General features: G+C 39.5%; 1 protein-coding gene across 1 annotated transcript; it reads right to left on the bottom strand.

Moving 5' to 3' along the window:
* Positions 1-108358: 108358 nt before the first annotated feature.
* LOC149192825 (Haloacid dehalogenase-like hydrolase (HAD) superfamily protein) lies at positions 108359-228236 on the bottom strand. Its single transcript, XM_089404719.1, has 6 exons — positions 227722-228236; positions 179742-179870; positions 179485-179605; positions 179275-179356; positions 109206-109359; positions 108359-109101 (listed from the first exon to the last, which is right to left on the bottom strand). Exons 1-6 carry the CDS (start codon positions 228085-228087, stop codon positions 108967-108969), a joined length of 987 nt encoding a protein of 328 aa, XP_089260845.1. The 5' UTR covers positions 228088-228236; the 3' UTR covers positions 108359-108966.
* Positions 228237-288358: the final 60122 nt, after the last annotated feature.

Raw genomic sequence — 288358 nt, 5'->3', positions numbered from 1 at the left:
ATAAGGTATCTTATGAACAAACCTATATCTAATGGATGAATCACTAGATGGTTTTTGTTACTATAGTTACTTAAACCTACTTCTTATATAGACTTGGAAGGGAGAATGTAGTTGCTAAATTTCTTTCTAGATTTCATAATGAAGGATAGGTAATTCCTATAAATGACAATTTTCCTAATGAAAATTTATTTGTTGCATCTACTAGCTCTTTGTGGTTCATGGATATATCCAACTACCTAGCCATAGGGAATTTGTTGCAACATCTCTCATCTAGGGAGAAATAGGGGTTCATCAAATGTATTTATTCCTATTCATGGATTAGAGGAGATCTTTTATGCACCAAACCTAACTTGGTTATGAGAAAAAGTGATCCGGATTTAAACAGGAATGCAACAAATTAAAGATATAACCATACATACAAAGATGCAGTAGAAATAATACTTCATTTCATTACTGTAAAATACTAAAATATGCTTACAAACAGAAACAGAAATAAACTAGCTAGAGCGATGGTAGCTTATCTTTGAGAAGAGATGTGGTGGCTACATGCCTCTGAAATGTGTTACAATGAGGCTTGAAGGCCTGTTTATTGTTGAGAAACAATGGAAAACCCTAAACATCCAAAAACCTAACCCTAGAAGATGAAATGTCAAACTATGGGCCATGTTTGGGTAAATTGGTACATCAACTTCCCAGGGTCGTAACTTTGGCATACGATCTCTGTTTGACGCGCACAATACCTTGTCAGAAAGATCTATCCAACGGCTACAACTTTGGTAAGTGTATCATTGGTCCATGGACCCATGTTGCTCCTAGTTTTCCCCAAAAACGTCCTTTAGGGCCTCAAAACAGCTCTGGAAGTTTAAGACCCGAAAAACTGCTAAAAATAGTAAACCATGCTACAATCAAGGAAATTGAAAAGCTGAAAGAAACAATGGGAGTCCAAGTGGAATTGGTGGGTGGCCACCAATATCCACCTAGATCATTCCCCCCCCCCAGGAAGCAATGGTCCCCATTGTGTTGAGTTCCTCCATGAGATGAGGAATCTTCTGTTGAACTTGGGCCCTGGTGAGCCACTTGCCCTAGTGAAGGAGTTGGCCTACTTTGACAACTCAATACAGTTGGATATTCTATTGGCGAGTGTGCTTGATATGTGTGTCCATGATTCCATCAGTTGCATCTTGTTCCATGCAATATAGATTTAACTTTGTGGGTGTGAGCTTTTCTGCAATGTCAGATGTGTCTAGTAATGGTGGAAAGTATGGTCAAAGGTGGTCCACATTGAACACTGGGTACAAGCCAAGGAATTGCGGAATGCTGAGCTCAAATTCATTATCTCCCACAGCCTTGGTAATGGTGTAAGGACCATATCAGAGTGGTATGAGTTTCCGATAGGCTCTGATAAAGTGTTCCTTTTGCAAATGTAACTAGACTTTGTCGCCCACCTAAAACTTGGGTGGCACCCGATGTTGATCATGTCGCTATTTGTACTTGGCAATTGATTTCTCCAAAATGTTGTGAACCTGTTGGCAAATATGTTGGATGTGCTCAATGAAGTTGTTTTCCTTATCTGTTTCAGACTGGACATGAGCTGAATCTGCCTGAGTAGCTGCAAATGGCATGGCCACATCAATGGGATGTAGTGGTTGGAATCCCAAGCCCACCTGAAAAGGGTTGTGGCCAGTCGAGTTGTGGAGAGCCTGGTTATAGTTTTATTGAACATAGGGGAGGATCTCATCCCATGTGCATGGATGCTTTGAGTTGTACATGCGCAGAATGTGTATGATCATCCTGTTGACAACCTATGTCTGGCCATAAGTTTTGGGATGGAAGGTTGTGGACTTAGTGAGTTTGGTGTCTAGCATTGACCAGAGACTGGACCAAAATGTACTAAGGAACATGTTGTCCTGATCTAAGATGATAGACTATGGGATCTCAAAGTGTACCCACACTCGTTCAAATAAGAGTTTAGCAATGGCTTCTGATGTGATATTCTTCTTGCAAGCCACCATAATGGCCATCTTCGAGAACCTGCCGACAACCAGAAAAACACAGTCATTTCCATGCTTAGTAAAAGGAAGACCCAACATGTAATCCATGGAGAAGGATTCCCAAGGTCGACTAGGGGTAGGCAGCGCGGTATAGACGCCTTGCTTCTTGATGGTTGTTTTGGCAATGGCATAGGCAGTGCATGATCTGATGTACTTCCCGACATCCTATTGAAGATTCGGCCAATAGAAATACTTCTGCAGTACTACCACCATTTTCTCAACCCCGAAATGCCCAGCAGCGCGACTATAGTGTGCTTCCCAATTCATCCTAGCACGCTCACTTGAAGGAATACAAAGGTGACCCAGGTGGCATAACAGGGCATCTTAGAGGTGAAAATTTGGAACATGCTGACCCTCCAAGAGTGTCTGGTATGTGTGGTTGAATTTTGGGTCACTTTTATAGATAAATGGCCAATCATAAGTCTCGTGCCCATAAGAGTTGAGCAAGGTGGTTAACGCCATGATCGGCGATCGACTGAGGCAATCTGCAACATTATTGGTGCTACCATTCTTATACTTGATATTCAAATGGAACTATTGAAGGTATGTGGACCACTTTTGATGGCGATCATTTTGCAATTTCCCTTGGGTCTGTATGAACTGCAGGGGTCGGTGGTCTGTGTGGATGACCGTTTCCTTCCCCAAAATGTAATGCTTCCATTGTCGGTAGGCCTGCACAATGGAATACATCTCTTTATCATAAGTGGGATACTTTTGAACTGTGTCTGAAAGTGTCTCACTGTGATATGCCACTGGATGCCCGTGTTGAGTAAGGACTGCCCCAATAGCATAGTCAGAGGCATCTATCTCGACCTCAAATGGTTGTTGCAAGTCTGTTAATGCGAGCACTGGTGCTGAGTAGAGGAGATATTTAAACTCTTTGAATGCCTTCTCTTGAGATTCAAACCAAAAGAATTTTTCTTTCGCTCCTCTCTTGGTGACTTGACTCAAGGGACAAGTGATATGAGAAAATCCCAACATGAACCTGCGGTAGAAGTTGGCAAGATCCAGAAAGTTGCAGAACTCTATCAAAGTGGTTGGAGATGACCAATCCCAAATGACTTGGATCTTGGCTAGATCCACATGCACCCCCCGTTCATCAATAATGTATCCCAGATACTAAACCTAGGTCATGCCAAAAGTGCATTTCTCCAAATTGGCACATAACTTGTGTTGCCGCAGTGTTTGGAGAACCTGTTGGATATGGTGGAGGTGTTCTTCCCAACTCTGGCTGAAGATCAAGATGTCATCCAAGTATACCACTATAAAGGAGTTGGTAAATGGCCATAAGATGTCATCGATTAGCCTCATGAAGATTGCAGGAGCATTCATCAATCTGAAAGGCACAACCAACCATTCGAAAAGGCCCTCCTTGGCTTTGAAGGCAGTGTTCCACACATCGGAGGGTTCGATTGGTACCTGGTGATATCCTAACTTCAAATCGATCTTGCTAAAATATTTTCCCCCTTCAAATGGTCCAGGAGGTCATCAATCTACGAGATCATGTAGCTATTACGGACAATGATCTTGTTCAGCGCTCGATCGTCAATACAAAGTCTCCAAGTCCCATCCTTCTCCTGTAGCAACACGATCAAGCTCCCACAGGGCAATGAATGCGGACGGATGTAACCTTTCTCTGGCATCTCCTGAATCTGCCTCTTGATTTTACCATTCTCCAGAACAGAGCGCCGATAGATTGGTCCATTAGGCAACGGCACACCTGGGGTCAGATCGATGGAGTGATTCACCTAACAATTCAAATGAAACCCTATAGGGGAGGTGAATATGTCCTCGTACTCCTCCACGACCTTGTCCATCTATAGTTTTCATGCAGAAGAGCCCTGTCTAGAGGTCGTGGCCACCGTATTCTTCTTTGCTTGAGGGTGTATCATCAGGAAAACAAATTTCATGATTTTGGAAATGAGCTTACTGCATTGTTTTACAGTAACCAAAGATATGGTGGTAGGCAGTGCTACCTTCAGTATCTTGTACAACTTATTTCCCAAAGTAACAATAACAGCACGGGGCTTTGATTCATACACAGCATGTCGCTTCCACAAGTATGGTTGGCCTAATAATACATCACAAACATCAAGGGGAGAAACATCACACAATACCTCATCCGCGAAAGGCTTGATGTTGTATGGAAGGCAACACTGTTGGCTCATGCGAAGGTTCGTCCTTGGTGAAGCCATCCGATGGTGTACAGTTGTGGATGTGTTGTGGTCGATAAGCCCAGCCGCTTCACAACCTTTGTTGAAATGAGGTTCTTCCGGCTCTCGCTGTTGACATTGAACTGTAGCAAGGAGCCCTTGACCCACATCTGGGAGTGGAAGAGGCAATCCTCCTCCTCTAGATCTTCGGTTTCCTCCTTTTGGATCTTCATGGTGGCAACGGTGGCATTGGGTTCTGCATAAATAATCTGCTTCCCTTTGTCATTCCCCTTGTCGGGTTTTGACTCAGATTCAGAATATGCATCTAATTCTGAAACCTTTAGCTCGACCACCAGTGACTGCTTGGCCCAACAGTCACTTGTGGTTTGAGTGGAGCTCTTATGGAACTCGCACCACTTTCCCATGTCCTTTTTTGGCTTTGCGGTGTTTTTCTTTGCTTATAGCTTTGGCGAGTTGTCTTGGGCCGCCCCACCTTGGCTTTGTCCTTTGTTCTGCAGTTTGGGGGAACCTTTCCCTTGCTTCAGATTCAAAGATCCAAAGTCTCTCTTCTTCTGTTTAAACTTTTGCTCGATCTTGACGGCATATCGCTATGTCGTGCCAAGCAAGGAGATGTTCAGGAATTCTATTTCTTCCTAGATGTACCTATGAAGGCAGCCACGGTATTTGAGTACCAAATGTTGCTCCAAATCCTTGATACCCAACTTTGTGCAAAGGGTATGGAAAATATTTGTAAACTTTAGTGCATCTTGGTCCCTTCCCTACCGGAGCATGGTCCACTTTATGTATTTATCCTCATATATTCCGACAGGGTAGTATTGCTCCTTGATGGTAGCCCAGAATGAATTCCAAGTGGGTGCAGCTTAAAACAATGAGGCTGTACTTTCATCCTTCTACTCGCAGTAGGTTTCCCCCTAGTCCTTGACATGGGGGGCAGCTTTGAGAAGAGCGAAAGTAATCTTTTCCTAGCCGGAAAAATCATGAACAAAAAAATACCCTTCTAGCATATTTAACATTTATCTATGGCGTCTACATCTATAAGACCCTCAAATATTGGAATGTCAAAGTTAACTTGTACCTTAAAGGGTGTGGCGCTTCCAGAGTAGTTGCTAGAAGTAGATGTGTCGCCCTTGGGTAGCTGCTGAAGGATCTGGGTAAAGTTGTCCATCATCGCGTTCCTTTGTCACTCGAGGGCTTCTTCGAGAAAGATTTTGATAGCATCTCCTACCCCCTCTTCTTTATTTTCATCCGCCATGGGATGTCGTCAGGATTTGTGAGGCTGGTCTTGTAAAGGTTCGACTAATTCAGACCCTAACTCCTTATATCCTGACCTCGTTAGGGACATGCAAAGAAAGACAGAGAAAGAGCAAACCCCTCTGATACCACTAATCCGGATTTAAATAGGAACGCAACAAATTATAGATATAACCATACATACAGAGATGTAGCAGAAATAATACTTCATTTCATTACTGTAGAATACTGAAATATGCTTACAAACAGAAATGGAAATAAACTAGCTAGGGAGATGGTAGCTTATCTCTAAGAAGAGATGTGGTGGCTACATGCCTATGAACTGTGTTACAATGAGGCTCGAAGGCCTATTTATTGTTGAGAAACAATGGAAAACCCTAAACATCCAAAAACCTAACCCTAGAAGATGAAATGCCAAACTGTGGGCCCCGTTTGGGTAAATTGGTACATCAACTTCCCGGGGTCGTAACTTTGGCATACAATCTCCGTTTGACATGCACAGTACCTTGTTAGAAAGATCTATCCGAGGACTACAACTTTGGGAAGAGAAACCTTGGTCCATGGACCCATGTTCTCCTAGTTTTCCCAAAAAAACGTCATTTAGGGCCTCAAAACGGCTCCGGAAGTTCGTGACCCGAAAAACTGCTAAAAATAGTAAACTGTGCTACAATTAAGGAAACTGAAAATCTAAAAGAAACAATGGGGATCCAAGTGGAATTGGCAGGTGGCCACCAATATCCACCTGGATCAAAATGTGTGTGACAAGATGAGATGTATGATATATTAAAGGCTTATAATGATAGAACATGTGGAAGAAATTTCAAAAACAATTTTTTTTCCTACAAAATCCTTCACTCAAGGTACTCCTAACCTATTCCTATCATGGAAACCAAGAAGTATGTTAAAAAGTGAGATGATTTTTAGCACATGGTCAACCAATACAATCTAACAAGATGACCATATAGCGATGAGTATTTCTTGAGCCCTTTAAAAAATGGATTGTTGATTTTGTAGTACCAATTACTCTATTATCAAGAAGAAAAAGGCATATTTTGTTTTGTACTAATTATGTGACTAAATGGGTAGAGGATAAATATCTTTTTTATGCTATTGAACAAGATGTTATAGATTTATATATGAGGATATTATCACAAATTTTGGTGTTCCAAAAGAATTGTTACAAATCAGGGAACATATTTCACATCGAATCTTATGTAATCCATCACCCAAAAATACTAAATCAAGGACCATAAATCCTCCTCGTATCATCCACAAGCTAGTGGGAAAGTGAAATCTAACAATAAAGTCATTTAAGTGATCTTCACCAAGGTCATTTAGATTCATCACAAGGACTAGATAGATCGAATTCCTAAGGAAATTTGGGCCTACATGACTATATGGAGGTACACTGCTAGGCGCACACCTTATGAGTTGATAAATGAGAAGGAGTTTATTTCACCAATCTAGCTTCAGGCGAAGACCTTCAAGACAATCGTTCAGATAAGCATGAATCACTCAGATTCCCAGCAATAAATATTAGTGTAGATTAATGATTTGGATGAGATATGTGAGGATGCATTCAATGAACCACCTGCACACAACAACAAAGAACAAAGTGGCATGACAATTTTATCTGAAAGAAGAAATTCAAAATAAGGTACTTAGCTCTCCTAATCAACTCCAAATTCAATAATTTCATCAGAAATTTCAATAATTGTTGGTTCAATTTGTATGAAGTTGAAACCATTTTCAATAATAGTCGGGCCATGAAGTGAAAAACTATTGATGAACAAGTAATCTCTTTTTCTAGACAATGTCCATAGGTTATGTAATACTCTCGCCCATTTATGATGTAGATGGATGTAGTTGATATTAGGTTGGTAAGCCAGATCTATATCACGGCCATGTGTGCCTATGTGTTTATGATATGTGGCCTGCACTCCCATATGGATATGCTAGATATTGTGTGGCCAATGTCCCCATGCATATGTGACAATGTTGGTTAAGTGTCCAGAGGGATAAGATTGTGATATAATGTGAATTGTAAATATTTTAATAATAATAAAAAGAAAGCTTGTAGAGCCCACTCCATTGTAAGAGTATGAGGGGTCCTATGACTCCACGGTGACAAGAAATGATAGTTTGGTGATAGATGATGATGAAAAGGGAACTTGGGCCACATGGATTCAAGGGCATGTCATGGCAGAGAGAGATCCATGCAGTGGGAAATATATATATATATATCTATATATATATATATATATATATATATATATATATATAGATATATATATATATATATATATATATATATATATATATATATATATATATTTGTGTGTTTGTGTGTATTTTTTTTTATGTGTACTTACCACTTGCATTTGGAATGACTAGGGATAACTCATTATCACTATGATGGTTCTAGACTTGGGCATAGATTTAGGGGAAGCAACTAAGACATTCATGGTTGGATGTAAGGCACAACTTAGGCATAGGTTCGAGGGATGCAGCTAAGATGCTCCTGGCTAGTCGTAAGGTATCTTTTGGGTGTAGGCTCGAGAGAAGCAGAGTTATGTCAATTTAATGGCCTAGAGGTTGCTTAGAGCCCTGGAGCAGCATGGTTGTGGATTGGCACCTTAGAAGTTAGCCTAGAGGGTTCCTGGAGAACTAGACAACATGACCGTTGGGTTGGAACCTTGGCCATGGATGTATGCTTATTTCCGGTTATTGTTGCTCGTGGAGTTGCAACCCTGGCTCAAAAGTGAACCATGGATGAAATCAATGAACTATGAGGTCTATGGAAAGGTGGAATGTGGAGAGCCCATAGTCAATCGGTGCTTTTATACATATAGGTATTCTTGCTTATTGTTTGTACCAACGTATGCTTATGTGCCAAATTTGATATTTATGGGAAGTTTTATTGTAAACCTTAGCTAGGCGTTCCATGCTAATGTGAATATATCTATATTTTTATGTGTTTTGTGTATTATAGTCACATATATGTAATGAAAACCCAAACTAGTTTCATCTATCTAATTGAATATTTAATGCTACCATTCATGTAAACCATGATTATGTGAATAATAATTAGATTTTTCCTTATAATTATTTATTGTCAAATAAATTTAAAGCTAAGATAGAAACCTGGATAATAGATTCATGAGTGGGCTTTAGAAGAGAGCTGAGCTTTATGATGATAAATATGGATTATCAACTTCTGCAAAATTATTGATGGAATTATTGTTGAATTTAAGAGATGAAGTTTTGATTGTGGATGTGTAGTATAAGTATTTTTGCTTATGTGTTGTTCCAATGTATGCTCATGTGCCTAATTTGATACTTATGGGCAATTTTGCTTTAAACTCTAGTTGGGTGTTCCATTTTAATGTGATTAATTTGTTGTTGTGTGTATCTATATTTTAATATATTTCGTGTGTTATAGTCACATATATCTAATGCAAACCCCATATTGGTTTCATATATCTAATTGAATATGCAATGCTACGATTTACATGCTAGTTTTTTTTATAAACCCTAATTATGTGAATAATAATTATATGTTTCCTTATAATTATTTATTGTCATTAAATTTGAAGTTAAGTTTGAAACTTGGATAATAGATTCATTAGTGGGCTCTAGTATAGAGGTGATGTTTATGATGGTAATTATGGATTATGAGCTTCCACAGAATTATTGATTGAATTATTGGTGAATTTACTACCCAAAAAAGGCTCAGAAGGATGTATGGCCAAGCTTCAATAAAATTATAGGTCAAGATTTGAAAGTTTATGGGTTTGGCAGGGTCAACATTCAAGTAGATTGAAGAATTACAAGCCTCTCACCATATGTTTGAAAAAAGTTGCAAGGGTGAGAATGGTGAAAAATCATTACAAGTGCCAAGGAAAAGCTATGTAACACAATTTAGCTACAAGGAAACATGTGATGGGAAAACGGCCAAATTTTTCTTTTGTATCCCAAAATTCATCGCATTGCAGTGTATCGGGATTTGTTTGATTATTTTTAATTAAATTTATTACAAAATAATATTTATATTTAAGGGTTAATAAGTAAAATATGAAATTGTTTACATTAAAGCATGTATATGTTTTACACACATCATGTTATATATATACACACACACACACAGCTTTATGTATCCCTGCGAAAGTGGTTACACACACAAAGAATTGTGTATCCCTATATATATATATATATATATATATATATATATATATATATAAGGCGTATTTGATTTATTTTATAAGATGTATTTGTCTTCTGCTTCAAACAAGGTGGTATTTGGTAAAATTACATATTAAGTATTTAGTATATTATGTATTTATATATTCAATAACATTATTAAGTATATGAGGGGTGGACTAAAAAAATGAGAATAACATGAAATGTCAAATATAATGCATATTAAAATATATTTTTTTATATAAACTATAATAGCCAGCCCCACCAAGCATTAAAAAGTGGTATAGTAATGGCTCTAGGACATTAAATTGATAAGAAATATTGATACAATTATACATGCAGAGATGATGAACTTCAAGGAAGAGAAACTGTAATTTAATTCCAAGGACACAAGAAACAATTAATTATTCAAGAGCCAAAAGTGTAGGGTTGTAAAATTATTACAGCACACATAAGGATCTAGCTAAAGAATAATTGCACAGACTTGCAAGAATTGAAAAGAATAATTGGAATAGAGAATGAATTTAGTTACTCAATATTAATTTGAGAATAAATACATAAAGAAACTAAATTAAGCTTAGTTTTACATGCAATAACTAAGGATAATTAAAGCTAACTTAAGCTAAGTGTTCTTTATGTTATGTTAATGTGCACGTGCACCACATGTAAGTACTAGAGTTAACTAACTAAAGCCAAGTGCACACGACATGTAAGAACCAGATTTAACTAACTTTAAGTAAGTGCACATCACATGCAAACCCTAGAGTTTAACCAAATCTAATTAAGTATAACAAAGTGCATGTATACCAACACCCCCCTTAAGCATAACTTAGGTGAGTATGATGCAAAATGAGTGAGTCCTGACAACAAGGCCATTTTGTTGGAAATAATACTGAGAGGGGGGTTGAATCAGTATTATCATATCAATAATTTAATTTTCCAAATGGATTTGTATACGCTACTTCAGCTAAGTGAACTAGCATGTATACGCGACTATACTTAAGGCAACCAACGTATATGCAGAGAAATTTTGATCTACCCATTTTATCATGCATTTAACTTTAACTAGTATATCAGAGATTTATTAGATAGTGCAGTTAAAGCAAAATAAAACATCACACATAAGCAACACACATGAACACCAATATATAAGGTGGAAACCCAATGTGGGTGAAAACCACCTGCTGTTGTCAACTCTATCTTCTTTTAATAATAAGAAAATATGTTTACAATTTTATATTGGTGTAGACTTATACCAGTACGCAGGCTTTTACCTGCAGAAGGTTACAACCTTCTCTCATTCACCAGCTTCTCCTAGAAGGGAGCTACAACCCCCTAACTCTTATACTAGCCGATATGTTTACTAGTACGTAGGCTGCGACCTACAGAAGGCTACAACCTTCTTTCTTCCTCCAAGGACCACGTTTCATAAATTTTCAGACTGGATCCATCAAAAACATCATAACTGTAATTCAATCATCAAATACATCTACATCAACCAATCACTTTCTAAACCAACCACAACCGAATCAATCAACCACTTTGACAACCCATCAATCTGATCATTCAGAATACTGTCACCAGAATACAATAAGCAGAACCCAGAACTCTACAACAGCAAAAAGAAACAACTAAAACATGTTTTATAAGGTATACGTTACTTCCATGTGTTGAACCGACGTGTACATGCACTTTTCTCAAAGCCAACCAGCGTATACATCTGCAAATATTAATTCATAATTCTACAGCTATTCCAGACTTCAGTTATACCCAGATCATAATATTTACAAAACAACACATGCGTTAGTATACAGATCAAGAATAAACATGATCAAACCATATAAAGATAATTCATTTCAAGCCTTAATATCCCGATCCATCATTAGATCTTATCCTCCATCAACCGTTAAGGTTCATCCCTGGTTCAGATCAAACACAACACCATAAGCCAATAACCTGGATACTAGATCTCACACTTCATCAGATATTTGATACTTGCACACCTTGGCCTAATGATCTTCTCCTCCTTTTATAGTTTTAGGCCTTTCTCAATACCATGGACCAAAACCACTTAGGACCAATACCCTAGACCAAATACATAGGGTCAATACCTCGGACCAAATACCTTGGACCAATACCATGGACCAAAAACTTAGTTTTCCAAGGTATACACACTTTTCCTTCTGTGAAAGTGTGTGTGTACGTATACGCTACTTTTGGTCAGTGACCCTGCATGTATACGCAATTTGGTCAAGGTGAACCTGCGTATACCTCTCTTTCTTCATTTTGTGTAGACTGATATGTAATTATTTGTTGTTAACCTGTTATAATGTGATCTCTCATCTGAGTGAGTTGCCATCAAGGACAATACTTGTATCATAATGCCAAAACATTTTAGGTACCCATGTACAATGCATGAAAAGAGGAAAAAATGGAAACCTAATGGGAAGAAACCCCCCCCCCCCCCCCGAAAAAAAATACATTGCAAAAAGTAGAGAAAAGACAACTCCTACGCAGTCGTGTCCTTCACCCTGAGACGATCTCATAGAAACTGAAAATTCTGCTCAGTGAAAGTCTTGGTGAAGAGGTCGATAGTCTTCTTATAACTAGGACAATTTTGAAAATCAGTGATCCCATCATGAGTCAATTCTTTGATGAAGTGCACGTGGATCTCAATATGTTTGGTCTATTTTTGCTGCATTGGATGTTTGCAAAACTTTAGTGTACTATGATTGTCAAAACATATGACAGTCGGACAATGGACACTAATATCAAGCTTAGAAAGGAAATGTTGTAGCCAAATGGCTTGAATAGTGGCATTGATTACTCCTCTATACTCAGCCTCTGCTGGTGATAAAGCAATGGCATCATGCTTCGTGCTTCACCAACAAATGAGGTTGGATCCCAAACTAAGTATGCAATCAGAGGTGGACTTACGATCAAGTTTGTCACCAACCCAATATGAATCTTTGAACCCAATGAGATCTAGGGAACAATTTGCTACATATTGAATCCCATAGGTGATTGTCCCCTAGACATATCGAAGGGTGCACTTTGCAGATTTCTAGTGTAACTCATGTGGCTCTTGCACGTATTTGGAAATTGATCCTACGACATACGAGAGATCATGAGCAGAGTGAGTGAGATAAAGAAGACTCCCCACAAGTTGATGGTCCAATGTGCAATTAACCAATGGTGTGTCTTTGTCATTCCCAAGATTTATCCCTAATAAGAAATGTGTGGTTGTTGGCTTGCAATCACTCATGTGAAATAACGCAAAAATATATCTAGCATACTTTGTGTTGAAAAATGTGCAAGAAATATTAAATTTAGAATGTGCTAAAAATAGACCTGCTAAAAATAGCATGTCTAAGAATAGCAGTTTGGCCAGTGAGGTCATTGGCCACATTGGGTGAGAGGTGAAACTACTAAAAATAGAAAGTTCTAAAAATAGCATTTCTGGGTCCCTTCATATTTATAGCAGTCCCTGGTCTATCAATAGGAAGTAAAAACGAATTTTCTTTTAATAGCAGTTTAAAATATTAATTAATTAATCTCCATGAGTTAACTAGTTAAGGAAATTCGAATTTGAAGTCTTTGTGAGCATGCACATGATTTGTCACACTGATTGAGGAATTTATCCTTAATTTCCTCGACTAATTGAGGGAATAAGTATGAGTTCTATAATGAGAGAATCAATTGACTTAGTTCTAACTAGTCAAGTCCAATTAGATTATTTTAACAAGTTGTTAAAATAATAAAATATAGTTTGTTAATGCTTGCATACATGTGACAACTATTATTTTAGATAACTAAGAATTCACTCATGGATAATTGTTGCATGTCAGTTATGTCAGAGACCCAGTTGAGATTAGATGTGGGACAATGTACTATCAGATGCTTTACTATTTCTAGTAAGTAGTTTTTGCATGGTTGAGGAACTAGTGTCCTCAAGGATTGCGTAGTTGGACCATTGGTTAACTTGGTATGTTTGGAATTAATTTCATATGTTTTTGCTATTATTTCCTAAGAAAACTGCACAAGGAAATAGGGATTGGACCATAGGTAAAGCCTTTATATATAGGGCTTGGTTGGTTCATGAGACATATCTTCATAGTTCATTGAGAACTGAATAGCTTGAGAGCTAATTCTTTTTGTATTGTGAAGAGGATTTCCACTTGATTGATAATACATGGTTGAGGTTTTATGCTGGTGCTTTCCCCTGGATATATCTTGTGTTATGTGTGATTATTTCTCTTGATCAGTTATGCATGTTTCTACTTGATGTTTCTCATGAATTCGATTATGCTTTAGCTTAATGTTTTGTGGAAGTAGAACAAGTATTATGCTTTAGGACATTGCATATATTGGTTTGTTCTAAAGGTGAAATTTCTACATGGTATCGGAGCATAGGTGATCAAGGAAGAACAATATACTGAGAGGAGATTTCAAAGTTCTGAGTTTTGGGCTGACAGTTTGCAGAGCAGATCTGAAAATTTATGCACAAAATTTTCAGAAAGAAATAGCAGATTTGGATTCCTTGCATAAAATACCCAAAATCAAAAAAAAAATTGGTTGAATCGGAGTTCGGATGAGGGAGATATCGCTGATTTAAAATCAGCTCTTTTTCTAGAAAATTTCATGACATCGGAAAGTGGAAATAGATTAGTGTGCTAGCCATGAACCTGTATGCACTTGAGGTACAAGATGCATGCAAAGCCTTGAGGAGCAAGGCAAAGGTTAGATACTTGGTGGTTGAGAGGGAGAGTAAATTACCTCTCAACATGCGGAGCTAGAAGAAGTCTCAGACAATTGTGGAGGAGCCACGATTGGTGCAACAACTTTAGGAGATTGTGGAGCAGCCACAATAGGGGAAGATGACAGGAGATCGAGTAAAGACATCTACTCATGCAGAGACCTCCAGTAGGGGGAAATTTTGAGCTAGGTGGGCTGAGGAATCACATGCAGCCATACCTCCAAGTAGGAGGTGGGGCGATATAGAGTGATTGTCCCAAGGAGGAGGGTAGGATCCTTGAGGTACCCAACCTCTTGGATGAGACCTTGCTACAGGAGCCCCGACGTGGAGTAGCAGGAACTGACTAATTGGGTAGAGACAAATACGGATGGAACAGTAGAGAGGGTGACAGTGTAGGAATCCCAGGACAGTGCATAGCTAGTAGGCTGCAGCAATGCGAGAGGCACAAGTGTTTTGCACAGTGCTAGGTGGCACAGAGAGGTGTGTAATGGTGCGAGATGCATGGAGATGTTGCAGTAGCGCAGATGTCAGAGAGGGAGCACTTGTCAGCAGCAAGTAGAGATTCAGCATCAGAGTATGTTCCTAACCCAACAGAGTGGTCAGTTGGGAGTGTTTTTGTTCCAAGTGTTGTTGGAGCAAGTGGACCAGGTAGATGTGTTGCATGCAGAACATTCCAGAGTTACAGGATTGGGTTCAAGAGGAAGCCTTTCTTGTTGAGAGGGAGTGTTGAAAAATGTGCAACAAGAAATGTTAAATTTAGAATGTGCTAAAAATAGACCTGCTAAAAATAGCATGTCTAAAAATAGCAGTTTGGCTAGTGAGGTCATTGGCCACATTGGGTGAGAGGTGAAACTGCTAAAAATAGAAAGTTCTAAAAATAGCATTTCTAGGTCCCTTCCTATTTATAGCAGTCCCTGGTCTATCAATAGGAAGTAAAAACGAATTTGGTCTTAACAGTAGTTTAAAATATTAATTAATTAATCTCCATGTGTTAATTAGTTAAGGAAATTCGAATTTGAAGTCTTTGTGAGCATGCACATGAGTTGTCCCACTGATTGAGGAATTTATCCTTAATTTCCTCCACTAGTTGAGGGAATAAGTATGAGTTCTATAATGAGAGAATCAGTTGACTTAGTTCTAACTAGTCAAGTCCAGTTAGATTATTTTAACAAGTTGTTAAAATAATAAAATATAGTTTGTTAATGCTTGCATGCATGTGACAACTATTATTTTACATAAATGAGAATTCACTCATGGATAACTATTGCATGTCAGTTCTGTCAGAGACCCAGTGGAGATCAGATGTGGGACAGTGTACTATCAGATGCTTGACTATTTCTAGTTAGTAGTTTTTGCATGGTTGAGGAACTAGTGTCCTCAAGGATTGCGTAGTTGGACCATTGGTTAACATGGTATGTTTGGAATTAATTGCATATGTTTTTGCTATTATTTCCTAAGAAAACTACGCAAGGAAATAGGGATTGGACCATAGGTAAAGCCTTTATATATAGGGCTTGGTTGGTTCATGAGACATATCTTCATAGTTCATTGAGAACTGAATAGATTGAGAGCTAATTCTTTTTGTATTGTGAAGAGGATTTCCACTTGATTGATAATACATGGTTGAGGTTTTATGCTGGTGCTTTCCCCTGGATATATCTTGTGTTATGTGTGATTATTTCTCTTGATCAGTTATGCATGTTTCTACTTGATGTTGCTCATGAATTCGATTATTCTTCCGCCTAATGTTTTGTAGAAGTAGAACAAGTATTATGCTTTAGGACATTGCATATATCGGTTTGTTTTATAGGTGAAATTTCTACACTTTGGTTGAAAAATAGTAATCCCATAACCATTTTGATTGATCTCTATTCCAAGAAAAAATTAGAAAGACCATGTCTATCATAGCAAATCGCTTATGCAATATAGTTTTAATCTCAGCAATGGCAGAAGTTAAACTACCTATTACCAAAATATCATCTACGTAGAGTACTATGATCAACAAGGAGTCAATTTTCTTTAACAAATAAACATTGGAATTAGGTTTGCAACATGTAAAATTTTGAGATAACAAATAGGAATCCATGTTTACATACCACGCTCTAGGTGTCCCCTTGAGGCCATCTCTTTCAAAGATCTGTTTTTCCTCTCGGCCACCCCATTTTGTTGTGGAGTGAAAGGAATTATATGTTGAAACTATATGCCTACTTCATTATAAATATTATGGATATATTTGTTAACATATTCCTTGCTATTATATGTACGGAGGATCTTGATGCGTTTTCCAGGTTGGTTTTCCACATGTGATTTGAAAATATTCAAATGTTGAAAAACTTCAAAATTTAGTTTCAAGAAGTAAGCCCACTTGAATCTGATGTAATCATCTATAAATGAAAACACATATCTAACTTTTCTCATTAAAGGTACTCGTAATGGACCCATGATATCACTTTGTACAAGCTCCAAAAGTGAAGAGGCTCTCCATGCATGCCCCTTCTCGAACTTGTCTTATGGATGCTTTCCAAGAGCATATCCATTACAAACACCATTTGAAAATTTAATGAGTGGCAACGCTTTAACCATCCCTTGCTTGTTAAGTTGTTGAATATATATGAAATTCAAGTTTCCAAATTTCTTGTGCCAAATCCTACTTTCTTCATTTGCATGCATAAGTAGAAAAATAGAATCTGAGTGAGGAACAAAATCAGAAAATGTATACAGACGAGATTGATCATTTACCTTGCTAGATTCAATCTTCAAGTTAGATTGCATATCATAAATTCTCACGAAATCTAGGGTAAATTCCACTTTCCTTCCTATTCCTATGTCTTTCATATGATATGTTGAAAGAACATTCATATAAAGCCTCAGAATATGCAAGACATTCTCAAAACTTCCATCTTCAAACTACGCTCTTCCTTGTCTAGTTGCTTCAACTCCAAAATTTTCTCCGATGAGACTAGAATTGTGAAGCTAGCTAAATCTAAGTGTGGTTTATGTTATGTTAATGTGCATGTGCGCCACATGCAAGAACTAGAGTTAATTAACTAAATCCAAGTGCACACCACATGTAAGCACTAGATTTAACTAATATTAACTAAGTACACATCACATGCAAGCACTACAGTTTAACAAAAGTTAATTAAGGCTAAATAATTGCATGTACACCAACACCCTCCCTTAAGCATAAATCAGGTGAGCATGATGAAAAATGAATGATTCCTTACAACAAGGCCATTTTAGGTACCCATGTACAATGCATTAAAATAAGAAAGAGGGAAAACCCAATGGGAGAACCCCCCCCCCCCCCCCCCCCCCCAACCACCCAAAAAAAAAAAATTACAATGGAAAAAAGTATAAAAAATACAAATGATAGGTAGTCATGTCCCTCACCCCAATATGATCTCACCAAAATTGAAACTTCTACTCAATGAAAGTCTTGGTGAAGATTGATGAGCCCCAAAAATGGACAATTATTTGGGCTCATTCAACCTCCTAATTTAACTTAATCCACCATTCTCATTAGTTTATTGCATGTTTTTTATTATATTTATGTTAATAGAGTGAATTTGGTTAGTCATTATGCCAACAAGTCTAATGGGTGCTTTGTGTAGCCTTTTTGGTCAACTTGGAGACAAAATTGAAGGTCTTAATGAGCACTTGGCAGCCAAATTCGTGGGAGAACAAGCTAGAGGATTTGTAGGAAGGTGTCCCCCTCATTTATGGGCCCTTACCTCGAATTCTCCACCATCCGCTCAGAGTTCAAAGGCCACCAAATCAATGAGCACAAGGGCAGCCAAGCAAGTCAAGTAGGACTGTTGTTAACTACAAGTCTTGGGCAGCCAAGTCCCTAAATTTTAGGAGGACTGTTGGGTCCTCAAATTGTATAAATAAGAAGGCTTAGGGCCTCATTTGGGTTAGCTAGTTAGTCATTTTGTTAGCCAGTGGATGTTAGCTAGTTAGCCAGTAGATAGTAGCTAGTAGTTAGTCATTTCATAGCCTTGTTGTAGTCATTTTGTAATTTGATTTGTAGGCAATAGACTAGCTTTGCTTTCAGCTCATTCTCAAGCTATCCTTATGGACAGTTTTGATGTAACTCTTCATTTCTTGATCAATAAAGATGAATCCAGCTTTGCACCAGCTCTAAATCTCTCTTAGGAGGCTGTAGCCCTTGGGGTTGGGCCCATCTCAAGCGCCCAGTACCTCCTTCATTTATCTTTATGTGTTTGCTGCATTCTTAGAATAAAATCTGCTATTTAGATCTAACTCTTGTGTTGTTATTTAGTTTGTTTTTTATGTGTAAAATAGCTTTTCATGCTTAGATTTAGTTGATAAGTTGTTAACAGAAAAAGCTTCAAGAAAAGGGCCAACAAACATCTGTGGTTTCACCTCTCCCATAGTGGGATCAGGAGCTGTGACTAGGATGACTTTGTTGCCCACAAAAACACTGATTTTGCTTTGCCATGCAATCACTAGTGTTTGATTTTCATGTGTAGAAGTTGGTTACAAGTTCAAACTTTCATTTGCTTATTTGCATGAATTAAAATACATGGTTTCATTGCAGGTCACACTTCTGTTCATTCTCTTTACTAACAGCTAGCAAATTAGGTCAACGTAACTAGGTCTTTGAATTTATAAGTTTTGTTGGTTCAGATTGGAAAAACGACTCGCATAGCACCTGTACCACTCCTTCATCTGCTTATTCTCCATCAGCACCATCCACTCCACCCTCTACTTAGAACCCTTGCTTCACGTTTGCCATTCGCTCCCAAAACCCTAATTTTTGTGCAACATTGCTTCACTCTCCCTTGAACAAATTGAACCATCCTCGCAATTCCTTAGCTCCATCCATCAGTTCCTAGGCCACTTCAGACCCCTATCCTACCTCCATATCCACTCATGCATCTTCCCTCACTCACCCATGCTCCAAAATCCCATTTCAGAACATCCTGTAGAAATCTCTGAACATCCTGTAGGATCCCCTGCAGACATCTTGTAGAAGCCTGCAAACTCGGTTGCCGAGCACCTGAACGTTGTGGAATTTTGTGGAATGATGTTTTGGATCCCCTGGAACCTTTCCTAGCCCTCCTGACCTTTCCCAAGCTTTCTTTCCCTTCGAACTACCCCTGCACAGTCAAACCCTAATAAGAAACAAAATCATAATAACTCCAACCACTTAAGAAAAAATCCAAAAACAATGTTCTTTTCAGTAGAAGTAGCTTAAATTCATGCATCTCATATCACTAGAAGTAATGGCATCATTTCTGGAAGTTTGCACACCCACCATTGCATCATAGAGGTTAGACTGGTCAGATTAGGGTTTACTAGGGTTTCCCTGTTTTGTTGGCTTTCAGTTCATTATTGCAAAATAGGTCAATTTCCTTTGAGATAGTCTTCATCCATCATTTAGAAAGCTTCTTCTGAGAGCATATAGAAGTTGGCTTGAGCCCTAGCGGACTTGTGCCAGCTGACCAAGTGATAGCTGCGACAAGAGCTAGTACTTGTGCACACAGCACCGTCGCTTCCAAGTTTGTTACGAACTACCAGGTTGATAAAATTAGAGATAGGAAGCTCCAGGAGTTGTAGCATTATTGCTACAATACTGGAGCCCACCATATTTTTGGCGCCGTTGCCGGGGAAGCGTCAGAGTATTGGTGATTGTCGCTTTTCTTCTATTTTCCACTACAATCTTCTTCTAAGTAGTTTATTTCGTTTCCATTATGCAATTTCGTTTATGCAAAAGTAGATTAGCATTTCCCGCTTTCATAGATTAACATTTCAATTCCGTAATTTCAATTCCGCAAGCGTAGATTAGCATTTCAATTCTGCAATTTCAATTCTACAAGCGTAGATTAGCATTTCAATTCTGCAAGCGTAGACTAGCATTTCATTCCTGCAATTTCATTTGAGCAAAATAGATTAGTCCTTTCCTGCTTTCATTTCAATTCCGCATTTTCGTTTCAGCAAGATAGTTAGTTGCAGTTCAACCTATTTTAGTTTTGCAGGGACAAGAAGAAAAATGCAAAAATCAACCAAAAAGATTTCATTTCATGCCTTGTAGGAGTAGAGATAAGTTAGAAAAATTATTGCACAACACCCCCACTGCTTCACACAACCAACCTTCTCTCTCTTCTTCGATGGTTGTGATTAAAGAACCCTTAGGTGGACATCAAGGCATATTTAAAGAACCTCTAGGGGAGAAGAAGAAGAAAACATTCCTCTGGAGCAAATGGCTACAAGTAGAAATGTTGGGAGCAGTTCCTTGTCCAAAGACGAATTTGAAGATCAGATAGAAGATTTCAAGAGTGATATGATGCAGTTTCTTGCCATGCAACTGGATACCTTGCGGATCCAAAAGAAGCAAGAAGAAGCCAAGAGGGCTTTGGTCATCTTTTGTCCTAGGTGCACTAGAAAGCATCCTAGGAATGAATGTCCAATGCACTCCCTAGAAGTGTGTTTCATCTGTGAAGAATACCATCCTACAAATCAGTGCCCTTCCTTGCCTGGACTTAAAGTTGCATATCAGAGAGCCAAAGGAGCCACTGAACCACTCCATTATATGAACCAAAGGAGGCCGCATGGACCTAGATCTTATCGGCAGGAACTGCAAGGGACATCCGAGACCTATTATGACCCCTACCAAGCCACTTTCATGCCTTCTTGGGGTCCCCCTGCTCATCCTTCCTGGTTCACACCTCCTCCTTGTTCCTTCACAGATCCATATTATGCCCTACCAGTTGCTCATTCATTTCACTCTTATGCTCAGCCACAGCCTCAGTGGAATGCACCTTATCAGGAGTGGAGGCCCCAGTACAACTCTCATCCCGCTCGTTTTCCTCCACCACCTGCTCATCCACAACCATCGCCTCCTCCTCCACCAAGGCAACCCCAAATGCCTACCCAACCACAATGCCATCCATCTCCATCTCAATTTCACACCTCCACTCAACCACCCGTACCATTTCCAAAGCCATACAATGGAGTAGCTCAACCCAATTGCAAAGCTGAGGCACAACATGTCCAAAAAACTCCTCTTGAGCTCCAAGATGTTCACCAAAGCTCAAGAAGAGTATTGAAAAAAAGAGACTATATTGCAAGCATTGAAGGACCACATCCAGCAGAAGAAGATTCAAAAGAAAAGATCAAAGAACCATGGGCTGCACTTGATGAAGAGAAGAGATCAGAATCAGAGATCGAGAAAGCTTCCTCATGGTTACCATCAAATCTTCCATGTATTCAAGAGAAAGATCAGCAAAAAGAGGAAGATGAGAAAGTCATGTTAGAAGGTGACATGAAACATGATCCAGATCAGCAAAAGGACCAAGGATATCAAAGCTATATTGAGATATGGTTTCAGAAGGTCACTAAGTTGCAGCAGTACTCTCTTCCTCAGCTATGTTTGATCCCTTCAAAGTCAGATCATTTGGTCCCTAAAGTCCGGATAGTTGTCCAAGCATGCATTTCGAGCCTTCACATCATTTTTTCTCTAATCTCGATGTGCACATGGCTCCATTGGAAGTTTTCTTATACTTGAGAACGATTTTGTTTTTCAAGTAGGGTAGGGTAGAAAAAAAAAAAAGAAAAAAAAAGAGAAAAAAGAAAAAGAAAAAAAATGAAAAAAGAGGAAAATAGAAATCTAAGGTGAAAACCTCCTCGGAGGCGCCTTAGATTGGCTCATTGATTGAAAACCTCCATGAGGCGGTCAATGGGTTGGGAAAAAAAGAGAAAAGAGAATAAGATCTCTGGGTGAAAACCTCCCTTGGAGGCGCCCAGGGCAGGCAATTAGGGTGAAAACCTCCATGAGGCGCCCTAGTTGTTTTTCAAAAAAAAAACAAAAGAGAAAAAGAAAAATAAAAATAAAACTAATTCCATTGGCTAATTGCAGGTTGCAAGAAGGACGTTTCATGACAGGAGGAGCACTCAAATCAAGGTTAAAGGATTTTTTCTTGTGCCTTCTACAGGAAGCTCTGTATCTCTACAGGAAACATCCTGTAGAACATTTGGACGAACCAAATTCAAGTCTAAAATGGAATCTGATGGTGGGAATCTGTTGATTAGGCCTACAAGCACTTGTGTGTCCATCCCTTGCCTTTCTCCATCATTTTTTCCACCTCATTGTGCTTCTCATTGTGCTTCTACAGGAACTTCCTGTAGAAATTGTGGGAAACTAGACATGGATTTCAAAAAGTGGTTTGGTGAACATGGTAGCTTCCTCAAGGGTTCAAAAGTCCTCATGCAATCTTCCAACTCCTCCTCCATCATCTCCATACCTGCATCACAGCCCAAGCTCAGTTTTTCCTTCCATGCAAACATTTGCAAAAAGCCTTGAGGCAAAAATCCATAGAACAAAATTTGTTTTTGCCATAACTTGAAAACCATGCATCCATTTGACAAACCGTTTTATGGGGAATTGTACAAGGGTGATGGCAACATGCTTGAGCAGTTTCAGCCAATTCTGGTGCACGGTTTCCAAGAAATCAGCCTCCATCACCATCAGCCATTTTTGCATTTTCTCCATAACCGTGCATCTGTTTCAAAACCTGTTTCATGGGGATATGCATGTGAGTGATAGTAACCTACCCAAGCAGTTTCAGCGGATTCCGATGCACGGTTTTCGAGAAATCTATCTCTAAAATCTTCAGCCATTTTCCATTTTCTCAAAATCCGTGCATCCATTGATCACGATTTTGCTATGGGAGATGCATCATGATGATAGAAACATGCTCAGCAAGTTTCAGATCAATCCGCTTTACCGTTTGGGAGAAATGGCGAAAACAAGTTCTGGTTCTGTGACATTGCAGCAGAAGCAACTTGAAGGTGCAGATTTGAACGTGGAAACAATTGCCTGGAGCTTAGATCTGGCCAGAGGACACCTGCACAAGGAAAAAACAATCAAAGATTAGCAGCCAAGCCACATGCAATCAGAAAAACCAATGCATGCAGCAATGACAGGCCACAGCAGCTCACGGCAGCCATTCAACTTCGAGGTATGTGACTGAAACTCATTCTTCTATTGCATAAATTTAATTTCAAAACTGCATGAATTAATGGAATGGTGGGATTAAGCCACGAATTATCAAGGTTAAGCTGATTGTCTTCTCTAGAACTCAGCCGGCAGTCACGCAGTACACGTGGACAGTTGACTCACGTGGAAATTTAAAAAACAGGAAGTGTTGGCCATTTGAACTCCAGTGCAACTAATGGTGAGTGATTACAGGCAGAGAACTACAGTTCATAATTACACTACAGTGAGGAACAACACTTCTAGTTGCATGAGGCCACGTACACTTGGCCACTTCTCTCTCTCACGTGAATCACGCCTCAATTAAAGTTGCTCGGCTGACTCTCACCATCCACTGATTAATTTTTCCACGTTCTTGACAACAACCAATGCAATACATACAACCCTGAGACGCTGCAACTCTGATCTTTTTGTCTTGGCTACTTTCTGTGGTGTAGTCATAAACAAGCCTTCCATCATCCAGTCTACTGTCATCATCATATGGAACTGAATATTTGCAAGCTTTGGGATAAGAATTGGTTTTAGTAACAATCTCTTCCACTGTAAACCACCATCTAAAAGGTAATTCAGCTTCTAAAGGTGTCTCTTGTTATCCCAAAAAGACCACCAATTCTCAACTGCTTCAATCCGTGCATGCTGCATTCTCTGTGTGCTTTGACATTTTTTTTACAAGTACCTGTGCAACAAAGTGAAAAATGAACAAGTACTCATGGAACATCCTTTAAGTGATGGCATTTTAAAGCTTGCTGCAAGGTATCAAGGTCATTTGCAAAATTTGAGATCAGTGGTGCCTGAAAATTATAGATGGACTAAAGTAAGTTGTAAACTTCAGTCCAAATTTGCGATGTTGGTACCTATCGTTGGCATGTGTTGTGATTGGCATTAGGAAATGTTCAAGATTGCAAGGTGAAGTATGGAGGAGTCATTTTTCATTTTTTTTATCTGAGCCTGTAAGATCTTTTCTCAGTTGAAAATGTTTGCAAGGTCCTGTGCGCTGTAGTGAAAAATGAACAGATGGACTCAAACAAGGTGTAGCTATCAGTCAAAAAGTATGAAGATTGGTACCTGTCTTTGGTGGCAGATGGCTTAGTCTATCATATTCTAAGGGGACATTATCAAAGAGCTGCCTTACTGATTGAAAGTTAATACGGTTGTCTGTGGTCATGCTATTCAACCCCAAGCATCAAGTTTTGGTGCCAGGGTAAGGGAAAACAGGAGCTACAATGAGAATGCTTATAAGGGTTGGCTCGAAAATTGGTGGAGAGTCATTTCTGAGGTGGAAGAAACAACAGGGACTGTTGCCATTGCTCCAGTTTCAAGCAAGGGTTTGAACTTTGTTCATCATCTAATTAGCACGAATAACTGGAAAGAGGTTAGGGCTATCTTTATTCTATTGGCAGTATGTGTCCTTGGTCAGGTCAGCAAGTAAACTGGGAAGAGGTTAGGGTCGTCTTTGTTCTTTCGGCAGTTGCAAAGGAGAGGCAGGTGGACGATATGTGATTCTTTGAGGACTCAAAGCCGTTGATGAAATGGATGAGGGGAGGATATACAATAATCAGAACCTACTGCTTCCGGATGCAATAAGGATGGCTAATGACAGCAGTTCCTCACATATCTACAGAGAAGAAAACACTGAAGCTGACAGTCTTGCAAATAGGGCCGAGGAGTTACAGTATGGGTTGTTGATGGTCTGAAATTGCAGCAGATGAGGTTTTATCGTTCCCCGCTTAACAGATTCTTGAGTAGTTTTGATCGTGTCTGTGTGCTCTCTCCCGAAATGGTTTGTGCTTTACCCCGGGATGGGATGTTACAGGCTTGAGTCTAGGATAGCCACGGCCAAGATGAAAGGAAAATCACCCACAGCCAAGCAGGATATAGTGGTGCTGTCTGTTTCTACAGGAAGACAGAGACTGTTTCTACAGGAAGACAGAGGACTGTTTCTACAGGAAGCCAGCGAACTGTTTCTACAGGAAGTTTGAAAAGAGGGAAGCCAAAGGAGAAATCGGTCGAGATTTTAGCTAAGGAAGCCACCAGGGCTATCAAAGACGAGGAGAGAGATTGGTTGCTCAAAGGATGAGCAACACTTTCAGTAGGGGGGTGATGATGAGCCCCAAAAATGGACAATTATTTGGGCTCATTCAACCTCCTAATTTGACTTAATCCACCATTCTCATTAGTTTATTGCATGTTTTTTATTATATTTATGTTAATAGAGTGAATTTGGTTAGTCATTATGCCAACAAGTCTAATGGGTGCTTTGTGTAGCCTTTTTGGTCAACTTGGAGACAAAATTGAAGGTCTTAATGAGCACTTGACAGCCAAATTCGTGGGAGAACAAGCTAGAGGATTTGTAGGAAGGTGTCCCCCTCATTTATGGGCCCTTACCTCGAATTCTCCACCATCAGCTCGGAGTTCAAAGGCCACCAAATCAATGAGCACAAGGGCAGCCAAGCAAGTCAAGTAGGACTGCTGTTAACTACAAGTCTTGGGCAGCCAAGTCCCTAAATTTTAGGAGGACTGTTGGGTCCTCAAATTGTATAAATAAGAAGGCTTAGGGCCTCATTTGGGTTAGCTAGTTAGTCATTTTGTTAGCCAGTGGATGTTAGCTAGTTAGCCAGTAGATAGTAGCTAGTAGTTAGTCATTTCATAGCCTTGTTGTAGTCATTTTGTAATTCGATTTGTAGGCAATAGACTAGCTTTGCTTTCAGCTCATTCTCAAGCTATCCTTGTGGACAGTTTTGATGTAACTCTTCATTTCTTGATCAATAAAGATGAATCCAGCTTTGCACCAGCTCTAAATCTCTCTTAGGAGGCTGTAGCTCTTGGGGTTGGGCCCATCTCAAGCGCCCAGTACCTCCTTCGTTTATCTTTATGTGTTTGCTGCATTCTTAGAATAAAATCTGCTATTTAGATCTAACTCTTGTGTTGTTATTTAGTTTGTTTTTTATGTGTAAAATAGCTTTTCATGCTCAGATTTAGTTGATAGGTTGTTAACAGAAAAAGCTTCAAGAAAAGGGCCAACAAACATCTGTGGTTTCACCTCTCCCTTAGTGGGATCAGGAGCTGTGACTAGGATGACTTTGCTGCCCACAAAAACACTGATTTTGCTTTGCCATGCAATCACTAGTGTTTGATTTTCATGTGTAGAAGTTGGTTACAAGTTCAAACTTTCATTTGCTTATTTGCATGAGTTAAAATACATGGTTTCATTGCAGGTCACACTTCTGTTCATTCTCTTTACTAACAGCTAGCAAATTAGGTCAACGTAACTAGGTCTTTGAATTTATAAGTTTTGTTGGTTCAGATTGGAAAAACGACTCGCAGAGCACCTGTACCACTCCTTCATCTGCTTATTCTCCATCAGCACCATCCACTCCACCCTCTACTTACAACCCTTTCTTCACGTTTGCCATTCGCTCCCAAAACCCTAATTTTTGTGCAACATTGCTTCACTCTCCCTTGAACAAATTGAACCATCCTCGCCATTCCTTAGCTCCATCCATCAGTTCCTAGGCCACTTCATACCCCTATCCTACCTCCATATCCACTCATGCATCTTCCCTCACTCACCCATGCTCCAAAATCCCATTTCAGAACATCCTGTAGAAATCTCTGAACATCCTGTAGGATCCCCTGCAGACATCCTGTAGAAGCCTGCAAACTCAGTTGCCGAGCACCTGAACGTTGTGGACTTCTGTGGAATGATGTTTTGGATCCCCTGGAACCTTTCCTAGCCCTCCTAACCTTTCCCAAGCTTTCTTTCCCTTCGAACTACCCCTGCATAGTCAAACCCTAATAAGAAACAAAATCATAATAACTCCAACCACTTAAGCAAAAATCCAAAAACAATGTTCTTTTCAGTAGAAGTAGCTTAAATTCATGCATCTCATATCACTAGAAGTAATGGCATCATTTCTGGAAGTTTGCACACCCACCATTGCATCATAGAGGTTAGACTGGTCAGATTAGGGTTTACTAGGGTTTCCCTGTTTTGTTGGCTTTCAGTTCATTATTGCAAAGTAGGTCAATTTCCTTTGAGATAGTCTTCATCCATCATTTAGAAAGCTTCTTCTGAGAGCATATAGAAGTTGGCTTGAGCCCTAGCGGACTTGTGCCAGCTGACCAAGTGATAGTTGTGACAAGAGCTAGTACTTGTGCACACAGCACCGTCGCTTCCAAGTTTGTTACGAACTACCGGGTTGATAAAATTAGAGATAGGAAGCTCCAGGAGTTGTAGCATTATTGCTACAATACTGGAGCCCACCAAAGATGTCGACAGTCTGCTCAGAACTGGGATAGTACTGCAAATCAATGATCCCATCATGAATCAATTCTTTGATGAAGTGCATGTGGATCTCGATATGTTTGGTTTGTTGTCATTGCATTGGATCTCTACAAAAATTTAGTGTACTCTGATTGTTGCACCATATGACAGTCAGACGATGGACATTGATACCAAGATCATAAAGGAAATGTTGTAGCCAAATGTCCGGAATAGTGGCATTGATTGCTCCTCTATACTCAGCCTCTGCTAATGATAAAGCAATGGAAACCATATTATTACTTGACCAAAAAGTAGAGTCAGATCCCAAACTAAGTACACAAATAGAGGTGAACTTGCGATCAAGTTTGTCACCAACCCAATCTGAATTTGTGAACCCAATGAGATCCAAGGAACAATTTTCTACATAATTAATCTTATAAGTAATTGTCCCTTGGAAATACTAAAATATGCAACTTGCAACTTTCTAGTGTAACTCATGTGGATCCTACATGTATGTGGAAACTTCTCCTATGGTGTACGAGAGATCAGGACAAGAGTGAGTGAGATAAAGAAAACTCCCCACAAGTTGACGGTACAATGTGAAATCAACAAATGTTGTGTCTTTGCCATTCTCAAGCTTTATCCCTGATAAGAAAGGTGTGGTTGTTGGCTTGTAATCACTCATGTGAAATCATTGCAAAATATCTCTAGCATACTTTGGTTGAGAAATGGTAATCCCATAACCATTTTGATTGATCTCTAGTCCAAGGAAGAAAATTAGAAATCCCATGTCTATCATAGAAAACTGCTTATGCAATGCAGTTTTAATCTCAGCAATGGCATAAACTGAACTACCTGTTATCAAAAGATCATCTACGTAGAGTACTATGATCAACAAGGAGTCAATTTTCTTCAACAAATAAACATTGGAATCATATTTGCAACATACAAAATTTTGAGATTACAAATTTGAATCCATCTTTGGATACCACACTCTAGGTGCATGCTTGAGGCCATAGAGAGACTTCTTTAGTTTTCATACCAAAGATGAATTTTGCATGTATCTCTATGGCTGCTCCATGTAGATTTCCTCCTCGAGACCACTATGAAGAAAGGAATTCTTCACATTAATATGATGCACCTCACATTGCCTTGTTGTTACAATGGAGAGGGCTAGAAGAATGGAATCCATTTTTTCCACTAGAGCAAAAGTCTCATCATAGTCAACACAATGTACCTGCTAAAAACCTTTAGCCATATATTGCTTTCTTGGTCTGGTAAACCAATTTTCACTTAACAAGTTTATGATTAGAATGTAGTGGAACCTTATCCCAAGTCTAGTTCTCAATGAGAGAGTTGTATTCCTCATCCATAGATGCTTCCCATTCAGGATGCCCAGCCACTTCTATTATGAAACCAGCTCACAAAAAGATAGAAAAGATAGATCAACGACTTCAAAATCAGCCTCTTAGAGGGGGCAACCTCCTTTACATTATACAAATGAAAAATTATTAGATGATCCAAATGACAAGACCTCCTTTCTATATATAGGAGTCTAAGGAGTCCCAATACAATCAGAGCCTACATAACAATAATATTGTAAGGGCACAAGAATAACAATAGTGGGCTTTTATAGGGCATAATAATAACAGCATGGGGACTATATGGGCACAATAATACAATAAGGGGTTGCACTAATAACAATAAGGGGTTGCACTGGTAGTATAGAGACCTAACATTCCCCTATCGTTCAAAAAGTGTTGTCCTCAACGCTTAAGTAGTTCTGGATGCTTCTGTATAAAATTCTCATCCTCCCATGTGGAATCTTCAGCAAGTTCTTCCACTTGATGAGATACTCTGAAATTGATCGATTTCATAGCTCTCGATTTCTTGTTTTTGTGACTCCTTCAGGTTCCAATATGATTTTTTTTTCCTCGACAAGTTCTTTCCATACTGTTTGAACTGGGATCTTCTCACCTATAACCTTATTTAAGCATGAAACATGGAAAACTAGGAGCACTCAGGAAGATGCAGGAAGATCCAATTTGTATGCCATATCCCAATCTTTTGTAGCACATTGTATGGACCAAAATACTTTGGTGATAATTTATTATCCTTCTTAACTTGCTTGAAGGACATTTGTTTGTATGGTTGTAGTCGTAGAAATACCCAGTCAGCTACATCAAAACTTCTTTCGCTGTCATGTTTATCTGCCTGTTGTTTCATTCTATTATGTGCCAAAGTGAGGTTATCCTTTAAGAGTTTGAGAACTTATTATTGATGCTTGATGTGATCCTCCACTACTTGAACCTTAGAATTTTCTTTTAAAGATGATGTGATGGACAGTGGATGATATCCATAAAGTGCCATAAATGGGGTCATTTTTGCTGCAGTATGGAAGGAAGTGTTATACCACCATTCAGCTAGAGGAAACCACTTGACCCATTGTGTTTGTTTATCAAATACAAAGCAACGAAGATATCCTTCCAAACATTTTTTCACTATCGCAGTTTTCCCATCAGATTCAGGATGATAAGATGAGCTATGAGCTAACTGAGTACCCAAATATTCCACCTCTTGTACTCCAAAGAAACAATTGGAGATTTTTGCATATAATTGTTTCTCCTCCAATAGTTTGAGCACCCTGTCAACATGTTGAACATGATCCTTCCAAGACTTGATGTAGATTAGTATATCATCAAAATATACTAACACAAATTTTCTAAGGGTTTGAAAATGGAATTCATCAAACCTTGAAACGTAGAGGGTGCATTGGTAAGTCCAAAAGGCATGACCAAAAAGTCATAATGACCCTCATGAGTTCTAAATGTTGTTTTTGTAATTTCTCCAGTCTTCATTCTGATTTGATGATATCTTGAACGAAGATCCACAATGACCTGTTTGAGATGGAATTCTGGAGCTTGCAAAAATTCTAACTTCCTCATATCATATCTCCGAAAATATAGTGAGACAAGATCTGAAATCCGGACCTAAGGTTCAGAAATATTTCTGTTCCAATGGGTTTTTTTTTTAGCTTCTGCAACGTCATAGAGAAAAAGTTATAGCGAAAATGTCACGATGGCCTTTTTGGAGCAACGAAACCCTAGAATCCAAAGCTCTAATACCAAATGTTATGAAACCAGCTCACAAAAAGATAGAAAAGATAGATCAACGACTTAAAAATCAACCCCTTCGAGGGGTAAACCTCCTTTACATTACACAAATGAACAATTCTTGGATGATACGAATGACAAGACCTCCTTTCTATATATTGGAGTCTAAGGGGTTTGAATACAAGCAAAGCCTACATAACAATAATATTGTAGGGGCACAACAATAACAATAGTGGCCTTCTATGGGGCATAATAATAACAACATGCGGCTATATTGGCACAATAATACAATAAGGTGGTTTCACTATTAACAATAAGGGGTTACGCTAGTTTTATATGGACCTAACAACTTCTGCATACGTCTATGGATCAGATGTATGCGTCATATAAGCATCCATGGGAATGCATGGCTCCATAGCTAAGGGCGCTTGTAGAGGTTCCTCAAACTAAGGTCTAATGGCATGACCATCAAAGAGATCACTCATGTTGTGCCATTTTTGTGTTGAAGGTGGTCGATAATATTTTTAAATTCATGAGGAAATGTTATCTCGAATTTCAACAACTAGCGGTCCAACAGGTTTCAAAGAAAAGGCTCATCCAGTTCAGAATTTTGATCTGAAGTGTCATTTGCATAGTCATCAACTAGTGCTAAGGGAAACTTTGTAACAGGTTCATCTGGTGGTGCATGAAAAGCATATTTTTCAAACTTTACACTCCTTTCAATAAAGAGTTCTTCAGTGTTGATATCAAGCAATATGTACCCCTTGACTTCATTAGAGTATCCAACAAACATGCATTCCTTTCTCTAAGGCTCCAAAATATTCCTCTTCTCTGTAGGAATGTAGGCCCATGCTTGATATCTAAAAATGCATAAATGACTGACTTCAGGTTGTATGCCAGTCCAACCCTCAAAAGGTGTTTTTCCAATAACATATTTATGAGGAGTTCTATTCTAGATTTATGAAGCATAATTGATAGCTTCAACCCACAATTTTTATGTAAGTGATCTTGCATGCAACATGCAATTGGCCATTTCTTTCAAAGATTTGTTTTTCCTCTTAGACACCCCATTTTGTTGCAGAGTGTAAGGAACCATATGCTGAAATTGTATGCCTGCTTCATTATAAATATTATGGATTTATTCGTTGACATATTCCTTCCTATGATTTGTAGGGAGGATCTTGATGTGTTTTCTAGACTGATTTTCCACATGCGCTTTGAAAATCTTCAAATGATGAAAAACTTCAAACTTGAGTTTCAGGAAGTAAACCCAAGTGATTCTTGTGTAATCATCTATTAATGAAAACACATATCTTGCTTTTCTCATTGAAGGTACTCGAAATGGACCCACGAGATCATTGTGTACAAGCTCCAAAGATGAAGAGGCTTTGCATGCATGCCCCTTCTTGAACTTGTCTTGCGGATGCTCTCCAAGAGCACATCCATTACAAACAGCATTTGAAAATTAAATGGCCAGCACCCTTTAACCATCTCTTGATTATTAAGTTGTTGAATATATATGAAATTCAAGTGTCCACATCTCTTGTTCTAAATCCTACTTTCTTCATTTGCATGCATAAGTAGTAAAATAGAATCTGAGTGAAGAACAAAATCCGAAAATGTATACAGATGAGATTGATCATTTACCTTACCAGATGCAATCTTCAAGTTGTCTTGCATATAATAAATTATGATGGAATCTAAGGTAAATTCCACTTTCCTTCCAATGCTTATGTGTCATTTGGTACGCTGAAAGAAGATTCCTAGAAAGCCTCAGAATATGCAATACATTCTCAAAACTTCCATCTTAAAATTGTAGTCTTCCTTGTCCAGTTGCTTCAACTGTAGAATTGTCTCCCATGAGAATAGGAGGTCATGAGTATTCTTGTAGAGAAGAAAAATCTTTTGAAGAAGCCATATTATGTGAACCACCTGAATCGATGATTGATTCATTACGAGAATTTTGATGTCTAAAATGGGACTCCTAAGAAAAATGTACAACCAAAATAAGCTTTATAAGAACCAATAGGATTAAAGATGGTGATGTCAATCATGGGGGACGATTCACCATTTTTGGAGGAAAAAGTAAAAAGTTTAAAATAATAAAATAATAAAACTACTTTTTCAACTCATATTTTCAACTAATCTCCCTAAGGATTTACTCAAATCTAGAGAAGGAGTACTCTTTCAATGCAAATTTTCATTCCCCATCCAAGGAGTACCCATGTTACATACTTTTGATGGACCCTGCTTCACGAAAAATGAGAAATACATGAAAAAACGTGATTGCAATCACATTTTTCATGTATTTAGCATTTTTCATGTAACAAGGTTTTTCAAAAGTATGCAATATGGGTACTCCTTGGAAGAGGAACCAAATTCTGCATCCAACGAGTGTTGCTGCTCGAAATTTGAGTAAACCCATAACGCGATAAGTTGAAAATACGATTTGAAAAAATAGTTTCTTCTTTTTTCCCTCTAAAATTTGATAATGTAATCTAATATTATTTTATTATTTACAGTATTATTTTATAATTTCCTTAGGAGGCCCATTTTAGACCACAAATTTCCCCTAATGCATGCAATGTAGAATGAAGGGAAATCAAAGCATGACCATTACCCCTTATTTCTGATGGTTTTTCCTCCGTCTTCTTGTTGGAACTTTTTGGAATGTGGTGACCAAGATTATTTTGTTGAAGATTATTTTCCATTAGGTCAATAGTATTCTGCATGAAAGAGGATTCAAGATGATAGCCTTTGGTATAATAAGGACACTTGGAGTTTCATTTATTTCCCAACTTACCCTTGGAGATGGAATAGTCATCTAGATGTTTTGGGTTTTCTTCCTTTCTTAGATATAGATCTATTTCCTTTCCTTTTCCTTTAGATTGTTGATTTGGCCTCGAGTTGGACTTTCCTTTTGCATGCATGGCAAGTGCATGTGCATTTGAATACTTTAATGAACTCATCTTGATGAGCTTATCCTGCTCATGAACGAGAGATTCAACAAATGCATCAAGTTTGGGAATTTTCCATTTATCTCTAGTTGGAATTCAACTGTATGAAATGTAGAAACAAAAACAGCATATTCAAGACCTAATTTAGACAAAATAGAAAGGATCAATTGACCTTATTTTTTTTATTTATTAATATTGAATGTTCCCAAAGCTACTTGGATCTAAAGAATTTAGCTCATTTTCAAGAATATGAGCCCACATCTCATCCTACATTCCAAATAAAGTCTCCAAGAGTTTCCATACCTTATTTGGAGTGTTGCATGTGTCCACATGGAAACACAATGTTGGAGATATGGTCAACTATAAAACATCAAAAGCCTCATCCATCTTATTGAAGTATTTGGATTTTTCAATGACAGTAATGGGTTCAGCTTCTATATCCATAACTATGTGATACAAGCATTTTCCTCTAAGGTAAAGCAAAAAATTTGGCTTTTATGGGAACTCCATTCTTCCACCTTGTGCCTATAGCACCAGTTGTGGCAATTCTCTAATATTCTAATCTGCAAATCAAATCTCCCAACAATTCCAATTCTTTGATATTCAAACTTGAAAAAGATATTTCAAGCACCTTCTCCAGGTCTATGCAGCTTTGATGCCATGTAAAATTATTAGAACACATATAAGGATCTAGTTGAATAGTAATTGCACAAACTTGCAAGAATTAAAAAGGAAAATTGGACGAATAATTAATTTGATTACTCTATATTGATTTGAGAATCAATACATAAAGCAAATAAGTTAAGTACATGCAATAACTAAGGCTAATTAACTCTAACTAAAGCTAATTTTGCTTTATGTTATATGCAAGCACTAGAGTTAACTAACTAAATCCTAGTGCACACCACATGTAAGCACTAGATTTAACTAACGCTAACTAAGTGCATGTACACCAAAAAAGGTGAAGTGAATCCAAATGGTTGTTGTTAGAATATATATGTTACATTTGGGATATTGCATGATTATAGAAGCTCTATGGGTGGTCTTTCATGGGCCACAAGGCCACAACCATAAGTAGCCAAGGAGTAGGGCATTGCTCTAGTCATGGATGTAAGGGGCTCAGAACCTTTGTTAAATGGTGCCACAGGTGAAACCCATTCCAGGTTGTAGATTTGGTCGAGGGTAGAGGATGGGATCCATATTAGAGGGGTCCAAACAAGTTCCAATCAGAACCCATTATGGACAAATCATATATGGTAAGCCATGGGCCATGGAAACAGGTTTGTAGTTGAAGTAATCAATTTCGAAAGGACTACAAATTGGAACCATTTTCGCAGAGGGGAGTCGGGCCACAAAGGATGGATGTCATGGATCCAAGGAAGCATATGTCGAGTAGGTGACTCACCTCAGCAGACGAAAGTTTCCGGGGAGGGGTGGAATTGCAATAGCGGAACTCCCCCTCCCGAATATTTTCCCAAAACTTTGGATCATTCGAACAAAGTATGGACCATTTGATTTCAGAGGGAGGAATTGTGAATGGAACCATATTAAAACAACTCCCTCTCAATGATGTCAACAAGGGGGTTGGGGGCTCTGTTATTCAATCTCAAGCATTTAAATGCCAAGGGCCATGGTCACCGTCACATGAATGGGATCATGGGAAGGTCGGAATATATTTCATTTATATAAGTATCATTTTGTTTAAACTTGCATTTCTTTTACGCCATGGGTACATGATGGACCTAGAGCATGCGACGAAAGTTCCAATGAAGGGTTCCATGGAGGTAACGTGGGGATTTTATATGTGTATAATATTTTATTCCCATGGGATTCATGGGTGAGGAGGATGTGAAAGGAGGGACCCTCATATGTTTTATTATATATGTGTGTGCACATCCGCGTGCGCAGGGCATGGATGTGATCAGATAAGGGTCCCACATTATTTTATATATTTATTGTGTGGCATGGGGGATGGTTGGAACCCAGAGTCGATGATAGCTGGGTTCAGTTAGTTTGTATTGTTCCAAGTTTATTATATATCGTGGGATATATTTTGTTGTTTTAATTTTATATATCATGGGATAGAAACATGGTAATGGTATAAAGTCTGAATTGTGGAGTATATGGAGCGGGGAAGGTATGGTAGGCCCCGCATAAATTTTCAACAATAGTTATGTAGTGTTTTATGTTAAATAGTTATAGCATGGGAGGTCAATTATATAACATGTCTAGTTTAATCAAAATATTATATATGTACCATGTAGGGTGGATTGTATATCGATGTGATGTATGGTAAGGGCCTCTCTTACATATTAATAGGGTATACATGTATTGTTTTTATCGTGTGGATTTGATGTGTGGACACATGGATTACGTGGAGGACCCCACTCGCAACCACATTGAAAGATTACATTTCTTTGTTGGCAACGAAGCTGTGGGATAGACCCGGGTGCCTGACTTGTATGCCAAGGCGGCATATAGACCTATATATATATATATATATATATATATATATATATATATATATATATATATATATATATATATATATATATATATATATATATATATATATATATAGATATAGATATAATATGATAATGTGGAAAGACTTTCCATGAAATGGCCTAAGTGGCCAACCAAGACTTGAAGCTCGAGTGTCAACAAGTGCTAAGATGGTTGATTAAGCCTATGTTTCCATGAGCAACATAGACAGATGCACATAAGGAATTTGAGGATAAATGGGAGCAAAAAAATTCAAAATGAGATCAGGCTTAGAACAGCTGAGAGCAAGGAGGAAAAGAAAAACAAATTACAACGGAAAATCTTTTCACCTAGAACTCTAAATTTGACCCATAGCTAGTCACTAGAAAGGTAATTTCGAGCAGAAAATATTAGTCAACTCAAAATTGTGATCTAAGGATGAAATTCTATAGATATTTCTGAGAAAATATATGGGTGACAAAAAAAGAGAAAAAATATAGTCTTAATAAGTTGAGCTTGCCAAAGGCATAACTTTTAGCCTTGGTAATGAAATTGGACAAGTAAATAGTCAATATGAAAATATTGACAAAGAGAAGATAGCGAGGAACCTAGTATTTGGGGTTGGAGTGTCAATTACTACGATAATTACACAGAATGTTATAGGAAACATGAGTAGTGAAAAATTTATTTGGAAGGCCTAACTTTCAACCAAGGTACTAGAATTGAACAAATGAAAATTCAATAGAAAGGTGTTGATGAGGAGAATATTCTAGCCAACCAAGAATGTAAATTTGAGCAACAAATTTACATAAAATTCTCCCAAAAATATACAAGACTATAACTAGGTCATGGAACATGTATGACAACTGAATCATGGCAACTAAACATGTAACAAAGTAGGTTGGATCGGGATTACAAAAATAGTATGGTGAGTTCTAACAGGATTTTAATCATTTGAAAACTAGGGTTGGGTAGAATATAGTGAATGTCTAGGAACAAGAAATGGTCAGTAAGCCAATTGTGAATAATAAGGAAAAAACATAGAGCAAGATAGCCATGTTGTGGATTTCGTCATATGCAGGAAATTGAAAGGAAGAATCTCTTTCACCTTCCCCTTTTATTGTCTATCCATGAATATTAAACATGATACATAAATTTATGTGTTTTATATACATATATGTGTGTGATTTCTATATATGTGTGAATGTGATGTATGCATGTGTGCTTAATGATTTCATGATGATTGACAACATTTTTTTGTATTTTATTGAGATGCAACTATTCAAGAAGACAATTGTATCTTTGATCTTCTACAATTTGCAAGTCCTAGTATTTTGTGTTATATGAATTGAGAATCCTAGAAATAGCATACCTATGGATAGACTATTGATGTTATGGGAATGTTTATTTTGTATGTAGTTGTTAACATGATTGGATGCAAAATAGGCTCATGTACAATTTTTAGATAAATATATGACAGTTTGTGACATGTAATGTGCACAAGAACAACCGCTAGTCTTATTATGGTGGAATGAATATAGAGACCTTATGTAGGTTGTCTACAAGTTTTATCACAAAGAATAAGTTAATATCAGAAGTGTAACATTATTATAATATAAGACTTACCATTATAGTATTTCTACCAAAATTGTAACAGGATTATCTTAGTCTTTTGAGCATAATGATAATTGGATGGGCTACTAATCCTTGATTATACTAATACAATATCAAAGTTTAAACCCTTGATTATATATAAGGACATCGTATTTGAGTTCCTAGGATTGGTGAGGAGGAAGATATTATCGAAGTTGGAATCGTCACAAGTTAGCAGCTACTAGAGATGACTAGACAGTGATAGTGATTATAACATAAGATTAAAAAGAACTTGGAAGAATAGCCTATCGGATATAACATATTTATGTTAAGATAATGGCGGTTTATAGCAAGTTGATGGCAAGTTAGGACCAATATTGCAACAATATCATGTATAGGTCTTTTTACAAGTATAACAAATTACTATAGGTTGACTTGCCACAGGAAGGTAACAGGCATGTAATGGATTATAATAGTATGTGATCACTAGTGTAAGAGAACTCCTATAGGGAAAGTTATCACTCCATGATTTCCTTTTAGGCTGAAGGAAAAGGATCACAGAGGTAACCACAGACCTCTTTTGGTTGATAGACTGGTCTTCTTCAACCTAAGGGGGCTCCCTCACTCAGAAAACTTAGAGATAAAAAATTTGAAGCACAAACTCTAGCAGAGACCAGATCTAAAAAGTGTTTGATTTCTTGATTGGGGGTTGGTAAAGGATTCTAGAAAAACTAATGCATGTGATCATGACCTCCCTGATTCATCATGCCTATGCATTTCCCAACCAGCTTCATATACAAAGGCTTGACTAGTACAACTTCGAAATGGGTAAACAGTTTGTAGTATAGTGGAATATGAAAACAAAACACTCATCTACAATAGCAGAACAAATGACATTTTCGTTACTGCAACTTCAATGAATGATTAACAAGAGGAAAGAAACTGAGCATTCAAAGGCATAAACATTCCATTTGCAACTGAAATATTTTGGTGCAGCTAAACAAGAGCATATGAAATGAATTCTAGTATAGTTGTTCCATTACACCTTTAAAGCAGACTAGGAAGAAAACATAAATAAGATTACAAATAAACTAGAGAATAACATTTTCAAAATATTCACACCAAAATAAGCTTTGCAATGTAACTAGAATATCTTTAGCGTCAAACCGTATTCATTAATAATGATCACAACATATGTCTACCATAACTCAGAATAATGCCAAACCAAAAACAACTTGTTTCATATGTATTTACCAATTTAAATAGATCATAGGAAAAACATAATAAGTGTCCAGATTCACTGCATCACCGATCCAAATAGTGGATCGATCCAAAACCAAAAAGAGGAAAGTTGTTGTTTGAGTCATCTTCGTTAGAAAAAAAAAACATAAAAGTATCCTTGGCTTTATCTTAATACAAAAAACTAAAACTTTGTGAAAGAAATCCTATCTCCAAAGAATATCTTCATGAAATGAAATAGCAAAAAGAAGAAAACCTAGTTGTTGACTGTGCAATGGCTACGTAGCAGCTACGCAGCAACTATGATGACAATTTTTGCTTCCAAATATGGAACGTGGTTGAAAACTGATGGTATGAGTTGGTTTCCACCTCTGCTCCATGTTTACACCTTTAAAATATGACAGTTGGCTTCTTCCCAATGCTTGTACAAGTCTATAGGCAGGGCCTGTGCAGCAGCTACATAGCGCATTTTCAAAACTGCCTCTTATACGCCCTCCAGCTTCAACAAATCAACACCATAGAACTATAGGCCACTCCAAAATCATTGCAATGTCCATAAATTCATCAAAAACACCTTATAACTCCCATCATGCATCAAACCTTCCAAAAATTTGAATTCACAAATTGAATTTCAAAAAATATCATAATTTTGTCAGCAAGAAATTGTGGAAAATGGGTCTCCAAGCGCCACCTTTAATTCCCAAACTGTGATACCTGTGCATAAAATGAGATATTTTTTTTTCTTTGGCCCATTATCGACACAAACTTCCTTCATTTTTTGAAAACTCACTTCCATCTGTTAGAAAAGTATGCCAAAAAATAATGACTGAAACAGGAGGAAAATGCAGAATTTTAGTTTTTGAAAAATAGGCCTCCAACAACGTTTAATATCTCCAAAATAATAACACCTGTGAAGAAACTGAAGGAGGCTTTTATTATTTTTCCCATTCTTGGAAAAAGCCTCTTTCATTTTTCTAAATTAGTTTCCATTTGGTCAGAAACCTCTTTTGAAAATGATGGCTAAAACAGTCAGTTTTTGTGCAGCAAATTCCCACAATGAGTTTGACCTGGTTTCTTGCCAACTGCTAACCGGAGATCGACCTGTGGTTGCCTGCATGGATGGTATGTCTAGTGATTACACAGTGAATTTAAATTGCATAAGATTGAGGTGGAATAATGATTTTAATTACCCCTTGTTCTTTGTCTTGTTGTGTGGTGTCATACAATGCATTCTTTGAAAAATATGATGTCTTGTGTGTGATAATCATTAGAAGGCTTGATTGGAATAGGGCATGAAGTGGTGGGAGGATTATATTGGTAGTGTCATATATGATATGCAATCATATATTTTGGGGGGGAAGATGGAATGGTAGTTATGATAATTATATTTTTTAGGAGTGAAGAATGATTAGAGGCATAGGGGAATAGGATAGGGGATTAAAACATAGGGAATGGGAAATCCAGAATATAGAATGTAGGTTGTAACGTTTGGGAAAATGAATAGACTAGGAGGGGAAAAGAAAAGTGCTATTTTCAATAGATATCTTTCTTTTTAGCGGTGATACTTTCAACTGTCTCTGAATTATGTAAATCTCATGACAAACCCACTAATGACACCTAACTCATGACTCGATTATTCCAGACTTTGACAAATTTTCCCAATAACTCACGACAACTTCATGTTTTCAACCAGGCCTCTTTATTACTACACCCATGGAAACATTTTGGATAGTGACATTCCAACTTATGACATTAAGTTTGACTTTATTCAACTAACCATTGAGTCATTTGGAGACATTTGACAAATGAAAACTTACTGAACCTAACAGGGAATAATTGGTTGGTAATAGGTTGTATCAGATTTAATCTTAGATAAGCGATAGGTGTAATGCAGGTTATATGACATATTCTTGTAGGCAAGGTTATGACAAATGCACCTATTTATTACAAGAAAATTGGTCACAGGGAGGTGGCAAGTATATAACAAGTTGTTTTAGGTAGGAAATGGGTACATTATAGATTGTAATAGAGTTTTATAGGTAGATTTTTCCATTACAGGATTTCTTATAGGTTTATGAGATACTTGTCATAGGTTGATGACAAGTTTAGTATATGTTTTATAACATGTTTATACACAAGTTTCCATAGGTTTGTCACAAGTTAGTGATAGATTAATGATAAGTTATCAAGGATTTGTTACAGGTGGCGACAAGGTCATAACAGGCTTTTAACTAGTTTATCACATAACGATAACACATTGCAGCAAGTCTACAATAGGACTTCTAACAAAGTTTGTATACATGTTGTAACGGGTCTCTTGATAAGTCTTAAAAGGTATACAACATCATTGTCACCAAGACATACTAGGTATTATTGCAGGACTAATGACAGGTTATGACAGGTTTCATGACATCTCATTACAAGTATGATGACAGGAATAACATGCTACTATTTATGACAATTTATGTATGTAAATTACAGGACTAAATGATGTAGTACAGGTTGTAACAATTTATAACAGGTTTGGTACAATTTTGGCAACAGAGTTGAATAAAGTTCAACTAGAAGTTCAAGCTCTAATTAATCACCACACTAAAAGAAAATAGGTAGCTTTGGAAGGATTTGGAGAGACAATCACTTGAACTTGAATAGAAGCGTGAACAACAAGAGAAAGGAGAAACTCAAAATGATTTTGAAAAAATGAGAGATGAAAACACAAATTTTTATATGAAAACACATTAAGAGGATAGAATTTTTGGAGAATGAGCTACAAGAGAAGAACAATGAAATGTATATTCTACAAGACATGAACCAGTAAGAGCGATGTAAGGAGAGAAGATAAGAACATATATTTGTCTACAAAAAAATTATATGCAGGGACAATGCTTGTGATTTAAGCATTTGAAAGCCAACTTGATTTTTCCTCTTTATATTATATGAAATCTCATTTTGCATAATTGTTTTTCTTTATCTTGACTATATGTGACACTTGATTGTTGGTTTCCCTTGTTGAAAAGTGAAAATATTTATATGCATGTGTGTGTGTGTATCTATATATATATGAGGATTGATTGTAGCTGACATTGATGCTATTTGTTCGATGTCTTTTAAGTAAAATGATATTAGCGATGTAGATATTCCATGCTTGACAACTTGGGGCAAGGACCTTTAGATCTTTTTAATGTGCAGATGGAAATAAAAATGTAGAGGACACCCCATGATGAAGCAATATATAGAGACATGGATTTTTCGCAACAGGTTCAGCTTATGGGCATCATATGCACTGAGGACAATGCATAAAATAAGGGGGCAAGGAATGTAATACCCCCACCCATTTATGATTTAAATGAATGTACTTGATATTAGACTCGTGAGCTGGATGTATATCTCGGGTTTGTGTTCCTATGTGTTTACGATATGTGATCTATGTGCCCATATGGATATGTTAGATATTGTGGGGCCATTGTGCCTAGGCATATGTGCCAGCATTGATTAAGTGGTTGGAGGGCTAAGATTGTGATATAATGTAAATTGTAAACATTTTAATAATAATAAAAATCCTATTTGAGGATCCCACTCCACGCAAGAGTATGGATGACCCTACGACTCCACAGTGATGGGCAAAATTTCATTAGAAACAAATGTTGGTGAAAAGGGAACCCGGGGCCCATGTGGCTTCAAGAGTGCCACATGGAAGAGAGAGAGTCGTGCAGTGGGAAAAGTATGTGTGTGTGTATGTGGTTGTGCATACTTACCACTAGCATTGGGGATGATTAGGGACGACTCATTATCGCTATCACAGTTTTAGAGTTCCTGTTTGGTCGTAAGGTTCCACTTGGGCGTAGGTTCGATGGAAGTAGATGAGACATTCTTGGCTGGTCATAAGATGCCACTTGGGAATAGGTTCAAGGGAAGGAGCTGAGATGCTCGTAGTTGGTTGTAAGGCATATTTTTGGTACATGTTCGGGGGAAGAAGAGTTGTGTCAGTTTGATGGCCTAAAGGGTGCCTAAAGCCTTAGAGTGACATGGTTATGGGTTGTCACCTTGGAAGTTAGCCTGGATGGTGTCTGGATCCCTAGACAACATGATCATTGGTTCGACACCTTGGCCATGGACATATAGTTATGATCGGTTACTATTGCCCATGGAGTTGTAGCCTCGGCTCGAGGGTGACTCATGGTTGAAATTGACTAAACACATGGTGTATGGCAAGGTGGAATGTGGAGAGCCTGTAGCTAGTTGGTGTTTTTATACAAATACATATTCTTTCTTATGTGTTGTGTCAATATATGCTTATGTGCCAAATTTGATATTTATGCATAGTTTTATTGTAAACCCTAGTTTCAGGTTCCATACTAATGTGATTGATTTTTTGTTGTGTATATCTATATTTTTATGTGTGCCATGTATTATAGTCACATATATCTAATTCAAATCCCAAACTCATTTCATATATATAGTTTAATATGACATGCTATGATTTACACACTATTTTTGTTATAAAACTTGATTATGTGAATAGTAATTATATGTTGCCTTATAATTATTTATCATTAATAAATTCAAAGCTAAGGTCGAAACATGGATAATAGATTCATGGGTGGGATCTGGAAGAGATTTGGTGTTTATGATGATAATTATGGATTTTGAGCTTTTGCATAATTATTGATGGAACTATTGTTGAATTTAAGAGATGAAGTTATGGTTTTGGATACGTTGTGTTTCCTAGATGGAGGCTAGGGACATTACAGGTTAAGACTATATCATCATCGCATGACCAAAGAAGATTTTATTCAATAAGTGCTAAAAAAAAGAGTATTGAAGTAGTGGGTAGGTAGGATTCCCAAACTTCCCTTACTTCAATTTAATTTACTTCTTTCTTGTCAATAATTATATGGAAAAGAAAGAGAAAAAAAAAGGGTAGAAAAAAGGAGATAAAAAGAAAAAATATATATATGAGAAAGAAAAAAAATATTAAATATTAAAATGTTAAAACCATCCCTCTATCACATTTAAACTTGAATCCTATTTAAAATCCAATTACCTAGCAGTGAGGGTTCCCTTTAATTATTTCAAATTCCTCCATTTATTCATCTTTTTTTCTTTAATGATAATTGTGTTTCTCTTAGTTGGAGGGGTCAAATCCAAGAACCAATTTAATAAAATGACCCTTTTTTTCAAGTGAGGGTTAAAGAATAATTCAAATATCCCTCTCTTTTCAAAGGATTAGAAACTTCATCAACATATCCTCTTCAATAGGTATTCCCAAGAGCATTCATAAGTATCTAAGATCTGAACCCATCAAAAGAAATTTTGAAGACAACCATGGCATTTAAATCACTTAAGTTTTTGTCATTAGGATCACCAGATGAAGGCTTACATTCATGAATTGTGTTCTAAATATGAAAAAATCCTAAAAATTGATGGAAAGTATCTTATACATGCATTTATATCATCATTTAAGCAAGTCTACCAGCAGTTACCAAAACTCTATAGTGGTCACTAGATTTCCTATAACATGATTTGTTATTTATTTTATAGTCTAAGTTTATCCTTGATGTAATGAAGCCCCAATTATATGGTAATAGTTTCCCAAGTAGTTCATGACCCTCGACTCCATCTCTTTAGGTGATTTTTCTTCTTCAACAACAAAGATATTTGTTCTAAATCCAACATCAAGAGTCAGCATCACTCAAATTTCTCTTAGCAATAGCTAGCGTCAACATTCTTATAATACAATGAGCAAGTTATTCTACTCAATTTTTCTTCTTCCTAATCTATATCCATCCATTGACCATCACATTTAGAGTACCAAATTGAATCCCAACTTAGGTAAGACATGGTAAATGTAAAATCTCAAACTCTTCAGCTTATTCAAAGCTATGGGAAATCATTTTTTGAGATGATATGTTATGTAACCATCCACATTATGTTTCAATTTAATCCTCATACATTTCCATCATATAAGAGTTATGCCCCCATCCTTTATACATGACTTAATAACCACATTTTAACATTATAAGGACTTTTCATCTATAAATCCCTCACCTTTCCATGTTATGATTACCACCTGAGTTCGCCTTGTACTCAACACCCCTCCTTACTAACTTACCTTCACTATCATAGTCTTTACATTTCCTCAAACCATATTAACATAAATAAGGGATGTATGACTAGAGTGTAAGCTACCTTCATATATTCCTTTGCCCTTTGTGCATTCACCCAATTGATAGCAATAGCATTCATCACTTGAAATTTGAAGTTTGTGGACATGTACTAATGAACATCACTCTTGAAAAGTAGGTATGATGTTAAAACATAGCAGAGGACTATTCTTTATCTTTGTGGAGGTACATGAATTACAAGGTGTTTTTTCATAGGGAGTTAAAGGGTGTTACAAAAAAAAATTACTCATAAAGAGGGCCTTATTAGCTTTTCGGACTACCCAAAAAATGTTTTCACCTAGCTACGAGAACTTTATCTCCTAACCCCTTAGAGATGCTCCATGGACATATGGATGGCTCGATTTGGGTAGATGTTTTACCTTATTAAGAGTGTTGCCATTGTAAAAGGTTGTTGTCACGATCAATATGATGAATACCTTATTGGGAGAACACAATGGAGTCATCAATGTTTTAATCATGGGAGTTACTTACCTTAGAGAACCCTATGATATACACCTTGGAGGTTGGAGACATGACTTGAGGATACCTAGGTTGAGAAGCATACTTCATGGAGGTTTGTGATGGACCTAAACACATGTTGATGAGGGGCATTGGAGCTTTATGAACACATTGGCACACATGATATTAGCATCAACACATGCAAGAGTAGCATTAGCCATATGAGAGGGCATGTGGCACCAAATGAGAGGAGCCCCTTCCATGAAGACACTTAAATATAAAACCATTGTGAAGGAGAGAGAATTGGACAACAACTTGTTAGAGAGTACATCATTTTGGAGGAGGGGCATTGAGCCCAAGAACGATTATGTTTGGATAGTGTTTCACTTTTGGTGTTGGATAAACACTAGTTTGGCACATGTATATCCTTGTATTGTATAATAATCCCTATGGGGTTGATTTATTAGTTACTTGCACTATGTCATTATTTTATGTTAACCTCCCTTAACTATTGCATAGATGTGAGAGGAGAGAACTCTTTTATTCATTATCTAGTTTGCATTATATCCTTTGCATTGTCTTGGAGAAGTATTATAGAGATAAAAACCTATGGTTCATATGGAAACACTAGGAGTATGTTGTTAGGGTTTAGAAGGACGCTCTAGGAGAAGACAATAGGGAAATTTTGAGGCAATAAATGGAACTCAAAACAAAAACATGTAATATCAAAATCAAAATTAAAAGAATTAATAGGATTTAAGATGATGATCACATCTCCAACTTTAAATATTCTTGAAGGTAAAAGAAAACTACATTTTTAAATCATATTTTTTACTCATCCCTTTATAGACTTACTCAAATGTAAGTGTGGGGAATAAACACATTTTATCATTTATTTTCAATTTATCTCGATGTGCATCTACCCAAAAGTATGCAATGCAGGCACTCATTAGATGCGAAATGAAGCACTTTTTTTCATGTACTTTTAGTTTACCTCGGCGTAGCTCTAACCAAAAGTATAAAGAGTGGATATTGGAATGTGAAACTTAATTACACATCCAACAAGTGTCTACACTTGACATTTTAGTGAAACCTATATGGACATAAATCAAAATACAATTAAAAAAATATAGTTTTATTTCATTTCCTTTAAAAAATCATGGTTATTTTTTTATTATTTTCCTTATGAGGCCCATTTTAGATCTCAAAATTTCCCTAATGCAAAGGAAAGAGATATATGTTTTGTATGTTCATACAAATACTGATAATGTGATGTTAGGGTTTTCTCTAGCGATGTTAAAGCTTATGCTATGCACTTAAACCCTAGATAGCTTAGATAACAACATGATGTTGGAGATAATGATGGTTCTTATGGTTCTTGGTGTATCTCTAGACTTTATACCCTAGTAGAAGACATGGATATTGTAGCTAATGCTTTCTATGATTTTGGATCCTTGTTATTGTGGATTGTAAGGCTTAATGTAAGATCAACAATAGATAAACTTGATTACTCTTGAGCTTGGTATAATTATTTTCTTGGAAGAAAATACTATTATTTTATTCTTAATCTTTCATGGAAGTCTTAGCACTTGTGATGATGTAACATTTCAAAACCCAAGGTTTGAGAATTCAAATCCTATGATGGACACGTAGACTTGGAGGCTAATGCTATAGTTTTCTTTCCATGTACTTGTGTGATAAAACATGGTTAACGTTTACAAATCCTATGGAAGACAATAGTGCCAGTGTGGATAAGTTGTGTGATAGAAGCTTGTTGTTGAAGGTAAGGAAGATTGGCTAGTGTTGATGCTAGCTTACTGTGGATCTAAGGTGGTGACTGGAGTTCTTTGATTTTCCTAGCTACGATTTTGTAGAGCTTGAACAATTGTTCCAGCATTGTGATAAATTTTTGGCATGTACATCTACTTCATTCACATCCATACATATGTACATATAATTTCTATTTGTGTTTATGAATTTTCTATCTGTCCAAAAATTCTACAATTGCGAATTTGATTTTTAGTATGCATTCTTCTTAATTGAATAATTTCCAATACTTGTTATTCACCTAGATTAGACACAATTAAACCCTAAAAGGGTTAATTGATTTAGCATGCATGTTGAAGATAATAGCACAAATTCACTGTTGTAATTATGTAGAGATTAAAGTAATTTCAAATATGCCTAACACTTGAGAAACTTGTTGGCATATAGTTGATATGTTTTTCCTTAGACTTCCTAGTGTGCTTATTTGAAGTGAGATGAAATTATTGGTTTAGATCAACCATGATGTTGAATTTCACACAAACTGTGATGTGAAATTTATACAATTACAATAAAAATCTTTAAAAAACACATAAATTTATGAAAATTCAATATCAAAATGTTTCCTATATTAGTTTTCATTATGAGTGACAAGATTACAATCTTCACCAATTTATACCTACAAATTTAATGTTAAAAAGTGACTAGGTTCACATAAGGCAATTACAAGATTTGAAAATCTCTCTAACAAAGGCCCTTAAGATTCCAAAAAAATATTTGTAAACCATCAATGATTGTGAAGTATATATACCATATTATCTTTACACATATCAATATATGTAATATGTATGGAATATGTGGTGGGATATACACCATACAACTTAAGATATCCTACCTGTTGACAGTGTTGGACCCGCCAACATTAAGGGGATCACCCCAGTATGAAGTCCCAACTAGACCTCACACCGTTTGGTGTGGGATTCCCATCTGGTATGATGGCCCGGTTGCCATTGTCTTAAGGATTTGCCTCAACTCTTGCTTGTAAGCATAGGAGAGTGGTTCGCTTTGTCTTCAAGAAGTGAGGTCCGCGTGTCTGGTGAGTGTAAGTGTACTTGTGTCAATGGTTCTTTCACTATGAGGGGAAGAAGGTGAAGGTGAGTTCCAGGTTGAAAGGGATCAGTCCCAACTCGGCAAGGAACACACAACACAAAAAGACATGCATAGCTTTCGGCAGAGCTGTCCACTCGGATGCGGCAGTCACAACATACAAGGTAAGATAACACGTACAACACTCATGAGGCAGTCTGAACGAGTGCAACAGTTGTTACAGCAAGGTTCATGTGAAAGGTTTGTATGATGTCTGGAAGATCAGTGGACACGGATGGGACAACATTAACAACATATAAAACACATTTCAATTAATAGATTATGCATTCCAACAAATGAATCAGTTCAGATGTAGAACACAGGTTAAAGCAATATGCATTACAAGTGTTAAAGATTCGTCTTACAAAAAATACAATACATGTGTGAAAATGTGTTGGCCTATTAACATGCTTATGAATTAAGCGAAAGTTCCAAGACACATCATTACGCCATACATAATTAGCCCCGCCAGCAGGGTGTTGGAGCCACTACTTACTCCTCAAAGAAAAGATTACAGACTCTCTTAGCTATGTGGGAGGAGATGAGGTGAAAAAGTCCTTTACATGTACAAATGAGGGGGTATTTAGAGCCAAGGGTGAACTTGACCCTTGTGGCTGTTCAACTACCCTCATGACCATTTGACTTCCATAACTTTTCGACTTACATGACTCTTTGTTCAACAAGTGGGTCTCTTGGACTTCCACGTTACATCACATTGATCGACAACAAGCCCATAGTGGAGATGTGGGAATCATGACTTATGACATGACAATGCTGGTACATTCGTTTTGTTGTTAGAGTGCATGTGGAGCTATAGTGATCTTGTGTGATGGATGTCTTCATGGTGTATCATAGCTTCACCTCCGCATGGTGAAGTGCGCGGAGTCCTCAATGGGCCTTGGTTCGCTTGATGAAGCTTTAGCATGTGGTTCCTTGCTTGCACGCTCGAAGGCTTGACAGGCTCATCTGTTCACGAAGTTGAATGTTCATCACGTTCGTCCACTTCGCATGCTTCATTCATTTGTATGTTGGTGAACCTGTAATTATACATGTGCTCCCTTCGTTCATCTCATTCGTCGTCTTTCCATGTTTGTTGGTGTACCTGTACCTAAAGTCACTCATGATGAGACGACATCAAATCCAAAACCTCCTAGTTTACCATGACACATGATCATTTCGAATGCAAGTGACCGGGAGAGGTAGCAAGGTTGTGAAGCAAGATGATGGCTCCAGCACTACTGATGAAAACTGTGCAAGAGTCATTGAGTGATGGAGACGGGAAATATGAGACGACAATGGTTGTCTGGAGGTATTGCTCGGCTAAGAGGAAAACTTGTGCAAATTTTGGGAAGAACAGTCCGGGTTGTTGGAAGGCAAGGCAGGCATGCTCTACACATTTTTCAGAACGAATGGGTAGTGAGGCTAGACCATATTTGCATAATTGTCCAGAGGAATGGGTTGGGCTGCATGAAGGGTCAGCAGGTAGGGATTGCGGAGTTGTTTGGAGGAACTGCCCTGGAGACTGGCAGCCAAATCTGTGCAATTCCTAGAGGGAATTAGCAGTTGGCTGCTGGGGTCACTGGTATCCAAAACTATGCAATTCCCAGAGGGAACTGGAAGTTGGTTGCTGGGGTCACTGGCAGCCAAAACTGTGCAATTCCCAAAGGGAACTGGCAGTTGGTTTCTCATTCACTGGTAGTAGAAACTACGCAATTCCTGGAGGGAACTGGCAGTCTGTTGATAGGAGCTGCTAGCTAGGAAAACTACACTGAGGCTAGGAGGTCGGCCTACTGATCATCTCTGTGCAATTTCTGAGCTGAGATGACTAATGGGAAGTGAAAGGCTTTCTCATGAGCACTATGTAATTTCTGAGATGAATAGTCGGTCGACTATCGGGGTGACTGACTGGGAAAATTGCGCAATTTTCTAAGGGAGACAGGGATGGGAACTTGGTGTCTGTCTGACCTGTCTATGCAATTTCCTCAATCAGTTGAGCAGGTGAGGTCAATGGCCTCTTCACAATTTTTTAGGGGAGTCAGTCCCGGGGTGACTGTCAGGTTCAACTGTCCCAGTTGCCAGCATGAGAGTTGATTGGATTGTTTGCGTGAAGTGCCGCTAGAAAAGACTAGCTTGGATGCTTCTGCACTGTTCTGGTTGACAGTATATGGAGGGGTGATCATCTGGCTGTCAGAGGGGATTCTGGTCATCAGAACTTTCAACAAAAATGGCTAAGTGTGTGAACAATCGAAAGTTGCATAGGTGATCATATGAACACACACTTGCATGACTTGACGAAGAAATGACCAAACCATCCAGACACACATGTTCAACTTGACTAACCGACGGTGTAAGTGGAAATCATGACACTCGTGATTGATCATTCATTGATCGATATAACGCTTGCGTGACAGTGAATGTGACTCTGTGTGTGAGTGCGACAAATGATTTCATAGCGAACACAACAAGCACATACGAAGCAAAGACTTTGAGCATAACCAGAACATGGTCGCAAGCACGACTTTAACATCAGCATGTAGAGACTTGAATGCAATGAACAAGCAAAGCGGATGTAAAGACTCACACGAGCTCATGGAGTGAACTCGAGTGTGTACAATCATCAAGTGAAACTCTTCAAGGGAGGCTCTGAAATTGGTGCATGCCAAAGTTTTGGAGGGTGGTTATAGCCGCTACAACACCACCATATTCCAGTTATTAAGATGATGAAAATGTATATTCCACAGAGTATTCTAATTATCAAGTTATATCCATGAATAACTACATATTATTTTCCATTAACTACAGGTACAATATTTTCCATAGCTACAAAAGAATTTGTTGATTTTTAAGTGCAATTTAGACAAACACAAATTTTCTACTAGCTAATTACTTCCAATGATACAATTATATACTTAGCACATTCCATGTCATTAAGAAATTACACTTCAGAAAATTCCAGTCTTAAATACAGTAGGGAAGTAGAGATCATAGTAAAAAATTGATGCACAAGAGAGACACAAATTAATTCTTAGTAAACCCTTAATCAAGTAAAAACCCAGAAAATTTTTTCTTAAGAGAAATTGTCCAATTCAATCAAAATGTACATCTAATTTTCCAGTCAAAATATCATCCCATTGGCCATACCATATTCCAAATCAAACCAAGCCAAAAGAGAGAGAAAGTCAAACTTTTTCTCACATGTCAAGTCTAGTCAAAGAGGCCGAAATTTGGCCTGTTGTTGCTCTTGGTCAACTAGGGTCAAAGGGGTCAAATTTCAACCCTAGTCCTCCACAGAAATATTTGGTCAACACAACCCAAAAAATAGTCAAATTCAATGTTGTTGAAACATAAGTAGACTACGTCAAATTTTGCTAGTCAAAGTGTCTTCTTCCTCCTTTGCATGTGTGGTTCTTGAGTAGATATGAATTGGTCATAATATTCCAAAATGAGGAGGTTGAAATGTCAATTTATATGTGTCTGATCATGTAGGTTTTGACCAAGGGTCAAACCCCTTCAGTCGGTGGCGCTGACCTAATAGTTTTGGAGCCTACATGAACAATAAAATAATAATTTATTTTCCTTTGACTTTGTTACTTAAATACCGACCACAGTTACAATATTTAAACACTTCCTCTTAGACAAGGAGGTATTTATCCTCGACTTCCACAAATGTACATATGATGAATAAATTTTCTCCATTCCAAGAAAACACTTGAAAGAGCTCAGCAATGTTGATGAGTCCATCCACTATATGCGTAAATCATCATGCATTAGCATCATGCAAAGGATCTAATTACCCACTAATCACATATCCTTTGTAAGGGATCTAGTCATCCATTAGCCAAATATCCTTTCACTAGTAAAGTACCCCCTGACACAAGACTAATACTTGAATCACCAATCTACAAAGTCGTCACTTGGAGTCATGCCAAGAACCCCATGATCCATGGTGAAACCATGGGCCCATTTACCATTCCCACTTGTCATCACATGTCACAGAATAGTAAAACTACTTGTCTGATGTTATGAGGCACTCACCCAACCCACTAGCCAAGTAACCCTTGGAAATATGGCCAGGTAACCGTTGACTGAGGGAGCACTCAAGGCCTTGATGCTGATTGGGCCAATCTCCCTAGCCACATTACATGGCCCCAAATCACTACCCATGACCTAGTCAATATCCTTAACAGAGGGAGAATCTCTTCCCCTTGATGCTACAACACCAAAACTCCCTCTAAATCAGATAATCATTCTCCACTACTCCAAGCTTGTCCCTAAAGTTGAAAAACTTCATTCACGGATGAAACCCTTTTGAGAATGTGTCGTAGTGGCTACAACCACCCTCCAAAATTTTTCCTTAGCTTCGTTTTGAAGCCTCCCTACAAACCTTCCACAGCAGCATGTCTTTCCTTGTCAAGTATACAAGCTTCAGTGATTTTCTTATAGATTTTCATCCTATGCATGATGGCTTGTTACACCCCCCTCACAGGTTGTTTCTCCGGACTTGGTCCAACTACAGGTTAAACAAATCCCTCAAGAAATTGCGCAATTCTAGAGGGGAACTAGCCTTCCCTTCAGAAATTGCGCAATTTTATCTGGCAGCCTACTGGGCTCCAAAATTGCGCAAATCTGCCTATCACCCTGTTGAAGCCCTGAAAATCGGGTCTACAAGGGGGATACCCACCCAGTCCGGACCTTGGTTAGCAGCTCCTTTTATGTTTGGTATAGTGGGTCCGACTGGGGATATGGGACCAGTTTCCCAATTTATGTGTGTGTGTGTTGAGATTTGATATTTCCTTTCTAAAAGTTCCTAAGTGAAATGCTTTTACTTTAACTCTAATCTAATAACATGCAATTTTATTCTAATAAACAGAAATATCTAATTCTACACTAACTCGGGGTGTAATATTTCCGTTATGTGATCTAAAATGATTTCAAATAACAATTGGTAATAAAGATCATTCAATTGTTATAAGAAGAGAATTCAATAGAGATAAACCACTTCGTATAAAAAGTTAGACGAAACAGTTGTGAAAAAACATATCGCATCATAAGCTACTCATACATTAAGCATAAATAAATAGCTATCACCATACAGAAGTGCCAAATGATAACTCAAGCATTCACGCATCAATATATAAACAAGTGAACCTAAATATCACTTTAACACAAAACGCAGAAATAGTTAAGAGATAGAAGTACCATTTATAACTTGTTCTACTCATGAGCTTCAAGTGATAATGATTTATCTCTTCTTAATACAACATCCACTAAGAGTACAGAAGTGCAACATTGCACATGACATGCATGTTAGGAGGGCTGGGGCGGTTGGCTTTCACACCCCCCAGCCGTGATCGAGTCCTGCGACGGCCCCTCGCTGGGCGATTTCTATCGGCTATGCCGTATTCTGCTGGCTTCGGCCATATTGATTGTAAAAAATATTTGTAGGCTTCGGCCATATGTGGATTTTCTCTCTGAAAAATGGTATATGGTGGCAGCGGTTCACTAAAACTTCCACCCCACGAGGTGGAAGCAACTTATATTTTTTTTTAAAAACAGAAGTGCAACATCAGTAGTAGATATTAAATGTAGATATCAATAAATCATGTTCCATTCATTCATCAAAACCTCCTCAGAGGGTGCAAAAGTGCATGTTCTGAGGACAAGTTTTTGACAAATTTCAGGACCCTTCTCTAAATGCATGAGAAGGGTTTAAATACTACTAGCTAAATCTAAAAATAACTTATTACAAAAATGTAGGATACAGTTTAAATGATCATCCTCGTTTCAGGCAAAAATAAAGCAAAATTAATACTGTATCTGTATCTGTTCCTTGAAATCGCAAGCATTCAACATTTGTTTGAGAAAATTCGGCTGGCGGACTTTCGACTTTAACTGTCCTGTGAAAACAGCATCGGCAAGAGCTGGCGCCATCTTCTCGGCAGAATTGATGATACATTTGAGAGTCATGCACTGGCTATGTGGTTTTACCAAATATGCCCAGTAAGAATCCCAATTCAACTTAGTTAATCTTTTGCTTGATTCTGCCTTTTCTTGAGCTTTCTGTCTCCAGCCTGTCTACAGTCGTTGTGCCTTTGGTAGATATTTCTGATAAATACCACTGGTTTTAGGATTCAAGTTTTACTTTTTACCTCTAGCGTTGCTTTCTTACAAATTTCTAGGCTTACAGGTGACTGAGTAATTAGAGGATTTCCCTTTCAAGAGGTTTTACTTAGCGATGCGCGATTCGCGCATCGGAAACTGCCTCCATTTCTTGATCTGGGATTTCCTGGTGCAATTTTTTGCCTTTTGCACGCTTTTTATTAGCAGATATAAAGCTTAAATTTTGTGAAAATAATGATTCCGTAAGTTGCTGACACTGAGTCTTAAATTGTCTGTTTTTGATGTCAGCGTTGTCCAGTAACCATTTAACCATGTCTGTGTATGGAATAATTTTGGGCCTCGCCGCTATTCAGTGTAAGAATGAGCAAGCTAACTCTGCAATAGACGCCCCAGAAGACCCGTGTGAGCCTACAGTAACTGTAACCTCCATTATTTTGGGATTCTCTTCCTAAAGTAGACTATACATGCCTTCCCAAGTAGTAATACCAGCGCCTCTGTTACAGGCGGTGTCTGTATACAAGGGCGTCATTTCTTGATCTTCAGAACTCGGAGCTTTGCCTTTCTTTCCCATAGTATCCTGAATATTGCTCTGTATCGTTCTCTGTTCTTTGTTCCTGCAGTTTACAAATGAGGTGAGAACCATGATAAGGAAAAGGTGATGGGAAATCTTTAAATGCCGAAGACATATAAAATATACCACCTTACGTTAAATGGCTCTTCGATAAGCATGAAACCCTATTTCATTAATGATTGGCAACTAACTCATTAATTAGCATTTAAAGCGCATAACCAGGTCTCGGTTTATGGAAATACTTTTTCGAACAACGAGCCCAAAAGATTTGCGATGAAGTGATTTTGTGATTTGCTTCACAATATCGCAGATCACAATATCGCAGATCACAACATCGCAATATCGCTATATCGTTTTATCGCTTTATCACTCTATCGCTAGATCGCTAATCTCGCTTTATCGCTCGATCACAAATCTCGCTTTATCGCAATATCACAATATCGCAACACCACAATATCGCTGGAGCGTAGCACATGACAATCATCTGTTAATGTGTTTTCTGCGAAATGCGATTTGCGATATGCATCGCATATCGGCAGTTTGAGGTTTTTCAGCGTAAATGATATTTGATGCATGCGATGCGATGAAGTTTCGCATCGCGATCTCACAACCTTAGAATTGTGTTTGTAAGGAGGTATCCATTATCCTTTTTGCGATGCGATATTTCTTAAGGAGTGATTTTATCCTACCTCATCATAAAACTTAAGATTTTTAGATTTTCAAGGGTATTCTCCTAAGTTTATGAAGGTAAGTTTTATTGAAAAAGGAAATTCAAGCACTAATTGATTTTTTAAATTTTTTGACTGAGGGTCCCCACTTATTTAGTATTAGTAATAACAATAAATAAGAAGGGGGGTGTTGCTGGCCACAACACACCCTTCACTAGAAAAACTGCATAATTCCTCCTAGCAGGACTGCTCAGCCCAGAAATTACGTAATTCTGGGCAGCAGTCATTTACTCAACCCAGAAATTGCACAATCCTTTTGGGCAATCAGCCTAGCTCCCTCCCAAAAATGCGCAAATTTTTCCCTCAGTTGAGCAGGCTATTGCATGTGCCATTGAGTTGGCTGCTTCCAACCGGGACTGGGAAAACTTGACTTGCATGCATGGGTTGATTTTTCCCGGAATAGCAAAAAGAATCCCTAGATTTTAGGGAGCTATTTTTAGTAGTTGGAGGTTACAAAAAAAAAATCATTTTAGATTCTTTCCTCCAAATGTCGCTTTTTCCTAGATTTGTGGCATGTTCATCATGAGCCTCAAACTTATTTATTTGACGCTTTAGAACTCACTTATTCACATCGATCTTGTAGCTCTAACATCCCACAACACATCCAGGAGTCTTCGACACATCTAGCTCAGTTATTCCTGGGTAAGTCGGCTTAACTTGTCTTTTGTAGCATTTTTGTTGCTTTCTGTGTTTTGGCTTGTGTGAGTGTTGTTTTTTTTATTTCTATGAACGCTTGTTGTTGTTTACATGCATACTAGCTTTTACTAGCATCGTTTCAATTTTCATTAGCATCTCACTATCGTCACATGCATGAAACTGTTTTGCACGAATGGTTGCTGACTCGGCGACTCGCTTTACCCACATGCATGTTGTTCCATTTTTTGAATCTTTCATTCATTGTTTTCATGCATGATCATTCACTCATGCTCACACTCAGTATCGCCATGCAATCACATTCATATTTTCTTTCAGTTTTTGATCGATAGGTTTGGGCAGCCTTGGCCCGGACTCTGCCTCACCAAGACAGCATTGCGCAATCCTGAGAGGGAAGGCTCTGTCTTCCCCTCAGGAAACGCACATTTTTTTCTAGTGACTGTACTCCAGTCTTGCATTATGAAATTCTAAGGACAATCACTGTTGGCCCAGAAAACTGTGGAATGCAGTCACTGGGCCTGCAACCATTGCCAGCTAAAATTGTGCATTGCGCAATTCCAGCAGCCAACAGGCCAGCCTGGATTGCACATTATGAAATTCCAACAGCCAGCCAACCTCCCCAGATAGCCCAAACTACCTTTTGTACAATTCTGGAAGTCAGTCTCCTAGCCTCCCGGGAAAAATTGCGTAATCCTTGCCAGTCAATCCCTAGGTATGTTGCATGTCATACCTCAGTTTTCTTTGGTTGTAGCTGATAGATTTCTTGCCATGCATGTTGCTTTGTCTCCAGATCTAGTAGGTGTTCATCTGCCTCTTAGTAGTTAAAGATAAATGGCCTCAAAGAGAGCAAGATTAAAGGACACTGACGTAAGTGAAACTGGATCAACAGTTGAGCAAGTGTCTACAATTATGTCGATCTATGAAGACACCAAGCTAATTATAGACAAGGACATCAAGCTGAAATGGCAAGAGGTCAATGATGCATTTGCAGAAAAATTTGGGGAAGACCTCGAAGACCTCCAAGTCTATGTGAACATCCAAAAGTTCGGCTTGTACCGGATTGCATGCAGGTATCCTCTACTCCCATGCGCGGACATGATACATTGGATCGTCTTGCACACTGACCCTAAGACAATGACATTGAGCAGTGTCAGCGGGATGGAGATTGCTACCTTCAGGGAACAAGATTATGAGAAGATGTATCATTTGTTGAAGCCCATGATCACCATGGATACTCCCTTCAGCATACCCAACAGCAATGCCAACTCCAGAGATTTACTAAAGAATTAGGTGAAGGAGCGGCTAAATTCAAGATGACACCCAGTCAGGTCTACAAGACGAACATACTGTGGAATGCGTATCAATATTTGGTCATCTTTTCATGTTGTCTGCATGGCCAAGAAAGCACGGAAACCTTCCCACAACGTTGGGTGATCACATTGGACCAACTGGCCAGAGAAGGCAAAGCATGCAACTAGTCCGACATTTTGGCTCATCAGCTAAAGGAATAGGTAACAAGGGCTCGATAGCCGCCCAAAGGAATGCAAGCAGAAATATACATGTCTGCCTACATCTTGGATGCAATCTGTGCCCGTCAGGAGTTCCTAGTCTTGATGTGGGCATGGACATTGATGGAGAGCTCTGTGAACACTTATTATAAGACATTGTCCGAATGCAGCTTTAGAGGAGTTATCACACAGTTGTCTGATCATTTTGTCACCCTGGTTTACACGATGATATTCAAACAAGATTCACCTTACATGATGAAGGAAACAATGGAGGCATTGATTAACATAGCTGATTGGTATGCCTCACATATGGCACCTTCATACGGATGTACAGTTCGGAGAAGCCTCCACATGTTCTACCGAAGTTTTCCTTGGACAAAATCATCATGCAGGAAGTAGCATATCACATCTCGGCGGGGTTATCAACTAGGTTGCATCGGAAGAAGAAGGCACCTTGGCTTGCTCTTCCATTGCAGATTAGGTTTTAAGAGATACAGACTTTCAAGCATGCGGATGTTGAAGTAGAGGAGATGAAGAGATATCCATTCAATGCCCAAAGTTACACCCTATATGACTCGCATTTTCTTGTGAAAGACCACTGCATGAGGGTACAATTTAACTGGATCCACGGGGCATGTCATTGGGTGGAGGAAGACCTGTGGAGATATTTTTATAGCTCCTCCAGACTCAATGAACCGATCAGCCTCGCTGTGGAATGGATAGCGAAGCAGCATGAAGTAGCATCCCGGAGAGCACCTGAAGTAGCAGCAGTAGAGGTAAACATACCAATGTGTGACAAGGGCAAGAGGAAGATTGTTGATAGCATGGAGGAAGAGAAAAGATGCAAGTTCCTAGCAGACCCACTTGTAAAGAAAGCATCTTTGGAAATAGAGCCAAAGAGGCAACAATGCGACAAGATAAATGTGCAAAGGAAGAGAGAGAGAAATGGAGAATGGAGGAAACAGAGAAGGAGTTGCATGAGTTGAAGGAGCAACTCCAGAAGGAATAGGAGCTACATAGACAAGAGAAGGAAGTGTAGCAGGAATAGGTACAATAGGGGGTGCAACTTGTGTAGATAGATGAAATTGTACCCTTACAGATAGTGGACTCCTCATAACAGCTAGCATCAAGTAGATAGGGTGAACCATCACAGGAGCAAGACTTCGCTGGGGAGATAGAGAAAGCACTTGAACAGATGGATACGGATATGGAGCAACAGGAATCAGAGCAAGACATCAACCTCATGCCCCATCACTAAGAGGTCGACCCACCAACTTCACTGTGTCCAGAAGAGGAGAAAGCCCCAAGTGACCAAGGAGACACTGAAATCCTTGGAGACAATCTAGAGGAGGAGATGCGTAACATTTCATTCAACGAGTCTCAACATAGAGTTGTGCAATCTCACAGAGTGTCGACTCCAGATGATCATACATCTCCTGCGTAGTTTGAGGAATGATTGATCGTGTCTAACATGCCCAAACATCCAGTAGCATTGGCCGATGCTACCAGAGAATATTCCAAAGCCACTAGCTCGAGTGTTTGCTTCCTGATAGCTGAGAATGAGTGAATGGCTAAGGAGATAAAGATAGTCAAGCAGGGAAGAGAATTGGTTACAACATCTGCCCAGGATGAATTGAAGAAGGAAATACTGGATGAGGTATTGTCCCTTGACACCATCATGCGGGTGTTGTATTCCAAGTTTGGTACCGTGCATAAGGCAGTCGTCCATCTCAACGATTGGCAATAGTGATGTGCTAGAAGAGCATGTATCCTCTCGAGTGTGCATGTTGTTGTTGATTACATGCAAAAATGGATGAAGAGATACAAGGGAGCCCTGCTTCACTTGCCTAAGATGATGAAACCCAGAGCAATCGAAATTAAGGCATGCATCCGAAGTCATATCTGAAACTATCAAGATCTCCCATAGCTCATCACTGGTCTAAAAGCTTCCAATGCACGTGTATTCAAGAGTATGGATGTTGTTGTATGCGCACATGTGATCCCATCTATTTTGACACTCACCCAGGTGAAGACAAAGGCATAGGTCCGACTAGAGCTTGACGAGTGGATGTGCATAGCCACCAGCCCGGACTTGTCAATCAGTGAAGACATCATGCACAAGTATGTCGTTGGTCTGGCCGCACTAAAGATAATGATGTGCATGCTATTAGAAGAGTTGGACAGAGGGGCCCGACCAATGTACCTGGATGCTATGGAGGCAAGAGTTCATTTCCAAAAAGATGTCACCTTAGAGTACATTGACAACATCACAAACTATCGAGCTTGCCATTAGTTCATGACTACTGACCACCATGAGGATGTCGAAGAGTTGGTCTTCCAACAGTTGTCCAAGTTATAGTGATGTCTTGCATGGCTTGCTCAAGCCATTTTCTCTCACATGGGTACATGTGCATTGTAATGTAATGTCTTGTCAAGTGTAAGTTCAAGTGTCGATAGTTGGATGTAACAGTCATAGAGTAGATGAAGAGTCATGAGGGTAGATGAACTGTCACAAAGGGGAATGTCAAGGGCCACCCCACCCTTTGCTATATATAGTCCCTCATAACTCATTGTATAGGCTTTTGGTCAGCCAAGCTTCCGATAGGAGTATCTTAGAGAAATCTTGGACAGTATTGTAACGAGCCTTGGCTTCTCCACTACGTAGAGCTAGTATATCTCTTTGGAAGAGTAGGCGGCAGTGACTGTAACGTTCCATTGTTGGAACTAGTGGTTGGACATGGATGTATTGTATGACTAGAACTTACGCTTCTTAATATAAAAGAGCCAGCACGTTTCATGCATATGTCATATTGTATTTCAGTTGTTTTGTTTACTCTAAATGATATATGTATATGTTTGCTTATGCATGCATGTGTAGCTATTTTCTGTATATGTATGTATGAATCTTTTTGAAATGTGTTGTTGGTTTAACCATCACTTTGGATTGCTAGCTTACTTGCTTTCCATGTTGTGATGCATCTTTGCTCATGTGTTCCCTTCTTAATTGCGTGATTTCACAGGTTTCCAAGGGGCACACTCACCTCACCCTCTGTGTGTTATAAATGCTCACACACTTTCATTGTCTTGCCGCAATTGTCACACCCTTGCTACCAACAGGGACATCTTACTTTCCTCTATGCGAAACCACAATCAAGGCGATATCATATGACTCACTGTTGGGACTCCTACACCAAACAATCTGAGGTCTAATTGGGACTTCTTACCAGGGAGATACCCTGACATGATGGCAGGTCCAGCACCATCAACATTTCTGGCACTAGAAGGAGGGCCAGATGACAAGTTGTGTCCTCTCATCCTGTTTTGAACCTTTGCAAATCTATCATGGAATCTTGCACTCTCAACCCTCCTCGATGTTTTTCGCATGTCAAACCTGTCGACATCACGAGGGAGTTTTTTAATCTATTGTCTACATACACGTATGATGGTGAAGGTGAAGTGGCCTAGCCTATGTTCTTACATGACTTCCTTTCCATACTCGACGAGGAAGATGGATTTTCTAACGAACAGGCCAGTCTATTGCTTGCATACACACTTCGTGAATCCCCACATCGATGGTTGTGTAGCCTACCAACTGACAGCGTGCACTAACTTGAGCACTTGTGTGATCTCATTTAATATACTTTCCATCATTTTGATCCAGAATATCTTGACCACAAACTATTACAACAACAGAAGGCTCTTCATGAATCACCTATATATTTTTGGCAACGCTTCCGTGATTTGCAATTCCAAGCTCTGAAAAGGCAGATGAAATTTCCATACCTTTGGGATAGATTTGAATATTATCTTAACAAATCAGTCCATTCCAAGAAGAAATATGAGCCTAAGCCTCGCTCATCATACTTCAGTGATGGAGTTGCGCAATCATAGATAGATATGGTCACTGTCACAAGTGACTGTCCGCCTTCCCCTCGTTAAACAACTCCACCACTGTAGAGTGATGCGGGAGAACATGCACACACATTTGTTCAGATGTCACACCCTCCCAACATCACTTCGTTTAGTTTTCATGCAAATTTGGTTGTGCTTCCATCGAGTTGTCATATGCATTTTGTACCACAACATCTGTCTTCGTACTCGGATGATCTTCCAAATGATATTGTCTTGTGTTCTTACACTCCGAACTCTACACTTTTTGTGAATGAGGATCAATCCATTGACAGAGTTGGTGTTGCACAACCAACATGTGTTGTCATTCATGAAGAGTATGACTGGGAGCTTGAGCATCAACACTCGGTGAAGGATGACTCCCTTTTGTTTGAGCCTCCTCTGTTCTTTCTTGACATCTTTGGTGAACCTGCCATCCATGATTTCACATGTGTATCTTCATCTACGGATGCACCCATTGTTGATCACTCGCAGGACACACCAGATGTCAATCCATCATCCGACAACAGAGAGGATAAATTATTCATTGAAAATCCACTTGACTTTTCATCTGCCTTTTTCGAAAACACAGAGGATGAATTTGTTCACTTCCCATCTACCCCTCTGTTTGATTTATTAGATCATGAGAATGCCGATGAAATCATTGATTTTTCTGATCATAGTTGTCATGATCTATTTAATTCCATATTTGATCACGATCATGATTCTATCACATTTGATTTTTCAAATACACCAGTTTATGATGATCTATCTGACAATGAAGTCGAAACGCCCTAGGTTGTTGAGGCACTTCAACCCGAGCTAATGGTTATGTCAGGCCCTCACTGTCCTGAGGTTGGTTTCACTTCCGATCAGGAAATTGTTGAATCAACCAAGGCTCCTCATCACTCATCTATATGCATTGAAGATCAATCTCACACACAGATCATGCTTCCTCCACTCGAACTGCACGATCCCATCGCTCATGCATTGGAGGAATCTTACATTGCAAGCACATGTGCACGACGCAAGTTGTCTTTGTTTCTTTCGTTTGCTTGCATGTCACAGTCAAGAGTATGCGTATGCTTCACAGCTACACATAGTGTCACACAGCACCGTGACAAGTCCACGGACCACATGTCATGTACTTGCACTCACTTATGTCTTGTGGACACTTTTAAACATGAAGTGTGTTTGTCTTCATTGTTATATCTTTCTTGGTTGTTGGTTCGCACAACCGGGTTGCTCACAGACCAAGCCTTCACCAACATGGGTCAACCAATGCGCTGGTGGCTGCATTGGAAATATCACTTCACGTGATCAGGCCCATGCACCGTTAGCTTAGGAGTAGGAGTAGTGTTTGCTTTCGTTGTTTGCTTGCATGCTTGTTTGCTTACTTTCTTTACATGTTTGTTTGCCTACTTGCTTGTTTGCTTACTCACCTTGATTTCACATTTACTTCTGATTCCACTTTGCTTTATTGTTTGTTTAATTGTTTTTGTTTGTAGGCTAGTTTCGCATGAAACTGTGTGCGACTCTTGAAACAAGCTGGGTAAAGTACAAGAGGCCTTGTGCAACTATCACTACTTGGTTATCATCTTGCCTCTATGTGAAGATATTTTTTCTTTTGTTCCATGATACATCAATGGAAAATACATATTGTTCGAAGTGAACCTTGGTGAAAACACAATGCTTTCACGCTAACTAGTGTCACCTACTCTAGTTGGTTGCTTTTGGGTTAACCCTTGGCAGCTCAGTCAAGTAGAGTAAGGTGAGGGGGTAGACCTTAATAGATGCGTCAAAGGTATATAATAAACTAATTCTCTGAAGCGACAACCTCTTCTACTCTCAATAATTCGGGATCCCTCTTCTGCCTCTGAAATGAATAAGTGCTATGCACAGTTACAAAAATAAAAAATGAAAAGTGAAAAATTTCAAAAATGAAAAATGAAAAGGAGAAAGAAGATAAAGGATTCCTGCGTAGAGAGGTGATGCAAGTAACTCAGTCAGGGCAATGACCAGGCTCACTGGTAGTAGAGCGATGCTTGTGTTCCTACGTGACTCCGTCGGGGTACTGTCCAGGCCTGCTGGCAGTGGAGCAACACCAAAGATGAAACTAAGACACTAATGACTATACTGCTTGTGTACCAATATACCCCTCAACCCCAATCGAAACAACTATGTTGCCTAGGCTTGGAATGTGTGTCAACCGACCAAGACCTTGGCAAATGCTACATCTTACAATCAAGAAAGTGTGGAAACCAAGACAAATTGAGAACTGAACAATACTTTTGAAGGTGTTAGACTTTCTTTTCACGAACAATGTCCATTCAGAGAGCTGGAGTTCTACCAGTGTGTCGCCAAGTGCTGTAGTGGCCACAACCACCCTCCAAAATTTTTCCTTAGCTTCGTTTTGGAGCCTTCCTACCAACCTTCCACAACAGCATGTCTTGCCTTGTCAAGTACACAAGATTCGGTGATTTTCTTGCAGATTTCTAGCCTGTGCATGATGGTTTGTTACACCCCCTCACAGGTTGTTTCTCTAGACTTGGTCCCGCTGCAGACTCAACAACTCCCTTAAGAAATTGTGCAATTATAGAGGGGAACCAACCTTCCCTCCAGAAATTGTGTAATTCTGTATGGTAGCCTGTTGGGCTCTAGAATAGCGCAAATCAACCTGTCACTATTAGGATATTCCGACACATAGGAAATAGTTAATTCAACTTGGTCTAGTATAGAGTTAGGTATAGAGTTAGGTAAAGTGTGTTTCTTTACCTTGTAAATTTTGTAACTTACAACCCGACGGTCACGATATGTAGTGATCTGACGGTTCATTCTCTCCTTAGTATTACTGACACTTGATTCGTGGCTTGACACCTGATTGGTCCATGATTTCTATTTAAAACGCATGGAGGGTCATTTGTAGGGTAATCCATCTATGAGAGAAGCTTATGTAAATTTTCATTCTTTTATTAATAAATTGCCTGAAGTGGCCATGTTGGCTCAGGACGTGGACTGTTTCCCTCTTTGAGGGTTTTAACCACGTCAAAATACTGGTGTATTGATCTGCGATCTGGTTGTGAGCAGTGTCCTTTGGTGTTCTGTGTGAGGAACTTACCCTGTAAATTCCTACATGGTATCAGAGCTATTTGAGGGCCGCGTCCGTTGATGATCCAAATCTGAAGCCGGTAGAACTGCATCCGACTGTTGTTTCCCAGATCTACTGTTTCTAACTACTTTCGGGCCGAGAGGACTGCTCTATTGTGTTGGGATCATCTGTTCCAGTGAGGAACCCCTTTCGTTTCACACGAAAAGGTTTCCGGTAGCCCTAACTGCGTCATTTTTAAGATCTAGAGGTATATAGTGTTTATTTGCAGTTTATAGTTATTTTCTCTCTGTTTATTTCAGTTTCGGTTTATTTAGCCTTTTTTATTACCGGATCTATACCTTTCATTTCTGCGTATGCTCTTTGCCCTGCGACTCTGTGCGATCTAGGAAAATCAAAAACAGAAAGGAAGAATTTTTCTCATGCATATGCTCTTTTCCCTGCGCCTTAGTGTGATCTCGGAAAATCAGAAACATTAAGGAAAATATTTAGTTTCCGACTAAAGCTAACTTTGAGCCGCAAGGTTCATTTTTGAAAATATTTAGTTTTTCGGCTAAAGCTAACTTCGCGCTGCAAGGTTCGCTTTTTTGTATGTCCGTGTTGGGTTTTGTGTTTTTTGTTTTGTAGGGAAAAAGAGCCTTCTCAAAGCAAGCACGCAACCCAAAGCATCAACCTCTCTCTCTCTCTCTCTCTCTCTCTCTCAAATTTTTTGTATAGCTCAATTGGTTCAAAGCTATTTTATCTCCCTTTTGTGAGGGCGGATTTTTCATTTCTGCACATTCCCGCACTTTGTCGGCATCTTCAACAACTTTTTTTCAAAAATCCATAACTTCTTCATCCGGAAGTCGTTTTCAGAGCCGTTTTTTTTAAACCAGCCTAATTTTTCGAGATCTATCCATTGGAACACTTAGTTTCAGCATCTTTAGCTTTAGTTTCCATTGAAATGGAAAGTCAATACCAAGTTACCCTTGACAGCACCAACTACTTCCAATGGTTGTCCTACATTGAGGATTTACTTAGAAGTAAAGGTCTCTACAGAATAGCCTCAGGCCAAGAAAAGAAACCGAAGGATGAAGATAAGGCTGCTAAATGGGAAAATAGGAAAGATCAAGCACATGGATTGATAGGGATGTCTATTTCTCCAGATCTTAGATTCCATATTGCAGAACTTGATACTCCTGATGAAGCAATGAAACAAATCAATAAAGTTTTTGGGATTAAAAATGAACTTAGAGCCCATCAACTTGAAAATGAGTTGCTTACATTGGACCCTAATAATTTTTCTTGCATTGAAGATTTCTTGTCCAAGTTCAAGACCCTTAGATATCTCTTGGAAGGTGTTAAGGTTAAGAAAGAAGATAGTAACCTTATCTATTCCATTCTTACTAAGTTGGGACCAGCCTACTCTGTGTTTGTTTCCACCTTCCATTCTACAAGAGAAGCCTTCATTTCTCAAGGAACAGACTACAAGTCCCCTTCCTTTCACTCTTTTTGTGATTCTTTAATAAGAGAACAAGGAAAACTCTTACACCTTGGTCTTCTTAATCTTGGAAACTCTTCCAAGATAGCATTAGCCGCCCAGTAGCAACCAAATTCAAAGAATCCTAAGAAGTCATATCCTAAAAAGAATGGTCCTAAACCAAACAAGGGTCCTAAGCAATTTCAGCCTCAAAATGAAAAATCATTTCAAAAAAATGATAAGACAAATAAAAACAAAGGGAAGAAGACTGATAGACATTGCAACTTTTGTAATCGAGATGGCCACTTAGAATCCAAATGCTTTAAGAAGATGGAAGCCTTGGAAGCAGCAATGAAGAAGCATAACATCCATTTGGAGCAATCTTCAACTTCAACTTCATCTTCAGGAATGGCACTTTCTGCATGTGGTTGTCAAGCATCTCGGTCTGGCTATGCACTAAATGTATCTTCTTCTTCTCATTCTCATGAGTGGCTCATTGATTCTGGAGCTTCTTATCACATGGCCAAAAACAAAGCCATGTTTTCTTCTTTAAATGATTGTAACACCAAAAATATATATGTTGGTGATGATAGATCTCTTAGTGTTGTAGGGACTGGAACTATTCATCTAGACAATGGTCAGTTTAATGATGTATTATGTGTTCCAACCTTATCCTGCAACCTTCTATCTGTATATCAGATAACCCATTCAGGTGAAGGTATCGTTGAATTTTCACCTCACGATGTTGTAATTAAGGACCTAAGAGATCCTAGACAGATTTTAGCTACTGGCATTGCTGATGATTCTACAAGGTTGTATAAGTTTCACAACTTTGGGTCATCAAATCTTCCCTCAGTATTTGTTGCTCATAATGATGAAGTGAGCAAACTTTGGCATGAGCGATTTGGTCACTTAAACTATCGCTCCCTTCAGCATCTATGTAAAGAAAATATGGTGACAGGTCTTCCTATGGTATCTTGCAAAGATGGTGTTTGTTCCGGATGTGTACTCGAAAAACATCATCGGGATAGTTTTGAAAAACGTGCCTCTTGTTACGCCTCAGCCCCTTTACAGCTTGTGCATAGTGATTTATGTGGTCCACTTCCAGTTGTTTCATTCTCTGGCTGCAATTATTTCTTAACTTTCATTGATGATTTCTCCAGACGCGCTTGGAATACTTCTTAAAACTCAAGAGTGAAGTATTTAACACATTTTTGGCCTTCAAGGCCTTTCTTGAAAAACAATCTGGACATCAAATTCTTAAGCTAAGATCTGATAATGGCGGAGAATATGTTAAAACCACATTCATCAACTTTTGCACTAAGAATGGAATTCAAATGCAACATACTGTTCCATATACTCCACAACAAAATGGTGTGGCTGAAAGGAAGAATCGCACCTTAAAGGAAATGGCTAATTGTATGCTACAATCTAAAGGACTTGGTCTTAGTTTTTGGGCAGAAGCAATTAACTGTGAAAATTACATAATAAATCGCACTCCTACTAAGGCTTTAAAGAATATCACTCCGGAAGAAGCATGGAGCTCAATCAAACCAGATGTAAGTCACTTTCGTGTTTTTGGAAGTGAAGCATGGGCCCATATTCCAGATGAAAAGCATAAAGCTTTAGAACCTAAGAGTGAAAAATGTACTTTTGTTGGATACTCTGAAGATGTCAAAGGCTATAGAATTATTCCATTTAAGTCCAAAAATGTTATCATTAGAAGAGATGTAAAATTTGATGAAAATATATCGGTCTGCGAGCCTAGTCCAGCGGATGTGCCACCTCTCCCTATCTCTTCTACTTTTGAAAACATTTCTTCTTCAGATGATGAAAGTGAGGATGACAATCCTCCCCCACCATCTCAGGATCCTCCTTCAGCTCCTCAGCTTCTAAAATGGGTTCGCGCTACTCGAGATGCAGCAAGTGATCTTGTCGGTGATCCTACAGATCAGCGACGCACACGTTCTCAGTTTGACAGAGCCTCTTCTTTACTGGCTCAAACTCCAGTAAATTATAATCCTGACACCTTTGCAGAAGCTTCAGGCCATCGAGATTGGGAAGCAGCTATGAATGAAGAATATCATTCATTATTGGCAAATGATACATGGGACTTGTTCCTCTACCAAAGGGACGAAAACTTGTTAGATGCAAATGGGTTTACGGAACCAAGTATGGACCAGATGGGAAAGTTGATAAACATAAAGCTCGTCATGTTGCTAAAGGTTTTTCACAGGTTGAAGGCATTGACTACACTGAAACCTTCTCCCCTGTTTCCAAAATGAACTCTATCCACCTTGTTCTTTCCCTTGCTGCCTCGTTCAAATGGGAAGTCCATCAGATGGATGTTAAATCTGCCTTCTTGCATGGGGACTTGCATGAAGAAATCTACATGGAACAACCCATTGGCTTCATAAAAACATACTCCAGCCTTGTATGTCGGCTTAAGAAATCCATTTATGGTCTCAAGCAAGCTCCTCAAGCTTGGTATGCCAAAATGGATAACTTTCTTTTAGAATCTGGCTTCTCTAGGTGTCATTCTGACAATATTGTCTACACCAAGAAAGTGGGCAAGTCTCTTATCATTCTTGTTCTTTATGTTGATGATCTTATCCTGACTGGTAGCGATCCCAACCTTATAAACCATGTGAAGTCTAGCCTTAAAAGGAAGTTTGAAATGACAAACTTAGGACACTTACATTATTTTCTCGGTCTTCAAGTCTTGCAATCCAAGGAAGGTATTTCCCTTTCTCAGTCCAAGTATGCCTGTGATATTCTACGCCACTTTCACATGGAAGACTGTAAGCCAACCCCTTCTCCATTTCAGTCTGGAGTCAAACTTTCAGTCACTTGTACTTCTCCTGAAGTTGATGCTACCTTATACCGTCAACTTGTAGGAAAACTTCTATATCTAACCCATACCCGACCTGACCTTTCCTTTGTCGTTGGCCTTGTTGCTCGGTTTATGCAAAACCCATGTGAAAGTCATTGGAAAACAGCTAAAATAATACTTCATTATGTTCGAGGTACAGTTCAGTTTGGGATTCATTACAGTGCCAAAGCAGCTCCTCTATTGGTTGGTTTCACTGATTCCGATTGGGCTGGTGACCCTGATGATCGGAAGTCTACAGCAGGTTATGTGTTCACTCTTGGTTAAGGACCTATTACATGGGCTTGCAAGAAACAAGGTGCCATTTCTCTTTCATCAGCAGAAGCAGAGTATCGTGGTGCCGTAGAAGCTAGTAAGGAAGCCTTGTGGCTTCGTCAGATCCTATCAGAGTTTGGCTTTCAACAGCATCATCCGACTACACTTTGGTGTGATAATCAAAGTGCCATTCAACTATGCAAAGATCCAGTTCAACATCAGCGCAGCAAACACATTGGACTGCACATGCACTTCATCAGAAATCTCATTCACGACCATGTTCTTGAAGTGCAATATTGTTCAATAGATGATCAAGTTGCAGACATCTTCACAAAGGCTCTCACAGAGGCGAAGTTCACTAAACTTCGATTTATGGTTGGAGTTCAGGAAGTTGTCACTAAGGGGGGATAGGCTCTAGTGCCTCCTTCCTTCTCCTATTGTGTCATATTTGTAAATCCTTCAATCCTATCCCAAGTTGTTCTTAAGGGGGGATGTTAGGATATTCCGACACATAGGAAATAGTTAAGTTCAACTTGGTCTAGTATAGAGTTAGGTAAAGTGTGTTTCTTTACCTTGTACATTTTGTAACTTACAATCCGACGGTCACGATATGTAGTGATCTGACGGTTCATTCTCTCCTCGGTATTACCGACACTTGATCCGTGGCTTGACACTCGATTGGTCCATGATTTCTATTTAAAGCGCATGGAGGGTCATTTGTAGGGTAATCCGTCTATGAGAGAAGCTTATGTAAATTTTCATTCTTTTATTAATAAATTGCCTGAAGTGGCCACGTTGGCTCAGGCCGTAGACTGTTTCCCTCTTTGAGGGTTTTAACCACGTCAAAATACTGGTGTATTGATCTGTGATCTGGTTGTGAGCGGTGTCCTTTGGTGTTCTGTCTGAGGAACTTACCCTGTAAATTCCTACAGTCACCCTTCACTAGAAAAATTTCGCAATTCGTCCCAGCAGGACTTCTCAGCCCATAAATTCCGCAATTCTGGGCAGCAGCCAGCTGCTCAGCCCAAAAATTGTGAAATCCTTTTGGGCAGTTAGTGCAGCTCCCTCCCAGAAATGCGAAAATTTTCCCCTCCGCTGAGCAACCTGTTTCATGTGCCATTGGGTTGACCGGTTCCACCCAAGACTGAGAAAACTTGACTTGCATGCATGGGTTGTTTTTTCCCATAATAGAAAAAAGCATCCCTAGATTTTAGGGAGATATTTTTAGTAGCTCGAGGTTACATGCAAAGATCGTTTTATAATATTTCCTCCAAGTGTCGTTTTTTCCTAGATTTGTAGCATGCGTGTCATGAGCCTCAAACTTATTTATTTGACGCTTCAGAGCTCACTTATTCACATCGATCTTCGAGCTCTAGCATCCCACAACACATCTAGGAGTCTTCGACATATCCATCTCAGCTATTCCCAGGTAAGTCGGCTTAACTTGTCTTTTGCATCATTTCTGTTGCTTTCTGTGTTTTGGCTTGTGTGAGTGTTGTTTGCTTGATTTATGTCAACGCTTGTTGTCATTTACATGCATACTATTTTGAACTATAATTATTTAATTTTTTGTTAGCATCTCATTGTTGTCACATGCATGAAATTATTTTTCACGAACGGTCGTCGATTAAGCGACTCGCTTCACCCACATGCATGTTGTTCCATTTTTTGAATCTTTCATTCATTGTTTGCATGCACAATCATTCACTCCTGCTTACACTCAGTATCACCATGCAATCACATTCACATTTGCTTTCAGTTTCCTGTCGACGGGTCTGGGCATTGTGCAATTCCAGCAGCTAGCAGGCCAGCCTGGATTGCGCATTGCACAATTCCATCAGCCATTCAGCCTCCCTAGACTGCCCATACTTCCTTTTGCACAGTTCTAACAACCAGTCTCCTAGCCTCCCAGGAAAAATTACGCAATCCTTGCCAGTCAATCCCGAGGTATGTTGCATGTCATTCCTTAGTTTGCTTTGATTTTAGCTAACAGATTTCTTGCCATGCTTGTCACTTTGTCTCCAGATCTAGTAGGAAATCGTTTACCTCTTAGCAGTTTAGGATCAATGGCCTATAAGAGAGAAGGATCAAAGGACACTAATGGAAGTGAAATTGGAGCATCAGTTGAGCGAGTGTCTACAATTTTGTCGATCTATGAAGACACCACGTTGATTGTAGACAAGGACATCAAGTTGAAATAGAAAGAGGTCAATGATGCATTTGCAGGCACATTTGGGGAAGACCTTGAAGACCGCCAAGCTATGTGAACATCCACAAGTCTGGCTTGTACCGGAATTGCATGGAGGTATCCCGTGCTCCCATGCACGGATATGATACATTGGATCATCTCGCACACTGATCCTGAGATGATGACTTTGAGCAGTGTTAGAAAGACGAAGATTGCTACCTTCGGGGCACATGATTATGAGCAGATGTATCATATGTCGAAGCCCATGACCACCATGGAGACTCCCTTCAGCATACCAGCAGCAATGCCAACTCCAGATATATCTTGAAGAACTGGGTGAAGGAAATGACTAAATTCAGGATGACACCTAATCAAGTCTACAAGACGAAGATACTGTGGAAGGCATATCAATACTTGGTCATCTTTGCATGTCGTCTATATGGCCAAGAAATCATGGAAACCTTCCCACAAAGTTGGGTGATCGCATTGGACCAACTGGCCAGAGAAGGCAAAGCATGCAACTGGTCTGACATGTTGGCTCATCAGCTGAAGGAACAGGTAACAAGGGCTCGATAGCCACCCAAAGGTATGCAAGAAGAAATCTACATGTCCACCTACATCTTGGATGCAATCTGTGCCCATCAGGAGTTCCCAAGCTTGAAGTGGGCATGGACATCGGCGGAGACCTCTGTGAACACTTATTGTAAGATGTTGTTCGAATGCAGCTTCAGAGGAGTTATCACACGGTTGTCCGATCATTTTGTCACCCTGGTTTACAAGATGATATTCAAACAGGGTCCACCCTACATATCGAAGACAACAATGGAGACATTGATCGACATAGCTGATTGGTATGCCTCACCATCCAACACCTTCATACGGATGTACAACACGGATAAGCCTTTGCATGTTCTACCGAATTTTGCCTTGGACAAACTCGTCATGCAAGAAGTAGAAAATCATGTCTCAGCAAGGTTATTAGCTAGGTTGCACAGGAAGAAGAAGGCACCTTGGCCCACTCTTCCGTTGCGATCGGGTATTACGAGATATGGAATTTCAAGCATGCGGATGTCGAAGCATAGGAGATGAATAAATATCCATTCGATGCCCGAAGTTACAATCCATATGATCTAAATTGTCTTATGAAAGACCACTGCATGAGAGTACAATTTAACTAGATGAACGAGGCATGTCATTAGGCAGAGGAAGACCCATGGAGATATTGTTATAGATCCTCCAGACTCAATGAACCAGTCAGCTTCGTTGTGGAATGGATAGCGAACCAGCATGAAGCAACATCCCGGAGAGCACCAGAAGCAGTAGCAGCAGAGGTAAACATACTAGTGCGTGACAAGGGCAAGAGGAAGATTGTCGACAACATGGAGGAAGAGAAAAGCTGCAAGTTTTGAGCAGATGCACTTGTGCAAAAAGAAGCTTTGGCAATAGAGGCAAAGAGGCAACAACGTGACAAGAGAAACGTGCAAAGGAAGAGGCGGAGAATAGTTGAAGGAGCAACTTCGGAAGGAACAGGAGCTGCGCATACAGGAGAAGGAAGCATACCAGGGCGCAACTTGTGTAGATAGATGATATTGTGCCCATACAAATAGTAGACTCATCAAAACAGCTGGCATCAAGCAGACAAGGTGAACCATCACAAGAGCAGGACTTCACTCAGGAGATAGAGCAAGCACTTGAACAGATGGATACCGGTATGGAGTAACAAGAGTCAAAGCAAGACATCGACCTCATGCCCCATCACCAAGAGGTCGACCCACTAGCTTCACCATGTCCAGAAGAGGAGCAAGTCCCAAGTGACCAAGGAGACACTGAAATCCTTGGAGACAATCTAGAGGAGGAGATGCACAACATCTCATTCAACGAGTCTCAACATAGAGTTGTGCAATCTCACAGAGTGTCGACTCTGAATGATCATACATCTCCTACACAGTTTGAGGAATGAGTGATCGTGTTTGATGTGCGCAAACATCCAACAACATTAGCCAATGCTACCAGAGCATATACCGAAGCCACTAGCTCGAGTGTTGGCTTCCTGATAGTTGAGAATGAGCAAATGGCTAAGGAGCTACAGACAGCCAAGTAGGGAGGAGAATTGGTTATAGCATCCCCCAAGAAGAATTGAAGAAAGCAATACTAGATGAAGTATTTTCCGTTGACACCCTCATGTGGGCGTTGTATTCCAAGATTGGTATCGTGCATAAGGCAGTCGTCCTGTTGGGTTGTGTTATATTCTTTCCATGACTAACCCACGTAGTTAACCGAGGGGTTAGAGGGGTGGCGGAGCCCCTCCTTCGTGTGTATATTGCGTAGTAGGAGGGTCAGAGGGGGTTTGGTTTTGTGCATGTTTTTCGCACATGGTTTTGGACGTGATGGTTTTCGGTCCATGGTTTTGGACGCAATGGTTTTCTGTCCATGGTATTGGATGCTTCGGCATGTATAAATATGTGTTGTAACATTGAAAGGAACATAATGAAAAATCAAGCTGGTAGTCCTGGTTTTGGGATCCAGGGGAAAATCTCTGTGCATATGTGTTTTATGTGTTATGCTCTCGCATTTTTTATTTTCTATGTTTTAGAATTCGTATGCAGGTAATTTCTGTACGAGGTTAAAACCTACATTTGGTATCAAAGTTGTTTTAGCTTCAAGGGGATGCATTTGTTGCTGAGGGGTTTCGCTCAGGCCTGTGGTAAACCCTGTTTAGTGGGAGATCTACGAGATCGATTTTGGTGGTGAAAAAAGATGGAAAGCAGTGGAAAGATAGAGATCGAGAAATTTAATGGTCAGAGTTTTGAGTTATGGAATCTCAAGAAGGAGGATCTGTTGGTGGATAAAGATCAGTGGATCGCGGTAGATCCAGGTACTAAACCAACGGGAGTGTCCGATGAAGAATGGAAGAAGTTGGATCAGAAGGCAAAGAGCACAATACGATTGTGTGTCTCAGATTTAGTATTGCTGAATGTATCAGGGGAAGCTATGGCGAAGGCTTTGTGGGACAAGTTAGGGACTTTGTACCAATCTAAGTCTCTGGTGAATAAACTTTTCCTATGGAAAAAGTTGTATAACCTGAGGATGAAAGATGGAGACTTGGTGATAGAGCATCTGAATGCATTTAATACTGTGGTAAGTCAGTTATTATCTGTTGATATTAAAATTTCAGATGAAGATAAGTGCATTAGTTTGTTGTGTTCTCTACCAGATTTGTGGGATAGTCTGGTTATTGCAATAGGCAGCAATGCAACTGCCTTGTAGTTTGATGAAATAGCCTCATCCTTGCTGACGGAGGAAATGAGACGGAAAAATATGGAGAGCTTGAATGGTGATGCCTTTTCTATACATGGACGGTCCCAGAACAAAAAAAAAAAAGTCATCGAGTGGGAGGTCTAAATCTAGAGGGAGATCTACATCTCCAGGAAAACCTGTAAAGGTGGTGTGTTGGAAATGCAAAAAGGAAGGGAACTACAAAAGGGACTGTAAATCTAAAGCTCCTTATAAAGGAAAGGGATCTGATGATGCTCCTTCTACAGAGGTGAAAACCACCTCAAATGAAGGTGGGGATGTGTACTTGTCTTCTTCAAGTACACATGTAGATCATGAGGCAAGGTTGATTGACTCAGGTGCATCCTTTCACGTCACTCCCCATAGAGAGTGGCTCTGCGAGTATGAGAAATATGATGGTGGTGATGTCTTCTTGGGAGATGACAGGAAGGCTAGAATCGTTGGTCGCGGAAAAGTAAAGATGAAGTTGCAAGGTGGAAGGGTTAGAACACTTTCGGATGTTCTGCATATTCCTGCATTAGCCAGAAATCTTATTTATGTAAGCAAGTTGGATGATGCAGGTGTAAAAATAGTGTTCGAGAAGGATACCTACAAGATGGTTCGGGGAGCATTGGTATTGATGCAGGGAGTTTGGATTGGAACTCTGTACAAGTTGCAAGGTAGCACTGTTGTTGATGGGTGCAACAACTCTGTGGTTCCTGAAAGTGGAGTAGAAAATCTAGTGGTCTCTAGAGAGAAGACCATGTTGTGGCATCAAAGGCTTGGACATATTGGAGAGAAAGTCCTTCGAATACTTCATGGTAAAGGTATGGTAGAAGGTATGAGTAATAACTCTTTGGATTTTGATTGTTGTGAAAATTGTGTATATGGGAAGCAGAATCGAGTGAGTTTCTCGTCTGTTGGTAAGAGGGCAAAATAGATATTAGAAATTGTGCACAGTGATGTGTTTGGACCTGTGAAGGTTCCATCACTGGGTAAGTCTGTGTACTATGTATCATTTATAGATGACTTCTCAAGGAATACATGGATATATTTCCTTAAGAAGAAATCTGAAGTCTTTGATAGGTTTAAAGAATTTAAGGCTCTGGTGGAAAACCAGACAAAGAAGAAGATAAAGGTGTTGAGGACAGATAACGGTGGAGAGTTTTGTAGCAAGGAATTTGAAGAATTCTATAAGAAGTGTGGTATATCATGGGAGAAGACTACTCCATACACACCTGAACAAAATGGAGTTGCAAAAAGAATGAACAAGACATTGATGGAAAGGGCAAGAAGCATGCTTAGTGGTGCCGAGTTAGGACAGGAATTCTAGGCAGAGGTGGTGGAGATAGCATGTTACCTGGTCAACAGAGCACCTTCATCAGCGTTGGAGGATAAGACTCCACAAGAAGTATGGACTAGTAAGAAACCCTCTCTTTCACATCTGAAGGTATTTGGATGTGATGCATATGTACATGTTCCAAAGGAGAGAAGAACCAAGTTGGATAGTAAATCTGAAAAGTGCATCTTTATTGGGTATAACGATGGTTTAAAGGGTTATAAGATTTGGAACCCAATAACAAGGAAGGTTGTGTACAGTCAAGATGTGGTGTTCAGAGAGGTGAAAAATGTTATTAAACATGAATTCCAACCAAAGGAACCTGAGAAGATAAAGTTTGAGCTTAAGGAGGAAGAATCATACTCTACAACAGAGGAGGAATCAGAAGATGAAGAGCCACAAACTCTGGGTGTGAGAAGATCAGTTCGAGAAAGAAGGCAGTTAGAAAGGTATAGTCCATCTGCTTTCTGTTCAAATTTTTCTTTATCTATTATTGACGATGATCCCAGAACTGTGGAGGAAGCAGTAGATTCAGAGGATGGAAAACTCTGGAAAGAGGCTATGGTTGATGAAATGGCATCTTTTCAGAAAAATAAGGCTTGGGATCTGGTGGAGTTGCCGGCTGGAAGGAAACCCATTGGCAACAAATGGGTGCTCAAGAAGAAGACAAATGCAGAAGGAAAGGTGGAGAAATACAAATCTCGGTTGGTAGCAAAAGGTTATTCCCAGGTGCCGGGAATTGATTTTGGTGATATTTTTTCTCCTGTTTCCAAGGTAACTTCTATTAGATTACTTTTATTTTTTGCTGCTGCTTTTGATTTTTAAGTAGAACAGATGGATGTGAAGACATCATTTCTTCATGGAGATCTAGAAGAGGAAATCTACATGAAGCAACCTGAAGGTTTTGTGGTGAAGGGTAAGAAAGAAATGGTATGCAAGTTAAAGAAGTCTCTGTATGGGTTAAAACAGTCACCAAGGATGTGGTATCAAAAATTTGATACATTTATACGGGACATAGCTTCACCAAAAGCAAAGCAGATCATTGTGTGTATTTTAAATTAATCGGTGCTCGTGTTATTTATCTAGTATTGTATGTGGATGATATGTTGCTGGCTAGAAATGACAAAGAAATTATCCAAGATTTGAAGACCCAATTTTCCTACAAATTCGACATGAAAGATCTTGGTGCTGCATACTATATTTTGGGCATGGAAATTAAAAGAGATCGGGCAAAGAGGAAGCTCTGGTTAAAGCAGAGGAAGTATGTCGAGACAATACTGCAGAGATTTAATATGCAGGATAGTAAACCAGTGAAGATTCCTATTCCTCTATGTTTGAAGTTATCCACTGAAAATTGTCCCAAGACACATGAAGAGGAAGAGGACATGTCCCGTGTTCCACATGCAAGTGCAGTCGGTAGCCTGATGTATGCAATGGTGTGTACTAGACTAGACATTGTACATGCAATGGAATTATTGAGCAGGTTTATGTCAAAACCAGGGAAGGAGCACTAGATAGCAGTGAAGCGAGTTTTCAGGTATTTGTGTGGCACTAGTGATTATGGTTTGTGCTACCAAGGAAGACCAGGATTGGACAGAGTGTTCGATATTCATGGCTTTGTTGATGCAGACTGGGCTAGAGATTTGGATCAGAGAAGATCTACAAGTGGGTATGTGTTTAAACTATTTGGAGATGCGGTCAATTGGATGAGTAAGAAACAATCTGTAGTGGCACTATCAACTACAGAGGCAGAATACATGGTAGCCACTCATGCAAGCAAGGAAGCAGTTTGGTTGCAGATATTGTGTTCAAGTAAGTGGTTAGAACAGGGAGCTATAAGGATAGACTGTGACAACCAAAGAGCAATTTTCTTGGCAAAGAACCCTGCATATCATTCAAAGACAAAGCACATTGATGTTCAATATCACTTTGTGAGGGATATGATAGAAGACAAAAAGGTGTTTCTAGTGAAGGTGGACACTTTGAAGAATACTGCAGATGCATTGACAAAATTTGTGAGATCTGAGAATTTCTCTTGGTGTAGAGAAACAATGAGCATTGCAGGGCTGGATAAATGATTAATCTTTCTTGTGGCCCCATGTGGAAAGAAAGCAACAAGCGGTAGAATGTTGGGTTGTGTTATATTCTTTCCACGACTAGCCCACGTAGTTAACCAAGGGGTTAGAGGGGGAGCGGAGCCCTCTGTTCATTGCGCCGATTGCGTAGCAGGGGGGTCATAGGGGGTTTGGTTTTGTGCATGTTTTTAACACATGGTTTTGGACGCGATGGTTTTCAGTCCATGGTATTGGATGCTTCGGCATGTATAAATATGTGTTGTAACATTGAAAGGAACATAATGAAAAATCAAGCTAGTAGTCCTGGTTTTGGGATCCAGGGGAAAATATGTGGGTATATGTGTTTTATGTGTTATGCTCTCGCATTGTTTATTTTCTGTTTTTTTTAATTCGTATGCAGGTAATTTCTATACGGGGTTAAAACCTACACTTCCATCTCAACGGTTGGCATCACCGATGTGCTAGAAGATCACGTATCTTGTCGAACGTGCATGTTGTTCTTGATTACATGCAAAAATGGACGATGAGATACAAGGGAGCCCCGATTCACTTGCCTAAGATGATGAAGCCCAGAGTGGTACATATGAATGCATGCATCCGGAGTCATATCCAAAACTATGAAGATCTCCCGCAGCTCATCACTAGTCTACATGCTTTCCATGCACGTGTATTCAAGAGTATGGATGTTGTTGTGTGTACACATGTGATCCCATCTATTGGGACACTCACCCAGGCGAAGAAAAAAGCACAGGTCTAGCCAGAGCTTGACTCGTAGATGATTTCATGCACATAGCCACCACCCCAGACTTGTCAATCAATGCAGACACCATGCACAAGTGATTCAGGTCTGGGTTTGACGAAGGACCCTTCCAAGACCTTTTACTTTTGTGATGTGTTAAATTTCATTCTAAAAGAACATTAATAAATACATCTACATGCAGAAAAGAAGAGGAACATAACAATCATCAGCACATGAAAACATAAGCATTGATAACGGAGTTCGTCCAGGAGGGACTACGTCTCCGGGCCCCGGTGTCAAGATGGTGTAGGTCGCTGCATTAAGTGTTGTCAATAATGGTGATATACACAGATATGATGTCTCGATCATAAAAGGAAGAATGCCCTCACAGAGGATTGGCACTAAGAGATATTCCACAACCGGAATTCTCAATCAAACTCCTATCAGTATGACACAAAAACATGCATGCTGGTCATCTCGCCAACATGTCATAAAAGGGATTTCAAAACAACACATGCATGATGACAACAAGAGTATCCCAACAACATACAACAAGGGATCTCAAAGCATAACATGAAGAGTTATGATAGCAAGTACATCACATAGAAGATTCTGCATCAAATCAAGCAAGGAATCATGACAACATGTAATAAACAAGATCCTGCATCAACATCAATCAAGGATCTGTGCAACATAATGCAGAAATAAGAAGTACATGAACACATCATATACGTCACAACCAAGGGCCAACTAAAGAAGTGGATGTTGCACTGCTGAATCTGCTTGGACCATCGATCTCAAGGCATCGATCGTATGAAGATGGTTGCTTGCACATCAATGTGGACATCTGCACTAGCACTTAGAAAAGTGACTAGAAGAAGAAATGAGAGAATAAGAAATCTAAAGACACCATCAGATTTGTGGCATCGAGTAGTGTTGAATCGACTATCCAAAATCTGAATTCTGAGAAGTTGAGAATTCTGGGCTCAAGGAATCTTTTAGATTCCCCCAGGATTCCTCAAAGATTTTGTTCCATGGATGGACTAGAAATATGCAACTCATATGGCGAATATGATCTCACCATTGTGATCCCTATGGAAAACCATGAAAAACAAGTATAAACTTGACTATATTCTGACATATCAAAATTTTACCTCCTTGGGGAAATTTCATGGCTCATGGTTCCGCTCCTTGTTTTCGCTGAAATCATGGTTCCATGTGAATTCTGAAAATGACTGGAAGATGCAGAACTTCGATGGAAAAACAGACAGTGCCACTGTGCTCGTGGCGACGAGAGGTGTAAAATCCATATAAAATTTGTCAATTCCTGACAAAGTGAAAATTTCGCCCTCCTGCAAAATTCATGGTTCCTGCATTAAAATATTAATTAACTGCCTCGAAAAGCGTGCCCTCCTTCTGCCTCGAAATTTGTGCCTGCATTCTCTCTCCTATCTTGAACTGTGTGCACTGAAAAAAAAAAAATGCCTATTTAAATCAAATTCCTTCAGAGGATTTACCAAGGGAAAGTGGTTGGCGCATTGGTAAAAGAGGCAAATGGTTGAGGAGAGGTCGAGGGATCAAATCCCGCCCCTATATAGATATATATATATATATATATATATATATATAACCACAATAATGTATTAATGGGGGTCGGGTCCGCATTGGGCGGCCCACCCCTAAAACCCCGCACTAACACTTTAACACCTCTTAACTGTTGTCGGCGCAGTAAATATCGGCGCTTTTCCAAAATCGGCGATCGGCATATGGTATCGGCGATTAACATGGGCACTGATTGCGTTTATTGGCACGAATTACGAGATTTCACCGATATATCGGCGATCGGCCTTTGAAATCGGAGCTAAAATCGACGATCGGTGTTGTATCAGTGGCAGATTAATTGGCGATCGGCGATATTAATCGGCGATCGGATATGGACGTAACCATATATATCGGTGCGATATGTGGGGTTTTGCCGATATATATATCAACGACATAAAATTGGCGCATTAATCGTTGGTCATATATGTAAGGGTCGGGCCAATAGGGTGTGGGCCGGGTCCACTGTCGGTGGCCCGTGCCTGCCCTGATATACAATATATGTTTATCATATATGCGAAGGTTGTGGAGAAGGGTTCGGCTGGGTTATGGCCACTGATCCCGAAACCATGTTTGACTTGTTTTTTATTGTGATTGCGATAAGGCCGGCGGGGTTTATGGTCATCGACCTTAAAATATATATGCGATTTTAAAGGGGTGATTAGGCCGGCGGGGAGTTATGGCCCGTCGGCCTCTTATAATAATTTCGGTTATGAGGCGATTTGCGATTTGTTTTATGACCATGATATTTTATATGGTTATAACCATATTTTAAAAAATGATTTTTGTCTCTTATGCAGGTTTAGGAGACCAATGAAAGAACGCCAAGTGTCAATGCTTGATGGTCTTCCATGTGGGTCCCACGTGCTTATTGGGATGCCATGTGGCGCATTGTGGGCCCCTCTTTTCCCCTGTCATATCAAACTTTGAAGAGCTCTATCTTTCGCCTACGAGCTCGATTTGACGAACCGTTCACAGCACCACGATCAGGACGACGATATCTACAATCAGGTCTTGGGTCGAGCATAATCCAAACACTTTGATTTTTGAGCCATCTTTGTCCTATGTGTCTCTCTGGAGCCACCTTGATCAATCCTCCCCACTGAGGAGCTTTTGTTCATCCAAAAGCATGAAAAAAATAATCTGCACTTTCTATGTACCCTGTCTGCATCACAAGCGTCCTGAAAAGGTCTTGCTTCCATCTCCTTCACCTTTGTCCTTCAGAGCCTTAAGCAACAAGCCGACACCTGCTACTTCTGCAACTTGTAGTACATGGATTTGCAAATTACATGCTTGAATGACATGACCAACTAATGACCCAAAACTTCCCATACTTGCCACGAGTTTATAACAAATACTCGGTGGTCAATTTTACAACAAGATGGACGTAATACTCCACTATGACAACAAGGCAAACATATCATTGTTACTTCAAAAAGTGATGGAAAACACATCATCACTGCAACACATGATTTACATACATAAGGCCAAACACTATTGTTTTGACAAGTGATGGAAACATAACATCGCTTTTCAGATTTTTAACATGCAACTCAAAATACGACTCAAAACATGACCAGACATCATTGTTGCTGACCAAGTGATGGAAACACATCAGCACTTATACACATTAAAATGAGACAAATGATTTACGAAAGAATGACCATGAAATGACAACATGTCAATAAAACCATTTTTCACTTATCAATGTGAATGGGTTACCTCCTTGAGGTGGTTTTTCTTGTCAAACAACTACTCTTCCCGGTTCACGCATCGATGCTTTGTCTTTAAGGCGCTGCTCTGGATGGAGCCTCCAACAAGTGGCTCTTTGATGGCCATTTCTGTCACAATGACTGCAATAGGTTTTCTTCCTCCATATCTGCTTAACCTGTTTCTTTTCATTTTGTTGAGAAGATCTTTCATGCCTCTTGAGTGTTGCCATTCTTTTCCAACACTTAGAAAAGGTATGGTTAGGTAAACCACAAAAGGTACATGTTTTTCGACCTTGATCTTTGTTCCTGATTAACAACATGATCATAATCAAAATGAACATTCGAATATCGAAAATGGTTATACCGTCCTTTGTTGTTCCTGATGTCAGTATGGCGATGAGAGCTTGCCTCAGCTCTTTCCCTGTGATGGAAACTACCATGGGATGATGGGGATGTTTTCCCATCATTCCCTTTCCTCGATGATGTCTCAGACGAATCTAACACCTTCAAGCACTCTCCCTCGATGTACCTCGAGCCTGCAAATGGATATTCATGCACAACCTCCAAAGGTGGAGTTATGCCTTGGTTTTTAACACCAAGTCCTTCTTTCTCCTCGTACCTCATCCTTGTAAGGAGCCTCATGTTTGTCCCTGTAATTGGGATCTCCAAATCTCCAACAGACATCATACTATGAGAAGATGAAACCAAAAGGAAATCAACATCTTTTACCTTCTCTTTCGATTTGGAAAGAACTGATGAGGGTTTCTCATCATCCGTTGTTGGTGGTTCGCTCACTGTCTCAACGCATTTCCCAACTTCTTTCCTGACATACCCAAGTCCTACATGATGGGGTAATTCCTCTACTTTGATGGGGTTGACAATGCCTTGGCCATAAACACCCAAGCCTTTTCCTTTGTACCCCATTCTCTTCAGCAGTTTGGAGCCAATTCCTGTGGTGTGATTTTCAAACACAGCAAAATCATCATCATGAAACATACATGAATATGGAGAACTACTTTCTTCCTCACATGGGTCTCGCTGCAGCTTTTCCAAGGCCTCGTCCTTTGCTTGTAGTTGTCGTAGCAAACTTCGTTTCTCCTCCTTCTCTTTATGTAGATGCATCTTCAATTCAGAGTTCTCTGTTTGAAGATTATGTTTGTTTCTCTTCAGTTCTTCCATGGCCTCTTCTATGGCTTGCAACTGAACCAGCGACCACTCCTTTTCCTCTATCTCTTTCTGTAGAGTTTCATACATAATTTCCACTTTCCTGGAAATGTTAAGCATGGTCTCGTACATCTTTCTTTCCTCCTCTGTCATTGTTCACACTGCAATTCACATCAATTCAAAGACCGCTCTGATACCACTTGATCCAGGTCTGGGTGTGACGAAGGACCCTTCCAAGACCTTTTACTTTCGTGATGTGTTAAATTTCATTTTAAAAGAACATTAATAAATACATCTGCATGCGGAAAAAAAGAAGAACATAACAATCATCAGCACATGAAAAAATAAGCGTTGATAACGGAGTTCATCCAGGAGGGACTACGTCTCCGGGCCCCGGTGTCAAGATGGTGTAGGCCACTGCATTAAGTGCTGTCAATAATGGTGATGTACACAAATATTATATCTCGATCATACAAGGAAGAATGCCCTCATGTAGGAGTGGCTCTAAGAGATATTCCACAACCGGAATTTTCAATCAAACTCCTATCAGTATGACACAAAAACATGCATGGTGATCATCCTGCCAACATGGCATAAAAGTGATTTCAAAACAAAACATGCATGACGAAAACAAGAGTATCCCAACAACATACAACAAGGGATCTCAAAGAATAACATGAAGAGTTATGACAGCAAGTACATCACATACAAGATTCTGCATCAAATCAAGCAAGGAATCATGACAACATGTAACAAAAAGATCTTGCATCAACATCAATCAAGGATCTGTGCAACATAATGCAGAAAGAATAATTACATGAACACATCATATACCTCACAACCAAGGGCCAGCTAAAGAAGTGGATGTCACACTGCTGAAGCTGCTCAGACCATCGATCTCAAGGCATCGATCGTATGAAGATGGCTGCTCGCACATGAATGTGGACATCTGCACTGGCACTTAAAAAAGTGACTAGAAGAAGAAATGAGATAATAATAAATCTGAAGACACCATAAGGTTTGTGGCGTCGAGTAGTGCTGAATCGACTGTCCAAAATCTGAATTCTGAGAAGTTGAGAATTTTGGGCTCAAGGAATCTTTTAGATTCCCCGGGATTCCTCAAAGATTATGTTCCATGGATGGACTGGAAATCTGCAACTCAAATGGTGAATTTGATCTCGCCATTGCGATCCCTGCGGAAAACCATGAAAAACAAGTATAAACTTGACTATATTCTAACATATCAAAATTTTACCTCCTTGGGAAAATTTCATGGCTCATGGTTCCGCTCCCTGTTTTCGCTGAAATCATGGTTCCACGTGCATTCTGGAAATCACTGGAAGATGCAAAACTCTGATGAAAAAACAGACAGTGCCACTGTGCTCGTGGCGATGAGAGGTGTAAAATCCATATAAAATTTGTCAATTTCTGACAAAGTGAAAATTTTGCCCTGCTGCAAAATTCATGGTTCCTGCATTAAAATACTAATTAACTGCCTCAAAAAGCGTGCCCACCTTCTGCCTTGAAATTTGTGCCTGCAATCTTCTCCTGTATCGAACTATGTCCACTGAAAAATATGCCTATTTAAATAAAATTCCTTCGGCGGATTTACCAAGGGAACGTGGTTGCGCATTAGTAAAAGAGGCAAACGGTTGAGGAGAGGTTAGGGGATCAAATCCTGCCCCTATCTATATATATATATATATATATATATATATATATATATATATATATATATAACCACAATAATGTATTAATGGGGGTCAGGTCCGCATTGGGCGCCCTGCCCTTAGAACCCCGCACTAACTCTTTAACACCTCTTAACTATTGTCAACGCAGTAAATATTAGTGCTTTTCGAAAATCAGAAATTGGTGTATGGTATCGGCGATTAACATGGGCGTTGATCGCATTTATCGGTGCAATTTACAGGATTTCATCGATATATCGGCAATCGACCTTTGAAATCGGCACTAAAATTGGCGATCGGCATTATTAATCGGTGATCAATGTTGTATCGGCAGGCGGATTAATTGGCGTTCGATGATATTAATCAGCGATCAGATATGGACATAACCATATATATCGACGCGATATGTGGGGTTTCGCCGATATATATATCGGCAATATAAAATCAACGCATTAATCAGCAATCATATATGTAAGGGTCAGGGCGATAGGGTGTGCGTCGAGTCCACTACCGGTGGCCCGTGCCCGCCCTCATATACAATATATGTTTATCATATATGTGAAGGTTGTGGAGAAGGTTTCGGTGGGGTTATGGTCGTCGATCCCACAAACCATGTTTGACTTGTTTTTGGTTGCGATTGCGATAAGGCCGGCGGGGGTTATGGCTGTCGGCCTTAAAATATATATGCGATTTTAAAGGGGTGATTAGGCCGGTGGGCAGTTGTGGCCCATCGGCCTCTTATAATAATTTCGGTTATGAGGCGATTTGCGATTTGTTTTATGACCATGATATTTTATATGGTTATAACCATATTTTAAAAAACGATTTTTGTCTCTTATGCAAGTTTAGGATACCAATGAAATAACGCCAAGTTTCAATGCTTTATGGTCTACCATATGAGTCCCACGTGCTTATTGGGATGCCATGTGGCACACTATGGGCCCCTCTTTTTCCCTGTCATATCAAACTTTGGAGAGCTCTATCTTTCGCATACGAGCTCAGTTTGATGAACCGTTCACACCACCGTGATCAGGACGACGAGGTCTACGATCTAGTCTTGGGTCGAGCATAATCCAAACACTTTGATTTTTGAGCCATCTTTATCTTGTGCGTCTCTCTAGAGCCACCTGGATCAACAAGTATGTTGTTGGTCCGGCCGCACTCAAGATAATGATGTCCATGCTATTAGATGAGTTGGACAAAGGAGCCCAACCAGTGTACCTGGATGCTATGGAGGCAAGAGTTCGTTTCCATAAATATGTCACCTTAGAGTACACAGACACCATCGCGGACTACCGAGCTTGGCATCAATTCACTATTGTCGACCACCGTGAGGATGTTGAAGAGTTGGTCTTCCAACAGTTGTCTGAGTCATAGTGATGTCTTGCTCAATCCATTTTGTCTCACATGGGTACATCTGCATTGTAATGTAACGTCTTGTCAAGTGTAAGTTCAAGTGTCAATAGTTGATCTAATAGTCATAGAGTAGATGAAGAGTCATGAGGGTAGATGAACTGTCACTAAGGGGAATGTCAAGGGCCAACCCACCCTTTGGTATATATAGTCCCTCATAACTCATTGGATAGGCTGTTGGTCATCCAAGCTTCCGATAGGAGTATCTTAGAGAAATATTGGGCAGTATTGTAACAAGCCTTGGCTTCTCCACTGCATAGAGCTAGTATATATCTTTGGAGGAGCATGCGGCGGTGACTGTAACATTCCGCTGTTGGAACTAGTGGTTGGACATGGATGTATTGTATGGCTGGAACTTACACTTCTTAATATAACAGATCCAACACATTTCATGCATATGTCGTATTGTATTTCAACTATCTTGTTTACTCTAAATGATATATGTATTTGTTTTCTTACATATGCATGTGTATCTATTTTCTATATATGTATGTATGAATCTTTCTTAAATGTGTTGTTGGTTTAACCATCACTTTGGATTTCTAGTTTACTTTCTTTCCATGTTGTGATGCATCTTTGCTCATGTGTCCCCTTCTTAATTGCATGCTTTCACAGGTTTCCAAGGGGCCCACTCACCTCACCCTTCGTGTGTTAGAACTGCTCATGCACCTTCCTTGTCTTGCCACAACTGTCACACCCTTGCTACCAACAAGGACATCTTATTTGCCTCTATGCGAAACCGCGATCAAGGCGATACCGTACGACCCACTATTGGGACTCCTACACCAAACGATCTAAGGTCTAATTGGGACTTCTTATTAGGGAGATCCCTTGAGATGTTGGTGGGTCCAGCACTGTCAACAGAATGTCAACAACTTTCTCAACCATAAAAATTCATTGGAGCCTCAATTCTCCCTTATATACCATGTTTTGAATGTGGTGGTACCATGATCTCAATGTGCTTTGACTTATCATCATTGTCATCTTTTACACCTGATCAAACAATATTGTGAGTAGCTTCTGACGTCACACTACTTCACAACTTGCCAAACAAGTTGCAATATACTTTGTTTCAAAAGTGTTGCCAACTTCGTGCTCATCATAGAAAATCCCAAGCTAAATCATCATCTTGATGTGCTCTTCTACACTCTTAAACTGAATGTGTGTGTGTGTGTATGTGTGTGTTATTGCGGTTGTACTTCATCATTTCAGACATATGTCAATCCAAATCCAATTGTACCATGTTGGTACCTTAACACATGTGCCACAACTATTTTCCGATCACATTGACTAGGTGCTCCCTCTATCACTGAAACAAATTATGTTGTGGAAATCCTAGCTACTACCTATGCCACATGATTCCTTCTACTCCCACCATAACCAAGTCATGTAAGATCAACCAAGACTCATTATATATCCATCAATTCGAGGATACCAATGCCAAGGTTCGTACAAATATTTCTCCAGTCAAACAATTTCTCATATTCCTCTCCCTCTTCCTGGGAAAATCATTGATTTTTACTTCTCTATGTTGCCATCACTATTGATTCTCCACATATCTCATCACAATGACATCCTTAAATCTTTTTGTCATGACTGCTTCCTTTGAACTATGAGCCTTTTTGGTATGATTCTAGATATGAATACAATTTCTCCCTCTTGAACATTAATTACTCCAACGAGAATCCTCTTGCTATAAACCTTCTTCATTCTTCTAGTACTTCCATCTGCTGCTAGAGCCTTGGTTTTCTTCACACCATACTTGCAATCCTCACTAGGAATCCATGGTACAATGATTATAACGTAGCAAAAGGAACAAAGACAAGAGACTAACAAAATGAAAAACAATAATAATCAAGGAAGACAATATAGAATACTTATCTTTTGAGGATTGTGGAAAATTTTCAACTCCCTCTTTCTCCTTTCCTACCTGTAGAAATCAATGAAATTTATTTGTAATCTTATTAACCTAGTAAAACATATCCTCATCCTTATCATCAACTACTAATGCTTTGGTAGTGTCATTCTTGGATCTCTTCTAATGTGGATGTTCATCATCATCATTATCTACAGTTGAGGCATGATGCTTCCCCTTTCCCTTCTGATTATTATTTCTTTAGGATACTTGTTTTTATAATGACCAAACTTGAGGAAATCGAAACATTATATCCTTCTTCTCTCAAGGAGTTGGTCTTTAACCTGCATTCCTTTGAAACCTTCCAAAGTTTCTCCTTCCTCTACCATATTTAGAGTGGGATAAAAAAACTTGAGATTCCCCATATTGAGGTCTTAGAATCTTCCCCTTTGAGACAATTATAGATTCCTCTTGAGTACATGAGGTCCATAATACCTCAAAACTTGAAATTTCCTTTCTGCCACAAATACTAGATGCAAATGAAACCCATGAGTCAGTGAAACCATAAAATGTTGTAGTCACAAGTTCTACATCCATAATAACTTCATCAATAGCATGAATTTTATCTCTCAATTGAGAGATCCTCATGAAATATGAAGCCACAATATCATCCTTTTTCATTTTAACATCACGAAGTTCATTCTTCAAACTCATTTTCTAACCAATGTTATTAATGGTATACAATCCAAATAGGTCATCATACATCTTCTTTGAAGAATCCAAACCTAGAACATATGGAATCAATTGGTCTCTGATGTATTCCACAATAATCCTTATGTTTGTGATTTCATCCTTCTTGTATCTCTTTTTCCTTTCATCATCTTTTGGTTTAGTGACCTTGCCCTTCACATCATCTAAAACATCATTTTCTACAAGAATAAGATCAATCATTGTCTTTCATGCCATGAAGTTTAGTATCATATTCCAACTTGTTTTCTATATTAGTATAGAAACTTATGGTTATATATCTAGTCAAACAATCAAATTAAAAAAGTAGGTATCTTTTAAGTGTGATCTCAATGCCCTTTTTCCTTCACCAAAGCTATGAAACCATGTTGATTTTTAAGTGCAATTTATGTTGAAAGTTGTAACTAGTTTCGGTCTTCATAATTGTATTTGGATCATGACTTGATGTAATTATTATTGTACTTATTAAAAGAAAAAATATTTTATTATGAAATGGGTTTCTTTCCCATTGGTTTTCATGTCTTAGGTCCAAGCACACATTGAGTGCTCTAGGGTTTTTGTATAGACTCAAAATTCAAATTCATGATGTAAAGTCCATTGAAGGGATCATATATCAAGAAAAGGAAAAATATTTTATGTAAAAGAAATGTCTAGAAACCACCAAAATGATCAGGTAATCCAACCCTTAAAGTCAGCCTAGAAGAGACATATGCACCCACTCAAAAGGCTATATAAAGGGAGGAATTTGACCTCCCTTACATACAAAAATTGGGCATACTTCTCTGATCTAATCTGAGGTAAACAAGTGGTGCGAAGGAACTACAAGAAGGAAGCGAAGAAGGAAGGAATATCTTATCTTTGTTTGCCTCCCTCACACGTGCAATTTTTTTTGGAAGACTAGGGTTTCCACAAGTCTGAAGTTTGCAGAGACAATTACATATTTGTGAAGTAGATTAATGGGTAGTTGGCTTGGTCTTTTGGTGAGTAGTCCTGTTTCTTGATCTTGAAATTCTTCATTGAAAAAAAAATCTATAAGAAGAGTAAGTTCTTTGGGTTTTCCCCTTGTTGGTTTTGCCCTAGCTTGGAGCCTATCTCTAGTGTCTCTATTCTTTTCAATGTGGTCTTCTTGTTTTAGATTTATCTTGATGACAAGAAACATAATAATTAAAGAAGAAGAACTAAAAGATATTACAAGAACTACTCAGAGATAAGAGAAATCAATTATAAAAACACTTTTACAGTGTTCCCTACATTTCTCAACATGGTATCAGAGCTACGTCATTGGCATAAACGGAAGTTATAAGGTCAACTAAGGCTTCAATGCATCAAGGAAAACCTAAATACATAGGACCGAGCTCTTAGAAGCATCAAACAAAAACTTTTGGGGACATCTAGAAGCCCTAGTCACTATGTTAAGGTCATAGGTCTGAGGAGAAAAGACCGAGGGTTTTGAGAGGCTCATAAGCCTTGTTCAGGGGCACCGAAAGGTTAGTCTAATAGACTATAGAAGGTTGAATCCATTGATGAAAATACCAAAGTCTTGGGCGTATTCCTCAAGGTCTAAATTTTTTATTAAATGAGTCTGAAATATTTGTGTTACCTCATAGACCTGAAATTTTTGAGTATATTATTTTGGTGGATTCTTTTGAAATCTAGATATCCAAGATATTTGTTGAAGTTTAGCCAAGAAAAAATTTAAAGTTATGTGCATAGCTATATTTCAGATGGCTTGTTTTAAAGTCTGCTACCACCTTGGAAAGAGGGAGTTGAGACCTCCTCTAGTTTTGATTCAAGTATATTCTGAAGCCACCATCACATTCATCAAGAAGCTAAAAGACATGTGCACATAATCTACTCAAGGTTGAATTGTTTGGTCGATCTATCACTTATCAATCTTGGAGATAATTTCGTAGGCCTATACAGTGGCATAGAAACCACAAAGTAGTGACAGTTCTGTACATACCTATTTTCGTATAGAAGACGAGTTTTATATTGAAAAGATCCACTATTTTGAGCATATATATACACTGAATTCAATCCTAGACAACAGAACAATGAGCCAACCTGTGAAGCCTCTTCATCTGACATAGAAAGATATATTTACAATATTTACTCTTGAAATCTACTGCGGTATTTCCTTGAGAATTCTTGAAAGGGCTTGTAAAGGAGCCTTATCAAAAGTGTAACTTCAAATCCTTAAAAAGAGAAAATATAAGGTTTGTCTTAGAGAATAGTGAGGAAGCCAATTCCTAAAGGGAGCTCCAGGTAAGGGCGATTTGAAAATCTGAAAGTCATTTTTGAGAACCTGAAGAAGTCTCTTCTCTTACATCACAAGAGAATATATATCTAAAGTCCAAACCTCAGCAACACTTCTAAATTTATTTTGAGAATTCTTATAGTATTGATCTAGCATATATCAATATTTTGGAAAATCCCTAATTATAGGGTTATCCCAAGTACATATAATAACGTTCAAGGTCAGTATATCTCTTAGCAAGCACATGTATTTTCAATTGAAAGAAGTTGACGAGATCTATAAGGAAATCTACATGCAGTGATCCTCTTACAGTGACAGTGATAAGTCCCTGGCTCAAGAAGATAAGATAGGTAGTATAATTGAAAGGATATTTATCATAGTATGTCTGTTTGAGACCCATCTTAAAGTTCTGTAGCAGAGAAACAACATATATATTCAAGAAAGAGACTATCAGATATAGTGAAGAACACCTTGAGTTGACATACACCTTGAAGAAGACGATAAGGAAATCATGGAAACTAGAAGAGCATGCCTTATAGAAGTCTCTATGAAAGAGGTATGTAATCATGAGGTATGTATGTATGGAATATTTATTAAGGGTCTAAACATGAGATTACTTTAATGTTGAGTTGGTTATATGGTTCTAGGTTTTGAATTTTTTCATTGTTTTGAAAGTTTCTAATGTCTAGGATTGTAAACCCTGGATGGTATGTGGAAAAGCCTAGCCATATGAAAACCCTAACCTTGATACGCTTGTTCACTTGTAGAAACGCTAACCCTTGTTCTCTATGGTATGTGAGAAATCTAGGGCATATGAAAAGTATGAATGGATGAGGATGATGAGTTGTATATGAAACCTAGTCCATAGGTTTAGGGTTGGCATTTGTAAATCTTTGTAGTCCATCCTTCAAAATTCCATGGATCCCATATATTGACAAGATGACATCATGATTTAATTATTACATGTTTTGTTTGGTAGTTTTGTCAATAAAGTTTGCAAGTGCATCATGAATAAATCAAAGGAAGATGGATAGATTCTATGTTTTGATAAGCATGATGGAAGAAGGCTACTATAAGGACCCTAAAAATGGTAACTTGGTAAACAAGTTGGATCCTTGGGCACTCTAATACGTATAGTAAGATTCATGTAAAGAAAGGTCGTATGTATACCTGATTGAGAAGATCGTCATTATGAGATGATTGATGAAAAGAAATATTTGGCACACCATACTAAGAAAATCCACTATTCATCTATAGCATAAGTTTGTGCAGCAGTTGGTTGGTAAGGGTCATTCAACGAGCCTCTGTTATATGAATTCATGGGAATATTTCTTCGCCTGGTAGACGAAGGTCCATGATGATATGTTAAGTTATGGTATGTTCTATTCTTATAACAGTTTACTTATTTTTCTTATTATATTCCACAGATTAGCAATCACATGCACATAAAGTAAAGTGCAGATAGAACATTAAACGATCGACAGAAAACAAGCCAAGACAAGAGACACAAGATGTGGTGGCTAGCCAGGTACAAACCCCACAATATGTGGGGAAACCATTTGATCAAATCTTCTTTTATCTTCAATAATTCAGCAGAGATAAATAGTACAATAAATCTGATTTATATCAGCAGTAGCAAACCCTAGATCAGCAGCATCGGCATTAGCGGCTTCATCATCAAAACGAGGGCAGTTGATATCTCACAAACCGACCGTTGGATCGACTTGATTCCACCACCAAAAGTTGCAGCATTCAGAGGAGGTTCAAATGAACCTACAGTGCAGATCAGATGAGGAGATCTTCTCATCCACGCAGGTCAAAATTCACTTCTGCAGTTGCAGCTTCAGTTTCAGTAGCTTCCTTCAAACTAGGGCAGTCGATATCTCGCAAACATCGTTCGAATCGACTTGATTCCACCACCAAAATTTGCAGCCTTCAGAAGAGGTTCAGATGAACCTATAGTGCAGTTTAGATGAGGAGATCTTCTGGTCCACGCAAGTCAAACTTCACTTCTGCAGTTGCAACTTCAGTTTCAGCAGCTTCCTTCAAACTAGGGCAGTCGATATCTCACAAACCGTCCGTTGGATCAACTTGATTCCACCACAAAAAGTTGCAACCTTCAGAGGAGGTTCAAATGAACCTACAACGCAGATCAGAAGAGGAGGTTTGATGGTCCGTGCTAGTCAAAGTTTGGATCTGCAATTGCAGCTTCAGTTTCAGCAGCTTCCAACTTCACATGTGTGAGAGAGAGACCCTTTTCTACGCAGTAGAGAGAGAGAGATGTGATGAGATGAGTGAGTGAAAATGAGGAAAAGTCCTCCTGTATTTATACACAATTGTTGATGTTTGAATAGATGCGACTATTGGGCTTCTGAGCCTACATGAGTTGTAGGTCGGCTTGATAATAATTCCATAATCAAAATAAATTCATATCTCCATGAATACTTATTGGAATCAGATGATCTTTAGATCAATCCTACACCTCTTGACGAGAGGAATCTAATGAACTTATTATCAGCCATGAATAAGATGACCCACATGAATTTGACCCTAGTTTCCAATTTTAACACTCCCTCTCAACTAGGGATAACTTCATCTGCGATCTGTCTGTCAGTCACTACTATTCATCCATCAAATGCACTGCCCTGTACAGCCTGACCCTTGCCCTGCTTTGCTCTATTCTGCCTGTTTTGCTTTGTCTTGTTCTGCACTGTACTGATCTATACGGCTCTACTCTATTATGCTCTGCTTTTCTTTGTTCTGTTATGCTTTGCTTTTGTCCGAATTATGAAGAATAAGAAATGGTCGAGGATGTATCATACTGACTCAAAGTCAGTCTCAGAGTATGTACCACTGTTCCCAGACCAGTCTCAACCAACCCGAAGTCAGTGTCATAGTGAGTACAACTCCTACCACTGGTCCCAGACCAGTAACATCCTCCACTGACTCAAAGTCAGTCTCAGAGTGCGTACCACTAGTCCCAAACCAGTAACAACTGACCCGAAGTCAGTGTCATAGAATGTACCACTCCTACCACTGGTCCCAGATTAGTATCATTGATCCCAAGTCAATGGAGGTCATCCTAGCGTAGGGAGTACGATAGATACAACGATGCATCCATCGGTACTACTATGGTCCCTAACTTCATTTCCCTGCTCATTGATCAAATGAGAGGTACTTCCCATGAGTCCCAAATTGCATGGGTAGGATGCCTCGACAGGAGAACTAATCAATCCTGTCCTCACAGGAGAACACATCAATCCTGCTACAATCGCCATGGAGAACACATCAATCTAGGCCTCATAGGAGAACACATCAATCCTACTACAATCGCCATGGAGAACACATCAATCCAAGCCTCACAAGAGAACACATCAATCCTGCTACAATCGCCATGGAGAACACATCAATCTAGGCCTCACAGGAGAACTAATCATCCTGCTACACAGGAGAGCGAATCATCCTGTTCCACAAGAGAGCGAATAATCTTGTCCCACAAGAGGGCGAATCATCTTGTTCCAGTGCGCACCACCAAGGGAGGGTGAGTCACCCTGTGGTCGTATGTTGCTCCAGTAAGAACCGCAAGCCCTCAAAGCTCCCAGAGATCAATGTATGCAACATGCAAGACCCTTGTACAAGGGTTTCTTGACGACTCCAAATCGTTTGGGAAAATCATAGATTAGATCTTTCCTCGGGGCTTTGACAAGGTGTATCGACCTGTACATCATCTTAATGCGATAGAGCCTCCTTGCTCATTGACTTACCATATCCCAGATGATGTCTATCTGTTGGAGCAATCGATGAATACGGGATTCCTCAATAATCGAATCCCACGTCTGGTTGTTACAGAGAATCATAGTGGTATCCAATGTAAATCCAAACAGCTCACTGAAGAGTTTTCACAACCAGACTGCCTCACAGGAGGCCATACTAGCAGTAATATGCTCTGCTTCGGTGGTGCTCAAAGCCACTGACTTCTACTTCCTACTCATCCAAGATATCGAAGCAGATCCCAAGGTGAAACAACACCCGAAAGTGCTCTTACGGTCCACCACACTGCCTGCCCAATCAGCGTCAGTATATCCAAGTAGTCTCACATCTCCAGTAGTGTATCTTAACCCATTAGTAATTGTGCCACGAAGATATCTCAGAATATTCTTGGCATCAATCCAGTGAGGCTCAACCAAATATGAGCTCACAATGCTAAATGAAAAACATATGTTCAGACGGAGGTTCACCAAGAACATCAATGCGAATGAGTTTATGAAACTTAGAGGCATTTCCCAAATTTGGTCCAACATCACTACCATATAACTTCTAAAAGTTAAGATCCTCGAGGTAGTCACAGGCTTGTAGTCCATCATACCGAATATTTCCAATATCTTTACCACATATTTTCCTTGAGATAGGAAAATTTCCCCTGGCTTCTGCCACTTCAAGTCCTTGGTCCTTCATTTCAAATTCAAAAGCCAACTCCCTCTTACATTTGTGAATGAGAGGGTCTGCACCTGTTAGAAAGTGGTCATCCACATATAACACCAGTATGAGAGGCTTGTCATCTTCAACCTTAAAGTAAAGGTTAGGATCGGCTTCACTCCTAGTGAATCCCAGCTTCATCAAGTAGCTATCAATCCTCTCATACCATGCTCGGGGTGCTTGCTTCAGCCCATAGAGAGCCTGCTTCAACCTGCATACATGAGATTTTCGATCATAAATCTCAAATCCTTCGGGTTTCTCCACGTAGACCTCTTCTTTGATCGAACCGTGCAAGAACGCAGTTTTGACATCCATCTGATGTAGGTTCCATCCTTATGAAGCCGCAAGGGCTGTGATCGCGCGGATGGTCGTATATCTGGCAACAGGTGCAAATATCACATCATAGTCTATAACTTCCTTCCAGGAGAAACCACGAGCAACAAAACAAGCCTTATACTTTTCCGTACTTTCATCTGTTGCATGCTTTATCTTTTAAAGCCATTTAGAAGTGACAATTGTATTGTCCTAGGGTCTGGGAACTACTTCCCAGACATCATTCTCCATAATAGAATCATATTCTTTGGTCATAGCATCCTTCCATACTTGATGCTTGACGACATCTGAGAATGATGGAGGCTCATTTTGTATGATCGTGCTCATGATGGTTAGATATCCCAGATACCTGTTAGGTTTCTTACTTTCACGGAATGTTCCTCGAGGTGCAGCATGTCCTTTAGCATCATCAATATCCCCCTAAGCCATGAAGGCCTCTTCCTAGAAAAGGGAGGCTCAGGTGGATAAATAAGATCCATGGGTTCCTCCACATCAGGCATTGTTACATCATCTACCCATAGAGACAGCGTCCACAATCATACGGTTCTTCCTTTCTGTCACACCATTCTGCTTAGGAGTATGTGGTGTAGTAGTCTCCCTCTTAATGCCAGCCTCAGATATGCCTCAGTGAACCAAAAGTAATATATCAGAGGTCTTGCTTTGGCTTGAGGGAAATGGTCCCCTTTTGAGCTTTCCCTCAGCACATCCTAGACATACACCTTCTTTCTCTACTCGGAATTCGGGCATCCCTGTCACCATTTGTCTTACACCGGGTAGAGCTTTATAATGAAGGTGAGCAAACCTCCAATGCCAAAGTTCAGACTGAAGAGATGTGTCATAAGATATGACACCTAGCGGACTTCCATCGTCCTGATATAATGAATCAACACGAAACGCAAGAGTAAATGAATCTTTAACATTATTTTTCCATATACGTACCTTACCATCGTTGAAGGTTACCTTGTAGCCTTTGTCTTCCATTGCCAAGATGGACACCAGGGTCTTTTTGAGGTCAGGTGCATTTAATACATCCTAGAATTTCTAGCCTTCTTAAATGTTTGTCCTCTTCCTTGATTCCTAGCTCTCCTCTTACCTTTGCTATTGAATTTGTCATTCCTTTGATTGCCATTAGAGGAATTTTGATCAGCATCCCAGTGTGAGTCTTTTCTATCAGGGCACTCCCTTGCATAGTGACCTGCTTTATCGCAGATGTAACATCGTCCTTTTCTTCCACCCTTAGGTCCAGCCTTTCCTTTTGATTTAGTCCTGGAATTATTTATTTTCTTAGCATGAGAAGAAAAGGCAGCAGGAGGACCTTTAGGCATGGGCATTTCTTGCTCTTCTACCCTTGTTTCTTCTTTAATGCATCTAGCCATTAATTACTCAAACCCAGGAATTACATTATTGTTCAAAAGAGTAGTCCTGAACACGTACCATTCGGATGATAATCCTCCAAGAGTCGTGAGTGCCATTTCCCTATCAGTAATAGCCTCCCCAATAGATAAGAGATTGTTCCTGATTTTGGTGATCCTTAAGAAGTATGCTTGCATACTCTCATCTTTACCCTTCTTAATTTCCTTCAGCTTATTTCTAAGAAACAAAACTTGATTTGCATCATTTACTTTAAATAACCTCACCAGTCTATCATAGATTTCTTTGGAGGTGTTCAGTCGGAGATGTAGGCCACCAAGTGCTTGTCGATAGAGTCCTGGATGATCTTCTTTGTTTTGACTTCTCCGGTTTTCCATTTGTTCCTGGCAATAGCAGATGCATTTGATGGAGGCTCAACAATATTTCCTCTTACATGGTCTAGCACTCCTTGATCTTCTAGGGTTAGATCGATAGACATCTTCCATCCATGATAGTCAGCTTTCTCACGGAGCTTGTCTTCGACAGGAAAGAGTGTTGAGGACCCCAAAGTTCTTTTAAGATAGCCTTGCCAATCTTCTCTTCGGTGATTGCTCTTGCTCTTGCTCGGGCTTTGTCTTCACCTCAGTGCTGATACCATGTTAAGTTATGGTATGTTCTATGCTTATAACAGTTTACTTCTTTTTCTTATTATATTCCACAGCTTAGCAATCACATGTACATAAAGTAAAGTGCAGATAGAACATTAAACGATCAACAGAAAACAAGCCAAGACAAGAGACACAAGATGTGGAGGCTAGCCAAGGACAAACCCCACAATATATGGGGAAACCCTTTGATCAAATCTTCTTTTATCTTCAATAATTCAGCGAAGAGAAATAGTACAATAAATCTGATTTATATTAACAGTAGCAAACCCTAGATCAGCAGCATCAACATTGGCGGCTTCATCATCAAAACTAGGTCGATATCTCACAAACTGACCGTCGGATCGGCTTGATTCCACCACCAAAAGTTGCAGCCTTTAGAGGAGGTTCAGATGAACCTACAGCACAGATCAGATGAGGAGATATTCTCGTCCACATAGGTCAAACTTCACTTCTGCAGTCGCAGCTTCAGTTTCACCAACTTCCTTCAAACTAGGGCAGTAGATATCTCACAAACCATCTATTGGATCGACTTGATTCCACCACCAAAAGTTGCAGCCTTCAGAGGAGGTTCAGATGAACCTATAGCACAGTTCAGATGAGGAGATCTTCTGTTCCACGCAGGTCAAACTTCACTTCTACAGTTGCAGCTTCAATTTCAGCAGCTTCCTTCAAACTAGGGCAGTCGATATCTCGCAAACCGTAAGTCGGATTGACTTGATTCCACCACCAAAAGTTGCAGCCTTCAAAGGAGGTTCAAATAAACCTATAGTGTAGATCAGAATAGGAGGTTTGATGGTCCACACTGGTCAAAATTTGGATCTGCAGTTGCAGCTTCAGTGTCAGATAGAGAAGAGACTCTTTTCTGCGCAGTAGAGAGAGAGAGATGTGATGAGATGAGTGAGTGCAAATGAGGAAAAGTCCTCCTGTATTTATACACAACTGTTGATGTTTGAATAGATGCGACTGTTGGGCTTCTGAGCCCACATGAGTTGTAGGTCGGCTTGATAATAATTCCATAATCAAAATAAATTCATATCTCCATGAATACTTATCGGAATCAGATGATATTTAGATCAATCCTGCACCTCTCGACGAGAGGAATCTAATGAACATATTATCAGCCATGAATAAGATGACCCACATGAAGTTTGGCCCTAGTTGCCAATTTTAACATGATATTGCAAACATTTTCTACTCTCTCATATATGGGGCAAGCTTCCTAGAAGTTTGTTGATACAAGTGCGTAATTTGAAGAAAGTCAGATGACTAGATGAAGTAAAAGGTATGAATGTTTTTTTAAATTCTTCTTTGATTTAGTTAACTTATGTTTATGCAGGAAGAGAAAGATACATAAATATGTTTGGTTTCATCAGCATGTTTTGAATTTTTTTGGGCTCTTCCAATTGAAGACATGTTGGTTGTAATCAACATCCAAGATGATATGAAAGATTGTCAACTTCAGTAGAAGCTACAAAATCCCTAACAAAGATGACAAGATGTGAGGATGACTCTTTTTGATGATTGAATAAGGATATTGATGATGACAAGGAATTACATGTTGAAAAGAAGTTATTATAATCTGATGACTTTGATGGTTCAATATAGTTCTGCTATCGAAAGAAGATGCTTTGCAGGAAGATTTAGTGACAAAAAAATACAATATGTTTGAGATTCAATTGCAGAAATTGAGTGGATAACTTTAGCAGTCTATGTCCAAAGGATACATATCACTGACAAGAAAGGTAGTAGGTTGTAGATGGTTCAGTAATCATGTCTTGGTAGATCACTTTCTCGATGCTCAGAGGGAGCTATGCTCAAGCTCCATAGTGGCTGGTTATGAATATGTAGCATGTAAAGATTTATGATATGGAAAGTGGTGGATTGTGGTGGATTGTCCCTATGAAAATTTTTGGAATAAGATGGCTCCATGATGTGCATAGAAATTGATGATGTAGAAATAGGATGCCTACAAGTAGCTAATAGTACCATGATTTCCACAGAAGAATAGGAAGTTGATATTGGAAGAAAGTCCCTAATTGAGAAGGAGCTTGGACATATTCCTTTCATGTGTAAAGGAATGAGTAGATCCTCCTGGTTGAGAGGAAGAGATAGATACATCATTCTTGTCTTCAAATAAATGAAGAAAGAATGAAGGATTCGGTAAGCATGTGAGACTGATACTTCTTAGGGATAGAAGTAGCCTCGAGAACTGATACACTTTGAGGATGAGATAGGGCATCCAAAAGAAAGAGTAGTCGAAGAGAAGATTCCTTGAGGATGTGTAAATCCAAGAGAGGAATGATCCTAAAAGGACATAACTTATGAACATCCAGATGGGGTATGTACCTAGAGAGACAATGATGAAGTTGTCTATAAATCATTGTCTCCATAGCATTGTGCTCTAATCTAGTAGAGAGGTAGAGTTATTAGTCAAGGCCTTGCTATATGACAATGTTGGTCGATATGATGAGATGCACTGACATAAGCTGAAAAGATAGCTTATGACATGGCTTACCAATCCAAATATTCTTATAAAAACTTTTCAATGGAAGTATTGTCCTTATACCTGTGGTCAATTATGAATACCTCCCTAGTTAAGATGGAGTGTTGAAAGTTGTAACTAGTTTCGGTCTTCATAACTGTATTTGGATCATGACTTGATGTAATTATTATTGTACTTGTCAAAAGAAAAATATATTTTGTAAAATAAAAACCATTTTATTATGAAATGGGTTTCTTGCCCATTGGTTTTCATGTCTTAGGTCCAAGCACCCATTGAGTTCTCTAGAGTTTTGTATAGATTCAAAAGTCAAAGTCATGATGTAAAGTCCCTTGAAGGGATCATATATCAAGAAAAAAGAAAAATATTTTATGTAAAAGAAATGTCTAGAAACCACCAAAATGATCAGGTCGGCCGGCCCTTAAAGTTAGCCTAGAAGAGACATATGCACCCACTCAAAGGGTTATATAAAGGGAGGAATTCGATCTTCATTACATACACAACTTGGTGATACTTCTCTAATCTGATCTGAGGTAAAAAAGAGGTGCAAAGGAACTAGAAGAAGGCAGTGAAGAAGGAAAGAAGATCTGATCTATGTCTGCCTCTTGCACCCGTGCCAGTTTTCTGTGGAAGACTAGGGCTTCCACAGGTCTGAGGTTTGCAGAAACAATGACAGATTCATGAAGTAGATTTATGGGTGTTTGGCCTGGTATTTTTGTGAGTAGTCTTATGTCTTGGTCTTGGAAGTGTTCATTGAAATAAATTATATAAAAGAGGAAGTTCTCTGGGTTTTCGTGTTGTGGGTTTTGTCCTGGCTTGGAGCCTCTCTCTAGTGTCTCTATTATTTCCATTGTGATCTTCTTGTTTGGTATTTATCTTGATGATGAAAAACTTAATAATTAAAGAAGAAGAACTAAAAGATATCACAAGAACTTGTCAAAGAAAAGAGAAATCAATTATAAAAAACACTTTTACAGTATATCCTGGATTTCTCAACAATTTAGACAAGCACAGATTTTCTACCAGATAATTACTTCCAATGATACAATTATATCTTTAGCATATTCTAGATCATTAAGAAATTACACTTCATAATATTTCAACCATAGATATAGTAGGGAAATAGAGACCACAGTAAAACAATGATGCACAAGAGACAAAAAAATTTATCTTGGGAAAACCCTTAACCAAGGAAAAACCCAGCAAATCTTTTCTTAGGAGAAATTGTCCAATTCAATCAAAATGTACATCTAATTTTCGAGTTAAAATATCATCCCATTGACCATACTATATTTCAAGTCAAAAGAGAGAGAAATTTAAACTTTTGCTCACAAGTCTAGTCAAAGAGGCTGAAATTTGCCTTTTTGTTGCTCCTAGTCAACTGAGGTCAAAGGAATCAAATTTCGGTATTACTACTCCACAAAAAGATTCGCTTAAACTGCAGTGAAAAAAAGAAAAGTCAATGCCAAATTCTTTATCAACCTCCAATAAAAAATGTTAGAATATTCGCTCTAATAAACCAATCAAAAATTTGATCAATGCAGCCGACCAAATAGTCAAAGTCAATGTTGGTCAAACAGAAGCAGAATATGTCAAATTACGCTGGTCAAAATGTCTTCTTCCTCTACATGTGTGAATAGAAACCTTCTTGAGCAGATCCGAATTGGAAATGAGATGCCAAAATGAGAGGTCAAAATGTCAATTTATGTGTGTTTTATCATGTGGGTTTTGACCAAAAGTCAAACCCCTTCAATGGCCAACCTGTCAATTTTATAGCGTACATGAACAATAAAATAATAATTTGTTTTCCTTCGACTTTATTGACTTAAATATTGACCACAACTACAATATTTCAAGAGAATCAAGCAAGCAACAAATACAACACAACCAACCAAGGTACAAACATAAAAGCATAAAGGTAGACACCATGGCTCTCAATTTTTCCACTTGAAATGTGAGAGATTGAAGCCAACTGTCAAAATTAGAGTTGGATTTTATCACAAATATGCCAACTAACGAGTTGTTGCATGTTGGATGACTCGTACCTAAAAGGATGACAAGTGACAACCAACATCCCAATGAATTGGGTGTATCATTCATAGAAGTGGCTATTGATTTTTGTTTGCGATTGTTAGTGATCTGTTGGTTATAATTAGAACCCTTTTATGAATATTTGGAATTTGTGGCACTATAAATTTTGTTCCTTATTATCCTTGCCACAAGGTAAGTATTACGCATTCGATATGCAATGAATTTGAAATACCTGTTGTTTGAACAAAAAAATCAAACACAAAAAATGTGTATGACGTGCTGGTGCGGTAGGTTTTCGCACCCCTCCGCTAGGATCGATTCTTGCCGATGCCGCACGCTGCTACTGCAGCATTTGATTCAAGGATGACGTATATGTTCCAATGTGGTCTGATGTTGACGTATTTTGCTCGCTTCAGCGATATTGTATGATGAAATCTGCTCGCTTCGGCGATATATGATGTATTGTGATTGTTCAGCGGAAATTCGCTCCCCAACTAAAAAAATATTAACCTTATTAAAAATATATATATTTTTTAAATTATATTAATTCAAATTTTTTGGAATGTGATTCGTCAAATAACTTGGATCTGATTTCGCAATGATATCGCTCTCGTCGGAGGATCCTTTGTCATACGCCAAATCTAACCCAACAACGCTCGTTTGGCCTCATTTGGCATTTCTCTATCCACCTAATCCATGGCATCAGCATTGGTTCATGCGCCTATAACTGAAAATCAACTTGTACAATTAATTGACATTGGTTCATGCCCCTATCACTAGCAATTGACCTAGCAATCAACCTGTATAATTAATAGGTTTGAAACCATTAATGGATGACATCAATCAATCACATACATGCTCTTAAAATACTTTATATTATTATTGAAGTGTTTCCCAACTTTGGGTTCCATTCCTAGAGTTTAATAATTTATATATATCTATATTTATAGATGGAACATACAGAGTGACATATTTCACAATTTGTATATTATTAGATATCATTTTTGGGATTCAACTGCGTTAAGTGAGTCATTCAAACGTATGACCATTTCCATGAGAGGTAGTCGTAACTGACTAATTTCTCATGATTTTTTGAATAGTTCACTTAGCACTCATTGCATCGGGTGATGCTCACAAGGGTGAAGAAGTGGAATTGAAACTAGGGGTGTTTAATTTGTATATTCTTAAATGTAACAACTGAATCGCACAGGATTTTAATAATTGTTGGCCAGAATCACCTGATTAATTTACCATTTATTCCATATACATATTGGTCTATTTGGTATAAACAATATTGGGATTAATGATGGACTTGAAAAATTCATCCCTACGTGTTCGGTGAATCCCCTGATTAATTCACTATTAATTATCAATCATCCTCAATGCCATGGAAATAAAATCAGTCAATAAAAAGCAAGTTATTTGTTATAAACAATACTGAGCTTAATCACCCATAATATGTGAGAAATGTTAATAAATTTAATCCTTAAAAACTAAGTTATTTTAATTATTGCCATTAATAAGATTAATTTTTTTAATAAATATTTTATTTTAATTAAACACTTTATTAATTTGAATTCAAGTTTTTGTGATCCATAACTTGTTAATTCATGAAGATGAACTATACTGGCTGATTCGGAAAGCCTCAACGAAATACTTTCTATGTGATTTTTTCCAAAAATTTTCATGGATTAACTTTATTAATTGTTATTTCTTATATAAAAAGAGGGAAACTAATATTTTATTTTTATGTAAAATCTAATTATAATTTTATTTATTTCCTATTTTTATTTTTAATTTCAATTATCTATTTTTTCAAATAATAAAATAATATAATATAAAGCCTGAAAGGACCTTTTAAGAAGGGAAGGTTCTTCTTTCTTCCCCTCAAAGAGCTAGCTATATTTATAAAAATTATAATATAATATAAATATATTTATAAAAATTATAATTTTAAAAATAAAATAGTATAAAATTATTTATAAAATTTATAATTTTATTTTATTTATTTCCTATTGTTATTTTTAATTTCAATTATCTATTTTCCAAATAATAAAATAATATAATATAAATATATTTTTAAAATTAATATTTTTAAAAATAAAATAGTATAAAATATATTTATAAAATTTATAATTTTATATATTCCAAAATAATAATTGTTATTTATATTTTTGTATATTTTATTTTAATGTACCATGTAATACATTATAATTTAATTTATTTCATATTCTTGTTTTTAATTTCAATTTATTTTCAAAATAATTTTAATTATCTATTTCTTAAATAATATTTTATTAAAATATTATTTAAAAATAAAACTATATAAATATATCTACACAATTCCTCATGTCGGTCAAGCTATTAATAGCCAGTGAGAAAACATGCATCCACGAGGAGGGCGTGCAGGTGAGTCAAGTGATTCATTCTATGGTGGCTTCCTCCGTCCTATCGAGCCCGTGAGGGGCTTGGGTCTAAGGTGAGCCACATTTGTTTGATGCCACTATGAGGTATAGACCCTTTGCCCTTTACTAACTCGGTTTGGTGTTTAAAATTTGAAAGAGAGGGATATATACATTCAACAAAACCATCACAACAAAATCTTTAAATGGGAAATGGGATTAATGCAGAATTTCTAAAACAGATTAGGATTAATAAGTTATAAAATGCATATTCCATGAAAATAATAAATATTAGTCTACTTATATAAACATTTAATACATTGAAATAATGTCATTCAGATTTAATTATGTTACCAATTTCTAGGCTTGGCATTGCTATAGCAGATTCTATGTTTCTATAGAATATATAATACAGAATCATTGTGACATGGCAGCCAGAGAGATGTAACATGATAGCATATGCATGCTTCAATAGGCAGTTCGCTAACATGGAAATTTGAGTTAAATAAAAATGATTATATTTCTCTCAATCATTTTAATGAAAGTTTAGGTTTTTACAGCACAGGACGGATAGGTTCTAATTTTACAGTATTTTTTGCTGTATATATCAGCCATCTACGCACTACATAATTTTTTGTATTTTTGTATAAATATTTACAAATCTGTGATTGTATATTTTTAGTGGGTAATTTATGTACAAACTTATATATTTAGAAGGCTATGGCCACAATATTTTTTTTTTTAAATAGGAGGGGCTAGTTCCCTTAAGAAGCATTTATGGGCCCTCTTTTTGTACATATATACTTGTCAGAACACGCAATTGTCGCATCTCGTTACATCACATTACAACCACATTGAAACTTGATATACGCTGCTGTGCAGCGATACAAATCGGGGATCGAACGATGGTGGGGTGCATGGCAGCCGTCTGCCCCGACCATCGAGCCATGCACTCGCGTGTGTGTCTATGCCCACAATATACAGGAGATGCCACAGGCATTTACAACATGTAATTTTCCAAATTAATAGAAAATTACAATTTTTCCCCCGGGAAAAGAAAGTTTCCATTTTTACTCTAATTTAGCTATATTTAAATTAAACAAGAATATCTACAATGTAGTCTTTATTCAAATGTAGCAGTTGATTCATAGTTTTCAAAGTTCAATAATTAAACTAAGCAGTAAGGAAATTGATTCATAATTTTCAAAGTTCAATAATTAAACTAAGTAGCAAGGAAGGCTAACTATCCCCCTTGTTTAATCTTGAACTGTGACCATCTAATATAAAAATATTTTTTTAAAATGATTTTCTATAATATGCCTTTACCACTTTTTTAAATATTTACACCACACCAATTTTTAATATAAATTTATAACATAACTTTTAATATAAATTTATAACATAATTGGGTAAAGAAAATCCCATTTATGGCTCGAAACATGTACTCTCGAGTTAGAAAAGTTTAGAATGGATCAGTGTAACCCGGCACCAGTGCCATTGCAGCAGAACATCAAATTGCAGTGTGAGGATGGCTCAAAAGCGGTGGATGCAACACTTTACAGACCGCTGGTTGGGAGTCTAATCTACCTAACCACCACTAGACCTGATTTGGCTTACGCAGTCAGTTTGCTAAGCCAATTTATGTCTAAGCCACTTGAAAGCCATTGGAATGCGGCGAAGAATGTTTTGAGATATCTACAAGGTACTGTAGATTATGGAATTATTTACACTGACTCTTCTGATGTTAGATTCACGGGATTTGCAGATTCAGATTGGGCAGGAAATGTAGATGATTGTAGATCTATAACAGGTTATGTATTCAGTATTGGATCCGAGGTGATCATATGGAGCGGCAAGAAGCAGAACATAGTCTCCTTGTCCTCAGCCGGCGCAGAGTATCAAGCTATGTGTGCAGCAATGTGTGAGGCGGTTTGGTTGCGGAGACTTCTCTAGGATGTTGGGGAAGAGCAGAGAGTCGCAACAACAATCAGATGCGAGAATCAGAGTTCAATCAAGCTGGCCAATAATCCGGTGTTTCACAAAAACACTAAACATATTGATACTCAATTCCACTTTTGTCAGGGAGAAAGTGCAATTCAAAGAAATTAATCTAGAATATTGTAACACATGTGATAATGTTGCGAACATTTTCACTAAGCCTCTTGGAAAAGTCAAGTTTCAAATGTTTAGGGAGATGTTAGGCATATATGTGAACTCATTCTCCATTAAGGGGGAGTGTTGAAGATAATGGAGAATATCCTAGAATAGGTAGAGTTGGTTCACATAACCTTAGGATAGGAATTAGTTTCTATTTCTTAGAATGCTGTTCTAACTTCCCTAAAACCATGTTTTCTATTTAATGTGTAATGTGCGCTAACAAGCAAGTTTTATTTTTTAATACAAACATTGCCATTTTAATCATCACTTAAATAACTCCTGCCTAATAACTCCTGCCTAATAAAATATCAAGGAAGAATACTAATATTAAGGTTCACTTGGAATTTCAAATGGATGAATCCTTTTGAGAAGTCATCTGTGATATTAGTTTTAAACATCACTAGTATATGTCAATCCTTACCAGTATAAACTGAACCGCAAAATAGGCTACTCGTGCTCATCATTTATTCATATTCATATATATTTTCATTATGATACTGTTCAATAAGAATCCCATATCGAAAATAAGGGTTTTCAGCAGCGAGATATTTTGCTCCAAATAAATGACACATCATGGCCCATTAGAAGTACAATGGTATATTCATGTTAATGAAAGTTTCAAGTATTTATATTCAACAAACTAATTTAAGGACAAAGATCTCCAAAGATACGTATACATTAAGTTCTCAAGGCCTTGAAATCAAACTCTGTCAAACGCATTTCTTTGTTTCTGTACATTACAAGGTTCCAGATAAGATTGCTGGATCCTTTTGTGGCGAGATAGAACAGAATCACAGATCATGGTTGTAACCACCCCCTGGCAATTAGGCCTAGGCCTTATTTTATTATCAGTGACCTTGAAAACATGACAACTTTGTTGTAAAAGAAAAGGAGAAGCAAGAGCCGGTTCAACCTTCCCAATAGAGATTTCATACAGATTCCAATATGCATGTCTAGATAAAACACCACCTTATCCTCTTGGCCGCATGTGGCGAAGTAGATTCCACCGGGTGAAAGAATCCATTCCCAGAAATAATTTTCAAACTTGTAAATTCCAAGAGGGGAAAGAAACAATAACCAGAATCCATTTTCAGATTCTGCATACATAATACGCCTGCATCACTGGATACGTACACCTTTACTTTGACCCAAAATGACAAAGAGTATCCAAAATCAAAACCAAGTCACAAGGGCCACTCAGAGGCTGGAATGCCACGCTTTTGAAACCATGCAGGCATGTGAAATCTTTCATACAACACAGGGCGCACGTCCTCCTGAGTGGCAAGATGCTTCAACAGAGGTAAGAGTACCTGTAAAAGCTGACCCATAACAAACAATGCCACTATCGTAAGACGAGGATGAACTCTTGCGTTAAGCAACATAATATTTTCTTGTATAAACAGTTTCATTACGTAAATCATACCTGATTATCATCTGAGTGTGCTCCAGTGAAAGAAACGCAAGGTATACCGTTTAAAGGTTGCAGTAAAAAGCTGAAAGGATTATTGTCAATAATGACTGTCCGGCGAAGATCACGAGCGAGACGTGACAAATCCTTGACATGCTCTCGGTATTTTCTGTTTCATCAATAAAGAATTCCCCATAAAGACTCGATATTGAGCTATAATCTGCAATTCTTATGTTCGGTGTTCAAAGTAGATCAATCCGCATTTGTGGTAAAGGCAATCTTGCTAGAAAATCATGCTTACAGACTGAATAAGATAAATGTCTCCCGTAAGTTAAATTCATGTAAACATTGATGCTCGTGCAATAATAGACGAAAAAGAAAGCCAACCAGCCATGGATAATGAAAAACCTGGTGACTCTTCTCGATATAAACTTAAATCATAAAGTGAATCTCGAAATTTTCTTGTAATAAGAACGTAAATTATGGAAGATTATAAATATTACATATTGCAGCCTTGACGATGTTAATGGCAAGTTGAATGGTGCAATAACAGGTCGATCACTGCTACATGTCATGTCAGGGAGCGAACCATACAGTCATGATCTTCATAAAAGCCGTTGTCGGGGACAGTCATTTCCCGTCAAAATCTGGCATTTTTTTAAAAATAGTATTTTGATGGTAGAAATGGAATTAGGGTCATTAAATTTAATCGAGAGCACCTGTTAGCTCTGCTATGCAGCACTGACTTTCTAAGATCAGAAAGAAGCTTGGTCTGTTTGGTTGTGTCCAAAAGGGGCTCACATTGGTCACTTTTCCTTTTCTTCCTTCACCCCACTCACCTCTAAACCTTTCCCATTCCCTAAAGAAACCTTCTAAAATCTGACAAAGTCCCTTTTGGCGCCAGCTCTAAGCGCAAAGCCAAACCAACTATAAAACCTTACCCATACGCCTGCACGCGCTCATAAACCCGTCATCGCTTTCCCGCCGTTGATCATTCCCCAACAATCTAACAGCCCACATCGCACCCGATAAAGGTGACCCGCTCGACCAATTTCCACCGTCAGATCATCTCCGCCAGATCTGACGGTCTTCGCATACATCACACAGGCAACTTGATCAAGCGATAGCGTGCGATGAGAGTGGTTTTTCTCTCTCATCCGCTGCTATGTGTCGATCATTGAGTGGAATCACTCGTCCCCCAACATTTACCACTTAACGCCCGAAAACGGTGCGATGAAAACCGTTACCGCTCGACCAAACCGCCCTTGCCCGTTAAACGCCCGTGCAACTCCGTTTCCCGAGGACTGTCCGATCTGTCCACTGAAGATCCAACGGCCCTAACACACCCCGCTCCCATCTCGGCCGATAGCCTCCACCGGGCCATTTCCACCGTCCATTTCCCCAATCTGACGGTCATCTCTCCCTCTCATCCCAACTGTCCACTTACCCATGCATCCCACGTCCTATGACCATTCTGTTGCCCGAAGAAGGAGATAACCCGCTATGCTCGACTGACAACAGTCGGACCCCCAACAACCATATTTAACATAAAGCATAGCCAAAGGAGAAAATGACATAGCACAACTCTGTAACTGAATTTATCAGTCATGGACTCCACCAATACGAGCACTCTAACCACCTAAAGGACAACACCGCAGTTGTGCGGATCAGATTTACACAATGAAGCAAGCAACCTCATTCAGAGACTCCATCAGGCAGTTAAATGCAGTTGGTGGTCAATTAAGACCCCTCCATACCTAAACGCAGGTGCCATTGTAATGTAAGCTTATAAATACCCAGAAGAAAGATGTAATCAGGGTTGACATTTGATGTAAGGTTAAACTTCTGGATACTGTAGACATTTTGTCACTTGCAGCATCTCATCTTCATTTTCAGCAGATACAAGCTTCTTTTGTTGTTCACTGTTCACTGTCCATTTTCCTCTGTTCTAAGCTTGTACCTGATATGCTGTGTTCTTGATCTCTTGATGTTTAGCACTAGATAACTGTCATCTTATCTCTGTGTTAGAATCTTGAATGCATCACTGAATAAGTTTCTCAGGTTTCTTTCTATCTAATGCAGGAGAGTTGTCATCCTGTCTTTGCATTAATAGATTAAATTTGCAGGTTTCTGTACTAGTTGCAGCCAGTCATCACATGGTCTTGCGTATCTGCTGGTGTGGTTAGTATTCTCCATATTCACCTAATATCCAAAACTGTGAGCATTGGTGGTCTAAAGCCTTGTAGTCTGAGGGTGTTCATGCATGTCTGGAGTGAAACAGAATAGAAGTGGTTATCTGGCTTGAACCAAACCATCATACCTTCCATTAAACCTTGCAACAATAGTTGAGTATATATGTTCCCAGGCATCTCCGAGCTACAACCTAGGAGAGTTTCTTCGAATCCTAATATAATTGGCGTCGTTGCCAGGGAGAGGAGATTGAAGCTCAACTTCTCTAAGAAAACGACCAGTGTTTTAAGAAACGGCCATTTCGATACCGAAACGGTCGGGTTGATCCGAGCCATTACCCTCAGCTGTGACCCGGCCCTTGGAACGGTTCGACTGGCCGAGTCATGGCTGACTCGGCGAACTCGGCCGTTTCCGTTATGACTCGGCCGAGTCACAAAAAAACGCCCAGGCACACGTCAAACTGCGATTTAATAAATTTTTAATGGATTTTTAAAGTGTTTTTTGGTTGGTTTGGACTCCAAGCAGTTATATGAATTTGCTAAATGACTTATGGGATCCATTTCCCGCTCCCAAACCCTATTTAACACACCCAAGTGCTCTCATTCTCTCACAGCAATCTTATGCATTTGAGTGAGAGTCTTCTTTGAGAGTTAGTAAGCAGTTCTTGAGCTTGTTTTGGAGCAGCAGTGAGGAGTCTTGGAGGAGCATTGTAGCTGGAGTGAGGAGCTTCTTGGGCAGCGATTTGGAGCAGCATTGAGGAGCTGATTCTTGGAGCAAGCTTGAGGAGGCAGTTTGTGCCTGGAGGTATTTTTTTTCACCTCTATAAATCTGTTTTTGCTTAGTAAATTTTAGGTGCATATCTAGAAAGCTTAGAGAGTGTTTTTTGTCAAATAAATGAACATTGAATCAAGGTTTTTTTTTTTTTTTTCATTTTCAAATTGTTTGATTTCATTTCCTAGTCAAAAAATGAAACCTAGAGCAAGAGATCCTGCTTGGGCATATGTTGAAATGGTTGATAGTCAAATGCAATGCAAATGTTGCCATAGGAAAATTAAGGAAGGTCCTGGGGGCATTAATAAGCTGAAACAACACTTGGCAGAGATTAGAGGCCAAATTACCCCATGTACCTCACCAGAAATTGGGGAGATTAGGAAGAATTTGTTGGCCGGCTTTGAGAAATTTAAAGAAGATAAGGCTAGGCAAAGAGACATACAGGCTGAAATTGGGAGGAAGAGGGAGATACAAAAAATGATGGCTGCCAACCCCCATTATGATATTGAGGGTTCTTCTTGTATCTCTCAAACTGATACATCCAACCCTTTCCGATATGTTCCTCCCTCTTTTGGTTCTGTTCAAGATAAAGGAAAGGGTAGAATGAAAAAGGGTGATGTGACTATCAAAAGTTATTTCACTCCCTCCTCTCCATCAGATGCACATGGTCCTGAAGTTAGTAAAACTCAAATGCAGCCCACTTTAGATGACCATTGGAAGAAAGAATTGAGGGAGACTGCTTGTGAGTACATAGCTAGATGGTGGTATGATGCTCATATCCCCTTTAATGTTGCTCGTTCACCATATTATGAGCCTATGTTTGATGCCATACATGCTGCTGGAAAAGACTTCAAAGGCCCTACTATGCATGAGCTAAGGGGGTTTCTTTTGCAGAAAGAAATTCAATCCATTAATGAGTATTTGCAAGAGTTCAAGGACTCATGGACAAGAACAGGGTGTACCATCATGTCAGATGGATGGACTGATCAAAGAAACCGTACCATCATAAACTTTCTTGTCTTCTGCCCACAGGGAACCATGTTTTTAAAATCAGTTGATGCATCTGATAAGGTAAAAGATGGCCACTTGTTGTTTCAGCTATTGGATCAGGTTGTTGAAGAGGTGGGGGTGGCTAATGTTGTTCAACTCATCACAGATAATGCCTCTAACTATGTTCTTACTGGTAAACTGTTAGAGGAAAAACACAAGACCATCTTTTGGACCCCATGCGCTGCACATTGCATAGACCTCATGCTTGAGGATATTGGAAAATTAGATTGGGTCAAAAACACTATAGATCATGCAATCATACATTGATTTTGAGCCTCATGAGGAAACATACTGGGGGCAAGGATATTATTAGGCTTGCCATCACTAGATTTGCTACACATTTTTTGACATTGCAATCTATGCTTTCCCAACATAGAAACTTGCAAAATATGTTTTTCAGTGATGAATGGAATCAAAGAAATTGGTCTAACAAACCGGAAGGCAAAGAATTGAAAAGGAAAGTCTATGAAGAAACTTTTTGGAGAAAGGCAGCAGAGATTGTGAAGCTTGCTGAGCCACTAGTTAAGGTGTTGCAGTTGGTGGATGGGGAAAGGTTGGCTATGGGCTTCATTTATAAGGCTATGGATCAAGCAAAGGAGCAAATAAAGATGGTATACAAGGATAGAGTGGCAAAGTATGGGCCCATTTGGGCAATCATTGATGAAAGATGGAACAATCAACTCCATCGCCGTATACATGCAGCTGGGTATTTTTTGAACCCACGGTATCATTATAAAGCTAAGGAGTCAGGAGCTTTGAGGGGGGAGGCCAGAGATGGACTGATTGATTGCATTGATTGCATGATCCAATTGGAGTCTGATCAGCTGGAGATACACCGACAGGCCACAATCTTCGGCAATGCTTCAGGTACCTTTGGGAAGAACCTAGCAAAGATTGCAAGAGAAGCAGATGAGATAGGTAAACAAAAATTTCAATTTTCAAATTCTTAATAGTTTTACTTCTTTTTTTAAGTTTGTTAAATCATTTATAATTTGAAAGTTAGATATAATTTGTAATTTTGTTGAGCTAACTCATTACACTCCTATGCGTTTTGCAGCACAATGATGGGAGGCCTTTGGTGGCCATTGTCCTGAATTGCAAAGGTTTGCAATTCGTATTTTGAGTCAAACTTGCAGTGCATTTGGTTGTGAGCGCAATTGGTCTGTCTTTGAGAGGATTCACACAAAGAAGAGAAACCGTTTGGATCAAAAACGGTTAAATGATCTAGTTTATGTCCAATACAACCTTCGGCTCAAACGAAAACCATTTGCTGAACAAAAGACCTGATTCAGACCCCATTGTGTTGGAAGACATTGATCCAACATCAGATTGGGTAGTGGAGAGTCGTCCAACAGAGTTTGATCCTGATGAGGATCTTGATTTAGATTTAGATATGGAGACATCAGTTGAACTTGAACATGTTGTTCAACTTCAGCCTGTTCAGTTGAATGCAGATCCCAATCCACCAGCCTCAGTCTCACAGCCAGCAAGGACTCCAGTTGTAGGTGCTTCCTCTGCTCAGCCACGACAGAAGCGCAGCCGCATATCTACTCTATCTCAGCTTGCATCTGCTGCAGTTGCACAGCTTGCTAGTGGTACCACTTCTACAGTTGCAGTTGGAGATGATGATGAGGAGGAGGAGCCATGGGGCCCCCTGTCTGACTCTGATGATGATGATCCAGAGATTGATCGACATGATCTTGGCTCCTCTGGTAGTAGCTACTAGCCAGTAGTACTAGTACTGGACTCTGGTCACCGTCACAGTTTACTTTTGTTGTAGAGGCCATTTCTAGCCTCCTTGGTTATGCGTTTTTTGTTTTGAGTCTTTGATCATGTATGACAGTTGACTATGTATTGCCATTGGGTACCATTTTGATATAATGGATTGGTTCATGAGCCTACTTTGATCATATGTTGTCTTCCATCTATATTATAATGCTATGTGTTTGGAAACATGAATGAAAATCTTTAAAATTATGTTTAAAATCTTTAAAATTATGTTTTTTTATAAAAAAAAAAAATATTTAATGTATTTTTTACAACGACCGAGTCACTGAAATCGAGTCGGCCGAGTCATTACCATTTCGGAGTTGGAGTCGAAGTCGATCCTCGGCCGAGTCGGAGTCAGAGTTTTAAAACTATGAAAACGACACAGATCCAGTGTTGATGATAGACAAAGTTTGGACACATTTTTGATTGTAATCATCTATCTGGCGACTCTACTGGAGGCCTAACCTTTTAACCACTCCACATCACAATTCTAGCTCAGTTTGTGAAACACACTCGAAGAAATCCTCAGAAATCACGAGCTAACCCAGTGCCTGACCCTGAGAAGATTGTCAAGAAAAGCAAGATATCACGAAAAGGAGCATCAGGATCAGGTAAGCTTAAACAATCTTGTGTATCTCTGCAAGAAAGGCTTGTAACTGAGCATGCACATGTTGAAAATATAGAGCCTAGCACTATCAGTGAAGAAATACTCTCAGAGATTCATAAAGCTCCTCGTTCAATAAGTCCCCCTTCAGATATTAACCCACAGAAAACCTCCCCTCCTGTCCATAATATTCCTTTAGCCCTGTCATTCATTTCTCAGCTTTCTATCATCCAAACTATCAGTACCCTTCCATCTACCCAGTCATGGCAGGCCCACAAGCACCCACGAAAAAGGAAAGAATCATCACTGCTAGGTATGGACCCTTGGTTTTGCCTATTCCTTTGAATGCCATGCCTGCAGGAGAATATCAGAAATACATGCCTAAGTTCACTAGGACAGAGGGAGTAACCACTGAAGAACACCTTGAGTCTTTTTATAGCTATGTTGATAACCTAGATATCAGTGAAGATGATGTGTGGATGAGAGTATTTGTCCAAAGCCTTGATGGAGAGGCTAGAAAGTGGTTCAGAGCGCTGACTCCTAGGTCTATAGCAGACATTGAAGCATTAAACGATGTATTTTTAAAGCATTAGGGAGATAAGAAAGACCTGCTATACTACCATACTGAGTTTGGCAACCTGAAAAGGGAAAATGGGGAGTCATTGTCTGATTTTAATAAAAGATTCAATCGTATGTATAGCAAGATATCAGCTGAATTCAAGCCTACCCCTATCTCTGCGAAAATCACCTATGCCAATGCCTTGGATTCTGATTTCTGCCTGCTATTAAGAAAGAGACGATGTGCTTCCCTAGCTGAAATGCAAGATGCAACCTTGGAGGCTGTAGAGAAACTCAAAAGACATGCTGATAGGATGCAGAGAGGTGAGTCTTCCTCTTCTTCTTCATCTTCAGAACCCAAAATAGACAAAATGATAGTCATTGGTTACTGAAATATCCAAACTAAAGCTTGAGCAAAGTCCTGGGAAAGCAAGGCTTCCTAATACATTTGCTCCTAGAAATCCAAATCCATACAGAAGAGCAAATGAACAATTGCGGATCATTCAGAGGGTCAAAGAGGCCAGTGAAGAACAAAGGGTTAAGACTCTTTTCCAGCACATATTCATGGAGGAGGAGCAGTTTGATGAAGAGGATGAGATTCACTGCATGGAAGACAAGGACAACACTGCCTTTTTGACATTAGCTGCCTACAAAGAGTCACTATTCAGGGACTAGACCAGTCAAGAGTGGGACAGAGAAGTTGTTCTACAGACTGAAGATCAACAAAGATATAACTTGAAGTCAAGAATGAGTAATGTCAAAGAGAATCCTGCTCAAAGGACTACAGTCCCCTTAGAGTAGCAGGTCAGCAAGCAGAAGCGGCCGACCGTTGATCCTACCATCCTGAAAGCACCAGCTCAAGAGGTAAGAGGCCCTGACAAGTCCCCTTCCTCTTTCAGTTTTCAATCAGAAGTCCAGAAGTTAAAAATATTTGTACCTCTGATAAAACTTGTAAATAGTGAGGTCTTTAAGAAGCCCATCCTTGATGCCCTTGAGCTGAAAGCCACACAAGCATCCAATGACTGTGAATTTACAAGATGATAAACTTGCAGTTGTGCTTAGCTCAATGACTGAACCTGTTGATGACAATTCCCCATCATTTTATGTCTCCTTGACCATTCATGACAAAATCCTCCACAACTGTCTGCTCGACACAGGTGCCAGCCATAATCTGATGCCCAAAGCTGTCATGGAAGAGTTAGGCCTTGATATTACCAGACCTTATCATGACTTGTTCTCCTTTAATTCAAGGAAGGTGAAATGTCTGGGGTTAATCAGAGACTTAGCCATCACCCTGACTCAACTGCCCATGAAGAGCATGATGATGAATATTGTGGTAGCTGATGTCCCCCCTAAGTTTGGTATGCTACTTTCCAGAGGGTGGATTAAGAGGTTGGGTGGGACATTGCAAAATGACTTATCTTATGCCATTGTCCCAATTTTTGGAGGAGAAAGCAGAAGACTATACAAGGAAGCCCAGCTGGCCTATATCATCAGTGATGAGAAGAATCCCACTAATCATCCCATTTACGTTGTGGACACTGATTTTGGAGCATGTATTCTCCAAATTGAAGAATCCCATAGGGCCTCGGTGCAGCTCAAGAAACCAGTATGTCAGGCCATGGAAGAGGAAGGGACACAGACTTGGGATATGTTCTTTGATGGAGCCTGTTCAAAGGAAACTGCAGGAGCAGGAGTGGTGCTGGTGTCTCCAAAACAAGAAAGCACACATCTGTCTTTTAAGCTGACTTTTCAAGTCACCAACAATATAGCAGAGTATGAGGCTCTGATATTGGGCTTAAACGCTGCCAAGGACATAGGAATCAGAGACATAAAGGTATTTGGAGATGCTGATCTCATCATTCAACAAGTGAACAAAACGTTCCAAGCAAGGCACTCGAGGCTGAGAGCATACAGAGATGAGGTATGGGGACTCAAAGATGCTTTTGATAGCTTTTGTATCTCATATATTCCTAGAGTGAAAAATCAGCTCGTTGATTCCCTTGTTGTGTCTGCTAGCATGTTCATCCCTCCCATGCCCCTAGATTGTCTTATCAAGTCCAGGTAAAATATAGACCATCCTTGCCTAATAATGTTCAGCACTGGAAAGTTTTTGAGGACGATGACGAAGTAAAAAGGTTTATGCAAGTCATTGATGAATCTTTGAAATGCAAATTGATCAAGAGAATGAAACCTTGGAGGAATGCCCCCAGCCCCAGCTAAGGAACAAAATTGGCCAAGACAGTATTGTACAGTTGCCTAGCAATCATATACCTAAAGGGCTAGTGCCTCTAGAGGAGCTGTTTGACCATAATGATGTGCCTCATAAGGTTGCCCAAAAAGAAAATCAGTCTGCAATCCATAGACATAACATAGGGAGTCCAGATCATCCAAAGTATATAAATCTGTCCACCCATTTGTCTGCTGCACAAAGTTCTGAGTACTGCACCTTGATGAAGCAATTCGCTGATGTCTTTGCCTAGGAATACATTGATCTTAAAACTTATGACAAAAATGTCATCCAACATAAGATCCCATTGGAGAAAGACACCATTCCTTTCAAACAGAAGCTGAGACCCATTAATCTTTTGCTCCTCCCTCTGATTGAAAAAGAAATCAAGAAGTTATTGGCCGCCAAAATCATAGTTCCCCTAAAATATTCGAAGTAGGTAGCCAACTTGGTAGTGGTGAGGAAGAAAAGTGGAGAAATCAGGCTATGCATTGATTTCAGGAACCTGAACAAATATTCTAGAAAAGACAACTATCCCCTGCCAAAGATGGAACATTTGCTACAGAATGTCTCAAGAGCCAAAAATATGTCTTTTCTGGATGGATTTTTAGGGTATAACCAAGTTGCTGTACATCCAGATGACCAAGAAAACACTGCTTTCACCACTCCTTGGGGAACTTTTATGTACTCTAAGATTCCCTTTGCGCTGATGAATGTTGGAGCTAACTTTCAGAGAGCCATGGATATAGCGTTTGTAGGAGAAAAGGATAAGTTCGTCCTTGTCTACCTGGATGATATAACAGTATACTGCAGCATCCATCAAGATCATTTACAACATTTGAAGAAAGTGTTTCTGAAGTGCAGAAGCTTTGGGATATCAGTGAATCCTAAGAAGTCACAATTTGCTTTAGAAGAGGACAAGCTTCTAGGACACATTGTTTCTACTGCAGGTGTCAAGATTGACCCAGAGAGAGTGAAAGCGATACAAACCTTGTCTGTCCCAAGATCAAAAAAGGACATCCAATCCTTTCTGAGCAACATAAATTTTGTAAGAAGGTTTATTCCTAATTTTGCAGAATTGGTAAAACACATCACCTCTATGTTGAAAAAGGGATCAAAGATCAAATGGACTGATGCAGCAAGAAGATCTTTTGAAGCCATCAAAAGAGCTATTATGGAAGCTCCCACTTTAATCAGCCCAGACAATAGCAAGGAGTTCCACATCTTCTCCTTTGCTTCCGGTGACACCCTTGCAGCAATCTTATTGCAAAAAGATGATGGAGATTTAGAGCATCCAGTGGCATTTTTCAGCAAAACCTTAAGGGATGCTGAACTAAGGTATGATATTATCGAAAAACAAGCTTATGCTCTTATCAAATCTTTAAAAGCTTTCCGAATCTACATTCTGCACTCCAAGGTAATTGCATATGTGCCCTCTGCTTTAGTGAAGGATGTCCTAACGTAGCCAGATGTTGATGGAAGAAGGGCTAAATGGATTGCAAAGCTTATTGAATTCAACATAGAATTGAAGCCCACCAAGCTTGTCAAGGGCCAGGGCCTTGCTCAGCTGATGGCTGAAGAAAATTGCAAAATGCTTGACATAAACTGCATGGGTACAAATTCAGAGGATGGACAGACAGAAGAAGCAACAGTAGGACAAGGACATGACTGGTTGTTGGCTGAAAATCTAGCTTCTTGTGAGTGGTATTTTAGAATAGCTCAATTTTTGCTTAAGCTAGAAGTCCCCCCAGGCCTTAGTTCAAGCCAAGCTAGGACTATTAAGCTTAGAGCAACCAGGTTCTGTATTCATGAAAACTTGCTTTATTGGAGGGATCCATTTGGAATCCTTTTAAGATGTCTGGACAAGGAACAATCTATGGAGGTCATGCATCAGTTTCATTCCATCATCTGTGGAGGACATCATTATTGGAAAACCACAGTCCACAAGATCCTCAAAGCTGAGTATTATTGGCCCACTCTATTTTCTGATGTCTTTTCATTTGTAAGATCCTGTGACAAATGCCAGAGGTTTGAAGGAAAACAGCAGTTGAAGTCCTTACCCTTGAAGCCAATACATGCCAGTGGCCCTTTCCAACAGTGGGGCTTGGATTTCATACGGGAAATTAATCCACATTCTAGTGGCTAGCACAGATGGATCTTAGTAGCCACTGACTACTTCACTAAATGGATTGAAGCCATCCCTACTAGGAAAGCAAATCACGATGTTGTCATGAAGTTCTTGACAGAAAACATTTTCACCAGGTTTGGCTATCCACACAAATTGGTTACAGACAATGCAGCAACCTTTAGGGCAAAAGAGTTGGTGGACATGTGTGACTCAATGGGCATTAAACTAGTGCATTCCACCTCATATTACCCTCAAGGTAATGGTCTAGCAGAATCATCCAATAAGAGCCTGATAAGGATAATCAAAAAGCTGCTGGAAGACAACAAAAGGAACTGGGATTCCAAACTGAAGTTTGCATTGTGGGCTGACAGGGTGACCACCAAGAAATCCACAGGGAATTCTTCGTTCAAGCTGGTATATGGCACTGAGGTTGTATTCCCAATCCAGTTGACCCTCCCTGTGGCCAAGTTCTTGCAGGAAGAGCAGAATGAGGAAAATGACATGGCAAAGAGGATTAGTGACTTGGCTGAAGTGCATCAAATCAGAGATCAATTGATTGAAAAGTCTGCAGCACATCAAAAGAGAATCAAGGAAGCCTTTGACAAAAAGGCAAAGATGGACAATTTTCAAATTGGAGACTTGGTTCTTAAATGGGATGCACTGAAGGAAAAGAAAGGCAATCATGGGAAGTTCGATGCTCTGTGGACTAGACCTTTTGTCATTGCTCAGGTCCAGGGGAACAACACTTTCATGCTGCAAAGTATGGAAGGAGAAACAGTTTTTGATGGCCCAGTCAATGGGCGGTTTTTGAAAGTTTATGTTAATTAAGGCCTTTAGGCCTTAGCATTGTAAATATGTTCCTTTTACAAGTTTTAGTGTAGGCTTAATTAGACTCCATGCCCAATGGAACACTAGGAAATATTGTTGATCTTGTTTTTGTATGAAAGGCAGTGGTCTACGGTTCTTGAAACCTCATAGGGAGGCTTTCATCCCCAGAAGGAGCCAGTGTTAGCTCTGCTATGCAACGCTGACTTTCTAAGGTCAGAAAGAAGCATGGTCTGTTTGATTGTGTCCAAAAGAGGCTCACATTGGTCACTTTTCATTTTCTTCCTTCACCCCGCTCACCTCTAAACCTTTCCCATTCCCTAAATAAACCTTCTAAAATCCAACAAAGTCCCTTTTGGCCCCAGCTCTAAGCGCAGAGCAAAACCAACCATAAAACCTTACCCATATGCCCGCACGCGCTCATAAACCCCTCATCGCTTTCCCGTTGTTGATCATTCCCCGACAATCTAACGGCCCACATCGCACCCGATAAAGGTGACCCGCTCAACCAATTTCCACCGTCAAATCATCTCCACCAGATCTGACGGTCTTTGCATACATCGCGCAGACAACTTGATCGAGTGATAGCACGCGATGAGAGCGGTTTTTCTCTCTCATTTGTTGCTATGTGTCGATCATTGAGTGGAATTGCTCGTCCCCGGGCATTTACCACTTAGCACCCGAAAGCGGTGCAATGAAAACCGTTACCGCCCGACCAAACCGCCCTTGCCCGTTAAATGCCCGTGCAACTCTGTTTCCCGAAGACCGTCCGATCTGTCCACTGAAGATCCAATGGCCCTAACACCGCTTCCATCTCGGCCGATAGCCTCCACCAGGCATTTCCGCCCTCCATTTCCTCGATCTGACGGTCATCTCTCCCTCTCATCCCAACTGTCCACTTACCCATGCATCCCACGTCCTATGACCATTCTGTTGCCCGAAGAAAGAGATAACCCGCTTTGCTCGACTAACAACAGTCAGACCCCCAACAACCATATTTAACATAAAGCATGGCCAAAGGAGAAAAGGACATAGCACGACTCTGTAACTGAATTTATCAATCATGGACTCCACTGGTACGAGCACTCCAACCGCCTAAAGGACAGCACAGTAGTTGTGCGGATCAGATTTACACAGTGAAGCAAGCAACCTCATTCAGAGACTCCATTAGGCAGTTAAATGCAGTTGGTAGTCAATTAAGACCCCTCCATACCCAAATAGCTAGGTGCCATTCTAATGTAAGCTTATAAATACCCAGAAGAAAAATGTAATCAGGGTTGGCATTTGATGTAAGGTTCAACTTCTGGAGACTGTAGACATTTTGTCACTTGTAGCGTCTCATCTTCATTTTCAGCAAATACAAGCTTCTTTTGCTGTTAACTGCTCACTATCCATTTTCCTCTGTTCTAAGCTTGTACCTGATACGCTGTGTTCTTGATCTCTTGATGTTTAGCACTAGATAACTGTCATCTTATCTCTGTGTTAGAATCTTGAATGCATCACTGAATAGGTTGCTCAGGTTTCTTTCTATCTAATGCAGGAGAGCTGTCATCCTGTCTTTGCATTAATAGATTAGATTTGCAGGTTTTTGTACTAGTTGCAGCCAGCCATCACATGGTCTTGTGTATCTGCTGGTGTGGTTAGTATTCTCCATATTCACCTAATATCTAAAACTGTGAGCATTGGTGGTCTAAAGCCTTGTAGTTTGAGGGTGTTCATGCATGTCTGGAGTGAAACAGAGTATAAGTGGTTATCTGGCTTGAACCAAACCATCATGCCTTCCATTAAACCTTGCAATAATAGTTGAGTTTATATGTTACCAGGGATCTCCGAGCTACAACCTAGGAGAGTTTCTTGGAATCCTAAGAGCACCCAAAATCTTTAGAGAGATTTCCAAAAATTTCCTCCCAATTTTATCAAAATCATACCCAAATGGAATGTTTTCCGGAACAAAACATCGCTCTCTACGCTACGCATTCATAAAATGTTAATATTTTAATTTTTGACATATGGTAAGCTCGAGTCTGCAGCCAGCCAGCCTATCAATGCTCATTGAATGATATTTATCCTCAAAAGTGTAGATTATTAGTAAAATTCAAACCCTACAGCCATGATCCATGTAAAATGTTATAAATTATGACATACAGTAAATGTCAGTCTATCGATAACGACTATCAGTGAGTACAATCGCAATAGGAAAAGATGTCTAAACTTTGGAATACATGTTAAGCACGATAGGATGTGTATTGAGATTTTGATGGGAGACACTACATTGGAGGCAGGGTTTCTCCCTTTTTATTGATATGGTGTATCTGGTTTATTATTGATTCTGTATTACTGTTTCTTGTTTTCATGTCCTATCTGGTAGTGCTTATTTTGTGGACTAATCCTTCATGCGGTGGAGTTAATTATGGATGTTTTCTTATCTTAGATCTATATCATATTACCTTGTATCTGCATACTAGGATAAAATGTGGTTTGGTTTTCATTACCTTGTATTTGCACACTGAAATAAAATGTGATTTGGTTTTCATGACAAAAATCTAATGAATGCATACAGCATCAGATCTCATGAAATATGTACTGATTTTTGTTTGACTATCAACTTACTGTTATTTATTGCGTGATGTTTATCTTCATCTCTAAATTATTAACAATACTTTGATGTAATTATGAAATTTTTAAATTCATAATTATTTTAGAAAATATTCAATCGTCAATCCATGTATGGTAGATTTAAGAGCATTTCACCATCAATCATACCAAACAATAAAAACTTGAAAAACATAAATAAATAAATAAAATATTTTTAATCTACAAATTTCACCATCCAAAAATTTAAGTTCCATGTATTGTAGATTGAAGAGCATTTCACCATCGATCATACCAAACAATAAAAACTTGAAAACCATAAGTAAATAAATAAAATATTTTTAATCTACAAATTTCACCATCCAAAAATTTAAGGTCCATGTAGTGTAGATTGAAGAGCATTTCACCATCGATCGTACCAAACAATAAAAACTTCAAAACCATAATCAAGTAAATAAATAAAATATTTTTAATATACAAATTTCACCATCCAAAAATTTAAGTTTTCATCCGTCTGCTCGTTTGATTCCACAAATCAAACCTTTTGTTTTCTTTCAAGTTTTCATCCGTCTGCTCATTTGACTCCATAAATCAAACTTTCTATATTTAATCTACAAATTTTATACATTTATTGAATTTAATTTTCTTCAACATGTTTTAAGATGAATTGTAGCCATTACGGGGATGATTAAATATAGACTCGTTCTTGCTTTTTAAGCATTCAAAGAAATAATTGCCACATTAATTTAAAAGTAATCAAAACTACTGTAATAAATATATACCTATCCATATAAAAATTTAAAAAACATAATGATTGCATGGTGGGGAATAAAACTATTTTCCATGTGTTATTTTACTTTATTTTATTGGTAAATAAAGGTGTTTTTTAAATTCCATAGAAAATTAAACATTATTATCTTATTAGTATCTTATCTTATATTTGTATATAAACGTTTATCATGTAAAAATGAATAACAGCATTTCAAAGTTAATTATTATATATATTTCTACTCTTTTTTATTGTAATCATATTTTTTAATTCTAGCAACGTATGCTTTAAACTCTCTCAAGGGAAGGGGAGTTGTCTTGGGCTAAACCAAGGCCTTGAGAACTGGACCTCCCAATATGTATAGATCATGGTGATATCCTATCCTCCCATTAGAAGTGGAAGTGGTAGTCAAATCACACTTTAACACTTCGAAGATCATAACTTTAATCTTGCTTAAGTTAAACATCACCCATCAAAGATCACATAAGTTGGATAGGGCATCACTCTATCTCTGTAATCCCTCAAGAGGGGAGGTCAAGAGGATCACATCATCAACAAATAGGAGGGAGAGTTAGATGTAGTATAGAAAACAACTCCCCCATCATGTATATGCTCCTTGAGGAAGGAATCCAACTCATCAATATAGATGCGAAAGAGAATCAATAAGTGAATACACCCCTCTTTTGACCCCTACACTACAAATTAAGTTTGAGAGTCAATGAGCAATGTAAAGACAACCAAGAACCAATTAATTTTCATGATGGTAGCCAAAAGGGTATCTAAAATATCAATGTCATGTAATATTTGAATAAGAGCGATACAAATACCTTCCAAACTTTCAAAGAGGATGATGGCCTCGTCAATAATGGCACAAAGCATGAAGATGTGAGCAATGCCTTGACACTCAGGGCGGCAACTTGTCTATCCTCCAACCCCAATATGCCTCCTCTCAAGCTCATCTAATAGCCATGTGTAAAGGATTGTAACATAAAGCCTAGCAAAGGTGTGTCCAACCATGATGGCCATGTAATTGTTAGGATTTAAACTGTGTCCAACCATGATGGCCATGTAATTGTTAGGATTTAAACTATGTTGACTTTTCTACAAGATGTACAGTAGATAGAATTTTCTGCTAGATAATTGCTTCCTAATGATTTTTCACACAGTATTTACGCCACTGCTATCATTGAATAATTATACTTTAGAAAATTTCAACACTAAATGTAGCGGAAACAATAAAAATCATAGAAAGGCATCCATGCACAATAGAGACAATATTTTTACCCTAGGAAACCCAACGTTGGGAGAAAACCTAGCAACTTTCCTTTAGGAGAAATTGTTCCTCAACAAGGTTTAATAATCAGAAATTTGTCTAGAAATATGTGCCAATACACAAATCCAAATACCAATCAAACTTGGTCAAAATAGCAACAAATCAATGCTAGTCAAACCAACCAAAATAACCAGAAGTCAATGTTGGTCAACTTGACCTGGTCAAATAGGCCTACGATCAACTTTAGCCTTACGGCCAAAACCCTATAATCAATTGAAATCAACGACCTACGGTCTACAGTCAAATAACTTTATTCAATGCCCAATCAAATTCGATCACATAGATATCAAATCAACTCGTTGAACTTCTGGTCAACTTCGATCAAACTTGTACTCCTCCACGTGTGCAACTATCCAAGAGAGATAAGAGAATGATGAAGAGAGAGAAGAAAACTTGCTCTTGTTTGGTTGAGAAAATGAGATGTCATATCATTTATTTATAACTTGCTCTTGTTTGGTTGAGAAAATGAGATGTCATATCATTTATTTATACTTGTCGAATGGGGCAAAATAACCCAAGGGACACGTCCTTTCACCTTCTTAGGCCAAGTTGTCACTCCAACAATAAATTTTATTTTAGTTTTTCTAGGTTGACTTGGAGACCCCTTTTTCCATGCAGGAATACCTTCTGATGCTACAAAAAATAAACACTTCCTCTTAGCGAGGGAGGTATTTTCCTTAGTTGCAAACAAATTTCCCATTAGCTGAAATTTCTCCTTCCTTTAGAAAAGTTCATGAGCTTACTATGTTCATGTAGTGTCCCCTCGCATGAATGTCTATAGATATAGATCACTCCATCTTAGAGCAGGCAATGTGAGTAATCTGGGCCATTTATCCTTGGCTAGATCAACATGGCCCAAACCAAATCAGCATGGCTTCTCAGGTAAATGTATCCAACTCCCCTGGTCAAATCAACATGACCTGGCCAAATCAACATGGCTTCTCAGGAGAAGGTATACCCTTGGGCCATTCACCCCTGGACAAATCAGCATGGCCCAGTCAAATAAGCATGACTACTCAAGTGAATGTATCCATCTCCCCTAGTCAAATCAGCATGACCTAGCCAAATCAGCGTGGCTTCTCAAAAGATGGTATGCATGATCTTGCAAAGACATCAACACTCCCTCTCAATGAGGGACACGTTCTGCATCATGCCAAGCTTGTCTCTAAAGTATACAAACTTCACTCTAGACAGAGGCTTGGTGAGAATGTTCACAATCTTCTCATATGTGGATATGTATTGGAGCTTCACTACTCCTCTGTACACCATGTCTCGAATGAAGTGATATTTGATCTCAATATGTTTCAACCTGTCATGAAAAACTAGATTCTCTAGAAGCTTGACACAACTTTGATTATCACAAAATATCAAGGTCGCGTCAATGATCCGGATTTATGCAAGAACGGAATGAAATACAGACATAAACAGAAACACAGAGCTACAGTGAAAACAGAACTTTAATTCATTAATAACAAAGTACTAAAAATTGTTACATGCATAATGAAAATAAATTAGTTCGAGCGATGGTAGCTTATCTCTGAGAAGAGATGTGGCAGCTACATGCCTTCTAAATTGTGTTACAATGAGGCTTGGAGGCATGTTTATTATTGAGAAACAATGGAAAACCATAAACATCCAAAAACCTAACCCTAGGAGATGAAGCGCCAAAACTTTGTGGGTCCCATTGAGGTAAATTGGCACATCAACTTCCCAAGGTTGTAACTTTGGCATACAATCTTTGTTTGACGCATATGATCCCTCTTTAGAAATATTTATCCGAGGACTACAACTTTCGACTACAAACCCCTACTACAAGCTACAGGTTTGCCCATTTTAAGAAAAAACATCATTTAGGTCCACAAACAACTTCGAAAGTTCACGACCCAAAAAAATGCCAAAAATAGTAAATTGTGCTACAATTAAGGAAACTAAAAGAAATAATAGTGGGGGTCCAAGTGAAATAGGTGGGTGGCTATCCCCCCATGGGGGTGATTAATCGCCTAAATAGCTGTCCCACGAGTGGCCATTGGGGCCTACTCTCGCTCCACGCGCTCATTAATTTCTCCCTCATGTGCAATCCAGACAATCATTCCGCCAATACAAAGGTCCATCCCACGAGAACTATTAATAAATGTGAAGGTTGGCTTGGGTATCGGTCCATCTTGGAAGCTCGGGCGATGAATTTTGGTTGTGAGGATCAACGAGGTGTGTGGGTTTGGCTCCATGGCAGTTCCCGACCTTGGTTGCGAGGCACAGTGCAGGGCAATGGTGCCATGGTGTGGTTTGGGCTCCTTTATCAGCTTTGTCCCTGGGATCCGGGCACACGAACGGACAAGGTACTGAGCCGTCTCCAAGACTCCGTCTATTTCTGGCTCGAGCTCAGCATTGCACCCTTTCCGGGTCTTCAGTACTCTATGCGTGGTAAGCAGTCTGCGTTTTCTAATTCCTTTGCACGTCTTTACATTTTGAAGGTCGTCCCTCTGGTGGTTTGTAGTTGCGTGATTGTTGGCTCTCTGTGGGCCCTCCCTAGTACTTTCTGGTGCGAGGGTGTCTCTGGGCTGGTTGGAGAATGGTTTGTATGCTCTGTTGTGGTTAATTGTGACTGCATTGGCTGTGTGGGTGGGTGTTTTGGATGAGCACTCCTTTATATCATCTGGTGCGAGGGTGTCTCTGGACCGACTAGAGGGCGGTTTGTGAGTTCAGCCAGGGTTAATTGGGGTTGCGTCGTCTGTGTTGGTGGGTGTTTTGGATGAGAGGTCGTTCGCTCTCCTTGTCTTCAAGTGCAGGTGGTTGGTAGTCTCGATAAGTGTTGTGTGCTTTGCAGGTTGGCTCTTCTCCATATGCCACACCAACGAGGTCACCCCCGCCGTGGGGAAGGCAGCAAGCTCCGGGAGGGCGCCCCGAGCCCGGCCATAGCTCGTCCACTGCAAATTTGAATAGTCAGGACTCTGAGGATATTGACGCTCTCTCTCTAACCTGCTCGCCTGGTCATGTAGAAGCTCCTGCCACAATGGGCTCCATTGTTGATCAGCTCTGGCACATTCAACTCAATATGGATATTCTCAGGGACCACAGGTATGAAGACCGAAACAAAACCATGGCCTACTTCAACGACATTCAATTCACCCAAAATGAAATTTTGGAGCAGCTAGACAGCCTCCGACGAAGCCACCGCTGCATCAATGACCACCTTCGCAGCTTGGAAGCGAGGCTGGAACATATCGAATTTCATATGCATGATCGAGTTGGTTTCTTTGTAGCTCCCCCTATACTTCCCACTCATCCCCTCCTTGAATTGTTGCTATCAATTATGGTTTCTTTTTTGTTTACTTCAGCTATGCTTGGGCTAGAAAGCCTTCTGGAAATAATGTATGTAAGTTGTCTTTTATGGTATCCTCCAGTCCCAATCTCAACAAGTCTAGTCGGAATGAGAGAGCAGGGATTGTTGAGTCGAATTCTGTAAGTTGTGCCTTTTTGAAAATCTAATGAAAGCTCCTTTGAACAACAAAAAAAAAAGAAATAGGCGAGTGGCCACCAATATCCACATGGATCAGTTCCCCCCTCTTAGAGAGCAATGGTCCCCATTGCATTGAGTGCCTCCATGAGATGGGGAAACTTCTGCTAAACTTGGTCCCTAGTGAGTCACTTGCCTTGGTGCAGGAGTTGGCCCACTTTGACAACCTGATACAATTGGATCTTTTGTTGGCGATTGGTACTGATCTGTGTGTCCATGATCCGATCAGTTGTGGCCTATTCCATGCAGTCATGTTTGATCTCTATTGGTGTTAGTTGTTCGCCAATGTTTGAGGTGTCCAACAGCAGTGGAAAGTATGGTTGAAGACAGTCCACATTGAAAACTAGGTGCAGGCCAAGGAATGGGAGAGTGTGGAGCTTGAAAGCATTGTCTCCCACAGCCTTAGTGATGGTGTAAGGCCCGTATCAGAGTGGTCGGAGCTTTCGATGGGCTCCAACAAGGTGCTCTTTTTGCAAATGCAAAAAAACTTTATCACCCACCTAAAAATTATGTGGCACCCGATGTTGATCATGTCATTGCTTGTATTTGGCATTAGACTTATCCAAGGTGTCATGGACCTGTTGGCGGATGTGTTGGATGCATTCAATAAACCTGGTTGCTTTATCATCCTCGAACTGTACATGTGTGGATTCTACCTATGTAGTCGCATGAGGCATGGCAACATCAATCGGACACAACAATCGAAATCCTAGACCAACTTGAAAGGCATTGCGGCCAGTCGCATTATGGAGAGCTCTGTTATAACTATGTTAGACATAGGGAAGGTTCTCATCCCAAATTCATGGATGCTTAGTGTTGTACATGCAGAGTATGTGCACTGTCATCTTGTTGATGACCTTTGTCCAGCCATCAGTATGGGGATGGAATGCAATTGACTTGATAAGCTTGGTGTCCAATAATGTCCAAAGGCTCGACCAAAATGTGCTCAGGAACCTACTATCCCAATCTGATATAATGGCCTGCAAGATCCCAAAATGTACCCATACGCGTTCAAAGAAGAGTTTGGCAGTGTCCTCTATTGTGATACTCTTCTTGCAAGCCACCAATATAGCCATCTTAGAAAATTTGTCCACGGCCACAAATACGGCCATTACCATGCAGAGTAGAAGGGAGGCCAAACAGATAGTCCATGGATATGGATTCTCAGGGCTAGATGGGAGTAGGAAGAGGAGTGTACAGGCCTTGCTTCTTGATGGTTGGCTTGGCGATGGCATAGGCAGTGCAGGATCTAATGTATTTTCCAACAGCTTGTCGATGTTTTGGCCAATAAAAAGACTTTTGTAGTACGGCCACACAATTTTCTCCACACCAAAGTGTCCTACAACTCGACTGTAGTGCTCCTCCCAAATTAACTTGGCACACTCACTTGAAGGAGCACAATGGTGGAAATCTAGAACTTGCTTGCCATCCACTATCATCTGGTATGTGATGGCGAACTCTGGATCATTTATGTACAATTGCAGCCATCCAAAGGTCTCGTCGCCACAAGAGTTGAGAAGAGTAGTTAGTGCTGCAACTATGGGCCGACTGAGGCAATCTGCAACATGATTGGTGTTGCCCTTTTTGTATTTAATGTTCAAGTGGAATTGTTGCAGATATGTAGACCACTTCTGATGGCGATCGTTTTGCAACTTTTCTTGTGTCTGCATAAACTGAAGAGATCAGTGATCTATGTGGATGACCATCTCCTTCCCCAGAATGTAATGATTCCATTGTCGACAAGCCTACATGATAGAATACATCTCTTTATCCTAGGTGGGGTACTTTCGAATTGTATCAGAAAGTGTCTCACTATGATAGGCCACCGGATGCCCTTGTTGGGTGACAACTACACCAATAACATAATCGAAGGTATTTGTCTCAATTTCAAATCATTGTTGCAGGTCTGGCAATGTGAGTACAGGTGCAAAGCAAAGGCAGTGCTCCAGCTCCATGAACGCCTTCTGTTGGGACTCGGACCAAGAAAACTTTGCTTTCAGTCATCTCTTGGTAACCTGACTCAAAGGCCAAGTGATATGGGAGAATCCCAACATGAACCTCCAATAAAAATTGGCAAGGCCCAAAAAGTTGTGAAGCTCTGTTAGAGTGGTTAGGGTTGTGGCCAGTCCTGAATGACTTGGATCTTAGTCGGATCCACATGTACGCCTTTCTCATCTATGATGTAACCCAGATATTGGACCTAGCTCATGCCAAAGGTGCATTTCTCCAAGTTGGCACATAGTTTGTGTTGTCGTGGGGTTTGAAGGACTTGTCAAATGTGTTGCAAGTGCTCTTCCCAACTCTTGTTGAAGATGAGGATGTCATCCAGATAAACAACCACGAACGAGTTGGTGAAGGGCCGCAAGATGTCATCCATCAGCCTCATAAAAGTTGCAGGGGCATTTGTCAACCCGAAAGGCATGACCAACCATTCAAAAAGACCTTCCTTGGATTTGAAGGTGGTCTTCCATACATTTGTGGGATCTATTGGAACTTGGTGATAGCTAGACTTCAAATCGATCTTGCTGAAATACTTTCCCCCCTTGAGTTGGTCCAGGAGGTCATCAATCCGTGGGATCAAATCCCTATTCCTGATAGTGATTTTGTTTAGTGCCTGATAATCAATGTTGATCCTCTAGGTCCCATCCTTCTTTTGTACAAGTACAATCGGACTCCCACAAGGTGAGGAAGTTGGTCGGATGTTCCCTTTTTTCAGCAACCACTGGATCTGACACTTGATCTCTTCATTTTCTAGAATAGAGCGACAGTATATCGGCCCATTGGGTAGAGGTGCTCTTGGAGTCAAATCAATCAAATGCTTGACTTGACAGTGCAAGGGTACCCCTGTGGGTGAGGAGAAGATGTCCCTGTATTCTTCCATGAACTTAACCACCTGTTTCTATCACGTGGAGGAACCCTTCACAGGGGCCATGGATGTGGCTTTGATCTTCCCGTTACTTTGAGAGTGAATCAAAAAGAAAACAAATTTCCCAATCTAGGAGATGATCTTGCTACATTACATAGTAGAGATCAAAGAGATGGTGATAATCGGGGCTATTTCCAGTATCTTGTATAACTTATTGCCCAAAGTAATAATAATAGTGTGAGGCCTAGACTCATACACGGCATGACGCTTCCATAAGTATGGTTGGCCTAATAATACATCACAAACTTCAAGACGAGCAATGTCAAACAGTACGTTGTCTGTGAAGGGTGTGAAGGGTTTGATGTTGTAGGGAAGGCAACACTGCTGGTTGATGCGGAGATCTCGTCCTTGGTGCAGTCACCCAATGGTGTATGGTTGCGAGTGTGGTGTGGTCAGCAGGCCAAGTCGCTTAACGACTTCTGCTTAGATGACATTCTTTTGGCTCCGCTATCAACAATGAACTGCAACGACATCCCCTTCACCCACATCTGTGAGTGGAAGAAAGGCTCCCCTTCCTCTAGGTCTTCGGGCTCAATCATCTATACCTTGGTGGTGGCAATAGTGACGCTGGGCTCTACATCAATAATCTGCTTCCCTTTGTCATTCCCCTTGTCAGGGTCTGACTCAGAGTCGGAACATGCATCTAACTTTGAAGCCTTCAGCTTGGCCACTAGTAGATACTTGGCACAACACTCACTTTTGTTGTGAGTGGGGCTCTTGCGAAACTCACACCACTTCCCTATGTCCTTCTTCGTCTTTGTGTTGTTATTCTTTGTTTGCAGCTTCGATGGGTTGTCCTGGGTCACCCCGCTTTGGCTTTGTCCTTTGTTCTGTGGTTTAGGGGAGTCTTTTCCTTTCTTCGGATTCGCAAATCCAAAGTCTCGCTTCTTCTATTTAAATTTCTGCTCGATCTTGACAATGTATTAGTATGCAGCGTCAAGTGAGGAGATGTCCAGGAACTCCATCTCGTTATGGATGTATTTGTGTAGACAGCCGCGATACTTGAGTACTAGATGCTGCTCAAAATCCTTGATACCCAACTTCATAAGAAGGGTATGAAAAATATTTGTGAACTCTGGCACGTCTTGGTCCCTTCCCTACCGCAATGTGGTCCATTTTATGTACTTATCTTCATAGCTCCCGATAAGGTAATATTGTTTCTTAACGATGTCTCGGAAGGAATTCCAAGTGCGTGCAGCTGAAAATAGTGAGGGTTCCCTCTCATCCTTTGACTCACAATAGGTTCCCACCAATGTTTGGCATGGGGGACAACTTTGAGGAGCGCAAAAGTAATCTTTTCCCTATCGGGAAAGTCATGAACCGAAAAATATCCTTCCAACAAATTTATCCATTTATCTACGGCGTGTGCATCTATTTGACCTTCAAATATAAGGATGTCAAAATTAACTTGTACCTTGAAGGGGTTGGCGCCTCTGAAGCGATTGTTGGATGAAGATGTGTTTCCTGTTAGCATCCGCTGAAGGATTTGGGAAAAATTGTTCATCATCTCGTTCCTTTGCGGCTCGAGGGCTTCTTCGAGCAGCAGTTTGATAGGATCTCTTTCTCTCTCGTCTTTCTTTTCTTCCCCTATGGGTGGTCGTCAGTGTCAGCGGGGACGGTCTTGCAAGGGTTCAACCAATTCAAGTCCTAACTCCTTATACCCCAGCCTCATTCGGGACATGAACAGAAAAACAAATTAAGAGCAGACCGCTCTGATATCACTGATCTTGATTTATGTAGGAACAAAATGAAATACAAACATAAACAGAAACATAGAGCTACAACAAAAATAGAACTTTAATTCATTAATAACAAAGTACTGAAAACTGTTACCTGCAAAATGGAAATAAACTAGTTCGGGCGATGGTAGCTTATCTCTAAGAAGAGATGTGGCGGCTACATGCCTTCTGAACTATGTTATAATGAGGTTTAGAGGCCCATTTATTATTGAAAAACAATGGAAACCCCTAAACATCTAAAAACCTAACCCTATGAGATGAAGTGCCAAAAGTATGTGGGCCCCATTGGGGTAAATTGGTACATCAACTTCCCGAGGTCATAGATTTGGCATACGATCTCTGTGATACCTCGTTAGAAAGATTTATCTGAGGACTACAACTTTTGGCGTCAAATCCCTACTACAAGCCAAAAGTTTTCTCATTTTCCAAAAAAACGTCATTTAGGGCCTGAAAACAGCTCTGGAAGTTTAGGATCCGAAAAACTGCCAAAAATAGTAAATTGTGCTAGAATTAAGGAAACTGAAATAAATAGTGGTGGGATTCCAAGTGGAATAGGTAGGTGGCCACCAATATTCACCTAGATCACTCAAGCTCCTGATCAAATAGCCCTGCAAGCAACTCCAAAGCCACATTGCTTCCTGACTTGCGGCACTAACTGCGATATACTCAGCCTTTGTTGTACTGAGTGCAACAAAAGTCTGCTTCCTACTAAACGAAGATATCATAGTTGATCCCAAGCTAAAGCAGCACCCTAAGGTGCTCTCTTTTTCCTCTACACTCTCGACCCATTTTGAATCAGTATGTCCCTACAACCTCACTTCACCACCTAAGACATATCTCAAACCATATCCAACTGTACCACGTAGGTACCTCAACACATGCTTTGTTGCAACCGAATGTACCTGCCTTGGATCAACCATATATTGGTTCAAGGTGTTCACTGCAAAGAAAATATCAGGCCTAGTGTTAACCAAGTACATAAAGGATCTGCTCCACTGCCTGTACATTGTGGGATCCACCAAATTTGAATCTGAAGCAGAATCACTCAACTTCTTCAAATTGGTCACGATAGGTGTAGCCATGGACTTGCAATCCATCATGCCGAATCTCCTCAAAATTTGAACAATGTACTTCCCTTGTCCGAGGAAGATCTCATCAGGTCTCTGCCACACCTCTAATCCCAAGAAATAATGCATCATGCCAAGATCCTTCATCTCGAACTCCGAGACCAACTCCCTCTTACACCCAACAATGAGCCTCTTTGCCCCGATAAGGAACAAATCATCCACATACATCACCAAGATCAAAGGATTGTCGTCAATAATCATGAAGTAAAGGTCAGGATCCGCAACACTCTTGGTAAAGCCATATCTCATCAAGTATCCATCAATTCTAGAATACCACGCCCTGGGTGCCTGCTTGAGTCTGTACAAAGCCTTCTTCAATCTGCAAACATGGGTCTCTTCCCATGTACCTCAAAGCCTTGAGGTTGTTCTATGTACACTTCCTCCTCAACCACACCATTGAGGAATGTGTTCTTTACATCCATCTTATGTATCTTCCAACCCATAACTGAAGCAAGAGAAACAACAATTCTAATAGAAGTGTACCTGGCGACTGGAGCAAATGTCTCATCATTTTCCACTCCCTCTTTGTACTTCTTAACGCTGCCATATGTTGCATGATTGATCTTATAAATCCACTTGGAAGCCACCACTTACTTCCCTCCTAGTCTCGGAACTATCTCCCACGCATCATTCTTCATGATGGACTGATACTCCTCCAACATGGCATCCTTCCAAACTTTTTGGCAGTTGTCTCCTCATAACTGGAAGGTTCAGAATCAATGATGTGGCTCATCAATGCCATATAATCCGAGTACGTATATGGTCGTCTGCTCTCCCTAAAAGTACTAGGGGGAGTTACATGCCCTTTTGCATCCTGCAAAGTGTCAAATACACGCTGGCCTCTTCGTAGTCCTTGCAACATCTCTCAGTGGGTCCACTAGCTCTGCTGGTTCTACTGACTCCTGATCATCTGAAGGCTGAACAATTAGAATAGGAGGACTTGTACCTGCGTCCTTCAAAGCCTCCTACTCCTCACTATCAATCTCCAAGTGGGACTCTCTGGACCTCCTGAAGGCTACCTCCTCATCAAAAGTAACAACCCAACTAACCTCACTCTGAAGTTGTCTTAGAATGTAGATTCTATATGCCTTTGAAGTCTCGTTGTATCCCACAAAAATTCCCTTCTTACTAGAAAGTTCCAACTTCTTCCTCTTCTCCTTGGGCACATGAACATATACTGGACAACCAAAGATCCTCAAATGACTAACCTCTGGCTTCACTCCTGTGAATGCCTCCTCAAGAGTCTTGTCCTCCAATATCTGGTGAGGACTCCTGTTCTGAGCATAAACAGTAGTGTTGGATGCCTCTGCCAATAAGAACATGGGTAGATCCTAATCATGAATCATCAACTTCACATCTTCCAAAATGGACACGTTCTTCCTTTCTCCAACCCTGTTTTATTGAGGGCTGTAAGGACAATCCACTCCCTCTTGATCCTTGCCTCCTTGCAAAAATCACTAAAGTCTCTACAAATATACTCCCTTCCATTATCTGACCTCAAGACTTTGGTCTTCTTCCCTGTTTGGTTTTCTAACTGAGCCTTCAACCCCTGGAACATGCTGAAGACCTCATCCTTGGTGTTCATGAAATAGATCCAAGTCTTCCAAGAGAAATCATCGATGAAAGTCACATAATATAAGTAACCTCCCAAAGATGATACTGTCAACGATCCACATACATCGAAGATCCCCTTGGACCTACTATCACTGCTCGAAAAAGATCCCTTTGCATTCTTTCCAAGTGCACATCCCCTACAAACACCATCATGCTCCACCTGAAGCTTTGGAAGACTTGTGTTATCACTTACTACAAAATTGTCAAATGGTGCCAAATGATGTCAAAAGAATGCAAAAGAGAAGAGAAGCTTGCAATCATTTTCCAAGCAACAGAAGGAATCAAAGCCTGCATCGGACCCTCTCCAATGGAAAGTGCTCAGGACAAGATTTCCAACGATATGTGGAAATCCAGAAATGGATTCCTAGATCAAAAGATATGGTCTGCTGAAGTTTCAAGGATTCAAGTCTTAGGAAGGAAAGAATATCGGAGATCGCATGTCGGAGGACCAAAGATATCGGCGATCGCATGTCAGAGGTTAGGATGTAGGAGGTCCAGCATATCGGCAACCACATATCGGAGGTCCTACATTTCGGAGCAACGGCACATCAAAATGTCAGCGAATCCAAGGATCAGAACTTCTTAAGGTGACAACCTTTAAAAAGTTGCAATATGCATAATGTGCCGATAGTGTTAAAAACTGTCTGGGAATGCCGATAAATATTAACAAAGGATTTCATCGCAAAACCAAGGGTGGACCGGCCCTTTTCTCTCTCCTCTAGCGGGACACATGGCAGCACATGATTGGTTCCGATAAAGCTACAGTGGCATCCGACGTTAGCATAACATGGCGGTACGACAAGACACATGGCAGACAATTTTGGAATTTTGAGGGGCCTAAGGGACAAATCTAGGTGACACGTGTTACCACTCACAAGGTGCCACGTGGAGTGATGACGTCGTATCGGAGATCGCATATTGAAGGTTGAGGATGTCGACACTTTATAACAGTTTGCAATTGGAAACTTTCGATAAGGGGGCGTCGATATTGGGCTAGCGCACAGTCATTAAGACTTAAATAACCAAGGGCGCTAAGCACTTAATAAAGAAAAATGGCCCCCGACAGAAGCAAAACGCCCTAGCACCTTAAGGCTAAGCGGCAAGCCACAACCCTCGGTCCTATGATGAGAAATGCAAAAAGGGGCTAAACAAAAGGAGCCTAGTGGCATCGGAACTTTACGATTTCAGAAGGCTTTTGCAAACGAAGTTCTGATGAATTGCAGCTCCAACATATTGGGCTCCGATGGTGTAACGCAAAAGTGTTAAAATACGGATGAGTCGGCAGCTATGATACAGAACACCACTAAGGCCATCATGGGTGATCACTGCCTTCCCCAGAAAGTGGGGAATTCACGCAGTTAAGGTGAATGTAGGAATTTACAGGGTAAGTTCCTTAGATAGAACACCAAAGGACACCGCTCACAAACAAATCACAGATCAATACCTTAGTATTCTTGACATGGTTAAAACCCTCAAAGAGGGAAACAATCCACGGCCTAAGCCAACGCGGCCACTTCAGGGAATTTATTAATAAAGAAAAAAAATTTGCATAAGCTTCTCTCATGAACGGTTACTCTACAAATGACCCTCCATGCTCTTTAAATAGAGATCATGGACCAATCGGGTGTTAAGCCACGGATCAAGTGTCGGTAATATCGAGGAGAGAATGAACCGTCGGATCACTACATATCGTGACCGTTGGATTGTAAGTTACAAAAGTACATAGTAAAGAAACACACTTTACCTAACTCTACACTATATAAAGTTATACTTAACTATTTCCTATGTGTCGGAATATCCTAAGATCCCCCTTAAGAACAACTTGGGATAGGATTGAAGGATGTACAAATATGACACAATAGGAGAAGGAAGGAGGCATTAGAGCCTATCCCCCCTTAGTGACAACTTCCTGAACTTCAACCATAAATCGAAGTTTAGTAAACTTCGACTCTGTGAGACCCTTTGTAAAGATGTCTGTAACTTGATCGTCTGTTGAACAATATTGCACTTCAAGAACATGGTCATGAATAAGCTTTCTGATGAAGTGCATGTGCAGTTCAATGTGTTTGATGCGCTGATGTTGGACTGAATCTTTGCATAGTTGAATGGCACTTTGATTATCACACCAAAGTGTAGTCGGATGCTGATGCTGAAAGCCAAACTCTGACAAGCCATAGGGCTTCCTTACTAGCTTCTATGGCACCACGATACTCTGCTTCTGCTGAAGAAAGAGAAATGGCACTTTGTTTCTTGCAAGCCCATGTAATAGGCCCTGAACCAAGAGTGAACACATAACCTGCAGTAGACTTCCGATCATCAGGGTCACCAGCCCAATCGGAACCAGTGAAACCAACCAATAGAGGAGATGCTTTTGCACTGTAATGAATCCCAAACTGAACTGTACCTTGAACATAACGAAGTATTCTTTTAGCTACTTTCCAATGACTTTCATGTGGGTTTTGCATAAACCGAGCAATAAGGCCAACAGCAAAGGAAAGGTTAGGACGAGTATGGGTTAGATACAAAAGTTTTCCTACAAGTTGATGGTATAAGGTGCCATCAACTTCAGGGGAAGTACAAGTGACTGAAAGTTTGGCTCCAGACTGAAAGGGAGAAGGGGCTGGCTTACAGTCTTCCATGTGAAAATGGTGTAGAAAATCACAGGCATACTTGGACTAGGAAAGGGAAATACCTTCCTTGGATTGCAAGACTTGAAGACCAAGAAAATAATGCAAGTGTCCTAAGTCTGTCATTTCAAACTTCTTTTCAAGGCTAGACTTCACATAGTTTATAAGGTTGGGATCACTACCAGTAAGGATAAGATCATCAACATGAAGAACAAGAATGATAAGATACTTGCCCATTTTCTTGGTGTAGACAGTATTGTCAGAATGACACCTAGAAAAGCCAATTTCTAAAAGAAAGCTATCAATTTTGGCATACCAAGCCGACATACAAGGCTGGAGTCTGTATGTAAAAAGCCAATAGGTTGTTCCATATAGATTTCTTCATGCAACTCCCCATGCAAGAAGGCAGATTTAACATCCATCTGATGGACTTCCCATTTGAAAGAGGCAGCAAGGGAAAGAACAAGGCAGATAGAGTTCATTTTGGCAACAGGGGATAAGGTTTCAATATAGTCAATGCCTTCAACTTGTGAAAAACCCTTAGCAACAAGACGAGCTTTATGTTTATCAACTTTTCCATCTAGTCCATACTTGGTTTTTAAACCCATTTGTCTCTAACAAGTTTTCATCCCTTTGGAAGAGGAACAAGATCCCATGTATCATTTGCCAATAATGAACGATATTCTTCATTCATCGTTGTGTCCCAATCTGGATGGCCTGAAGCTTCTGCAAAGGTGTCAGGATCATAATTCGCTGAAGCTTGAGCCAGTAAAGAAGAGGCTCTATCGAACTGAGAACGTGTACGTCACTGATCTGTAGGATCACCGGCAAGAGCACCTGCTGCATCCCGAGTAGCACGGACCCATTTTGGAAGCTGAGGAGTTGAAGGAGAATCCTAAGAAGGTGGGGGAGGATTGTCATCCTCGCTGTCATCATCTGAAGAAAAAATATTTTCAGAAGTAGAAGGGATAGAGAGAGGTGGCACATCCACCGAACTAGGCTCGTAGGCCAATATATTTTCAGCGAACTTTACATCTCTTCTAATAATAACATTTTTGGACTTAAGTGGAATAAGTCTATATCCTTTGACATCTTCAGAATATCCAACAAAAATACATTTTTCACTCTTAGGTTCTAAAGCTTTATGTTTCTCATCTGAAATATGGACCCATGCTTCACTTCCAAAAACACGAAAGTGACTTACATCTGGTTTAATTGAGCTCCATGCTTCTTTTGGAGTGATATTCTTTAAAACCTTAGTAGGAGTGCGATTTACTATGTAATTTGCACAATTAATTGCTTCTGCCCAAAAATTAAGACTAAGTCCTTTAGATTGAAGCATACAATTAGCCATTTCCTTTAAGGTGCAATTCTTCCTTTCAGCTACACCATTTTGTTGTGGAGTATATGGAACAGTAGGTTGCATTTGAATTCCATTCTCAGTGCAAAAGTTAATGAATTTGTTGTTAACATATTCTCCGCCATTATCAGATCTTAGCTTAATAATTTAATGTCCAGATTGTTTTTCAACAAAGGCCTTAAAGGCCAAGAACATGTTAAATACTTCACTCTTGAGTTTTAAGAAGTATACCCAAGTGCGTCTGGAGAAATCATCAAAGTTAAGAAATACGTGTAACCAGAAAATGAAACAACTGGAAGTGGACCACATAAATCACTATGCACAAGTTGTAAAGGGGCTGAGGCATGCCAAGAGGCACGTTTTTCAAAAGTATCCCGATGATGTTTTCCGAGTACAGATGCGGAACAAACACCATCTCTGCAAGATATCATTGGAAGACCTGTCACCATATTTTATTTACATAGATTCTGAAGGGAGCGATAGTTTAAATGACCAAATCGCTCATGCCAAAGTTTGCTCACTTCATCATTATGAGCAACAAATATCGAGAGAAGATTTGATGACCCAAAGTTGTTAAACTTATACAACCTTGTAGAATCATCAGCAATGTCAGTAGCTAAAGTCTGTCTAGGATCTCTTAGGTCCTTAATTACAACATCGTGGGGTGAAAATTCAATGATTTTCCCTTCACCTAAATGAGTTATCTGATATACAGATAGAAGGTTGCAGGATAAGGTTGGAACACATAATACATCATTAAATTGACCATTGTCTAGATGAACAGCTCCAGTCCCTGCAACACTAAGAGATCTATCATCACCAACATATATATTTTTGGTGTTACAATCATTTAAAGAAGAAAACATGGCTTTGTTTTTGGCCATGTGATAAGAAGCTCCAGAATCAATGAGCCACTCATGAGAATGAGAAGAAGAAGATACATTTAGTGCATAACCACACCGAGATGCTTGACAACCACATGCAGAAAGTGTTATTCCTGAAGATGAAGTTGAAGTTGAAGAGTGCTCGAAATGGATGTTATGCTTCTTCATTGCTGCTTCCAAGGCTTCCATCTTCTTAAAGCATTTGGATTCTAAGTGGCCATCTTGATTACAAAAGTGGCAATGTCTATCAGTCTTCTTCGCTTTGTTTTTATTTTCCTTATCATTTTGTTGAAATGATTTTTCATTTTGAGACTGAAACTGCTTAGGACCCTTGTTTGGTTTAGGACCATTCTTTTTAGGATACTACTTCTTAAGATTCTTTGAATTTGGTTGTTGCTGGGCGGCTAAGGCTTTCTTAGAAGAGTTTCCAAGATTAAGAAGAATAAGATATAAGAGCTTTTCTTGTTCTCTTATTAATGAATCACAAAAGGTATCAAAAGAAGGGGACTTGTTGTCTTGTCCTTGAAAAATAAAGGCTTCTCTAGTAGAATGGAAGGTGGAAACAAACACAAAGTAGGCTAGTCCCAACTTAGTAAAAATGGAATAGATAAGGCTACCATCTTCTTTCTTAACCTTAACACCTTCCAAGAGAAGTCTAAGGGTCTTGAACTTAGACAAAAAACCTTCAATGGAAGAAAAATTATTGGGGTCCAATGTAAGCAACTCATTTTCAAGTTGATGGGCTCTAATTTCATTTTTAATTCCAAAAACTTTAGTGAGTTGTTTCATTGCTTCATTAGGAGTATCAAGTTTTGCGATATGGAATCTAAGTTCTGGAGAAATAGACATCCCTATCAACCCACGTGCTTGATCTTGCCTATTTTCCCATTTGGTTGCCTTATCTTCATCTTGAGGTTTGGTTTCTTGGCCTGAGGCTATTCTGTAAAGGCTTTTACTTCTAAGTAAATCCACAACATAGGACCACCATTGGAAGTAGTTGGTGCTGTCAAAAATAACTTGGCATGGACTTTCCATTTTAACAGAAACTGAAGCTGTAGATGCTGAAACTAAGTGTTCCAATGGAAAAATCTCAAAAAATTAGGCTGATTCAAAAAAAACCTGCGCTGAAAACGGCTTCCGGATGAAGAAGTTATGGCTTTTTGAAGAAAAGTTGTTGAAGATGCCGACAAAGTGCGTGAATGTGCAGAAATGAATGATAATGTTATATTTAAAAAAAATCCCCCCCCCCCCTTTCCAAACTTAATCTAATTAGCTCACTTTAATATATATATATATATATATATGTGACTCACTTTTATAAATAAGTGAAAGTCACTTTTACAATGGAACTTTATAAGCTACCCACTAAATTGTAACTTAAATAAAAGACAAAGAGACTTTAGAAGTATAAGTGACTCACTTTTTATAATGGGTGAGAACACTTTTACATAAAGTAACTTTAAAACATAAGTTACATGTGCTTTTTGAAAAAGTAACTCAACAAAAAGAAAGACTTGAACTCAAGACCTCTATTCTCATAAAGTAACTTTGAACCAAGTGAGCTAGTTTAAAAGGTTAGTAATCTTTTGAAAAAAGGAAAGGAGTTTTTTTTTAGTCACTGAAGCTTTGGGGTGCGTGCTTACTTGAAAAAGTCTTTTTCCTTACAAAACAAGACCACAAAACTCAACACGGAACATACCAAAAAAAACAAACCTTACGGCTTGAAGTTAGCTTTAGCCGGAAACTAAATATTTTCCTCAATGTTTCTGATTTTCTAAGATCACACTAAGGCGCCGCAGAAAAAAGCATACGCATGAGAAAATACTTCATTTCTATTTCTGATTTGCCCAAATCGAATAGAGTCGCGGGGCAAAGAGCATACACAGGAATGAAAGGTATAGATCCAGTAATAAAAAATAGAGAGCTAAATAAACCGAAATAAACAGAGAGATGAATAGCTAAAACTGCAAATAAAAACTGTATACCTCTAGATCTTAAAAATGACGTAGCTAGGGCTACCAGAAACATTTTTGCGTGAAACGAAAAGGGTTCCTCATTGGAACAAATGCTCCTAACACAATAGAGCAGTCCTCTCGGCCCGAAAGCAGTCAGAAACAGTAGATCTGGGAAACCACAGTCGGATGCAGTTGTACCGGCTTCAGATTTGGATTACCAACGAATGCGTCCCTCAAATAGCTCTAATACTATGTAGGAATTTACAGGATAAGTTCCTCAGATAGAACACCAAAGGACACCGCTCACAAACAGATCACACATCAATACACCAGTATTCTTGACATGGTTAAAACCCTCAAAGAAGGAAACAATCCACGACCTAAGCCAATGCGGCCACTTCAATGAATTTATTAATAAAAGAAAGAAAATTTACATAAGCTTCTCTCATGAACAGTTACCCTACAAATGACCCTCCATGCTCTTTAAATAGAGATCATGGACCAATCGGGTGCTAAGCCATGGATCACGTGTTGGTAATACCGAGGAGAGAATGAACCGTCGGATCACTACATATCGTGACCGTCGGATTGTAAGTTACAAAAGTACATAGTAAAGAAACACACTTTACCTAACTCTACACTAGACCAGGTTATACTTGACTATTTCCTATGTATCGGAATATCCTAACAACGAAAATGATAGGTGAACCGACCGAGTAGCTAAAGAAGAACATCATGGCAAAGACGTGACCTAATCGAAGGCAATCACAAGCATGACATGGAGATATTTTCTCGGCCATCATTCGGTTGTTCTGTTTTGATATTTTTGTGATTTTATGTATTTTAAAGAAAGGAATCAAATCTATTGTGATGATTTGGGCAGCTGAGCCTTCGCACGGCGAGATGACTAGTTGATCAAACAACTAGAGCTCGGCTAAGATATTTTTCTCGGTCATCATTCAGTTGTTCTGTTTTGTTATTTTTGTGATTTTGTGTATTTTAAAGAAAGGAATCAAATTTGTTGCAATGATTTGGGCGACTAAGCCTTCACACGCCGAGACGGCCAGTCGATCAAACAGTTGGAGCTCGGCTAAGATATTTTGTAACTGTTGTTCAAGCTCTCCCTCTCCTTATAAAAAGAGGGAAGAAACACTTATAAAAGGTTCATAATTTTTGGAAAGAACTCTTGGAAAGGGCCTTTTCCTGTTTTCATGAAGGTCGTGTTATGAATCTTGATGTATGCACATTTCTCAGAAAATTAATACGAGATTTCTAGTGATTCCAACTTATTGGATTGCAGTATGTTCATTACCCCTTGTGTTTTCATATATGTTGAATATTCTTCTCAGATTTCATGTCGCGTTGTTGCTAGACATATTTTTCATTAGATGCAGATTCATTTAGATCAAGTTATTGATGGGAAATGTTTGTATTGATGTGAAAATAAAGTCTTTAAAAAGCTCTCCATGCATCTTAACATTCCATAAGCATTCCTTACTCTCGTTTCAATCTAAATCCAAATACACAGAATTCTTAACGTTTAAGCTCTGTATAATGGATTTCTCCTCTACTGTATTCTACAATTATATCTATCTTAACCATTGATTTGTTGCAAACTCTCAATTTGATTTGGCCGCCATTGATCGAGGATCTTTTCCTATGTATTCATGCATGTGTTGGTTCATACATTGTATCTTTATGAATGGTTCTGAATCAATCTTATTTGATTTATATGTAAAAACTATGGTGCTACAAGTCCTTGAGACAAATTTGACAGAACTAATTAAGATGTCCTAGGCACTGGTCTCCTATCAACCCAGAGGTTGTCCCTAAGAGTGACAAAATATTTTTGGCGTAGTTGTCGGGGAACGAATCAGAATACTTTTCCCTGGGTACAACAATTTTTACATTCCCTCTGTCGGGTGAGCAAGGGAATTGCAGGTTGGAGATCTCTCACCTTAGCGACTCCACTGTTCGAATCTTATTGTAAACACCCTGACAACTCCATTTTCTATATCTTTATTTGGTCATCCTGGCTTTTAAGAGGCCCCATACCTGCTCAGATACCTCTCAGCAAAGAACACCATCTGTATATGATCCAGAAAGACTAATATCCAAAAGGATTTGGAAGGAAAAAACCCCCAATACTGATGCTATTGTCTCTTCGTTTCCTGAAACATCCTCATCCAGCTCACAGAATGCCATAATTCATTGCTCCGATTTTCCTCCTAGAGTCCTAGTATATCCTTCAGAAAGTGGTCAATGACTCAGTACCACCTCCCTAAAGGTCAAGGAAGAAGAAGTTTCAGTCAACACCCCTTCTCTCTCATTTCCTCCCCTCCCTGAAGTTGAGGAGGTAAAAGATATCCTCCAGAGCAGCCCTACCCACAGTGTGAACAGTTTCTCATTCCACAGTCAGTCAGCTGTCTCGCAATTGGCCATAGCTCAGAGACCCCTAATAAATCAAGCACCACCACCTCTGCTCTAGATGGTTGTCCCAGGTTTCCTGTTAAACAAATACACTCCCTTAGACCTACCTCAACCTTTAAATGCTATGCTGCAGGACTATCTCAAACTCCTGCCCAGTTTTAATGGAGAAGATGACACATCAGCGCAGAGACACATAGAATCTTTCTGTGCCTTTGCAAAAAAGTTTAATGTCGAGCACTTGGATGTAGTGCTGAGGCTCTTCGTCCAATCTCTGGATGGGGAAGCCAAGAAATGGTTCAAATCCTTGTCGAATGCTTCCATTGCCACTTGGGAAGAGATGGAAAATTCTTTTATGCAGAAATGGGGAGAGAAGAGAGATCACGGATACATTCTTACTGAGTTCAACGCTATGAAGAAGAAACCTAATGAGGATATCTCAGATTTTATAAAAAGGTTTAATAAATTGTAAAATTGTCTACCTGCTGAAATAAAACCTCCACAGGCCACTGCCCTAAGTAGTTCTTGCTATGACCTTTGAATCAAAGTTCAACTTCACACTCAGAGAGAGGAAGTCCCATACCTTGGACCAGATTCAAACTGATGCTCTCGAGGTAGAAATAAATTTTACATCAACAAGGAAGCCAAGAAGCAGCACTGGCCCTGGAGAGACGAAAAAGGGGAAAGAGGAGGCATATTCCTCAAGTCATGGAAGAGAATCCCAAGAACAAAAGATGGAGGAGATGGATAAGTTGATAAAGAACTTATCAAATAAACTAATAAAACTGGAGCTAGAAAATAAAAACCTCCCACGACAAAACTTCCAAGTTGCTAATCGAGGTTTCAATCCCCAATACAGAAGGCCTCCCCTACAAATATTGCAAAGGGAGAGGAAAGAACAGCAAGACCACATCCATCCTCCATAATATATAGAAGATGATCTGGGGGCGCAGATACAATATGCCAATGAAGTTCAGGGAACCTGTATTCCTCTTTCTCTGATGAAGAACAAGAAGTCAAAACATATGAAGAAGAGGGGGATGATCTTGATGCAATACTGAACAATGGTGAGATTGATAATTACTGCAAGCAGTTCGCTAATTTCATGCAAGCTCAGCTACATAAGAAATACGATCTTCGGTCATCTATGAAGAGGTCAAGAGGGCAAGACCAAAGCAAAGGCGCTTCCTCCCAAGTGCCTCCTAAGCCAAATGACAAGGGGAAGGGGCCCTTAGATCCAATTACTCAAACAAAGAGTCCCCAGATCCAAACTACCATAAGCCCGAAGTCCTCAAAGAAGAGAAGTCACCTCCCCCTTCTACGCCCATCTTTGAAAAATAAAAAGAGTTGGTAGAGGTTAGCACTGCAGAAAAATGCCATGTTATCTTTAATCTTCAAAAAGAGCTTGAGAAAGTCAAAATCCACATCCTATTATCTAAACTCTTTAAACAACCCACATATAAGGCCCAAGTTTCCCAGTTCATGTTTCCATCTGCTTCAGTCCAATCCCTTGATAGTTTAAACCTCCAAGAAGAAAGGCCAATGGTCGTCTTTGGACCCCATGTCGAAGAACAAGATCCCTCCACAACACCTTTTTACGTTACTCTAGTAGTACATGACCTCCTGCTCCATAACTGCATGTTGGACTCAGGCGCTTCTCATAATTTGATGCCACTGTCAATAATGGAGCAACTAGGTCTATAGATAACCAGACCATACAAAGATCTCTACTCTTTTGACTCTAAGAGGGTAAAGTGTTTGGGAATGATAAAGGACTTAGTGGTGAATTTGGCCCAGATCCCAGTAAAAAGTGTAGTGATGGACACTATAGTAGCTAATATCCCTGCAAGGTTCGGTATGCCTTTGTCTAGGTCTTAGGGATCGAAGATTGGAGGTTCCATCAAGCTGGATCTTACCTATGCTACCATCCCTATCTTTGGGGGAGAAGAAAGGCGACTGTATAGGGAATCAAGGTTCATTAAAACAGCTACGAAAGTCGATTGCCCAAATAATGCTCCTGTGTATGGGAAAGAAAGGTATCTCTCCTGATTACTGCTAGAAGAAGATGACTTTATTTTGGAAGAAACACAGGTACAACCAGCAGCCAAATTAGATTAGCAGCTCAAAGATTATAGCAAAGTCTGGAAGTATTTTGATGGTGCAAATTCTAAGGAAGGAAATGGAGCAAGAGTGTTGTTGATATCTCCAGAGGGTAGCTTGATTCCCCTCTCATTCAAATTGGAATTTGAGGCAACCAATAATGTGGCAAAGTATGAGGCATTACTACTAGGCCTGCAAGCAGCGAGGAATTTGAACATTGAATGCCTGACTGTGTTTGGAGACTCAGAACTGGTGGTAAATCAAATCAAGAACCAATGTCAAACTAAGCACCCTAAGCTAAGGGCTTACAAAAATGAGGTTTGGGATTTAATGGACAACTTCTTCCTAGCTTTTAATGTCCAATTCTTACCCAAGGAAGGAAATTGAATGGTCGATTCCTTGGCTATAGCTGCCAGTAATTTTAAGCCACTGCAAAATCCACTTCTCAAATATGAAGTCAAAGTTAGGTACAAACCCTCAGTGCCTGATAATGTGAGACACTGGCAGGTGTTCGAAGATGATGAACAAATCAAGCGTTTCATGGAAGTCATTGGGGAATTCTCGAATTCTGTGATCGACCAAGAAGAAGAAGAAGTGATAGAGGAACAACCAACTGCTTGGGAGGAAACTATCGCAGGGCATAGAGTTCTGCAGCTAAAGGGAAATGCCATTCCCTGTGGCCTAGTTCCTTTGGAGAGATTATTCAAATCCAACGATGTGGCCTCAAAACCTGTTGAACAGGGAGTTGATGAACAGGTGGAGGATTGCAACATCAGCTCAGAACACTAACCTCGGATGATCAAGTTGCTAAAAAGGATCCCCCATCAACATAAACAAAGGTACCTAAATCTCTTTAAAACCTATAAAGATGTATTTGCTTGGTCATATGATGATTTAAAGACTTTTGATACAAATGTTATTCAACATAAGATTCCCTTAAAGAATGGAATGAATCCTTGTAAGACGAAACTCAGACAGATCAATCCCCTTTTATTCCCATCCATTAAGAAGGAAGTAAGGAAGTTACTTCAGACCATGGTCATTGTACCCTTGAGGTACTCAGAGTGGGTGGCGAACCTAGTTCCTGTCAGGATAAAGAAAGGAGAGATAATACTGTGTGGATTTCAGAAACCTCAACAAAGCTTCATTAAAATACAATTACCCATTGCCAAAAATGGATTATATATTATAGAAGGTAGTTGGCTCAGCTCAGATGTCCATGATGGATGGATTTTCAGGGTATAATCAGGTAGCAGTGCATCCCGATGATCAGAAGAAAATTGCGTTCACTACACCCTGGGGGACCTTCATGTATGCAAGAATGCCATTCGGCCTTATAAATGCAGGAGCAACCTTCCAAAGGGCCATGGATATAGCATTCGTGGGAGAACAGGACAAATTCGTAGTGGTCTACTTAGATGATATCACAATTTTTTCTAAAACAGATGAGGAGCATGTTGAACATTTGAAACTCACTTTTGAGAAATGCAGGAAGTATGGGTTGTCTCTAAATCCAAAAAAATCTTAGTTCACTCTAGGCGAAGGTAAGTTGTTGGGGCATATAGTAGCACAGGAGAGGGTGAAGATCAATCCCAAGTGTGTGGAAGCCATTAGCCACATTTCCCTACCTAGAAATAAAAAATAGGTCCAAGTGTTCTTGGGAAGGATTAACTTCTTGAGGAGATTTATACCCAATTATGCAGAGATAGTGAAGGGTATCACGAAGATGTTGAAGAAGGAGAATGAAGTGAAGTGGAACCCAGATTCCCAGGAATCCTTCTCTAGGATCAAGAGAGCTTTTGCAGAGGCTCCTGTGTTAGTCAGCCTAGATTATTCAAAACCATTTTACATCTTTTCTTTTGCCTCCCCTCATACTATAGTTGTTGTGTTATTGTAGAAGAATAATGAAGGTCATGAGCAGCCTATAGCCTTCTTCAGCCAAGTGTTGCGGGAGGCTGAATTGAAATATAATATCTTGGAAAAACAGGCTTATGCCCTGGTCAAAGCTTTGAAGGCCTTCAGATTTTATGTTTTACACTCTAACATTGTAGCTTATGTTCCAATAGTGGTTGTTAAAGACATCCTGGTGCAAGGGGACAATGATGGAAAAAGAGGTAAGTGGATTGCCAAAATCCAAGAGTACGACATGGATATCAAGCCCACTAAACTCATCAAAGGACAGGGATTGGCCAAAATCTTATCAGAGTCTAATTTCTAGGCCTTGGGGATTAACCTATTAACAGAAGAAGACGAAGAAGGGACACAACAACCAATGATCAAGACATCGATCCAAAAAATTCATATCAAATATGAAACATCTGCCTGGTATAAAGATGTCATCCACTATCTGCTATTCTTGAGGTGCCCAGTGAAGATGGATAAATCCAAGTATAGAGCATTAATATTACAAGCCCAGAAGTTTATTATATCCAATGGGAAACTGTACTGGAAAGACCCAGTTGGAATTCTACTTTTGTGTTTGGTAGAAACAGAAACTCAAAGGGTAATTGATGATTTCCATAGTGGCGTTTGTGGGGGGCACTATAACTAGAAGACCACCGCACATAAGATATTGAAAGCAGGATTCTATTGGCCTAAACTATTCGGAGAAGTTCACTCTTATGTTCGGGCCTGCCAGCAGTGTCAAATGTTCGCCGAGAAGCAGAAATTAGCCCCACTCCCATTAATCCCTGTTTGTATAGAAGAGCCTTTCAGGCAATGGGGACTAGACTTTATCGGAGAGATACACCCCCCTTCCAGCAGCCAACACAAGTGGATACTCACAGCCACAGACTATTTCACAAAATGGGTGGAAGCAATCCCAACCCGAAATGCAACTGACATTGTGGTCATAAAATTTTTGGAGGAAAATATCCTGGCTAGGTTTGGGTGTCCTGTGAAAATTGTGACTGATAATGCTCAGGTTTTTAAGTCTGCAAAATTTATCAACTTTTGTCAGAAATTCAACATTACAGTTGGCCACTCTACTACCTATTATCCTCAAGGAAACAGACTAGCTGAGTCTTCCAACAAAACAGTAGTGAGGATCCTGAAGAAAACAATTGTAGAAAGCCAGAGAAATTGGGACTCCCAACTAAAATTTTCCCTATGGGCTAACAAGGTCACTCCTAAAAGATCCACGAGGAAATCTCCTTTCGAATTGGTCTATGGGAAAGAAGCTATATTCCCTATACAACTTGCCATGTAGGTTGCCAAGATATTACAAGATGTGGAAGAAGAACCAAACTCCCTGACTCAAAGGATAAATCAACTAGTGGAGCTCCAAGAGAACAAAGAGCAGGTAAACCACAGGTTAATCAACTACCAGCAGAAAATGAAATCTTTGTTCGATAAGAAGGCTAAAGACAGACCTCTCTAGCCAGGAGATCTAGTTTTGAGGTGGGATGTAAGAAGAGAAGACAAAGGGAAACATGGCAAATTTGATCCCTTATGGTTTGGACCCTTCAAGATTACTGAGGCAAAGGGAAACAATACTTTCTTGTTGGAAAACTTGGAGGGTGAAATGCTTGAGCTACTTGTAAATGGGCAATTCCTCAAGCTTTACTTCCAGCACTAAGAGGTCCATTTCTCACCCATTGTACATACCGGTGAGCCACTGTAAAATATCAGTAATACTTTCAATTCTTTATGTTTCTGTTTTTGTTTTTATATACTTGAATAAAATGACTCCATGCCCAATGGATAGAAGGCTACTAGTCTGCAGGTTCTCAACACCTTGCTAGCAAGGCACTGTCCCCAATTGGAGCCAATGTTATCACTTACTGCAAAATTGTTCAAATGGTGCCAAATGATGTCAAAAGAATGCAAAAGAGCAAAGAAGCTTGCAGTCATTTTCCAAGCAACAGAAGGACTCAAAGCCTACATCGGAGCCTCTCCATTGGAAAGTGCTCAGGACAAGCTTTCCAACAATATGTGGAAGTCCAAAAATGGATTCGTGGATCAAAAGATATGGTCTTTGTTTGGTCATTAAGTCATAAAGTCAATTCAGTGTTTGTTATGAGAGACCCTTCTTGGGCATGTTATATATTTATTTGAGTCATTATAAGAGTAAAAAAAACCCTCCAAGACCTAGTCCAAGAGCATCAAACAAATCTCCTTCAAATGAAGCAACAAGTCCACTCCAAGTTAACATGTCATCCCAAGATCAAGTCAAGTCGGCCAACAAACATGAGAAGAAGTCTATATATAGGGACTCTACCTCACTTGAAGATTCATTCATTCAAGCATCTAAAATAGAAGATCAAGTGTGAGAAACACAAGAAGAAAAGCCTCTCATCAAGCGAAGAAGGGAGAAGAAGGAGCAGAAGTGATTTTGATATATTTTTGGGCAAATACCTTTCGCACATGCGAAGAAGATTAGTACCATCTGCTGCAGAAGAAGCCGAGTTATCATAGTCATCCTAGAAGGCCGAATCAAGGAAGAAACCAAGTCACTTATCAAGTTGAATTGCAAACGAAGGAGATACTATCCAAGCGAGAAGGAATTCAAGATATAAAATCGTTGTTTGTCCCTCACACATGCTACAACAAGGGTTTCTGAAGAGGCCAAGAATTACAGGTCTGTGTCAATAGGCCAAAATCAAAAGAGAATCGAGATCTATGGTGAAGCAATCAGTTTGACTAGTGTTGACTCAAGGAAGAAGAATTGTTTCAAGGAAGTCTTGTGACTTGGTCTTGGAGAGGTTTTTAGGTCAAGGATCTTGGTCTTGGAACTCACTACTTGAAGATTCTACAAAAAGAAGAATTTGTTTAGGTTTTCATCTCAAGTTGGAGAGGTTTTGACCTTGGCTGATCGCCTACATCTTATGTCCCTTATCTCATTTTTGTTCATATTTTAATAGTTATTTGATGAAAAGAACACTATAATAATCAAGCTAAAGAACAACCTAATCAAAAGAAGTAAAAAGTATTCACAAGCAGTTATCATCTCTAGAGAAATCACTTCTTGTCTCTACCCTAGATTTCTCAACACAAAATGCATTGAGGTTCTGGCTAGAATTTTCCCTCTGGTTCCACCTGCAATACAAACCAATCAATCACATGATCCGCATCCTGCACATATCTCTCCAGTAATAAAACATCGAAAATATCATGGACTTTCACTGTTGGAGGCAGTGTAAGTCTGTAGGCCACTGGGTCAATCCTCTCGAGGATCTCAAAAGGCCCACAATACCGAGATGCCAACTTGGCTCATGATCCAATCATCGAAGAGATCCTCTTGGGCTTCATGCGCAAGTACACATGCTATCAAACCTGAAACTCCTTGAATGTTCTATGTTGATCTGCATAACTATTCTTCATGTCCTGTGCTACCTCTAGATTCCTTCTGACAACCTGCATCTCTTGCTCCATCTTAGCCAACATATCTGGTACAATCAACACCTTGTTCACTGCATTACTCCAACTGTAGGAGTATTACAACTCCACCCATAAAGAGCCTCAAATGGACTCATCCTCAAGGATTCTTGATACCCATTATTATATGAAAACTCCACCAGTGGAAGATACTCCTCCCACTTCTGTTGTTGATGCATAACATACATCCTCAACATGTCCTCAAGAATCTTGTTAACCCTCTCTGTCTGTCCATCTATCTGCGGATGATAAGTTATACTGAAAGTTAACTCTGTCCCCAAGCCTGAAAACAACTCCTTCCAAAACTTGGAAGTGAACTTGGCATCTCTGTCTGATATGATCTTCTTGGGAACACCATGCAATCTCACTATCTCCCTGATGAAGATCTAAGCTACCTCACTAGCTGAATTAGTAGACTTCACTGCAATGAAGTGAGCTACCTTGCTCAACCTGTCAACCACAACCATGATGGAATCATGTTGTCTGGATGTCCTCAGCAAACATATAATGAAGTCCATGGAAATGACCTCCCATTTCCATTCTAGAATCGAAATAGGCTACAACAAACCAACTGGATGCTTACACTCTGCTTTCACCTGTTAATAGTCCAAACATATCGCAACAAACTCAGCCACCTCTTTCTTTAAGTTCGGCCAATAATAGAACTTCTTAAATGCTGTCAAAGTCTTTTGATATCCTAGGTGGCCTGAATATGTCTTGACATCAAACTCCGTCAAGATGAGCTTCTTCAACTCACTGTTATCTCGCACATAAATCTTGTTCCTGAATCTGATCAAGCCATCTATCGTAAGTTGATACTCCTCATCTATATCACCTTCACCCTATTGTTGCAACCTCTGCTTCAGTTGTTGGTACCTCTCGTCATGTTATCCTGCATGCAAGATCCGCTCCTACAAACCTGTCCCATATGAACTCACAGGTGAAATGTGATTCCCCTGCACTCTCCTACTGAGAGCATCTGCAACCCTATTCTCCTTGCCATTGAGGTAACTAATCCCAAAGTCAAACTCACTGAGGGTAGCCAACCATCTAGCTTGCCTGGCATTTAGATTGGGTTGGTCAAATAAGTACCTCATCTCACTATGATCACTCATCAGGACAAACCTCATGCCAAGGAGATAATGTCTCCACATCTTCAATACATGAATGATAGCTGCCAACTCAAGATCATGAGTCACATGGTTTTTTTCGTGTTCATTCAACTTCCTTGACTCATAGCATACCACATGTCCTTCCTACATCAGGACTCAACCAAGTCCTTCCTTGCAAGCATCTATACAAACCACAAACTCCCTATCAGGATTTTCAATCTTCAAAACAGGAGCATTTGTAAGAAAATGCTTCAACTACTCAAAACTAGTTGCACACTCCTCAGTCCACTCAAACTTCTTCCCTTTCCTCTGCAACGATGTAATTGGATAGCCAATCTGTGAGAAGTTCTTGATGAACCACCTATAATAACCTGGTAATCCCATGAATGATCTGACCTCATCCACATTCCTAGGAGTTGGCCACTCCATGATAGCTTTAATCTTGTCTGGGTTCACTGCTATACCTTCCTTGAAAACATGTCCCAAGTAGTGAATCTAGGACTGAAATAAATTGTGCTTGTTGAGCTTGACATACAACTAACGATCTCTCAATGATAACAATGTTGCCAGGTACTCTGCATGCTCTTCCTCATTCTTGGAGTATATCAGTGTATCATCAATAAACATTATCACAAACTTGTCTACGTAAGGACGCAATACACTGTTCATCAAACACATGAAGGTGGTTGGAGCATTGGTAAGACCAAAAAGAACCACCACAAAATCATAATGTCCATACCTCGTATGGAATCCAGTCTTGTAGATATCTTCTTCTTTGATGCGCCCCTGATGATATCCTGATCTCAAATCAATCTTTGAAAGCATTGTAGCTCCCTTCAACTAATCAAACAAATCATCAATCTGTGGCAATGGATACATGTTCTTGATATTCACCTTGTTCAATTGTCGGTAATGAATGCACAATCTGAGAGTACCATCCTTCTTTACAAACAATACTTGTGGACCCCAAGGTGACACTCTTGGCCTTATGTATCCTTTATCAAGCATCTTCTTAAACTGCAACTTCAATTCCACCAACGCTGAAGACTCATCTTGTATGATGCCTTAGATGTTGGTGTTGCTCCCAACATCGACTCAATAGAAATATCCACCTCTCTATGAGGAGGCAACTCTAGAATATCTGCAAGAAACACATCCTGAAACTGCCGCAAAATAAGATACCTATTCAAGACTTCATCATCCTCAACATCCTTCCCTTTATCACTAGAAATATGAACTGCAAACAATACACATCCCTTCATGCAACTGCGCTTTGCTTGCATAGTTGTAACCGTTCTCACTGATATAGACTTCTTCTTTCCCTACAAGGTTCTCATTTCCCCATCATCATCCAGGCACTCAATAGCCTTGTCATAGCTGACCTAGATTTATGCAGGAACGAAATGAAATACAAATCTAAACAGAAACACAGAGCTACAGCGAAAACTGAACTTCAATACGTTGAAACAAAATATTGAAAATTGTTACATGCAAAATGGAAATAAAATAGCTCAAGCGATAGTAGTTTATCTCTGAGAAGAGATGTAGTGGCTACATGTCCTCTGAACTCCGTTACAATGAGGCTCAGAGGTCTTTCTATCATTAAAAAACAATGGAAAACCCTAAACATCCAAAAACCTAACCCTAGGATACAAAGCGCCAAAAGCTTATGGGCATCGTTGGGGTTAGTTAGAACATCAACTTCCCGGGTCGTAACTTTCGCATATGATTTTCGTTTAGCTATCATAATACCTCATTTCGAAGAATTTCAGTTTCTCTGTTTTCCCAAAAAACGTCATTTAGGCCCTCAAAACGGCTGTGGAAGTTTAGGACCCCAAAAACTGTCAAAAATAGTAAGTTGTGCTACAATTAAAGAAACAATAGTGGGGGTCCAAGTGGAATAGGCGGGTGGCCACCAATATCCACTTGAATCACTCCTCCCTCCTTAGGAAGGAATGGTCCCCATTGCATTGAGTGCCTCCATGCGATGGGGAAACTTTTGCTGAACTTGGTACCTAGTGAGCCACTTGCCTTGGTGCAAGAGTTGGCTAGATTTGACAACCCAATACAGTTAGATCTTTTGTTAGCGAGTGGTCTTGATCTGTGTGTCCATAATCTAATTTGTTGTGGCTTGTTCCATGCAGTCGGGTTGAGCTCTGTTGGTGTTAGTTGTTCTACAATGTCTGATGTGTCCAGCAATGGTGGAAAGTATGGCCGAAAACGGTCCACATTGAATGTTGGGTGCAAACCAAGGAATGGGGGAATGTTGAGCTCGAAAGCGTTGTCACCCACAGCCTTGGTGATGTTGTAAGGCCCATATCGAAGTGGCCAGATCTTCTGGTGGGCTCCAGCAAGGCGTTCTTTATGCAAGTGCAACCAAACTTTGTCGCCCACCTAAAACTTATGTGGCACCTGATGTTGATCATGTCGCTACTTGTACTTGGCATTGGACTTCTCCAAGATGTCATGAACCTGCTGGCGGATGTGCTGGATGCGTTCAATAAACCTGGTTGCTTTATCAACCTCAAACTGTACATGTGTGGATTTTGTTTGTGTAATTGCATGAGGCATGGCAACATCAATCAAACACAATGGCTGAAATCCCAGACCCACTTGAAAGGGATTGTGACTAGTCGAGCTATGGAAAACTCTATTATAGTTGTGTTGCACATAGGGAAGGCACTCATCCCAAGTTCATGGATGTTTGGAGTTGTACATGCGGAGTATGTGCACTATCATCTTGTTGACAACCTCTGTTTGGCCATCAATCTGGGGATGGAATGCAATCGACTTTGTGAGCTTCGTGTCCAGCAGTGTCCAGAGGCTCGACCAAAACGTGCTCAGGAACCTGTTATCTCGATCTGATATAATGGTCTACGAGATATCAAAATGTACCCATACTCATTCAAAGAAGAGTTTGGCAGTGTCCTCTGTTGTGATACTCTTCTTGTAGGCCGGCAATATAGCCATATTAGAAATTGTGTCCACGGCCACAAATACACAGTCATTACCATGCTTGATAGAATGGAGGCCATACAAATAGTCCATGTAGATGGATTCTCAGGGCTGGTTATGGGATTAGGCATGACAAAAATAAATACACACAAATCAATGGGATATGCTATGGATAAAATTTCTTGAGGTAGAGTGCATTGCGAGGATTAGGAAGAAGCTAGCCTTTGAAATCCTCTAAGAGATATGTCCGCTTGCCCAAGTCCTTACGAATGATGTAAGGTCCTAGCCATAATGATCACTGAAACAACGACGAAGGATACAATCAACACCGTGACGATAAAGGTCATCGTCGATTAGAAGATAGTGAGGGGCTTGGTATTGAATTCATTGTCGATCAATTTTTGGTGATAATAGATTACCCCCCAACATATGAGTGTTAGGAGAAAAACGTATGACCAAAGTATGTTGTAAGGACACAATCACTAAACATCGAAGGGGAGTCAGAGAGAGAGAGAGAGAGAGACCAATGGAGCTGAATTGAAAGATGATAGTGACTTAAGGGGCAAGACTAACTAACTAATGTAAGTCTCCTTTTATGATGTGGTACTTGATATCAAATGAGGCGAGGGAGGCATACCCATACCCACTGAGATAACTGAGTACAAATAATAATGGTGCACCTAGCAAAATGAAACTGAGCACTAAAGTACATGCTGAATGGTACATGACATGCTGGCATAAATGAGCCAGGAAATAATACAATGTATCCCATATACATAATGCACCTAGAAAAACATGAGCCAAGACTGAATACAATAACATCTGAGTACATGAGACATAATGGCCCTTCCCTCAAAAAATGGGTGGGAGGGAGGGTATAACAACCAAAGAAGCCCTGCTGAACAGGAAAGGGCTCTGCAAAACTGAATGGATCATCTGAAGGAGACATGCATGCTATGAGCGCTGCAAGCGATAGGAACTGAACCCATCAAATCTGTGGAACTGCATCTGAGGCTGTAGCATAATATGAAGTCATCCAGGCATGTGGGGGGCTACCTAAAGGGCCACCCCCTCATGAGGTTTGAAACATCTCACACACACCCGAGAATCAATGGTACAATCTGCTGCATCACTAGACCATCAAGTGTATGAATCACGAGCATGAAACAATCAAGTCAAAGGGCAATGATGATTCCCTTTGCTTGATCTAAGGCACCAAACAAGAGTGGAAGCTAGAACCAAGATACACCGCCCTCTAGGCTGTTCTTCTGGAATAGATGTGCTGATGTCAACAAAATAGGGCCCGCCATAAGTGAGGCAATGAGGATCCTCAACTAAGGCACGAGGGAAAATAGTAATGTGATTGATGGATTAACACCAGGGAAAATAGAGAAAATGGGACTGAGGGACAAAAAAACGACTTCCCTTGTCAGAGCATAAAGCACATGGTTGACCTGGCAACGATTGACTCGACTCCGGAGGGGATGGTGGATAGTATGACTGAAGGCCAAAATGGGCAACGCAGGGTGAATGGTATGCAAAGGTGGATGGAATACTGTGACATGATACAACAGGACGCGAAACAGACTCAATAGATGCAAAGGTGACTCATTGCGGATGCTCTAAACAAGGGTGACTCGATGATGCTGCCACATAGAATAGGTCCGGTGGGGGCCATGAAAACATGAGTAAATGATGGCTTGTCATGACGAAAATCGATACGTGAGACGACAAGCTCCAAGGAAAGGTGGTCCCCAAAGTACAAGTGTCGCCTATGAAGAAATTCGATTTTGAGAGGCGACGAAGTGACCCTTCTTGGAAAAATGGCTTCCGAGTGAAGTGTCAAATCATCAAAAACGAAGAGAGGCCCATTATAGTGCTCGATGAGAGCTTTCCAACGGTGTTGACGGTTAATCAAACCAAGTTACGGTTTGGTCGCAATGGGCGATAGAAAAACTAGGGGTTTTCCTATAAAAGGGCATTTTCCCTCCAATTTAATTCATTTGCACATTGAGCTTTGGTGAATTTGGAGAGAAGGAAAAGGCCCTAACCTTGTGGAGATCATAGCAGACAAACTGACCATCAAAATCGGGATCTGCAACCTCTAGACAAGTGGCCTTACTTGTCTAAAAATGGCCTTAATGCTTCTTGGAACGATGGTTCCTAGTGAAGTAATTGAGGGAAGAGGAAAACGAGAATGAACTGCTAGAGGAGGTCTAGAATCATCCCCACCCACTAAGTCAAACATGGGGACTATGTGGTAAAGGTGGTATGACATAGAGTAGAATATTTGAAGATATGGTATCAAACAGTGAAACAGGAATCGCCGATTTTGGCGATTAATCGCGAGTCATACTCGGGTCGGCGGTGAAAAGATCCGAGTCGAATCTCTGCGAGTCAAATCCGCGTACTCGCGAGTATGGCGATTATTTCGATTTTGCCGATTCCGCGTTTTCTTTTTTCTCCAAGTTGCAATGGTCGTGGAAAGCAGCAGGTGCAAATTGAGTTAGCGGCTGCTCTTTACCATTGCTCATCATCTGTATAACTGTAACGAAGATTGGCAACAATTAGAATAAAATATCAGATAAGCCAACGCAGCATTCCTGGAACAGAAGCACTGCTAATTTTATATTTTTTTCAGGAAGGGAGAAACGTAGTGATTCAGAAGTGAAAGACCGTTACAGAAATTGGAAACCCTAGGTTATAGAATCAATCATCGTAGAAGCCGCGAGATTCCGCTAAATATTCGATCGATGATCACGCTCCACGCTAGATATTTTGATTGACGATGATGAAATTGCATTGCTATAGCTACACCCAGTTCTGCTAGATATCTCTGGTTGTACTGTTACACATTTAACGTATATTTATTTAGGGGTGAACGGAAGGCATTGTGTGACTGAGTTGCTTTGTCGGGTTCTCGTCAGCGTTATCTGTGTCGTCTTTGTAAACCACTCAAAATTGGGTCAAGCGAGAGTTTGTAAATGCAAGTTGGCCAGGTTGTCCCGTCTTAACAGCAACTTGTGTGAGCTTTTGTCTCATAGAAGATACCAGCTTTTACTTTATTTAATTTAATGTTTTTAAGGTCAAATCACTAGCGTCAATCATACAAATCAAATGAAATAGTTAGTAAAGATAACCATTAATCTATGATAACTCTAACTTATTTTATTATATATCTATATGGGTTAAAATTAAAAAATTACAAGAACAAAATTTTTAATCATGGAGTTTCAGTTTTACTTTATTATAGAGATTTTTAATGTGTAAATAGATTTTGTTACAATATTATGGGCCAATACTATGACTTATTAATATCACATGTTTCAAACAAAAAGCTCAAGATTTTTTATCAAAAAAATTCACTCCCACTTTATCATAAGTATTTTTCATAAGATCTCAAAAAAATTGTTGGAACTATTTTTCATAAGTATTCTCGATTTTTTGCTGATTTTTTCCCGATCCGATTAAAACTCTTCGCTCTTTTGCCTCGCCGATTTATTGCCGATTCCGAGTCTGGTAACATTGGTATCAAACGTCTATGATATGCGATGTGAATATGGCTCGCCGGAGAGGCTAGTAGGACAAACTATCCAAGGAATGGGAGGATAATCAACCATACCTAGATCTGGTGGGATCTAGGCCGATACTTATGTTAATCAATTGAGAAGATGGCCAGCAGAAAACCATCATGCCCCCAAGCATGGGATACTGCCCGCATGCATATGTGATGGAGGGGATGAGAGACCGGCCCTGACTAAAGTCTCACAATAGAGGTATTTAAGTACTGATGCACTAGGGTGTCAGTTAAAGCTACATAATCTAAGGCATGGAAAGGGGTATGCAGTGTATCAAGTGGTTGTGTGGAAGTGTGCTGCTGGGTTGTCTTAATGGATCCAATGGGTAAAACAAAGCCATTCGGTATACGTGATTCCAACCTCACCATGAAGGAAGCTCGCACTTAAGAGAGGACGGTTACCGCAATAGCCCAGCCTTACACTCATTAAGAAGCTAGAGAAGGAAGGTTGTAAGGGATTTCTCTATAGATACTATGGCTAGATTCATATTTGAGCATATAATCACAAGGTTTGGTTGTCCAAGAAGCTTGAAAAGTTACCAAGAACTGATCTGGTATGCAAAGGTGGGAATGATGCTCCCTAGCAAGAGGAGTTTGTGGAGTGCCATTGTGTTCCGAGTGCTCGAAAAAGGGATTCAAGCATCTCTGCCCAACTTGGCACGAGATCCTCCAAAGGATGATAAGGAGATGTAGGGGCCTATGTGTCGTCCAGTATGTTATGGGCATACTGGATGTATTTAGAGTCGTAGACTCCAAACACATTTATTTTTATATGTCGATACATAATGTGGTTATGCATCTTTTATATGACGATTGTGGTTCGGCATTTGTTTTGGTTATGGTTGTCTTCCGTGGTATACATGTGATAAATGCCAATCTAGAATGTTATTTGCAATGGCATCTACATAGTTATTTTGGGATCGAGGAACATCACTGAAAGTAATGGTTTCAAATTCACATACCAACAGCTTAACTCGTAGAATTTTCTAAATAGGACTTGGTTATGCACATGATACACACCATTCAATTACATGACAAGCAACAAGAAATCTAAACGAACATGAAGATGAAGGATGCGATGAGCAAGGGCATTGACTAACAAACTTATCACTGCATCATATTTAGCCTGGTTATTGGTGGCAAATCCAATGCACACGCCGTTAGAATGGACTAACGTATGCAAGGGGGTGAAAATGGCCCATGCTGTCGAGGCTAGATTCCTGGAGAAGCGACTCACACCGTCGGCATAACCGATATACAGTGTGGATGATGGATCCATCTGAAAGGTGCAAAAGACAACAAATGAGATGATGCAACCTACCTAAATGCATGACAGAAATAAATACACACAAATCAATGGGATATGCTATGGGTAAAATTTCTTGAGGTAGAGTGCATTGCGAGGATTAGGAAGAAGTTGGCCTTCGAAATCCTCTAAGAGATATGCCCCCTTACCCAAGTCCTTACGAATGATGTAAGGTCCTAGCCATAATGATGAGTGAGACAACGACGAAGGATACAATCAACACCGCAACAATAAAGGTCATCGCTGATGAGAAGATAGTGAGGGGCCTGGTATTGAATTTATCGTCAATCATCATGAGTGAGGAGTGTACAAGCCTTGCTTCTTGATGGTTGACTTGTCAATGGCACAAGCAGTGCAAGGTCTGTAGGAATTTACAGGGTAAGTTCCTCAGATAGAACACCAAAGGACATCGCTCACAAACAAATCACAGATCAATACACCAGTACTTTTGAAGTGGTTAAAACCGCCAAAGAGGGAAACAGTCCACGGCCTGAGCCAACGCGGCCACTTCAGGCAATTTATTAATAAAAGAATGAAAATTTACATAAGCTTCTCTCATGCACGGTTAACCTACAAATGACCCTCTATGCTCTTTAAATAGAGATCATGGACCAATCAGGTGTTAAGCCACGGATCAAGTGTCGGTAATACCGAGGAGAGAATGAACCGTCGGATCACTACATATCGTGACCGTCGAATTGTAAGTTACAAAATGTACATAGTAAAGAAACACACTTTACCTAACTCTATACTAGACCAAGTTGTACTTAACTATTTCCTATGTGTCGGAATATCCTAACATCCCCCCTTAAGAACAACTTGGGATAGGATTGAAGGATTTACAAATATGACACAATAGGAGAAGGAAGGAGGCACTAGAGCCTATCCCCCCTTAGTGACAACTTCTTGAACTCCAACCATAAATCGAAGTTTAGTGAACTTTGCCTCTGTGAGAGCCTTTATAAAGATGTCTGTAACTTAATCATCTGTTGAACAATATTGCACTTCAAGAACATGGTCATGAATGAGCTTTCCGATGAAGTGCATGTGCAGTTCAATGTGTTTGCTGCGCTGATGTTGGACTGGATCTTTGCATAGTTGAATGGCACTTTGATTATCACACCAAAGTGTAGTCGGATGCTGCTGCTGAAAGCCAAACTCTGACAGGATCTGACGAAGCCACAAGGCTTCCTTACTAGCTTCTACGGCACCACGATACTCTACTTCTACTGAAGAAAGAGAAATGGCACCTTGTTTCTTGCAAGCCCATGTAATAGGTCCTGAGCCAAGAGTGAACACATAACCTGCAGTAGACTTCCGATCATCAGGGTCACCAGCCCAATCGAAATCAGTGAAACCAACCAATAGAGGAGATGCTTCGGCACTGTAATGAATCCCAAACTGAACTGTACCTCGAACATAACGAAGTATTCTTTTAGCTGCTTTCCAATGACTTTCACGTGGGTTTTGCATAAACCAAGCAACAAGGCCAACAGCAAAGGAAAGATCAGGATGAGTATGGGTTAGATACAAAAGTTTTCCTACAAGTTGACGATATAAGGTAGCATCAACTTCAGGAGAAGTACAAGTGACTGAAAGTTTGACTCCAGACTGAAAGGGAGAAGGGGCTGGCTTACAGTCTTCCATGTGAAAATGGCGTAGAATATCACAAGCATACTTGGACTGAGAAAGGGAAATACCTTCCTTGGATTGCAAGACTTGAAGACCGAGAAAATAATGTAAGTGTCCTAAGTCTGTCATTTCAAACTTCCTTTTAAGGCTAGACTTCACATGGTTTATAAGGTTGGGATCACTACCAGTCAAGATAAGATCATCAACATAAAGAACAAGAATGATAAGAGACTTGCCCACTTTCTTGGTGTAGATAGTATTGTCAGAATGACACCTAGAAAAGCCATTTTCTAAAAGAAAGTTATCCATTTTGGCATACCAAGCTCGAGGAGCTTGCTTGAGACCATAAAGGGATTTCTTAAGCCGACATACAAGGCTGGAGTCTGTTTGTATAAAGCCAATAGGTTGTTCCATATAGATTTCTTCATGCAAGTCCCCATGCAAGAAAGCAGATTTAACATCCATCTGATGGACTTCCCATTTGAAAGAGGCAGCAAGGGAAAGAACAAGGCGGATAGAGTTCATTTTGGCAACAGGGAAGAAGGCTTCAGTGTAGTCAATGCCTTCAACTTGTGAAAAACCCTTAGCAACAAGATGAGCTTTATGTTTATCAACTTTCCCACCTGGTCCATACTTGGTTCTGTAAACCCATTTGCATCTGACAAGTTTTCGTCCCTTTGGTAGAGGAACAAGATCCCATGTATCATTTGCCAATAATGAATGATATTCTTCATTCATAGCTGCTTCCCAATCTGGATGGCCTGAAGCTTCTGCAAAGGTGTCAGGATCATAATTCACTGAAGCTTGAGCCAGTAAAGAAGAGGCTTTCTCGAACTGAGAACGTGTACGTCGCTGATCTGTAGGATCACCGGCAAGATCACCTGCTGCATCCCGAGTAGCACAGACCCATTTTGGAAGCTGAGGAGCTGAAGGAGGATCCTGAGAAGGTGGGGGAGGATTTTCATCCTCGCTTTCATCATCTGAAGAAGAAATATTTTCAAAAGTAGAAGAGATAGGGAGAGGTGGCACATCCGCCGAACTAGGCTCGCAGGCCGATATATTTTCATCAAACTTTACATCTCTTCTAATGATAACATTTTTGGACTTAAGTGGAATAAGTCTATATCCTTTGACATCTTCAGAATATCCAACAAAAATACATTTTTCACTCTTAGGTTCTAAAACTTTATGTTTCTCATCTGGAATATGGGCCCATGCTTCACTTCCAAAAACACGAAAGTGACTTACATCTGGTTTGATTGAGCTCCTTGCTTCTTCTGGAGTGATATTCTTTAAAACCTTAGTAGGAGTGCGATTTATTATGTAATTTGCACAGTTAATTGCTTCTGCCCAATAATTAAGACTAAGTCCTTTAGATTGAAGCATACAATTAGCCATTTCCTTTAAGGTGCGATTCTCCTTTCAGCTACACCATTTTGTTGTGGAGTATATGGAACAGTATGTTGCATTTGAATTCCATTCTCAATGCAAAAGTTGATGAATGTGTTTTTAACATATTCTCCGCCATTATCAGATCTTAGCTTAAGAATTTGATGTCCAGATTGTTTTTCAACAAAGGCCTTAAAGGCCAAGAACATGTTAAATACTTCACTCTTGAGTTTTAAGAAGTATACCCAAGTGCGTCTGGAGAAATTATCAATGAAAGTTAAGAAATACTTGTAGTCAGAGAATGAAGCAACTGGACCACATAAATCACTATGCACGAGCTGTAAAGGGGCTGAGGCGTGCCAAGAGGCACATTTTTCAAAACTATCCCGATGATGTTTTCCGAGTACACATCCGGAACAAACACCATCTCCGCAAGATACCATTGGAAGACCTGTCACCATATTTTCTTTACATAGATTCTGAAGAGAGCGATAGTTTAAGTGACCAAATCGCTCATGCCAAAGTTTGCTCACTTCATCATTATGAGCAACAAATACTGAGAGAAGATTTGATGACCCAAAGTTGTGAAACTTATACAACCTTGTAGAATCATCAGCAATGCCAGTAGCTAAAATCTGTCTAGGATCTCTTAGGTCCTTAATTACAACATCGTGAGGTGAAAATTCAACGATTTTACCTTCACCTGAATGGGTTATCTGATATACAGATAGAAGGTTGTAGGATAAGGTTGGAACACATAATACATCATTAAACTGACTATTGTCTAGATGAACAGTTCCAGTCCCTACAACACTAAGAGATCTATCATCACCAACATATATATTTTTGGTGTTACAATCATTTAAAGAAGAAAACATGGCTTTGTTTTTGGCCATGTGATAAGAAGCTCCAGAATCAATGAGCCACTCATGAGAATGAGAAGAAGAAGATACATTTAGTGCATAGCCAGACCGAGATGCTTGACAACCACATGCAGAAAGTGCCATTCCTGAAGATGAAGTTGAAGTTGAAGTTGAAGAGTGCTCCAAATGGATGTTATGCTTCTTCATTGCTGCTTCCAAGGCTTCCATCTTCTTAAAGCATTTGGATTCTAAGTGGCCATCTCGATTACAAAAGTTGCAATGTCTATCAGTCTTCTTCCCTTTGTTTTTATTTGTCTTATCATTTTGTTGAAATGATTTTTCATTTTGAGGCTGAAATTGCTTAGGACCCTTGTTTGGTTTAGGACCATTCTTTTTAGGATACAACTTCTTAGGATTCTTTGGATTTGGTTGTTGCTGGGCGGCTAACGCTTTCTTAGAAGAGTTTCCAAGATGAAGAAGACCAAGGTGTAAGAGTTTTTCTTGTTCTCTTATTAAAGAATCACAAAAGGAATCAAAGGAAGGGGACTTGTAGGTTTGTCCTTGAGAAATGAAGGCTTCTCTTGTAGAATGGAAGGTGGAAACAAACACAGAATAGGCTGGTCCCAACTTAGTAAGAATAGAGTAGATAAGGCTACTATCTTCTTTCTTAACCTTAACACCTTCCAAGAGAAGTCTAAGGGTCTTGAACTTGGACAAAAAATCTTCAATGCAAGAAAAATTATTGGGGTCCAATGTAAGCAATTCATTTTCAAGTTGATGGGCTTTAAGTTCATTTTTAATTCCAAATACTTTAGTAATCTATTTCATTGCTTCATCAGGAGTATCAAGTTCTGCAATATGGAATCTAAGATCTGGAGAAATAGACATCCCTATCAACCCACGTGCTTGGTCTTGCCTATTTTCCCATTTAGCTGCCTTATCTTCATCTTTCGGTTTGGTCTCTTGGCCTGTGGCTATTCTGTAAAGACCTTTACTTCTAAGTAAATCCACAATGTAGGACCACCATTGGAAGTAGTTGGTGCTATCAAGGATGACTTGGCATGGAATTTCCATTTTTAACAGAAATTGAAGCTGTAGATGCTGAAACTAAGTGTACCAATGGAAAGATCTCGAAAAATTAGGCCGTTTCAAAAAAAACGGTTCTGAAAACAGCTTCCGGATGAAGAAGTTATGGCTTTTTGAAAAAAAATTGATGAAGTCGCCGACGAAGTGCGGGAATGTGCGGAAATGAAAAAATCCGCCCCCACAAAATGGAGACTTGAACCCAAGACCTCTACTCTCATAAATTAGCTTTGCACCAAGTGAGCTATACAAAAAGTTTGAGAGAGAGAGAGGGGGGGGTTGATGCTTTGGGTTGCGTGCTTGCTTTGAGAAAGCTCTTTTTCCCTACAAAAAAAAAACACAAAACCTAACACGGACATACAAAAAAACGAACCTTACGGCTCGAAGTTAGCTTTAGCTAGAAACTAGATATTTTCAAAAATGAACTTTGCGGCTCGAAGTTAGCTTTAGCCGGAAACTAAATATTTTCCTCAATGTTTCTGATTTTCCGAGATCACACTAAGGCGCAGCGGAAAAGAGCATACACATGAGAAAAATCCTTCCTTTCTGTTTCTGATTTGCCCAGATTGCACAGAGTCGCAGGGCAAAGAGCATACGCAGAAATGAAAGGTGTAGATCCGGTAATAAAAAAAAGCTAAATAAACCGAAAACCGAAATAAACAGAGTGAAAATAACTGTAAACTGCAAATAAACACTGTAGACCTCCAGATCTTAAAAATGACGTAGCTAGGGCTACCGGAAACCTTTTCGCGTGAAACGAAAGGGGTTCCTCACTGCAACAGATGCTCCCAACACAACAGAGCAGTCCTCTCGGCCCGAAAGCAGTCAGAAACAGTAGATCTAGGAAACGATAGTCGGATGCAGTTCTACCGGCTTCAGATTTGGATCACCAACGGACGCGGCCCTCAAATAGCTCTGATACCATGTAGGAATTTACAGGGTAAGTTCCTCAAACAGAACACCAAAGGACACCGCTCACAAACAGATCACAGATCAATACACCAGTACTTTTGACGTGGTTAAAACCCCCAAAGAGGGAAACAGTCCACGGCCTGAGCCAACGCGGCCACTTCATGCAATTTATTAATAAAAGAATGAAAATTTACATAAGCTTCTCTCATGCACGGTTAACCTACAAATGACCCTCCATGCTCTTTAAATAGAGATCATGGACCAATCAGGTGTTAAGCCACGGATCAAGTGTCGGTAATACCGAGGAGAGAATGAACCGTCGGATCACTACATATCGTGACCGTCAAATTGTAAGTTACAAAATGTACATAGTAAAGAAACACACTTTACCTAACTCTATACTAGACCAAGTTGTACTTAACTATTTCCTATGTGTCGGAATATCCTAACAAAATCTAATATATCTTCCAACATCCAGTCGAAGTTTTGGCCAATAAAAATACTTTTGTAGTGCGGCCACAATTTTCTCCACACCAAAGTTACCTGCGACCCGACTGTAGTGCGTCTCCCAAATCAGCTTGGAACGCTCACTTCAAAGAACACAAAGTTGGCCCAGGTAACATAATAATGCGTCCTGGAGGTGGAAATCTAAAACTTGATTTCCATCCACTAGCATCTGGTATGTGGTGGCGAACTCTAGATCATTTTTGTACAGTTGCGGCCATCCAAAGGTCTCGTGGCCACAAGAGTTGAGAACAATAGTCAGTGTTGCAACTGGGGTCCGACTAAGGCAATCTGCAACATGATTGGTGTTGCCCTTTTTGTATTTAATGTTCAAGTGGAATTGTTGCATATATGTAGACCATTTCTAATGGTGATCATTCTGCAACTTCCCTTCTGTCTATATAAATTGAAGAGGTCGGTGATCTATGTGGATGACTGTCTCCTTCCCAGAATGTAATGCTTCCATTGCTGACAAGCCTGCACGATAGAATACATCTCTTTATCATAGGTAGGGTACTTCCGAATTGTATCATAAAATGTTTCACTATGATAGGCCACCGGATGCCCATGTTGGGTGAGAACTGCACCAATAGTATAGTCGAAGGCATCTATCTCAATTTCAAAGAGATGTTGCAGGTCTAGCAATGTGAGTACAGGTGCAAAGCAGAGGCAATCCTTCAACTCAACGAACACCTTCTGTTGGAACTCGGACCAAGAAAACTTTGCTTTCGTTCTGCCCTTGGTAATCTGACACAAAGGCCAAGTAATATGGGAGAATCCCAACACGAACCTTCGATAAAAATTTACAAGGCCCAAAAAGTTGCGAAGCTCTTTTAGAGTGATCGAGGTTGGCCAATCTCGAATGACTTGGATCTTAGCCGAATCCACATGCACGTCTTTCTCATCTATGATGTAACCCAGATACTGGACCCGGCTCATGCAAAAGGTGCATTTCTCCAAGTTGGCACACAGTTTGTGCTATCGCAGAGTTTGAAGGACATGTCGAATGTGTTGCAAGTGCTCCTCCCAACTCTTGTTGAAGATGAGGATGTCATCCAAATAAACAACCACGAACGAGTTGGTGAAGGGCCACAAGATGTCATCCATCAACCTCATGAAAGTAGCAAGGGCATTTGTCAACCAGAAGTGCATGAGTAGTCATTCAAAAAGGCCTTCCTTGGGTTTGAAGGTGGTCTTCCATACATCTATGGGTTCTATTGGAACCTGGTGATAGCCAAACTTCACATCGATCTTGGTGATATACTTGTCCCCTTGAGCTGGTCCAGAAGGTCTTCAATCTATGGGATTGAATACCTATTCTTGACAGTGATTGTTTAGTGACCAATAATCAATGTAGAGCCTCCAGGTCCTATCCTTCTTCCGCACAAGTACAATTAGGCTTCCACAAGGTGAGGAATTTTGCACCATTTTTGCAACAACTCCTGGATTTGTCGCTTGATTTCTTCATTTTCCAAAATGGAGCATCGATATAGCGGCCCATTGGATAGAAGTGCTCCGGGAGTCCGATCGATCGAATGCTTGACCTAACATTGCAAGGGTACCCCTGTGGGTGAGGAGAAGATGTCCTTGTATTCTTCCACGACCTTATCCACCTACTTTTGTTGCATGGAGGAACCCTTCTAGGGGACCATAGATTTGGCCACAATCTTCCCCTTTGAGAGTGAATAAAAAAGAAAACAAATTTCCCGGTCTGGGAGATGATCTTATTGCATTGCTTAGCAGAGATCAAAAAGATGGCGGTAGGTGGGGCTACATCTAGTATCTTGTATAACTTATTGCCCAAAGTAATAATAACAGTGCGAGGCCTAGACTCATACACAACATGACGCTCCAGAAGTATGGTTGGCCTAATAATACATAACAAACTTCAAGAGGAGCAACATCACACAGTACTTCATCCATGAAGGGCTTGATGTTGTAGGGAAGGTAACACTATTGGCTGACACGAAGATCTCGTCCTTAATGAAGCCACCTAATGGTGTACAACTGCGAGTGTGATGTGGTTGGTAGGCCCAACCGCTTCACAAACTCTGCTGAAATGAGGTTCTTTTCGCTCCCGCTGTTGACAATGAACTGCAGCAGAGAACCCTTCACCCACATCTGTAAGTGGAAGAGACGCTCCCCCTCTAGATCTTCAGGGCCAATATTCTAGACCTTGGTGGTGGCAACAATGGCGTTGGGCTCCGCATCAATAATCCACTTCCCTTTGTCATTCCCCTCGTTGGGTTCTGACTCAGAGTCGGAACATGCATCTGAGTTTGAAGCCTTCAGCTCAGCCACCAGTGATTGCTTGGCTTGACACTCATTTGTGTTGTGAGTGGGGCTCTTGTGGAACTCACACAACTTTCCTATGTCCTTCTTCGTCTTCGTTGTGTCGTTCTTTGCTTGCGGCTTCAATGGGTTGTCCTAGGTCACCCCGCCTTGAATTTGTCCTTTGTTCTTCAGTTTGGGGGCGCATTTCCCTTGCTTTGGATTCATAGATCCAAAGTCTCGCTTCTTCTGTTTAAATTCCTTGTTGAACTTGATAGCGTATTGATAGGCAGCCCCAAGCGAGGAGATGTCCAGAAACTCCATCTCATCTTGGATGTATTTGTGTAAATAGTCGCAATACTTGAGTACTAGCTGACGCTCAAAATCCTTGATACGGAACTTCATGTGAAGGGTATGAAAAATATTTGTTAACTCTGACATGTCTTGGTCCCTTCGTTGTCGCAGTGTGGTCCACTTTATATACTTGTCTTCATAGCTCCCGACAAGTTTATATTGTTCCTTGATGGCGTGTCAGAAATAATTTCAAGTGGGTGTGGCTAAAAACAATGAGGGTTCCCTCTCCTCCCTTTGCTCACAGTAGGTTTCCCACCAGTCCTTGACATGGGGGCTGACTTTAAGGAGTGCAAAAGTAATTTTTTCCCTATTGGAAAAATCATGAACCGAAAAATATCCTTCCAATAGATTTTACCATTTATCTACGGAAGTTGCATCTATCTAGCCTTCAAATATTGGAATATCAAAGTTGACTTATACTTTAAAGGGAGTGACGCCTCCAGGGTGGCTGCTAGATGAAGATGTGTCATCTGTGGGCATCCACCAAAGGATCTAGGTAAAGTTGTCCATCATCGCATTCCTTTGTCGCTTGAGGGCTTCTTCGAGCAATATTTTGAAAGGATCTCATGTTCCCTCGTCTTTTTTTTCTTCCGCCATGGGAGGTTGTTAGGGTCAGCAAGGTTGGTCTTGCAAAGGTTCAACTAGTTCGAGCCCTAACTCCTTATACCCCGACCTTGTTGGGGACATGCACAGAAAAACAGAGAAAGAACAGACCACTTTGATACCACTGACCGAGATTTATGCAGGAATGAAATGAAATACAGATTTAAACAAAAACACAGAGCTACAGTGAAAACTGAATTTCAATTCATTGATAACAAAATACTAAAAACTCTTACATGCAGGCAGCAGAATGGAAATAAACTAGCTTAGGCGATAGTAGCTTATCTCTAAGAAGAGATGTGGCAGTTACATGTCTTTTGAACTCCGTTACAATGAGGCTCGAAGGCCTTTTTATCATTAAGAAACAATGGGAAACCCTAAACATCTAACAACCTAACCCTAGGAGATGAAGCGCCAAAAGCTTGTGGATCCCATTGGGGTTAGTTGGAACATCAACTTCCCGATGTCATAACTTTGGCATACGATACATATGCAATAAGTTATTCCACAAAGGCTAATAATCAACAACTTCTAAAATATACTTTAGCAAAGCATTAGGAATAGTATTACCATAAGAAGTAGGAGAGAAACACCACCATCAATGAAAACCCCAACGACTTTTGCGATTTATTATTATTTCAGAAAAAATTACAAGAGAGCTTCAGCAACTAGTACACGATTCAAATATCGGATGCTTTGTAAGACAAATAACCTCTAATTTATAGAGAAATTCTCCAAACGGCTAGTTGGTTTGATCTCCGTCAAAGTAATCTTGATCATTGATAAAGACTTGATTATCTTTTCATCTCCACCGTCGAAATATTTCTTTTTTTTTTATTTTTTAATTTCTCTTTTAATTCATTTTTAATTAGCTGAAAATTAATTATTTTGAGCTAATTTCCTCAAAAAATTGACTTTGAATTAACCACCAAGACCCAAGGGTTCAAAATTTCTTGAAATTTTCAATATTCTCTTGGTGGGGAACCTCCAAAAATTAATTTCTCTAGGATCCACGAATTTTTTATTTGGACAATTTATTTTCCCTAAGACTTTAATTTTGACTCTAATTAATTAAATTTTTTGCTTAAAATTTTTAATTTATTTTTACCGGAAAATTTAATTAATTGACGCATGAAGGGATTAATAATTTTTTCCAACTCTCTAATATTTTAACACCATGGGTAAAATATTATTTACATAAGATAATTACATTTCAAACCTCAAAGAGGGAAAACCCATTTGTTATAGACCCTCAATTATTTTACCCAATTCTGTGACTCAATATGATCTAGTAGACCAAGTGATTTGTAATAAAATAATTTAGCCAATTAGCTAAAATTATTCCCAAATTACTTTTACAGAAGACTCAATTAGAACACTAGAACTTACCTAAGATCTTGACGAAAAAATCCACCCTAGCTTTGGGGTGAGGCTAGAGTGAAAAACTTTGTCGATCATTTGTGTTTAGAAACACAAATGAATCAATGATACGAAAAACCTCCTAAGTTGGAAATCGTCACCAAAATAGTACGCTTACCTAGGTTGTTACATATATATGGTATTACTGAGATCATTTACATTACAAACTGCAGAATGGGTTTATAACTCTGATATATTGAATCACTGATGATGATGAATCCAAGATGATCTGAATGCCCAATCAGGATGGAATTCCTTTGCGAAAAAGTATACTGCTATAGGGTAGTTGACACAGAGTGGTCAACAGTTCCTATTGGGATCTTCTCTCATTTCTTTTATAAATGCAACCCAGCTCTCATTGTTCAAAAAAAAATGGTTGGAAGCTTGAGGCTTGGGTACACGTTGTCAATTTACTCATTGTTATAATAAAATGTCTTTGGAGGTTCCATGTTGGTATTGTCTTGGTGATATCTTCTTGGGTATGAGGTAAAATTTTTGCTTGTTAAAATTCTTTCAATTGTTCTCCTTTAGTATATTTAGGCCCAAGAAGGGGCAGTGTTTCCCAAGGGAAGGATAGGCAAGTACTTGTCTATCCTTTGATGGTTTTGCAATTAAATTAGATAATGTTACGTACTTGTGAATAGCATAAATTATCTATGCTTGCAAGTTGTTTCCTAATGTTTATTAATAATTGTGAGCAAGTCTTTTGGGTTATAGCACAAGTTGCCTTCAAGGGTTTGAGGTTGGCCAAATCGTGTTGATTAGATCGACCAACCTCAATGCTCCAAGGGAGTCACGATTTCGCCATATTCAGGGGCTGCCAAAGAGATCCAAAAAGAAGGGCATTTGAACAAGCCCAACACTTCTACCTACCTTCAAATTCAAAAATATTTCTCTTGGTTACTTTGTCCATGAGCTAATTGAATATCTAGCATTCTAAGGCTATTTAGTGGTTGTCCTAACAACCACAAATCAGCCAAGAAAAGCTGATTTAACTTGGCCATTCTTGGCTGCCATAGAGTAGGATTTCATTTCATTTAATCCAGAGTTTGATTGTAGTTTTCATTTTGATCAAGGTTTGCTACTAACATTGTGGATGTCCAAAGTGTCTTGGCATCCTTCACTTTTCATTTTGGTGATTTGTTTGTAGGCCATTGAGTGCAAGAAGGAAAACTTGTGGATTGTGCCAAACCTTTGAAGCTTGAAGCAATCAAAATACCATCTTTGGACAGACAATTGCAAACCACCATTCCTCCTTGTAAACCCCTTTAACGGGCCTTCATTCAAAGATTCTTCAAGGAGGACATTGAACTTTTTGTAAAAGGAGATTCTTTTTGGGTTTTCCCAAAGGCCAATTGTAACTTCTATGTAATTGTTTCTAATTTCCAACGTTTTAGAGCATAGCATTTGCCTATTTTCTTGAAAGAGGGCTTATCGTAAGTTTTTCTCACTAAATCTTTCATCCCTCATTCTATAAGAAGGATCCATCTTGTACCTCCTTTTTAACTTGCAACTATTTGGAAGAGAGAATTTGATCCCTTTGAGGGACTCTTGTTGTAAGCTCTCTCTCCAAAACTCTTCTTCAAAATCCCTTTCCCAAAGGGATCCTTTGTAACATCACATCTCTACATCTCTCATTCTATAAAAGGGATCTAATAAAGAAATTATTTTCTTGGGAGTTATGGGATTTTCCCCCTAAGCATCCCTCTTCCCCATTTGGAGAAGTCTCTCTTGTGATGCTTGAGTGATTTCTTTTTCTTTTGGTCAAACTAAAATCGAATAGCCTAATCACACTAAGATAAGTAGCTAATTCTTATTTTATACATTTAGTTCTTTTAAGCAACCATTTTATTTATTTCATGCAACTTAGCTAACTTCTAATTTACTTGTTTCTTGCAATTCACTCGCTCATTTCTTAATTGCATTAATCTAGTTTAATCTCTCTCATTACATATATAGTTTAGTGGTTTTTTTTTTGCATATGTCAAGCGTTATTTTACTTTGCAAGCAACTCTCTAAATTGAATTCAATATTTCAATAGTTGGTTTTCCATTTTGCAATAATTAATTAACCTCTAGCTTTGCTAGTTGAAGTAGCAACTTAGGGACCCTTCTCCCCTATTGACTCCTTATTTTGAGATCGGGGTCACGGCAAGGATAAGGTCTGGGGAAGAAGTTCAATTGAAACTTGTTTTAGATCTTAAAACTAGCCAAACTAACTTAACTTAAAATAAACCAAGAGCATTTCACTACATCTATCTTGCAACTTTAGTGCTTGAATTTTTATTTCATGTTCTTCCTTATCTTGCAAAGTTTATCTATTGGAGAAATTGTCATTTATTTCAAGTAAATCCATTTTATTTATTTCCAAAGCATTTCTGTGAACAGTTATTCTTAGGCCTCATTGTCAAGTTTTCATATTTAACTTCGATTATTTGTTTTCTTCATCTTGCAATATCTTTCTCATAGATGGTTACAATTATCATGCTCATTAAATTTATGAATTTTTTTATTGCATTTACATTGTGGATATATCTTGGTCAACAATTTTAACTCCTAGAACTCAACTCATCTAGTATAGATTAGTTAAGTCTTAGTTATTTTTATAGGGTCCACCACTCTTGGCTTCTCTAGGAGTTAGCCTAGAAGGAGGAGTTGAGGATTGAGTGACAACAAATCAACTCAAAACTTGCCCCCAAGGCCACACCAAGTGGAGTTACATATTTTCTCCATGATATCCCAAGTGTGGATTTAGGCGGCAACAGGATCTAGACCCCTTACCCAAGGGTAAGAATCTAATTAGTCAAGAATGGGTGCACAAAACCATGTATTTTGCAAATGGAAGACTCGAGAAACATAAAGCACATCTTGTTGCTAAAGGTTTCTCCCAAAAGTAAGGTATCAATTATTCAAAACTATTTTCCAATTGCTTGTGTGGACCCATTGCAATGATTTTATTTATATTTAATTCATTGAATTGGAAGTTCATCAAAGGGATGTCAAAAGTGCCTCCCTCCCTAGCTTCAAGAAGAGATTTTTATGTAGCAACCACCAAGGTTTATACAAAATGGCCCTATTCCCTTGACTTGCAAGCTCAAGAAATCTCTAAAAGGTCTTAAATAGGCACACCTTACTCCTTGTATGAGAAGATCCGCAACGTCTTTATCAATTGTGGCTTCACTTGTTGCAAGGTTGTGTATGATATCTACATTCACCATCAAGATGACCAAAGTCTTATTGTTGTGCTATATTCTCCTTCTGACTAGTCATTCCACATCCACGATCAATTATTTGAAGCAACAACTAAAGGACTCCTTTGAGATGATAGATTTAGGATTGCTTCATTCCTTCTTGGGGCTTCAAATTTCTTAGACTCGTCAAGGAATTCTCTTTCTCATCCACAATACACTAGGTATCTCTTGCAATGCTTTAGTGTGGAAAACTACAAATAGTTGGTACTCCTATTGCTACAAGGACGAGGTTTCAAAACTAGTGCCCTTCACTCTTGCTTGATGCATACATTTATCAATCTTTGGTCAACAATTTGATTTATCTTACAAATACTCGACCAAATATCTCCTTTGCAATGAATATGAGTTCTCATTACATGCAGAAGCCTCATAAGAGTTATTAGCAAGAATCTAAGCTCATTTTCCACTGTCTTGGAGGCATCACTCACATGGGTATTCTCTACTTAGTAGGATTGACATCTATCTTCTTGCCTTTTTTGATGTCAACTAGGCAATAAGTTTGATGAGCAGCGATCCACCTCGGGGTATTTGGTTTCTCTTGGTTTTGGACCAGTTTGTTGGTGGTCCAAGAAGCAACAAGGGGTGGGACTCTCACCCGCTAAAACTGAATATACCAATGCAATTCATGTTGGGAAGCATCGCTCCTAGATGCAGATATTACGTGCTGAGAGAAATTGTGCCCAACATTGCCCTTTTGTCTTATTTTGTAACAATCAAAGAACTATTGAGCTTATTCGTAATCCAGTGGAACATCAAAAGTCCAAAAACATTGAGATTTAGATCATTCTTGAACTCAAGGATTAGTGAAATCCTACTTCCTGTCAAAAAGCATTCACATGAAGAAAAACTATCAGACATCATGTTTAAAGTAACAAAACAAAAATACAAATTTGGATTAGATCTATAGCTCTAATACCATGAAAGTCAAGTAAATATCCATAAATTTAACATAACACCAAGATCAAGTATTTCCTTAACTCCTACGGAAAGCATTAAACAACAAAAGTAGATCAAATAGCAATCAAGAGAGAACAAGAAGGCTTACGTAGTAAAACCTCAAGATGGGAAAACAACCACACAAACTAGGCATTCTATTATTCATAAAATCTCTCAATACAATATCATGAGTACATTCAAGTATGGATTTCAAATGGGATCCATATAATCTCTCAAGCACAGTATTGAACCTCCAACACCTCCCTTGTATAGGTTTGAAGGATGAGGGAACAGATCCCATGATTAATGAGGGATAAACTCAATTTTAGAATTAAGTGAGTTAATTAAGAATAATAAAGCCAATAATGTGAGATCTTTGGGTTTCTCACATAGTTTAATTATGCCTCATTATGTATACAAATGCCTCGTAACAATGCTCCAACAATCATTATAATGACAAACTGTACAATTAGAAACGTGGCCACTAAACAATCATTACACATTTTCTAACAATGCTCAAGGAAAGCTTGTGGCAATCTTTGTTCCTTCCATAGATCAGCTTGCAGATATTATCACCCAATCTCATTTGAAGCCCACCTTCACTCTTCTATGAACAATTGATGTATGTGAGCTACCACTTAGGAGGGAAACATGATGTACTGTGATATCATCTCATGTGAATCCTAATTTAGATTTCTTCTTGAGTGGAGGGGGTCAGCGGGTTGTGCTTAGAATGTGTAATCTTCACTTGTGCCAGCCCACCATGTCGGTAGTTGAGGCCCTTCATGAGCTGACTTAGATGTAGTTAATCCCACTTATTGTACTTTATTGTGTTTCACTTGTTTTGTGGGCCCATAACCCCCTCTTGAAAGAAAAACTCAGTTGACTTGTGTATATATACACAACTGAAGCTCTCATTTGTATGATCTCATTCAAGTGAATTCATTCATTCTTTCATGTAAGGGCACCTATACTGTTTCGCTCTGCTTGTGGTGGTTCTCTCTTCGTTATGGTTAAATTATCTTGATAAAGTCAAGGTATGTGCATTATGAAGATCTTCTTGTTATCGATGTTAAGTATTGTTACATTTCTGCAATATCTTCTTGTTGGATTAGGAATCATTAAAGGGATCACCATAGATCTACACTCTCTTATGACCTCAACACAAGCTTTAACAGCAATCAACAAAAAAACGATTCCAACAGTAAGCAGTATAGAAATCTAAACAGCAAGCACTTTAGTTTGTTAAGGAGCATGCAATTTTTTTCTCAGTAGTGGGTTTTGTTTTCTCAATATGAACATTCAGATCTTACTCCATCCAATTTATCAAATGCACAGCTTTCATAAACAACAAAGATGCCAACTTCAGTCATTCTGCACCAATTTCTGATCTCAAAAATAAACAGATTTATTTCAAGATACAAAAAACTTTAAGATGGTTGAACATACGTGTTCACTGTCGCAGGCCGATAAAGTCGAGCACTGATTCGTTTTTGTGGATCTATCTTGTCAACAAGAGGTCTAGCATAACCTATTAGCCAAGTTTCAATAGGGACCCAAATTTTATAATAGAATCATGAATGGATAGATGTCAGCTAAAATAGAATCAAGAGAACATTCCACCACTAAAGATATATATAGAGAGAGAGAAATTCCAACCTTCAAGACCTGCTGTGAAAATAACAAGTTCTGCAAACTCACTGGTCCTTGTTAAGAATTCTTGCAGACCAGGACGTTCATAAACAGTCACATGGTTTATTTTTTGCTTTCCTTCACCATCCTAGTTTTTGAGAGATTTGGATCACAATCAGCAAGCAGAAGATAGAATGTAAAAGAAATGTCTAACAAACTCATGTGATCAACTAATCGCTTAAAAGAGAAAAGAAAATCACTATCCATCTATCACAGAGATTGACCTTATCAATAGAAATGCACTGCAGCTCAAATGATTTAATTCCAAGTTGTGTAGACTGAGCATGGAGAAAGTGAGGCAAACCAGCTGATTCATAGGCACACACCAATGTTTCATCCAAATCAAGAACTACCTGCATTTAATTCATATTGCAAAGAAAAGTTAGTCCCATTAAGCTTTGTGAAAATGCATAGCAAAATTTATTTTGGATTTAAATCATTATCATCATTGTTCAAAAAATGTGTACTGGCCACTGGCCAGCAGTAAAAACTTGAAACCAAGTTAAACATTATGCCATAATTTTCTGTAGTTTCAAGGATACGTGCCAGAGGAAAATTTCTGGAGAATTGATACATTAGTGATGCATTCAACAAATGTAACAACATGGATCTATAAATAAAAAATAAGTCACTATGCCACCTCCAGTATATTAAGAGCATCAAATAACACACAGAGAACTAGTTGTAGAGAATGATAGCTACCATCCATAAACATTGCCGACTTGTTCTCTTCCTTTACCAAATCAACTTGAGACAGGTTTGTACCAGTAATGCAAACATCCCAATTTTATAACGAAAAAATCACGAAATTGCAAATTTTTGGCCTAGCTGATGTTTGCTGATTTTTACCGATATTTTGGTGGTATCTTAATTTTGCAGATGTTTGCCGACATTTCTCGATTTTTAAGATTTTTTGGTTTTTCAAACCCTTGCCAATTTTATCTCAATGCCAATGTTTGTAACATTGGTTTGTACTTAGATAACTGCCAAACAGATTATGTATCCAGTCCCAACCACCAGAGGAAAATCATAGAGACACTAAATGAGAATATATTGAACAAATAAACATATTATATATATTTTTGGGATGAGCATACAACACATGTTTATTGCATGTATTTGTTTGGTAATTGCCAGCAAACATCAGTTGACTGGGTTCATAGGCTTGGGTATCATGGAATAACTTTGAAGAAGGGCACTTTTGACAATTAGGCATCCTTTGGGTTATCTGCTGCAGATTTTAGCCAAGTCCACAGGGAGATTTCAGGGTCGTGAATCATAAAGGAATGTAGTGCCACTTCTCACAGTAATCCCTTTAAGTATTTTGGTATGTCAAGATTTTAGTTTGATTTACTTTAAAAGCAGTGTTGAAAATATCGGTATCGGCAAAATATCGGCGAGGGTCCAGAAAATATCTTATTGGCAATATTGGCAAAAATATCAGCAAAATATCGGCAGGCATAAAAAATATTTTTTTCAAATTTTTTAAACATAGCCGATATTTTCAAAATATCGCGATATTTTGCCAATATTTGCCGATATTTTGAAAACATCGCGATATTTTCTCAACAATATATCGTCTGAGAAAATATCGCAATATTTTATAATATCGCTGATATTATCAACAGTGTTTAAAAGAGCTTTCCCAGATCTTGTGACAACCAACTGGTTCATATGGCACTGTACAGCGCAACTAGGGACCACTAAAATCCAATTTAAAAAAACAACAATAAATTAAATGAGGGGCTGCCTAACAACTAACTGTAGGGCCTACCTACTAAAACCTATTTAAAGAGGAACCCCCAACCCCACCTTAATCTCACTCACACTATTCATTTGAGCTTTATGGAATTCTTGAGCTGAGTTTCTTGGGCGGTTTTGAAGGGCTATTTGCAGGGCTGTATTGAAGAAATTCTTCGGCAGATTTGGAGAGCTGGTTGAAAGACTGATCTTCTTAGGCAGATTTGGAGATGTTCCAAGGGGCTTTTTAAAAATTATTGGACTGTTTTTGGAGGTGATTGAAGGGTTTATTTCTAAATTTTGTAGGCTGTTTGAGAGCTGTTTTTTCTTCTGTTAAGAGCTACTCTTTTTCTGAGTATTTGGAAGGCTTGTGACGGTATGTCAAGGCTGCTCCTCTTCTTCTCTTTTTCTCTTTAATTAAGAATTCCTAGGGTTTTATTTGCAGATATCTATTTGTTGGTGTAAAAATTGCCATGACCTCTAAAGACAAGAGGGATCCAACATGGTTCGATGCCATTTCGATGAAGAAAAGAAAAAGATATGCAACTATTGTGAGAAGAGAGTTAAAGGTGGGGGTATCAATAGGATAACACAAGACTTAGCACATGAAAGAGGCCAAGTAGAACCTTGCTCAAAAGTCTCTAACAATCTAAAGGTGGAAATGCAAGTTTATAATTAATCCTTCCAAGCAGATAAAGCCAAGAACAAGAAGATTAAACTAGACATCGGTATAAACCAAATCAATGATGCTTTTGACAAAGACCCTGAAAATCATATACCTAATTGTGAAGAATCCTCCACTTTTCCTACCGGACATAGAAATGAACATGTTCCTAGCCCTAGTTCATCCAATTTGAAAAGGGCAAGTAAAGAGCTTGACTCTTTCTTTGTACCCTACACCACCCCTAGTGCTCAACCCACCCTTGATATTGAATGGAAGAAGATAGACGAGGTTGTGAAAATTCCTTAAACCCGGGAATCCCTACTGCATCAATTGATGATATTTCTCCTACTTGTTAGATTTACCAGTGTTGTTAAAATCGCGATAAAATCGCGATTTTTTCAAAAAATCGCGATTTTATCACTATCCCGCTTAAATCGCGATTTTTATCCCAAAAAATCGCAGGCTTTTTTTTATAACGATTTTTTCCGAAAAAAAATCGCGATTTTTTCAAAAAATCGCAATTTTTATTGAAAAAAGCGCCGAGGCGCGGGGCAGCGGGCTTTAAGTTATGAAAATCGATTTTTTATTAGTCATTTCTGACTTTCGCCGCGCGGAGGAGGAGGAGACGTCTTGTGGAGGAGCGCTGAAGGGTTTGGGAGCGAATCCAAGTGGTTTTAGGAGAAATCCAAGACAAGATCACCAATTTGTCCATAAAAACGGTATGTAGATTAAATTTTTTTTGTTTTCCTTGTTATAAACTTTGTTTTTCATTGTTTTTGGTTGAGAAATTTCATATGGGCACCATTTGTTTTCAATGTTCATTGTTTTTAAAGATTTTTTTGTAATTTTTCATTGATTTGGGATGGGTAACTTGGTATGACTATGGGAACCAATTTTTTATTTTTTTTTTCATTTTTTTTAAACATTGTTTATGTTTTTTGATTTTCATTGTTTTTTGGCATTTGCCATTTGGTTGGGTAACTTGGAATTTTGTAAATTTGTAACTTGTAATTTTGTAAATGCTAAATTGTAATTTGTAATCCTAAATTCCTATTTCCTAATCCTTATTTTTCCATAGGTTTGCAAATTCAAAATTCAAAAACAAACATGCCAAGGAAATTGGATCCTTTCTGGGAATATGGTGAACCTAAAGCTCCGAATGATAGACAAAACTTGAATTGCAAGTTGTGTGGAAAGGAGATATTCGGGGGGGTGTACAGGTTGAAGTTCCACCTTGCACAAATCCCTGGACATGATGTGGGGCCCTGTATAAATACAAATCCTGAAATTATCCAAAGAGCCATGAGAGCATTGGGAGAATTAGAGCACACTAGAGAGGCCAAAGAAGAACTCAAAAGGCAACTAAAAAGGTCAGCTGAAGGAAGTGGGCCAAGTGGCACTGGTTCTACTGCAGCGTCAGTCAATCCGGTAGCTGCATCATCATTTTTTGTTCCTCGAACCACACCTGGTTCACAACCAACTATCGGTTCAATGCTAAAAAGAACTGAAAAAGAACAAGCTGATAGGTTGATGGCAAAATTTCTCCTCTGGAGTGATATTCCTTTCAGCATTATAAGGAATAATCCATTTTTCCAACCTACTGTTGATGCTATTGCCAGTGTTGGCCCGGGGTACAAAATCCCTTCTCTTCATGATTTCAGAGGCCGGATTCTTCAAGAGGAAAAGCGTGACTGCACCCAAAGATTGGAGGATTTTAGGGCATCATGGGCACAAACAGGATGCACTGTTATGTCAGATGGTTGGACTGACCAAAAGGGGAGAACCCTTATAAACTTCTTGGTTAGTTGTCCCAAGGGGACTATGTTTATCAAATCTATTGATGCAACTCATCAAATCAAAGATGCAAGAACTTTATGTGATTTGTTGGATGTGTTTATTTTGGAGGTGGGTGCAGAAAATGTTGTCCAAGTCATAACGGACAATGCTGCAAATTATGTTGCTGCTGGTAGAATGCTTATGGACAGGCATCCTACTTTATTTTAGACACCTTGTGCTGCCCATTGTATTGATTTGATGTTAGAGGACATAGGGAAAATTCCCTTTGTCAAAGATATTGTTGACTCATCAAAAAGCATCACAAAATTTATTTACAATCACACATCTGTGCTTAGCTTGATGAGAAAATGCACCAACAACAAAGAGTTGGTGCGCCCCGCCATTACACGGTTTGCGACGAGTTTCATATCTCTTCAATCCCTCTTGAATTCTATGTGGGATTTGAAGAGAATGTTTCTTTCAGAGGAGTGGTGTGCTTCGTCAATGAGCCGCAAACCAGAAGGAGAGGCCGTGTGCAGACTAGTTTCATACCAGGAAGACTTCTGGGCGGGAGTGCAGGAGGTGTGCGCTGTTACTGAACCTTTGGTAAAGGTTCTTCGGTTGGTTGATGGTGAGAAGCCCGCAATGGGCTATTTGTATGAAGCCATGGACAGGGCCAAAGAAGCCATTCGGTCCTACTATGATGATAAGGGAGATGATGGGTTTCAGAGACAACTCCTTCTATGGGAAGTGATTGATGAGCGATGGAACAACACACTCCATCGTCCCATTCATGCTGCTGGGCTTTTCCTGAACCCTGCATTTTCTTATGCATGTGGGTTTCATTTTGATGCTGAGGTCGTGGAAGGATTATTAACCTGTGTCCAGAAGATGGTGAGATCTCCAGAACAACGTATAGAGATCTCTAGACAAATTGAGACATATAAGATGTCAGGTGGCACATTTGGCTTTGAGATGGCTGTCACTGATAGGACGATTAAAATGCCAGGTATTTTTTAGTTTGTACTTTGTAACTTTGTTTCAAATTTCATTGTCTCTTCAAATTCCATTTTTTTCTTATGTTTATTTAAAATTTTATTTGTAATTTTGTTGTAGACGCATGGTGGAAGATGTATGGTGGCAGAGTACCCCTTTTGCAAAAGCTTGCCGTACGCATCCTCAGCCAAACATGCAGCTCCTCAGGATGTGAGCGCAATTGGAGTGTATTTGAAAAAATACACAACAAGAAGCGCAATAGGTTAACACTTAAACATTTAAAATATTGCAAATTTCCAAATAAATTTTTGAATTCATTAAAGTTTTAAACAATATTTTTTTTATAATATTAATTATTAATTATTATTTCATGAACTTTGTACAGGTTGGAGTCCCATAGACTTAATGACATGGTCTATGTCTACTACAATCTTCGATTGTGGGTGAGACAACTAGAGAGGACACCTGATACGGAAGCCATCTCATTGGATGGGATTGACACCACTGCTGAATGGAGGGTTGAGACCGAGAGGCCTCTCATGGATCCCACTAATGATTGGTTAGTGCAAGATGAGGGGGAGGAGGAGGGGGAGGAGGAGGAGCAGGAGGAGCAGGAGCAGGAGCAGGAGGAGCAGGAGCAGGAGCAGGAGGAGGAGGAGGAGGAGGAGCAGGTGGAGGAGGAGGAGCAGGAGGAGGAGGTGACACCGCCTACCCGGGCTACCACTACCATCAGTAGAGGACGTGGTCTCCGTCTACCTCAGCCTCCTGTAGCTGCTACTACTAGTTCTTCAGCTTCTAGAGCACGTCAGACTCCACTGCCATTTCCACCAGCACAGGCACCAGCTTCTACATCTAGAGGGAAAGAGAAAGTTGTGCCATTTTCTCGCAAGAGGGGCAGAGGAAATCAATAGGATTAGACTTTCATTTTATTGTATATGACATTATGACATGATGAGATACATTATCATATTTTTTGTTGATATTTTGAGGCTGAGTTGGGACTCAGGACTTACTATTCAGGACATGATTCAATGTTATGTGTGATTTTAGCGCTAGAAATGATATTAAACATCTTATATATTAGTTTTTTTATCATATTTATGTGTCAATGTATTTATTTTATGTTGTAGATGGTTTAGATATTAAAAAAATTGAAAAAAAATGAAAAAAAATGAATATTTTTGTGCCAAACGCTTTTTTCCCGCTTTTTTCCCGCTTTTGCCGATTTTTTCCGCTTTATTCCCGGCGCCGATTTAATCCCGATCGCGCTTTTAACAACATTGAGATTTACATGAACAAGTTATTTGCAGTTTCCTACGGAAAACATCAAAATACATATACTGCAGCCTACACCAATTAAATAATATGCCGAAACAAGAAACTAAACAATAGAGAAAGATACAACACAAATGACACAGTTGTTTTTGGACAAATGTCCCCGGAAAAACCCAATGCGGGAAAACCAGTGCAACAGATCTGAGGGTTTTTATTATTAAGCTGAAGTTATTTCTGAATACAATCTTTGGATGCCTTGCTGGCAATCCAGTACAAAGAATATCACTCGGCAGAAGAAATTAGTGAGATTACCTCACTCTACATTGCAAGTCCCGACTGATCTAGCGGCTAAACCAATGAGTTCCCCGGCTACTTCTATGCTGCCCCTGTTAAGCCTACATCAGCCTCTAAGGCCCTGTGCCACCCCTACTGGGAATCAATTTGCTTCCAGGAGCTAATTCTAGCCCTCTCGACTCAGAAATGTCAGAATCTCAGCAAATTTGGATTTCTGCGCTGGACTGCGTGGGACCTGCGTGAGCCCTTCCTGGCTCTACATCACCCTCTCTGGCCTTTGCGCTGCCTCCTTTATCTCTCTACCTCTCTATTGAGTATCCTTGGCTCTGGAGAATATCCTCCAGCCAAAACTCCCTCTGCCCCTCTCTGCATAATCACTACAAATCAATGTGCTGCCTCTAGCTTCAGGAATTTGATCTCACTGATCAACTCTCTATGTGTCTTCCAAATGACCCTCAAGCTTCCTTAAATAATCTCCTCATTGACATTCAACGGCCCAGATTAGAAGTTAATCAATGGCTAAGATCATTTCTTCTTGATCCTTGTCTTCTTCTAAAAGTTACACCCACAGTTATATTAATACCCATTAATTATTTAATTTCCTAAGTTTAGACTCAGGGACCCATTAAAAAAATTAACTATTTTAATGAACCTGTCTCTGAGAGGAATTTTTCAAAGCACTTTTTGGGTTCTTTGGAATACATGTGCCCAAGCCTCCCTACAAAATTTGAGACTTAGATCACATCTGATGCTACCAAAAATCAACACTCTCTCTTAGTGAGGAATGTGCTCTAGCAATGCCTACCATTGAAGCATCACCCTGACTTCATAACATCGTCCTCTGCGTTGTTGATGTCTGACATGTTGCCCACCAACTACTGCGTTATTGCTGCAACTATACTATTGCTAACACTGCCACTGTTAACATTGCATTCTTACTACAGCTCCCTCTGAATCTCTGCATCCATGCTGCCACTAGCACTGTGATGAGCGCCAGTGTTGCAGCAAGGATGCTACAACTCCTGGGCTACCAGCTTTACTTATCAACACGGGGTTCGTACAAACTTGGAGGTGACAATGCTATATGCACAAGTAAGAGTGAAGGTCCTACCTATTGTCACTGTTCATCCAGCAAGAGACCCCAGGGGTTCCAAGCCAGACTTCTATAGATTCAAAAGAAGCTTGATTCTTTGATGGAAGAAGAGCAAATCTATTCTAAGAGAGCTATTCTACTGTAGTAATGAGGAAAACAACATGTAATGCTAAATCACACCATATCCTAATTAACCATTTAAACAACTAAGCTAAGAAGAATTGCTAAATCAACACTAACCTAATGTTGATATCTAAGTTACAGAAGTAAAGAGCATCAAACTATACTAATGTGTGAGCAAGAAAACTAAGCTAAATCTGTTTTCACTTTTTTGGGTTTTTTTGGTAAAATCAAGCATGCAATTTAATTGTTCTTGTGGATGTGACAAGTGGATGGAAGGTGGTTGAGGATGGCTAAAAGGATTATGGAGTGATTGGATGGGGTGGAAGGGTCGTAGGAGGCTTTTTGTGACTTCCTAGAGGTTCCCCATCAATTCGGCCTCAAAACAGGCTATTTTAAGAAAACCTACAGGCTGTACTAGAAACTTACAGGATGATCCTGTAGGAATTACAAGAAACCTACAGGATACAGCCAAGAGCTAATTGTGAGGTGTTGGAGGCATTGGTAAGCTGGAAAAAGGTGTGTGAGGTGTGGGATAGGGTGTTAGAAGGTCTAGGAACACTCAGGAGTTAATATCCAAGAGAAGGGATGGCTAGATTCACTCAATGTGTCTAGGGGGATTTCAAAGAAAAATGACAAAAAACTAGTGAGGGTGATCGTGGAACAAGAGATGGTTAAGGTTGATGAGGTGGGAGATGGATGCTGGGGATGAAGTCTAGACCTCCAACTGAAGTACCTGCAGTGCTTAAAACATGTGTGTCTTTCAAGAACTATGCAACAAGATACATCGTCATAAACTAGAAAAGCATGAATCAATTGCCCATATTATGCATGAAGTGCTTAAGGAAATGAGAACATGAGTGAGATCTTATTGCAAAAATAGAGTAATGGAAAAAGATGACAATGAAATGAACCAAATGCTAAATCAAGGCAACAAACTCCAAAGCTCATGCAAGAACTAGAAATCTGTATTTTTGGGGCTGCTGAAGGGTCTCTTCCTCAAGTCATGGTCCCAGAGAGAGGAAATGAGGCTGAGGCACTTACTCACAACCTTGTGGTGATCCTTTTTCTCCTTGCTAACCTGCTAACTAAAAGAAGGCACAAATGGAAGCAAACTAACATACAACCCATCTAATCTACACTGTTGTAATGGAAATGTGGTTACCTAAGCAAATGAACAATCAAACTATGAATCTATGCTAACATACATGTACAATAAAGAGGAGCCTTGGCTGTTAGGGTTGAGCCCTAACCCAAGAGCTTCAGCCCTCTAAGCTAACTCAGTGTTGGCTCAAAACAAAACTCATTCTTGTTATCAAAACAATGCGTTACGTCGAAAACTGTCACAAGTCTTGCAACTCGAAAAGAGAGTAGAATTTTACAATCAAAAATCTAAATCCTACTGAGGTCCTAGACCTCTCTACTTATACATCTGAAGTCTCCAACGACTTCCTTAAAATTAGGGAGGCTCGGCTCCCAAACTTCGAGATAAACTGGTGCTTTGTCTTTCACTTGCTCGACTGCCTTTTAGTCCTCATGATTTGGCTGTTTGCACTCCGAGCTAATGGAGGAATATTCAAATGGAGGGGTAGTAAATGAGGAGGATTTACCTCCTATAATTCCTCTCCCTTGTCCCATTCGAGTTTTGACCAAGGTCTTTGCCAAAATTCCTTGCTTCTATCCTTTAATCCTGCATTAAATGCACATTAGACCACAAAGCAAAATATCCAACTCTAACTCATCTCATAAACAAAATATAATCAAAAGTATGCAATAAGTTGTGAGAATAGTTGGTTTGACTAGGCTAGGAGGTGAATTAAGGCCCATATAATTACCCAATGATGAGGCTCATCATCACCCCCCTACTGAAAGTGTTGCTCATCCTCTGAGCAACTTAGTCAATGTCCATGTCCTTCATGGCTCTGGTAGCCTCTCTGACATCCCATGCCTCCGCTGTGGTCTCTTCTTCTTGTTCATAGAAGCCTGCTTTATTTTCTACTTCTTCCCACTACCTCTTTTCCTCTTCTTCTTTTCTCCCTTCTAGCATCCCTAGGAGTAGTGGTGGACTAAGTTTTAGGCCTATCCAATTGACCTTCAACCTTTGCATTGATTGCTTATACATAGGTGTCCTATTGAGTGCCTCTCTCAACCTTTGAGGGGAGTGATATTCCCTGATCTTCAAGTTGTGTGGCAGTGTGTTCCATCTCCTTAGGTAAGCATGTATACTATCATCTCCTAACAGCCTAAACATATCCTCAAAATGTGAAATTGCTTGCTCTTGGGCAGCAAGATATCTAGGTGCCAGCTGAGGATCATTTGCAATCAAATTATGGGTGCTGATTATGGCCATGGGATTTGATTGTTCAGCTCTGATGAAAAGAGGTTCATTTTTCTCTCTGGCCAATATTCTTTTCATCTCTGCAGCCCTTGACTCCTCATGGTTCATCCATGATGCCAAAGCCATTAATTGTAGATCTCCTAGCTTGGCATTAGGATCCCAAACATTCATGTCTGTGAGTGCCATGTTGTGCAAATAAAACTCAGCCATGTTGGCCCTATCCTCTAGTGTACTTTGATCACAAAGATCAATAAACTGCTTGTAGTCCTAAAATGGCATGGTGCCCCTTTGTGCTAGTGTTTTAATCTGAAACTGCAGCCATTGTTCTTTGAGGTAAAGAGCATAGGATTTAGCTGGCATCCTACACTGGATGGCCTCCAAGGAGAGGCTGGCCATACATGCTAGTTGGTTCTCCCTTTCCTGCAACTATCCCCTCAGCCATGCATTTTCCCTCTCAAGTTGATCTCTCATTATTGCTTCTCTGTCCCTTAAGCCACTTAGCTCTTTGCCCATTTCTTTGAGCTTCTCTTCCATATGTCCGATGTCTTCCACCCCTTTTGAATTGGCGATTTGCATCCATCGGTGGGTTCTGACCCTCTCCTTCTCAAGTTCGAAAAACAATGGGATGGCAAATTTTTGAGGTATCACCTTGCCTCCTTCAATAAACCGGTAGGAGTCTAGGTTAGGTTGGGGGCTTGGTTCCTTTGTTTCAGGGTCTTCTTCTTTTGTTTCTTGTTGCTCCCCTACCTTGCCTTCCAATTTTTGTGCTTCCTGTAGTTTTTGCAGAGTATCCTGTAGGACTATTTTTGCTTCCTGTAGGTTTTGCTGTGGATCCTGTAGGATGGCCTTACCCTTTAAGGAAGTTGATCTGGTACTAGGCCTCCTTACATAGGTGATTGGTGACTTAGGGGAAGGCATTTTGTCTCTTTGTGTAGGGGAATCTTCAATCTCAATAGGAATTTTTGTTGATATTTGTGGCTTCCCTTGTTTGATTCTTGTGCTCTTTCTTGTTCTGAAATATAGTGGGGCGTGCCTCCTTCTTTTCCCTTTTTGCTTGACTGGGGTGCTGAAAGCAGTGAGGGCAGCTATTGCCTCCCTCTTAGTAGCCTCTGGAGACACCCTAGGTGACTCCTCTTTGTTTTCTTCCCTTTTGTTTCAATGCCTTCTTCCTCTCTGTTTTTCTTGTCTTCTTCCTCTTGTTGTTCTTCCTCATCTCCATCAGTTTCTTCCTTAGTTTCCTCCTTTGTTCCATCATCATCCTCATTCTTTTCTTTCTCTTCTTCTTCTGCTTCATCATGTTTCTCTGTATCAGTGTCTTCTTCATCCATCTCATCCTTATCTAGCTCTGTATCTTCTTCTTCCTGTTTTACCTCCTCCTCACTGACAGATGGACTAACATCATAAGTGACGGTTTTGATGTCATCCTCTGCTAGCAAGTCTCTGAAGACTGACCATGTTATAGGGATTCTGAGGTTTTGGAGGCCATTCTCAATGAGGATCCTGATCAACCCATGGTGAGCCAATTGTTCGGAATTCACTTCCTTCACCTTGTTGCTGGAGTCTATGAGTGATTGCATCAAGAAATAGGGTATGTTGAGTCTTTGGTGAGCTGGTGTTTCTACCCCAAATCTTAATTCTTAAAGGATCCTAAAGTGGTAGCCATAAACAACACTATATCTACCCTCACATGAGATATATTTGATGAGTTGGTAGCCTACCTCACTCCATGGGTATGGCAGATTGTCTCTCCTTACTCCATTTTTGTCCTCTGTGGGTTCTTCACCTTCTAAAAAGAATTTCCTTTTTGCCACCTGACTATCTCCTTTGTCTTCTTTTCTCCATGGAATTCCTAGGGGAAGTGTGGTGACCCTACTGATGAACTTTGCGGTGAGATCTATAATGAGGCCTCTAACTCAAACAGTGGCATGGATTCTGTTATGTGGAGTGAGGGAATGAGCAAATTCTTGAGCCACCTCATCATCATACCCTGTGAATTTTTCGAAAAACCCCATCCAATTGTGTCTTGTAAAGATTTCAAGCACTTGGGGGTGTTGTTGTATCCTCATAGTGTTTGTGGGTTCTCTCCTATTAAACCCTCTTGTCATCTTGCTTGTGAGGCTTGAGGAGAAAATGAGAGGGTTGACACAAAAATTTTAAATTCAGGAGGAAAACAAAGTTTACTGTGTATGTAATTCACCTCCCACGGTTGCTAAATTCACTAGATTTTAGAGCATTTCTAGTTCATTTGCTTGTAAATGGGGATGGATTTTTATAGCCTACCTCTTTAGAATGGTGGCAATGGACAATTCCCGTGATATCCCCTCTTGAACTCTTCTCTGCCTATCCTGTAGACTGCCTCTGTGTATCCTGTAGACTCTTCCTGTAGAAATTCTCTTGCAGAATGATGGATCCTTGCTTCCAGTGGGTGGCCAGAGTTATGAGAGCGACTTGAGTGAGGGAGTTTCGAGGAGGTGAAATGCATGAATGCATGCAAACGATGTTTTATTTCCCTTTATGGTGTTTCAGGGTGAGGTAGTGTGCTGGCAGCAAAGGTACATTGCCATTTTTAGACTGTTGGTCCCCACTACCACCTCATCATTTCCCACTCCTCGTAATCAGCTCCCACCTCGTAGATCCGTAGTTAACCACTTCTTGTCCTACTCCTCCTTTGTCTTTGAGTTGACTACAGCCACGTGTGAGAGGACACCCGGTTTTGCATGTGATGACTGAACGAAGGTGGCCAAGTTAATTGGCCACCTTTTCACTTATAAACCAACTATCTTGTATCTTTTATAACTTTTGATTAAATGATTCATATGAGTGAGTGAGCGAGATACTTACTGTGGTTTTGATGTCATGTTGCAATTGTCGAAGATCAGAGGTGTTGTGTTGTTTATTTGCTGCATGGTTATTCTTCTTCCTCCTCTTGTTGTCTGTTGATGGTTTCTTGGCTTTTGTAGGTATCTGTGACTGAAGATCTGATGTTGCTGCTGTGGAGCTCCTAGATCATCCTAGTGAAGACTTGTAGCTGATGATTGACATTCTGTGGGATAGGCTGCTACAGGATTTCCTACAGGATGTCCTGTAGCTGCTTCTCCCTCAAAATTCCTTAATCATGTCGCTAGCTATGGCTGTGAGGATGGTGCAATGAATGGACAGAGGGAGTAGGAGTGTGTGTGGAGCAAGGGACATTCAGGTAATGCTCTTACTCTCCTCTGTTTTTCTTTTTCTTTCTTTTTTCATAACTGACAGAAACTGATCTCTTTTTGTTTTGAATGGTGAGTGCAGGGATGATGATAATGGACGAGGTGAGGTGTTAGATCATGTCTAGGATGAACTTTAGGGACCTAACAAACCTACCATGTGCCCTCGGATTGCTTCTTGTAGGTTTTCCGGGCCACTGTAATTCCTACAGGATCATCCTATAGGTTTTCAGGGGATCCTGTAGAAAACACAGTCTTCGCATAAATTGAATCAATGGAGTGGAAAAACGATAGAAATGATGGAGGGATGCATGGTAAGGAGTGGAGGAGATGGATATGTGTGAGGCAGGGTTCCCTTTGGATCCTCTTTTTGCTCCTTGATTGTCTTTCTCGCCCACCTGCAAATAACAATTATATCTTCTTCTTCTTCTTCTTCTTCTTCTTCTTCTTCTTTTTTTCTTTTTCTTTCTGAAAAACACCTAGGTTGCCTTAGAAAGGTTTTCACCCTAGATGTTTGCTCTAGCCGCCTCAAGGAAGGTTTTCACCCAGGGATCTTCTTATTCTTTTTTTTTTCTTTTTTTCATCATTGGGCCGCCTCACGAGGTTTTCAACCCAAAGATGGGACTTAGGCGCCTCATGGAGGTTTTCACCTGAGTCCTTATTCTTTTTTCTTTTTCAGTGACCTGATGAGAGAGGAGCTGGAACTTGCTCTACCATCATCATTGTTTTATTGATATTTTCAATGAACCCTTGCTTTGATAAAGACCTCTTGTACTTTTTCAATCGGTGTCCATTGACAAGCAATGGAATGGCTTCTTCATCTATAGTTCTAATTTGCACTGAACCATTATCATGGCATCTCTCCACCACATAAGGTCCGAGCCATCTTGTCCTTAGCTTGCCCTTGAAGTCTTTATATCTAGAATCATATAACAATGCCCAATCACCCTCTTGAAATTGCTTCTCCTTAATATGTTTATCATGCCAGATCTTCCTATGAAGCTAAACTATCTCTGTATGTAGGAGGGTCTACATTCTAAATTCAACCAAGCCATTCAATTGGAACAATCTTTCTTTCTGTGCATGACTGAGATCCAAATCTAGTTGGGCTGCCATCCTCAATGTGTTATATTCAAACTCAATGGACAACAAAGCCTTTTTCCCATAGATCAGCTCATAGGGTGTAAATCCAGTGGTGGTCTTCCATGTGGTATTATAGGCCCAGGTGGCCTCAACTAGTCTCTATACCCAATCCTTCCTGCTACTGCTCACTACCTTGGTTAAGATGCCCTCCAGTGCCCGGTTGGTCACCTCCACTTGCCCATTAGCTTGTGGACGATAGGGAGTGGAGGTCCTATGCTTGATTTTATGATGGCTGAGCAGTTCTTCAATCATGTTGGAGGTAAACTAGCTGCCTTGGTCTATGACTAGCTCTCTAGGGTACCCAAATTTGTAAAATACATTCTCCCTTAGGAACTCAACCCCCTTCTCTTTTGTTGTTGCCTTAATTGCTTTAGTTTCAACCCACTTAGTCAAATAATCAGTGCACATAATAATGTATTGTTTTTGCTTTGAAGGAGGGTCGATAGGCTCAATGAAGTCCACGCCCCACTTGTCAAATGGCTCGAAAGTCACTTGAGGCTGTAGGGGCATTTCATCTCTTGGAGTAGACTTTCCCATCCTCTGGCACCGATCACACCGACTAGTGTACTTTTTCTCATCCTGATGAAGAGTGGGCCAATAATAGCTTGATTGTAACACTTTGAATGCTTTCCTCTTTGCTGCAAAGTGACTTCCACAAGGCCCATCATGACAGGTCAAAAGGATGTCAAAAACTTCCTCTTCCCTTACACACCTTCTCAAGATTTGATCTAGGTCAAGTTTGAAAAGATTGCCCCCAATCCAGGGGAAGGGGGCGCTTTTCCTGACTATCTTGCTCTTTTCTTTGGAGGGCAAGTTTGGTGGGAACTATGATGATATCAAATAGTTTGCTATATCAACAAACCATGGAGAGAGAAATGAAATAGAAAACAAGTGCTCGTCTGGTAACTGGTCATCCACCATTCCTTCTTCACCTACAGGCAAATTCACCCTAGATAAAAAGTCTGCAACAACATTTTCTTTGCCAAGCTTATCAACAGTTGTTAGATCAAATTGTTGTAATAAAAGCAACCACCTTATAATTCGAGCATTCACTTCTGGTTTTTCATTAAATATTTGATTGCAGCATAGTCAGTATGCACAAATGTTTGATAACCTGTAATGTAATGCCTAAATTTGTTTAATGAATGCACAACAGCCAGGAGTGCCTTTTCAGTCACTGTATAATTTAGTTCAGCCTTTGACAAGTTATAACTGATAAAATAGATGGCATAGGGCAGTTTCTCCTCTACCTGACCTAAGGCTGCTCCTATGGCTTTGTGTGAGGCATCAGCATGAATATGAAATGGGAGGGCCCAGTTTGGGCCTCGGAGAATTGGTGCAGTGGTTAACTTACCCTTTACAATGTCTAAGGCCTCTTGACAGCTTTTTGACCATCTAAACTCAGAATCTTTGGCCAACAACCCAAATAAAGAGAGGCCAACTTGCTAAAGTCCTTTATGAACCTTTGGTAGTATCCGGCTAACCACAAAAAACTTCTGACATCTCTCTGCTTTTGGAGAGGTGGGACCCTTTGGATGATTGCTATTTTGTTCGAGTCCACCTGTAGTCCTTGCTGAGATATTGAATGACCTAGCACGGTCCCTTCAGTCATTAAGAATTCACATTTTTCTGGACTGAGAGACAGGTTCAATTCGATGCGTTTGTGCAATACTTTGCCTAGGTTAGTCAGGGCTTCTTGGAAATCACAGCCATAAGGTGTAAAATCGCCCATATAAATTTCCACCGCATCATGTACTTATTCGACGAAAATACACAACACTGCTCTCTGGAAAGTGGCAGGAGCATTGCATAGGCCAAAAGGAAGGACCCTTTAGGCAAAAGTACCCAAGGACAGGTGAATGTGGTCTTATCCTAGTCTTCTAGGCATATTTGAATTTGGTTGTACCCACTGAATCCATCTAGGAAAGAAAAAAAAAAAACATTTTTCCTGCCAGGGCGTCTAGCACTTGGTCGATGAAGGGTAGGGGAAAATGATCCTTCTTTGTGGCTTTGTTCAACTCCCTGTAATCGACACAAATCCACCACTTACCATTTTTCTTGGGAACTAACACTAAAGGAGAGACCCACTCACTGTCGGAGATAAGGTAAATGAATCCTGCATCTAGCAATTTTGCAATTCTTCTTTGACTATATCTTTAAGAGCTAGATTCATCCTCCTTTGTGGTTGTCGGACCGGCTTGCAACCTTCTTTGATGTATATGTGGTGAGTACACACTAAGGGGTGTACTCCCTTCATTTCCTTGTAACTCCAAGCGAAGGCTTCTAGGTTTTCTCTCAACATGTTGCATAGCTTTTCCTCTTCGAGAGCAAAAAGAGATGGATTAATTTTCAAGGTTTTCTCTAGGCCGAATTCTGTGGTTTTGACACGGAGTGGGTTGGAATCGGCCGAGCATAAGTCAATTGGATGATTGTTCTAGGTTTCCCTTACTTCTTCTTCTAATGGTAACGAACCAGGAGTTGGACTTTGGAGAAGGTGTTCAATTAAGTCATCCTCGTCTTGATGTCTTCCTCCTATGGTTGTTTCCAAAGCATAATGTTGGGTGGAATAAACCTCATCTTCTTCCTCCTCCTCCAACCATAAAGGTAAATCATGCTATAGAGAAGGTTGAGCAGGAGGATATAGGACTAATTGTTTGGACATATGCTCGTTCTTGATGGTCATATTCCCAGCTCTGCAGTTAATGTAAGCATCAGTTGTGGCCAACCATGGCCTCCCAAGGATGAGAGGATAACCAGTAAGTTTAGCCTTAGGCTGGAGAACTAGAAAATATGCAGGGTACTCCCAGGAGTCAATGGAGACCATCACATCCTCCACAATTCCCTCAAGGGTAACTGTGGAACGGTCTGAAAGTTGCAAAACTATTGTGGTCTTCCTCAATAACCCTTGGAGGTTGAGCTTGAGCATGGTGTCTTTGGTCATCACATTAATGGCAGCCCCAAGATCGATCAGAGTGTGTGGGACGATGGTGCCATTGATGTGCACATCTACTACAGGGCTTCCAAGGTCCACATATTTCGGACATATTACCTGCCCCAGCATTAAGTCGAACAGCTGCCCAATGACATTAATGGTAGGGGCATCCCTTTTTCTTCTTCCTGGATGCTTGAAGCATTTCTCCTTAATCAACTTATTATAAATGGGAACATCTTTTATTGCCTGGAGAAGGGGTATCTTTACACATAGATTTTTCAATTCTCCCAGAAGTTCAGTTTCTTCTAGGGTAGGCTAGAGTGGTTGGGCTAATCTCTCAGGAAAGGGTGGATTTACTTTAAGGTTGCTTTCCTCTCTTTCTTCCTCAACCTTCCTATGTGGAGGGGAGGTTGGTTATCCGAGAGAATTATCCCAGATCTTAGGTTGATCTCCAGGATTTCTACAGCATAAGCTAGATATGATGTCTCTCCATTGTATACTTGTTGAGCCTACCTATTGTTCAAGTTCGGATTTGGTTGGGCAGGCATCTGGGTTGCTTGGGTGGAGCAGAGTGTAGGAGTTGTGGTTGGGTACATGGTGGAGGCAATAGGGCTGGAGCATTGTTGTATTGGGGCCTCCACCCCTGGAGTGGTGTATTCCACTGAGATTGTGGTGGAGCGTAAGGTTGAAATGACTAGTTGGTTGGCTAGGAATGATACTGAGATGCATAGGACCAAGGAGGGGGTGTAGACCAGGAAGGATGAGTAGGGGGTCCCCATGAAGGTATAGTTGTGGTTTGGTTGGGGTTGTAATATGCATGCGATGACCCTTTCATGCCTTGCTGGTATAGTCTAGCCCGAAAGGTCTCCTTTGGTTGATGTAGCAAAGCTGCTCAGTGACCCCTTCAGCTCCTTGATATACTGCTTTGAGTTTGGGTAAAGAAGGGCACTTATCTGTGGAGTGGTTTTCTTCACAGACCGAGCAAATCTCAATACAGTTCAATGGACATTTGTTCCTAGGATGCCTTCTAGTGCATCTAGGACAAAAGATGGCCAAGGCTCTCTCTGCTTCCTCTTGCTTCCTTTTGATGTTCATGGTGTCTAATTGCAAGGCAAGGGTTTGCAGCATCTCACTTTTGAAATCTTCCAGCATATTTCCAATTTCACCCTTGATGGATGAGTTGGAAGATGATGTACTGGCCATAGGTTGACTACCCCTACCCTTTTTCCTGGCTGCCCTAGAATGGTTTTTAAAGACAGTCTTGATATCCTCATAGGGTAGTTGGTTGATATGTCCTCCTACTAACAAATGTAAGGTATCCAGAAGATCTTCCCTTACTCCTCTGAGCAGGACCAGCTTTAGTGACTCGGGGTCAAGTGTGCACCTGGCCCTTTTGTAACTGAGCTGGAATCTTTCTTCGTAGTCTTCTAAGGATTCATCCTAGCCCATGGTCATCCTGAAAATTTCTTCTTTAGTATCCTTTGACCTACAGTAGTCCCAATATTTGTTGTTAAAATCCTGCTGCATCTGAGCCCAAGTTGTGATGCTATCTCCAGGTAAACCCATGAACCAGCGCAATGTTGCATCCTTGAGGGTAGATGGAAACAGTTTTAATTTTTGCTCATCATCTGTATAGTCATAGGTTCGACATATAACAACAAACTCAAATAGGAAAGTGTCGGGGTCCTCTGTGGTCAGGCCATGGAAATGAGGTAGGGCAGAGGGGCTTATATTCTTCATCTTAGTGTCCCTGTTGGTTTCCCTGATGGGGAAGGCACCCTCAACTCTCTCTCTATTCCCTCTGTCAATTCGGTTTTCAGCCATTGGTTCAGTAGGAATGGGTTCTTCTTCTTCTTCTTCCCCTGTAGGTTCTTCAAATATGTCAGGTTGCTCACCTAAAGGTCACTCCAGTTCACAGCAACCGAAGAAGAGAGAAGGTTCGCTGTTGGATGCAGTGGGGGTATTTGGCAAGAATTTCCCTAATTGTCCCTGTTCCTACAAGGCATGAAAGGAAATGTTTTTGCGTTGGTTTTTGTAAGATTTTTTTAAGTTGAAAAGTACTTTGCAAAAATGAAATCACTGATTGAATGAAAAATCACTGACAGAATGAAGCAGCTACTTGCTGAATTGAAATTCTACTTGCAGAATGGAAAGAAAAGCAAATAATGAAAGATGAAATAAAGGAAGCTACTAGATTACTTTTGCAGAAATAAATTAATGGCAGAAAATTGAAGACAAGAAGTAGAAGAAAAGAAAGCACTAATCACATTCTACTCAGACACCTCCCCGGCAACGGCGCCAAAAATTGATGAGCGCCAGTATTACAGCAAGGATGCTACAACTCCTGGGCTACCAACGTTACTTATCAACCCGGGGTTTGTACAAACTTGGAGGTGACAATGCTATATGCACAAGTAAAAGTGAAGGTCCTGCCTGTTGTCACTGTTCATCCGATGAGAGACCCCAAGGGTTCCAAGCCAGACTTCTATAGAGTCAGAAGAAGCTTGATTCTTTGATGGAAGAAGAGCAAATCTATTCTAAGAGAGCTACTCTACTGCAGTAATGAGGAAAACAACATGTAATGCTAAATCACACCATATCCTAATTAACCATTTAAACAACTATGCTAAGCAGAATTGCTAAATCAACACTAACCTAATGCTACTATCTAAGTTACAGAAGTAAAGAGCATCAAACCATACTAATGTGTGAGCTAAATCTGTTTTCACTTTTTTGGGTTTCTTTGGTAAAATCAAGCATGCAATTTAATTGTTCTTATGGATGTGACAGGTGGATGGAAGGTGGTTGAGGATGGCTAAAAGGCTTATGGAGTGATTGGATGGGGTGGAAGGGTCATAGGAGGCTTTTTGTGACTTCCTAGAGGTTCCCCATCAATTTGGCCTCAAAACAGGCCGTTTCAGGAAAACCTACAGAATGTACTAGAAACCTACAGGATGATCCTATAGGAATTACAGGAAACCTACAGGATACTGCCGAGAGCTAATTGTGAGGTGTTAGAGGTGTTGGGAAGCTGGAAAAAGGTGTGTGAGGTGTGGGATAGGGTGTTAGAAGGTCTAGGAACACTCAGGAGTCAATATCCAAAAGAAGAGATGGCTAGATTCACTAAATGTGTCTAGGGGGATTTCAATGAAAAAGGACCAAAAACTAGTGAAGGTGATGGTGGAACAAGAAATGGTTAAGGTTGATGAGGTGGGAGATGGATGTTGGTGATGAAGTCTAGACCTCCTCCTGAAGTACTTGCAGTGCTTAAAACATGTGTGTCTTTCAAGAACTATGCAACAAGATACATCTTCATAAACTAGAAAAGCATGAATCAATTGCCCATTTTATGCATGAAGAAAGTGCTTAAGGAAATGAGAACATGAGTGAGCTCGTATTGCAAAAATAGAGTAATGGAAAAAGATGACAATGAAATGAACCAAATGTTGAATCAAGGCAACAAACTCCAAAGCTCATGCAAGAACTAGAAATATGTGTTTTTGGGGCTGTTGAAGGATCTCTTCCTCAAGTCATGGTACCAAAGGGAGGAAGTGAGGTCGAGGCATCTGCTCACAACCTTGTGGTGATCCTTTTTCTCCTTGCTAACCTGCTAACTAAAAGAAGGCACAAATGGAAGCAAACTAACATACAACTAATCTAATCTACATTGTTGTAATGGAAATGCAGTTACTTAAGCAAATGAACAATCAAACTATGAATCTATGCTAACATACATGTACAATAAAGAGGAGCCTTGGCTGCTAGGGTTGGGCCCTAACCCAAGAGCTTCAGCCCTCTGAGCTAACTCAGTGCTGGCTCAAAACAAAACTCATTCTTATTATCAAAACAATGGATTACATCAAAAACTGTCACAAGTCTTGCAGCTCGAAAATAGAGTAGAGTTTTACAATCAAAAATCCAAATCCTACTGAGGTCCTAGGCCTCTCTACTTATACATCTGAAGTCTCCAATGACTTCCTTAAAATTAGGGAGGCTCAGCTCCCAAACTTTGAGATAAACTGGTGCTTTGTCTTTCACTTGCTCGACTACCTTCTAGTCCTCATGATTTGGTTGTTTGCACTCCGAGCTAATGGAGGAATATTCAAATGGAGGGGTAGTAAATGAGGAGGATTTACCTCCTATAATTCCTCTCCCTTTTCCCATTCGAGTTTTGACCAAGGTCTTTGCCAAAATTTCTTGCTTTTATCCTTTAATCCGGCATTAAATGCACATTAGACCACAAAGCAAAATATCCAACTCTAACTCATCTCATAAACAAAATATAATCAAAAGTATGCAATAAGTGGTGAGAATAGTTGGTTTGACTAGGCTAGGAGGTGAATTAAGGCCCATATAATTGCCCAATGATGAGGCTCATCACACTGCCACTGCCAACTGCCCCTGCACTGCAAACTGTTGTTGCTGCTACATCAGCAATGGAAAAACATCCCAAATTATTGAACAAGTGTTCAGCCTAGGCCCCAGATGCATCTCGATGTAAAAGATCTGACTGTTGCTATTCCTACTCTGACCCTCTGAAACCACTGCGATGTTGCTACTGCTGCACTGCTACAACTCTGGATTACGCTGCTTAGACTTGGCGTTCTAGCACTGCATCTGTCGCTCCAACACTCCTCTACACCATATGACACTTAGTCCATCTTGCTACTACTGATCTGAGTTCCCATAGCAAGGTATTGATCCGAGAGGTGGACTCCTCAAGGATCCTACCCATCTATAGCTCTTTCGAGCTACAGCTCCAAATCAGCCCACCTCCCTCCTGGAGGTATCTCGGCTGTCATGGCAAACTCCTCCTTCTCGATCTTTACGGATGCAGCCTTCGGATCGTGCTTCTCATCTTTGTCCTTCTTTCTGAGAGGACACTGTGTTGTGTAGTGACCTAAGTTGCAGGAAACGTTGGAGAAGGGTCCATTTCCGGCCGGAAACGAAACGGAAACGACGAAACTCATACCATACGGCTTGGAAACTTGTTTCTGGTCATACTGGCCCGTTTCTCGAAGAGGAAACATGGCCAGTACGGTCGGAAATGCGTTTCCAGACCATACAGTGGAGTTTCCTCTTCTAACTTGACTTTTTCTTGTATTTTTTTAAATTTTTTTGCTTCTAATTGTTTATTGGGCGACTAAAATATCTTTTGGATGCTTGTAGATGCCTCTCAAGTTATAAAAAAAGAGGATTTTTTGGGTGGGGCAGAATAATGTTCAAGCCTATGGCCCTAGTGTTGATATGCAGTTCATGGTAATGTTAAATTCTTAAAGTAAAAGTGACATTCTCCTTTATTTTTCACTTTCATCCTTTTACTTAAATTTTTAACATCACCATGAAATGACTCAAGATGTTTGAGAGTGGTTTCGCCCTCATTGGATTTCATATGGAGAAAGTAGAATTTTAGATCTCACTCAAAATCCAACAGACTTATCTGTTTTTTAGGATTTCAGGATTGGGGGGATTGCAATGTTTCCATTGGATTTGTCATGTACTAGGGTATGGAACTTGTATTTAATCAATAGAACCAAGCCCTCTATGCAGGGGAGACTCCCAATAATCAAAAGCACATAGGGTACTAGGGTATGGAACTTGTATTTAATCAAGAGCACTAAGGTCGTTTGACTATGTAGGAGGAGACTCTGAATCAAGCACGAGACAAGAAATTAGAAATTTCAAGTGGTTGATTTTGGATATTGTTATTTTCATTATGTGATCATTCATGAGTGAATGTGATGTAAATTTAGAAACTTATAGTTTATGCATTGACAATTGACAATTTAATCATAATGTAATAAATTAGAATGTATCATATATGATTTATGAATGCACATATTTCTTAAATGTCCTATATATATATATATATATTGCGTTTCCCCGTTTCCAAAATTTGGGGGTGGGGGGGGGGGTCACGTTTCGTACCCGTGCCCATTTCGGAAACTCTTACCCGTTTCTTCGTTTAGTGCAACTTAGGTAGTGACCCATTTCACCAAACTTGAAGCATTTGATCTTCAAGGCGTCCGCCTCCGCTGCTCCTGTTGCCCCTTGGATGCAAGGGTTGCATTCTCTTCCTCCTCCTTGGGCTTCGACGCACTGTTGCTGCTTCTGTCAAGCTTACACTTTACCAAGTCTCTCCTCAGCTCCTCTTGCTTAAGAGCTGCCCACAACTCATCCCAATTTGGCAAAGTCGCCCTGCCCAGGATACTCTGGACAAAGACTTTCCACTCATCTGAGACAGAATTGAGGGCCAGCCTAAGCAACTCGAACCCTTGAGGTGGAGACCCCACAGCTGCTAACTCGTCCCGGGTCTCTTGAAGTTTCGTGAGGAATGGATACATGCGCCCCCCCTTTTGCATCTGTGCATATCTCAATTTCTTCTCTAAGTACATCTTCCATTGTTCAGAAGATCCTTAATACATTATTGCCAAGGCATCCCACATCTCTTTAGCAGTCCCTCTGCTAACGATGTGACAAACTACATGATCCTTTACTCCATCCACGATCATCCTCTTGGCCTTCGCCATTTCTGCTTGGTACTTCTTCAATGGATCTTGATCTGCAGGCACAGCCACCACGCTGTCGACATAGGTCTTGAGAGAATACTCATCTAGAAGGAATGACATTCTTGCCTTCCAGATGACGTAGTTGGATGCCCCATCCAACCCGTCCTAATCTCTCAACCCACTGGTTTCCATCTCTACCACGAAAATGTCGAACTGCTCCTTTCTGCTTCTTACTACTACTGCTCAGGCAATAAGAAAACAGACTTCTTGGGGGGGGAAGTCTACTGAGGAAAACATTCCCTCATTGTGCTCCTCCTCTTCTGATGTCTTTTAGCCCAACAATATGCCTGCCGAAAAAAACCATGTCCCACCAGCTCTTCTTCATGTTGAGGCCCAACGTTGCTCCCTTTGCCATGACAAGATTTCGATCTAGAAGCCCTTCCTCTCTGTCAACTCACTCAGAGAGAGACTACCTCAAAAATCAGTCCTCCTGGCTTGGACTGCGCAAACCCTCTAGAAATTTGGATTGCTGCCTCTTGCAGCTATTTCGATCTCCTTTCCTGCTCAGCATTGGGTTCTCTGGCACTGTTCTTCTTGATTCACCTGCATTGCTCTGATACCATGTGAAAATTCCTTAAACCCAGGAATCCCTACTGCGGCAACTGATGATATTTCTCCTACTTGTTAGATTTACATGAACAAGTTATTTGTAGTTTCCTACAACAAACATCAAAATACATGCACTGTAGCCTACACCAATTAAATAATATGTTGAAACAAGAAAATGAACAATAGAGAAAGATACAACACAAATGACAGTTGTTTTTGGACAAATGTCCCTGGAAAAACCCAATGCAGGAAAACCGATGGAAAAGATCTAAGGGCTTTTATTATTAAGCTGAAATTATTCCTAAATACAATCTCTGGATGCCTTGCTGGAAATCTAGTACAAATAATATTACTCGCCAAAAGAAATTAGTGAGATTACCTCACTCTATGTTGCAAGTCCCCGCTGATCCGGCAGCTGAACCAACGACTAACCCAGCTACTTTTGCGTTGCCCCTGTTGGGCCTGTGTCAGCTTCTAAGGCCCTACGTCACCTCTGCTAGGGATCGATTTGCTTCCAGGAGCTGATTCCAACCCTCCCAGCTTAGAAACATCAGCCTCCTCAGCAAATTCAGATTTTTGCATGGAGTCTCTGCGTTGGTCTGCATGGGGCCTGCGTGAGCCCTTCCTGGCTTTGCGTAACCCTCTTTGGCCTCTACGTTGTCTCCTCTGTGTGTCTCCCTACCTCTCTGCTGAGTATCCTTGGCTCCGGAGAAGATCCTCTAGCCAAAACTCCTTCTGCCCCTCTCTGTGTGATCACTACAAATCACTACGCTGCCTCTAGCTTCAGCTATTCGATCTCACTAATCAACTCTCTGTGTCTTCCAAATGACCCTCAAGCTTCCTTAAATAATCTCCTCGTTGACATTCAACGACCAAAATTAGAAGCTAATCAATGGCTAAGATCATTTCTGCTTGATCCTTGTCTTCTTCTAGAAGTTACACCCACATTTAGATTAATACCCATTAATTATTTTAATTTCCTAAGTTTAGACTTAGGGACCCATTAATATTAATTAATTATTTTAATAAAATTGTCTCCAGTATTTCCTAAAACGCTTTTTGGGTTCTCTAGAATACATGTGCCCAAGCCTCCTTGTAAAATTTTAGATGTAGAGTGCATTTGATGCTACCAAAAATCAACAGAGGTTGCTTGGGAATGCATTTATAGATGGTGGTATGATGCAAACATAGTTTTCAATGCTACTAATTCTACACATTATCAACCTATGATAGATATTATCGCTTCATGTGGTCCAACCTTCAAAGGCCTTAGTTTTCGTGATATTGGGGGGCCACTATCACAAAATAAGGTTTGTTACCGCTCAATTTAGCAGGGGTCCTAGGAGAGATTCCAATGGGACTACTACTAGGCCAAGTGGAAACAATGGGACAAGGACCCACTGTCACCTCAGTCGATGTCCCCTGCTCTCTATAGACTTTCACCGATGGGAGGAGTCCCATTATGGTGGAAATCACTAGAATGATGAGGTCAATAACCATGCACAATGTGATTTCCAAAGCCCATTCAAAGGAGAGGCTCAGATAATAGGTTGCTTGTTTTAGAAGAAAAAGAACGAATCTTCAAGAAAGGCTTGAGGGAAGGATGACCTCACGCTTAGGAATATTCAAAATGATGAATGCCTAAGATCAAAACTTCTAAAATCCCTCACTTGTGATTGATGTGTTTATACTAGGGTTCAAAGTGAGGCAAGGATGGCTCGTTCAATCGTAAGATTCAATTAAAGTGTGAGCTTTGGGAGAAGCTAGGGTGACTTTCCACGAAAAAACCCTTGAGAGAAATATTATAAGAGACCAACGGTTGATAGATATATCGCGGTAAAAGCCCATCCAATAATCGCCTATAATTAAGAGAAAAGGTTTTGAATGATGAACTACAAAGTGCAAACCTTTAAGAAATCCCCAAGTCAAAGCAACTTCAAGGGTTCCCTCTTGGTGTGATAGCTAGGGCATCAATTTATTTGAAATTCCACCGTTGGAATTCATTCAAAACTGGAGCATGCCTAGAGGAGACATAAATGAAGAAATTTGTCTGCATGAAATCCTATAATTTCTCATCCCTAAAATTTCGCACTAAGCCCTAGAAAAACTCCTTATCCTTTGGTGATAAAGAAAAGAGGTGAAAGAGTGATATTTCGTGTGATCACCAAGGATCTAGGACCAGTGCCTAGCTATTGGGAAGATTGGGGTCAAAATGATTAAGATTTGGGAACTTCGCTCTTCAAGGAGCCCTAAAGAAGCAACTTCACTACTAATGAATGCAGCTACACGACAACTTTAGACTTTTATACTTCGATATGCAAGATTTGATAAAGTTTCAAGGTAAAAGGTGCACAACCTACCCATAGAAAAAATTGTTCTTCTCGCCAAGATGAATAACATATGCAACAAGCCAAGATTAGAAGTGTTTCACAAATTCGCATTAATTCTAGGGCACAAGAAAAATAAAAGCATAGTGTTCCATACATTAGACATATATTATCAAGAAATTCTCATGAAAAGAGCACTTACATGACAAGAGAGTATATCCATCCATCACATTTGCAAAATAGAAGCTCCAAGAGAGATAGCGAAAATATTCCACACATCGAAATGCATTTAATCATCCAAATCATTCCACAAATTATAGGTCCAAAATCTTTAGAAAGATATATCCCAAATCCAAGTGATGATAAATGAGAGAGAACACCTCTCTTATATTTATACAATCCTCTAAGGGGTTTGAATAGCTTAATGATGCCTCTATAATAAAATAATGTGAAAAATAACAATATTTTTGGTGACAAGCCCACCAAATAACTCCATAATAAGAATAATTAGCCTCTCAACAGGGACGAAATGATAGAAAGATAGATAAAAGGGTCATTGGAAGGCCAAATGAAGTCCCTCATGTGCCAAAATGAGTAGGAGGGCTCCAATAACAGTGATGAAGGGGGTGGCCCCTTGATCTCCAAGCAAATGACCTGTGGTGCCCCTAAGTGGTTGTGGGGGTACAAAATCATTCTCATGGGTCTCCAACTAAATCAAACAAGCATGTATCCCATCTACAAGGGTTGAACAATGATGCAAGCCCTCCCTTTGTCTCCCATGGTGAGACACAACCCCATATGGGCCTTGGATCAACTACCAAGTGTGTGGTGCAAGAGTGTCGCCGGTTTGACAAGGTGGTCCAAGTGCATCACCATCATCAAATAAGTAGGACATGAGCGAGCAATGAATGGTGTTGAAGGATCCAATGGCATGGCTATCTGCTTTCTGCTATAGTGGAGGCTCGTGGCATGGCTATCTTCTTTCTACACACCCTACAAATGCCCGTATAGCTTGGACCCTGTATAGCGAGACCAAACCCAAAGATGATGTCCCACCTGCAATCTTGCATAAGATCCAATGCATTTCCTCACCTTCCAAGTTCAAGAAGGGGGTTAATCAAGGATCCTATCAAGTGGTTTCAACCTCTAAGGAAGTGACAGGTTCATGGTACATCCGTCATGTGTCAGGTATCATGTGATATAATGATGGAACGGAGTGGGGCACCAGAGAAGGCTCCAAGCCATATGCCATGGTACAAGGGTAGCTATGATGAGGGAAGCCCACACTTGGGTGTATAGATGTAGGAGGGAGCAATCGTCGTACATGAGTTACCTCGGCCTTTGTTTTTCCACCTTTCTTCGTATTCCTTTTGCCTTTTATTGATTTTTTTCATAACTGCTCGAGGCTCCAGGGAATGAGAGCATGATGTGAATGATATAGCAATGAATACCCCCTTTAGGTTGGGCAATTCATTTCCCACCAGGGGTTGGGACAATCATGGGTTCCTCAATGATGCAAGGGGCTCATACAGGGGCCCTAGGAACCACGGTGATGGCTATGATAAGGGGTAGAGCTCATGTTTGGCTTTTGCCCACATGCTAAATTTTTATGTTTGGACCATCTTTTGCATTTTATGGTAAATTTCCTATTGTAAGTGGCCAAATTATGTTGTTAACGTTCTTTTAATCTGCATCAACCTTCGGGTCATCTTTCTAGGCCCGACCGAAATTGTGGCAAGGGGAGGGGGAGGCTAACTCCTTGTGGACCCAATGGACAAATGTGGACCTAGATGGGAAATATGTGAAAAGGGGCCATGATGAGCGAAGGGGGAGTGATGTATGTGATGTCAGGAAGCGGGACCACGCAACCAAAATCAAGGTTTCCCATGTAGTGCCACTCCTAAATTTAATAGCCAATAAAGGAAATCCCATCGGACTAGGATACAAGATTAACCACCAAGTTGGACAAGGGGACAAGAGTACAGACCAAGCCCATTCTTTCCGCTAAATCCCCCCATAAGTAAGAAAAACTACCCACTACCTAAGTCACCTGACACAGAGATTCGGGATTCGTAGGATACGGGGATTCGAGTGTCGGATTCGGACACGTTGACCCCCCAGAACAGGACACATAGGATTCGTTATATATTATTTTATTAAAAAATATATGTACATATATATATTAAAAATTAGATATTTCTTACACAAATTCTAATTAATGTTACAAATTCATTGATTTAAAACATAGATCTTCATCTATAGCATGCATAGTACATACAAAATTTAAATACATGTTAGTGGTCACATAAATCATGATTCATAAATGAAAGACAACCTACAACTACAAGATAGTAAGATAAAGACACTGACAGTTGTAGTGTTCTCATTAAGTCATCATTAAGGCTGATCTCATCATATAATTGAATGTTATATACTTGGCAATAAATTGCAGCAGTCTAATCTCTTGCTGACAGTGGACTAACATTGGTATATCTTAAAGTCTGGTGCATTCATTAGTCCTTCATTGGTTTTCTCATGCATTATTGTGACATGTTGAAAATATATTGGATAGCAGATTGCATTGATTCTTGAAGATAGCCTTGTTGGATTACTATTTGTCCCTCTCTCATTTCTTCACTAGTTGAATTGCACATTCCTTCTCTCTTGCATTTCATTACACGATTAGCTTATCTATTGATTGTGCTTAAGAAATCTTGAAGACTTCTCTTGTTCTACTTGATAATCTGGTAAGTAAAAGAGAAATCCTAATAAAGCACACATAGGCAACAAGGAAGTATTGCTATCACTATTTTATTATTTGAATCCTGATTGAAAAATGGTATTTGTTTAAATTAGATACAAGCACTTTTCACATTTGCAGTTTCATTAAAGCAGATCCTAATTGTGATCTCCTCTTGCATTTCTCTCTTGATAGCTTGTTGTATCTCATCCATCCTTGTCATCTCTCATTGATTTGTAAGCTTTTCTAATTCACTTGCAGGTTGCATTTGTCTTATACTTATCACTTATTCTTGTCTTATAATATCTGTTTAAAGTGATGAGATCAGCCTTAATGTCCTGCAGAATCAAGACATGTTGTGTCCTAACGGGATTTGTATGGGATTAGTACGAATCCCATTAGGACACGATGTGTCCCCTTCTGGGATTTGAATCCCTAGCAAATCGTGTCCGATTCGCAAGATTCGAACACGTGGCCCCTATATAATGAATCCGGTTACTTAGCCAACTACATAATGAAAAGTTATACCTTCAGAGTTGGAAGGCCCGCCTTCAAACATACATCATAACAGAAGGGAAAGGGTGCAATACAGCTGGCTCAGGTGGCAGAGATGGTGGGCACATCGAGCTATCTCGTGGCTGCAAGGTGTTGTCGGATGAAAACAATGTAGGAGAAAATTTTCTCTCATGGCTGTCACCCACAAGTGATGGGTAACATTTAACTCCAACTGGCACATGATCTCTTAGTAGAGTGCATGAACGTACTCGAACAGGGAGGTCAAGAGAACACCAACAATCTCTTGTGACCACAGACCTATTACTTGCACTTCAAAGACTAAGCACACTGGCAGCATGTTTTTGTAGCGTCTAATGATTGCCCATGCTTTTGTTAGGCCATAAAAATCAACAAGAAATAAAATTTGATTCTAAATGCAATTTTAATCTAAATGCACTTAATCTAGCATGAGAACATAATATGATGATGTTAGCTATGCAAAAATCAATATGCAATGCATCCTACTCTAACATGCATGGCTACATTGTGCAAATGCTAAGTATAGTCATATAACCAATGCAACCAACATATGATTAAGTCAATATAAAAGCACTTTCCCTTATGCACCATTATGAGGTAGAGGACCCAAACATTACGTTTCCCATTGCAATATTTTCTCGATGAATGGTAAGGGTAAGGGGCGGGAACATTAGAGGACCATGCATCAAGGGTCATGGATGAGGAGAGAAAGGAGGAATCCAACTTGTGCAACCTTTCTTGCAACGAGAATATGGATTATTTAATGACCAAGCTCATAAACTTTCTATGAATAGCAAGCTCGAGCATATCCTCCTCATGGCATAAAGAGATAGATTGGTCAAGCACATCGACAATCACATTATCCTGATTATCTAGGAAGGAACAAGGTGGACTACAATCATTGTATCTTAGAAAGAACCACAACCCCATTTCAGGGCATGGGGAAGGCTCCTCAATCTTATGGCTCCTAAGAGATCCATAAAGAGGGGTATCAAACTCCCGTTGGCTATCATGATCATAGGATTGAGAGTTATCATCTTGAAACATATAAAATAGGCCTCTCCAATGATCCATTTATGCAAATCTTCATAAGATTTTAGATATGGATACGCCAGGGTGAACTTGAAGTGCCTTGAGAGATGCTTGCTTCACCCTACAAGCATTAACTTTGAAGTTCAGTTGAGAACTAGGGCTTCGTTCTTCTAACGGAGTCGCCAAGAATGATATGTCAATATTGTCATATGGGGAAAAAGACACACGTCTCGTGTCCCCAGCAACGATGCCAAAAATGTTACCACTCAATTGAGCAGGGATCCTAGGAGAGGTTCCAAAGGGACTACTACTAGACCAAGTGGCAACAACGAGACATGGGCCCACTGTCACCTCAATCGATGTCCCCTACTCTTTAGGGACTTTCACCAATGGGAGGAGTCTCGCTATGGTGGAAATCATTAGAATCATGAGGTCAATAATGATGCACAATGTGATTTCCAAAGCCCATTCAAAGGAGAGGCTCAAATATTAGGTTTCTTGTTTTAGAAGAAAAAGAAGGGCCTCTCCAAGAAAGGCTTGAGGGAAGGATGACCTTGGGCTTAGGAATATTCAAAATGATGAATCCCTGAGATCAGAACTTCCAAAATTCCCCACTTGTGATTGATGTTTTTATACTAGGGTTCAAAGTGAGGCAAGGATGGCTCATTCAATCGAAATATTCAATTAAAGTGTCAGCTTTGGGAGAAGCTAGGGTGACTTTCCACGAAAAAATGCTTGAAAGAAATATTATAAGAGACCAAGGGTTGAGAGATATAATGTGGTAAAGGCCCAACCAATGATCACCTATAATTAAGAGAAGAGGTTTTGAATGATGAACTACAAAAGTGCAAACCTTCAAGAAATCTCCAACTCAAAGCAGCTTCAAGGGTTCCCTCTTGGTGTGATAGTTGGGGCATCAATTTATTTGAAAATCCACCGTTGGAATTTGTTCAAAATTGGAGCATGCCTAGAGGAAACATAAATGAATAAACTTGTCAAGACGGAATCCTAAAACTTGTCTTCCCTAAAATTTTGCACCCAGCCCTAGAAAATCTCCTTATCCATAGGGAACAAAGAAAAGAGGTGAAAGAATGATATTTCATTAAGTTAATGTGATCACCAAGGATCTAGGACCAATGCCTAGCTATTGGGAAGATTGGAGTCAAAATGATTAAGATTTGGGAACTTCGCTCTTCAAGGAGGCCTAAAGAAGCAACTTCACTACTAATGGATGCAACTACACGACAACTTTAGACTTTTATACTTCAATATGCAAGATTTGATGGAGTTTCAAGGTAAAAGGTGCACAACCTACCCTTAAAAAAATCGTTCTTCTTGCCAAGATGAATAACATATGCAACGAGCCAAGATTACAAGTGTTCACAAATTCGCATTAATTTTAGGACACAAACAAAATTAAAGCATAGCGTTCCATACATTAGACATAAATTATCAAAAAATTTGCATGAAAAAAGCACATACATGACAAGAGAGTGTATCCATCCATCACATTTACAAAATAGAAGCTCCAAGAGAGATAGCAAAAATATTTCACACATCAAAATGCATTTAATCATCCAAATCATTCCACAAATTGCAGGTCCAAAATCTTTAGAAAGATATATCCCAAATCCAAGTGATGATGAATGAGAGAGAACACCTCTCTTATATTTATACAATCCTCTAAGGGGTTCGAATAGCCTAATTTAGCCTAATGATGCCCCTATAATAAAATAATGTGCAAAATAACAATACTTTTGGTGACAGGCCACCAAATAGCTCCTTAACGAGAATAATTAGCCTCTCAAAAGGCTAAAATGATAGAAAGATAGCTAAAAGGGTCATTGGAAGGCCAAATGAAGTCCCTCATGTGCCAAAATGAGTAGGAGGGCTCCAATAACAGTGATGAAGGGGGTGGCTCCTTGATCTCCAAGGAAATGACCTGTGGTGCCCCTAAGTGGTTGTGGGGGCACAAAATTATCCTCATTGATCTCCAACATAATCAAACAAGCATGTATCCCATCTGCAAGGGCTAGACAATGATGCAAGCCCTCCCTTTCTCTCCCATGGTGAGACACCAACCCCATCTAAGCCCTGGATCCACTGCCAAGTGTGTGGTGCAAGAGTGTAGCCGGCTAAGCAAGGTGGTCCAGGTGCATCACCATCATCAAATAAGTGGGACATGAGCAAGCAATGAATGGTGCTGAAGGATCCCATGGCATGGCTATCTGCTTTCTGCTATAATGGAGGCCCATGGTTCTCAACGCATACCCTACAAATGCCAATATGATCCTCTGAGGGGCTTGGACCCCGTATAGGGAGACCAAACCCCAAGATGAAGACCCACTTTCAATCTTGCATAAGATCCAATGCGTTTCCTCACATTCAAAATACAACAAATAATTAGTGTAATTGAGCAAATGAGCTTACAAATCATGGAACCAAGAAGGCACTTCATAGTAGCATGCCTTTCCATAATGGGCTTTAGATTGTACAAGTGTCTCCAAGTTCAAGAAGGGAGTTAAGCAAGGACCCTATCAAGTGGTTTCAACCTCTAAGGGAGTGACAGGTCCACGGTACATCTGTCATGTGGCAGGTGTCATGTGACATAATGATGGAATGGAGTGGGGCATCAGCGAAGGCTCTGAGCCACATGCCATGGTACAAGGGTAGCTATGATGAAGGAAGCACACACTTGGGTGTATAGATGTAGGAGGGAGAAATCGTGGTACATGAGTTACCCTGGTCTTTGTTTTTCCACCCATCTTCATATGCCCTTTGCCTTTTATTGATTTTTCTTTTTCATAATTGCTCAGAGCTCCAGGGAATGAGAGCATGATGTGAATGATATAGCAGTGAATACCCCTTTTAGGTTGGGCAATTCATCACCCACCAAGAGTTGGGACAATCATGAGTTCCTCAATGATGCAGGGGACTCATACAGGGGCCCTAGGAACCAAGGTGATGGCCATGATAAGGAGTAGAGCTCATGTTTGGCTTTTGCCCATGTGCTAAATTTTTATGTCTCGACCATCTTTTGCATTTTATGGTACATTTCCTATTGTAAGTGGCCTTATTATGCTTTTAACTTCCGTTTTAGCTGCATCAACCTCTCAAGCATCATTCCAGGCACGACCCAAATTGTGGGCAAGGGGAGGGGGAGGCTAACTCCTTGTGGACCCAATGGACAAATGTGGACCTAGATGGGAAATATGTGAAAAGAGGTCACGATAAGCTAAGGGGTAGTGATGTATGTGATGTCGGGAAGTGGGACTACGCAACCAAAATCAGGGTTTCCCATGTATTGCCACTCCTAAAGCTAGCGGCTAATAAAGGAGATCCACAGGGCTAGAATATGAGGTTAACCACCAAGTTGTGCAAGGGAACAAAAGTACAGACCAAGCCCAATCTTTCCACAAAATCCCCCCACTAATACATGCCTAGAAATGTCCGTGATCAGTAAGCAAAAATACCCAACTACATAATGAAAAGTTATACCTTTGGGGTTGGAAGGCCCACCTTCAAACATATGATCATAACAAAAAGGCGAGGGTTCATAACAGCCATCTCAGGTGGCGGAGATGGTGGCACATCGAGCTATCTAGTGGGGTTGCTGGCTGAGAATGTAGGAGAAAAAATTTCTAATGGGTGTCACCCACAGGTGGTGGATAACAAGGTCCAAAGAATAGATGAATATATCATAGAGTTCAAGTAGTCATGGACAAAAACAGGTTGCACAATCCTGTCTAATGGATGGACTAATGGAAGATCCTGCACCATTCTCAATTTCTTAATTGCTTGCCTAAAGGAATTGTTACCCACCAAAATGGGCAACCCTATATGAGAAAACTTTTATCCTATTCTTGACAACCAGTCGGTCAGCCACATAGCCAGCAGCCCCTAACAACCACCATTAGCTAATGATATGCCATTATATCTCTGCCACTTGCATTAGCCATATGCTTCTCACCCATCCGACATGAGCACATGGACGAAGATGGGCTTCCCTCAAAAGGTACCTTGATCATTTCGCAATCGGGTGCTTATGCGTGTTTGTATTTGGGCATTTGGTATGGATTATGGGGTCATCTAGAAGAAGGATGGGTTTTGACAGTGATCTTGTTCTCTCACCTTAAAAGGGGGGTTAATCTTCGATCCCATCTAGTGGGACCACCCCTAATGGTCCAGTGGCTATAGGAGGGGCACCACTTAGGAAGCCCTGATCGAGAGAGGGTAGTTCCATGATCATCTATCCCTATGTCATACTTAACACTTTCCATCATACATTACAAGCCCTTATCATGCCTCCTTTCTTTAGGTTCAACTGACCATTGGTTCTTTGCGAATTGGCACCCATATGTCCACATAACTGGGTAGGGGCCATAAACTTTGCCCTAGGAGGTTGATGCAGCTAAAAAGAAACAAAAAGAACATATCATGGCCACAACAAAACCAAAAGGAAGAAAATAAAAATGCAAAATATGCCCAAGGACATAAAGATTAGCACGTGAGCAAAAGCCTAGCATGAGCTCTATCTCACTCATTATGGCCATCACCTAGTTCCTAAGCACATGTTGCTCCATTACATCAAAAGAAAGAACCCTTGCATGGCGCAACCCTGATAAGCGATGAACTGACTCATCATTAAGGGGTAATGCAACTGCTATATAATTCAAAGTAAGCTCTAGACCTTGAGCTATGAGCAGTAATACAAAGAAAATCAAGAAAAAGTAAAAGGCACACAAGAGGGGTGGGAAAACAAAGGTCGAGTTGGTAGCACATGCATCCACACATGCTCCCTCCTCATATCTATTCACTCAGGATGTGGATAGCCTCATCAATCAGTCCCTTTGACCATGGCAGTTGGCCATAAGGTCTTATCCCCTCCATGACCATCATTGTTATTCATTAACACCTATCAATTGAAGGGTGGACTAAGGAAATGTTATTTCCCATTAGGGACTAGAAACACCTAATAGGGTTGTCCTTTAACCACTCTTACCTAGGGAGAAAACACCATTGCGAGTTCAAGGCCCTGATTTTGGAAGGGGATCCTTATATGTATTAAATTGACCATGACACTCAAGCTTGGTTCACTTAAATGCAATAATGACTTTTGTCCCTAATGATTGGTTTCTTTCACTAGAACATGTATTGTGATTGTCAAGTGATTCAATAGCCCATGTCTTCGACACCTTTCCACAGGTACCTAAGACATTAGAGAAGCATTGTGACTCTTGGGCCTCCTAGCAGCAACAGCATTTGACACATGTACCAAGGCACCACCTGAACCCAGGATGTTGTAATACTTTGCAGTAGATTTGATGATTCTTCAGGATGACACACCTGGACCCAACATGCCCCCAGGCTAGCCTTACACCAATTGATGGATGGCAGTTGATTCAGGGCCCAAATGAGGATCGTCTCACCTTCAAAGTCTAGGGAGGGCTAATTGCACCTGAAAATCCCTCAACGCTAGAGCAGAGATAGAGTTGGAGACCCATAGAGACCACTTTGCAGTGCCCCAGCTAGATCTTGGGACCATAGGGGGGCATTGAGGTGAATTTGAGGGTCAACCCTCAAAACTTGATTTTAGATGCTTCTACATCATCTTGGACACCTCACAGCACTTGGACCTGGAATTTGGAGCTTCTTTCATGCATGACGCCAACCATAGAGAGCTAGTGGCTCACACATGTGGGCTTATTAGAGCAATTATGGTTGAAGCTAGTGGGTTGGCTTGTAAGCCAAGCATATTTTGTAATTAAACTTGTTTTAGGGGTGTCATTAGGCAAATATTAGATCCTACTCATATAAATAGAGAGGCTCATCCATTTCTAATCATCACCACTTGTCACTATTTAGGCCCTCTTAGAGATTTTAGCCTTCTTTGTATCTTGGAGAGATGTGATTCTATGGAGTATTCTTTGTCTATTGGAGCTATTTTCTTGGCATTGGAGAAGTTATCTTGGATCAATAGTTGGTTATGCATACATTTCATCTTGTATGCGCACATTGTTATTGATAAATTTTTAATCTTATGTCTAATGTATGGAATGTATTGGTTATCTAGGGTTTTTCTATTGCACCATTGATTATTGAAGATTAATTGTATAGAATCTAGATATCCTCATTGTATGCATTACTCATGTATGGAATGTGAATGGTAATCCCCTTGGTGAACTCTTGTTATAGCTCTCCCAAGTGTCTTTGATCCCTCACAAAGATAATAGCTAGGGTTTTGTGCTAAGGCATCAAAACATCCTTACTCTTTTGCAAGAATTAGCTAATCTATAACATCCATAGACTCCATCCACCCAAGGACTAAGCACTAGCCTTGTCAATTTGGTGATCAAACGTTATGTTATTCATAAATTGAATTTCTCTTTCTCTTTCTCTTTCTCTTCTATTTTCAGTCCTCTTAAGGATAAGTGGCCTAAACTAGGGCTTGGAGCAAAATTAGCCTAGGAGAAGAATTTCTGGTGGTGGAAGGATTCAACATCAAGAATATACTAGGTTGCCTCAAAATCAACCTTCTTGGTGGCTAAACTATCCATTTTACGCCTTCATTTTTCTTGTCCTAGCTAATTTGCCCTAGGAAAACCCTAGGTTGGCTAAGATTCAACTTGAGGACTTTTTGAAGATTTCACATGCCAATGGCTTGCTAATACTCATTGCTTGGAAACCTTTTCTTGGCACAATGACCGTAGGACAATTCATTGTGCTCCTACTTCTCAAGCCCTAGGTCGAGAGTTCCCTAATTAGGCCTTTCTAGAGGATGCAAATTACTTTGTTCTCCTTAGTTGAATCTTGTACTTAAGAGTAGCCATCCTTTAGAAGCCACTTCTGTCACCTTGAACCTTTAAGCCTAGAATATCTCTCATATGTGACCTAATCTATTGGGAAGCCTCACATTGGTGAAATTCCATAAAGAGCAGGGGATTGTTTGTGGTGACAATGGGCCACACCTCATTGTTGTCACTTAGTCTATGCTTTCCTTGTAGAGCACCCGTCTACAAGACCTAGTAGACTTTGTGGCAACAAGAACCATGTTTCTTAAATCTATGGATACATTTGATTAGATGAAGGATGCACAAATATTATCTTGTCTTTTGGATGAAGTAGTTGTGCAGGTGGTAGTGAGAATGTTGTGCAAGTCATCACAGACAATTCCTCCAACTATGTTACATAAAAAAAGATGTTGGAGGAAACATTGATCTATAAACTATTGTGGACATTCCACTGGACAATTCATCATAACAAATCTCTTAAAATAAACTAAAATTTAAACTATGAAGGGTTAACTCCTTTTGGAGTCTAGATTTGTTATTATTGTTTTATTGTTTATGCATGCCATAGATAATATGCGGAAAAATAGAGAACTAGGAAATACAAATACACACCAATCACAAAAAACACCAAGATTTTCTTTGGGAAACACTTTTGGGAAAAAAACCAACTAGAAGGCGAGGATGCTCTGCTTTCTTTTTCTACAATGGAAATGATACAAATACAAATGAGAAGGCACTCTCTATGGAGTTTCCTGAGACTTGTGGCCATGGGCTACTATGGAACACAAACCCCTCTATTATTCTCTCTCTATCCACTCTCAACTACTCTTCTCTACTATGGAAAAAAATGCACTTGAATAGAATGGAACCCCTTTTTCCTCCTAGTGGTCTGGTTATAACACAGCCCAATAACCAACTAGGGGTTAGATTTGACCCATTCAACCCTCAACATGAGTTTCAACTCGACCCTTCTAAAGTCTTCTTCATAGTACCCATCTCACTAGCCCCTTATCCATGAGTAACGGGGGCTGATGTGGCATCTTCTTGAATTATGGTGGCCAATCACAATAGGTCAACTTCTAGGAAGCAAAACTTTTGCATCCAAACTCCAATTGGCGCAATTCTTACATCGTTAGAAAGGTCTTTGAGTGCCACAAGATTCACCACTTATGCAGAAACGTTTTACCCCATTAAAAACATCTTTTAAGGCCTCAAACTGGCCCTGGAAGGTTTCAGACCCTAATTCTCCAAACTAGGTCTCACCAAGAAACTGCTCTTGTACGCTAATTACTTCAATTTTTCTACAATGAAACCATCAGGATGGAAGAAAAATTATATAATGATCCAATCTAGATCAAAAACACCCCACCATTTGGTGGACTCTATGTGCAACCCATTGTTTGCGCCTCATGCTTGAGGATATTGGAAAAATTGAGTGGGTGAAGAAGAGTGTGGAACAAGCAAAATTTGTAACAAGGTACATCTACAACCACACCTAGGTTTTGAACTTTATGAGAAAAAACATTGGGGGTAAAGAGATTGTTCAGTCAACTATTACACTATTTGCAACAAATTTTCTTTCATTGCAATCTATTGTTCAACAAAAAGGCAACTTGTAGAAGGTGTTTTCTTGTGATGAATGGAATGCATCTCAGTGAAGTAAAAGAAATGAAGGGAAAAAGGTGGTTAACAAAGTGTTGAAAAAATAATTTGGAAAAAGGAAAAAGAGATAGTATTATTCAGTGAGCCTCTTATGAAAGTATTGCGAAAGGTGAATGGTTATAAACAAGCCATGGGTTTTGTTTATGAGACTATGGATCAAGCCAAAGAGCCAATAAAGTTATGATATGGAGATAAAGACAAAGGTATCTTCCTCTATGAAGAATCATTGATAAAAGATGGAACAAACAACTCCATAGACCTTTACATGCAGTTGGCTATCAATTAAACCCAAGGTATGTAATTTCAATTTTTTTTTTCTATTATTCATTACAAAAGCTTAGCCAAAGATTCAAATTCAGTTGATGAATACCTTTTCTCTTTTGAATTTTGAAGGTACCATCATACAATAGATTTCGAAGCATATGGGGAGGTAAAACAGGGATTGTACAAATGCATTGATCTCATGGTTCCTGATCCCAAGATGCAAGATGAGATTCATAGCAAACTCCTGCATTTCAATGACAGTATTGGTACTTTTGGCATGTCTATGGCTATATTAAGAAGAACAAAGGATCCATCAAATAAGAAAGTTCAAAGTTTTCAAATTATATTATTCATTGGAAAAGTTGATTCAAAGTTTCAAAGTCATTTGCTAAAGCTTCTTTGCCTTCAACTCTTATTGCAAGATATTGTTGGGGACAGCGAGGTGGCCAGTGCCCTAATTTGCAAGAACTGCAATTTGGATATTGAGCCAAATATGTAGTGCTTTGGGTGTGAACACAATTGAAACATTTTTGAGCTTATACACACCAAGAAGTTGAATCCTTTGGAGATAAAATGGTCGAATTATATGGTTTATGTTCAATACAACCTTAGGTTGAGGCACAACCAAGTGTTGAACAAGACCCCTAAACCAATCAACATAGTCTTGGATAACTTTGATTCCCCATTAGTGTGGGTTATGGAGAGTCAAGCTCCAACATTTGACAATGAATACCCTTATTGGATGGACTTGGACCCACTTCAAAAAAAGAGATACCTTCAAGGCGAGGGGAATCAAGCAAGAATCCCACTATAGAGTCTAGTCATTCTGAGGATGAAGAGGATGAGGATTCTGATCCTAAAACACATGAGCTCTCCATGACCCACAAATCGTTTCTAGAAATTCCACCTAGAAGTGTCTCAATTAAGTTATTAGCCTACTTTTTTAATATTTCCTAAGTCTAAACTTAGCAACTCTGCTTAATTAATCAGAATTAATTGAGATAAGATGTGAATCATCTAGAAACTGACACGGATCGACAGGAAAATAATATAGGCCCTTGATTAAGTTTTAATTTTGGTCGTTGGAGGCCCAACAAAGGATTAAAAGAAGAAGTCGATGGGTAGATGGAGAGAACACTTGTGGAGTTCGATTTCCTTGGCAATTTGATTCTAGAGAGCAGCATCAATTGCCGAAAAGCTAGAGAAGGAAGCATAAATAGTGAGGGGCAAAGAGAGTGAGGCCGGAGGAATATTTCTAGATCGGCGAGTGCATTTGCAGAGAGGCTGAAATTTCTCTAGGAAGCTATGCAGAGGCAACGTAGAGGCTTCATTGGGCAATTTGATTTTCTAAGGAAGGAAGACATTTTCAATTCCAGAGGCCAAGCAGAGGTTCCAAAGTGCCAAAGAAATGTTTTCCCAGTCAGCAAAAGGAAGGGCAGCTTGATTAGCAGTTGATTAGGGAGGCACGTGTGGCAAGCAACTTCAGGTTGACGCAGAGCATGCGCAGACCCAGTTAGACAGCTTGCTTTTCAATGGCAGTGGAATGTCGGGATTGCTCGAGGTGAGGGTAATTTCCATCAAGATATTCTTGCCAGTATTTTCTTTGCAGGATTGCTAGTTTGGGCATCTAGTTGTACTCAAAATTTCTCACTGCTGCATAATAATAAAAACCCTCAGTCGCTGCACCAATTTTCCCAAGTTGGGATTTTCTGGGGACATTTGTCCAAAAATAGTTGTGTCAATTTTTATGTGTGTGCTAGCATATTTCTCAATTTCCAGTTTATCTTCCACGTATTTTAATTTGGTGAAAATTGTAGTAGAGAATTATTCGTTATTTGTGTGGGCAAATAAATTGTTAATTAACTTACAGTTAGAAGAATAATTTCTAGTTGCTGCAATACAAGTTAAAAACTTCACAATAATTTCTATGTACCTAAAGATAAGAGATTGAAACTTACCAAAGAGACTCACACCTCCAAAGTTGTAGATCATTTTGGTACTGGGAAAACAATAGCCAAATTGCAAAGGTATGTGTATGATAATAGATTTTTGGTGGCTTTTGGACTACAATTTGGGAGAAGATGGGAACCAAGTTGAAGAGACCTATAGTAATCCAACCACAAACAGATGGGAATACATAAGCAATGAATAAGACATTGATTTATCTTGTGAGAGGTTACAATCAGAAGCATCCAAGAACCTAGGAGGAGAATTTAATCTATATTTAGAACTCTTATAAATAAAGCAACCAATACTTCCACCAATAAGTCCCATTTTTTAAACTTGCTTTGAATATTAACCACAATCACCTCTAGATGTTGTATATGCACCACAAGGAGGAGAGAATGTAGCTATCATAGGAGAAGCATTAAAGGTTGATATAAATTTATTGACAAGATTAGGCAAATCCAATTGTAGTTACAAAATACACCAAATAAATGATAAGATAAGTACAAGGCTAGGGATGAACAACATTCTGATTAGTCTTTTACTTTGTTGAGTGCATGGTTGGGGGTTTTTGTTTGCTTTCTTGGAACACTTTTGTTGATCTTCCACACCCTTCCCTTAATAGCATGTTCATCTAGTCCTTTTCAACTTCAACATTCTCTTTGTCATCTTCTATGCCAATTTTGGATGTCGTTCATTGATAGTGTGGAGCTATTTGAGCCCCTACCCTAATCACTCTTAAATATACACATTTGTGGAAATATTTGCTTGCTTCACCAATTTTGAAGAGTTTCTTATGAAAATTTTATTTGTTTTCTTGGAGGCTACAAATTGAAAGAAGGATTATGCATTAAGAGATTGCATATGCCTTGTTATGGTGATGATGTTGTCAAACATTGGTCATTATCATATTCCCTACCCAATCAAACATTAAAGAGGGATTATTTTTTATTTCACAATAATGGTTTGCATACCATCAAAAATTATTGCGTCCATACTCATACAACATTTTTACTGAAAAAGGGAAATACCAATCTAGATTCAACAACAAGAAAAAGGAGATCAACGAAAAATTTTAAACAACCAAACAATACCAACCTACTTATGAGTCTGCAAGTATATAGTCTCACATATTGAATTTATAAAAATACTCTTCAACAAAACATACTAAAATTTATCAGAAAAATAACTCCCAAAATGGGCATCCTCAACAAAGTTTGCCTAGGTTGTCATGCTTCCACCTTCACCACTAGTATTAAAGTCTTCTAGAAGGCTAGATGTAGTAGAGTCATCAAAATGGCCAAAAAGGCCAAGTGTAAGAGGAGATTCACATGGGTCTGGGGCGAGATGCATGCCATACTCATAAAATCCACACTCATAAAATCCACACTCATAAAATATTTTTACAAAAAAGGGCAACACCAATCTAGATTTTACAATAAGAAAAAGGAGATCAACAAAAAAAACTTAAACAACCAAGAAATACTAGCCTCCATATAAGTCTACAGGTATATAGTCTTACATATTGATTTTATAAATACACTTCGACAAAACATACTAAGATTATCAACAAATTAGACTCTAGAATGGACATCCTCGACAAATTCTACCAAGGTTGCCATGCTAGCATCTTCACCACTAATATTAGATTCTTCTAAAAGGCTATATGAAGTAGAGACATCAGAGTGGCCAAGAAAGCCAAGGGTAAGAGGGAGATTCGCATGGACCAAGATGCAGACCACCAAATCAGATAAGGCATCCAAAGAGATGGAGAGTTCCAATTATTTCAAACATAGAAGTATAAGAGTGACCCATGATTCTTTCTCCCAGTCTCATAGGCCAAGTATGTGCTTCCCAACTTCAAGAGTATGCTAGTCTCTATCCTTTTTGGCCTTGATTTGCTTCCATTCAAAGCCTTTCATCTAATTCTACCAAGACAACGCTAAATAATTTACCATTCCCAAGGCCTCCACTATACTATTCTCACATTGGTGGAGGGATTTCTTTAGTCCATGCATTTACCTAAAGACACAATAAAAACATGTAATGTCCCCAAATTTTGAATTATTAGGCGAGGTGGTTAGGAGGGTTTTCCAAAGCTTGTGTCAGCCTGGTCATAGGAGTAGGAATGGATTACTCCATTGGTGGGCCCGGAGGGTTTTAGAGGAATTTTATGGGTCCGACTAGGATCACATACCATATTTCATCATCAAGATCAATTCTGCATGGTTCGCTCTTGGTTCCGTTGCATTCCAACGATTTTCGAAAATGGCGTTAATAACAGGCATATTTCAATTATTTATGCTTAAGGTGTTGTTTCAAGTTGATTACTTGAAGAAACACCATAGTGTAATAGCTCGTTGGAATTGGGGTGAAAAGATCTACAAGATAGAATGATAAAAAGGGTCTTTGGGTGACCATTGTGACCGCAAAGGCGAATTAAGCATTTTCCAGCATTAAAAGTGACTTTAATTAGTTTATAAAAGTCACTTTATTATATAAAGAAAGAAAAAGCGCTTTTAAATATTTAATTGGAGGAAAAAGGTAAGTGAGTTATAAAAAAACAAAAAAGAAAAGAACAAAGGGGAAGGGGAAGGTGAAAAGACAACCCTAAACTCATTAAATAAGGAAAATGGGGAGACTATCCTCATTCGTGCATTGTGAGTTGGAGAAAGAGCTCTTGAAGAGAGTTTGAAGGAGAAGCTGAGGGTTTGGAACCCTAGCTGCCATAACAGACTTCGGTGTTGCAATGAAACAACCTAGTTTGGGATTTGTGAGTGAAATCACTCAGATTTCACCGTAGAGCTTCAATGGAGGACAAGATTTCCGGAAATATTGAGGCATTCCAATGTTATCAGTTGATTTTATAAGCTTATTTGGTGCTTTCTATTTCATTTGGAAAGTTGAAAGATCTCATGATAGTCTAAGCACATAAATCCAAATTTGGGCCTGTGAGGACGAATTCCACTGTTAAACAGAGGTCAAATTTATTAGTGGGTTGAAGTTCAAAGCTGAATAAAGATCGAGTTTCTCATTTATTGGATTGAGTTCTCTTCATTTATGTTGTTGTTCATGTTCCTTAACAGCTAGTGCGAAGTCCTTGTGAAAGGGACAATTTCCCTTGAGTTAAAATGCTGAATGTGTGGCTTCTCTGTGGGCTGCGAATTGGCATCATTCTTGTGGCTGATTCTGTTAAATAAGGGCCAAGTTTCCCCCTGCTCACAGCTAGTTAAACACACTCCACAAGGTACCACATTTGGAGAGTTTTGCTGTGTTGATTTGGATGTTGTTATAGAAGAGAGAAGGAACAGGTTTACTGCCTGCTGGTTGATTTACCCCTTGTGAGTTGAGTTTAGCAGAGTCAAGGGATGTGTTTATTAGCTTGTTGTAGCTGATACCAAAAAGGCGAATTAAGCATTTTCCAACATTAAAAGTGACTTTAATTAGTTTATAAAAGTCACTTTATTAAATAAAGAAAGGAAAATATTTTAAATATTTAACTGGAGGGAAAAGGTAAGTGAGTTATAAAAACAAAAAAACAAAAAAGAAAAAAGGGGAAGGTGAAGATGAAAAGACAACCCTAAACTCATTAAATAAGGAAAATGAGGAGACTCTCCTCATTCGTGCATTGTGAGTTGGAGAAAGAGCTCTTGGAGAGAGTTTGAAGGAGAAGCTGAGGGTTTGGAACCCTAGCTGCCATAGCAGACTTTGGTGTTGCAACGAGGCACCCTAGTTTGGGATTTGAGAGAGAAATCACTCAAATTTCACCGTAGAGCTTCAATGGAGAACAAGATTTCCGGAAATATTGAAGTATTCCAGTGTTATCAGTTGATTTTATAAACTTATTAGGTGCTTTCTATTTCATTTGGCAGGTTGAAAGATCTCATGATAGTCTGAGCACATAAATCCAAATTTGGGCCTATGAGGACGAATTCCACTGTTAAACAGAGGTCAAATTTATTAGTGGGTCGAAGTTCAAAGCTGAATAAAGGTCGAGTTTCTCGTTTATTGGGCTGAGTTCTCTCATTTATGTTGTTGGTCATGTTCCTTAACAGCTAGTGTGAAGTCCTTGTGAAAGGGTCAATCTCCCTTGAGTTCAAATGCTGAATGTGTGGCTTCTCTGTGGGCTGAGAATTGGCATCATTCTTGTGGCTGAGTTTTGTTAAATAAGGGCCAAGTCCCCCTGTTCACAGCTAGTTAAACACACTCCACAAGGTACCACATTTGGAGAGTTTTGTTGTGCTGATTTGGACGTTGTTCTAGAAGAGAGAAGGAACAAGTTTACTGCCTGCCGGTTGATTTACCCCTTGTGAGCTGAGTTTAGCAGAGTCAAGGGACGTGTTTACTAATTTGATGCAGCTGATACTGAGGTGCTGATATACGTTGAAGAGGTAGCCAAAAATCTGCCAGTAACTTACTCAAATCTGGTATCTCCAATGCTGAAGCGAACTGTGAGTTAATGCCATCATAGACAGTGCATATATATATCAGACTTTGTTTGTGTACTAGCTCTTCCCTTTATCTAGCACAAATAAGAGGTTGTACAGGAGGGTCCTAAATTTGTGATAGGTTTATAGGGTTTGACATAAGGAGACGTCACGCTTTGGCTCAGTGGGCTAGCTCGAGTGGTTGAGTACTTTGAGATTCATGCAGGAGGTCTCAGCTTCTATTGTGTGCCTCAGTTGATGTCCTAGCAGGTCAGGTGCCATAATCAGCACCAACAGGTCTACACTGGGTATCATCTGCGGAATGCAGGGAAGTGCCCAGGGGTTTCCCGGATAGGTTTTCGTTGGAAAAAGAAAAGAAAAAAAGCATCAAGCCTTCATATAATTAGCATCCTTGGTGTCCAGCAACATTTCTCGTATTAACTGTTCTGCAGCAGCTCTCTTTTATTGTATGGATAACAGATATGATATGACAGTGTTGTCCAGCAGCAGTCTTCACTGGGCAGTTTTGGATACTGAAAACAGTAGTCCTCCTTTAGTACGACAACTCATCTGGATATAAAGCAATTATAATAACAGCTACAGGTTCTGCACCTTCATGTGGCTTTTGTTTCCTGTTTTTTTCCTGTTTATAGTTTCGGCTTATACTCGAGACGTAATAATTAAGGTATACGCATAACTGTAGCTGGAGAAATCCCTGTAGCTAATGAGTGCCATATTTCGATGCCATTAATGCCAATCACCTTTCAACATTAAAAACTTGTCTTTTCTGTCTCAGAAACCACAACAGCTATAAGGGCAACCTTTAATCTCATGGAATTTGAAGATTTGCCAATCTGGCTCTCTTATTTCCAAACGAGCGATGGTGTGTTCACATGATAAATCACTTCCGATTGCTGTTGGATTTTTCTTTTTCCAGCAATGATCAGATAGAAGCCTTTCATTTATTAAATATCCAATAATTGCCCAAAAATGCGCAGACTCTATATGCAGTGGTTTTTGTACTTTTATTTGGATGTTTGATTTTGTGCATAAAATTCATCTTTACAATAGTTGCTATAAAATAGCGTCAGAAAAATAAGCCCTATATGACCACAGCAGAAAGCTGCAACAATATCACAAATTTCAACAATAGTTAATAATTCAGCCAAAAAAATTGCAATATTTCATTCATTCCCCTGTATTTTATTGGACTTAAAAGTGTACCTTCGTGGGCTTTCCCGTGACCAATTTATCCCCGCATAGCAGGAAAATTCGTTCGAATTTTCCTCCCAAGAATTGGTACATCCATCTCAAATTGAAGACGACAAACTACTAGTTTTAAACAATAGATGGATCATAATGATCAAACTTTGTATTTAGCAAGTGCAGATCTCCCAAAATGTGGATGTCTAATAAACATGAAACTATCTTTGAACCCTGAGCTCGAAATCAAAATGATTTATCCATTTATGTTTGATTTTATTTGCTTGTCCCAGTAAGTAATAAAATTCTCTGTAATCAAGCCACGAGAATTATATCCAGAACAACCTTTGAAGGAAAAATATGCAATCCTTTCGGAGGCACAAAGCTGAGAAAGATCTAGAGAAGGATAAATTATATGAAAATTCTGTCGACAACTTATAACCATTTAATGACCATTGCAAATTCCAAGATTTGATCTTTGGCAGGGCCAAAATGTTCGCATCCACCACGACAATCCCATCGTCTTCTAATTACTCAATTTCAATTCAATAAATTCCTGGCTTTAAGAAAAGAATCGAGACTTACGGTGAGCTTGTTGGCGTCCTCATGGGCGGTATGAGGAGGAAGCAAATCTCGGTACTCTTGTTGTTCCTCTTCCAGCTGCTGTTGCTGTCCCTCGGGGGCGATTAAAGAGCGGAAAGGAGGAGAAGCAGGGGAGGCGCAGAGCCACGATTTGAAGCCTAAGAATGCAATAAGGCGGGCAATGTTTGGCGTATTTTGTTGAATGAAGTCCGCCACGAGGTGAACGAAGAAAGCCAGCCAGTGTGCACAGGTCGTCCATAGCCAGCGGGCGCAGGCGTTTTCTTGTTTTTGCTGCTGTTGCTTCTGGTCGTGGCCGGATATACGTGCATCCCCCATCTCTGTTGCTGTAATTTGCAAGCGAGGTCTCATGTTCGAACCCTGGCAGATATCGGAGGATAAAAATTGCGCAGCGAAAAACAGTTGAATTACAACATTTGTCAGGTCAGCATATGCTCCGCCAACCGTGGAAATAAGATTGACAGAGACACATTTACTGAGGAGGCAGCTGCGTATCCAACTCGGCTTCTTTTCGTTTTTTAATCGTGTACTTCACTTTATTCGTCGAATCTTTCTCCGCCGCCGCACTTGCAAAGAGCATGTGGCTCGCGTGTATAGCTCATTAATTAGCATTAGTGTAATATACTCCGCGCGTATAGCTAATTAATTAGCATTAGTGTAATATACTCCGTGCGTATAGCTCATTAATCAGCATTAGTGTAATATATTAGAAGCACGGTAATTTTAAGTAAGGATCCACATGATACTTCGAGGTTAAATTTAACTTAGGAGCGAGGTTCTTAAATTTTTTTATATGTCATTAAAATTTGACTTAGCAGAGTTTTAAAAATAAAAGAAAATGATGCTAAAACAGTCAAAGTTTAATTTTGTTATAAAAAATTTATGTCATTAAAATTTGACTTTAGTTTTAAAAAGAAAATAAAATGATGCAACAGACAGTCAAAGTTTATGCAATTAAATTAAATTTATTTTTAATGGTATGAGATTATTTAAAATAGTTTAGTTAAATTTTTAAATTATTATGTAATTTATTTTTATGAAATTGTAAAGTTTTATTGTTTGAATTGTATATATAATTAGATTAATGTATTAAAAAATATTTATAATTTTTCATTGGTATAAATTTACTAATTTAAAATTGTAATTTAAATAATTCTATTTTAATTTAGAACAAAATTATTTCCACAGATGGCTAAAACATAAAATGAATAATTTTATTTAATTTAGAATAAAATTCATCTTCATAGATTGCTAAAAACATAAAATATATAAATTGAGTGAGAGTTTATGCAATTAAATTAAATTTATTTTTAATGATATGAGATTATTTAAATAGTTTAGTTAAATATTTTTTTAATTATTATATAATTTATTTTTATGAAATTGTAAAGTTTTATCGTTTGAATTGTATATATAATTAGATTAATGTATTTAAAAATATTTGTAATTTTTTATTGGTATAAATTTAATAATTTAAAATTGTAATTTAAATAATTTTATTTTAATTTAGAACAAAATTGATTTCCACAAATTGCTAAAATAGAAAATGAATAATTTTATTTAATTTAGAATAAAATTAATCTTCATAGATTGTTAAGACATAAAATATATAAATTGTGTGATTTAAAATTGAGAGAGATATTAGGAATAAGGTACCACTATGTAAAAAAATTGGATTATAGTAAAACTCTAATTATTAGTGTAGATTTATCTTAACTTTAAAATCTAAGATGCAAATTTTTTTGAATGCAAAACTTGAAAAAAAAATTGCACCTTGACACTTGGTAGATCAGAGTTAAAATGAATTTATGTTGGGTCTCAATAATATTATTTGAATTATATTAATTTCAAATTACCATAGCGCATTCATTAAATTAAATGGATAATAAATGCAAATACACATCAAAACACTTCATAGTATATTTCACAATGCCAAAATTAAAAAAGATCGTAAAATCAACTAAATTATAATTTTATTTTAAACTATTATTGTTGTTGATTGGGACTTCTGGAGAATTGTGTTACAATTATTATTCCCAAAGTTTCGGGTGAACCTTTCACCCATCTTCAGGGAGTTTCACCCGAAGATGGGTGAAAGGTTCACCCGAAACTTTGGGCATAATAATAATTGTAACACACAGTTATATGTGGAAATATTCATGCAAAATTATTAATTATTTAAAAAGCTAATATATGGATTAAACATATATACGTCTAATAAAAAAACATGTAACAAAGTTCTTAACCATGAAGATTTACTCTGACTTTACATGAAGATTATTAACTTATAAATAGGTTTTGCTATAATACCATAATTTACTACCATCATAGATCCATTTCAACTAATCTACCAAGCTCCTAGAGGGATCATATCTCTTTTGACTCTAAAAGATGTTAGCACCTCAAGAGATTTTATCCCTCTCAGTGCTTTCAAGATGAATCTAACTTGGTTTAATTATTAATTATAATTATAATTATTTATTTTATTTTATTTTTAAAAATATATATTTTTCCCTTGATCGAGGTGTGAGCTATCAAACAGGGTCATTAAGGTCGTCATCATGATAAGGTCACAGTGGAATGTTGCCACCGCCCCTCACACGCTTGAAGCGCAGGGTGTGGTGGCCTTCAACATGCTTAAGACTACAGGAATGAAGGAAGGTGGCATAAGTAATCAGGCAAGTTTATCGATGGCGGTGAAGGCTAGAAGGACGAGATTGGAAAGAGCAGAGGTACCAAAGATGCGACTGGAACAGAGGCTTCAAAAGGGATGGGGGCTCCTTCAGCTCCAAACGTTGACTACCGGGTATGTTAACTAGATTTTCCTCCATTACACCATGATTCCTTGCATCTGGTTTGATAATTGGAGTCTGTATGGGGGCACTGGGTTTGTGGGAGAGAGTAATTCGGGCTGGGAGAGATGCATGGTGTTGAGAGTCTACTGGAATAATCCCAGCTCCATGGGTTCCTCCTTGGTGTCAATCCGTTATGGGATTTACCTCTCTCGCATGGGGCTTATCGGGCTTGGTGGGGAGGGGGTCAGTGCAGGGGAATACCTCTATCTTGTATGCATGGCAATCTTGGGGTCGGGGGCTGTGAATCTGTTAATGTCTATGTCGGGGTGAAAGTTTATTTCTTAGTATGCTATGTGGGTGTTGAGGATAATTGGCAGAGCTGGCTCCGGAGGGTAGGCGTCAAGTACCTGTGGAAAGCTTGTAGTGGGGAGGTGGTCGTGGGTAGGGGTCTTCTGACGTCTGGGAAGTGGCATGAATTAAATGTTGGCCATGCCAACCTTGGCCAGAGGAGGGGAGACCGGGAGGCAAGCAAAGCTTAGGCTAGGGGCCTCTTGAAGCCCGAGGTTCAACTTTCATGCTCCAATGTTGGTCAAGGAAAGGCTAGAAAGGTGATGAGTCAGTGGAGATGAGGGAATGGTCAGACAGAGGTGGGTAAGGGAGGTGCACGACTTGAAACCCACCGGCTTGGCTACCAAGCTATAGATTATGTAGTTGGACAGCTGCTCGCACCTCACTCCTAAGGCCGAGGCTGAGGCGTTTGCAAGGGCAAGGGTATGTTGGGGCGTCTGCTGGGGCATAATCACCAGGGTACGGGTCATGGTCAAGCTGGGTGAGGGATCTTGCATTTCAGGGGTTACACAAATGAACCAAGGGTGACGGGGTTTGTGAAAAGGCAGAGTCTTCGAGTGTTGGCAGTGCAAAGCACAATGTTATGGTAATTCTGGTTGCTTATTCCCATAGAAGGTCCGTAGAACGATAAACATTCTTGGACGTGAAGAGCACTAAGACTAGTTCCAAGCCATCCTCAGGGTTTTGCCGGTAGGTGCCATGACAAGGAGACAATGGGTAGAACGACGAAAGGTAAAGGCCAAGGAAAGCAGCCATGGGGGGTCAAGGCTGAGGTGGAACCAAGCACCTAGGGTAAACGCTGAGGTATAAAACCAATGGCCAACTTAATAGGTGAAGCAGCAACAACATATAAGGAAGGCACCCAAGAGGAGATAAAGCGATTGATAATATAATGGAAGGATGACATCAACCGACAAGTGAGCATGGATGAAGTTGACCTAGAGGATTGGAAGCTCTTGGTTCCGGATCCGAGCAACACCAAAGGAAGAGGGACTCAATATAAACAGACCCTGCATCTTTACTGGCTGATGAAATACCTCCTCGACAAGGTCATAGAGAAAATCTGGATTACTGTTATCCAGGATTTCCCAAATTATAAATAAGAATTTCAGAAGCTTTAATTTCAATTGCATAAACAGGACGGTCACGTTGAATGCATGGAGAGACATTTCCCCTGCCTGTTCTCACAAACGGAGTTCCTAGGCTCCAGTGCGAAAGATCCGGCCCCGGTTGCTTCGACCTCCGCCAAGAAGGATGGATAAAATGTTGGTTTTCAATTAATTTTGATTAAGTTTTTCATGTGGATAACTTTTAATTTCAAGTTTGCAGTCATTCAGATATGTGTGTGTGTGTGTGTGCGCGCAAATAGAATATGGATGCAGACATGACAATCAGTGGTATCTAACATGGATAGATAGACTCAATATTTTTTGTTATTGGATGGCTTATCATGCGGTCAGGTGGTCAACAGACTTGCTTTCCCGATGGGCAAGTTGAGACCACTTAACTTGGCTCTATGTGGTTACAACTTGTTTATTTTATAATTTAAAAGAATGATCTACCAAGCTTAACAAAAAAACAAAAACAAAAAATTCAATGGAGAAAAAACTTTCAACAAAAATCACATAAGAGAAGTTTTGTGGATTCGTTTCGAACCATCTAGCGTGGTTCATTGTCACGACAAGATGGAGAATTAGATCAAGGCGCATGATTAAATAGAGAGAGCAATGTGGAGACCCTAAATATTTTTAACAGATAATAAATAGCTAGTTTTAAAAAATAATATTTTACCATATAACATCAATTATTTAGATCAAATTATATTAAAATTAAATCAAATAATAAGTTATCGTTATATACTTAGTCAAATATTTAGGTTAAAATATGAATAAAATTTAATCAAAATCAAACTTAAAACATGGAGTTAAGACCCTAAAAAATAAATAAAATATAATTGGAGTCAAAACTCAATAATACAATTTATTTTTGTTTATTTTTTAAGGGTCTTAACTCCATGTTTTAACTTTGATTTTGATTCATTTTTTTTTAATTTTATTCATAATTTAATCTAAATATTGGACTAAGTATATAACAATAACTTACTATTTGATTTAATTTTAATATAATTTGATATAAATAATTGATGTTATATAGTAAAATATTATTTTTCAAAATTTGTTGTTTATTATAATTGTTAAACATATTTAGAGTCTCTACATTGCTCTCTCTATTTAATCATGTGCCATGATCTGATTCTCCCTCTTGTCCTGAAGATGAACCACTATGGATGGATGATTGATTCTCCCTCTTGTCTTGAAGATAAACCACAGTGGATGGTTCCAAAAGCATCTACAAAAATTCTCTTATGTGATTTTTGCTGAAATTTTTTTCTCAGTTGTCAAATATGGATCACAAAAGCCTAAGTTGGATATATATATATATATATATATATATATATATATATTTGAAGGAGCCAAAAGCTCGCATAGAATAGACCTTGATGGTGTGTACTATTAAGTCACTCACTGATTTGAAACTCACTCGGCAAAAATCCAATCATGTTAAGGGCTAGCGTGGCCCGATGATTTTGATGACTTCTCAAGCCACAGGTCAAGCTTGAAGTCAAACTCAAACAACTTGACAAAAAAAAATTGAGGAAACCAAAATGTTTTAATTAATAATTATAATTATAATTATTATATTTTTATTTTATTTTATATTTAACTTTTCTCCTCTCTTTTTTTGTGTGTAATTTGACCTAGTCAAAATGTTTACTTAATAGGAAGACATGACAACTTCTCTTCCATATTGGGCTTACCACATGCCAAAAAATCCATAATTTATATTTTTTTTAATTTATTAATTTAATTAAAATCCTAACAATAACATAATTACTTTAATTTAATTAATTAATTAAAAAATGTCATATCAACATGAGTTATGATTTTTTAGGTTGTGGTATTAGTAAATCATGATATTGTAACAAAGCTACATGGTAAAGCGGGGATAAATCTTCATGTTAAAAATATTGTTATATATATATATATATATATATATATATATATATAATAAAGTTATAATTTAGTTGATTTTTATGGTTTTTTCAAATCTTAATTATATAAAATGTATTATGAAGTAAGCGTTTTGATATTTATCAGCCATTTCATTTATATGATTATAGTAAGTAAATTGAAATTTTAAAAAACCTATTCTAAAATAACCATGTATATTAATATAGCAAGTACCTTTATTGTTATATAATTTTAGACAAAATTTGTTTTAAATAATAATAATAATAATAAAAATTGTCCATTTACATTTTTTCTTTTAAATATTTGCAAACCTAGAATGATTAGTTAATTTTAATAGATAGTTTCATTATAGAGTCACTGTTCGTTTTAAAGGAAATCAACCTTACATTTAGTTAATTTTAATAGATAGTTTCATTATAGAGTCACTGTTCGTTTTAAAGGAAATCAACCTTACATTCATAATTATATTTAGACTAGCAAGGTTTAATCTTTTATTGATTTATAAATATAATTTTTTATTTTTTATTTTAGTTATAAAATAAGATTTATAAATAAAATTAATAATTACTAAACACATGTAAATTTAGGTTTAAAAGTCATTTTAAATTATATGAAAATTAACTATAACATATATATATTAAAATAACATTATTAATAATTTTTTCAAAATAAATATCATTAACCAACATAAATACCATTTTGCAGGTTATAATTAATAATTAAAAACCATTTTGCATGTTATAATTACTAATTAAAAACATAATTTTTCCTGTCTATAATAATTTATAAATGAAATTATATTAATTGATTTTAATACATTATATATGTTAATAGACCGAGTGTTCAATACATATTTGTTCTGGTTAATTAAGTAGGTTGAAACAGAAGCTTTTTAAGTTGTACGTAGGCTCTCTACGAAAGATAGGGAGAAAAGTTAAAGATATTTTATTCATGATATAAAGGAGTTTTGGAAACAAAATTAAAATAAAAAAACTATTAATTATGTAAAACAAAATTGAAAATTAACAAATCAAACTTATCGGTAATGAGTGAGGTACAGCAGTACATGGCTGTCGAAATCTGTTAGTAGATGGCCAACTATGGGACGGTGAGGAAATTAAAGATGTCAAGATCAAGATTTGACACTATCTTACATGGGAAGGGCCCACTTGATTATTCCCCAGATTCTAACAACTATATCATTATCATAATCATGTTGTTGTCCTTAGATCATGCCAGTTTTCTTGTACTTAATAAGTCAAGGGTGCGTATCAATATAACTCGAGGGTAGCTTATGTCCAATACCTCGTCATAGTAACTCAAATTTCTTCTTTTAAATAGTGGGAAACTTCACTTGTCCTAACTTAGTTGTCCAAAAATATAAGTTTATAGTCTTAGTAACTCAATTTTTTTTTTTTTTTTTAATAGTGGAAAACTTCACTTATCATAATTCAGTTCTCCAAACTATAAGTCTAAAGGTATCTGTCAATATAATATTCGTTTATGTCTTGTTATAGTAATTCAATTTTTTTATTATTTAATAGTGAGAAATTTTACTTATTACAATTTAGTGGTCCAAATAATAGTGGGACAATTATTACTGTCTTTTATTTACGAATGTACATTGGCTCATCATTGTTATTCAAGAAAAAACATTCCACCTAGAATTACCCATTGGTAAAGACAAGCTCTTAGCGAAGCAGAAGCAATTTTAGGGTAACTCAATCTTACTTACTCGATGACTCTATAATGTTAATATGTTTTATTTTTGACTTTAGACTTATGTGATCCATATTAATTATAAAAACATCTTTCGGTAAAAATCACATAGGAGATAATCTAGTCTGCACTTTTTGAACCAACTAGTGTGGTTCATCTTCAGGACAAGATGAGGAATCAAATCTAGGCAATGAAATATATAGATGAAGAGAGAAACTAACTAGCCATCTGGTTTGACTAAAAAACTGAAATTAATAATTAAGATTTTATTTTATTAGGCTTGATTATGAAGAATTGGAACCTTAAATTTCATGGTTTACACAATACTTTATGACATGGTGTGTTAATTGAGCTATTTATTTTAGTTTATGTTTTGGTAATTTTTTAAGTCACGGTTTAATTAGAGGAAGTGAATTTTTCTATCAAAATTAGTGAGACCGTGATTTTTTGTTACTTAAATTTGTTAAGACACTTGAACTTTATAAATTAAACAACTTAAACTTATGATTCCTATAAATCTCTATGACATTTTGGACAAAATTGATTTGCTAAAAAAAGAGTCACTTTGTCTATTAATTAGACTAGCATTTTTTTAATTATTTTTAATTAAAATTTGTTGAAATTGTAAATTTATACCATTGAGTCTATATAATTTGAATGTTTAAGAATTTTTGAGGTACTAAATTTATTTATGCATTCAAATAAGTTTAAATAATGGAAATTTGTAAGTTCACAAAAAATTGTATCATTGGATTTCAATGGAAAAAACCAAAACTTAGAGTGTGTGTTCATTCATGGCTAAATGAGTTGTGGATAAAGAAGAAGATCAATTTGCAAAATAAGGATAATATTTTTATTAAATTAAAATTTAAGGAGAAATTGTGGGGTGATAGGTTTAGAGGGAAAAAAGGAACTAAGATATTATAAGGAGATGATGAAGCCAAATCTATAAGGTCAAAAGTATTTCTTCGTCTTGATTAGTGTAAAGAAGAAAGTAAGCATTTTTTTGTATTGAGATAGGAAATTGGTAGGCCTACCACCTGTCACCAAGAAGCTCAGGCCCAGGGTCGAGTGGCTCTCTACTCCTGAACCTAACACAACCACCCATAAATATGCTAGGTGAGTTAATCAAGTTTCAAACCTAGGTGGGGCCCCAATATTGGTTAGCAAATGCTTTCCGATATGGGATGTCCACTGTCTGGCCTAGCCCAATGGGCTAAAGAAGAAAATAAGCATCGTTAAAATAAGAAGAAATTCTCACATTGGTAATTTCCAAAACACCATAGGATGAAAGTGTTTCTCACCTTTGTGATACTAAAAGGGTTGAAGATGAAAAACACTTTTTAAATTTGTCTAGCTTGTATTCATATTAAAACTATTTTTCAAAATATTTGTCAAATTACCAACCTTTTTAACCTTTTAACTAAACGAAACTATGGCAATCTTTCAACACTTCTCTAATGTTTTTCAAACATAGAAATAAACTTTTAAAACACTCGAGCTAATCTCTTACCTTCTTGACAGACCATATTATATCTTAGTGAATGTTAATCATCATCGTCATCATTGCATATATATTTCATCTAAAATTATATGACTTCATCTTAGACTTAACAATAAGGAGGTGGAAAAAAATTAATATAATGGTAGAAATTATTTTAATGAGTGAATAAAATAAATATTTTCTATCATTTTTTAAAAAATAAATAGAGAAAAAATGTGATCCTATCGAAGTGTATCACTAACCCTAGATGATGGTCTGCTTCGATCTATCCACTGCACCAATAATTTCTTTGTAGGCCCCCTCGATGCATGCAGGGAACATTCCCCTAGAGTCGAGTGTCATAGAGAGAGGTAATTTGTCAATGTTTACCAAGCAAGGGTTGGCAGCTGATGGTAGTTGCTCAAGTTGTTGAATGCATCCTAGTGGAAATCATTTATTGGATCAAATTTGTAGGTGGGAGGGATGGTTGCACTGAGGCCCTTGTCTATGTTGACCAACGTTCTCACCAGGAAAACATTGTTGTGAAAATTGGAAGCGGAAATGGACCTGATGATGAAAATCTAACCCAAAATTCAGAAGAGATGGCCATTACATCTCATGCAGGATTTGGTTGCGTGACACTTCTATCTCACACAAAATTGGGTTTAAATGATATTGCTCGAAGTGTTGGAAACCCTTCATTCGACTAGAGGCAAACTCAGCTCCCAAGGCCCGTCATTTTGCAGGGTCCTTCCTGCTTCTAGGGGGATGTTATTAACTCAAATCTAGCCAATTTCACTATCTTTATGAAAGAAATATCAGGAGGTTCCCTTTGTCATAAGGTCAAAGGCATAGATTTTGTCTCCACACCCGTAGCTAGGATTCAGGATTGGGTGAGAATCCCATATGGAATTTTTTAGCTCATATGTGAAGGTCGACAACTTCAAGATTAGAAAATCCTCAATAACTGCAATATAGCTAAGGACATTATGATCTATTATGCTTTAAGAGCTAAAGCTTGAGTTGCATCATCCTCATCCCAACCCAAGTCCTTCAAGGATGTTCTTAAACCTAGACCTCCACCACCAAACCCTAAAGATCTATTGGGACCAACATTTGGGGTAGATCAAGTAATGGAAACCCCATCTCTCGAGGTAGATAACATGATATGTAGTTTCCTAGTTATAGAGTATGAATGGAAAGTGCTTATTTGTCGGTTTAGTGGCTTTTGGCCCTTATCCTCTACCCTTCAGGAGTGGTTGAAACAAAATTGGTCTTAGAAAATTGTGCTACATTATTTCTCCAAAGGATTTTTTATCACGCTCTTCCAAAATTTAGTAGACCGACAAAAGGTTTTTAATCATGGACCCAGGTTTTGGGGCCACTTTGGCCTCATTTTTAAACAATGGTTCCCATGACAGCATTGGTAACTCCTGTTTGGGTAAGGCTCCCTAACCTGCCCATACATTTGTTTCATCCTATTGTTTTGGAAAAGGTGGGGAACTTAATAGGTTGTTACATCAAAATCAACAATGATTGGGTGGCTAAAGGATTCTCGCATATGTTCGCATATGTGTGGAAGTGGATGTCATTAAATGATTGTTGGATAAAATCCTCCTTAAATGGAAGGACAAGGTTTATTTGCAACTGGTTGACTATGAGAATATTTCTTTTCACTGCAAAAATTGTCAACAACTTGGTCATCTCCGGAACGCTTGCCTCTTTTCGCAAGTGTCCAATGCCCAACATGATCCTAAGAAAATGAATTATGGTTGGAAATACTCGAAGGGATCAAAAGGACCCAAGATTACTACGAATCATAAGTATGATAACCCTTAGCAACATAAGACATCTATGACCAAAACAACTCCTTCAGACTCAACTCAGCATCATGTAGAGCCACTACATCCCTCTACAAACGAAGTTCACTCCACGACCGATCCTAGAAAAGGTTATGCCATAATTTTGGCTCCATCAATAAGTCGACACAAATGTACCCATGAGTCAGAACACTTGGATAGTGACATGGAAACTGCAAATGGGCCAGAATGTTCGGTAATGGAAGCATCTCAAGGGAAGGATATTGTTGTCTTATCTGCTCTTGAAAACCCCTTAGATTCAATAGACGTACGTAAGAGAAAAAGAATGAGGGATAAACCCATGCTCAATATCGAGATCTAAACCTGGAAAGGTTGTAATTGTATTGTTATGTATTGTGTTTAAGGATGTAATCTGCTTTTTTTGGAGGTAATACAAATTGATTTGCAAAAAAAAATAGAGAGAAAAAGTTTGAGAAATTATGTAATATCATTTCATAATTAATTAATCATTGTGTCGAGAGGCACATTACACAACTTAGTATGAGGGAGATGTGTAATTCCTTTTGTGCTTAACTTCAAGTCGACACATATAGGGCAATCTTTTATTGAATTTAAGCTTTTATGTAAGTTAAGTTAAGGCAATTTTTATGTAATTGAGTTAGTCAAAATGTTAAACATTATGTTACAACATCTATACCATACTATACTGGAGAGTGCCTCTCGGCGCAATTATGTTACATAACATAATATTGAATTATATTATTTATGGTGTCAAAGGATCTTAGCTCGAGTGGTTCGGCCAATAAATATTTTTACCATATTTCCTTCATACTCAGTTGTAAAATTAACAACTAACCAAACAACCAAGCGATTATTGAAGTTAACCCTACACATATCCTCCTATACTAGGTTGTAGAGTGCCTCTTAGGCTTAAATTCAAGTCGATACTTAACTAATATATTAATTAGTTAAGAGAGAGAGAGAGAGAGAGAGAGAGAGAGAGTAAATATTTCCATGCCAAATAGAAGAATTAATTAAAATAAAATAAATAAATAAATCAATCAATTACTTCCTAATAAGAGGGATTTTTGTAATTCATTCAATTCTTAATAAAAAATTGATATGTGGCATTCATAAAAACATTATTAATAAAAAAATATTTAATATGTGTCATAAATAATACATTTCACTATGCAAGGTTAAGTAATATTGATATGTATTTAAAAATATATTGATAAAAAAATATATATGGAAAATGTGATACATAAATAAAATATTTCAATGTCCATGTTAAGTAAAATATTTCAATGAAAGTAATCATATATGTATATATTATTATGATGATGATGATGATTAACGTCCACTAAGGCCAATATGGTCTATCAAACCTTAAGAAGGTAAGAGATTAATTGAGATTCATTAACATTTTATTTCTATGCTAAAAAAGAAGTGAGAGAAATGTTCCCGTATCATGCCCGTATCACCACAGTTATGTTGAGTTAACAAGTCAAGAAAGTTGGTAGTATGAAAAATATTTAGAAATTTAGAACGGATGTGAGTAAAAGCTAGACAATACAAGAGAGAGTGTTTTTCATCTTCAACCCTCTTAGTATAGCATAAGTTATAGACTATTTCATCCCATGGCATTTTGGGTATTTCCAACGCCCACTTTGATCCGGATTTAAACAGGAACACAACAAATTACAGAGATAACCATAAACACAGATATGCAGCGGAAATAATACTTCATTTCATTACTGTAAAATACTGAAATATGCTTACAAACAGAAATGGAAATAAGCCAGCTATGGTGATGGTAGCTTATCTCTGAGAAGAGATGTGGCAGTTACATGCCTCTGAATTGTCTTAAAATGAGGCTCAAAGGCCTATTTATTGTTGAGAAACAATGGAAAACCCTTCACATCCCAAAACCTAACCCTAGAAGATGAAACGCCAAATTGTGGGCCCCGTTTTGGGTAAGTTGGTACATCAACTTCCCGGGGTCGTAACTTTGGCACTCGATCTTCGTTTGACACGTACAATAGCTCATTAGAAATATCTATCCGAGCACTACAACTTTGGGAAGAGAAACATCGGTCCATGGACCCATGTTGCTCCCAGATTTCCCAAAAAACGTCGTTTAGGGCCTCAAAATGGCTCCAGAAGTTCAAGACCTGAAAAACTGCTAAAAATAGTAAAGTGTGCTACAATTACGGAAACTGAAAAACTGAAAGAGACAGTTGTGGGGGTCCAAGTGGGATAGGTGGGTGGCCGCCAACATCCACCTGGATCACTCCCCCCCCTTAGGAAGCAATGGTCCCCATTGCGTTGAGTTCCTCCATCTGCTGAACTTGGTCCCTGGTGAGCTGTTCTGTAATCTTGGATGTGTCTAGTAATGGTGGGAAGCATGGTCGAGGGCGGTACACATTGAACACTCAGTGCAATCGAAGGAATGGGGGAATGCTATGCTCCAAAGCATTGTTTCCCGTAGCCTTGGTACTGGTGTAAGGACCATGTCAGAGTGGTCTGAGCTTCTGATGGGCTCTTGTAAGGCGTTCTTTCTGCAGATGCAACCAAACTTTGTTGCCCACCTGAAGCTTGTGTGGTGCCCCTGTGGGTGAGGAGAAGTTGTTCCTGTGTTCTGTCATGACCATATCCCTTTGTTGTTCCTGCTGCGTGGAGGAACCCTCCATGGGGGTCATGGATGTGGTGATGATCTTCCCCTTACTTTGGGAGCAAACCAGACAGAAAATAAATTTCCTAGTCTGTGAGATGAGCTTGCTGCCTTTCTTAACAACGATCAAAGAGGTGGCGGTAGGTGGGGCTACCTCCGGTATCCGGTATAATGAATTACACAAAGAAATAATGACAACACTAGGCCTTGCCTCATACACAGCATGTCGCCTCCACAAGTATGGATGGCCTAATAGTACATCACAAACATCCAAAGGTGCAACATCACACAATACCTCGTCTGTGAAGGGCTTGATGTTGTAGGGAAGGCGGCACTACTGGCGGACTCCGAGATCTCTTCCTTGGTGAAGCCACCCGACACTGTATGACTACGGGTGTGGTGTAGTTGGTAGGCCCAACCGCTTCACGACCTCTGCTGAAATGAGGTTCTTTTGGCTGCCACTGTTGACAATGAATTGCAGCGGCAAACCCTTCACCCACATCTGTGAGTGGAAAAGACGCCCCCCCTCCTCTGGATATTCGGGCTCATTCTTCTGGATCTTTGCAGTGGCAATAGTGACGCTGGACTCCGCATCAATGATTTGCTTCTCTTTTCCATTCCCCTTGTCGGGTTCTGACTTAGGGTCGAAACATGCATCTGATTCTGAAGCCTTCAACTCGGCCACCAATGACTGCTTGGTCCGACACTCACTTGTGTTATGAGTGGGGCTCTTATGGAACTCACACCACTTTCCTGTGTCCTTCTTTAACTTCGTGGTGTTGTTCTTTTCTTGTGGCTTCGATGGGTTGTCTTGGATCACCCTGCCTTGGCTTTGTCCTTTGGTCTTCGGATTCGTAGACCCAAAGTCTCTCTTCTTCTGTTTGAACTTTTGCTCGATTTTGACAGCGTATTGGTACGCTGTGCCGAGTGAGGAGATGTTCAAGAACTCCATCTCTTCCTGGATGTATCTATGTAGGTAGCCATGGTATTTGAGTACCAGATGCAGCTCAAAATCTTTGATACCCAACTGTGTGCGAAGGGTATGAAAAATGTTTGTGAACTCCGGCACATCTTGGTCTTGTCCCTGCCGCAGCGTGGTCCACTTTATGTATTTGTCCTCATATCTTTTGACATGGTAGTACTGCTCCTTGATGGCATCCCGGAATGAATTCCAAGTGGGTGCAGCTGAAAATGGTGAGCCCGTACTTTCATCCTTATGCTCACAGTAGGTTTCCCACCAGTCCTCGATGTGGGGGGCTACTTTGAGAAGAGCGAAAACAATATTTTCCTGACTCGAAAATTCATGCACAGAAAAATACCCATCTAGCAGATTTAACCATTTATCTACGAAATCTGCGTCTATTTGGCCCTCGAAGATGGGGATTTCAAAATTAACTTGTACCTTAAACGGTGTGGAGTTTCTAGAGTAGCTGCTGGAAGCCGATGTGTCGTCTTTGGGTAGCCGCTGAAGGATCTGCGCAAAACTGTCCATCATCATGTTCCTTTGTCGCTCGAGGGCTTCTTCGAGCAAGATTTTAATAGGATCTCCTGCCCCCTCGTCTTTCTTTTCATCCGCCATGGGAGGCCGTCGGGATTTGTGAGGTTGGTCTTGCAAAGGTTCGACTAGTTCAAGCCCTAACTCCTTATATCCCGACCTCGTTGGGGACATGCAAAGAAAAACAGAGAAAAAACAGACCACTCTGATACCATTGATTCGGATTTAAATAGGAACGCAAAAAATTACAGAGATAACCATAAAAATAGATATGCAACAGAAATAATACTTCATTTCATTACTGTAAAACACTGAAATATGCTTACAAACAGAAATGGAAATAAGCCAGCTAGGGCGATGGTAGCTTATCTCTGAGAAGAGATGTGGTGGATACATGCCTCTGAATTGTCTTACAATGAGGCTCGAAGGCCTATTTATTGTTGAGAAACAATGGAAAACCCTTCACATCCCAAAACCTAACCCTAGAAGATGAAACGCCAAATTGTGGGCCCCGTTTTGGGTAAGTTGGTACATCAACTTCCCGAGGTCATAACTTTGGCACCCGATCTTCGTTTGACGCGTACAATAGCTCGTTAGAAATATCTATCCGAGCACTACAACTTTGGTGAGGGAAACATCGGTCGTGCTCCCAGATTTCCCAAAAAACGTCGTTTAGGGCCTCAAAACGGCTCTGGAAGTTCAGGACCCGAAAAAATGCTAAAAATAGTAAATTGTGCTACAATTACGGAAACTAAAATACTAAAAGAGACAGTTGTGGGGGTCCAAGTGGGATGGTTGGGTGGCCATTAACATCCACCTAGATCACAATTTTACTTTGAAGCTTATGAGAATTAGTTCTTATCTTCACAATGTTCATTTTCTTCTTGACGCTAATCAAGACAGATAGATAATTATAGTTTTCAAGATTGGGTTTGATCACCTTCTTATAATATTTTAGTTTCCCTTTTCCCTCTAACTATTTATCGCTCCACAACTTATCCTTAAATTTGGAAATAACAATATTTTTAATATTATTCTTATTCTTAAAGATAATCTCCTCCTTTATCCCCAAATGGTCTAGCCAAGACTGGGCATCCTTATGCCATCCTCACTTGAGCTGAAGGCGAGGGTTTTGGCTAGAGTTAAAAGCACTTTTGGGAAACCTCTTGGCATCCATGTTGAATAACTTCTTCTTATACATGAGAAACCCCTAGTCATAGTCATAGTTTCAAAGTGGGAAAGACTAGCTTCAATCAAGAGGATAGGGTGGGGATTATTTTCTTTTATCTTAGGTTATAGGTTAATCCCATGGTATTCAAATCTATGTTTTTTTTGTATAAAGAGGCAAAATCCAAAGGATTTGGGTTGATTATTAGTTTATTAGTTATTGTACCTCTAGGTTTTTGGTCGATGGGCTAAGAAATTTGGGTTAATTTCTACAAGTAATTTTGTGTTTAGGTTGGTTAACCAAGGAGAAATGTTGTTGTAAGGTTGTATGTGTTGCGCATGTTGCTCCTTTTTGGTATTAATGAAAGATGGATGGAATTCAACTTATTTGCATTTCCTATGTTCTGTAAGATGATTGTGTTATGTTTCTTTCTGTAAGTGATAGCGTATAGATGAATCGATCCCAGTGATATGAGTAATTGAGGCATCCCTTTTAAAATTTTAGTTATGTTTGGTAACGTTTCTACAATTTCTATGAATATGTATAATCGGTGTTAGCATTTGAATAAGAGGTCAGGTACAATAGAATGTTTGCACATATCATATTCCCATTCCCCTCACCACTGTAGAAACATGGTTCTTGCAGCCCCCATAGGTGCCCCAGGTGAGACTTTGCCTATTTTACAAGTGATGATGAAAGGGCCAGTATCTAGTGGGGTTTGTTGGTCGCGTCTTGTGTATTAACCTGAGTTGGATTCAAAATAATCGCCAACAATCGATTTTATTGTCGGGACTGAGGTTCATGATTGTAAGGGATATGGAATCCCACCAAGGAAGAAATTAGGTAGCGGTTTGAGGAAAAGCTACGGGAATTTGTTGTTAGCAAGATTTGGAATTGACTGATTAGTGTTGATGTATGGCTACAATAGGATGTGTTCACCGATCTTTATCAAATCTTCCTTGCTTAGTTTCCATTATTATTAGCAGAGTGGATCTATAAATTCAATGATCTAAATAGGAACAAGCACCTCGTTGAGCCTAGATGGTGGAATCCTAAGCGAGTTTGAAAATTACAACTTGTGGATAACAAAATTTCATGAGCAGTTGGTTTTTGATTTGAAAGTGTGATTGGAAGACATATTATTGAATTTGAGATTGAATCTATAGTCTCCTATAGTGTTGTTGAGAGAAATTTTTTGAAGGTTCCATGAGGAAAATACATTCAAGCATTGCCTACTTTTGTGAAAATGTTGTTGTGTGATAAAGGTGTTTGGAGGATGGAGTTCGACACCATGAACAACTAAACCCCTGGTTCACTAAGGGCCAGTTGAGGGATGGCTAGGGAATAATCTGAGGGAACAAGTTCAAGATGCAAAAGTAGAAGGGAGAAGGGGAAGAAGGAGATACAAAATGTCCTTGAATGAGATAAGAGTTATGCCACAAAAGTTAAGGTAGATAGTGCATGGAATGGAAAATATGTCAGTGTTCAAGAGTGGTGTTTTGCACAATGGAAGAAGGTTCTAAGGTAGTAGTGATAGAGGAGAGAGGTCTTTGTCGGTGCTTATAGTTGATCAAAGTCTAGTGAAGGAGATAGAAAGAGGCCATATGAGGCAGAGAAGTATTGGATATTAGAAAAGTAATGAAAGAGTGCGCATTGGCATATTGTGTGTATAAGGAGATGATGAGGAACATTCATAGTCTATCCTGAGAGTAGCAAAAGATGTGCATCCTGAGGAAACTTCTCAAAATATGTCCTATGTCATATTTGTGACCCCTCACGCACCAATTCATAGAGAAGTAAGTTCCCCAAGCATCGTTTTATGTATTGTAGTTAGCAAAGAGAATGAAAATAGTTAGGATAGTAGTAAGATCCAATCTAGTAATTTGGGAAGAAGTGGACCAAAAATTCCTCTGTTGAAACATGTTGTGTAGAGTGCATCACATCATATGGTGATTGTACCTAGTATAACTATATCATGATCTATTAGTCATAAAAATATGGTAGACCCTTCAAAGACGTCGGTTTTTCATGGTTCTAGGAATGAAAATCTAGAACAACATTTATTTTTGTGTGAGGTAGCATGGGATGCCAATAATGTTCAAGATGATTCCACCAAGATTATATAGTTAGAGACTACTTTTAGAGATTGGGCGTTGACCTGGTATATGAAGTACAAGAACAATGCTCCTGTCAGATGACCGAGAACCTTAGCTGATATTAGGCAAGCGATGTTGAAAGAATTATACAAGACTAATTTTGAATCTTAGTGTATCACAAAGTTGAAGGAGATTAAATAGGGATAGAAAGAATCTTTTTGGGACAATGATCAAAGGTTCAAAGTGTTGCTAGGTCGGTTGGAATTTGAGATCCTAGAAGAGTAGCATACAGAGTGGTTCATTGCAGGTTTGTTGTCACATATTTGTGTGCCTTTGACTCAGCTAAATATCCAAACTCAAGATCAAGCTATGGAGATTGCATTAAAATTGGAAGTATCTCCTGCCATACAATTCCAAGAGGAGAAAGTTCTGACATTTCCCAACTACCATCATAGATGTCCTCACTCATAACTCAACTACAGGATTTGTTGAAAGGGAAATAACAACGCTTAAAAGTCTGGTGCACAATCTACATAAAAGAGGGGCACCACAGGAATGAATGCCTAGTGATGATAGAGTACATGGTGATTGGTGCAACTAGTTCGATGGTGCATGGAAGAATATGGGGACATTCACCCCTGACTTTCCCTATTATGAATAAATATGAGACCTCAACAAGGAATTTATTCTATGATTTTTTACAAGTCCATGGGTTATGAAATTCATCATTGAAAATCGTTAGATTGATGAGAGATCGCACCATGGAATCCTACAGAGTGCAAGAAGGACATGATGGGATGAAACATAACTATAATCTACGGGGCATGTATAATCAACCAGGTAGAGGACAGGGTATGATGGGAAGAGGACCTGACTAGGACTAGGATGAGGAGAATTTGGAATGAAGGGATATATCATTTGCTATAATTGTGAAAAACCCAAACATCTCGCTAGAGATTATCCTAATCCATGTTCAACATGAACATATTCTAGGGCTTTTGATCATGCGATAAAGGATTTCCCTCAATTGCTTGTAAAAATTTAGGAGAAGAAGGGGTAAAACCTTTAGAAAGTTATTGCAGAACCATGTCAAGATTAATCACATGTGAAAGTGGTTACATGTGGAGGGACCAAGATTGGGTTGGATATTTCCAAACAGAATAACGCTAATCAACAGTGGGTAAGGAAATTTGTTGAACCTCTACCAAAATTCAATCCTCAGAAAGAGAAGACTACCTACAAGGAGGCATGCAGACAACTAGTTGCATCAGAGTGGGATATTCTAGAAGATAGTCCTATGTAAGAAATGCCCAGGTGTTACACAACATTTTGTCACTATCCCTATACTCCCCGTTCCTTGATCCTGGAGGACCTCTACAATGAACCCCACATGCTTTTCCTTCATGAAGAAACTCCCATTGTGTCCCTCTTCATGAGTAGATCAATTCCCTTTTGCACCATTTCCCCTGAAACTTCTGTTTTGCCCAGTTTACAAGACCGACACTAATGACCTTTGTCTCCCCCGTGCCGATGTGTAGAGCTTAGCACTATCCCTAGTGCTGACCGGAGCGACTAAGTTGTGTTCCAGTTGCGTCGGCCCTATTATGGAAAGTTTTTTAAATTAGGAGCTGAAGCTTCCAGCTCTAGGAGCTTCGTAACGAAAGTCTGGTAAATGGTTTGGCCGGATGGGGTTGAGAACTCCTTTCCCCTATAATGATGGAACCACCTCAAGGGATAAGCCCTTCTCCCATGAGAAGAGGATCCATCTCCCATCCATTCATCCTATATAAACCTCCCTTCTTCCCAAGCACGAGCTAGTGTTAATGTTGGTGTGCTAGTGCTATTTTGGTTTGGAACAAACAACAAGCTATTCTAAGTTGTAGCTATCTAATTGTGTGAGGGAGAAGTGTGATTTGGTTTGGAGTGAAGCCTAAAGGGAAGAGCCTTAAAACTATTGTGGATTGAGGCCATCATGGAATGCTAGCAGAGGTGTGTGGGAACCTGGGCTTGTCAGAGGAGGACTACTACGTCAAGACAATGGTTGTAATCTCTCTTTGATATTAATATATGCAACTATCGATTGATTTCCTACATGATTTGTCATCTTATGTATTCATGGCTTAATGTTTCTTGACTTATTAAGTAGGTTGAATAACAATTTGTCTATTATCAAGTTTGTTGTCTGTTGTTGTTTACTTGTTTCAGGTGCTTGAAGAAGGAAGCGACAGATAGTTGAAGCGAGCGAGCAAGGACATCATCAAATGGGATAAGCGTACTAAGAGGTAGGCCCTCTTGATTGGTTCTAACCCAAGGAAATCTTCCATAGAATGTATCTATTGTGGCTAGACCCATTATCGGGCTAGAGGAATTTGTTTGTGTCCGCACTTATAATTTTACTTCATCACAAATTGGCGACTCCACTGGGGATCCCAATCCTTTTGTTTGTCTTGGATTTCGTGAGAAATTTTCTAGTTCCACATTTTCTCTTTGGTTCTGTTTCTTTTCTCTTGCTTACTAGCCTGAGTCTAAAATTCATAGTAGCAGATCTGGTCCCTGTTTCAATTTTTTTTTCCTTAGCTCCCTCGATCAGCGCGCTTAATTCGCTGACAGTGGCACCGATCAGCGCGAGTTGCTGAGAAACAGTCGCGCCAATGCCTGTAAGTGAAGATTAGGGCCTGACCCCAATCTTGGCCAATGTGTTCTGCTCTTGTGGTTTTGACCCCGTAAGCCTTTTGGACCATTTTCTCCCTGATTAGAAAGCTACTTTTCATTTGGTTTTGTTTGCTTGTTGACTTATCATCTTTCTGCTTGATTGATTGAGTCATTGAGTGGTCAGCGACACTAGGGCATCTAGTTTGTCATCCATTCAGCAGTTTGTAAGCTCAGTAAGTTGAGTTGTAGGTGTACTTACTCCTTGCATTTCATTTTTGGTCCTTTTACGACTTTGACCTCTTTTACACAAGTTTGAAAAGTTTTCGTTTGCTTGCCTAAATGTTTCTTTTCCGGCATGGATTATGTTTCTTGTCTTGTGGTTGGTAAATTCAGTGTTTCATTAGCTTGAATGAGTTTCTCTTTTCATGTGTTCATCTGCTTGAAGAGCTTATTGTCTCGAGAAATTTTTCACTGAAAGATTATATGCGAAAAGTTTGTTTCGTTGTTTCATGAAAAAGTATGAAATGCTAGCTTGTTGCATCATTGTGCTACGATAACTTGCATCATTAAAAGACTAGAATTGCATCGGCATTTGAAAAAGGAAGAGAACTCTTTTGCTTTTGAAAGGACTAATAGATAAGTGCTTGTCAGGAAATTAGGAATTGGAATGCATTTTTCATTAGTTTATTTTTTGAAAAAGTAAGGTAGTGAAAGATCATTTCGTTTTCAGTTGCTTGATTGTTTGCATTTGATTAAGTAGTTTCTACCCTATCTAGTGTAGGAATTTCATCGAATTGAAAGGGTCTTGTCTCATTTAGTTTCATTTAAGGTTTTTCGAGTCGCATCGCTAAGACCTGAAAACTGAAACATAACTCAAGATCAACTTTAAAATGAATTCAATTAACCTAAGGCGCATTTGACATTAATGATCATATCTAGAAGGTCTAGGCTAGAGATGTTTTCTGGCGTCTTTAAACCTAGTAGCTATCGTTAGCTTCGGCATTAGACAATGCTAGTACAGATTTGTGCTCCCTGTACCGTCGAGTATATAATGGGAGACCCCACTAGGCTGCAATCCTTTTATCCTTAGGAAGCCGAGTCGGCCGCCTTGCAAACGTGATACACCAAACACAACATTCGAGGAGATTGCCTGCTCGTACTTCTCGGTTCACCGGGAGGTATTCTGCAATTCACGGTTGCCTGGTAACCCTGTTACCTAGATCATCCAGAGCAGTCATTTGATCTTTTTGACTCATTAAACTTAAAATATCATTCGAGAACTTGTCCTTTCGAGCTCGTTTCTAATCGAAAGCGATAGAGTCATCTTTGTTTCTTTCTCGACTCTTAAAAAATGAAAGAGCACCAGTCTTTTATGCATCTTAATAATTGATTGCCCACGATCCAAAAACACCCTGTTAGTTTCTTATGAGACCAAATCGTGAGTTTCCTTAAAAGAACATTTTAAAGCCTTGAAGTTAATTGTTTTGTCGGCTAAGACAAGGTCATCGTGGCTGAACCATCTGGTTCACCCAGTTCCTCTTCCTCTCCTCTGTCTGAAAGATTGTCTGAGGAATCATTTCCTGAGTTACCAGAGTCACTTGAGGACCAAGGTGTTGAACTCGGAATTGTTCTGAGCATTCAACCTTTGTCATCTCGTCCTCTGCCTACTTTCGATACTGGGTCATCTGCTGATTTTGGCCCGGAATCTCTGGACAATCCCGTTCAAACTCCATAGAACTTGCCGACCATCGACGGTCAACTTGGACTGGTTATCTACCCTCCAAATCCTCTGTTTGACCCTATTGTGATATCACCACAATGGCCTTACAGTCCGTATGACCAGCCGGGTATTCCTTTGGAACTATCCCCTCGTACTCGTTTGGTCATTCGTCGTCGTTTGTTTTCAGACATGGAACCCGAAGGCGATGCTCCAGTCACATCTCCGGATGAGTCCGAAGTTTCTACTCCACACGCTGTTGAGAGGGAAGAGTTTCCTTTTCCTCCCAAGGGTTTCCCCTTTTCAGAGGGTATTCCCGCCAGTTTGCCACCCAACTATGTGCCTTGGCATAGTTGGTTTCAGGTACACCTAGTGCCTCATCACTTTACCATAACCTTGTTTGGGCGTCAGGTGCCATGCCTACTTCAGGTCTGTTCATTACGAACACGACTTCCTAATAGGATTTTACCTCAGTCTCGGTGCAACCCACCGTTCGGAATACTCTTGTATCGTCAATCCCAGTTACCCGTCAGACACAAATGGCAGTTTAAAAGAATGTCTCTGTCAATTCCTCTGTCCCTCTAGTCAGTGGCCAGGCTGTGCCACCACCTGAGGAGCAGAACCTGAATGTTTCTATGGTGTCAGGTGCCACTAATGTGAGCAGATCACAAGCTCACATGCTTGGTATAAACCAACCTTCTTATGGTATTATTCATAATCCTGCCGATCTTACTGGATCAAGGAATGTCCAGTACCAACAGGTTCATAATCAAGTTGGTCCGTCTAGATCGAGCAATGTTTAGTATCAGTAGCCCTATGGGGCTCAGGTCTAATACCAAAATCCTTAAGTTCCATATGGTTCTCAAGAAATGGTTAATCAACCTTACACCCTCAAATCTGGGTAGTACATCCAGCTTGGCTATGGCCAGATTTAGTTCGGAAATTTCCCAGGCATTGTTCAAGTACCCTTGCAACAACAAGGACAACCTCTACAACAACATGGGTAGCCTTTGTTCCCACAAGGGCAACCTTTGTTGCAGCAAGGGCTCTTCGCGCAACCGCAAGGGAAAATGATCCCGCAGTAAGGTCAACTGCAACAACCGTAAGGTCAATCCTTGCAACCATTGCAGCAAACCGCACAACAACAGATGCAATATGATATGCACACCTCTCAACCCCTGTCCTCGCAGGGCCAACCTCTGTAGCCCCAGGGACAAATTTTGAAATCGCAAGGTCAACCATTACAACAGCAAAACCAACCAGGGCAACAACAACCCTTGTATACATATCAACAAGGTCAACCCTTGCAGGGGTAGGGTCAAGGTCAAGTCCTACAACAACAGGCTCAAAATCCTCATGTCCTAGGTCAATAGGTCCAGAATCTTGCTAGCCAAGGGCATCAGGTACAAAACCCTAATGCCTTAGGTCACCAGGTTCAAAATCCTTTTGGTTAAGGGCAACAAGTATAGAATCCCTATGTCCAAGGGCAACAAGTGTATCAACCTTATGCCCAAGGACAGTAGATCCAAAACCCTCTTGTTCAGGGACAATAGGTCTAAAACCCGTATGCTCAAGAACAGCAGGTCCCATATCCATATGTCCAAGGTCAATAGGCTCAACAACCTTTCAACCCCTACATTGCTTATCAACAACCTATGGCCGGACAGTTCCAAGGTATTCATAGTCAAAATCCTCCCTATGGTCAAGGTAATCCGCAATGGGGGCAGCCTCAGATTCCATATGGCCAAAATCCCCCACTGTGGGGCCAAAATCCTTACCAACAGGGATGGGCTCCTCCGTATGGACTCGCTTATCGACCTCCCATGCCTTTTAACACCCAATTGCCTTTCTTGGCTACACTCAAGTTGCCAGATGTATCTCTCCTTACGAATGATCTGATCCTTCATTCGCCGTACTGGCCTCCAGTGCCATCCAATATACCAAGTGGTTGTCTAAAGTTCGATGGGAAAGCTAAAGAAGATCCTCAGGCCCATGTGATGACATATCACCTCTGGTGCTCATCGAACTCGTATGTGGACGATTCCATTCGTCTCCATCCTTTCCAACGAACCCTCACGGGTGCTGTAGCGAAGTGGTACATCGAGCTACCTCGAAGTACTTACCATGTCTTTAACTCTTTAGCCATGAATGGAGACGTAGACGTCGCCTGATCAAATTCGATATTGTTGATCAGTTTCTCACCGAATGGTTCACCAAATCATTTGTGGCCCTAATTGCTCATGATATAGCTATGGGTGGATGTGTCATTGAAGAACAGGCCATCGCTCATGCCCAGTACTTGGATCTAGTTTACTCTCAGTCTGGCACTTTGTATGAGTTATTACCCAATGCTCTGTGGCCATCATCCGATCTTGCAACATCAAAGTCACCAGTTGTACCTCCCGTTGATGGAGTTATTGGTTCAGTATCCCAGACCCCTACTAAATCTTCTTCCAAACAGAAGTTGGTCTCAAATGTTGTTCCTAATAGTTCATCCCAGAATCCACCTGGCCCTGGCAAAACCTCAGAGGTCCACGCTGTCTAGTCTACCGCAGTGGACAAATCCTCGAAAAGGAAGAAGAAAGGCAAAGGCAAAGCTAAAGCCGATGCCCTGAAACAGGGTCCTCCCAAATCATCTGCTGGTGAATCTTCGCAACGGAAACCTAAGTATCCTTGCCTCATTTGCGAGGAAGATCACTACACTAAGGATTGTCCCTGACGATCCGAAGTTAGTCGCTTGCTCAAAGGGACCCCCGCTGTCCTCAAAGAGTCGTTTCCATCTCAACAGACCCAAATGGTAGACCAACCCCAATCTACTTCCTCTGGATCTCAAGTGTTCATGATGAGTACGCCTATTAATGTGGCTACTAGGTTGAAAGACTATCAAACTCCTGCTTTAGCAGTTGGGAAAGAGAAAGAAGCCACACCTTCTTCTTCTACCCCTAGTTCTAGCCCTCTTCATATTGAGCGCCCTAACCCTGATTCCGCTATGCGGCCACCCTCTCAAGGTGTGCTGCGGAAATCCTTGTATAATCCCAATTCCCGAGCTGCTCAACACTACAATATTGTTGAGGATTTGGCTCAGGCACCATCAGCCATGTCAGCTCTCGAGGTACTCCAGAGCTTCCTATCACAACGGAAATCTTTGCTGTCAGCTATCAGGGGCATCGATCTCACCGATTCCAATTTGATATGTTTTGATCTAGAGAACCATGTTCCGCGTCTCCCTCATCAGATTGCCTTTCTTATTCAGGTAATCATCAATGAGAAGACCATCCACTAGATTGTCATCGATGAAGGTTCTTCCACCTGCATCATGTCAACCACATGTTGGAAGGCTATTGGTTCTCCTGCACTGAACCAATCTTTGAACACCTTGGAAGCTTTTGATGGGTGTGAATTCGCGACCCTTCAATGCCTTACCTAACCTTGCCATCACCCTAGAAGGCAAGACAATGCAAGTGAAAGTAGAAATTGTTGACGCCAATCTCAATTATAATCTTCTACTCGGCCAAAGTTGGACCCATGCCGTGCATGCCGTGGATTCCTCTTTATTTCGCATGATCCATTTTCCCCATCAAGGGAAGATCATCACTGTCAACTAGCTGTCTTTCTTTGCCTCTTCCTCCTCAGATGGCAATGTTCCGTACGTCAAGCACATTAGTGCTCCCTATGAGAGTGTGGGGGTAGGTCTTTTCAAAGATTCTACCTTAATGGGAATTTTTCCACTCCCACCTCCTCATGTTGCCTCTGTCAACATGATCTTGGTCAATTCTGATCCCTGGGTCATACCTTCACCAGATCTTGTTGATACCTGGGGCAAGGTTATGCGGCTTAGTCCCGCCGAAGTCAATTACATGGAAATTGTTTCTGCTTCGGGTTCTGCATCCTCTGATTCTCTTATGTCAAAGACCTCTCTCGATACGTACTCTCAATCCCTGTGGCTTGGCACTTCGAAATCACCTAATCCCTTAGTCGAGACCTTCCTTACTGATGAAGGTATCATGGAGGTCATGTCTACCATTTTCGAAGAGTTTTCTTCTCCATTGTCTATTGACGTGTCAGTTTATCCTAACATGATCAAGATCTTTCAACCGAGGGCACCTTTATCCCTTCATGGATTCAGGATTTTTCACCCTCCCCGAGTTTTTACCGATTTCCCATTTTTGCAATGGGGTTTCCATCTGACTCGTAACCCTCCCTCGCCTAGGGGGCATGGGGGCACAACCTTATATGAGTTATACTCCATTATTTGGCTGAGTCGATGCTTACTCGTCATGACAATGGTAAAACTCCGGTGTCCTTCTGTGTTGATTGATTACCTGATTCCCAACATGGATTCCTACCTTAAGAAGTACTATGCTTAGGTCATCTTGCATGGTTACTTATGTACATTAGTGTGTGATTCATTTTTGTGCAACGTGGTTTTGTGTGATAGTTTTCAAACAACTTTCATGTTTACTATGCTTTCTTGCTTTGCAGATGTCTATGACTCCCCACATTGGTTTCGCTGATGGTGCTTGCTGTAGTACCCGAAACCTATCATCCACGACACGGGCTATTTATGACCCTAATGGTGAGTTGATTGAACTTCAAGGTATCTGTCTAGGTCGCACAACTAAGAACATTGTTGAATACAGTGCGATCATCGAACTGTTGTCAGAAGCCATCGCTCTGGGAATCAGAGAATTGGTTGTCAATCTGGATTCACAACTTGTCATCCTTCAACTCAATGGGAAATATTCCATCAGAAACCCTCAAATATTGAGAATGTATCTCTGTATCCGTCTATTGGAAAGGAATTTTGATTACATTACATATCATCATATTCCTAGACGCACGAATACATTGACAGATGCATTAGCTAATCATGTGTTGGATAGACATTTACGAAATATGGAAAAGATAAAACAAACTATTTGTACCATAGTAGATGAGAAAATACAACATATATATATATACATATATATATGTATGTATATACATATATATATGTATATATACATATATATATGTATATATACATATATATGTATATATACATATATATGTATATATATATATATATGTATATAGATATGTATACATATATATACATGTATATATATAATCATGTGTTGGATAGACATTTACGAAATATGGAAAAGATAAAACAAACTATTTGTACCATAGTAGATGGGAAAATACAACATGTATATATATACATATATATATGTATATATATACATATATATGTACATATATACATATATATATATATATACATATATACATATATATGTACATATATACATATATATGTATATATACATATATATGTATATATACATATATGTATATAGATATGTATACATATATATACATGTATATATATATGTATATATATATATATATGTATATATATAGATATGTATACATATATATACATGTATATATATATATGTATACATATATGTATACATATATATATGTATACATATACATATATATATATATATACATATGTATACATATATACATATATACATATGTATATGTACATATATATATATATATGTACATATATATATGTATATATATATGTACATACATATATATATATATATATATATATATATATATATGTACATATATATATGTATGTATATATATACATATATATATATACATATATATATGTACATATATATATGTACATATATATATATATGGTGATAATGTTTGATACATAAGAACCCCAAAAAAAAAATATGTTTGTCCAAAATAACATCGGCGGCTCACAGGCCTCATATATTCGTGGCACGCAAGCCTCAAAAAATGTAAATGATGGACCTAGGAACTAATTAGCGTGGTGATCATGGTAGCATGATACAACTGTGCAGCATGAGTCAGCAATTGACGAATCCGATCCGAGATTCCCACCATGTGTCTCTGGTACTAACGAGCAATGTCTCCTACCTGAGCATACTCTGGGATGCCACGAGTCAACCCCTCAAGGTTCCTCACGATATCCTCCTTGTTGTCACTCCCTTCCTGATAAGGAGTGACATCATTAATAGGGAAGAGGATGTGCCTGGCTATTGGGGACATCCCAGCAGGTCGCTCTGGTCCAACGTCTGCATTAACAAGAGAAATGTTATAAGCACATATATACCAAAAACAATTAAAAATCTCAAAATTAAAAAGTTGATTTTTTACCTTCATCGTTGAAATCCTCTCCATCTGGTAAGGGCATATCTGGATCTCCACGGAAGTCAGTGCCACTATATGGCCAGTCCTCCACAACGATTTTCTATCGTCGTAGCCATGAAAAGAATGCAGGTCGGTATGACATGTGCTGACCCCTAGTGATCCTGGGCATCAAATGACTCCAGCGAGCCATCCACGGATCGCGTGGCATAGGAGGATCTACCTCAGTCAGCTGATACTAGAACAATGGTACTCGTTCCAAGAAGAAGGTCACAAGTACAGATCTGAAGCAAAATTGCTTCAGATTCCCCGCCTTGGCTTTGGACAGCTGGCACTTGATGTTCATCTTCATGGCCTCTGCCCAGTTGAAGATCGTAGGGGCTATGAAGTCAATAACATAAAGGAACTTCGACTTGTTAGTCTCATGTTCCGCCTGGGACCCTGCCACTCTGTTGATAGTCAATAGAAGCACTCTCAGTGTCAAATCCCGAACACTGGAAATCTCTATCTTCCCACTTTTGGATTTCAGGGCCTCAGGGCAGTGTTCAGAAAGCAAGGAAGATATGCTTGCCCCAATCGGTCGTGACCCGTACAAGTTCACTGGTTCCCCTCTGCGGGACAGTCCAGTGATGAAGTATATATCTGAAGTTTCCAACTCCATCTCCTGGTCGCCAATGACAAAAATCTCCCGATTAATGTCCCAAAGACTAATAAGGTACCGAAGCAACTCGGGTTGGGCCCGCATCCTTGGCGTGAGAAAGAATTTGAGGAGCTCACAAGCCCTCAAAGCTTCTAGGAAATTTGGGTCATTCATTGCCTGGGTGTCAACATCCTCATGTTCCCATTCTTTCCAGTCCACCATTTTCAGTGATTCTTTCCTGCCAAAGCCATTAATTTGAGTCAACAATCATCCTTAGCCCATAAAATTTAAGTTTAAATGGTGAATTTTTGAGAAAATAGGGTTTTTCCCTATTCACGACACCGACGCACTTGTTTTAAAAATAGTTTCACTGATCAGCGAAGCTGGCTTTGTTAATCACCCCTAGCCGGTGCGATTCTGTGCCCAGAAATCGCGCCGACCGAGGGCGAAAAAGTTTTTTAAAAGCCCCCTAAAAAAACTAAAAAAATCGTTAAAAATAGAAATAAAGGACATGAAAATGGAGCTCAGTGCTTTAGCTGTTACCTAGAATTGGCAGCTCGTCGATTGACCTCCCGGATCTCCCGCAATCTGCTCCAGAACAATTAGGGCAAAAGTGAGTAAAAAGTTTTCACAGCAAAGGTAAAATGGTAAATGGTAAAAATATATTTACTTTTCCCCTTTTTTTCATTTTTTCATGAAAATATCATGTTTTTGTAAATATTTTGACCTATTTTGCCTTAAGAACTCTGATGAGACTAGGTATTGTAGAAAGAATGCTGCAACTCCCAGGGCTACCAGCTTTACTTATCAACCTGGGGTTCGTACAAACTTGGAGGTGACTGTGCTATATACACAAGTAGAAGTGAAGGTACTTCCTGTTGTCACTGCTCATCTGGAAAGAGACCCCAGGGGTTCTAAGACAGAATTCTATAGGGTTAGAAGAAGCTTGATTTAGATGGAAGGAGAGTAAACCTAGTCTAAGGGAGAGCTATTCTATTGTAGAAATGGAGAAATCAACATGCAAGCCTAACTCACACCAAACCCTAGCTAACCAATCACACAACTATGCTAAGCAGAATCAGAAATTAACACTAACCTATTGCTGCTATCTAAGTTGCAGAAGCAAAAAGCATCAAAACTAGGCCAAGGGTTGAACAATGGAAACTAGGCTAGGTCTGTGTCTAAGCGGAAAAAGGGTCGGAAATCAAATTAGGGGAGGGAGAACGTAATGGGCAACATCGCATGAGGACCGTTGGATCAGGTAGGTAAAGGGTAAATGAACGATTGAGATCGGACAGCAGGAGGGTACGTAGGCGAATGGGCGGACATGGTGGACTAATAGGATGGACGACTGGGATTATATCATAGAGGCGATCGGTAGATGAATGGCGGAGATCGGCTGAGCCGGTTGGCGATCGGGTGAAGTGACAGCGGTCGAATCTGGCAGGGCAGGTCGACGATGGAGAACGGAGCGCAAAAAGAAACGTGTCGAAATGACAAGCAGGTTTGGAGGGTGGTAAGTTGTATCTCATGCACCCTCAAAGCCGTAAATGGTATTTTGAGAATTCAGGGGACTAGCCTCCCCGGTCGACACGTAGCACGGGGAAACCACCCATATCACATGCTCTCAGCTCGATAACGGTCGGAAGGAAATCCACGCGATATGGCGAGAGGGCCGTTGGATCTGGCAAGGTAGATCTACGACGGAGAGGTGACTAAGCAGGTTGGTGAGCGGGTGCACGATAACCGTCGGATCTGATAAGGCAGATCGACGGTGGGGATTTAAAAGGTAGAAAGTCAAATGCGAAAAGTGGATTTGAGCGGTGATTGGACAATTTGGCTTGTGAAAGGCATTTGACGGTTAAAAACCATTAGAACATGGATGAATAGATTCCGCTGAGCTTTTCATGCTGCAAGGGGATGAAAGGGGTATGCGAGTGAGGTTCGATGACCAAACGAGAGCAAACGAACAAACGAAGGTTAGGGGAACAGAGAAATATGAAATGACTCCAGTGCCTGGATTAAACGACAAACTCCATGAAAAATCAAAACCCTATGTTTTCGGGGTTGCTGCAGGGTTTCTTCCTAGCACCATGGTCCCAGATGGAGGAGGTGAGGCCGAGACACCTATGAGCAACCTTGTGGATCTTTTCTTTGTGAACTTACTGGTTAAATGAAATCATAAATGGAACAAACTGAAACACAACTACTCTGTTCTACCCTGCTGTAATGAAACTGCAACCACTCAGTAAATGAACAGGAAAGCCATGAATCTATGCTGAACCACTATAATGAACATGCATCTACTTAACCAAATGAATAATCAAACCATGCATCTATGCTAGTGCTGTAATGGAAATGAATTGCTTAAGTGAATGAACAGAAAGAATGAATCTATACTGCTGCTGTAATGAGAATGTATTTGATTAAGCAAATGAACAGAAAGCAGGAAGCTATGCTAGAATACAATACAAGAAAGAGGAGCTTTGGCTGCTAGGGTTGGGCCCTAACCCAAGAGCTTTAGCCCTCTGAGTTAACTCAGTGCTGGCTCAAATCAAAACTCATCTTCATTATCAAAGAAAATTGTATTACATCAAATTGTTACAAGTCAAAAGGTCCGAATACTTGCTAATTGACTAACTGAATATTGGTTAACTACCTAAAAAAACTAAGGTCCTAAGCCTCTCTATTTATACATCTGAAGTCTCAACGACTTCCCTCAAAATTAGGGAGGTAAAACTCCCAACTTAATGGTAACTTGTCCTTTCACTTCACTAGCTCCGTTGCCTTGTAGTAGGGAGGATGCTTGTACTTCCACTTGCTTGGGTTGTCTTTGAGTACTTCAGATTTGGCTATTTGTACTTTCCGCTGATGGAGGGATATTCGAATGGATGGGCAGTGAATGAGGAGGATTTACCTCCTGTAATTCCTCTCCCTTGTCCCATTTGAGTTTTTACCAAGGTATTTTACCATAGTTCCTTGCTTTTACCTTTTATCCATGCATTTCATTTGCTTTTATCCTTTATTCCTGCATTACATGCACATTAGACCACAAAGCAAAATATCCAACTCTAACTCATCTCATAAGGAAAATATAATCAAAAGTATGCAATAGGTTGTGAGAGTAGTTGGTTTGACTAAGCTAGGAGGTGAATTAAGGCCAATTAAGGCCCATATAATTACTCAATGATGAGACTCATCAAACTCAATAATACACTTTACCTTATTTGTGCAGCAACAGATGATGGATGTTCGACGATGATGACGAGTCACGTTTCAGCTCTTTTCTTGACTTGTTAAACTCTTATGAAAAGATTGCCGAGTGTTTTCCCTTTTGACTCGTAAAAGAAAATAAAATGGGGGGTCCGCCTTCAAGGTCTTTTTTGACCCTTTAAAAGCGAAAAGATGCCAAGCCCTTGTCATTTCGAACTCATTAACGAATGTGAAACGTCGTGTGCCCAATATAAGTTTACCCCTTTTTTGGGCTGGGAGGAACTATTTATGAAAAAGGTACTCCTTGACTGAAATGGTCAAGCGGTTCTCTCAAGTATTGTTTTCTACCTTTTCGGGCTCGAGAGACACAAATGTACGAAAAGGGACCATGTGGAGTTTTCTTTTACGTGTCTTTTTCAAACTCTCTAAACATGAAAAGTATACTGAGTTACACCTTTGTTGGACTCGTTAAACTATTAAACGACATCAGATTCGTCACCATGATGAACATGAGCTTCTCCTTCCTAGGGCTTGTTAAACTTACTAGGTCGGATTCATTCGAAGGATGAACTTACAGTGCAAGCATATGCTATCCCCTTCAAGCTTGCGATTAAAAAATAATTGGGGTACTTGCCAGAAATGGTGGGGGAAAATTTGGAAATCTATCAGTTGTGTCGGCAGCTCACTCTTGAACATGACACTCTTTGTTTCGTGTCGAGTTGGGACATCCTCCTTTGTATCATTGACCTTCCTGGGTTTGGGCCGTTCATTTTTTCCTTCCATTTGATCTCTGCCACATCATCATGACCACCGATCCTATGGATCCAAAAGCTACCAAACTTCTAGTTGTGTCGCTGATATGTTCAAGAGTTGTCCATCTGCAGTTACACTCACCTCTGATTCTTTGTATCATCCAAAATAATTTTGCATCCTTTCGTCTCGTGTCGTTGACGTGGGAAACATTATGGCCCTCCTTTGACAATGTCGTTTCCCGTTGACTTCAACTCATTATCTGGGAAGTTGACCAAGAGACTCCCTTCCAGTACCTTAGAGCTTGCATTCCCTAATGGCAAGTTTTTCGCGCTTGATGACAAGTTCACATCATTGGATTTTGATCAAGTGATTTCACGGGTGTTCGAATTCATTTCCTCTATTCACATTCTGTGGATTGTGCTGATAGTACCTTGAGGACCATTACCATTATTGGTGGTTTCTCTTGCACTTGTTAATAGTTTACATCATTGAATGGTAATCAAGCTACTTTCTAGCATGTTCGACGTCAACACATCTATTCACATGTTAGAATTTGTACTTTGATCGGGTCGTGTTGGAGCGCAAGACCCTGGACTTAGATCACAAAAGTACAGGTTGCGAAGTGATGTGACATGGTTATGTTGATATGCATGTCTCTTTTAGATGGCTAGTTGTGACCAGACCATGAGTTATCATATGTGATCCTTCTCATTATTGGATGGCTGTGACCATACCTTGGTTTCATTACGATCCTTTTTTACGGATGGCTATGCCCATACCTGGATCCATCTACATGATCATTCTATGGATGGCTGCGTCCATGCCACAAATTCATGTATCATTTGACAAAGTTCTCAATTATGTATATGTATTTGTACTTGCTTGCAGGTTTTTCGACGGTAGACTACGATTCCCCACACTGATTCATAAAGCATTTCATCCCTCACTCTAGCTCGGACTTCACGCTTTAAGGGGGCATATGTTACACAACATTTTGTCACTATCCCTATACTCCCCATTCCTTGATCCTGGAGGACCTCTATAGTGAACCCCACATGCTTTTCCTTCATGAAGAAACTCCCATTGTGTCCCTCTTCATGAGCAGATAAATTCCCTTTTGCACCATTTCCCCTGAAACTTCTGTTTTTCCCAAGTTTACAAGACCGGTGCTAATGACCTTTGTCTCCCTTGCGCCAATGTGCAAAGATTAACACTATCCCTAGCACCGACCAGAGCGACTGAGCTGTGTTCCAGTCACGTCGGTCCTGTTATGGAAAGTTTTTTAAATTAGGAGCTGAAGCTTCCAACTCTAGAAGCTTCGTAACAGAAGTCTGGTAAATGGTTTGGCTGGATGGGGTCGAGGATGTCAGTTTGGGCTCCTTTCCCCTATAATGATGGAACTACCTCAAGGGATAAGCCCTTCTCCCATGAGAAGAGGATCCATCTCCCATCCATTCATCCTATATAAACCTCCCTTCTTCCCAAGCACAAGCTAGTGTTAATGTTGGTGTACTAGTGTTAATGTTGGTGTGCTGGTGTTAATGTTGGTGTGCTGGTGCTATTTTGGTTTGGAGCAAACAAAAAGCTATTCTAAGTTGTAGCTATCTAGTTGTGTGAGGGAGAAGTGTGATTTGGTTTGGAGTGAAGCCTAAAGGGAAGAGCCTTAAAACTATTGTGGATTGAGGCCATCATGGAATGCTAGCAGAAGTGTGTGGGAACTTGGTCTTGTCAGAGGAGGACTGCAACATCAAGACAATGGTTGTAATCTCTTTTTGATATTAATATATGCAACTATTGATTGATTTCCTACATGATTTGTCATCTTACGTATTCATGGCTTAATGTTTCTTGACTTGTTAAGTAGGTTGAATTACAATTTGTCTATTATCATGTTTGTTGTCTGTTGTTGTTTACTTGTTTCAGGTGCTTGAAGAAGGAAGCGAGAGATAGCTGGAGTGACTGAGCAAGGACATCATCAAATGGCATAAGCGTACCAAGAGGTAGGCCCTATTGATTGGTTCTAACCTAAGGAAATCTTCCATAGAATGTATTTGTTGTGGCTAGACCCATTATCGGGCTAGAGGAATTTGTTTGTGTCCGCACTTATAATTTTACTTCACCACACCAGGGTCTACGACAAAACTACTGCCAAGAGTCTTGAAGTAGGAGATGGGTTGATTAAAGAATTTATAAAGATTTGTTTGGAGTTGATGCAGGATGATGATATCTTATTGAATCTTCATGGAATGGATGATTAATGTACTAAGGAGTCAAAAGTTGCAGCAGCGCATACTCAAGGATGTGCAATCAATAAATTTATGTGAAAGAAAAGGACAATTTGAGAATTTAGGTTTGGTGCACAGATAGGAGAGTATGATATGGATAACATCATTCTTGACTTGGAGTGTGATTTGAATATCTTGCCTAAGAAGACCTGGGAGATGATGGGGAGCCCGAAGCTGGCCTGGTCCCCCATCTAGCGAAGATTGGTGAATCAATACAAGATATTCCATATTGGAAGACTTTCAAGTGTATAAATGGATATTGATCGGGTCAACAATCTAGTAGATTTTGAGGTAATTGAGATAGTTGATGATATTGACCTACATACAACATTATTAGGCATTGAACGGGCCTTTGATAATCAAGTGATTATTAATCTGAAGAAAAGGAAAATGGTCTTTGAATCTGGTGATGTTCGAGTGATTGTGCCATTATATCAAAGGGAAGGTAACAAATATGTAGAGCATGTTCGCGAGGATCTGAATGCAAAGGAATTAGACAATATCTACAATATCACTGCGTAAATGGAAGATTATGTAAACCCAACTACAAATTGTGTACTCAGTTGGCACAATATGGGTTCTTATGCATCAAACTCAAAAGAAGGATATAATAATTGGTAGAATCAGCTACATGAAGTCTTTATGAAGAGGTGTGCACATGTTACTCATGAAGTGCATGGATTGGGACCATGGTGCAAGATCCACCCAAGTATGATGGTTTAATTGTTGTATTGTATTTTTTCCAAGAGGTTGAACATAAAGTACCTAAGCATTTGAGGTTCTTAGGATTAGAATTTCTTTTAAGGAAACTCCCGCATGATGATGGGTTGCACATAAGCCTTATTTGGATACTTGGTCAAAATGTAAGAACTTGTTATGTGTCTGTTTGGGTTTGAGACAGAGGTTAAGGGGGTCAAGTACTAGGTTTGATTTACTAACAACCAATGTGAACACTTGTGTTGCAGCATGGAATAGGAGGAAGATACCACTAGAATAATGGCTCCACATATTTGTGCACACCTTAGATATCATTCCCAAGAACTGGTATGTGGAATCGGAAGTGCATAGAGGCACAACACAATGGGAGGAGATGAATCAAAGTTTCAAGTCCACATTCAGTTTTACAACTAAGAATGATGCATTGGTGTTACAGATCCATTTGGGCACATCACTCCCATCATTCAGATCAGTATTTTTAGGGCTCATCAAACCCTAATTCAATTGCTACATGCCCTAGACAAGTCAACACTTTGAATGCCTCCTTCCCTGATAGTTTCTTGGCCTGAATCCCTCCAAAAATGCTCCTTGAGGGACTAGCACAACCTTGGATAGGGGTAAGTGCGATTCAGTGCAGGTAGGCCCATGTCAGGGTGCTCTGCAGAGCACCTAGGCCCACTTTGACCTGCGCTGGGCGAGATTGAGCGAAATTCACATAGGGTTCTGGGAATATTCTTATCTTCTGGAGCCATCTAGAAGATTCCCACACTTATCATCTCTTATGAGCTTGAAATTGGATAGGGAATGAGTTAAGTAACCTCCTATCCTCTCATCCCTTTGTCCATGGAAACTAACTCTAAGTTCGGAAGGCCATTCAATACCCTCATTTATGACCAAACCTCCTCCATTTGCCTATAAATTGAGCACTCATCTAAGTGATCAGGGGCTGGACTTTGAGAATTTGTAAGGAGATACTGTTGGTGTGAGGATTGAGATTATAAGCAAGTATTGTTATGCTGCCAAAGTGTTGTGCTATTGATGTGATGTTGGTTGGAACCCAAGCTGGAAGAGTGACAATGGATCAGACTTCATGGTTGTAATTCTTCCTTCTACTTAATAAAGCTGTTTACACCTTTTTCCATATGCTTATCTTGATATATGATGTTTATATGTGTGAATGTATATGATTCCATTTACTTATAGTCGATAGATCTCTTTCTTTGATTGGTTCTCTGTCTTATGTTTATGCTTGTAGGTACTTTTTGAGCGAGTTAAGTTCGGGGAGGAGCGACGAGAGCTATACAAAGGAGACAAAAGGAAAGTGAAAGAACAAGTAGGTCCCTTGATTCCATTTTATTATTTGTCATCTACAGAAAAAAGATAAGTGCTTTAAATCTGTTGTTCTAGGTATAGCTACCTACCTAGGGAATTAGTATTTATCTGTAGATGAAAAATTCCTCATAACAAATTGGCAACTCCATTGGTGAAGATCATCGTTTTAGGTAGTTTACCTTCATCCTAGTGCACTCTAGTATACCTTACTTGCTTCCATAGATCTTGTTTCAGCCTTTTTGCAATGTTTTTTGGTGAAAATTGTGCTTGTAAGCCCCTAGGATGGCCTCTCTGGCACCAGCGCAGGTTTAGTCTAGAGACAGAGTGCTGCAGAGCACCCTTGGCTTGAGGACAGTGCTCTAAAGCGCACTATCTCCCATTCAAGGCTGCGATGATCCTCTTTAGGACAAAAATCCCTCCTTTGAGTTGATTTTTTGCCAAATTTCCTTCTGTTTCTGCTTGCTGAAAGGTCAATGATGCTTGTGTCTCTCAAATCAATTTGTGTTTCCTTTGCCAACCCTAATTTTTCCTTGATTGTTTAATTTTTCTTAAATGATTTATTTATCACTATCAATTCATTCTCAAAGTTAGTTTATAGTCGATTAATCTTTGTTCAAAATAAAGTTTCGTAAAAGTCTTCATTTCTTTCGAAATGGAACTATCGTAAAGCCTTTGTTCTTGCAAAAAAGGTTGATTGATTGTATGTGCATTAGTTTCCTTTTGTTCATCACAACATTAAGGGAATTGAAAATAAAAACTTGCATTGTGCATTAAAAGAGTTTGTGTGTGCTCATAGGAATAGTTTAGGGAAATTGCATTAGATGTGTTCTTTGTTCTTTGATTACAAGAATCTGATTGTTCTATCCCTATTAGCTAAGGTTTTCATTATCAAAATTGAATGAAAAGAATGTTTATCATATTAGTTGCATTCTAGGAATTGAAAATACATCTTGTGGTGAACCTTGAAAGGCAAATTCTTAATAAAGATCAACTAAAAATTAACATCGATTAACCTAATGGAGCATTGTCACCTAACACAAAACATTTAGAGGTTCTAGGCTAGAGATGTGTTCCGGCATCGTAAAACATAGCAGTTGTCACTAACTTTTCTGCGATACATTCCGAGTGTGATACCTCATTCCATGTATGTGAGTATATCGTAGCTCGTCCACGTACCTTCGGTTATATAGGGCAGTGTTACAGTACATAGAGTATATGGCAATGCTCTCACTGTGCGATTTCACATTAGACAATGCTAATATGGATTGGGCCTCCACGTATTTTTGGGTGTATATGGGAGGACACCACTAGGTTGCTATCCATCCTTAGGTAACCGAGTGAGTTTCCTTGTACACTGTGATACACTGAACACAACATTTGGGGAGATTGCCTGCCCGTACTTCTTGGTTCGCCAAGAGGTATTCTGCAGTTCACAGTTGCTTGGTAAACATTTTTGCCTAGTTTACCCCTTTTTGTTTATTTATTTTTGTAATAAAATCAATCAGCAATCGAGGAGGAAAACCAACCCTTACCCCGTTGTTCGCGGAGAGCAGCGAGTAAACTACCTTTATCGCCCGAAGCGACACCTATCTGGTCAAAGCGGTCTCTTTTTACTGGATCCAGTACTTCACAAGCCTCTGGTTCTTCATCTGAATTACCAAAAACACCTATACTGGTAAGTACTGTGACCCCAGTTACTCCTATGGTTACTGGTACATCTATTACTGAAGTGGAATCTCCACAATTACCTGAGGAAACTAGAACTGAATCTAGTGAAACGGTAACCCAATTTGTTCAACAACAAGTTGGTTCTTAATCCGATGTTGTTCAACAAGAAATTACTTTTGAATCTAAATCTGTTCAACCAGAAGTTGATCTTGAACCCATCACTATTCAATCAGACGTTACTTCTGAACTAGAAGTTGTTCACGAAGCCCAACTTGAACTTGTTCTTTTACTAGAACATTTGGATCTTGAGGTTGAACAATCAGAAGTTGTTACCCTACCGGAAGATGATCAACCGGTACATCCTCAGACATCTGTAACTGTCAAAGACTTCCTCTTTATCTCAGCAACAAATACCAAAAATCTATTACGGACCAGACCGTGAGATTCTTCCACCTGGTTTGATTTCGATAGAAGAGGAACCTGAGGTAGAATCACCCAGAACTCCATTCCATTTTGGAACTTGACTTTATCTGTATCCTTATACTCCTCACTTTATTGCTCCTTTTGATCTTGATTACCTTTAGACACTCGTTGATTCATTAAGAAACTTATTTGGACATTTGACTATGGCGAAGTCAACATCCCAGACCGTACCGTCTGTTACGACTACGACAAAATCTTCTGTCGCAACCTCTTCGATGTTTACTACGACACCTGAGTCACACTTGTATGGTGTTCTGTCCATCCCATCGAGTTACCAATGTTTATCGGGAACCCACTTAGGTGTTTCTTTTAGCCCTTGGTCTTCACTAATGTCCTCTACTGGAATTTTATCTGGTTCTTCATTAACGGATACCGAACAACTGGACCCATCAAGTTCACATCAAGCTGGTTCATCTGGTTACCGTCCTATGTATCCGCTTTACAATGGACTACCCCCATACGGAGAACAATATGCACATTCTTCTTATCCTCCAGTTTCTGGGGGGCAACCATATGTCGGTATGCGGTCATCTTTAGGTTATCTTGGAATGACTGTCCATCAGTCGTAGCCAACTATGCCTGTTCAACCTAGCCTTGTGTATCCATCACAACCTATGCAATCTGTCTCATCCATACCTACAACACCTGTTGTTACAACTGTACCGCAGTCACAAGCTTAGATTTTTGTATCTCAACCTGTGCAAGCTGGCCCTTCAACCTCAGACCCCCAAGTTTCAGGTATATAGATCCAACCTTCTCAGGCAGTTTTACAACAACCACTTGTGTTTGGAGTCCAACAACTTCAGGCTAGTTTACCTTTTACTGGAATGACTCAGACTTACATTGGTTTAGTGTATTCACAACCTGGTCAACCTTACATTGGTGGGCAACAACAACTGTTAAATCAAAAACCATTGTACCAACAACAACAACAGTTGATTCAACAGCCTTGGCAGCCCCAATATCAACAACAACAATTCCAATAATACCAACCTCAACATGGAATTGGAAAAAAAGCTTATGCTGGGTTTGGTCAACAACAAGTTTATCCAGGTCCTGGTTAGCAAGCCTATGCTGGGTTTGGACAACAACAAATGTATCCCGATGCTCAACAACAAGCCTATGCCAGATTTGCTCAACAAACTTACCCTTATTAGGGTTACCAGTAGCAGATGCCTTATGATAGTATGCAAAGGCCTAGTGCCTAGGCAATTCCATCTTACCCTCGATATTCTCAACCTGAACTCAATTGACAGTTTCCTTTCGTTACGACACTTGAATTACTAGATCTAAACCGACTCACCAAAGACCCAATTCATTATACACCTTGGTGGCCGGTGATTCCTCACAAGTTACCTTCCGATATTACGAAATTCAATAGAAACCCTGGAGAATACCTGTCCAACCATGTCATGACTTTTCATTTATGGTGTTCATCAAACTCCTTGAATGATGATTCTTTTAGACTACATCTTTTCCAGAGAACACTTATTGGTCCGGCTGCAAAGTGGTACATCGAGTTACCACGAGCTTCTTTTGATAACTTCACTGCCTTAGCTACCACGTTTTTAACCCACTTATAGTTACCCATATGATATGAGACTGGAACGAAACTCTTAACCAACTTTAAATAGACTACTTCTACTCATATCTCTGATCATATTCATGAGTGGTGTCGTCATCGTCGAATGGTTAAAACTTATGTTCCTGATCAACTTTTGGCTTAGTTGTTTATAAAATCCTTGCTTCCATCTATCACTAAGGATGTGGCGAAAGGTGGAGTTGTCAAAGAAGAGCAAGTAATTGCTTGTGCCCAATATTTGGACTTGATTTTTACACAGTTTGGCACGCTCTATGACAAGATCCCGAATGCACCCCAACCATCTTTCACTGTTCCTCCTCCACCATCGAGTAAGGACTCTCATGCTGGTGACAGTGTGATTGGTTCTTCGAGCACACAAACGATAGGTAGACCATCTGGTCAAACACTTGCCATTTCCAATCAAACTACAAATGCACCTGATAACACTCAAACTTCCGAAAACAATGCCGTGTCATCTCACAAGGGCAAGAATGAAAAGCAACTAGGAAGTAAGAAGAAGGGGAAAAACAAGAAGAAACAAACTAATTGCCCTCAATAGAAATCATCTGATCCCTCTATTTTGGCTAGGAAACCTCGTTACCCATGTTTGATCTGTAATGATGAGCATTTTACACGAGATTGTCCTCACTGCTCTGAAGTCTCAAAGCTTCTGAAGACTTCTAATACATCCACGGTATTGACTGATCCTTTTCCAAAACCAGAGACAAATATGGTTGCTACAGACCATGCTTCCACTTCCCAAGTGCTTATGCTATCTGCCTCTAAGCCTAAAATTGAAGTTTTGGTGTCAACACGAAGTAAAGATTATGGAAATCAACTGTCGTCGTCGAATAACCAAGCTGATGAACCTAACCCTTCGACTTCAACTTCGAATGATCCTATTCCACCACCCATTGCGCCAGCGTTAACAATAAAACCGCCTAAGGGACTTGCACATAAATCGACATTTAACCCTCGAGCTTGAAATGCACAGAACTATAATATAGTAGAAGATTTGGCTCAGTCACCTTCTGCTATGTCAATGCTGGGGGTGCTTCAGAACTGTCCCTCCCAAAAGCAGGCTTTGTTGTCACCAATTGGTGGAATCGATCCAAGTGATTCCAATCTTGTCGTTTTCAACCATGCGGGTTGTATGCCACAGTTACCAGCGCAATTAGCATTCCTGATTCAAGTAAATGCCTTGAATAAACTTGTTCATCAGCCCATTATTGATGAGGGGGCATCTACTTGTATTATTTCTATGAATTGCTGGAAAACACTTGGCTCACCGCCTTTGTCACGTTCACCAACAATGTTAAAAGATTTTGACGGACACATATATATGCCTTGTGGAATATTGAGTAATCTGTAAATCAAACGAGGAGGAAAAACAATAACTGTTGAAGTTGAGGTTGTTGACTACAACATTTTACTAGTAAGACCGTGGGTTTATGCTATGTCTGTTGTGCTTTCAACATACTTTTGTATGATTGCATTCCCTCATAAGGGAGGAATCCCAGTTATAGACCAACTTGCCTTCTTCGCCTCTAGTTCACAGGCTACTGGAAGCATTCCGTTGGTACACGGACCCCTGCTATCTCTTCAAAACATTGGTGTAGGTCTCTTTAAAGATCCTTCCCTAATGGGTACTTTTGCACTACCACCACCATCAAACTTGGCAGAAGTGGAAAAAGTTGAGACTTGCAACATGACATATTCCACTTCATCTGAATTAAGAAAGATTACCAATAGTTTTGAAGTTGATAGTAGTAATGAAATCATGCCGCTAAGCCCTTTTGAGCTAGCATAGCAATCAATCTTTCTGGCTTGTGTGGCGAATCCAAATCCATCTTCGTCAATTCTATGGGTAGATCATTCATTAGAATATGGTACTTCCTTCGATCCTTTTTCACGTATATTTTCTATTGATGAAGGAATCATCCAATCAATGATGATGGAAGGAGAACCATGGGAATATTATCATCATTGTTCCCATCTTCTAGATTACATAGAAGATTATTCAAATGAACTTAATCACCCTTCAGTTGTCGATTTCCTTTCGAATTCTGTTTTCATAGATACAGTAGATTCCAAGTGAAACCTGTCAAATATCGAAGAAACTATTTCTATCAATATTTCGACCAAACCTAACATTGTAGAAAACATTCATGTTGGAAAATCTTGTTCTCCATCAGAACTTGATATTTACTATGCTCTCTTTCATGAATTTCGAGATGTATTTGCATGTTCATACGAGGAGATGCCAGGAATTGACTCTAGTATAGTTTAACATGAAATCAAAATGTATCCTGATGTCAAACCAGTGCAACAACGCCTCCATCCTGTTCATCCAAAGAAGGCTACTGCTATTAAAATAGAAGTTGAAAAACTTTTGCATGCTGGTTTCATTTACCCTGTTCCTCTTACTGATTGGGTTTCCAATATTGTTCCTGTCATGAAGAAACAAGGGACAATACGAGTGTGCGTCGATTATAGGGATGTTAATTAGGCTTGTCCAAAAGACAATTATCCTACTCCCTTTATCGACCAGATTATTGATGAATGTGCCAGATGCGAAATATTCTCATTTATGGATGGTTTTTCCAGCTATAATTAGATCAATATCCGCTTAGAGGACCAATCTAAAACTGCATTTATTTGTCCATGGGGCACATTCGTTTATAGGAAACTCCCTTTTGGTTTGAACGCGGGGGCAACATTCCATAGGGCGATGAATTATGCCTTCCATGACATCAAACATATTGTTCAACCATACCTTGATGATTTACCTGCGCATTCACGAAAACGGACTGATCACCTGTAGCATTTGAGAGCTATATGTTTACAGTGCTGACACTACAAAATATGACTCAATCCACAAAAATGTGTGTTTTGTGTTGGTTCTAGTCATTTGATTGGATTCGTAGTGTCTAAGGAAGGAATTCGACTCAATCCACTTAAGGTTTAGGCAATCCTTGATTTGCTTCCACCTTCCAATCTACTACAGTTACAAAGAATCCAAGGGAAGGCTAACTTTATGAGGAGGTTCATTCCTAGTTATGCTGAAATGGCTAAAGGATTTACTAATTTATTGAAAAAGGGGATACCCTTCCGTTGGGACCAGGTTGCGCAAGCTTCCTTTGATGCTCTTAAAGATACCTTGATTAGAGCCTCATTAATGTATTCCCTGAATGATCAAAACTACTACTTCCTGTATCTTGCCGCTGTAGATACAACCATTGGAATGGTTTTAGTCAAGAATAAGATGGGATTGAACATTCGATATATTATTTGAGCCACAATCTAAATGATACAGAAGTTAAGTACTCTTACGTTGAAAATTTAGCTCTGGCTTCTGTTCAAGCTGTACAGGGATTTTCGCCACTACATCTTGCTCCGAAAGACCACTGTCATTTCGGATTGCAACCCTATGAAATATATTTTGTCACGTCAATCGCTGGGGGAAAATACTCAAAATGGATCGTCATTTTGTAGGAGTTTGATTTGGAATTCATCAAATCCAAATCAATGAAATCTTTAGTCTTCGTCGAGCTTCTTTGCGACCTTCCCTCGAATACGATTGATTCAATGTCAGAACCATCAATTCTGGATGAGTCTATGTTCCTAATTTCGTCATCTGACGCATGGTATGGAGATATACTGATTTATCTCCAGACCCAAACTTTCTGACCTGATACCTCTTGCTCGCAACAACGACGTATCCGATACCAAGCCAAAGATTATCTGATCGTTGGCGACACTCTTTACCGTCGTGGTATCGATATGATTTTACAAAGGTGCCTCACTCATGAGGAAGCCGAGAAAGTTTTGAATGATTTCCATTTAGGTGCTTGTGGTGGACACTTATCTGGTTATGCTACTGCATAAAGAATTCTCTGTGCTGGTTACTTCTGGCCTTCCATATTCAAAGATTGCATAATTGCTGTCAGAAGCTGTCACGCATGCCAGATCTATGACCATAAAGCTAGATTACCACTTACACCATTGCATCCTATCATCGTTGTTGGACCATTTTCCAAATGGGGCATTGACTTCATGACATGTAACCCCACCTCGGCCAAGGGGCATGGGTACATTATAGTCATCGTTGATTATTTCAGAAAATGGGCCGAGGAAATGCCAACATTAAACAATAGTGGCGAGATGGCTGCTCTTTTATTTTTCAACCACATGGTTGCTCGGTTTGGTGTACCACAGGCTATAGTTACAGATCATGGGTCACATTTTCACAATCACATGATGGCTGAGTTAACTGCCAAGTTAGGACTTTCACATGATAGTTCTACTCCTTATTATCCGCAAGCGAATGGACAAGTTGAGGCCATCAACAAAGTCCTAAAGCGAATGCTTCAAAGAATGATCAGGGTTCATAAACGAAATTGGGAATTAATCCTATACTTTGCCTTGTGGGCATATTGAACGTCGTTGAAAAATGCAACTGGATTCACACCCTTTCAATTGATGTATGGTCTGGAGGAAATCTTGCCGACACAATGTGAAATTTCATCTCTCAAACTCGCGATTAACATGTTACCTAAAACTTCTGAAGAAGAAGCATGTTTCTTGGAACTTATCCATCTGGATGAAACCTATCATGAAGCCACATTGGATAACGAAGCACATAAGAAACGAATCAAGGTGTAATATGATAGAAATGTTAAACCTTGCGTTTTCTTATAAGGAGACCTGGTCTTGCTTTATGACCAGGAAGCTGATAAAATAGGAGCAGGAAAATTTGAACCTCTTTGGATGGGTCCTTATATTATCGAGCATGTTTTGGCAAAAGGTTCCCACAAGTTGGTGGATTATGATGGAATTCCATTATCATAGCCTTGAAATGGTTGTATCTCAAATGTTACTATGCTTAATTGAGTGTAGTAGAAATCATAGTGTATATGCTTTAATTGCATGTGTGTGTGTCAGTGTGTCTTTTAGAGTTTTTATGTGGTTAAGTAATCTGCTTTGCATTTGTTGCAGATGTTGGAACCTTTGGAACCATTTGTTGGTTACACTGATGGTGCTAGTCGTAGTATGCAGAACCTATCTTCTGCAGCATGGGCCAATTTCACTCCAAGTGGCGAGTTAGTGAGTATTCAAGGGATTTGTATCAGTCGATTGACGAACAATATCGTTGAGTATAGCACGTTGATCGAACTTCTCTATGATGCCATTTCACTTGGCATTCGCCAAATCAATGTTAGGATGGACTCAAAACTCGTCGTACTACAACTAACAAACATTTATACCGTTCGAAACCCAACACTTCTTCGTATGTTCCTTAGAGTTTGTATTGGAAAGACATTTTGAGTACATTCAATATCAACATATTTCTAGAAAATTTAACACATTAACCGACTCATTACAAAACTATGTGTTAAACAGACATTTGCGACACATGTAAAAGTAAATTTTCAATTCACATCATTAGTTGAATAGGATTGCACATAACCATATATATAAAAACTCTGAAAGTAAAAATAGATAAATGTTTTAAAAGTTTTTACAAAATTTGTGTCCAAGACATGGGTCATCTGACTTAAAAACTCAAAATGCATGCAAAAAACATCCTAAGTATACCTAGTGATGCTCGTGATAATAGGTCATGGCCTGAGCTATCATGCGCAAAAGCCGCATCCAACGGCTTGGAACAACAATAGTATGGCGCTGCAACCTCATAGGTAACTCCTCGATCTGGTCATATGGAATACCAAGGGTTAATCTCTCTACATGATCCTTCAACTCAGCCAGTGTCTCGACCAAATCCAAATCCTGGAGAACTGCTCTCCCAACATTTCTCTGTGCTGGCCCACCTACCTCCTGTTGGTGCCTCATAGGTCAAACAATACCCACATCTGCATGCATGAGAACGATTTTAGTTTAGTCTTGGAACATCAAAACACAAAAACATGTAGAAACTTAAAAATAAAAAAACATTTTAGTCAAAAACAATTTACCTATAGCACCCCATTGGGAGCCCACTGGTAGACTCAACTCTGGATCTCCACGAAAATCCATCCTTGAGTATGGATGCCCCTAGATGACAATGTGTTGTCGATTCAGCCAACTGAAGAATGGAGTGGAAAATATAATCGATGACTAACCAACATGCCTAGCCATCAATTCGACCCATCGTTGCATCTGTGGATCTTTAGGACCAACTACACCTAGTGTTACATGTTGGGGTTGCATCAATGGAATTATTTCTAAGGTAAAATCAATTAATAGCTATCCATAGCTAAAGTTCTTTGTCTTACCACTCTTTACCTTTGTCAGTTGCTCTTTCAGTGAAGAAAGTACTGCCTCACACCAGTTGAATAAAGTTGGCTCAAGACACTCAAGAGCATGTTGCACATATGATTTGTTCGCCAGATGAAGTGTCACACTTCTTTCCAACTTTGCGATGGTGAAAAGGATTGTTCTCAAAGGAAAATCACGGATATCTTTGATAATTATCTTTCCTTCCTTGCTAGGCTGTGTACCTGGCTGACATAATTTTCTAACATAGTCCCTCACTGACTCCCGTCCACGAGAATAACCTAAAAGAGATATGGGGGCACCACATCTCGAAAAGCCTGTAAGAAAGTAAACATTATCAATAACAATAGGGACAACTTTGTCTCTTATGTGAAAATCCTGATCTGTCAGATCCCATTCATGAACTAGGAACTGCAATAATTCTGATTGTTGCCTCATTCCGGACAACCTGAAGTATTTGAGCAACCCATAGTTTTTGAGGGCCTCAACTGTACCCAGATAATTTAGGTCAACCATGTCTTGTTCTTCATGCTCTCTTTCTCACCAAGTAATAGACATTTTGATCCGATGAAAGCATGAAATCAAACCATAAGCTTAGTTAGGATCCTTTTCATGCAAAAAACTGGAGAAATTTTGGGTCAATTTGGTGAAACAAGTTTGTGAAACTCGCCCAGTGCAACCCAGGAAAAGAGAGATTGCGCTGCATTGTAGAATTCCTTCTATCTGGGTGCTCCCCAATGCATTTTTCGACATGCAAGCCTGCGCTGATCCCAGGGCAAAAAATTCAAACCCCAGGGGCCCTAAAAACCCTAAAAACTTGCATGAAACAGTAAAAGAATGACATGAAAAGAAAGAGGAGGGGTAGATCTCCTACCTGGTCCAGACGACATGAGAAATGATCCGTAGAATCTCTCAGAATCAACTAATGAAGATCGAGGTAAAAAACGGGGTCAGAGCACAAACTGAATGGTAAATATCAAATGGTGAAAATAGCATGGTAAATTCTTGTTTTTATGTTTATTTCATGAGCATTAAATGAGTAAACTGTAGTATTTACCTATTTTTACCAATGAAACAGGTATGTTTAATCTGTTTGGTGTTGTTTTGAATAGATTTACAGCTGACTTATAGAATTTGACATGCACAAAAGTGAATTGTACTTTGACCACATAGCATACTTTTATCTCTTTTTCGAGCTCGGTTAAACATCGAAAAAGGAACCCCCTTGGAGTCCTCTTTAAGCTCTTTTCAGAATCTTGAAATATGAAAAGATTTCCGAGCACTTGTCCTTTTCAGCTCGTTAACAGATTGGAAATGACATCTACTTAGTATAAGTTTAACCCTTTTTCGAGCTGAGATAGATTATTTACGAAAGAGGAATATGTTGACCGAACATGGTCCATAGGTTCTCTCTTGTATTGTTTTATTCTTTTTAGGACTTGAGAGACAAATCTATGAAAAAGAACTTGTGGAGTTTTCTTTTTGTCCCTTTTCAAACTCTCTAAACATGAAAATGACCAAGTCATCATTGTCATTAGACTCGTTAAAACTTCAAATAGCGAAAAACTTATCCATCATGACAAGGCCGAGTTTCACCTTCGCTAGACTCGTTAAAACATCACATAGCGATGGATTCACCCGAAGGGTGGAATTATACAACAAGCATGTGTTATCCTCCTCAAGCTTGATAAAAATAAAGAGGTACTAGTCAACAATGACTTCGGAAAATGGGAAAAGGGGTAAACCACTTTATGGCAGCAGGTCGCTCTTGAACATGACACTTTCAATTCATCATTGTGACTATTTAGGTTGGGTTATCTTCTCGATGGTCATCATACCTTGGTCTATCATACCATCCATTACTTTTATTTTGGGTCAATGCTGCCAATCCATTCAGTGTCGCCGATATGTTCAAGAGAAGTCACTCAGTTTGTAATTCATCCTTTGCAATACTCATAAAGCTTCATTTTCATGACCGCCATTCCTGAACCTTGTGTCGTTAGTCAAATTCCATCTTCAAAATCATTACACTCATTTCGTGTCATTGATGTGGGATACATCAAGGCCCTCCTGCGACTAGTCGCTTCTTGTCAACATCAGCACATTATTGAAGAAGTTGACTTAGAAACACCTTTCTAGTACCTTGAGGCTTGCATACATCAATGGCAAGTTTCTTACTTCTGGCAATAGGTTGACATCACTGGCCTTCAACCAAAAAGACTTTGTATGGTTTTCGACATCAAAAAATCCATTTACACCATGCAGAATGTACTATAGTACCTTGAGGATCATTATCATTATTGATGATTTCTCTCACATCTGTTAACGACTTACATCATTGGCTGGTAATCAGACTGTCCCTTCCCATGTTCGACTTCAAATCACATATTCGCACGGTTAGACTCGTACTTGAGCGAATGATTGAATGAGATAGAAGACCCCAGATATAGTTTCATCCATCCGGGCTGTGATTTCAGGAAATGTACCAAATCATCCATACAATGGCTTTACATTGATGGCCATCCTATCATGGTTCTATATCTGTAGAGGACTGTCTATGTACTCGTAATGAAAGTTTATATGCTGAGCATGGGTATGCCTTCCCTCAGCAATTCATGAGAAAAAATCAAAATATCACGATATTATGTATTGTAATCGATGCAGGCCACCAACCACTTCGGAACCTCCTCATCACATCGTAAAGCATGTCACTCGACATTAACATTTTAAATTTCATGGTTTAGGGGGCAGTTGTTACAGATCCGTTTGGGCACATCACTCCCATCATTCAGATCAATATTTTTAGGGCTCATCAAACCCTAATTTAGTTGCTACATGCCCTAGACACGTCACGACTTTGAATGCCTCCTTCCCTGAGAGTTTATTGGACTGAATCCCTCCAGAAATGCCTCCTTGAGGGACCAGTGCAGCCTTGGATAGGGGTAAGTGCGCTTTAGTGTAGGTAGGTCCATGTCAGGGTGCTTTGCAGAGCACCTAGGCCCACTTTGACCCGCGCTTGGCGAGATTGAGCGAAATTCACATAGGGTTCTGGGAATATTCTTATCTTCTGGAGCCATCTAGAAGATTCCCACACTTATCATCTCCTATGAGCTTGAAATTGGATAGGGAATGAGTTAAATAACCTCCTATCCTCTCATCCCTTCCTCCATGGAAACTAACTCTAAGTTTGGAAGGCCATTCAATACCCTCATTTATGACCAAACCTCCCTCATTTGCCTATAAATTGAGCACTCATCTAAGTGATCAGGGCTGGAATTTGAGAATTTGTAAGGAGATACTGTTGGTGTGAGGATTGAGATTATAATCAAGTATTGTTATGCTGCCGGAGCGCTGTGCTATTGATGTGATGTTGGTTGGAACCCAAGCTGGAAGAGTGACAATGGATCGGACTTCATGATTGTAATTATTCCTTATACTTAATAAAGTTGTTTACACCTTTTTCCATATGCTTATCTTGATATATGATGTTTATAGGTGTGAATGTATTTGATTCCATTTACTGATAGTTGATAGATCTCTTGCTTTGATTGGTTCTCTATATTCTGTTTATGCTTGCAGGTACTTTTTGAGCAAGTTAAGTTCGGGGAGGAGCGACAGGATCCATACAAAGGAGACAAAAAAAAGCGAAAGAACAAGTAGGTCATTCGATTCCCTTGTCTTATTTGTCGTCTATAGAAAAAGGATAAGTGCTTTAAATATGTTGTTCTAGGTATAGCGACCTACCTAGGGAATTAGTATTTATCCGTAGATGCAAAATTCCCCATAACAACTGGATCAAGCACTTAAGATTTTGAAGAATATTTTTTCATCATAATGTCAACTTAGACATAGGATGTAACCCCTGTGTCCCACCCATCAACATTTACAGCAAGTACGAGAATTCTTGGAATGTTATAATGTTTCAGAAGACATTGACGGTGATGAGGATCCAAGGGACCTCCAAATTATAGAGACTGAAGGTGAACATATCATATTTGGACCTAAGCTAGAGAAGGAAGATTATTCAAAGCCTATCATGATGAAGAAGGTAAATATTGGTAGTGATGAGAACCCAAAGAGGGATTCAATATGGAATTATTGGGATGAAAAGATAGTGGAAAAGATAGTAGATCTACTAAGAGAGTATCAATATTTATTTCCCAACACCTTTGTGGAAATGAAAGGTATAGCGGGTGAACTAGGCTAAATGAAGATTCCTTTAAAGCTAGACACTAGGCCTATCAAGTAGAGACCCTATATACTAAATCCAATCTATAAGAAAATGGTAAAACAAGAATTGTATCAAATGTTAGAGGTGGGGATAATTGAACTAGTAGAAGATTCAGAGTGGATCGGTCCTATGTTGGTACCAAACAAGAAGATGGGATACGTGCGAATATATGTTGATATGAGAAATCTCAATGATGCTTATGTGCATGATCCATTTCCCACCCCATTTACTAATGAGGTTCTTAATGATGTTGGTAGTCAAGAGGCATATTTTTTCACTGATGGGTTTTATGGATACCATCATATCTAGATTGTTGAATAAGATAGTCATAAAACTACATTTATTAATACACGATGATGTCATTTGGCCTGAAGAATGCTCCAAAAAGTTTTTCCTAGATTTTTGTAGCAGAATTCAACGAATTTAAACATAAGTTCCTACAGTTGTACTAGGATGACTAGACCATATTCAAATTATTAAAAAAACATATAGAGTTACTATATTTGATGTTATATAGGTGTCAAAAGTTATAGATTCCTCTAAATCTGAAGAAGCACATATTTTTTTTCTCCTTTTGGAATTTTTTTGGGCCACCTTATGTGTAAGCAAGGGTTGTTGGTGGACCCTGCTAAGATTGCAATTATTATAGATCTGCCTCCTCCCACTTATATTTGGAAATTACATGCCTTTTGAGGTCATATTGGTTATTATCAGAAATTCATTAAGGGGTATGCTTTCATAACTGCGTCTATGGAGAGATTATTGAAGAAAGATGTACCATTTTGCTTGACAGAAGAGTGTCATTAAGCCCTCGCTACCTTGAATGAAAAGATGGCCAGTGTATAGACTTTGATTTTTCTAGATTGGACAAAGGAATTTCATGTGCATGTGGATGCTTCATTTGTCACTCTAGGAGCCATTTTAGTGTAGCTAGGAGAAGGAGGCATGGATCACTCAATTGCCTTTGAGAGTAGGAAGTTATCAACAATAGAGGAAAACTATACTACTATGGAGCATGCAGGATTGACCATGGTTTACGTGTTCCAAAAGTAACGACACTATCTTCCATATCATTTTGTGTTGAGATACCTAGAAAACACGTCTATGTTGGGGTGGGGGGGGCACATTTGTGAATGGTTATTATTGTTTCAAGGGTATGATTTTAAGGTGGTCATAAAGCCTAGGCGGTTGAATGCAGACCCATATCAATTATCCAAATTCACCATGGGAGAATATGGCCAAAATCTAAACAATAATTTACCTGATGCATAGTTATTTGTCGTTTCCATGGTTAATGACTACTTTGCTGAATTTTCCCAATTTCTTAGTAATAAGGAGGCTCCAACTGAGTATAGTGTTGTGCATAAGAAACAATTGGTCATCATGTTTGTAGACTATCAATTGATTATGGGTTGCTTAAACAAGCTAGTAGTTGATGGAATTTTGTGTAGGGGTGTACTGTAGCATGAGTGACCAATGATTTTGTTAATAGTGTTGGATGCCTCCAACAACTAGGGCGTCTCCCTAGTGTGAAATACTAATTAGACGTCATACCATTTTGCATAGGAGCCCCATCCAGTATGTGTCCCGACTGCCACCATGAATGTTTTCGCTCCTCGCTATCAAATTAGGAGAATGTTAAAGTGAGGGAAAGGGAGAAATGCCTAGAAAGTAGGAATGAGGTCAACCAAAGATTCATGACATGTAGGATGAGATAGAAGAATGTAACATCAATAACAAGAAGACATATGCCACAAGAGGGATTAGTGAGTTGAAACCATCTCAGACATGCATAAGAGGAAAATGTTGGAGGTTAACTACAAATGAGTTCATAATACATTACTAGCATTACGTATAATATGGAAGCAAAGATATAAACTAAAACATACTTGTGATAGCAATGGATTAGTTCATAGAAAAATCACCTGCATGAAAGCACACATACACACATAATAGAAATACCAGATAACCATTATAACCACATGGACATGCATGGGAATCATTGTTGAAATATGAGAAATTCTCATTAATGTTGCTACAAATAAAAGTACATGTCCAACAAATTATCAAATACTAGTAGTGGAACATGGGCTTCTCACACCATCTCTCAAATCCAAAACCCTAGCTTCACCACCACTCTCTCTACTAGGTCCCAAGAGCAGAGTGGCTCTAGCTCTCAAGTACAAATAAGCTATCTACTATTGGTCCTAGCTCAAGTGCTAAAAGACCCCCACAAATGAGGCATGAGGGTATATTTATAGAGGTGAGGTGAGTGTTCACCTACTGAGACCTTTTTCCTACCCTTATGACCTTTGAACTTCCTCACTATTCTTATTTCCAATGATGATTACATTTGTAAATCATCCCCAACATAATTGTTGCCCTTATGATGAAACATATTTACATTATGATAGCAGAGAAGGCATAAGGAGTGCATAGGAGGTTTTTGGTAAACCCTAGTATACTTATTGCCAATGTTGTTGTTGTTGTTGTTGTTGTTGTTTTTTTTTTTTTACAAATTCGGTTGCTATATTAATCTCTGAAAAAAAAAGAGGGAGTCAAGACTCCTGAAATACAATAGATGTCGAAGAAATTCAGGATCTGAGGAGTTACATAGCATAAAGATCTCCTTAATCCTGCTTGTTCTAGTTTTAAGAAATTCTCGACGAGAGTAGATTCTTACAAATTGGAGCAGCAGAAATTGACATTGACAAATCATTTCTGATCTATGCTAATGTGGTTGTGATGCCGTGCTATATATACCTCTAGCATTTCTTCACCTTCCTTATGACTGGCGCTTGAGGGATTTGAGATTTCGCTGTTGGAGATATTCTTCATAAGATTCAGGGCTGCGATGAGCTCTTCAGCCTGGCTGCCTCTTATAGACCAATGATTGAACTGTTGAGGGCGGGGAATGATCCCGTGCTGGATAAGATAGAAGGTATTGGAAAGCTTCCTATGAGTGTTAAAAAATAAGGAAACAGATAAGTCCTCTCGGCCACCAGAGTTCGGCGAGATGGCAATCAAATGGTCTATTGAAATCAAGGACGCTGAGTGGTAACGTTGAGATGGGCAGGTTGGACAAAAGTCGACCTCTGGGGAAGAAAGGGAATCCAGAGAGAGGCAAAGGATAACTTGGAGACTTCTCATAAAATTCATATAGGCGAGAGCGTGAAGAGAGGAGGTAACGATAAAACGTAAAAGGAACAGAGCTTTGGGGGAGTCGGATCTGCACCAAATCCTGTTGCATTTAAAGGAATTGATGGATGTCTGGGAGCGTTGAGACCACTTCTTTCTGTCAGGAAAGTTTGGATTGATGCAAGGTGAACAGAATCGGTTCATGGAAAAGGTTGATGACTCACCACAGCGTTGCAACATAAGCTGCCCATAATCCTTTCGCAAGCCTTGTTTGCGTGCCTGTCAGCATGCTTATTGAGGTTACGGAGAATGTGATGGTACTGCAGGTTGCCCAATGTTTGATTCAAGAGCTGGCATCTCTGGATGATCTACTGAAGGAGGATGTTGGGAGACTCTTTTTGTTGGATCATAAGGCTTATGACCACCGAGGAATCTCCAAAAATCTTTGCTGTTCTTATTCCAAGCCTGTTGAGTTGTGTTAACCCCTGATAAAGAGCCAATGCTTCTGCCCGATTGTTGGATAAGTTCCCAAGACCCCATTCGTAATAGAGAACGCATTCTCCATTAGCATTAAGTATTAGGCCTCCTGCTCCAGCTATTCCTGGGTTTGACTTAGATGCTCCGTCAAAGAACAGGTAGTAGCTGTTGCAGTTTTGTAACCAGTTGGCAAACTCCTCCTCTTTTAACCTGATTTTCCATGGATGGATTTCCTGACTGCGCTGGACTTTCCCTGTATTACCTTTCTGAATGCTGTTGTTTTTATCCAGGATGTAACTAATGAAGTTTCTTTCCTCAACATTGTACTTTGTTACATCGATGTTGCTATGTGTTTTGACTGAAATGGTTTCGAGAGCAAGATTCTTTGCCTTATTGCTGACAATTCTTGATGCCGTATTTTTATCCTTAAAAATTCTTTGGTTTCTTTCTAGCCAAATACTCCACAGCATGGTGTATGGGAGGGCATTCCATACTCTCTTCACTAGGCTTCTTCCCTTATTTCCCCAGGGACAACTCTTTTTCCAGGCAAGAATCACTTCCCCTATTGATTGCTGGTAAGTCCATGGTAACTTATCAACGAGGCCTAGATTTTTCCAATAGTCCATAGCATAGGAACAATTGACAAAAAGATGATGCATGGTTTCTTCAGCGCCACAGCAATTAGGGCAGAAAGATGGACCATTAATACCCCTCTTTTGCAGGTTCTCTGCAGTTAATATTTTCCCTTTTAGAAGGGTCCATGTAAAGAATTTGATTTTAGGCAGCGCCTCTGATTTCCAAACGATTCTCCATTGGTTCCATAATGGCATGGGGAAGGTGCGGTAGCTGATATGATGATGTCCTGCTTGAATAGAGTAGTCCGATCCTGAGGGATCCCAACAGAAGTCATCCTTCTCATTTTTTTAATAGGAGCTTTACTATGGAGCAGAGACAGAAGAGCGGATAAACTAAAATTAATATCACTGGGGATAGTAGGGAAAGTCCATCCAAGCCAGATATGAGACAAAGGATCCCATCTAGAGATTTGATCAAGATAAAAGATCCCTCTGTTATTGAGGAAGGTCAAAATAGGAATAGCTTCATCATGCCTGTTTATTGGCTGTTGTCCCAAGATTTTATCAGCCTCAATGTTTATGCTAGTTCCTCCCCTGGGGACTTTGGAAATATTCTGAGTCATTAGAGGAATAGCTTTTTTGCATAGTCGCCAAATTTTTGAGGAGTCCCTATTGGGGATATCAGAGTCTAGAAGCTGATGTCTGGGGAAGTTCAGATATTTGCTTTCCAGAACCTATTTCCACCACGCCGGAGGACTAGTGATGAGCCTCCAAACTATCTTCCCTTCGAAGGCAATATTAGTGAAAGTGGGTGACCTAACATCGAGACCCCCTCTGTCCTGTGCCTGAATGACTTGTTTCCAAATGACAAGGTTGAATTTCTTCTTGTCGTTTTTTCCTCCTTGCCAGAGAAAATGTCGTAGGACAACTTCCATTTTGTGTAGGAAAGAAGCTGGGGCTTGGAAAAGAGAAAAGCGATAGAGGGGTAGAGAAGAAATACCTGATTTAAGAAGGGTGAGACGGCCTGCTGGGTTGAGCCACATTGAACCCCATTGTTGAACTTTCCTCTTCATCTTGTCAATGATTTTGTCCCAAGTTCCTGCTTTCAATGGTCCTAGGCTCACTGGCATGCCCAGGTAAGAGAAATGAGTCCAGTCAAGAGCTTGACTGAAGGATTCCGCCATGAGGATGAAGAGATAAGGGGAGAGGGGGCACCCCTGTCTGAGACCCCTAGAGGATTGAAAGGCATCACCCGACCTTCCATTGACGAGAGGGGAGATCCATGGTCCAGAGATGCAAGTAGAGATAAGACTGAGGAAGGGCGGCTCAAACCCCTTCTTCTTTAAAACTGCAAAGAGGAAGGAGTGCCTAAATCTATCAAATGCGTTGGCCAGGTCAAGTTTGAGGATGAATCCTTTCTCCTTCCTGGATAGACTCGAGTGAATGGCTTCTTGCACAAGCAGAATAGAGTCAGTGATTTGTCTGTTGGGCAAGAACCCTCCTTGATTTTCAGAAATCAAAGAGGGAAGGAGAGGTTTGAGTCGAGATGCTAGGATTTTGGACAAGATTTTGTAAGAGGAATTGTAGAGGGATATGGGCCTAAACCGAGAAAAGGAAGAAGGTCGGTTTTCTTTAGGGATGAGGGCAAGGAAAGTTGCATTAGTATAACCACCTATCTTACTCTTCCGCTGAATCCACCTGATCATCTTGATTAGGTCCTTTTTGATTAAACCCCAGAATGCCCTGTAGAAACATATGGGGAATCCGTCAGGCCCGGGCGCCTTATCACGATTCAGAGTCCAAATCGCACTTCTTATTTCCTCCTCTTCAATTTCTTTATTCAGGTTGTCATTCATGTCCTTGGTGAGACCTTTAGGGAGGTGTTGAAGAAGGTCATCATAATCCTCTTCTCCCTTGGTTTCAGTAAGCAGATCTCTGTAGTATTCTGTAGTAGTGTTTCTAATGGCCTCTTGAGTGTTTTGCTGATTTCCCTCCTTATCCAAGATTGAACAAACATTATTCCTGAGTTTTCGAGCTGTGGCCTGCTTATGAAAAAATGTTGTATTTTTATCTCCACCTTGGAGCCAGAGTTGCCTAGATTTTAGCCGCCATTTGGATTCTTCTTCCTTGCTTATATGACTCAGTTGAGAGTAGAGGATCCTTTCTTGCTCCATACTCTGTTGGGAGAGTCCTTGCTCTTCTATCGTTCTTTGGATATTCTCTAGATCGCTCTTAACTTTCTTTTTGGTCTCCTCAGGTTCCTTATAATTAACTCTTGCCCATTCTTTGACAGCCTGCTTGACTTTTCTTTGTTTGGTTTCCCAAATGAAACCTGGTGATCCTTCTACATGCTGATTCCACGTTCTCTGGACAATTTCTCTAACAGCTGGAACCTCATTCTAGAGGGGGCTATATTTAAACGGAATGGGCCCAAGGGGACAATGAGTTTCCAGCGTGAGGGTAATGGGATAATGATTAGAGGCAGATGAGGTGAGGACGTTGGCATATCCCACGGAGAAAGAGGAAAGGAAAGAAATGTTGATGAGAAACCTGTCCACTCGTTCCATTATGTTGCCCGAGCCAAGTCTACGGTTGCTCCAAGTGTACCTACGGTTTTTGGCGCAACGCCCACTAGATCATGGTTTTGAATGATAGCCTCCAGCCGGCCTCTGAAGGGATTTGGAGAAAAGGTGCCTCCCCTTTTTTTATTAGCATGCAGAATGAGATTGAAGTCACCTGCCACTATGATATTTAAGCTTAGCTCACCATCGATACTAGGCTGAAGGTCGCCCCAACATGTTTCCTTTTCTCTGTAGTGGTTGGGGGCATACACGTTGTAGATAATTACAGTTTGGTTATTTGTTCTGCTATCCAACGCTGTTCTGATCCAATGCTACTCTAGATTTACTAAGATGCAGTTCCACTTGTTGTGATCCCAGAGGGTGACTATGCCTCCCGAAGCTCCTCTTGCATCGCTGACGCACCCTTTGTATTGATTCTGCTGGTCTATAATGCCTCTCATTACTTGCTGATCTTGTTTTGTTTTCTGAATCAATAATATTTCTGGCTTTTCATTGTGGATTAAATCTCTGAGGACAGAGATTTTGGAGGGGTGCCCTAACCCCCTACTGTTCCAAGACAGTATTTTCATCATTGGATACTTGGCGTGCGGAGAGGTGCTCGCCTCTCTTGCTCTTTGTGGTTTGTTTCTTTTTCTTGATGTCCCTGAATGAAGGACTCTATTGGGGTTTGATTTCCCATGGCTATATCTTTCTGAGCGTTCTCGTCCCTATGTTGCTTAGCTGATTTTCTACCAGGTCTAGGTTTCTTATGGGGATCGCGGGCAGTTCCATGTTCTTTAGTACTGCTTCTGGTATGTCTAGGAAGAGAGGGTTCTAGAGAGACTTGCGAAGAAGTGATCAGAAAGGGAGGGGGATCAGAGGGCTCGGAAAGGTTCAGGGGGGGCTGAGGAGGATCCATAGAGGATGGGTCAAGGGAAGATAAGACTAGGAAGGGATTAGAGGAAGAGGGGATCGGAGGATCAGGAGAGGGGTGGACAGATGAAGGAGGGGAGGATGAAGATGGTCGAGAAGCAGAGGGAGCTGGAGGAACTGATTCCTGGGAGGGTTTGGGTGGAGGGGCAGACTTCTTCTTTTTGACCGATTCCCATTGGCCCTCTTGATCGCCGCTTTCTGCATCAAAAAGTTTAGGGCATCTATTGGAAAAGTGTCCATATTCGTGGCATACCTTGCATTTAAAAGGAATCTGCTCGTAATCCAGCTGCTGGATATGGCTCCATTCATCCACTTTCAGTTTTATTGCTTCTGGTAGACCTTTGCCAAGATCCACTTCGACACAGATCCTTGCGCAGGCCTGCATGTTATCTTTTGGCTCACTGCGATCGATGTATTTTCCCACTGCATTCCTGATGGCACGGATGGACTCATCTCCCCAACAATGGAGGGGGAGGTGATGGAGATAGACCCATACCGGGACAACACTAGGGACGTCCAGTTCAGGATCAAAGTCTGGAGTCCATTTGTTGAGGTAGAGGCCCCTGGAGT

Source organism: Pinus tabuliformis, chromosome 2_2 (assembly GCF_031772625.1).
Source record: "Pinus tabuliformis cultivar Carrire ecotype Pingquan chromosome 2_2, CPIR1, whole genome shotgun sequence".
Taxonomy (NCBI): domain Eukaryota; kingdom Viridiplantae; phylum Streptophyta; class Pinopsida; order Pinales; family Pinaceae; genus Pinus; species Pinus tabuliformis.
Note: the sequence above shows the minus strand (reverse complement) of the source record. Positions and strands in the feature narration are given on the sequence as shown.

What these genes read in the sequence shown, in the direction of transcription:
- LOC149192825 (XM_089404719.1), bottom strand. Translation starts at nt 228,087, where the DNA reads ATGAGACCTCGCTTGCAAATTACAGCAACAGAGATGGGGGATGCACGT. An exon ending in AGTGCATTTCTATTGATAAG is followed by an intron (nt 179,606 to 179,741) that starts GTCAATCTCTGT and finishes CTCAAAAACTAG; the next exon opens with GATGGTGAAGGAAAGCAAAA. An exon ending in CACACTCAGATGATAATCAG is followed by an intron (nt 109,102 to 109,205) that starts GTATGATTTACG and finishes GTTATGGGTCAG; the next exon opens with CTTTTACAGGTACTCTTACC.